General features: G+C 45.5%; 3 protein-coding genes across 11 annotated transcripts in view; 1 reads left to right on the top strand and 2 right to left on the bottom strand.

The window, feature by feature from the left end:
• Positions 1 to 35,981: 35,981 nt before the first annotated feature.
• On the bottom strand, positions 35,982 to 159,038 carry arhgef7b (Rho guanine nucleotide exchange factor (GEF) 7b). Of its 5 annotated transcripts, none has more exons than XM_068034162.1 (21): positions 158,558 to 159,038; positions 144,596 to 144,679; positions 124,284 to 124,368; positions 110,776 to 110,909; positions 109,886 to 110,087; positions 109,081 to 109,169; positions 89,498 to 89,592; positions 88,579 to 88,674; positions 86,020 to 86,142; positions 85,046 to 85,184; positions 82,753 to 82,812; positions 81,341 to 81,484; positions 80,629 to 80,715; positions 78,943 to 79,021; positions 77,798 to 77,937; positions 75,849 to 76,073; positions 75,457 to 75,550; positions 65,537 to 65,626; positions 42,917 to 43,016; positions 41,086 to 41,140; positions 35,982 to 39,341 (listed from the first exon to the last, which is right to left on the bottom strand). In XM_068034162.1, exons 1-21 carry the CDS (start codon positions 158,720 to 158,722, stop codon positions 39,219 to 39,221), a joined length of 2,409 nt encoding a protein of 802 aa, XP_067890263.1. In that variant the 5' UTR covers positions 158,723 to 159,038; the 3' UTR covers positions 35,982 to 39,218. The 5 variants fall into 5 exon arrangements, with proteins under 5 accessions (XP_067890263.1, XP_067890268.1, XP_067890264.1 ...); XM_068034167.1 differs by lacking the exon at positions 158,558 to 159,038 and adding an exon at positions 153,316 to 153,393; XM_068034163.1 differs by lacking the exon at positions 124,284 to 124,368 and having other exon boundaries at positions 158,558 to 158,641.
• Positions 159,039 to 176,485: 17,447 nt separating this feature from the next.
• On the top strand, positions 176,486 to 243,567 carry ankrd10a (ankyrin repeat domain 10a). Of its 5 annotated transcripts, XM_068034169.1 has the most exons (7): positions 176,814 to 176,904; positions 183,534 to 183,689; positions 185,678 to 185,804; positions 193,672 to 193,824; positions 205,173 to 205,264; positions 222,962 to 223,206; positions 241,668 to 243,567. In XM_068034169.1, the coding sequence occupies exons 4-7, from the start codon at positions 193,684 to 193,686 to the stop codon at positions 242,162 to 242,164; spliced, it is 975 nt and encodes a 324-aa protein (XP_067890270.1). In that variant the 5' UTR covers positions 176,814 to 176,904; positions 183,534 to 183,689; positions 185,678 to 185,804; positions 193,672 to 193,683; the 3' UTR covers positions 242,165 to 243,567. The 5 variants fall into 5 exon arrangements, with proteins under 5 accessions (XP_067890273.1, XP_067890269.1, XP_067890270.1 ...); XM_068034170.1 differs by lacking the exon at positions 185,678 to 185,804; XM_068034172.1 differs by lacking the exons at positions 183,534 to 183,689; positions 185,678 to 185,804; positions 241,668 to 243,567 and adding an exon at positions 227,614 to 228,784 and having other exon boundaries at positions 176,486 to 176,904.
• A 40,348-nt stretch (positions 243,568 to 283,915) lies between these two features.
• Positions 283,916 to 284,973, bottom strand: part of ing1 (inhibitor of growth family, member 1) — a 61,770-nt gene continuing 60,712 nt past the window's right edge. Inside the window, exon 2 of the mRNA XM_068032920.1 lies at positions 283,916 to 284,796. Coding sequence (XP_067889021.1) covers positions 284,102 to 284,796 — 695 coding nt within the window. The 3' untranslated portion in view covers positions 283,916 to 284,101. The remainder of the gene's footprint in view (positions 284,797 to 284,973) is intronic.

Here is a 284,973-nt window from a genome sequence, read left to right on the forward strand (position 1 = left end):
TCTTTGACTCAGTGTCCATTTCCTTTACTGATTATGCATCTGCAAAGCACCTTGGGATGTTTTCCTATGTTAGAGGCAATATATAAATGCTAGTTGTTACTAATTGTTATTCTGTAACCCTGGGTAGAATGTCAGTGCATTCAGGTACTTCATACAGTATCCCAAGAGCATATTAGTATAGAGGAATACAAGATTATTTGCATGGTTTATACAGTAACCTAGAGGGGGAATACTGCTACAATAAGATTATTTAACTCTCAATATAGTCAGCCATTTGATTATGTCTGCCTTGTTAATGTTCAGATGTCAGATCTCAGAAACATGCAGTGTGTAACATCTCACTAAATAGAGAATGACCATTCATCAGTGAGTGAATGAGCTTCCTAGAAGAAAATAAATTCTACTTTCAGCAGCCTTAATGTGCCCAAGTTTTCAAAAACATTAATTTGCATTGTGTTTTGGAGGGACTGGGCATCATTTGTTCCACTGCAGAGCTCGAACGAGAGTCTGTAGCTTGTCTTCAGAATAAAGCGATTCCTGCGTCTAAAGTCTCGCATTTTGCAAATCAGTGTTTTGCTTGCTGTAAATGGCAGTTTCCTGGGCTGGGGATGAATGGGTGATTTAATGCAGAATGAAAGAAAAGGGGCAGGTTGTGTAAATAGGGAGTGTGAAAAATGTTAATACTTGATGGTGAGTGTATCCGGTCAGACTCTTTCCATGGGTTACTATAATTCAGAAAGCTGCACACAGCAAGTGCTCCACCACCCACCAGTGCATCTGTTCTGTCGGTCCCAGCAGGTATCTATGAAAGGGGTTGTGTTTCATTGTGATACCATCCTACAGCTCATTCATTCCTAACACATCACTGACCCACCCCGTGAATCAGATGACTAATTAACAATTCCTAAACACTGTATTGTTACACTATCAATTATATCACAAACTCAGCAAAACCCAACCCCTAATAATTGAGATCAGCATTCCATCCCAATGTCGGCCATTTGTGCAGTTTTATGTATCTTACACTAATCGCTAAAGCCAGATAAAGCACAAGGTTAATGGTGAGGTCAGAATCTGTCCCTATGTAAAATCTGATAAAGATTCAGCACATTATTGTTCTATATTCCTATCTGCTGGTCAAGACTAGGCAGTGCGAACAAGTCAATCTCAGAGGCTGTCGTAATCCATCTCTCGGTGTAATATATAAATGGTTCCTTTCACTTCCTATTCGCATTTAAGTAAAGATGGTAGTAGAGCCTTAGAATGTCCTGCAACAGCCCTCAGCTTAGCTTTTGTGCACATGTCACTCCCAACACCAGATTTACAATGTCCAATTATAACTGTGGCCAGTTCAGCCTCTGCAATTACTCTCCAACTTCATTCTGATGGGGCTTGAATAGGTTATTCACGAGTTTGATTGCATATCTGAAACATTACACAAACTGGCTATTTTTTCTGCTGTCTCCCTTTGTTCCAGGGTCAGTGCTTAAGATGTGAGTAACTCGCACAGCAACAGCTTACAATGGTGTTCAATAGATCACAATAACTTTCCCCCTCAAATGATTCTCCCAAGTTGGTGCTGTTATCCAGTTGGTTTCAGGAGGCAGCTACCTTACATTGAAGCACTTTTCATAAAAGATTGAACACACAACCCTCAGCCTGCTTAATTAATTCATCAGTAAAAACATTAACGTCATTTCAATTGTAATTTCTGGTCCTGGGGAACAAGCAGAGGTGGGATGTCCCTTTCAGAAGCAGGCAGGGATTGTGTGTGGGTTTATCCCTGGTCAGGAATGATAAAGCTGCAATATTGAGACTTCTGTGATTTCTCCTATCACAGAAAGCCAGTAATGGGTGGGGTGAAGAGAACTATCAAAGCTTCATAAAAAGAAGCAACAGCTGGCAAACCCCTATTGCCCACTTTGTACTCTTTCTGAGCCTGTGCACCAGAGATAAGGCAGTAAAAGCTGTCCTGTCCTTAGCACTGCCGGAAAGAGCCAACTCCTTACCATTCTGAAGCCAGGGCCCCAGCTGACGGACATGTAGCAGTAGAGTCTCAACTTCGTACCCCTGTCCACAATTCACTAAAAATAGCAAAAGGCAAAAATAGAACCCAAAAACCCCAGTCAATGCTTACATTTTTCAATATTTTACTGTTAGCTCATTACCAAGCAATAATCAGGACTTCAGGCATCAGCTGTGGCTCACTGGGTGACACTCTTGCCTCTGAGTCATGAATTCATGGGTTCAAGCCCCAATCCAGAGACTTGAGCACAAAAATCTAGGCTGTAGTGCAGCAGCAAGGAAGTGTCATCTTGTTGGAAGGGCAGGGCTGAGTGGAAGCCCATGCGTTATTTCAAAGAAAAGCAGGGGACTTGTCCCAGGTTTCCTGGCTAATATTTATCCCTCTACCAACATCATGAAAACAGATTATCTGCACATTATTTTTTATTCGTTTAAGGGATGTGGGCGTCACTGGCTAGGCCAGAATTTATTGCCCATCCCTAATTGCCCTTGAGAAGGTGGTGGTGAGCTGCCTCCTTGAACCGCTGCAGTTCATTTGGGGTAGGTACACCCACAGTGCTGTTAGGAAAGAAGTTCCAGGATTTTGACCCAGCGACAGTGAAGGAACAGCGATATAGTTCCAAGTCAGGATGGTGTGTGATTTGGAGGGGAACTTGCAGGTGGTGGTGTTCCCATGCATTTGCTGCCCTTGTCCTTCCAGTTGGTAGAGGCCACGAGTTTGGAAGGTGCTGTCTAAGGAGCCTGGTGCGTTGCTGCAGTGCATCTTGTAGATGGTACACACTGCTGCCACTGTGCATCAGTGGTGGAGGGAGTGAATGTTTGTAGATGGGGTGTCAATCAAGCGAACTGCTTTGTCCTGGATGGTGTCGAGCTTTTTGAGTGTTGTTGGAGCTGCACCCATCCAGGCAAGTGGAGAGTAATTCATCACACTCCTGACTTGTGCCCTGTAGATGGTGGACAGGCTTTGGGGAGTCAGGAGGTGAGTTACTCACTGTAGGATTCCTTGCCACTGACCTGCTCTTGTAGCCACTGTATTTATATGGCAACTCCAGTTCAGTTTCTGGTCAATGGTAGGCCCTAGGATGTTGATAGTGGAGGATTCAGCGATGATAATGCCATTGAATGTCAAGAGGAGATGATTAGATTCTCTCTTGTTGGAGATGGTCATTGACTGGCACTTGTGTGGCGCGAATGTTACTTGTCACTTATCAGCCCAAGCGTGGATATTGTCCAGGTCTTGCTGCATTTCTACACAGACTGCTTCAGTATCTGAGGAGTCGCGAATGGTGAACATTGTGCAATCATCAGCTGAAGATGGTTGGGCTTAGGACACTACCCTGAGGAACTCCTGCAGTGATGTCCTGGAGCGGAGATGATTGACCTCCAACAACCACAACCATCTTCCTTTGTGCTAGGTATGACTCCAACCAGCGGAGTGTTTTCCCCCTGATTCCCATTGACTTCAGTTTTGCTAGACCTCCTTGATGCCATACTCGGTCAAATGCTGCCTTGATGTCAAGGGCAGTAACTCTCACCTCACCTCACCTCACCTCTTGAGTTCAGCCCTTTTGTCCATGTTTGAACCAAGGATGCAATGAGATCAGGAGCTGAGTGGCCCTGGCAGAACCCAAACTGAGTGTCACTGAACAGGTTATTGCTAAGCAAGTGCCACTTGATGGCACTGTTGATGGCACCTTCCATCACTTTACTGATGATTCAGAGTAGGCTGATGGAGCGGTATTTGGTTGGGTGGGATTTGTCCTGCTTTTTGAGTACAGGACATACCTGGGCAATTTCCCACATTGCCGGGTAGATGCCAGTGTTGTAGCTTTACTGGAACAGCCTGGCTAGGGGTGCAGCAAGTTCTGGAGCACAGGCCTTCAGTACTATTGCCGGAATGTCGTCAGGGCCCATAGCCTTTGCAGTATCCAGTGCCTTCGGCTGTTTCTTGATATTACGTTGAGTGAATCATTGGCTGAAGTCTGGCATCTATGGTGCTGGGGACTTCGGGAGGAGGCCGAGATGGATCATCAACTCACCACTTCTGGCTGAAGATGTTTGCAAGTGCTTCAGCCTTATCTTTCGCACTGGGCTCCCCATCATTGTGGGTGGGGATATTTGTGGAACCACCTCCTCCAGTTAGTTGTTTAATTATCACATTGCTGTTTGTGGGAGCTTGCTGTGTGCAAATTGGCTGCTGTGATTCCTACAACAGTGACTACACTTCAAAAGTACTTCATTGGCTGTAAGACGCTTCAGGACATCCTGAAGTTATGAAATGAATTTTCCCTCTGGTTCTCCTGCACATCTGCTATAACCGGCACAGTGGCGCAGTGGTTAGCACCGCAGCCTCACAGCTCCAGCGACCCGGGTTCGATTCTGGGTACTGCCTGTGCGGACTTTACAAGTTCTCCCTGTGAATGCGTGGGTTTCCTCCCACAGCCAAAGACTTGCGGGTTGATAGGTAAATTGGCAATTATAAATTGCCCCTAGTATAGGTAGGTGGTAGGAGAATATAGGGACAGGTGGGGACGTGGTAGGGATATGGGATTACTATAGGATTAGTATAAATGGGTGGTTGATGGTCGGCACAGACTCGGTGGGCCGAAGAGCCTGTTTCAGTGCTGTATGTCTAAATACAAAATAAATACAAATACTAAAGCTCAGAGAATCAGGCGGGAGATCCAATCTACCAGATTGGCTCTCGAGTGGAGAAGGTGAAAATTTGCCCCATCATGTTTCAATCCCACTGGCTTTTGCCTACTGTTGTACCCATGTACTTTGATCCTATGTTCCTATGTTCTTATCATCCTGAATTCCTGTGATCCTACAATCCCATTATCCTCTCGTTCCTGTCTATAAGGTGGAAGTATTATATTAAGTGAAAGTAGATTGCCCAAATGTTAAAATCTGCAGTTAATTTGTCTGTCCCAGCACTCTACAGTTAGTGTCCTTAGTACAGGCTGGGCGTGAACATTAATCAGAATATATAATTACAATAATCTGCCAAAAAATAGAAACCAGTGTTATTAGAAATAAAATAGTAAACACTGTGAGGGAGTCAGGTTCTGTGACACAGAAATTCTGTCCAGGTATTCTGTGCAGGAGGGTGAAAGATTCTTTTGAAAGCAACAATTAAGCATAAGATTTCTAGCCAAGCTTTTATCTAACTTCCCTCTGTAGATACTCAGCCATTCAGAACTGACCTTATTAACCAAATATAGAACCTTCTCAACAAGCAGAGCGTGAGACTTCACTTTGTTGGTCTGAGCTCGACTTGGAACTGGTCACCGAGGTGAAAGGGTTTTGTGACAGTCCATCATAGCGCCCAGGGTCGTTTGTTAGCTTCCTCTAAAAGCAGTTTTTGTTCGATGCCTCTTGTACATTATTCATAATTAACCTCAGGTACAGCTACTATGGCTCTGATTTTAATTTTGCAATATGCTGGGAATGGGAGTAAGGGCGATCCATTAGCACACAGGAAACCCGGAAGAAAGTGCAGCGTGTCTATCAGCAGCTTTTTAACTCATTTTACACCTGGGTTTCCCATCCAATCAGTGGCAGTGGGCATGATGCAAACCACATGGTTTGATCACAATTCCTGTATTTAAATGAGCCAATCCAGATGAGTCATTGAGGGCATGAAGGAGGCCATTCGGCCCATGTCGGTTGAAGAGGTTGGGGAGGTGGATAAGCTGTCAGATACCTGAAACTGTCAGAACAGAGTTCAGACAGACAAAGGCTGCGGCCCTTTTCACTGACACCTCCCAGGATGAGCTGCCTGCAGGGGTGAGGAGTGGGGGAGTGGGAGAGAGATTCTCTTCCCTAGCAGCAGAGACCAGGATGCTGTGTTTGGAGGTAATGAAGGAGGCCAGCAGCAGCAGTGTGCCTCCATGCTCTTCGATTCAGAGCTGGAAGTACTTTAATGACCTTAGCAGGTCAGGAAAGGAGAGTATGATGGCACATTCACCTATATCCTGCTGTGAGCATCACCCCACCTCCTCACTCTGCCTTCTCAAGCCTATTCCTTCACATCACTCCTCACATCCATCCTTCTCTGTCTCTGCACATCCTCACTTCCTATCTGTTCATCACAACTAGTGCTCACCCTCATCTTTAGCAAATGTCACGCCTCTCCCTCACCAAATGCACTCCATCCATCAGATGAATACATCATTACCCTTAGTCATAGGTCATTCTCCCCGTTCTTGCAGGAGAAGGGACTGCAGAACACCAGGGAGAGGGAGAAAACTGCAGGGAGGCCTCTGCCGATCACAACTGCAGAGAAGGAAGTGTTGGAAATAAATGGCGTTTTGGTGTTTCTGACTGTTGGAGATGGGCAGATGGACAATTCCCAGCGACATGATGACACAATGAAATCAAAGCCACCCACATGTCATACAGTGACTAGCCATTTTGACTTTGCTTCTACAGTGAGTGAAATATGATCATCTTCATAATGATAACTTGCATGATGATTTCCTTGACAATACTAATTCATGTCTTTTATCTACCACAGGATCTTCATGCATGCAACAGGAGTCAGTAGGCATGGTGAGCAATGAATCCTCACAGCAACAGACCATGCAGCAGCTCAGTTACTGACACTTTGCCAGGACCAATAAGACAGATAGTTGACTTCTCACCTGGTGACTCACACTTCACAGGTGAGGGACAGCAGTTGGAGAATACAGGGGCAACATAGAATCATGGAACATAGAAAGTTTAAGGCACAGAAAGAGGCCACTTGGCCTATCGTGTCTGTGCCACCCGAAAAACGATCCTTCTATTCGAATCCCACCTTCCAGCATTTGGTCCGTAGCCCTGCAGATTACGGCACTTGAGGTGCATATCCAGACTCCTTTTGAATGAGTTGAGGGTCTCTGCCTCAACTACCCTTTCAGGCAGTGAGTTCCAGACCCCCACCACCCTCTGGGTGAAAAAGTTTTTCCTCATCTCCTCTCTAATTTTTCTACCAATCGCTTTAAATCTATGCCCCCTAGTCACTGACCTCTCTGCTAAGGTGAATAGACCCTTCACCTCCACTCTATCCAGGCCCCTCACAATTCTGTACATTTCAATCAGAACTCCCCTCAGCCTTCTCTGTTCCAAGGAGAGCAACCCCATCCTATCCAATCTTTCCTCATAGCACAGTGGCGCAGTGGTTAGCACCGCAGCCTCACAGCTCCAGGGACCCGGGTTCGATTCCGGGTACTGCCTGTGTGGAGTTTGCAAGTTCTCCCTGTGTCTGCGTGGGTTTCCTCCGGGTGCTCCGGTTTCCTCCCACATGCCAAAGACTTGCAGGTTGATAGGTTAATTGGCCATTATAAATTGCCCCTAGTATAGGTAGGTGGTAGGGAAATATAGGGACAGGTGGGGATGTGGTAGGAATGTGGGATTAGTGTAGGATTGGTATAAATGGGTGGTTGATGGTCGGCACAGACTCGGTGGGCCGAAGGGCCTGCTTTAGTGCTGTATCTCTTAATATAAAAAAATATAAATATAAACTAAGCTGCATTTTACTAGTCCTGGCAACATCCTTGCAAATCTTCTCTGTACCCTCTCTAGTGCAGTTACATCCTTTCTGTAATGAGGTGCCCAGAATTGCACACCAGTACTCATGTTGTGGCCTAACCAATGAGTTATACAGTTCCAGCATAACCTCCCTGCTTTTATATTCTATACCTCAGCTAATAAAGAAAAGGATTCCATATGCCTTCTTAGCCACCTTATCGACCTGTCCTGCTACCTTCAGGTGCCTGTGGACATTCACTCCAAGGTCCCTCACTTCCATTACACTTCTCTGTATTTTCCCATTAATTGTGTATTCCTTTGCCTTGTTTGACCTCCCCAAATGCATCACCTCACATTTCTCCAGGTTGAATTCCATTTGCCACTTTTCTGCCCATCTGACCAGACCATCAATATCTTCCTGCAGCCTACAACTATCCTCCTCACTATCTACCACACAGCCAATTTTTGTGTCATCTGCAAACTTCTTGATCATGTCCCCTACATTTATGTCCAAATCGTTAATATATACCACAAAAAGCAGGGGGCCCAGTACTGAGCCCTGCAAAACGCCACTGGAAACAGCCCTCCAGTCGCTAAAACAGCCGTCAACAATTATCCTTTGTTTCCTGCCACTGAGCCAATTTTTGTATCCACCTTGCTACATTGCCCTAGATCCCATAGGATTTTATTTTTTAACCAGTCTGCCATGTGGGACCTTGTCAAAAGGCTTGCTAAAATCCATGTAGATCACATCAACTGCACTACCCTCATCTATCTTCCTTGGTACTTCTTCAAAAAATTCAAGTTGGTCAAACAAGATCTTCCCTTAACAAATCCATGCTGACTATCCTTGATTAACCTGTTCCTTTCTAAGTGACACTTTATCCTGTCCCTTAGAATAGATTCCAATAATTTGCCCACTATTGAGGTTAGACTGGCCTGTAATTATTCAGTCTATCCTTCACTCCCTTTTCAAACAGAGGTACAACGTTAGCAGTTCTTCAATCCTCCGGCACCACACCTATATCCAGTGAGGACTGGAAAATGATGGTCAGACCTTCAGCTATTTCCTCTCTCGCTTCTCTTAACAGCCTAGGATACATTTCATCTGGACCTGGTGATTTATCAACTTTCAAGGATGCTAATCCCATTAATACTTCCTCTCTCCCTATGTTTATCATATCCAGTATTTCACACTCTTCCTCCTTAACGACAATATCTGCATCTGAGCAGCCTGCCTCTACCTCTGCTGGAACTTCAGGGGTTGCACTGTAATGAATTCTGGACTTTATAGTATGGTTATGTTTTAAAAGCTGTGATCTTTAATGCAGTGTAAAATGGACATTCGAAGGAAACATGTGACCTCATTCAAAATTCTGCCCAGAGACAAGCCAGGGGTCTTGTTTACCATGAGAACAAGGAACCCAAATCAAAGACCCTTTTGAAAGCAGGGTGCAAGGTTGTAACACCTAAAGGACAATGGGTTTCACTCTCCCAGACTCTCAGATTGTAAAAGGGAGCCAGGGCACTAAAATACAAATTCGAATTGCACTTTTAACACCTGGAAACAAAGGATGGCCCAGGTGGTTTTGCTATGGCCAGAATTATGGTCTCTGAGAATTGTAAAAGACAAACGACTGCTGACTTTTGATCTGGATAAATTAGAGAGGCTTTCTTGGGTCTGGAGGCCGAAAGGAAAAACAGCAGTCAGCACAGCTTCAAGAGAGAGAGGCCAGTGGGCTTTTTTGAGAGGGAATAGCTGCTCTCAGATCACTGATACAGCAAAAGGCTGTTAGGATTTGAAACCAGTTCGAAATTCGAGGTTTACAGAGGGAAAAAGACCAACAGTGTCACCAGAGATTGCCGTGTTACAAAAGTCCAGTTGAATGTGCTCGGAAGTAGTGAGTGAAGAGGACGTTGGCTTTGCGAAGGACACTGGGAGATCCAACTCATTGCAACTGGGAGGAGTTTGGTATTTTAAACTGTATAATGTATAACTGTGGTGTGCAGTTTTCAAGTGTGTTATAAGTTAATGAGAAATCTCTCTCTCTGTAATTTAATGTATTAGTTACCTAAGTACTGTTTAGTTAATGCTGATTTTTCCTTAAAATGTGAAATCTTGTGTAATTCTTTAATTGGTCTGGGGAGTTCATATCTCTTGTTTTAATGTTAGCAATCTAGAAAGGAACATAGGAACATCATGGTTGGTCTCCAGTTCAATCTCCTTGTATTTCAGATGCAAATTGCAGTGGCCATCTTGGCTGCTAGTTTTTTAAAAAGTTAACTGTAGGATTTTTTCCATTAAAAGTCAAATGTAAGTTTCCAACCGATTAATTAATATTTCTCATCAGGCATATGATATTTCCTTGACAATGTGAAGACATGAATAGGTGGGGATCAATGGGGAGATGGTCAAGTTAAGGACTGCTTTGTGTCAGTGGTGGAGGGGGAGGGGGATGGGGCAGGGTGGCAGTAGCATTTTCTGCTGACATGGGTTCACTGTTGCAACCTAAGTGAAGCATTCATGAAGAAGGACATTACTGGCATCTCAGGCAGCAACGTGAGCAGTTGGAGCTATATGACCATGCAAATTATGAGCAGAAGTAGGCCATTCAGCCCGTCGAGCCTGCTCCACCATTTAATAAGATCATGGCTGATCTGTTTCCGTCTCAAATTCCACACTCCCATCTACCCCCGATAATCTTTGCTTCCCTTGCCTAACAAGAATCTATCTACCTCTGCCTTAAAAATATTCAATGACCCCACCTCCACCACCTTCTGAGGCAGAGAGTTCCAAAGTCGCATAACCTTCAGAGAAAAAAATTATTTGTCTCTGTTCTAATTGGGCGACCCCTAATTTTAAAACAGTGCCCCCTAGTTCTGGACTCACCCACAAGGGGAAACATCCCCTTCACATTCACCCTGTCAAGACCATTCAGGATCTTATATACTTCAGTCTAAACGCCCCTCACTCCTGTAAGCTCCAATGAACACAAGCCCAGTCTGTCCAACCTTTCCTCATAAGACAACCCGCTAATTCCAGGTATCAACCTAGAAAACTTCCTCTGAACTGCCTCCAACATATTTACATCCTTCCTTAAATAAGGAGACCAAAACTGCACACAGTATTTGACATGTAGTCTCACTAATGCCCTGTATAACTGAAGAATAACATCCTTACTTTTATTTTCAATTCCTCTCGTAATAAAGGATAGCATTTCATTAGCCTTCTTTATTACTTGCTGTACCTGCATACTAACCTTTTGTGACTCCCGCACTAGAATACCTAGATCCCTCTGCACCTCGGAATTATTCAGTCATTCCCCATTTAAGAAATACTCTGTTTTTTTATTCTTGCTGCCAAAGTGAACAACTTCACATTTTCCCACATTATATTCCATCTGCCATATTTTTGCCCACTCACTCAATCAATCTCTATCGGTCTGCAAGCTCCTTATGTCCTCTTCACAAATGGGTGGTTGATGTTCGGCACAGACTCGGTGGGCCGAAGGGCCTGTTTCAGTGCTGTATCTCTAATGTAATCTAATCATGCTTTCCTACCTATCTTTGTGTCATCTGCAAATTTAGCTACCATGCCATCACTCCCCTCATCTAAGTCATTGATATAAATTGTAAAAAGTTGAGGCTCCAGCACAGACCCCTGAGGGACTCCACTCGTCACATACTGCCAATCAGAAAAGGACCCATTTATGCATACTCTCTGTTTTCTGCCAGCCAGCCAATCTTCTTTCCATGCTAATATGTTACCCCCCCCCCCCACCCCCCCGCTACACCATGAGCTCCTACTTTGTTCAATATTGTCTTCATCACATTTCTCCTCTTCTTTTTCCTCCGTTACTCTTTAAATCATCCAAGGAGGTTCTGAGCTCTTCATCTCATCTCTCCTGCAGGTTCAAACCTTCCTGTTGCTCAATGTTATGCCAAGTGCAGCAAACCACGACCATTATGGAGACCCTGGCTGGTGCCGATTGAAGGAAGCCTCCAGATGTGACTAGGCACCTGAAACACATCTTCAACCAATCACATATCTGGTGGCGATAGGATATTAACTGTACCACTGTAGGGCCTCAGTGTTGGGGCTTCTGATGGATGCCATGAGTTTGCAGTGTGGGCCCCTTGTCACCCAACAGCCACCCCTTAAGCCTGCATCCAAGTTCCAAAGTGGTCATGGAGTTTGGACTACCACAGGACAATGGTATCGTGAGAGCTCCCCAGGAATCTGCACACACCTGCAGAAAGATCCGTTTGTGGTTGCATACCAGCTGCTCGTTGATGGAGTGGAAGCCCCGGCAGTTAACAAACACTCCGGGTTTGTCTGGGGCGCTCAGATTGCCACATGCTTGCACTCGATAATGCCTTGCACCTACGGAAAGCCAGCCAGAGACACAAATCTGAGCACCACACTCATTCCGACTGGCATAATTGCAGGCATAATTGCCAACCCTGGAAAACAAGCCATCTGTGATATGTCTAATGCATTTGTGGTTGTCAATTGGGAGATCTTGGCCACATCTCAAGCACAGTCTGGAAGGAACCAGGCAAAAAGATTGAAGGTGGCAGTGATATGACAGCCAGTGGTAATGCATGGCCACCAGATCCAGCAGAGATCAGGTCTTCTTCAAAGAGACTGATGTCTGACAGCACCTTGCGTGGACACTTTGAACTTCCTGAGACACTGGTGTTCAGACACTCAAGGAAACTCAACCTTTGCCTGTAGACCCTGTTCCGTGGGCAGTGCCTGAAAGCTGCACCTGTCTGCTGGTCCTGACTGCTGTGCAACTACAGGTCTGTTGTTATGGTCATTGATCCTTATCAGAGGTCCAATCTAAAGCAGTGTAAGTGGCATCTATACTGATGAGGTACAGGAAACCTTCAAACTGCAAGAAGTAACCTCCATAGCCCCTTCAATTGCTGTTGTGTATTTACCTTACTTATTCATCTTACTTTCACCAGCGAGTTTCAGGATATCTGGGAAACCTGAGGACTGACGTTAAAGTCAAATTGTGTTGAAATTTTGCTCTAATTGAGTGATTATTAAACAATAATCGACACCAGCCTCTCTCCAGGAGGTTGTCCATAGGTAGATTAACACACTTGAATTAAATGCAGCAGTGGACAGCTTGGAACTAGCTTCCCGACAGACTTTAAATTTTGCTGGTTTTAAACCCCACCCAGTCCGAAACCCACACGCTGTTCCACATTAAAATTCAGCCCGAGACATCAGTTACTAATCAATGTCAAATTTGTTTCTGAAAATTTTCACCAGGCTGCAAATTTTCACAGTTGCAATTCTCTTCAACGGAAGTAGCTTGGAGTTAGCTAGCCATCAATGTCAAACATTCCAATATGGTCTCAAAGCTTCCCATTTCTGTACAGGGGCTAGTCAAAAAGGCACTAACAGAGAGTCAAGTTACTGAAATGTCTGTCTCACAGTATGGACCTGAAGACATTGCAATATGGTGAAAGGGCTTGTATTTATATCACATCTTTCACAAACTTAGCATGTCTCAAAGTATTTTACAGCCAATTAAGTACTTTTGAATTGTTGTAATGTAGGAAACATGGCAGCCAATTCGCACACAGCAAGATCCCACAGACAACAATGCAATACTGGCCAGATCATCCATTTTAGTTGCTGGGCCAGGGATACATATTGAACAGAAACACTGTAAAGAGCTCCCCAGCTCTTCTTCACAAAGTTTCATGGGATCGTTGATGTCCACGTAACAGGACAGAAAGAGAGAGCCTCAGTTTAAAATCTGAACGACAGCACCTCTGACAGTGCAGCACTCCCTCAGTACTGCCCCTCCGACAGTGCAGCACTCCCTCAGTACTGCCCCTCTGACAGTGCAGCACTCCCTCAGTGCTTAAACCCCAACCTTCTGACTGCACAAGTTCACGAGAGTGTGAAGTGCAAATGACAAATGTGAACAAATTTTATACAGAAAACAATCATTTCTGGCCAGATATTCTAGATATACAGTCGCTGGATAATGTATCACATTACCTCTGACATGTGTGAAACTGCCCTGAGATGAGGCAACACTGATAAGGCAGCATTGAGTAATTTTGTGGGACAGTGTACCTACACACCTTACCTTCCCCGGCAACGTCCATGTTTGTGTTTTGTTGATACATAGATGCCTGCAATTGATTGGTACTTACAAATATAACTGTTCCTGGGCTCTGTCACATCCAAGGATCTGAGTGACAGCACCAGTTATTATTTCATGTTAAACATTGTCTAGAGAATGCCCATCAAAATAACAACTAGTCTCAGCTCAGAAGATGTAATATACTTCAATCAGCTTCTGCCTTGGACCCCCTGCAGTTGGGAAGAACACAGTTCTGTTAACAGGAGGGCTGGACTAGCAATTTACAAAGTAATAAAGCAGGAGCTGGGCCTTAACCTTCACCTCACTCTTCTTTAGGAGAATTACTTTTTTAATTAGGTTACAGCCATCGGCCTCTTGATGTGTGGTCTGGAATCTCAGCGCCAAACTCCCACAAGAAGCTCAGTTAATGAGGATGTTACCTATAACAAGCAGAGCCATAAGACATGGCAGAGTGAAGAGAGACAGGTGGTCACCCACTTGAATAAGGGTTTCAGAAAAGCAGCTTTTAAACATGCTGTTTCTCCCAAGCCAAACAATCTGTGTGCTGTATAATTGTGAATAGCACTGTCACATGGAGAGAATGGATTCTTTTTCAACAAGTAAAGAAAGACTAAACTGCTGAAAATAACCTTTACGAGGGCAGCAGTGAGGCACGTGACATTTGAACAGCTTGTTAAATTCCGGACACAAGCTGCTGAAAACAATTCTGCTTTACAGGGGTAAAAAAAAACCTGTCATTTGTAAATCACAAGAGATTTGTTAGAGTTATAGTGAGTGCTGTGTAATAGCAACAGATTTTTTAAAATTACTTTGGACAGCACATCAGGCGTCTTTTTTATTATAAAACTGTTCTTTTCCCCACTTAGTCCCGTTGCCACTGCCAGGTGAAAGGGAGGAGGAGCAATCACAGTGCAGGCCCTGGAATTCCCCAGGACTCCTGTCAATGCTACCCCAACAATGCCTGCCACATAATGCTCAGGCTGTGATACTGATCCCCATGAAGCAGGTAGATTTGAGTGACAAAGATCTGAAACAATAGCTTTGTGCTGAGGAGGGCTCTCCGACACTTGCACCAGAGCTGGAAGAACTTATTTGCCGTCTAGACCCTTCCTACTTGGTCCACTGCTTCTGTGTTAAAAAGATCAGAAAACCCATTCCAAACAGGAAATTCTTCTTCTTCATTTCCATAATAGAATCATAGAAAGTTTAAGGCACAGAAAGAGGCCACTTGGCCCATTGTGTCTGTCCCAGCCGAAAAATGATCCACCTATTCTAATCACACCTTCCAGCATTTGATCCGCAGCCCTGCAGATTAGGGCACTTGAGGTGTAAATCCAGACTCCTTTTGAATGAATTGAGGGTCTCTGCCTCAACTACCCTTTCAGGCAGTGAGTTCCAGAGCTCCACCACCCTCTGGGTGAAAAAGTTTTTCCTCATCTCCCCTCTAATTTTTCTTCTAATATCACTTTAAATCTATGCCCCCTCATCACCTTTGCCTTGCCTTGTTTGACCTCCCCAAATGCATCACCTCACATTTCTCCAGGTTGAATTCCATTTGCCACTTTTCTGCCCATCTGACCAGACCATCAATATCTTCCTGCAGCCTACAGCTATCCCCCTCGCTATCTACCACACAGTCAATCTTTGTGTCGTCTGCAAACTTCTTGATCATGTCCCCTACATTTATGTCCAAATTGTTAATATATACCACATAAAGCAGGGGGCCCAGTACTGAGCCCTGCGGAACGCCACTGGAAACAGCCCTCCAGTCGATAAAATAGACGTCAACAATTACCCTTTGTTTTCTGCCACTGAGCCAATTTTGTATCCACCTTGCTACATTGCCCTGGATCCCATGGGATTTTATTTTTTAACCAGTCTGCCATGTGGGACCTTGTCAAAAGCCTTGCTAAAATCCATGTAGATCACATCAACTGCACTACCCTCATCGATCTTCCTTGTTACTTCTTCAAAAAATTCGATCAAGTTGGTCAAACAAGATCTTCCCTTAACAAATCCATGCTGACTATCCTTGATTAATCTGTGCCTTTCGAAGTGACACTTTATCCTGTCTCTCAGAATAGATTCCAATAATTTGCCCACTACTTAGGTTAGACTGATTGGCCTGTAATTATTCGGTCTATCCTTCGCTCCCTTTTTAAACAGAGGTACAACGTTAGCAGTTCTTCAATCTTCCGGCACCACACCTGTATCCAGTGAAGACTGGAAAATGATGGTCAGACCTTCTGCTATTTCGTCACTTGCTTCTCTTAACAGCCTAGGGTACATTTCATCTGACGCTGGTGATTTATCAACTTTCAAGGATGCTAATCCCATTAATACTTCCTCTCTCCCTATGTTTATCACATCCAGTACTTCACACTCTTCCTCCTTAACGACAATATCTGCACTGTCCCCCTCTTTTGTGAAGACAGATGCAAAGCATTCATTAAGAACCAAACCAATATCTTCCACTCCTATACAAAGGTTACCTTCTGGTCTTTTTTGGGCCTTACTCTCTCCTTCATTATCCTCTTACTCTTAATGTATTGATAAAACATCTTTGGGTTCACCTTGATTTTGCTTGCCAATATTCTTTCATGCCCTCTCTTTGCTTTCCTAATTTCCTTTTTGATTTCACCCCTCCACTTTCTCTTGTCCTCTTGGCTTTCTGTAGTATTGAGTTCTAGGTGTCGGACATAAGCTTTCCTTTTCTGCCTTATCTTACCCTGTAGACTCTTGACATCTATGGGACTCTAGATTTGGCCATCTCACCCTTTTTCTTTGTGGGAACATGTTTACTCTGAACCCCTTGAATCTCCCCTTTGAATGCCTCCCACTGTTCTGACACTGATTTACCTTCAAGTAGCTGTTCCCAGTCCACTTTCGCTAAATCACTCCTCAGTTTAGTAAAATTGGCCTTGCCCCAATTGAGAACTCTAACTCCTGTTCTATCTCTGCCCTCTTCCATAATTATGTTGAAACTGACTGAATTATGATCACTACCACCAAAATGCTCCCCCACTGCCACTCCTTCCACCTGCCCATCTTCATTTCCTAAAACTAAGCCTGAAACTGCACCCTCTCTTGTTGGAGCTACTAAGTGCTGGGCAAAAACGTTCTCCTGAATGCACCTCAAGAATTCTGCTCCCTCACTTCCTTTCACACTAAAACTATCCCAGTTAATAATGGGGTAATTAAAATCCCTGACTATTACTGCCCTATTGTTCTTGTACTTCTCAGAGATTTGCCTACATATCTGCTCTTCTATCTCCCTCTGACTGTTTGGGGGTCTATAGTCCACTCCCAGCAGTGTGATTGCCCCTTTTTTGTTCCTTCGCTCAATCCATATGGCCTCATTTGACGAACCTTCCAACATATCATCCCTCCTCACAGCTGTAATAGTTTCCTTGACAAGAATTGCCACCCACCTCCTTTCCTATCCCCCTCCCTATTGCGTCTGAAGACCCTGTAACCAGGAACGTTGAGCTGCCATTCCTGTCATTTATTAAGCCATGTTTCTGTAATAGTTATGATATCATATTGCCACATGTCTATCTGTGCCGTCAACTCATCTGCTTTATTTGCTATACTCCTTGCATTGAAATAGATCCCCTTGAGCACTGCCAAACTTTTTTTTTATTTTCTAATCTTTGTTTCCTCTGCCTTCCAGACTCATCCATTAATTTTCCGCCTTCCATTTTCATTTCTGATTCTGTCCCAGCTGAGTCTACCCTCAGGTTCCCATCCCACTGCCAAACTAGTTTAAACCCTCCCCAACAGCATTCGTAAAACGTCCCGCAAGGAACTCAGTCCCAGCTCTGTTCAGGTGCAACCCGTCCAGCAACAGGTCCCATCTCTCCCAGAGCCGGTCCCAATGTCCCAGGAATCTGAAGCCCTCCCTCCTGCACCATCTTTCCAGCCATGCATTCATCTGTCTTATCCTTCTAATTCTATACTTACTTGCACGTGGCACTGGGAGTAATCTGGAGATTACTACTTTTGAGGTTCTGCTTGCCAATTTCTTACCTAGCTCCCTAAATTCTGACTGCAGGACCACATCCCTCTTTCTACCTATGTTGTTGGTTCCGACGTGGACCACGACTGCTGGCTGTTCACCCTCCCCCTTCAGGATGCTCTGCAGCCGCTTAGTGACATCCTTGACCCTGGCACCAGGGAGGCAACACACCGTCCTGGATTCACATCTGCGACCACAGAAACGCCTGTCTGTTCCCCTGACTATTGAATCACCAATCACTATGGCACTTCCAGTCTTCCCTGTACCCCACTGTGCAGCTGAGCCACCCGTGGCGCCATGGACTTGGCTCTGGCTGAACTCCCCAGGTGAAGCATCACTTTCCTCAGTATTCAGAACTGAATACCTTTTGGAGAGTGAGATGCACTCAGGGGTCTCCTGCACTACCTGCCTGATTCTTTTTGACTGCCTGGTGGTCACCCATTCCCTCTCTCCCTGCATACTCTTAGGCTGTGGTGTGACCACATCTCTAAATGTGCTATCCACGTAGCTCTTATCCTCATGAATGCACCACAGTGTTGACAGCTGCTGCTCAAGTTCCAAATCCCAGATCTCAAGCTGCTTCAATTGACGACACTTCCTGCACAAATGGTTCTCCAGGATACGGGAAGCATCCTGTAGCTCCCACATAGCACAGAAGGTGCACTCTCGAGGTTGAAGCAACCCTACTATACCTTTATTTATTACTTAACCCTTTGCTACTGCTAAAAAAACCTTGCCAATACTATAACACCTTAGAATTATTAATAAAACCTTACTAGTACTGATAAATCCTACTAAAAATCAATACAGTTCATTAGTTAAAATAAACCTTACTCAAAAAAAATGCTACTCACTTGTTCCTTATTATTAGGCTATTTACACGCACCCTCTAACAGTAGTGTACTAACCCAGCTCTTTAGAGTTATTCCTAATAGCAGTTACTCACCAACCAATTACTTTGCAGCTTTCCTGTGACGTCACTGTTCACTTTGTTTTCAAACTCCAGCGTGCCTGGACTCCTCTCCGTTGCTCTCCCAGAAGTCCTGTTTGAGGCCGCGAACTTCGGGCTGTATTTATCCGCTCCTCTCCACTGCACAAACTGCAAACTTATTTCCACTAATTTACATCCAGCAGATGGAGGAACAGGAGGAGGCCAATCAGCCCTTCAAACCTGATTCATTAGATCATGGCTGATCTGCACCTTAACTCCATTTCCCTGCCTTGGTTTAGTTTTCATTCGATCATGGGATGTGGGCGTCGCTGGCAAGGCCATCATTTATTGCCCATCCCGAATTGCCCTTGAGAAGCTGGTGGTGAGCTGCCTTCTTGAACCGCTGCAGTCCTTGGGGTGTATGTACACCCACAGTGCTGTTGCTGTTTGCCCTTGTCCTTCTAGTTGGTAGAGGTCGTGGGTTTGGAAGGTGCCGTCTAAGGAGCCTTGGTGCATTGCTGCAGTGCATCTTGTAGATGGTACACACTGCTGCTACTGCGCGTCGGTGGTGGAGGGAGTGAATGTTTGTAGATGGGGTGCCAATCAAGTGAACTGCTTTGTCCTGGATGGTGTTGAGCTTCTTGAGTGTTGTTGGAGCTGCTCCCATCCAGGCAAGTGGAGTGACCCTTAATCCCCCTACCTAACAAAGATCAAACAATCTCAGTTTTGAAATTTTCAATTGACCTCCAGCCTCAACAGCTTTTTGGGGAGAGAGTTCCAGATTTCCACTACCCTTTGTTTGAAGAAGTGCTTCCCAACATCATCCCTGAATGGCCTGGCTTTAATTTTAAAGTTGCAGTGTACTGAAAATTGCATTATGCATTTTGTCCACTTAAGGTTACCCGACACACAGAGGGAGTCTGGAAGCGAATAAAGGAATCCATGTTTTAACAGTATGAGCAACAGTTCTGTTTCTTACTGACTCTGTCTGAATCTTACTGTTTCTTCCCAAGAACATTATAAAGGTTATACACCCTTGTATTGGCTCCCCCCACCAGAGGAAATTGTTTCTCTCTTTCTACCTTATTGAATCCATTAATCATCTTAAACAACTCAATTAGATCACCCTTTAATCTTCAATACTCAAGCAAATACAAACCTAGGGCTGGATTTTATGGAAGAGGTGGGGTTCCCGGCACTGGGGCCGAAAAGGCGGGGGGAACGTTGCTTCAGCCTTTTCGTGCCCCACCCCCGAGCGATCTTCCAGTGCCTAAGTGCCTGCACCACGATCTTTGTCCCTTTAAAGATGGGGATCCCACCTCCTGGAGCTGCTGGCCAATCAGAGGGCCAGCAGCTCAGCAGTATCGGCAGTGCCACCAGAAGCAGCACTGGAACCCCAGACCTCAGGTAAATGAGGCGGGGCCGGTGCTAGTCCAGAAGGCCCCGGCGAAGGGGGGGGGGTGAGGAAGTGGACATGATGTCCGAGGGAGGGGGGAGAGAGCCATGGAGTTGTAGGTTTTGTCAGGTGACCTCCATGGGCCACAGATTGTCCACGAAGGAGGGACACCCCAAGCCCGCAGCGAGGGTGCCTCGTTTTACAAGGCGCCTCCCCACATCGCAGATTCACCCCCTGCCGCTGGTTAGATCCCAGCGGCGGTGGGAAGAGGCCCTTAAATGACTATTATTGGGCCATTTAAGGGCCTCAATTGGCATCTGGGGGGAAGGTAGTCGTCAGCTTATCCCACCCCTGGCAAAATCGCTTGGTGACAGGGTGGCGACAGGCCCTCTGCCCCCATCATCTGTCGCGACTCTATAGGCCCCCCCACCTCCAACCCTGCCTCAGAGGGGCCCTTAAGTCCAGCCACTGGTCTATGCAACCTGTCCTCATTATTTAACCCTTTCAGCCTCAGTATCTACTTCCCTCGGACACCAGTCTCCCATTGGAAGTCAGCCCAGCATTCAGAGACAGCAGCTGTGGTCTCCTGTCTGGAGTGGGGCTCAAACCCACAACATTGTGACTCAGCAGGAAATGACACCACTGATCCTGGACTCACTCCAACAGACTGTTTAAAATCAGTTTTGGCCAATTTCACCAATACATTTCAGAGTTTCTTTGGCGGTGTAAGATTTCTCTACTGGGTTCTATATCGGGGGGCTGGGCAGGTTCTATATCGGGGGGGTGGGTTCTATATTGGGGGGAAAGAGCGGGGCAGTGGGATTAGTTTGGGATTGATACAGGACTATGGGGAGAGCAGGGGGAGTGGGATTAATTTGGGATTGATACAGGACTATGAGGTGAGCAAGGCAGTGGGATTAGTTTGGGATTGATGCAGAGCTATGGGGAGAGCAGGGCAGTGGGATTAATTTGGGATTGATACAGGACTATGGGGAGAGCAGGGGGAGTGGGATTAATTTGGGATTGATACAGGACTATGAGGTGAGCAGGGCAGTGGGATTAGTTTGGGATTGATGCAGAGCTATGGGGATGGGGGAAGAGTGGGATTAATTTGGGATTGATAAAGACTAAGAGATTAATTTAGGATTATTCTGGCAAACAGTTGGAGCAGACATCATGAGCTGAATGCCCTCAGGTGCTGTAAACACCTGTCCATGTTCACTCTATCCTCGCTGTTAATTAAACCATTCTCTTTTTATATATGGATTCATTCTCTTCAAAGCTTTATGATATAGACCACAGGCAATAGGAAACTGAGCATTTAATACTGGGTGTCTCCACTCGGGGGCAGTGCTGAGCCTCAGCTCACTGACAACTCCCAGTGTTAAACAACAGGTGGCAGTGTCTGCACACAGCACTTTCCAAAGCATCAAACCCTCCCTCAGCCCCACTCAATATGCAGCCAGAGTTCAGGCTCAGGTTCCACTCATTAGTTCACTGCATCGGTAGAAAACACAGCATTCTAGTGTCCCGAGTAATCACAGAAAACAGACATATGAATATACAAACATATGAATTAGGAGCAGGAGTAGGCCACTCAGCCCCTCGAGCCTGCTCTGCCATTCAATAAGTTCGTGGCTGAACTGATTATTCCACATTCCCACCTAACACGGATAACCTTCCACCCCCTTGCTTATCAAAAATCTATCTACCTCTCCCTTAAAAATATTCAAAGACTCTTCCACTGCCTTTTGAGGAAGAGAATTCCAAAGACTCACAACCCTCTGAGAGAAAATTTCTCCTCATCTCTGTCTTAAATGGGCGACTCCTTGTATTCAAACAGTGACCCCTAGTTTGAGATACTTCCACAAGGGGAAACATCTTTTCCACATCCACCCTGTCAAGACCCCTCAGGATCTTATATGTTTCAATCAAGTCGCCTCTTACTCTTCTAAATTCCAGCGGATACAAGCCTAGCCTGTCCAATCTTTCCTCAAAAGACAGGCCACCCATTTCAGGTATTAGTCTAGTAAACCTTCTCTGTACTGCCTCCAACACATTTACACCCTTCCTTAAATAAGGAGACCAGTTCTGTACACAGTACTCCAGATGTGGTCTCACCAATGCCCTGTATAACTGAAGCATAACCTCTCTACTTTTGTATTCAGTACCCCTCACGATAAATGGTAACATTCTATTAGCTTTCCTAATTACGTGCTGTACCTGTATACTAACCTTTTGCGATTCATGCACTGGGACACCCAGATCCTTCTGCATCGCAGAGCTCTGCAATCTCTCACCATTTAGATAATGTGCTTCTTTTTTATTCTTCCTGCCAAAATGGACAATTTCCCACTTTCCCACATTATACTCCATTTGCCAGGTCTTTGCCTACTCACTTAACCTACTATATCCCTTTGTAGCCTCCTTACGTCTTTACAACTTACTTTCCTACCTATCTTTGTGTCATCAGCAAATTTAGCAACCATACCTTCAGAACTTCATCTAAGTCATTTATATAAATTGTACAAAGTTGAGGCCCCAGCACAGATCCCTGTGGCACACCACTCATTACATCTTGCCAACCCGAAAATGATCCATTTATGCCTAGTCTCTGTTTCCTGTTAGCTAGCCAATCTTCTATCCATGCCAATATGTTACCCCCTACACCATGAGCTTTTATTTTCTGCAATAACCTTTGATGTGGCACCTTATTAAATGCCTTCTGGAAATTTAAGTACAATACATCCACTGGTTCCCCTTTATCCACAGCATATGTAACTCCCTCAAAGAACTCTAATAAATTGGTGAAATATGATTTCCCTTTCACAAAACCATGTTGACTCTGCTTGATTACCTTGAATTTTTCTAAATGCCCTGCTATAACGTCTTTAATAATAGCTTCTAACATTTTCCCTAAGACAGATGTTAAGCTAACTGGCCTGTAGTTTCCTGCTTTCTGTCTCCCTCCCTTTTTGAATAAAGGAGTTACATTCGCTATTTTCCAATCTAACGGAACCTTCCCCGAATCTAGGGAATTTTGGAAAATTAAAACTAATGCATCAACTATCTCACTAGCCACTTCTTTAGGATGAAGTCCATCAGGACCCAGGGACTTGTCAGCCCGCAGCTCCAACAATTTGTTCAGTACCACTTCCCTGGTGATTGTAATTTTCTTGAGTTCCTCCCTCCCTTCAATTTCCTGACTTACAGCTAATACTGGGATGTTACTTGTATCCTCAATAGTGAAGACCGATGAAAAATATCTGTTCAATTCATCTGCCATCTCCTTATTATCTATTATTAATTCCCCAGACTCACTTTTTATAGGACCAACGCTCACTTTGTTAATTCTTTTCTCTTTTAAATAGCTCTTGAAACTCTTATTATCTGTGTATATTTCTAGCTAGCTTTCTCTCGTGCTCTAATTTTACCTTCCTTATCAATCTTTTAGTCATTCTTTGCTGTTTTTTATATTCAATCTTCTGACCTGCCTCCCATCTTTGCATAATTATATGTGCAATTTGCGTTTTGTTATAATACATGTACACAAGAAATAGGAGCAGGAGTTGACCACCTGGCCTATCGAGCCTGCTCTGCCATTCAAAACAATCATGGCTGATCTCAGGATTCAACTGCACTTTCCCGCCCACTCGCCATATCCCTTCATTCCCTGAGAGACCAAAAATCTGTCTATCCCAGCCTTAAATGTATTCAACGATGGAGCATCCACAACCCTCTGGGGTAGAGAATTAGACAGAGCGAAATCTGAATTTCTGATGTTCCTGATCTGCGGGTGCAGACTCCTCACTCACCAGTAGATGGAACAGGAACCACAATCTACTGTGCTCTACATTACTGTATCATACCACACCACACTCAATCGAACCGTATCACCACGTACTCTACCATATTATGCAATACACTACCATCCTTTAGTATGCCATACTGTACTGTACTTCACCGTACTCTACCAGATTCTGTTAGACCTACTCTTCCATAGTGTATTACACTAAAGTATTGCACCATACTCTACCATGCCGTACCATATAACGCTATACTGTACTATATTGTACAGCATTCGACCACGCCGTACTGTACCATCTCACCCTGTACTTTACTGTACCATGTCAGAGTATAATTATCCCATACCCTATCACTGTTTATTTCTTTTTACATAACTGAAACATTGTTCTGTCAGACCGTTGGAGAGAGGAATGTTCACCTTTTGCTCTAGAATACTGTTTCCACTCTCAGAAATAAGCTGCTGTGTGACGCAAGGATCTGTCAGGACCATCCCTTTTCTGAGCACAATGGGCCAGGGAGCTCCACCTGATAGACCCCCCCCAAAAACTACATCTTCTGTAGTTAACCCACCAGCCAAAATAAATTTAATGATTCAAATCCAAGTAGTTCACATCTATGTTAAAGCACAACACAGGTAAAAATACCTGGGTGAAAATACATCGGCCAATATATGCAGGTGAAAATTTGTGGGCATAGATATACGGACAATAATAAGCAGGCAAATATACGTGGGTGAAAATACGTAGATGAAAATACAGGGGCAAATATATGCAGGTGAAAATACACAGGTAGAAATACACAGGTGGAAATACACGGATGATAAAAAAGCAGACAAATATGTGAGTGAAAATACATGGGAAAATATACAATGTTGAAAACATGTGGGTGAGGATATGCAGGCGAATATGCATGGATGATAATAAGTGGGCAAATATACATGGGTGACCATACACAGGCAAAAAACAGGTGAAAATACATGGGTGAAAATACACGGGCAAAAATACACAGATGAACATACACGGGTGAAGATACACGGGTGAAGATACCCAGGTTAATATATGTGGATAAAAATACATTACTTTGAACAGAAAAACTAACAAAACTAGCAAATTTTTAGCATAGAACACAAGCAAAATGTCAAACACAGCTACCAGAGGGGGCTCCATGAATCAGCTGTGGATTTAATTGTTAATCATACAGAGTGCCAGACAGCATCGCTCAAGTCTCTGCTCCTGTTTTTGCACATCGTAAATCCACAGAACTCCAAACCAAGGCTCCAGTTTTCAACAGTCCTTGGTTTACCTCCCAAGCCTCCTCTTCAATTCAAGTGTCGGTTTATAAACAACATTAATTGGAGAAAAGCAAAGTAAGCACATTCCCTGGTCGTTGCCCTGGGTAGTGTGTAAAACGTTGTTACTCAGTTAGTCGGGAGTTGTACGTGGAGACTGGCTCAAATCGCAAAGTTCTTCAATCACCATGACCCCAAAGGGATGTGCAGCCTGTACCGCAGCTGATAATCCAGTAACAGTTTGTGATGCACAAAGAGCAAACCACAATCAACTTATCATTCAGTGCAGGGAGAAACTCGACAAGTCAAGACTTATCATATCCCGACAAATTTGCTTCAGCCAAGGTAGGAATTGTAGGAATTGACTTATTGCCTCTCTTGTTCCTGCTGTACGATACAGGGTCTATTGGGGACGAGCCTGAATACATTATCAAAGTCGACATAAATGAATGCTTATTGTCTGACTGTTATTGGGTTTCCCAGTAGCAAAAATTTTTCATAAGAAAATTCAATTTCATTTCATCTCAAATGTGATTACAAGATGAAGGAAGAGTCTGAGGACCAAGTCCAAAGGACAGTATTCAGCTCATTCAAAGCTTTTAGACCGAAACCTGGACAAAACATTTTAGTGCTGTTTCATATAATAACAACAGAAGAGGGGGATTGAATCTCATCCTTTACTGTTAGTGACAGACCAGAACTGAGGTATCACAGTAGATGTCAGGTTTAAACAATCACAACAGTTTGAACAGAAGCGAAGGCTGCAACTGATTGACATGTAGATTTCAAAAGCAGGAAAACTTCATGAGAGCTTCAAAGAATATTGCTGTGCAGGTTACCAGGAATTCTCATTGATAATGACCTTACCTCATCAATAAAATTATGTTTTTGAAATGAAATATGAAATATGATACGTCAAACTCAGTATTTCTAAACTTTTAAGTAACCAAATAAATAGATCATCTCAACAAATAAGACATTAAACTGTTGTTATGACCAGGGGAGAAAGATGTCTAGGGTTCCCTCTCAGCCTTCACCTGGTCTTACTGTCACAGGGTTTAATTTTAAACACACTGTGTTTTTAGCTCCCCCTTGGTGAATTCTTGTTCACCACTTTCCAACTGTAAGGCAAAGAAACCAGCACAAACAGGCTTTCTTAGGTTTAAAGAAGAAAAGCTGAAAGTTATTAAACTTAAACTCTAATTCGGTTAACGTCTACGGATACACGATGCGCCCCACACTAGCATGCATACATGATACACACAAGCAGATAGAGACAGAAAAGAGTAGAAGAAATAAAGTGGAAAAGTTTGAGGCAATATCTGAAGATGGTTTTGGTTACTGTTCTTCGAGCTCACTGCAAAGTCCTTGATTGTAGGTAGATCTTGCTTTGCATTGGAGCCCAGTATTCGTCTTAAACCTTGCTTGATGTAGGACACTTTTCTCTCTTGAGGTTCATGTGTCCTCAGTGGGTCCAGAGGACTGTGAGATAGAGACAGGAGCAGACAGGAGAGGTCTTCTCAGTCCAGGAGCAAAACAGTCGCCCTCTCTCAAACTCTGTCTGTACAATTGAAAAAAAACTCAGGTTGCCCAGCAGGTTAGTCATGTGACTAGCTGGTTTAACTTCGTCTGTTCGTGGATTCGGCCAACTTAGCAGTCATCCTGGAACGTGAGCTTCCTCACCTTCAGTGTTTGGTGATCAAAGTCCACTGTGGGTTAAGTGGATCAGGAAATAGCCCCTTTGTCTTCACAAGCACTGTCTGTTAGTATGTAAATATCTTTTCCAGCCACGGCTGATCTGTTTAACAAGTCATTTCCTCGCTCCAGCAACAGTTTAAAATCAATGTTCATATGACAAAACTAATAACGCTCATTCTTGGCAGGTGGGGGTCTGCATTGACAATGAAGAGCAGAAGAGGGTCCCCCAGTGTCACAGCCTATATTTAGCTCTCAACCAGAATGACTAAAACAAAGTCTCTGGTCATTATCTCATTCTTAGGGATCATTTCTACAGTTTTTTCCTAGAGAAATGTGTTCGCTGGCAGGGGAGAGACCATGATCAGTGGCCTTTGACCCTGGCCCAGGTATGCTTTGAGTAAAATGGCTGTAACCAATCTTAGAGCTTCAGGCCAGGGAGTGTGTGACACTGTTCGGGTGGTGGTGAAGGACAAGGAAGGAGATGCACCAGTTGACCGTACCTTCATCAAGAAAATCCTCATCGATTGCTGTGGATTCCAAGCTACGGACATCTTCTGCCTGCAGGACTTCCCCAGCAGTGGATATTTCGACGTGACGTTCAAGAACGTGGCGGGATGCATCAAGTTCCTGAAGGTGTTCAAGGAGAAGGGAAACCAGGCGCCGCTGTCCATCCTCAAAGCAGAGCTGCTCTTCACGCTGACATCACAACGTGACCGGGTGGTGATAATTCACCTCTTTTACCCCCATGTTCCTCTCGTGGATGGACTCACCTTCCTCGCCAGGTACGTCGAGGTGGCCGGCAGCAGCACTGATGTCAAGGACCCGTTTGGGATTTGGACCAGCAAGCGGCAGGTCAAAGTGACTTTGAAGGTCGATGCCAGTGGAGTCATCATCCATCCTCCCTCCAGCTTCGCTATCGGGGGTAGTCAAGGCTTCTTGGTCGACGCTGGGCAGCCCAGAGTTTGTCGCACCTGTGGCAAATCTGGTCACGTGGAAGCTAACTGCAGCACAGTTGTCTGCAAGAACTGCAAGAAGGAAGGCCATCAGACCAAGGACTGTAAGCAGAGTAAGTGCTGCAACCTGTGCGGTGAGGCAGACCACCTCTACAAAACCTGCCCCAAACGCTGCCTCAGTTACGCTCAGGTGGCAAGAACAAAGAACAAAGAACAGTACAGCACAGCAACAGGCCATTCGGCCCTCCAAGCCTGCGCCGATTATGATGCCTGTCTAAACTAAGACCTTCTGCACTTCCGGGGACCGTATCCCTCTATTCCCATCCTATTCATGTAATTGTCAAGATGCCTCTTAAATGTCGCTATCATACCTGCTTCCACCACCTCCCCCGGCAGCAAGTTCCAGGCACTCACCACCCTCTGTGTAAAGAACGTGCCTCGCACATCCCCTCTAAACTTTGCCCCCCACACCTTAAACCTATGTCCCCTAGTAACTGACTCTTCCACCCTGGGAAAAAGCTTCTGACGATCCACTCTGTCCATGCCACTCATAACTTTGTAAACCTCTATCATGTCACACCTCCACCTCCATCGTTCCAGTGAAAACAATCCGAGTTCATCCAACCTCTCCTCATAGCTAATACCCTCCAGACCAGGCAACATCCTGGTAAACCTCTTCTGTACCCTCTCCAAAGCCTCCACGTCCTTCTGGTCATGTGGCAACCAGAATTGTACACAACATTCCAAGTGCAGTCTAACTAAGGTTCTGTACAGCTGCAGCATGACTTGCCAATTTTTATACTCAATGCCCCGACCGATGAAGGCAAGCATGCCGTATGCCTTCTTGACTACCTTATTCACAAGGTCCAAGGAAAGGCCGGGAGAAGGAACGACGAATGCGTCTGGTGCTGGGAAGGAAACAAACAACCCTCTCCACAGCGAGGAAAGTCTACTTGAGAAGGAGAAGGGGAGGCAGCTGAAACCAGCGACCCAACACCTACCCTGTGCCCGGAAACCCCTCCTCCAAAGACAGAATCAATGGAGGAGGCAGCAGATGGACAAACAGGTCAGTGGCAAGTGGTACAAAGGAAAACCACAAAAAACCCCTCCAAAAACAGAACAGGCCACCACCCAAACCAGTGGCAAGAGGAGGCTACCGTCTGAGACGGACTACAGCAGCTCCTCCTCACTGGACGAGGAAGTGCCGGAACGACGGCACCTGCAAAAGAAACGGCAGAACTCAAAGGAGCTGGAAGAGAAAGTCCCCCAACCCTTGGGCACTGGAAGTTGAGATGGGCCCAGTGCACCCCAAACCCAAAGCGCTGAACCTAGCAACACGCCTAGCGCATCCCAGCTCTGGGACACCGAGAACAAAGAAGTGTCAGGCGCACACCAGCTCCGGGAAGCCGGGAGCAGTGATGTTTTCGAGGAGGAACAGAGGGGAAAGATACCAACAGCAGTGGACAGCCCAATCCTTGCTGCCTACAAGAGCCCCCCCCCACCACCCCCCGCCCGATGTCACCCCAGCGAAACAAACCCTGCATTAGAAACCAGGAAGGGTTTCTGAGCCCAACAAATGTGAAACAGCTTGTGTACACTATGGGTATGCAGGAACATCCCGAAGGACTGGGACTAGCAAGAACAAATGGTATGGGAAGCAACAACTAACTTAAAAATGGGTATAAGGATTGCTTCAATCAATGTGCGTAGCATTAAATCCACTTTGCGATGTGTTTCAACCTTGGATTATCTCGCCAAGATCAAAGCCGACCTACTGTTTTGCAGGAGTGTGGAATACCACACCTCAGCACCTACAGGCAATGGTCGCGATGGTGGTCCCACGGGCCATCGATCTGGTCAGGGGGTAATGATTGCCGTTCCTCCGGCCTGGGTATTCTGCTGCGGGGAGGTAACTTCACCATCTCCTAGGTTAAGGAGGTAGTGGGCGGTTGCCTCCTCGTAGTAGATGTAATTTACAACACTGCTCCCCTCCGGTTGATCAACGTGTACACCCCAGTTCAATGCAGCGAGCGGCTGACCGTCTTCCAGCAGCTCCCACTGCAGCTGGCGACGTCCAGGCCGGTCATCCTAGGCGGTGACTTCAACAGCATCATTGATGCAACTGGATGATCCGACAATGATGACAGCAAACTGGACGCTACATCCAGATTCCTAATAGAAACAGTAAAAGATGCCAAGCTGCACGAAGTCTTCAGCAAACCTGCAGACGGAGCGCAGCGCAGATACACATGGTCAAGATCGGACGGGTCTGCCCGTTCCAAGATTGACTTCCTGTTGGTATCCCGTGCTGTCACGGTCAGATCCACCGACGTCAAGCCGGTGTTCTCCTCCGACCATTGCCTCTTACTGGCCGACTGTCACTTACAGGATGACCAGTGGGTTGGCAGGGGGACATGGAAGCTCAATGCTACACTGCTAACCCCAGAGAACGTTGAGGAACTCAAAAGGGATTACAAAGGTTGGGGAACCATGAAACCCCTCTTTGAGTCTCCAGTTCACTGGTGGGAGGCGATCAAGGAGAACATCAAGAGGTTCTTTATCTTCAAAGGTGTTCAGAGGGCGAGAGAGAGAGAGAGGGAAATGTCCCGACTCAAGAAAAGTATGCAAAATCTGCTCCGGCTGCAGTCGATGGGGGTCGAGGTCAAGGAGGACCTCTAAGAGGTGAAGAGCCAGCAGGCCTCGCTCTTTGCCACAGAGGCCTCCAAGATCATCTTCCGGTCCAGAGTCCGCTCCATCGAGCAGGATGAGACATGCTCGCATTACTTCTTCCAAAAGGTACACAGAGACAGCTCTGTTATCAGCAGCCTGAAGAAAGAGGTTGGCTCAGTAACGTCTTCGCAGTCCGACATATTAAGGATCAGCAAATCCTTTTATGCTGGGCTGTACGACGTGAAACCCACAGACAGCAGAGCCTCCCAGTCCTTCCTGTCATCTATCACAGAGGTCTTAGATGACAGCATGAGGGAAAGACTGGACAAGCTGCTAACTCTGGACGAGCTGACAAAGGCTGTCAGGTCCTTTGAGACGAGGAAGACTCCCGGAAGCGATGGCTTACCGGTTGAGTTGTATTCGGCCCTGTGGGACTGGGTCGGCCCAGACCTGCTGGAAGTATACGAGAGTATGCTCCTGGCCGGCAGTCAGAATCCATGAGGAAAGGCATCATCACCCTCATCTACAAGCGGAAGGGGGAGGGGCAGAAATCAGAAATTGGCAGCCCATCTCACTGCTTAATGTTGACTACAAGATTCTGTCCAAAGTCATCGCCAGTCAAGTCAAGTCTGCTGTGGAGTTGGTGATTCACCCTGATCAGACCTGTACTGTACCCAGCAGGAAGATCTCTGATAGTCTCGCGCTACTCAGGGATACGATCGCCTATATACGGGACAGGAGGGTGGACACCTGCCTCATCAGCCTGGACCAGGAGAAGGCTTTTGACAGGATATCGCACACCTACACGATGGACGTGCTCTCCAAAATGGGGTTTGGGGAGGGAATCTGCATGTGGATCAAACTGCTCTACACAAACATCAGTAGCACAGTCTCAATCAATGGGTGGGAATCAGAAAGTTTCCCGATCCAATCTGGAGTCAGACAGGGCTGTCCTCTCTCTCCCCTGTCTTGTTTGTTTGCTGTATTGAACCCTTTGCTAAGTCTATTAGGAAGGATGCGAGCATAAGAGGGGTGACTATCCCAGGCAGCGGAGGCACTCGGGTTAAACTGCCCTGTACATGGATGACGTTGCCGTCTTCTGCTCGGATCCATTGTCTGTTTGCAGACTGATGAGCATCTGTGACCAGTTCAAACTGGCCTCGGGAGCCAAAGTTAACCACAGCAAGAGCGAGGCCATGTTCTCTGGGAACTGGGCTGACCGATCCTTTGTCCCCTTCACCGTCAGGTCAGACTACCTGAAGGTGCTGAGGATATGGTCTGGAAGGACCAGGGCGTGCACCAAAACCTGGGAGGAGCGAGTAGCCAAGGTACAACACCAGTTGAGCATGTGGGAGCAGCGATCTCTCTCCATTGTGGGTAAGAACCTGGTTATCAGGTGCGAGGCACTCACCTTGTTGCTGTACATGGCGCAGGTCTGGCCCATACCCCACTCCTGCGGCGTGGTGGTCACCCGAGCCATTTTCCGCTTCATCTGGGGATCCAAAATGGACCGGGTCTGGAGGGACACGATGTTCAAACCTCTGGATAAGGGTGGGAAAAACGTACCCAACGCCGCCCTCATCCTGATAACTACCTTCGTGTGTTGCTGCATCAAGCTGTGCCTAGATCCCCAGTACGCAAACACCAAGTGTCACTACATGCTGAGGTTCTATCTGTCCCCGGTGTTGCGAAGGATGGGCCTGGTCACATTGCCGTGGAACGCTCCATCCAGTTGGACCGTGCCGTACCACCTATCCTTCGTGGAAAAGTTTCTGCGGAAAAACACCTTTGACCACCAACCCATCAGGCAGTGGTCTGCACGGAATGTCAAGGTCCTACGGGAAAAGGAAATGGTGGATCCTGTCGGATGGTCCCCCGAGCAGACCGCTAAAGTCATTTGGCAGGAGCCTCATCACCAGAACTTTCAAACAAACACCAAGATGTAGCTTGGCTGGTGGTGCTAAGAGCCCTCTCCGTCAGATCCATCCTGCACGCGCGGAGTCTCACCCCCTCCGCACAATGCCCTCGAGGTGGCTGTGTGGGGGGGGGGGGGGGTGGGTGGGAAGAGACAGTTGCCCACCTCCTTCTGGAATGTGGCTTTGCAAAGCAGGTGTGGAAAGAGATGCAGTGGTTTTTGGCGAGGTTCAACCCAAGCAGCTCTGTAACACAGGAGTCTGTGCTCTACGGCCTGTTCCCAGGGACGCACACTGAGATAAACAATTGCTGCTGGAGGACTATCAATTCGGTGAAAGACGCTCTTTGGTCTGCCCGAAACTTGCTGGTCTTCCAGTGCAGAGTTGTCCACGACCGAGTGTTGCAGTCTGGCACATTCTAAGGTCCAGGACTATGTGCTGAGGGACGCACTAAAGCTTGGGGCAGCCACGGCAAAGGCTCAATGGGGAAAGACCACTGTGTAAGGTCCCCCCCACCAAGGTGAACTGAGGGGCTGGATCCATGGAAAACCCCTCGGGCTGTATCCAGAAAATATGGGTTTGCTGCAAAATGTACATTGCATGTAAAATGAAATGGAAGGGTTGTGAGGCAACTCACTCCTGTATTGAAGGAAACTGATCTCCTTTGCACTCTTTGTATTGTCGACTGGGTACTATTTTGAACTGTATTTTTTTTTTATTACAGGTTTTTATGAATAAAGTATATTTTGGGGAAAAAATTTTTTTTTTAAATTATTTCATTCTTGTTAGTGGGATCATGTGTGCAAATTGATTGCCATGTTTCCTACATTACAACAGTGACTACATTTTAAAAATAGTTTGTTGGCTGTAAAGCTCTTTGGGACATCCTGAGGTCATAAAAGGTACTTTAGAAGTGCAAGTTCTTTTTTCCTTTCTCAGTTCATGTGAGCACCATGTGTTTTTCTGGATTTTGTTTTATGGCGACTCATTCTTAATCTGCAGTAGTATCTGCACTGTCCCAACTCCAATCTTAGCTAAATGCATGCGGCAGGACTGCTCCCTATTTTAAGTATTGCATTACACATTCATTTTTGTCTTTTGCCATCCCCATGTATTGAAGCAAGAATATTTAACCACACACGATAGGTGGCTAAAACCAGGTTAGTGTGGGAATTCGAAAAATCTGATATTTCAACTTTCTGCTAACACTGGTAAAATTGCATCCTTTGCTTTGTGAATCAATGAGGTAGAATCACTGTGAACAAATCATTCAACTTGCCTTGTCATTTCAATAAGAGAACCTTAAATACAACCTTGGCATAAGGTCCTCTGGTGTTGCAGCTTCAGGTCTTAGTCAGATTTCCAATTAATTGAACAACCACTCACCACTTTCTCCCAGATAGACGACCCGAGAGTGTCACAGACAAAGCAGCTTATAAACAGTGTGCACACATCAGCACAAAGTACCTCCCACTGTGTCCCAGAATCAGTCATATACCATTTCACAATGGCTAAATTTAGCAATGACATTGTTCCAAAGCTGGGGTGTTGTGCAATACAGTCTGTCAATCAATTTTCAGTTAAAGGCTGCCGTCGGCAAGTTAACTGATTATAAGTAAAACCCAATAACAACCAGTACAGGCAGAAATTCCTGTTTCTCTCTCCACAGACACTCCCAGACCTGCTGAGTGTTTCCAGCACTTTACATTTTTAACCCAACAACAGCTATTTAGTTCCAGACAGGAGGATGAAGTTGAGAGTGAAATGTGGTGAGAAACCATTTACTGCCAGCACCTGTAGATTATAGAACCTCAGTTTTGTAGCGAGACTTGTAGAAATTTGTTTAGCCAAAGACCATTTGTACTGGCCAAGTATTGTTAACAGGATCAATAAACACCCAAACATAAAGCACCTCTAAGAATGAATCCATCAGCGGGTTCAACCATTCATCAAATAGATGGGAAGAATTTCAGAAGACACATTGATGGGCTGGGTTTCAGAATTACTTGTAGGGTAGTCTTGGAATACATATCTCCATGAGGATACCGGGGGCATTCAGATTTCAGGAGCACCTTCTTCGACAAACAGCTGAACAAATCACACTACATGTTTGTATTTGAATTGCATGGCTTGACTCTTCCCTCATGCACAATGTCCAGCAAACTGAGCCATTATTGGAACAATGCCTCAAATTGACCTCAGACATTATTTCTGTGTGGGAAGATTTTTTTTAATTCGTTCATGGGATGTGGGCATCGCTGCCTAGGCCAGCATTTATTGCCCATCCCCAATTGCCCTTGAGAAAGTGGTGGTGAGCTGCCTTCTTGAACCGCTGCAGTCCATGTGGGGTAGGTATACCCACAGTGCTCTTAGGAAGGGAGTTTCATGTTTTTGACCCAGCGACAGTGAAGGAATGGCGATACAGTTCCAAGTCAGGATGGTGTGTAGCTTGGAGGGGAACTTGCAGGTGGTGGTGTTCCCAGGCAGTTGCTAAACCCTTTTTACCCCTAATATACCATGGAAGAGTCATTGAGTCTTTTACAGCACAGAAAGAGGCCAATCGGCCCATCGAGTCCATGCCGGCTCTCCATGGAGCTATGCAGTCAGTCCCACTCTCCTGCTCGATCCCCATAGCCCTGCAGGTCTATTTCGCTCAGGTGTCCATCCAACTTCCTCTTGAAGTCATTGATCGTCTCCGCTTCCACCATCCTCGTGGGCAGCGAGTTCTAGGTCATTACCACCTTCTGCTTCCACACATTCCCCCTGCATCTCTTGCCCAAAACCTTCAATCTGTGTCCCCTAGTCCTTGTACCATTAGTTAATGGGAAGTTTTTCCTTGTCTAACATATCTAAACCTGTCATAATCTTGTACACTTCTATCAAACCCCCTCTCAATCTCCTTTGTTCCAAGGAAAACAAACCCAGCTTTTCCAACTTAACCTTCTCGCTCAAATCTTCCATCCCTGGAACCATTCTGGTAAATCTCCTCTGCACCCTCTCAAGGACCCTCACATCTTTCCTGAAGTGTGGTGATCAGAAATCAAAGACTGCACACCTCAACATGTCAGGGGTGATTTTGAAGTCTTAACCTCTGGATTGCATAACCATTAACCTGCCTTACCTGGGCAGGGGCTGTGAACTGTATACTAGTGACACAAATTTTGGCAAATCTTTCTGGTGAAGAATTTCAGTTGGCTGTCTGTATGATTCCACCTCTGAACTATCTGTGATCTTGGAGATGAGTCACTGGTCTAGCTGACAGGCTCACTAGATGCAGACAGAAGAGTGAATATCATGCCAACAACAAACTGCACTGTCACCTTGTGTCAGTGAAAGCAGTGGCATCATCCACTGGTCAAAGGCCGAGATGTCTAACCAATGGATAAGTCAGAGATTCCCTTAGGAATGTGAATCAGCGAAACACATGTGGAATCCAAGACAGTGGTTGGAAAACCAGGAATGCCATGAATTAGGCCTGCCCTGGCAAGATCAGCAATGTCGCCCCACAATGAACAGGTACCACTGTATATAAACAGTGAGTTTGTGATGTGCATCTGGCACACATGTTCTATTTATAGACTGCACTTTAGTGAAAGTATATTGGACGTAAACAGACACAGTTCAGTCAGGATAAGGAAATTCTGCTTTCAGTTTATAATTTTATTCCATCTATTTACACAGGAAATCCTAAATCACGAATATCAATCAACAACAGAAATTGTATTTCATCAGGAAATATGCAACCAAGTTTAATCCTCATGTTACACCTCTCACAGATGGAGAAATGTTGAAAAGCATTGCGGGAATTTTCTATTTACCCGCTCAGGGTTAAAACAGACATTTCAGATCATCGGCCCATTATAGAACCCACTCAATGATCACTGAATGCATTTCAGAGTCCTTTTATTCACAGCTCGGTGACCAGAGGAAGACATGAGTGAAGAACCAGGACTGCCAGCCTGATTATAGTTTACCAAGCTGGTAAAAAATATTCAAAAAGGAACTTCACAATTAATCAAAACCGCTATTCAAAAAAGATCCAATGCCCCGTCACCATTAACAGCAGGAATGTAGAGTTTCATTCAACCAGCCCCAGGAAATTTCACAGCCCACAATATCCCTTTAAATCCGACTATTAAATAGGAATGGATCAGTAATGGTGGTTAAAGTTTTAAACAAAATCAATGTCCTAGGCAGAGATAGCATGAGCTGTTAGCCCTCTAACCCTTTTCTGAAGTATTACCAGATCACACTCCCGAGTTAATAGACTCTATTATTTATTTAGAGGCAATAGAGAAGACAGATACAAACCAATGCTATTATTTGGATATCGGTGGTTCAGGGATACGGAGGTCCCAGAATGGGCAACTAATTTCACAACTCCCCCCCACCCCAGTTTTAGAAGCAGTGATCACTGTACAATGAGACAGAAAACTCAGAGTCCCAGCTGTTGCATTGCAACCCTGGGAGCCCACACTAGACATCCAGCACTTTTGCGATTCTGACCGTAGCTTATTCCTGCTCTTCAGCACTATTTATTTCTGTCAAAGCTGACAATCTCCGATGGATTTGAGAACCAATTTATCCATAGCAAAGAATATTCCAGACCAGGGGTGTGTCTCAAATGCCTGCCCAAACAGGCTGTACGAGACCACACTCCAGACTGGGAGCACGGAAGCCCATCCTGGTTTTCCATACTTTAATGCTGAATTAGAATGAATGAGCCACAAACCACAAGAATGTACCCGTGCGAGGAGCATGACCTCATATTATTGGCCATTATACTTGGATGTATATTGACTGCGTGAGAGAGAGAGTGTGATGTATAATGGTGCCTTGTGACAGATGCTGAACTAACTTGCTGGAGTTTTGAAGCAGCCAAAACTCTGACAAACAACCTGAACAAAAATTTAAAATAAACTTTTTTTTTTCCAGTTTTGCCTGATGCTTTAGTGTAGATTATTACCCAGTGAAGCTTACAACAATAGCTAAAGTTCTGGCTACTAAAAGGAATATTGCAGAACTAACTGCACCTGTCAGAGTTAACTTTGGTATCTGTCAGTTTAATTACTGAAAATATTTATGTACAAATTGAAAGGTAGATGGGTACATTTTGATAAACCATACCCTGAGTACAGAACCTCATCTGTCGGGAGAAATCTCTCTCCTGCTCTTTACCTGTCCAAGCTGAAGGAGAAAACTTCTAGTCGGCAGAAAATGGGAATATTTCACACACAAACTTATTTTCTTGCCCCAAAGTAACAGTAAATTAAAGAAGCAAATTTTTAAATGTAACACCTTAATCGTGATTCTGTAGCCAGCACTGTGCGTGTGGGCAGAAGTCTTCACCCAGTCCCATGAGTTACTGGCTCTGCAATGGGTGAGGATTGCTGAACTATACAATGACAGCATCCACCCTTCTCATTATGTCAGGAACTTTAATCATCAGGAAAATGCTGTGTAGCAAAGAATAAACATTTAAATATTGTCCGAGCCAGAAGTAGAAGTTCAAAACTGACTGACTCTCAGACACTTTTTTTCTATTCGTTCAGGGAATGTAGGAATCGCTGGCTAGGCCAGCATTTATTGCCCATCCCTAATTGCCCTAGAGAAGGTGGTGGTGAGCTGCCTTCTTGAACTGCTGCAGTCCATGTGGGGTAGGTACACCCACAGTGCTGTTTGGGAGGGAATTCCAAGATTTTGACCCAGCGACAATGAAGGAACGGCGATATAGTTCCAAGTCAGAATGGTGGCTTGGAGGGGAACTTATATTTGAATTGCCCCATCAGCCTTTAATACAGTCTTATAAAGGGTTGTTTGTATACAGTAAAGCTCCCAGTGTGAAGCTTTGCTGGACAGGGGTTATATCAGGTCAGTCTGCCTGAGTCATGGTGCCCCACATGCTGAATAATTAAAGTTGGGAGTGTTCTCTGTGCCTCATTCTCTGATCCAGGTTCCATCCAGGGAACCTTCTCTTGAGAGCAGAGACTGTCAAAGCATTGCCATGGTGATTCACCAGCTTGTTTAAGTTACAGATTCGGAGTTATGCTGCTCTGAGATTGTATCTGTAACAAAAAGGTGAGAATGCAACCCTCCCACATCAATACAAGAAAGCAGCACAGAACACTACATGCATAATATATCACTGCCGACACTCAGGTTTACAGATACTTTCATTGAGTGTCAGGAAGAAGGAATTTCCAACCAAATGCTGCACATTTACCAAACTGAGTTAATTTAAAAGACTGAAATGTAAAAACAGAACCCGCCACTGAAATCACCCACATTCCATTCTATGATTTCAGATCTGAAATACAATCCCCAAGAGTTCCATTCCAATGTTGCTCTGCTCCCATTCAGGATCTGACCTTGAATCACTGATATTAATTGAAAGTTGCATCAAACTCCCTGATAATAAGTTTGCTATTAGTTGCAATTGCGGATGCAGTTACTGCAGGAAGTATCACATTCCCGATGCTGGGTTCCATCTGATGGGCAATTCCACTGCAGAAAACGGCACATCCAATATTCATTCTTGGATGGAAAAGTCAGGCAGGGAGCGAATCAGTTGGGCTGGATTCCATGCCCATTCTCTGGGAGCACTAAAGCTACACTATGCAATAGCACAGGCTAGAGGTTACTGCTAGTAACACTCACAGGCTTAACACTTGTGCATGGTGATCCTCAATCTGCTATTTTATTGGATGCTCGACCTATTTAAAATATACCAGTGAAAGTATTTGTTAAAATAGTGGACAAGCCAATGGCAGAGGAACATGTTAAGTGCTTGTTCACTAATTGTCATCAGTGGTTAATCCCAGGGTACCATGTTTATGCTCCGTCTGCTGTAGCACATGATACAAATTCACTATAAATTGGTTTCATCCCAAGAGAAGTCATTCATATTCTTTAGAAGTTTTCTAACGAGCTTCTCTAACTCCTTGCGAGCTCTGTGCTCCTCCTCTAGGGAGCGCCTCATCTTCTTATTTTCCTGGAATACATAATTCAGAATGAGAGATGAATGGATGGGTTTCAGTGTTAGCAGGACACACACACATTCAGATTGTGCGGCACAGAACCTGCTGTCATGGTCCGGGGAGGTGGACAGGGGTCCGGGGAGGCGGGCAGGGGTCCATTTCACCAGAGTTTCCACTCAGTAATTTCCAAGTGCCCTATTTGATAACAGTTATTTTTAGCCTGGGCCACACAGAATTGCTCAAACTCACAATCCCAGGAGGTCCCCAATGTGCTTTACAGCCAATGAAGTATTTTTTGAAGTCTAGTCACTGCTGTAATGCAGGAAACACGGCACAGCCAATTTCCGCATAGCAAGATCCCACAAACAACAGTGTGATAACGACCAGATAGTGATGTTGGTTGACAGATAAATATTGTACAGGACACCAGAGAGAACTCCCCTGCTCTTCATTGAAATAGTGTCATGGGAAACATTACAACCACCTGAGAGAGCAGACAGGCGCTTTGGTTTAACATTTCATTTGAAAGGCAGCAGCATCGACAGTGCAGCACTCCCTCAGTACTGACCCTCAACACTGCGGCACTCCCTCAGTATTTCCCCTCCGACAGGCCAGCGCTACCTCAGTACTGACCCTCCGACAGTGCAGCACTCCCACAGTACTGACCCTCCGACAGTGCGGCACTCCCTCAGTATTGACCCTCCGACAGTGTGGAGCTCCCTCAGTACTGACCCTCCGACAGTGCGGCGCTCCCTCAGTACTGACCCTCCGACAGTGCGGTGCTCCCACAGTACTGACCCTCCGACAGTGCAGCACTCCCTCAGTACTGACCCTCCGACAGTGCAGCACTCCCTCAGTACTGACCCTCCGACAATGCAGCACTCCCACAGTACTGACCCTCCGACACTGCAGCACTCCCTCAGTACTGACCCTCCGACAGTGCGGCGCTCCCTCAGTACTGACCCTCCGACAGTGCGGCGCTCCCTCAGTACTGACCCTCCGACAGTGCGGCGCTCCCACAGTACTGACCCTCCGACAGTGCAGCACTCCCTCAGTACTGACCCTCCGACAGTGCAGCACTCCCTCAGTACTGACCCTCCGACAATGCGGCGCTCCCACAGTACTGACCCTCCGACAGCGCGGCATTCCCCAAGTACTGACCCTCCGACAGTGCAGCACTCGCTCAGTACTGACCCTCCGACAGTGCAGCACTCGCTCAGTACTGACCCTCCGACAGTGCAGCACTCGCTCAGTACTGACCCTCCGACAGTGCAGCACTCGCTCAGTACTGACCCTCCGACAGTGCAGCACTCCCTCAGTACTGACCCTCCGACAGTGCAGCACTCCCTCAGTACTGACCCTCCGACAGTGCAGCACTCCCTCAGTACTGACCCTCCGACAGTGCGGCACTCCCTCAGTACTGACCCCCCGACTGTGTGGCACTCCCTCAGTACTGACCCTCTGACAGTACAGCACTCCCTCAGTACTGACCCTTCAACAGTGCAGCACTCCCTCAGTGCAGCACCCCCTCAGTACTGACCCTCCGACAGTTCAGTACTGCCCTGGGACTGTCTGTATGAATTATGTGCTCATTTAACCTTTTATTCCAGATTTGTTAATTAACTGAATTTAAATTCCTCCAGCTGCTGTGGTGGGATTTGAACCCGTGTCACTGGAACATTAGTCTGGGCCTCTGGATTATTCATGCAGTAACATTAGCACCATATTATTGTGCTCCTGTGCATGTGATGTATTTACCTGCTTTAGTTCAAGCACCTCGTCCTTCAATGCATAAACGGTGTCCACAAGGCTCCTGTTTGAAGGGGAAAACAAAGAGACCTCTGAACAGATAAAAATTGAATTTTTTTTGTTTGTCCAGGTAATTATTAATTAAATAAAATAAAAGCAGATTTGGGTGATCACTTTGCAGAACGTCTCTGTTCAGTCCACAAGCATGATCCCGATCTTCCGGTCTCGTTATTTTAATTCTCTGCCCCAGTCCCACTCCGACCTCGGCCTCTTACACTGTTCCACTGAAACTCAGTGCGAGGAACAGCTCCTCATCTTTCAATTGGGCACTTTACAGCCGACAGACTCAACATTAAGTTCAACAATTTCAGATCATAATCTCTGCTCCTATTTTTTCAGACAGCAGCTGTTGGTAATGATTTTGCTTTTCCATTTATGCTTCCTCTTGTCACATCTTGTGTTTCTTTACTTGTCCCATTACCATCTCCTTTTGCCTAGCCCCATCATCTCTTTGTCATTTAATCTCTCCTGCCCTCCATCCTATCACCCTTCCCTTTTATTCTTTCCTCCCCTTCCCCTGTAGTTGCTCACATGTTACATGTCTAACTTCTTCCAGTTCACTGAATATTTCCTAAATTAGTGCAATAAACTCCAAAAATTCTGAAAACCCTCAGCAGGTCTGGCTGTGTCTGTGGAGACACAGAATTAACATTTCAGCTCTTTCTCCACAGATGCTTCCAAATCTGCTGAGGTTTCCAGCATTTTCTGCCTTTATTTCAGATTTTCAGCATCTACAATAATTTGCTTTTTAATTCAGCACACCTATATGTGTTACTATTAATGAGATATCTGGACATTACCAGGAAAAGTCATTTAAAATTTCAAGGGTCGAGATTATACTGTTCCAGGTCTCACTGACAGTGTCAGTGAATAACAGCGCCGGAGAGATGGGGCCAGCGCCGGAGAGATGGGGGCAGCGCCGGAGAGATGGGGGCAGCGCCGGAGAGATGGGGGCAGCGCCGGAGAGATGGGGGCAGCGCCGGAGAGATGGGGGCAGCGCCGGAGAGATGGGGGCAGCGCCGGAGAGATGGGGGCAGCGCCGGAGAGATGGGGGCAGCGCCGGAGAGATGGGGGCAGCGCCGGAGAGATGGGGGCAGCGCCGGAGAGATGGGGGCAGCGCCGGAGAGATGGGGGCAGCGCCGGAGAGATGGGGGCAGCGCCGGAGAGATGGGGGCAGCGCCGGAGAGATGGGGGCAGCGCCGGAGAGATGGGGGCAGCGCCGGAGAGATGGGGGCAGCGCCGGAGAGATGGGGGCAGCGCCGGAGAGATGGGGGCAGCGCGGATTCTGTACCCTACATGTTGTCTGTAGCTAAGCTCCAAGCTCTGATAGTCACAGAAACTCCACCATATGCAGCCACGCACCCTTAAAGCAAAAAGCTGAGGAACTGCTGTCCAACTACGTCACAATCTACTGGATTTCACCAACCCAGTTATAGAAAATCTTCCAGCAAAACTCTGCTGAAAGCCCACCCATTTCCTGTACATTTGGGCCCTTTGGATATTTGTCCAGATTTGAGGCATCTCTGTTGTGATGGCAGGTATTTGAAACGCACGTTTCAGTGGCTGAACCCACTCATGGGGCATCTCAATGCCCAGCTTGGAGACCCTGCTCTCTCCCCATAGGAACACATCCCACAAGATGGCCTGGGGGACTGCTGCTCTGCAACCGGCTAAAGGAGTTTACCCATTGCTTCTTGACTTGGATTAAATAATTCGCACAAATGGTTAGGTCGTGCATTGCAACATACAGGACACAGAATCACTCGCAGATTTCTCTTACTTTTCTTCGATGATCATTTGTCCATTGCTGTTGGTTTCTTCGACAATTATTTTTTCTTCTTCTGGTAGTAAAACCTGAGGAGCAGATTCTTTACGAGACGCTGCAACACACAAAGTTTAGAGGTTGAAATCACTGTCCCAGGTCACCACTGAACAAGGCTGCTACACAGAATATAAGGCAATATAAGGGCAGCCCTTCGATATAATTACTACCATGCCATGGGTGTCACTCTGTGTATGGGTCCGTGTGCACATTAGTCAGAGTATGTTTGAGTATGTTCCTTTAATGTATGTGTGTGTTGCTCCGTGTGTGGTTATGCATATGTTTACATGTATGCATTTGTGTGTGTGTCAGTCCACATGTGTTTGTGTGTCGATCCTCATGTTTGTCTGAGTTGGTCCATGTATTTTTACATATGTCAATGTGCGTGTGGTTGTGTCTGTGTTACAAAGAACAAAGAACAGTACAGCACAGGAACAGGCCATTCGGCCCTCCAAGCCTCCGCCGATCTTGATGCCTGCCTAAACTAACACCTTCTGCACTTCCGGGGCCCATATCCCTCTATTCCCTTCCTATTCATGTATTTGTCAAGATGTCTCTTAAACGTCACTATCGTATCTGCTTCCACCACCTCCCTTTGTGCACACTGTCCCCATATCATTATCCTGTTGACTATAATAACCCAAAGCAGCTGTGGGGAAGTTTGATCAAGTGTGCTGATCCTTCTGCCAGGTGTGCTGAAGGGAAATTTTACTCTGCTCTTAGTGAACAATTTTCTTCCTTAAATTGAGCAGTGTTTTCCCCCCGAAGAAACCGATGGGATAAATTTTACCAATTGCTGGGAAACCAGATGCAAGAGGAGGGTTCAGTCTGTGTGACCGCCACAAGTTTCCTTCATTAATTCAGAAAATCTACCCTGATATTGTCACAACTCATATCTCTCAATCTCCTTGAATCACCCTGCTCCTCGTTGAAGACTAAAAGTAAAGAGGGCAGCTTTCCCCATCCTGGACACACAGGAGAAGGACAGGTGACTGGGGTCTGGAATGTCCAGATTGGAGTCCTTGAGCCATCTTGGCCCCACATTCATTACCAGTGTGATTATATTAGCCAACATTGTGAAATTGCCCAAAATGAGCCCCAGATCATTTGAATACATTGGAATGAAGCCGAGAAGGATTTCTGGATCAGTGGGACCGGGTTGGAGAACGACTCACGAGTGGTAGAGTCTGAAAAGCTCCCAGGTTTAGATTAAAGTTTTACCCAATATTTGTTTAGCAATTTTATGTTAATATTTTTGCCATTTTTAGATTTCTTGCAATTTTTTAGTTTTTTTCTACCATCTGACTATGTTTATCAGGAACCTTAACCATACTAAGAAATTACATGTATATAGCATCTTTCACAACTTCAGGACATCCCAAAGTGCTTTACAGCTGATATAATACACTTGAAGAGTAGCCACTGTTGTAATGTAGGAAACACACCGCAGCCAATTTGCACATAGCAAGATCCCACAAACAGCAATGTGATAATGACCAGATAATCTGTTTTGTATTGTTGATTGAGGGATAAACTTTGGCCAGAACACCAGCGAGAACGTCCCTATCTTTGGATAGAGCCATGGGATCATTTACATCCACCTGAAAGGACAGACAGGGCCCTTGATTTAACGTCTCAGCTTTGTGCAAGGAGCAGGGGTAGCTGATGATTATGTGGAGTGAAAGGTGAAGGACTGAAGAGAATGGCTGCTGTTGAATGCTTGCATAAATGTCTCTTGCAGCAACAGGAAGCCCTTGGCTCCCCATCTTCCTCCACGGCTTCCCTGATATCACCTCCTCGTAAGGCAAAGTTATGCAGCAGGCAACACACAGCCATAAACCTCAAGACCACAGCATGACGTTACTGATAAGACTACAGACTGATCCAACCATCTGAAATACATCTTCAATAGGCCAATGATGTTTTTATAGCTGGCTAAATGGCACTCATTGGTTGAGTGCTCAGCTCATCAACCATGACTGCAGAGGACAGCCTTGTTGTCCAGGAGCTGCCCTCTCACTTGCATTCCTGGCCCTAAGAACACGCACACACACCCGCTTAAACTGACACCGGCACAGTCTGTTGAGGTTACCAGTAGGCAGAGAGCCAAGTGTTGCTTCTGGTGTTGCTTCCCATGTCCCATCTCCTCTTCCAAAAAAGAAAAACACAGGGGAATTCCCAATGCGAAACCCACTGTGCTCTGTATGAAATGGGGGAGGAGGGGGTGGGAATATGAACCCCATAAAAAAAATGGCACAAAGGAAGATGGGTTAACACAAGATTAAAATCAAATCAGATCAGAAAGGAGATATGTGCAACTCCCATAAACCCACCTTTACCTGAATTTAGTGAGAATCAAGAGAGGCAGAAATGAAACTGGGGGCAATTGATGTCACTAGGCTTCCTCTCCGTGCCTCTCCCTTCTGTATACTTCACTGTCTAAGCAACCATCAACCAAACCCAGAGCTGTTGTGATTTTTTAACTGATGCTAGGCTACATATATCATGATGAAGGTTATTGTCCTGGTTTTGCACTCAGTGGTGAAGGAACAATACTTGCTGCTGACTCGAGAAATGCTGCCCACAAAATTTCAGCGGGATCTTGAGAGCAGACGTCCTCTATCCTGACGTCAGTTTGAATTTGGCGCTTTCTACAGGAGATCAGTGGTATCCAACAGCAGGGTAGGCAGACTGATCAACCAATCAGACTGAAGCATTCTCAGACAGCAAAACAGGAAGTAAAAAGTAGGAAATATAAATGACTTTTAAATGACTGTACAGGAAGTGAAATAAAGTTTGGGACATACACAGGGGGTTAAGAAAGAAATGTAAGTATCAGAACAAAATATTATTCAAAAAATATTAAAAATCTGCAATTTTTTAATGTTCTGCTGAGGGAATGAGAGTCCACACTTGTAAAATTTGTTTTTAAAGGACAGAGAGATTGTTCATCAATAATTATCACTTACTACACCATTAAAAACTCAGTCACTCCTCAATGAACAAGGCTTAACATTTTCATTGCTCCTCTCAGTGAGAAGTGTGTAAATAGTTGGACAAATCAGTGATTTATAATCATTCCATCTGCAAAGACTGCAACAGGGCACCCTGTGGAGGAGCAGGGTTTCACTGATGAAACGTCCAGATTTCTGCGATTAACTGTGCATGTGCGGATGCCAGATGTTGCTGTCAGCTTTACACAGTAATAACAGTAAGCTCGGACAGCCTTGCCATTATTACTACCACAAATTCCAGGCTATTAATTTAAATGGGTGAAATTACAAGGGACAGGAACATAGGAGGAGTAGGCCATTCAGCCCATCGAGCGGGCCCCACCATTCAATACGATCATGGCTGATCATCCACCTCAATGCCTTTTCCCCATACTACCCTGATATCCCTTTATGTCAGTGGTATTTAGAAATCTGTCAATCTCTGCTTTAAACATACTCAATGACTGAGCTTCCACAGCTGTCTGGGGTAGAGAATTCCAAAGATTCATAACCCTCCGGGTAAAGAAATTTCTTCTCATCTCTGTCCTAAGTGGCTTCTCCCTTATTCTGAAATTGTGTCCCGATTCTAGACTCCCCAACCAGGGGAAACATCTTACCTGCATCTACCCTGTCTATCCCTTTAAGTATTTTGTAGGTTTCAATGAAATCACCTCTCATTCTTCAAAACTCTAGAGAACACAGGCCCAGTTTCCCCAATCTCTCTTCATAGGACAGTCCCATCATCCCAGGAACAAGTCTGGTGAACCTTCGTTGCACTCCCTCTATGGCAATAATATCCTTCCAAAGGTAAGGGGACCAAAACTGCACACAGTACTGCAGATGCAGTCTAACCAAGGTTCTACACAATTGAAGGAAGACTTCGTTACTCCTGTACTCAAATCCTCTTGTGATAAAGGCTAACATACCATTAGCCTTCTTAATTGCCTGCTGCACCTGCATGGATATTATCCCTTCACGGCTAGTAGCTTCCACATGGCCTCTACCTTGCTACATCCCGAGAGAATTCCAAAAGGTTTTCAACTCCTTTAAGTTGAAGCAATATTTCATTATTTCTTCTTGGGATGTGGGTGCCGCGAGCACAGCCCCATTAGTTGCCCATCAGCAGTGGGCTTCCTCCTTGAACCGCTCATAGTCCTCTCACGATGACATTAGATTGGGAATCTCAGGATATTCATCAGGAAATGGAGAAGGGACGGTGATATATGTCCAAGTCGGAATGCTGTGGGACTTGGCAGGGAACCTGGAGCTGACTGGGCTCCTACAATATTACTATTCTTGTCCCTCCAGGTAGCAGAGGTCGCAGGGAATGGAGCTGCTGTCAAAGTGGTCAATTGGTGCTGTGGATCCAAAAGATCATACATCCAGCAATCACAGTGCAGTAGATGGGTAGTTAAAGAGTTATATATAATAATATTGTTACAGCACAGAAGGAGGTCATTTAGCCTGTCTACTCCGTGCCAGCTCTCTGCAAGAGCGACTCAGTTAGTTCCACTTCCCGCCATTTCTCTGTAGCCCTGAATTTTTTTCTCTTCAGGTGCTGATCCAATTCCCTTTTGAAAACCTCAATTGAATCTGCCTCGACCACCCTCTCAGGCACTGCATTCCAAATCCGAACCACTTGCTGCATAAAAAAGCTTTCCCGCATGCTGCCGACTCCTGGGGAACCCCACTGAATACATTCCTCCAGTCTGAAAAACAACTGTTGACCACTACTCTCTAATTCCTGTCACTCAGCCAACTTCGTATCCATGCTGCTACTGTTCCGTTTATTCCATGGCCTTCAACTTTCCTGGCAAGTTCTCTGAACTGTGAGGCTGAACCAGACTCTACATTTTTGTTGTCATATTCAACCTCAAGATGAGCTTCCGGCCACATATTTGCACCACCACTCAGACCACCTATTTCCACCTCTGTATTATCGCCCGATTCCACTCCTGTCTCAGCTCATCTGCTGCTGAAACCCTCATCCATGCTTTTGTTACCTCTAGACTTAACTATTCCAACACACTCTGTAAACCTAAGGTCATTCAAAACTTTTCTGCCTGTGTCCTGACTCACACCAGGTCCTGTTCACCCATCACTCCTTGTGCTCGCTGACCTACACTGGTTCCTGATTAGGCAGCGCCTCAATTGGGAATGAGGTTTGTCATTGCCTCTGTTCACATTGCCACTTCTTAACAAATGTGTCTTGCAGTTTAAATCTTAAGTTACACAGTCTAATGAAGTATTCATTCAACTGCCTTCTAAACGTGGGGGAGATCAGGTGAGAACATACGATGTACCTAATAATCTAATCTGAAACCTACCTGGGATCAGTACAAATTACCGAGATACTGAGTGGGTTATGGCATGTTGTGACAATGATGAGCTATATCTGTCCAGAATGATTTAGAGTGGCTAGCCCTTTAAATCCAGTCTCAGTACATGAGCAGTTTGAAATCGCAACAGAGTTGTTCCTTACTGAGCCCGTGTTGATCGTGCTGTTATTACAGGCAAAAGCTGAAATGATGCTGTGTGTTTGGCTCACTCTGTGTACAACTTCAATCTTAATGGCCTGATATTCAAAATCCACGCAATCTCAGAAACTCTGGGACAGAAAAGCCTGTTTGAAAACGTAAAACTCCTGAACCAAACATAAGTTCCAAGTTTCCAAAAAACACTGTGGATTCTTTCTTCTCCCACAGTGGGAGAAATTCAAGGAGAAGAATCTGTGCATTATTTAGCTTCACTCTTAGATTGTGATCTTTTCTTCATTTTTTCCTCTTGAAGAATTGTTTGGAAGCAGGTGGACTGTAAATATAAAACTGGATTACATCACTCATGTATATGCTAGTTTATCCTTCAATATCATTTTGTTTAATATTTTGAACTTCAAGTGATGCAACACTATGGGGCCTAGGTTTAGTGCAGTAAACCCAATATGGCATGCTACTCACTAGCTGGGAACAATAATCACATCTCATGGCCAGATTGACCTCTCTCCCAGGAGCGTGCCCTGTTTACGAGAGCTGCAATAAATTAGGATAAGGTTGGAAACCTATTAAAAGACATGGTGGTTTGTGGAGAAAAAACGCAGCACAGACATAATGGGTCAAATGGTCTGTTTCTGTTCTGCAACATGTTAACATCAGTAGTGCCTGTCTGTCAGAGCATAACATCAATAAATTTCAGATTGCCAAAACTCAATGTACAAAGAAACCAATGCTCTAATAAAGGATTATTTTATTTTAAACTGTATTTTACAACTGAAGTGAAATTATTTATAAAACTAACACTTGGGTGTGATATATGCAAATCACAAGGAGGCAACAATTCAAAGACTGTACATATGCACTACTCAGAAATACATAATTGTTTATTTCAAGCCATTTACCCTTAAAGCTGGTTTTCACCAACAATCACCCATCACTGACATGAATTGCACAGTACAGAGGCTACTGAATATACAACAGGACACACCATGTTGTGTTTGGTAGAAAGTTGCCTTGTGCAGCAAGTTATCCAATCTCACCTCATGCTACCAAGGGTCTTCCTAACCTAGCGTAATAATTTACTGACTGATTTTACCCTTCAGCTAATAATAATAACTGGGAAATATTCAGCTCTAGTTAACCAGAAACCTACCCATTATATCCTGCCGGTATAACTTGAGTCCAGTCAGTAACCTTAGATCAACACTGTTTATACACAACAGCAAGGCTCAATTCTTCAATTTGAAAGAAATTGGATAATTCAGCAGCAATCACTTTTAATTACATCAAATGAATGATTAATACAGAATAATAGTAGTCTAATACATGAAACCCTAATAAATCAGGGTATACAAACAAACTGTGGCCACATGCAACTGTGAGCAACTGCAACCAATGGAACCCACCAAGATCAGCCAACCCACAGCAATTTAACCAAACATTTCACCTCTCCCTGGGTTGTCCAGTTTGAATTTTTTGGGTCTGGAGGTTTGGAAAGGACTGTTTCTAGTGCCGTTGCCTCACTTGTAGATAAATCCTAAATCAGCGCATCAGGAGTCATTTGCATTGCGATCTGTTGTGGCTAGTTTTACACTATGATCTGCGCCTACAAAGAGCTGAACTGAGATTGGCCAAGTGTAGGACCCACACAGGAGCCTTCACATCCAGCTATCTGGCTGGCGATTGAGTGTTCGTCCCAGAGGTGAAAGGCCCCTCTAATTGCAAACCTTTGGTGATGGTCTACCAAAGTCAATCACTGCCGAGAATATTGCTGAAGAGGGGACAAACAGCATGTTCTCCAGGACCCTTCAAGGAGCATTAGGGATTTCTTATTGAATCAATTTAGAAAGCCAGCATCTGTTAGTGCCAGGAACTTGAGATATAAGCGAATTAACGGAAACTTACACATTTAGTCCCCAAACTCAAAAATGTTGGACATTCCTGTCACAAGTAAGCAGCATTATATCAGAATCTGAGTTTTACACATTAATGCAGTCTCTGGAAAATTATTTTGTGTTGAATTTACCACCTTTCTAACTACTGTTTTCATTACGTCCACCAGATAAAGCAGATTGGTAATACCAACTTGCAGAAAACTTTTCAGGGGTAGAATAGGAGTTAGGGTTCCTGGCACAGGACTGTGTCTGAAGGGAGCGCATGTTGGGAAATAAAGCAGAGGTCAGCGCACAACGCACCATTTTCCAGCTGTATACCGACCCCCATCATGCAATTGTGTGTGCCTGGGCGCTAATTTATAAAATGGATGCATGAACCTAGTGGTTCTTGAAGTGGGCCAGCAACCCAGTGATTGTGAGTTCCAGTCCTACCAGGGCTAGTTACGAAATGAATTCAAGAAATCTGGTCATTTCTGGGCTGGCATCAGAAAATTTCCCCTGCAATCTGTCAGATTATCATAAAAACTCAACTGGTTCACTAAAGTTCTTCAGGGAAGGGAAGGGAATCTGCTGCCCTTACCGGGTCTGGCGTAAACATGACTTCAATAAATCACGAGGAAGACATGAAGATGGTGAGTCAGCCCTTCCCCGCAGAGGAGGCTTTCAATTTTGTTACATGTGCCACAATGTTAATAACATGCCAAAAATCATCAGGAAAAACTAGCGATTCCACTCGATCCAGAAATAAAACAACTGTACTGAAAGAGAAGTGCACACACAGTGACTGTTGAAATTCTGATCAGAGGCTATAAACACTGAGTCAGTGCTGATTGCACAGATTCTATCCTTCGAAAAAGGGTAACTTTCAATCTGAAAAGTGATCTGAACAATTGCTTCATACCAATTTACAAAAACATCGCACAATATCATTGACAATCATTCCAATAAATACACAACCTTTTATCAAGCACCCTGCATAAATGAAAGCACTGAAAAACTACTTTCTAATAAGTTTATTAATTCTGTTGTTGAATAGCAAGTTACTCTGTTTGACTGCCTTTAAATAAGTTCTTAGAAAGTGTTATATATTTATGTGCATTAAACAAATAGATCAATGGCAAAATTCAACCACAAAGCTTTGGTGTTTCAGGAATATTTTTCATTAAATTACCTGGACCACCAACCTCTGATTTAATGATAAACAGACACTCCTTATAAAATAAGGAGTTTAATGATTTGCCTTTTTCTTTCATAAACACTGTTCTTGAAGTTAATGGTATTTCAATCTTGCTCCATTTCTTAGCACACTATAAAAGTTATCCAAGTGATAGAAATGTAATGCATCATTCAAATGTAACTTCTTTCTTTAAAAATTGTTTGAATCAGAGCCTTTAGGTACACAGAAAGGATGCAAAGCAGTTTATATAGCTTTCAAAATAACGGCAGCAAATTTTTAACAATGGTAAAGATTACAGGATACCAAGGCATTCAAGTCACTGGAAAGGTAAAGAAATGCCACATTTTTAACATTTAACCCACTCCAGTGAGAAACTGGACAAGAAGCAAATTCACGTGAGCTGCAGTTACAACTGTTTTAAAGCCAATCACTTCAATATTTACACTGAGGAGAGAAAAGGGATTTCAAAAACAAAAAAAGCATAAAATCTGTTCTCCTGGCCGACCTCCCATCTTCCATCCTCTATAAAGTTGAACTCATTCAAAACTCTGCTGTCCGTATCCTAACTTGCACCAAGTCCCGTTCACTCATCACCCCCTGTGCTCATTGAACTGCACTGGCCGCAATTCCTCTGTGGCCTCATCTCTCCCTATCTCTGAAACCTCCTCTAACCCTCTCAGATCTCTGCGCTACTCCAATTCTGGCCTCTTGCACATCCACAATTTTAATCACTCCACCATTGACGCCTATGCCTTCATCTGCCTCGATACTAAGTTCTGGAATTCCTTCCCTACACCTCTCTACCTCACATTCCTCTTTGAAGAGGCTCCTTATAAACCTATATCTTTGACCAAGCTTTTGGTTATCTCTCCAAATGTCTCATCCTTTGGCTCGGTGTCAGTATTTATCTGACTACACTTTAGTGAAGCGCCTTGGGACATTTTACAGCATTAAATGAACAATTATAAATGAAAGCTTGTGATATATTTACAAGTGTAGCATTGATGTGAAGTGATTCTGCTTGGCACCACTGCTACAGTTCTAAGGATGGATGTTATGAATGGACACTCCCAGCAAGCAGCCTTACTGGCTGGAAGCACACATCAAGATATTGACAGGTTCCTCCCATGATTTTTCGACTTAACTGTCAGTGCACATTTATTGAAATTAACCCTACAGTTTAAATACGACTTGAATTTGGAGACTTAACTCCAGATTGGAGTAAAGCGGAGTGAACCTCTTTGGATGTAAAACCATACATGATCAGTGCAATTGAAAAACGTAAACAGCAGTCAATTCACACTGGCGCACAACAGGCAGCGTCAATTCACAGACTCAATCACCAGTAGCACAAATGCATATATTTAATTAAAGGACAGATTTACACTTTGAAAATATAAATTAATCACACTCTTATCAACTCAAAATTTTGAGAGCTGTGGATGGTTTGTTTAATTGTGCAGCTATTGCACTAACATAGTCAAGAATAACCTGACCAGCAGTCAATGATATGAAGTAGTTTGCTTCTTACTACTAGCTACAGTGACAAGATTAGCCAACCATAGGGCACGACGCATACGGAACAAAATGATTGTAGGGCTATGGGGAAAGAGAGTGGGACCAATTGGATAGTTCTTTCAAAGAGCCAGCACAGGCACGATGGGTCAAATGGCCTCCTTCCATGAGGTGCACAGATTCCACGGCATGTCAGCAGCTCGTCTGCTCAAAGAAGGCGAGAGCTCTGTGACTGTTGGTTGGAAGTGGCAGCCATTAAGCACGGCTGCGTCGTCAACCAGGGAGGCTGAGGTTCAGATAAGCAAAGGTTTGTACATATGGAGGGATTGCAGAGTATGTGGCCACATTGGAGGGTAGTTAGTGGAAGGGTCCTTCCCAGGTCCACTGCAGCGAGCAGGCAGCACTAGGGGGTGAGAGGCATTGAACTGTGAAGGCTCCAAAATCTATGTGTGTGCTCCACACTCTGAGTTTGACTCCCCCAGTGAGGAGGAGAGTGGGAGAGAGAGCAGTAGCCTCATGTGGTGTGAGGGGATGCAGATGAGGAGAGTGCATAGGGCCAATAAAGCAGGCTAATGTTCGCCCAACCCAGCTGAAAGGATTTAGAGACAAGGGTTTCTAGAAGATGTCGGAGCACTAGTGTCTCCAAAGACTGTGTCTGTCTAGGCACATGGACTTGAGTAAAGCCTTTGACAAGGTCCCTCATGGCAGATTGGCACAAAAGGTGAAGTCACACGGGATCAGAGGTGAGCTGGCAAGATGGATACAGAACTGGCTCTGTCATAGAAGACAGAGGGTAGCAGTGGAAGGGTGCTTTTCTGAATGGAGGAATGTGACTAGTGGTGTTCCACAGGGATCAGTGCTGGGACCTTTGCTCTTTGTTGTATCAATGATTTGGAGGAAAATGTAGCTGGTCTGATTAGTAAGTTTGCTGACGACACAAAGGTTGGTGGAGTTGCGGACAGTGATGAGAATTGTCAGAGGATACAGCAGGATATAGGTCGGTTGGAGACTTGGGCGGAGAAATGGCAGATGGAGTTTAATCCGGACAAATGTGAGGTAATGCATTTTGGAAGATCTAATGCAGGTGGGAAGTATACAGTAAATGGCAGAACCCTCTGGAGTATTGACAGTCAGAGAGATCTGGGCGTACAGGTCCACAGGTCACAAAGTGGCAACGCAGGTGGATAAGGTAGTCAAGAAAGCATACGGCATGCTTGCCTTCATCGGTCGAGGCATAGAGTATAAAAATTGGTAAGTCATGCCGCAGCTGTACAGAACTTTAGTTAGGCCACGCTTGGAATATTGCGTGCAATTCTGGTCGCCACACGACCAGAAGGACGTGGAGGCTTTGGAAAGGGTACAGAAGAGGTTTACCAGGATGTTGCCTGGTCTGGAGGGCATTAGCTATGAGGAGAGGTTGGATAAACTCGGATTGTTTTCACTGGAACGATGGAGGTGGAGGGGCGACATGATAGAGGTTTACAAAGTTATGAGTGGCATGGACAGAGTGGATAGTCAGAAGCTTTTTCCCAGGGTGGAAGAGTGTGTTATTAGGGGACATAGGTTTAAGGTGAGAGGGGCAAAGTTTAGAGGGGATGTGCGAGGCAAGCTCTTTACACAGAGGGTGGTGAGTGCCTGGAACTTGCTGCCGGGGGAGGTGGTGGAAGCAGGTACGATAATGACGTTTAAGATGCATCTTGACAAATACATGAATAGGATGGGAATAGAGGGATACGGTCCCCGGAAGTGCAGAAGGTTTTAGTTTCGGCAGGCATCAAGATTGGCGCAGGCTTGGAGGGCCGAATGGCCTGTTCCTGTGCTGTACTGTTCTTTGTTCTAGGCCGATGATGGTGAACCTGTGTAGAATGCTGGAGGAGCCATTGAGGACAATGGGATGTGGTGGTCACCCATTGTCTGTGGCAGTGAGGGTGACCATCATGTTCAACTTTTATGCCTCAGGCTCATTCCAGGGATTGTCTGGAGACATCTGTGGGATCTCTCAGTCAGCTGCTCATCGCTGCAGCAAACAGGCGACAGAGGCCTTGTACTGGAGGGCAGGGCAATAAATCAGGAAAAGCACCAATCAGGGCAGTCAGGTCAATAGGGTGATTGGATTTGGATCTGTCGCTGTATTCCTTCAGGTGGAGGTGGTCGCAGGGCAGCCAGGGGCCTTCGTGAACAGGAAGGGGTTCCACTCGCTAAATGTTCAATTAGACAGTGACCACCAGAAAATTAATCCTGCAGGTATGTGCATGATTGCCCTGGAAGCTGCCACGACTCCTAAACCTGATACAGTCACAGGTGCCTCCGCTCTTCAGAAACCCAAACGCCATCATGGATGAATACTGAGTGCCAAGGGTTACGCACTGAAGACATGGCTGCTTACATCTGCACAGAACCCGAACACAGAGCCAAAGGCCACCTATGACCGCTGCCATGTGACTACAAGGGAGACCATTCAACAGGACTCAGGCCCTCCGAAAATGAGGCTTAGATGCCTGGAGAGATCTGGGGGAGGCCTATAATACACCCCATCGAGGGTCTCGAATATCATAGAATCATCGAAATTTACAGCACAGAACGGGACCATTTGGTCCATCACATCTGTGCTGGCTGACAAAGAGCCATCCAGTCTAATCCCACTCTCCAGCATAGTTTCAGAATGCTGTGCTCTGCGCAGCCTGGCATTCCAGAGGGGAGCAGTATTGGAGAATTGAGCACAGCATTGAGCGCGCTGCCTTTTCCTCCAAGGAGACCGAGTTGGAGATACTTTTGAGACCAGGTGACCAATGGAAATGCACCCATTTATCAGCCATCAATAGGCATTGACATGCTTGCCAGGGAGACATGCGACTCACTCATTCACACATGTTTCTCCTTAGAGACCATAAAATGTCCCTACAGAAGATTCACTCTTCTCCCTGATGTAGCATTGGTGGCCTTTCATTAAAGACCCTTACCATCATTACATCATCCCAAGGCATACATTCACCTCATTCTGTGCACAGCGGCTCAACATCTGCTAACGGCCCACTGGTGCAGAAAAAAACAGATAAGCCGTTAATGGATGCATTAAAGAACGTTAAAGTTGTACAAAGTTCCAACGCTATGGCAGTCAGAAAATAAACATCACCCACTGAGACCCCAAGTGCTATTAGATGGATTTAGGCAAATGTTTCCAGGTACTCCCACATTGTGCTTTCCCAGCGCTTGCATTGCTCCGGTGCGTGAGGCCGTGGCAGACGTCCTCTGGGTGCCTGAGCCCGAGAGGGGCGTCCACCTGCATCTGTGCAGGGGGCGCATGCAGCAGTCATGTCACCATCAAAGGGTCAGCATATCTGCTGTAAACACAAGGAGCACCTTGAGAAGAGCCCCCAAATGCTTCAGGCATCCACTCCTCCGCCCTTTCAAGGCCCACCTGCCCTTCCCTGCTTGCCTGGAGTGGTCAAACACCTGGCAACAGGTTCATGAGTCTTGGGGCTATCTCGCTCACCCATTGCTCAACACTGCTCAGGGATGAGGCTGTACTGTCAGTACGTAGCTCCTGCATTCACTGGGTGGTTTGCTGCATGTGTCTCTCCATGAAGGTTGTCACACTCTCCATGGAGGAAGCCATGTGCTCACATGCCACAGACATGGCGCCACACATGGCATGAAGGGACTTCTCCATCGTATGCGCGTGGGAGCGAAGAGTCTCTGGGATCTCTTGACAGATGTCCACAAATTTCACACAGCTGCTCTAGCATCTGCTGCTTTGAATGACGACTCCCGAGGATCGCCATTTGTGTGAAACTGCACATCACTGGGCCCTTCCTCAGTCCTCCGATGGGGAGTGGCCGCAGGTGTCACCATTGGACCTGTGGAAGAGACAAGAGTGATGTTAATGAACTGCATTTTCAACCAGCTACTACTGCCTGCCCTTGATCTGGAGCTGCCTATGTTCAAGGCCCACAGCAGCACCATAGGTAATACTCATCAGAAGGTTTGATGCCCATGTCCATCATTTTACTCATTCTCTATGGGCTCCACACTCATCTCACCTGCAGCGACAGAATGGACTTCAGCAGTGCCGCCTATCTCCATTGCCTCCTCCTCCATCGCTGTCATTACAGCAATGAACAGCGCACACCTCATGTTCGTCTCCACACCCTCGCGTTGTGGGTGCACTTCTCCTGCAACTGCAGACATACACAGTGTCACTTTTCTCTCATAGCCCAGCCGTGCTCATCAGGATGTGCCAGTTACCATGTCCATCATCATGCCACTGCAAGGACTGCTGCAAATGGCCATTCAGTCTTGTCAACACAGCGATCACCTCTGACTGACCATGAATCTCTGGTGTTGGGCAACTCTGCAGCTAACCGTAGTCACTGGTCCCTGGTCATGTCGATGGATGGGTCAACCACCTTGCCTCACATCTCAATTGCAATTATGAATGCCTCTCACCTTGCCAGACTGCACCCGGCCATTGAAACGCTTCCGGCACTGCACCCATGTTTGTGCGAATACCCCGCGGTTGCTGACTTCCTTGGCCACTTCCAGCCACGCCTTCATGAGGTTTGCTGCCTCCTCCTCATGTCCACTAAAAACAGAAGCTCTCTCCATTACTTCGCCATCTGCAGGAGCACCTCCAGGGAGGCATCACTGAACTATGAAACCACCCTTCCTCTAACTCCAGCCATTGCTCTGCTGTCTCCCTTGTTCTGCATGCCTTCCAATGCCCTCTTAGTGTGCCACCTACATGAAGGCTGCAGACTGGCCTTTAAAAATGGTGCCTTCCATCGACACGCCAGCACTATCTCCCGCCCACCACCCGTTATTGGTTGCCTCACCAGCCTGCCAGACGTTAATTGCCTACAGGTGGGAAGATCGCCGAGCAAGTTCCACGACCGGCCCGTGCGACCTTGTTATGCCATATGACCCTGGCATCAGGAATTTCAGTCACTTCGCAAAACCCAGCCCTATGAATCTGTGAGTTAAAACACTCCCAGGCAGAGATGTCAGTTATGTTTCCCAGAAAAATCTTAAAACATGACCTTTCTTCAAATTCTCCTCAAAAGAAAAATTCCAATTTCAATCAAAAATAGCGAATTCTTCTGCCCCCTGTAACTAAAGGCTCACTGGGACAATCGCAGAAAAAGCGCAGTTTGAAGCAGGCAATTTCTGAGCCAAAGTCACCAACAAGCCGTTAATTTTACAGAAAAACAGGCAGTTCTAAAACAATTTCACCTCACCTGTCCAATTAGCATTTGCAAATCCTAAAAAGCCTGAAGTTGCAAGTTGCATCTCACAGGAATGCGCAGAATCTACACATATCCAGGCCAATTAGTAAGGTTGCACTGCCTGCAGTGTGGGGCAGGACTATAACAATCCTACCTAAACTCATCGCTCACAAGCTCCTCCACAGGAAACCTTGCAACATTATCCCGATGGAATAAGTTGTACAAGACTTGCATTAAACGATAACCTCAGTGAATGAAACAACAGCAGCCTGTAAATTCCTTCCTCTTGTGTTGTGATTTAGCCTCCTAACACATTTTTATATCCTGAATAATCCAAACAGATTCTACACATGGTTTCACTGCATTGTGAATGTTTACTGAGAGCAGGATCACTAGCAGTGTCATTAGCTGTTACTGAGGAACAGCAAGATGATTTTTACTTCAACACTGTCAGAGCACTATAGAAGGAAATCAATTGATATACATTATAAGTGTGACAAAGTAAGATGTTTGACTTTTACCTCCTCAGTCCCCCATACAAGACACAATTTGATCTGGGCTAGTGCATGCTGTTTGAGTAGTGACAACATTTGCAAAAGATTCACTGGAATTGTAGCAAGTGGAGCTTTTGGTAGTTATAAAAAGTTTTAAAAGCCAGAGAGTAATTACTGTCTGAGATACTATCATACAAAAGCATTAATTCACTTGCACCGAAACCCTCTCTCCCCACTTTTAACCCACTTAAATTAAACAGCCTCTGTTTAAATAATGGGAAAGATATTTAAGAAGCATGTTACCGTCACTCTCACTGATCTCCACCCATCAAACTCTATGTCCTTGAGATGCTGTGGCCAATGTTCTCTTACTATGAAGCACACAAATTGGTGGTGTAGCATTTGGCATGTTTAGAGTATGAATGCAACACCCCTTGAGCAAACTCAGTTTTTCAGTGGGTTTCCACAGCAGACAGAAGATTATTTGACACACAGCAGTCATCGCACTTTCTGTACAAGGGGAGATTTCACAAACTTTCTGCTTCCAGTGCTGAGTTTCATCCACATCAGGAACTCCAGCACTAGGCTCAATGAGTCCCTGCTGGAGATAATGTCTCATCTGATGGACGGACATCCCACATTGAAGTCAATCTCTGCACATTAATCCCCAGCAAGTGTAGCCCTGCAGCCAGTTGGCAAAGTCAGAAATTCTGGCCCCAACTTTCCCAGTGCTTTGTAGGACAGCATTTTACTGAAGGTATCTTTGTAACCTCAACAAGTCTCAGTTCCTATAAAACCAGAAGATTTTAGTCTAGCCTTGGGTGAGGGAATGGAAGTTTTAACAGCTGCCAACTCCATGCATTCACTACAACCTACAATAGGTCTGTAATTTAAATATAATCAAACAGCAAGAATCACCCACTCATAAAACACAATTACGGTCAAAATATTTTTCGATGAGACATTAACTACCATCAGCAAGGTCAACAGAAGGAAGGATATTGAGTGGCAGTGCTGAAGGAATGGATGTACGAGAAAACTGAAAGTACCATTTAGGAATTGCACATTTTTGGCAAGATTTGCGCCTGCCAAAATCTCAATTGCTGAACACAATAATGCTGCTTTTACTGAGCCTCTGAACTCCAATACTCACTTTCATCTCCTGGTCTGTTTGACCCCCTCCCGCATGCTCTGCTGTCAAGGCCCTCAGTGCTCTCTGGGCCCTGGTCACCATCCAAACCCTGCCCCTTGGTTGACCATTCATCACACGTAGACCTGGACTGTGAGTGCAGGCAAAGCTATTCGACCACAGAAATCAGCCCAGAGCTCACCCAAAGTCCACATCTGCAAGAAGGGCCACTGGGCACCAATCAGGAGCAGGAACCCTGGTTGATTTTCCTCTCCCTGACACAGGGCACTGAGGCCAACTGTAGCTCCGCCCCCTTTACTGACATTACCTGCTAAAGTCAGCTAACTCAGCACAGCCCAGTCAACAAAAGAGGAGTGCTCATGTGCTCAAGGAAGGAGAGGGAGGGGAATGGAACAGCCTTAGGCATAAGCTATAAAATATCTTGCTTTGACACAGTAACATAAGGACACAGTATAGCAGGGAAACATCACCAAACAATTAATTAATACAACAAGCAATTCTTAAAAACTGGACATTTCCTTAGTTCTGGTGAGAGATATACGAACAACAGCTTTTACGAGTTGCTGATCCCATTCGGTAACTGTGGGCCAGCCAGATACTGTCATAATCAGAGTCTTCAGAGAGATCAGCAGGCTCCAAGTGGGAGAGGCTGCTGCGACGTGCTGGGGAGTCCAGGCTTGATAGATCATCGTCACTCAAAACATGATTATGCATCAAGTCAGTGCCTTGCCATGCTGAGAGGGTGGGTGGGTGGGTTGTAGATGGTGATGGGTGCATGCCGGGGTAGGACGGGGATCAGGATGATGGAGAAAGAAAGTAACAGATCCAAAGGTGAAATTAAAACAAACGTGGAGTGAGACAAGAGGAAGAGAAAAAAAACTGTTAGGCCAGCAGCAAAGGTTCACGATCCAAATTCTACAGCAGGGTTAGTTTCACAAGCCGCTCCCAGTTTGAGATCATGACATGCTTAAAACGTTTTAATAAAAGGAGAAAGCATTAAATAGCAGATTATAGACCAATTTATTCATCTCTCGTACCCTCCCCCCTCCCCCCAGGGAGCCACAACCGCAGAAGCTCAGCTTGAAGGTGCAGCTACAACAATGTGGACACCCATTTTCCGACTCTGCCAGGTCCCTGCTGAGTGTGCGGGATCATGGAATTAACCCCATACAAACCGAGTGATCGCTCAAAGCCCTGTCATTTCCCACACTAGCTTGGACACTTTGTGACTTCAGCACAAACGTACACACACAGCTGGTAAAAAGTTCTTGCAAAGTCGAGGATATAAGAGAGAGTTGATTTTGAAAAGTCACACTACGGTTTGAAGTTGATGCTCCGGGTTAGTATTGAAACTATTTGAAAGGATGAAATAGGATTAGATGTTTGTGGGACGTGGTTCGCGAAGCTGAGGAGAAGTGAGTGTTATTATAGCTTCAATAACAGTTCCTATCAATGCAAAGTTTGATTTAATAAAACAGTTCACTACAGAAAGAAAACCCTCTGGTTATCAACAGAGCTCCAGCACAAAACATCAAACATCCACAACCAGTTTGGATTAATGATTTAATTTCTCCCTCCACTTTGAAAACTCCATCTAACTGAGCCTTGAATAAATTCAATGACCCAGCCCCCACTACTTTCTGGGGAAGAGAATTCCACAGACTAACGACCCTTTGAGAGAAAAAAATTCTCATCTCCATTTTAAAAGAGAGACCTCTTATTCTTAACCTATGCCCCCTAGATCTAGTCTCCCCCACAAGAGGAAACATCCTTCCAGTATCCACTCTATCCAGCTCCCTCAGGATCTTATGTTTCAATAAGATCACCCCTCATTCTTCTAAACTCCAATGGGTATAGGCCCAACCTGTTCAACCTTTCCTCATAAAATAAGCCCTTTATCCCCGGAATTAGTCGAGTGAACCTTTTCTGAACTGCTTCCAACACAATTATATCCTTTTTCAAATAATGAGACCAAAACTGTAGGATAGGAAATACTACTGATGCTGTCAAACAAATGCTTAATGATATTTTAAACTGGATAATACCTTTGGTGAAGTACTGAAAGGTCATTGACCTAAAACATTAAGTCTGTTTCTCTCTCCACAGATGCTACCTTACCGGCTGAGTGTTTGCAGGTTCTGTTTTTAGGGGAGCAGGAAATTTGCTGCAAATGTTTTAACTGTTCATGAGATAACTGCACACAACAGTAATTTTTGCTCCACATTAATCTACCTTCCTGGAACTATCTACATGGATTGTGGACATCGAAACAAAATCTACAAGGACCACACCAAGGGTTTCATACGTGTTCTCGATCTTAAGGTAATGCTCACCAACAGAATTGAAATATAACTAAATATGATACTGTCTAGTTACAGTGCAACAGTTACATTTAGATTAGATTAGATTTTAGATTAGAGATACAGCACTGAAACAGGCCCTTCGGCCCACCGAGTCTGTGCCGAACATCAACCACCCATTTATACTAATCCTACATTGATCCCATATTCCTACCAAACATCCCCACCTGTCCCTATATTTCCCTACCACCTACCTATACTGGTGACAATTTATAATGGCCAATTTACCTATCAACCTGCAAGTCTTTTGGCTTGTGGGAGGAAACCGGAGCACCCGGAGAAAACCCACGCAGACACAGGGAGAACTTGCAAACTCCACACAGGCAGTACCCGGAATCGAACCCGGGTCCCTGGAGCTGTGAGGCTGCGGTGCTAACCACTGCGCCACTGTGCCGCCCTTTACTTGTCCAATTACACTGGATAGGGTGTCATTCTCAATGTTCCTTTACTTTTGTCAAATTATAGTTATCACAGCAGAATGAAGATGGTTTGATTCCCACAAAACAAGGACGATGCCAGGAAGCAATTCTTCAGACAAAGGGCAGTGAAATCTGGAATACTCTCTCCCCCAGAAAGCTGTGGATACTGCAGGTCAATCGGAACTTTCAAGATTGAGATTATTGGATTTTTGTTGGGTAAGACTGTTGTGAGATATGGAGCAAAGATGAGTCGATGGAATTGAGGTACAGATCAACCAGAATCTAACAGAATGACAGAATACGCTCAAGAGGCTGAATGGCCTCCACTTGTTCAAATATTGTTTGGCTCCCAAACACCAAATTACAGACTCTCCTTTATTGATAAACTGTAGGCTGTTATTTAATCTGTTCATGGAACTGATTTTAAAAGGCTCAATATAAGAATGATCACTGTTAACCTTTCACTTTCAAATTGATTTCAATCTTACAGTGAAATAAATATTCAGGAAGTTAATCACTAGAGCCCTATGACTGACATCTGCATGAATCTTCATGTCAGACTTTGTTCAAACGCAAAAACAGGATTTGTGTAAAGGACACCAGACTCTCTGCATTCGGGTGAAGAATGGTAATCTGATGCTTCTGTCCCACGCTGAGGTATAAGGGGTGATTTTTTTGGAGTTGTGCTGGTGAAAGAGGCTGCTCCTGCTTGATGAGAGTATTGGGCGTGCGAGGGGCAACTGCTGAGGACATCTGCTGTTTCTCATCTGGGTCTCACACTCACTGCCGTCTAACAAGGTTCAGGAGCACAGATTCGTAAAATCCCCCAAGAGTTTGCATCCATTAACCAGTCCTACATCTTTCTTTCTTTCTTTGGCCTCCTTATCTCGAGAGACAATGGGTAAGCGCCTGGAGGTGGTCAGTGGTTTGTGAAGCAGCGCCTGGAGTGGCTATAAAGGCCAATTCTAGAGTGACAGGCTCTTCCACAGGTGCTGCAGAAAAATTTGTTTGCCGGGGCTGTTACACAGTTGGCTCTCCCCTTGCGCTTTTGTCTCTTTTCCCTGCCAACTGCTAAGTCTCTTCGACTCGCCACACTTTAGCCCCGCCTTTATGGCTGCCCGCCAGCTCTGGCAAACGTTGGCAACTGACTCCCACGACTTGTGATCAATGTCACAGGACTTCATGTCGCGTTTGCAGACGTCTTTAAAGTGGAGACATGGACGGCCGGTGGGTCTGATACCAGTGGCAAGCTCGCTGTACAATGTGTCTTTGGGGATCCTGCCATCTTCCATGCGGCTCACATGGCCAAGCCATCTCAAGCGCCGCTGACTCAGTAGTGTGTATAAGCTGGGGATGTTGGCCGCCTCGAGGACTTCTGTGTTGGAGATACGGTCCTGCCACCTGATGCCAAGTATTGTCCGGAGGCAGCGAGGATGGAGTGAATTGAGACGTCGCTCTTGGCTGACATACGTTGTCCAGGCCTCGCTGCCATAGAGCAAGGTACTGAGGACACAGGCTTGATACACTCGGACTTTTGTGTTCCGTGTCAGTGCGCCATTTTCCCACACTCTCTTGGCCAGTCTGGACATAGCAGTGGAAGCCTTTCCCATGCGTTTGTTGATTTCTGCATCTAGAGACAGGTTACTGGTGATAGTTGAGCCTAGGTAGGTGAACTCTTGAACCACTTCCAGAGCGTGGTCGCCGATATTGATGGATGGAGCATTTCTGACGTCCTGCCCCATGATGTTCGTTTTCTTGAGGTTGATGGTTAGGCCAAATTCGTTGCAGGCAGCCGCAAACCTGTCGATGAGACTCTGCAGGCACTCTTCAGTGTGAGATGTTAAAGCAGCATTGTCAGCAAAGAGGAGTTCCCTGATGAGGACTTTCCATACTTTGGTCTTCACTCTCAGACGGGCAAGGTTGAACAACCTGCCCCCTGATCTTGTGTGGAGGAAAATTCCTTCTTCAGAAGACTTGAACGCATGTGAAAGCAGCAGGGAGAAGAAAATTCCAAAAAGTGTGGGTGCGAGAACACAGCCCTGTTTCACGCCACTCAGGATAGGAAAGGGTTCTGATGAGGTGCCATGTTGAATTGTGCCTTTCATATTGTCATGGAATGAGGTGATGATACTTAGTAGCTTTGGTGGACATCCGATCTTTCCTACATAACATCAATAGATTCTGTAATACACTGCACAGTATCAGCACACCAGAGGGACGAATGGACCAATCAGATAGAACTACTACACACTGAGGTTGCTGAGTGTTTGGAATGAACTGTATAGGTGACTGAAGTTGGCAAGATTATGGGTTGGACAAGCATTTGGTAAGAATATAAATGAGGTATAAAGTGTGAGCTGTATAGCGTGTTTTAAACTCCGTATTTGGCCAGATTAACTGAAATGATCATTTCCACTCTTCTGCATTCCCACATCTGCTTTAATCCTTAAAAAGGCCATTTTCTGAAACTCCAAAATCTGACGCAAACTTTAACAATGATTGTACTAATGGTTTGCTCAGGATCAATACCCAATTTGACTTTAAACTTTAAATAAATGTAGCAGGAAGAGATCAAGCAACTAAACGGGTAATTTTTTTTTTTAAAGGGTTTAGTGCTCAGGTGTCATTCCTTCAACATTCACTTCACGTGGAGTTGGAGCAAAAGTGAACTGAAGTTTTTTTTATATTTAAACTGATCAATTATTAACGGTATTATTTTGGAAATCCTGCAACATATGTTGCCGATTGCTACAAAACGACACTGAAATTCTGAATGATTGAAAAATCTAATCCTCTTGAATCTGATTGAATAATTCCAAATAAAAGTTAATTCGATAGAGTAAAGCTGGTTTGTCACTTACTTGAGTTCAGAGTTTGGCGGGTTTTGGCACTAGTGCAGTACGCTTCGATTACTTTCAAGATCTGTGTATCTTCTTCAAGAGCTGCTGTGCCTGAGTAACAAAAATAAAATCCTCGTAAAACACACAGGTAAGAAAATAATTAATACAAAGAGCAAAGTATGCTGAATCTGAAATAAAAACAGAAAATGTTGGAAATACTCAGTATCTCCAAACCTGCTGAGTATTTCCAGTCGCAAAATGACCTACTTTTGCTCCTAATTTGCATGTTCCTAAAAGATTGATACTTTCAGAAAAGTCCCTCATCTGCAGAGAGAAGATGCTGATTTTTTTTGGTTTCTGATTATCCACATTTCAACTGAATTGAATCTATAAACCTTAAGATGGATCCTGATCCAACAGCATCTCACCGAAGCCAAACTCTAAAGTCAACCTTTTGTTTGAGACCAAACCCTTGTTGCCGGAAGACTTTAGGGATCTAATTCGGAGATACCCTTATCGTACATACAAGAACATATCAATGGTGCTTTTACATCTAGTGTGAAGTGTTAATCTCCCGCATTGTCTCAATTTGAAATCTAAGATTGCAAAACCTACATATCATACCATCAAAAATACTGTGAGGCCACAACATTCTGAGGCTGTTGTGCCTATAGTCCTGTCAGGCTGACCCAACGTTACATGACACGTATAGAGGTGGGGGCTCGCTCCCCGACTGGGCGTTTGATTTGTTTGCTGAGTGGACCTGAGGTACAATGCAATTAACTTTTAGTATCAAACTCCAAGCCAGTTACATCTCCCTCCTCACCCTCCCACATTGCTCTACCATTGGCGGAAGTTTTGTAATGCGTCAGCCCTCAGAACCCCCAGGTAGCCACTGCTGAGACAGGCTGACCGTGGGTCACAGTTACATCATAACCAACAACTATGGAGCAACACTGCCAGTGAAGGCCAACCCCACCTTCATGAATGAATCCCACCACAGATATCTGATGGCTCTCCTCTCCCCTCCCACCGATACTGAATCCCAGAACTAATATAGCGAAGACCTGTTCACCTCAAGTCACCTCCGCACGCCCCCAGATTGAGGATAGTCTGACCCAGGGGAGGGATCACGCCCAAGCGCAGACCCTGGTGGAAGGAGGAGCAGCTTCCCCCAGTCCTCACTGAAAGAAACTGGTGGCCTTTCCTTCTACCGAGATAGTTTCTCTCATTCTCCTCCACCCATCTCCTTCCACACCCTCCAGCCCTGCCTACCCTCTTGCTGCACAGCCTCCACCCCATCGTCGAACCCTGCTTCACCCAAGTACAACATAGGGTTTAACACAACTTCACTGGAGACCAACTGATATTTAAAACTTTGCACTTTCACACAGTTCCTGACTACTCTTCCTATGATAAATACCCAACTCCAGTTACATCCTTTCCCCATGCAGCTCACGCTGTGTCACTAGCAGTGGCAGGTGTAATTGCAGCATGGCAAGTTTACAGACGCAGTTTCTGTTACAAACGCAAAGATGGGAACTTCTTATGGAAATATAAACAAGACAGAATGTGCGTCTTAAAAATGGAGACTGATTTATATTTGTTTTCCCTAGCCCAGATATGCTCCTATTCTAATCCTTTTTTTCCCCGGAGACTACACAAGGTGTTCACACGCTGTGCAATGCACTGAAAAATGGTTGGGGTATCTATATTACATCTCATACATAGAGCACTTCCAGTAACACATTGGCTCAGAGCAATACGCCAGACAGGCCCACAACAAGGATTGTCCAAATCAACATTGAGGGACGTCGCTGGCTGTAGTATGAGTACCTCGTGAACATGCTGAAGACATGTAACATCAGCATCCTCACACTACAAGAAACCCATGTCTCCAATGACCAACAGGCCAATCACTAGCCTATCCGTGGATACAAGCTTACGACTAGTCACAACCACTTAAATATTGCCTGGCCGTATACATAAAGTCTAAATCAGGGTTAATTTGCATGTATGTGAATGCACGGAGTGTTGTTAATAAGATTGGTGAGGTACAGGCGCAGACTGACAAGTGGAAATACATTCTGGCTCGAACAGAGGCCTGGCTCAAAGAAGGGCAGGACTGGCTGTTAAATATTGCTGGATACAAGGTGTTCAGGAAAGATAGGAAAGGGAAAAAAAGGGAAAGGGTGGTGGTATTGATTAAGGAAAGCATTGCAGTGCTGGAGAAAAAGGATGTCCCAGAGGGTTTGAGAACAGAATCTATTTGGCTAGAGCTAAGGAACAAAACAGGTGCAGTTTCATTGCTCCATGTTGTCTATAGGCTACCAGCTCGTGGGAAGGACATGGAGGAACAAATTTGCAAGGAAATTAGTGAAAGGTGCAAAAATTATCGGGTAGTTATAATGGGAGACTTTAATTATCCAAACATAGACTGGGATAATAGCAGTGTAAAGTGCAGTGAGGGCAAAAGTTCCTAGAGTGTGTTCAGGAAAATTTTCTACAGCAGTATGTTGCTACTCCAACGGGAAAGGAGGCACTGCTAGACCTGGTTCTTGGGAATGAGGTGGGCCAAGTGGATCAGGATTCAGTAAGAGATCATATACGTGACAGTGATCATTGTATCATAAGGCATAGGCTGATTATGGAAAAGGACAAAGAACAACCCAGAGTAAGAATAAGTTAACTGGGGGAAGGCTAACTTCAAGGGGTAAGAATGGAACTGGGGCGAATAAACTGGAGTCAAAAGTTGGCAGGAAAAACAGTAGCTGAGCAATGAGCTACCTTCAAAAGAAGAGATAGTGCAGGCACAGTCAAGGTATGTTCCCTCGAAGGGGAAAGGTAGGGCAAACAAATCCAGAGCTCCCTGGATGACAAAAGAGATAGAGATTAAGATTTTTAAAAAAGTGTGCTTATGACAGATGCCAGGTAGAAAATACTATTGAGAACCAGACTGAAGATAGAAAGTTCAGAGGGGAAGTGAAAAAGCAAATAGGAGAAGCAAAGAGAGAGAGCATGAAAAGAGACTGGCAGCTAACATTAAAGGGAATCCCAAAGTTTTCCATAGACATATAAATAATAAAAAGGTGGTGCAAGATGTGGGGCTGATTCGGGACCATAAAGGGGATTTACACACAGAGACAGAGGCCATAGCTGAGGTATTAAATGAATACTTTGCATCTGTCTTTACCAAGGAAGAAAATGCAACCCAGGCAATGGTGAAAGAGGAGGTAATTCAGACACTAGAGGGGTTTAAAATTGATCAAGAGGGCATATTAGATAGGTTGTCGATATTTAAAAGTGGATAAAGCACCAGGACTAGATGAAATGCATCCAAGGATAGAGGGATGTGAGGGTAGAAATCACGGAGGCACTGGCCATAAGTTTTCAGTCTTCCTTCGACTCGGGGGTGGGGGCCAGAGGACTGGGGAATTGCAAACATTACACCCTTGTTCAAAAAAGGGTGTAAAGATTAACCCAGCAACTACATGCCAGTCAGTTTAACTTCGGTAATGGGGTAACTTCTAGAAAGACTAATTCGGGACCAAATTAATAGTCACATGGATAAATGCGGGTTAATTAAGGCAAGCCAGCATGGATTTCTTAAGGGAAAATCATGTTTAACGAACTTGCTGGAGTTGTTTGAGAAGGTAATAAAGAGGGTTGATGATGGCAATGCTGTTGATGTGGTGTAGATGGACTTTCAAAAGGCATTTGATACAGTGCCACACAACAGACTTGTGGACAAACTTGTAGTTCATGGAATAAAAGGGACAGTAGCAACAGGGATATGAAATTGGCTGAGTGACAGGAAACAGAGAGTAGTGATTAATGGATGTTTTTCAGGCTGGAGGAAGGTTTGTAGTGGAGTTCCCCAAAGATCAGTGTTGGGACCCTTGCTTTTCCTGATATATATTAATGACCTAGACCTTGGTGTACAGGGCACAATTTCAAAGTTTGCAGATGATATGAAACTTGGAAGCATTGTGAAACTGTGAGGAGAACAGTGTAGAACTTCAAAAGGAAATAGACAAGTTGGTGGAATGGGCAGACAGGTGGCAGATGAAGTTCAATGCAGAAAATGTGAAGTGATTCATTTTGGTAGGAAGAACTTGGAGAGACAATATAAAATAAAGGGTACAATTTTATTTCATTAATTTATTTTTTATTTAGAGTCTGTGCTGACCATCCTAAACCTACATTAATCCCATATTCCTACCACATCCCCACCTTCCCTCAATTCCCCTACCACCTACCTATACTAGGGGCAATTTATAATGGCCAATTTACCTATCAACCTGCAAGTCTTTGGCTGTGGGAGGAAACTGGAGCACCCGGCGAAAACCCACACCGTCACAGGGAGAACTTGCAAACTCCGCACAGGCAGTACCCATAATTGAGCCCGGGTCGCTGGAGCTGTGAGGCTGCGGTGCTAACCACTGCGCCGCCCAATTCTGAAGGGGGCTCAGATACAGAGGGACCTGGGGGTAAATGTGCATAAGTCATTGAAGGCGGCAGGACAGGTTGAGAGAGCGGTTAATAAAGCATACGGTATCCTGGGTTTTATTAATAGCGACATAGAGTAAAAGAAGTTATGTTGAACTTGTATAAGACAGTAGTTGGGCCTCGGTTGGAGTATAGTGTCCAGTTCTGGGCGCCGCACTTTAGGAAAGATGTGAGGGCATTGGAGAACAGGAAAGATTCACAAGAATGGTTCCAGAGATGAGGAATTTCAGTTATGAAGATAGATTGGAGAAGTTGGGACTGTTTTCCTTGGAGAAGAGAAGTCTGAGAGGTGATTTGATAGAGGTATTCAAAATCATGAAGGGTCTGGACAGAGTAGATAGAGAGAAACTGTTCCCACTTGTGAAAGGATCGAGAACGAGAGGGCACAGATTTAAAGAAATGGGTAAGAGAAGCAAAAGTGACATGAAGAAATACTTTTTCACGCCAAGAGTGGTAAAGGTCTGGAATGCACAGCCTGAGAGTGTGGTGAAGGCAGGCTCAATTGAAACATTCAAAAGGGAATTAGACAGTTATATGAAAAGGAAGAATGTGCAGGGTTACGGGAAGAAGGCGGGGGAATGGCAGTAAGTAAATTGCTCTTTTGGAGAGCCGGTGCAGACATGGGCCGAGTGGCCTCCTTCTGTGCTGTAACAATTTATTGATTCTGTGATGAAGAACTCCATCACTGATTTCAACGTCTTCCCCTCAGTGAAGCAGCAGCTACCTACATCAGTGCCATCCAGTTAGGGCAGTTGCACATTACCAATGTATACAAAGCCCTAGTTCGAAATGGTCGAAGCCAGTGCTCCCAAGTGTAACAAAGCCAACCCTGGGCTTTGGCGACTGTAACAGCTACCACATTATCTGGGGCTATGAAGCAAATGAAGTCGATGGCAAAGGCTTCAGACACTTTTATCCGTGGACAATCTGCAACTGGTCTTCAATCCCAAACAGCAAGCAACTTTCCACTCTGCTCGCTGGCAACACTACCACAACCCAGACTTCACCGCCACTTCCAAAAATCAAAGCAACAGCACGATTCACGCCTCTCACAAAGACTCTTCGACTTCCCGAACAGCCAACATAGCCCCATCATCACCCATATAGATACTGAATTCCTGTGGTCCTGTCAAAACGAATCCCACAGTGGAACCTGGCCAAAGCTGACTGGGATTACTATTGGGAAACTGACGATAAAGTGGTGATAGGAATCCCCGTGACACTGGAATGTTATCACTGGTTCATTGGCCTCCTTAGCACCACGAGCAAGAGGAGCATCCCCTGCAATTTCCAGGAAGGATACAACACCACTGGACAAGAGATACCCAGAAACTGCTCCAGCAATACAACCAGTCAGGCAGTTGACAGATGGAGATGATCCTGCTAGAGTTTCTAGACTCAGTCAGACACCAGCGATGGATTGAGTGTGTTGAAGGTCTGGACTTCACACATTCGAGTGGCCATGCCTGGGTCCTATGACATCTTGGAGCCAGTAATTTGACAGAATACTGGGCCTCAAAAGTCTGGCCCAACTCCAAAGCCTCCAACTGGGAGAGAGCACAAAAGGACCTCTTGACAAAACAACATGTGAGAGATCCGTCATCAACTACACTGGACAATGACCTCAATTACCACTTCCCCCCACCAGCATCACAGATGAAGTGAAGGATGGTTTAGTTGCGACGAAGAAAGGGAAGGTGGCTGAAGTTGGAATTTTTCATCAATGAGGCCCAAGGGCTGGTTAAACAGTACATCGATACCATGGAATCTGGGTGCATCCCAAAAGCATGGTGGGAGGAGATGATCATTGCCCTATTCAAACTGGGCAAGCCGACTGACAGCCCAGGAAGATATGAGCTGGCATCACTCCTGAGTACAACCCATAAACTCCTGGAATGCATCACCCTCTGGAATATCTCATCGAGTCTGGAATCCCCAAAAAAATCAAGTGGGATTTCGGCCTAATCGCAAATGCTGCGACCAGGTTTTGGCCCTTGCAGCACACAGGGGCCAGATTAAGAAGAAATCCAAGATCGGCAGAGCCTACGATATAATCTGGATTAAAGGACTGATACTGAAGTTCACAAAGATCATCCCCTGCCTCAAACACACCACCCACTATGGATAATATTGACCAATCGGTGACTGTTTGCCCCAGTTCCTCAACAACGGCCTGCCACAAAGTTCAGTACTCACACCGATGCTCTTTTACATCTACATGAGTGACGTGCCGCCAATTAAGTCACAACTTTACATATGCAAATGACCTTTCCCTGGCAAAGCAAGCAGCTACCTTCAACAACATTAAGTCCGCCATTACAGGGACCTAAACACCATGGAGGAATATTTCCAGAAATGGAAGCTCAAACCAACCCCAACAAAACAACTGTCACTGCATTCCATCTCAGTAACAGGAACATTAAGCACACCCTGAAATTGAAACAATACTGTTCAACATTTGAGGATACATTGATCCCACTCCGACTGATCTCGGAGTGAAACTGGATCATACGCTAACCTTCCATGACCAACTGAAGAAGGCAGACACCAAGATGAAGATAAGGTCAAACTGTTCCAGAAACTGTCAAGCACAAACTGGGGGGCACAGCATCAGTACGTCAGACATCAGCGATGGCCCATGTGTACTCCACAGCTGAGTGCTGTGCAACAGTATGAACCAGAAGTAACCACACTGCAACCGAACACTGCAATAGGGTGCGTCACTGGAACCCTCTTTGACGCCAACACCCTGGCAGCCCTCCCCTGCACCCCCCCCCACCCCCGTCGCATCGCCCCCCCCCCATGCTGACACGCATCGCCCCCCCACCCCCCCATCCATTCACCGCCATGCTGCAACCCTCCAGGAAGTCTGACGAGTCGAGGAAAACAAATGTTTCTCCATCCACCAGGACCTCAACAACACCGCTCAACACCACTAAAAGTTGCGCAAGCCCTTTCGGACCCACACGCTTAATCTTTGACAATGCAGAAGCGGAAAGCCAAACTGAGCTCACAAGAAGTCACAAACACCTTGTGAAAGACCCAACGCAGAAGATCCTTAGCTTCAATCTTCCGGAAAGCTCGTGTGAAACCCGAAACCATATCGATACAAACCATGGCCAAGGCGAATACTTGATCACAAACAGAAAATTAAAAACTCTCCAGTGTATGATGTGGTCACCCTGAACACACCATGGAACAGGTAACGACTCAATGCTCAATTCACAAATACGAAGCAGTAGCACAGTGCAGCACTGTAATGCCTCCTAATACAATTAACGGACTTAACCACCTGAATGTAAATTAGAGTTGTTGCTCTACATCTACATCAGCCGTAAGAGAGAGAGAAAACTTGGCCCAGAGTTTCCTCCTTGGAAGCAACCTGAAAATCAGACCAGAAAATGAGACCAATGTCACGCCCTTTCTTCCGATGTCAAGTTACACCCAAGCATCTTCCCAACTTCATTACAATACACACAAACAAAGCCGTGAATCAGCACAAACAACCAAAGCTCAAGGAACTGCCAAACCCACACCAGGAGATTTCTTCCTTGAGTCTTAAAATTTAAGTTTCAACTCATTTCACCATCGTTCATGCAAATCAGGCAAAGCGCATTTAAGAACCTGCAATCAGGGAAGATTTTCAAATTTCCATCTGACTTAAATATTGATGCCTTAAAGATCCATTCAAAGAAATGGAAAATATAGATCAGATCCCAGTAAGGTTAAAACATAATTTAAAACAATCAAAAATTGCAATTAAATGATCAGAAAAATGAATTTGCCACATACTGAGTAATACATGAGCACTAATCACACAACAACAACTTTTATTTATACAGTAAAATAAAAGCAAAATACTGCAGATGCTGGAAATCGGAAATAAAAACAAGAAATGCTGGAAATACTCAGCACATCTGGCAGCATTTTTGGAGAGAGAAGCAGAGTTAACGTTTCAGGTCAGTGACCCTTCGTCAGGGTCAGTTCTGATGAAGGGTCACTGACCTGAAACGTTAACTTTGCTTCTCTCCCCACAGATGCTGCCAGACCTGCTGAGTATTTCCAGCATTTCTTGTTTTTATTTTATATTATATTATTGTATTCATGCAGAGTCTTTAAAATAATAAAAGGTCTCAGTGCATTTCACGGGATCGTTATAAAGCAAAATTTGGCACCAAGCCGCATAAGGAGATATTAGGGCAGATGGCCAAAAGCTTGGTCAAAGAGATGGGTTTTAAGGAGCTTCTTAAAGTAGGAGAGAGAGAGAGTGTGTGAGACAGAGGCAGAGAGGTTTAGGGAGAGAATTCCAGAGCTTAGGGCCCAGGCAGCTAAAGGCGCCACCACCAATGGTGGAGCGATTAAAATCAAGAGGCCAGAATTAGAGGAGTGCAGATACCTGAGGGTTGTAGGACTGGAGGAGATTACAGAGATAGGGAGGAGTGAGGCCATGCAGGGTTTTGAAAACAAGGATGAGAATATTTAAACTGAGGCGTTGCTTGACCGGGAGCCAGTGTTGGTCAGCGAGCATAAGGTCGATGGGTGAACGGGACTTGGTGTGAGTTAGGACACAGGCAGCAGAGTTTTGGATGACCTCAAGTTTACGGCGCATAGAATATGGGTGTCAGCCAGGAGTGCATTGGAATAGTCAAGTCTAGAGGTAATAAAGGCATGGGTGAGGGTTTCAGCAGATGAGTTAAGGCAGGTGTGGAGTGGGGCGATGTTACGGAGGTGGAAATAGGTGGTCTTAGTGATGGCATGGATATATAGAGGATGCTCATCTCAGGGTCAAATATAACACTGAAGGGAGGTCAGCAGTTTAGTGGGAATAGAGTCGAGGAAGCAGAAACTGGATCTCATGGACAAGATTAGCTCAGAGAGGGCATAAGGGGAGACTGGAGAAAAACTAGAGAACAATACGATTTCAAAGCAATCTGTGAGCAATAACCAAATGGAGCAAGTAAGGAGCCTCAGCCACGGTGAAGTGACTCACTCCCCAAGGTGATGGGTGGTCAATGTCTAAATTCTCCCATTATGCAGCTGCATGCTTTTTTTGTCACCGTTCCACTGGATGATTGCCCAAGATCTTGCATGAAATGGAAGCGGTAATGTATGGAAAAATCGAGCCCAGGATTATTACTGCTCTGTTTCACAAATTAACAACATAGGCTCAATAGTTAGACAAACTACACATTGACAAATGATGTGTTACCTTTACAAGTAAAACGACTGACAACAGGTACAATTCAATCCAACCCTCATTAGTTTGAGTAACATTCCTTTCTTAAAAACTTGAGTCTCTTACCAGTTGTTTAGCTATAATGTAAAAATCTGTCAGGTGCATAAAGTGCCAGGTCATTGACCCAGAAAGCTGGAAAGTAACAAAGAGTATTGGCAGAGGCAGGACTGAAACAACAGCCAAATGCCAAACTTACTTTTCCTCAGTGCAAATTCCTCATCGGACGCTTTCCTTTCCGGTTTTCGTTTGGGAAGCAGCTTCTTCATGGTTTTAGGACTCTTGCTGAGATCCTGCACAAACAGGACAAGATTGTCATATTAGCAGATCACGTATTGCATTGCTCAAGAGATTGAGGACAACTGAATGTACTGGAAAAGACAGGATTGAGGGACATTATAAGAAAGTGGGATTGATCCGTGCCGAAGGAACAGTCTTATTTGGGTCTAATGACATCTAATTCCTGAAAAATTGTACGCAAATCCTACCACATATCAGTTACAACAATCTAATATTGCGAAAGGCACACTAGCTGGTCAGAATGAAGTCTATCACAAAGCTTTTATTAGAATGATGGAAGTGAAGACCTACCTCCTTATAACACAGAGCAGCTGAAGGTTTCAATGGAGCTGCTGGTCGGAGGCAGCTCAAACTCCAAGGCTTTGGCATTTTGGGCGGTTCCAGAGGTCCCCAGCACAGAGAGCTGTGCGATGTCCCATGCAGGGAAGGATGAGGAAGAGTATGATAGGAAGGAGTCACAGATATTGGATAACCATCAGAATGCTTGTTGATTGCTGTCACGGGATGCAGTGGAAGCTGTGGACAAAACACAAAAAGCAAGTTAGTGAGAACCAGCACTTCGATTCTGGAGAATTTAAGCACTTGCTCTTACTCACATACTTCAAACATTGTTTGTTCAAGCACCTCTCCCTACAGGGTGCAATCCCATGTTTCATTCCAGTCTCACTAGTCCTTCAAAGCCAACCATCTCCAACTGCTGCAGGGCACTGTGTCGGGTACCTGCAACTGAGGGATTTATTCTCTCAGACCCAGCCAGATTTCCACAATTCCTCGGGCAGAAATGAAACAAGGTGCAGTCAACATCTGGAAATGAACAGTGATCCCTGGGCTCCATTACACACCTGGGGGAGGAGGGATGCAGCCCCGGCCGAGGGGGCACGGGACAGAGGCCCGGCCAAGGGGGCACGGGCCAGAGGCCCGGCTGAGGGGGAACGGGCCCCAACCTGTCATGGGGAAAACACATTTTAATCAGAGCAAAAGAGAAAAAACAGCCTTGCATTTCTATATCACTTTTCACACCCTCAGGACGTCCCAAAGCACCTTACAGCCAATGAAGAGCTTTTGAAACGAAATTACTGTTGTAATGTAGGAAACACAGTGGCCAATTTGTGCACAGGAAGATCCCAAAAATAACTATGATGTAAATGACCACATAATCTGTTTTTAATGATGTGGTTGAGGGATATATATTGCCTAGGCGACTAGAGAGAAGACCAGAACAGGAGGAGGTCATTCAGCCCCTCGAGCCTATTCCACCATTCAATCAGATTATGGTTGATCTGGATCTGAACCACATCTACCTGCCTTGGTTCTGTTGTATGATTGCCTTTAAGAGTGATGTCCCTTTAAGATCTCAGTATGCTAATGAGTTAGGTACCAAGGTGTAGTCATGTGAATCAGAGCCAGAATCACTCTGCAACTGGAACACCTACAGTAAGGTTATGTAAATAGTTAGCTCTGTACTGGATAACAGTTTAGTTGTAATAAATCTGTTTGAGATCTTCAACCAACTGGATTCCACGCATTGCAGTTATGTTGCATTAGACAACATAAAAGAACTCATTACAGGTTCCGTAACCCGTACTACCCCTTACCCAACAAAAATTTATCAATCTCAGTTTTGAAATTTTCAACTGACCCTCAGCACCAACAGCGTTTTGGGGGAGAGAGTTCCAGATTTCCACTCCCGTTTGTGTGAAGAAGATTTCCTGACATCACCCCTGAATGGCCTGGCTCTAATTTTAAGGTTCTGCCCCCATGTTCTGGACACCCCCCATCAGAGGAAATAATTTCTCTCTATTTATCCTATCAAATCTTCTAAACATTTTAAACACCTCAATTGGATCACTCCTTAATCTTCTACACTCATGGACAGACAGGTCTAGTCTAATGCAAGACATTCTCAATGCAGCACTAAGTCTGTTCAATGGAACTGTGAGTACTAACCACAACGGACTCATTGGGAGACACTGGCAACTTGCTGCCCGAGCATAAAACAGGTGTTACGGATCGATCCCCATTACAGAAACCACCCCAATTATTATTCCAATTGATTTCTACCCCATTACACCCATCAGGTGGGGAGCAATTTCAGAATATTCCTACTCTCCCCACCCTCTACACACAGCTGTTGCATTGCACTCAGGGAGGTTACGAGTCGGGAATGATTCCGTCACCATTTAATGTTACTAAAAGTCCCCAGATCATTATCATCTCAGTTGGTTGCCCCTTTCTCTTACTGTGTGGCATGGCACTGACTGCTGCCTGACCAGAGCAATTCCCACACTGGGTGCTTTAGTTTGCTTCTGAAGATGATCCACCCATTCCTGCAAATCCTGGTGGCTGGAACAGGACACCAAAATCCGTTCAATCATACTTCCTGCAGAGAGAGTGGAACAAGATGAGATAGGCTGACAGTTCAGATGTGCATTTGTCACACTTTCTTACAATACAATTTAAAAGCTGATGCTTAAAAAACAAGGCTACATTTACAGCTGAAATCTGATCTTGGCCAGTATCCTACACGCGAGGGTCAGTTACCTGCCCCAGAAGATTGCCGGACTGGCTGATAGGGCTTGGATCATCGTGTGTGTGTGTGTTGCACTACCACCTAGAAGGACAAGGACAGCAGATGCATGGGAACACCACCACCAGCAAGTTCCCCTCCAAGCCACACACCATCCTGACTTGGAACTATATCGCCGTTCCTTCACTGTCGCTGGGTCAAAATCCTGGAACTCCCTTCCTAACAGCACTGTGGGTGTACCTACCCCACATGGACTGCAGCGGTTCAAGAAGGCAGCTCACCACCACCTTCTCAGGGGCAATTAGGGATGGGCAATAAATGTTGACCTTGCCAGCAATGCCCAAGAATTAATGAATAAAACAATATACACTTGGTGGGCCAGCTGGTCTCTTTCAGTCCAATCTTTTTTTAGGTCTATACCTAATGGGTAATTCAATTAGATCAATCTCTGAGAGGACAGACTGGAGAACTGGTCACTCCTAGTGTAACCTAACCTCTGACCCAAGTTCCCAAAATCACATTTAATTTGTTGCTTTTCCAAACAACTGTTGCTAAGCTACAAGAAATGTACAATTTAAAAACCAGGTTTCCTGAAACTTTATCTGTAACTTGAAATGATGAGCAAAGCACAAAAACCAAACAGGGAAGGAAGCGCTCAGTAACCTGTCATGTTTTTGGAGGGTGTTTTGAAACTCTCCCCATCACCTCAGGATACAGCTGCAAGAATCAGTCACACAGTCTGATCCTCCTGAGCTATTAGTAATTTTACTTTCATAATGGATTCTCTGCACTGTTTGTAAGTTTGTGTCAGGAGGACTGGATGTGGAACAGAAACAGTGAACAAAACCACTAACTCACCAGTAATTTCAAAGGTGTTCTTGTCAGCATCACTGTCGTCTAACCTGGTAACTGTCAGTCCTGTTAATGGCAACTTTCCCTAATAACCAGGTAAAGTTGATAAGTCACCACTATAAATCGCAAATCTACAGCAGCATTATCTTAACTGGTTCATACTAGTAACATCTATAACCTGTAATAATCACATATATAACTTTTTGTCAGAAAACTTATATTTCTGTCGCACTTTTAATGTAATAAAACATCCTAAGGTTCTTCACAGGATGCATCAAACAAAATTTGACACTGAGCCAGATAAGGAGATATTAGAGCAGGTGGTCAAATGCTTGGTGAAAGAGGTAGGTTTAAGGAGCCTCTTAAAGGAGGAGAGAGAGGTCGAGAGGCGGAGAGGTTTAGGGAGGAAATTCCAGAGCTTAGGGCCCAGGCAGCTGAAGGCACGGCTGCCAATGGTGGAACAATTAAAATCAGGGGTACTCAATAATCATCTGTAACTTGAAATAAACATCTATAACCTGTAATAATCACATCTATATGAATAAATTGCATTTATATAGCTCCTTTAACATAGAGAAACATCCCAAGGAGTTTCACAGAGGTGTAGTCAGACAGAAATGGATTTCAGAAGTCAATTGATAAAATGCCACTTTGCAGACTGCTGACAAATGTTTAAGGGTCATGATGAACTTTAGATTGTATGGTTAGAGGGTCGGTGAGGGGCCAACAGCAGAGAGTGAGTAAAAGAATGTTTATGGGATTAATGGAATATCGGCAGTGGTTACCATAGAGATCTGTGCCTAGACTTCTTTGGTTTCCCATTTATATAAATGACATAAACCTCAGTACAAGAATAACATTAAAGTTTGCTGTTGGTACCATGGCATGAGGCACAACAAACTGTGGAGGGATGTGAGAGATTGGAGGGGAATCAGAGAGGATAGCAGTGTGAGTAAACAAGTGGCAAGTACAGTTCAAAACAGAGAAATGTGAAACAGTATCATTTAGGGGGAAAAGTAGAGGAACAGCGAGGTCGAGGAGTGCAGTCAGAGATCCTGAAAGTTGGGAATACAGATAGGAAAAAAATATGAAAGGTAAACAGGATTCCAGGTTTTATTACATAGGTTGTCCAGCACAGAAACAGACCATTCAGCCCAACTGGTTCAGGCTGGTGTTTATGCACCACACAAGCCTCCTCTGTCCATCAACATATCCTTCTATTCCTTTCTCCCTCATGTGATTATCCAGCTTCCCCTTAAATGTATCGATGCTATTCACCTCAACCACTCCCTGTGGTAGCGCATTCCACATTCTCACCACTCTCTGGGGGAAAAAAGTTAAACTTCTTTATGGATTAACCATTAATGAATTCAGTCACACTTTTTCTAACACTAGCGTAATAAATTCTATAACCAGGTACCAGGATTTAAATTCAGCCGTCTCATCACAGATATAAAAGGTGTTTGAACTGGTTGTTAGTAGCTTCCTGATGGGTTATTGCTTATTACAGAGGAGACTGTCACTGGTACAGGAGCAGCGAATATAAAAACAAGGTTGTGATGTTTATCTACAATATCATTTGCATACAGACAGCAAAGCAGAATTTCATACAAGCATGTTAAAGATTTTAACAGTGATGTCACTAATTTCTAATATTATGATGCTCGAGAAATGAGTGAATTTCTCTTTCACCTGATAAATGAAAGCACTCATCCTGGGACTGGCAGATAGCATGAGAAGAACATGTGGGAACAGGAGGAAATATCGCTCACACTTTTCCTGAAAAGGAACAACATTTGAAGAGAATTATTTGAAGACAGCTCACTAAATGCAACCACAGAATAGAACAGTGTGACTGACAGAGTGAAACATCACGGGGACAATTTTCACACAGGACCTCCCGATCCATCACCCTAATGTTGACAGAAACCCTGGAGGCACACTAGAAACTGACGTTAGCTCCGGAGATTTCCAGCAAGCTGCTGTGCTGCCAGTTAGGGGACTGAATCCAGAGAACTGCAAAGTACCTGCAAACCCCAACACCCCCTCCATCCAGCTAAAAATTCCAGTCGTGCATTGTGCTTTCGAAATGTTTGGTGAATGTTTCTCTCTCAGCTGAAGAATGGAGTGAGAAGGAAGGAGATTTTTCCCTTTCATTTCCCACAGAACCAGAGGTTTGGAACTGAGCACAGAATTCCCTTTTACGCAGTTGTGAAAGTGGAAAAAAAGTTGCCAGGCGGTCGGAGCATCAGCTGCCGGGACCGCTGCATGGTGTGACTCATTTCTCAGTCACTGTTTACAGGACCAGCCTCCTGCAGACATCACCCCAATAACACAGAGAAACTGAAAGTTGCAAAGATCAGTATGGTTGAAAGAAACGATGAGTACCGGGAGGGAAAGTTACCTCATTTCCACACTGCACCGTGACCTGGGACATGTAGATAACATTCCCTAGAGATCTGATATCTTCACCTTCCCAACCATGGACTGTTTCCGTCAGGATCTGCAATTCCAGCTCCTTCTTCTTCCGTACTTCTTGACACTGTGACTATTGGAAAAAAAGAATAAACTTACATCTATTGGGTGCCCCGCACACTATAAAATCAGATAAAAGGGATTTTTCTGTGCGAATTAAAACTTGCCGACAGAGAGAAACAATTCCCTTTAAAATCTCTCTCTCTACCAGTGTTACCCAGAATGAGGAAGATCGGCAACAGTTACTGCCCCGCCCCCCCACCCCAAAGTGATTCCCTTGACCCTGGGCCTACTGTAAGTGACCCCTAGGCCTGTTATGAGTGAACCCCCCGCCCCCAGGCCTGCTGCTAGTGATACCCCCAATCCCCAGGCCTGCTGCAAGTGACACCCCCGATCCCCAGGCCTGCTGCAAGTGACACCCCCGATCCCCAGGCCTGTCATGAGCGAATCCCTTGACCCCCCGGGCCTGCCGTGAATGAACCATCCCCAACCCCTGGGCTGCCACTCTTCTCAGATTGGGAGCTTGGGTGCATGCCCGGTTTCCCAGCGAGCACTGGTCTGTACCAGGAGTGTTAAAGATGAGAATCTACGGCAATATCTGTCTACACAAGGTCAGAAAGCTTGTATTTAGTTTAGTTTAGTTTAGTTTAGAGATACAGCACTGAAACAGGCCCTTCGGCTCACAGAGTCTGTGCCGACCATCGACCACCCATTTATACTAATCCTACACTAATTCCATATTCCTACCACATCCCCACCTGTCCCTATATTTCCCTACCACCTACCTATACTAGGGGCAATTTATAATGGCCAATTAACCTATCAACCTGCAAGTCTTTTGGCTTGTGGGAGGAAACCGGAGCACCCGGAGGAAACCCACGCAGACACAGGGAGAACTTGCAAACTCCACACAGGCAGTACCCAGAATTGAACCCGGGTCGCTGGAGCTGTGAGGCTGCGGTGCTAACCACTGCGCCACTGTGCCGCCCTAACACAAAAGGAACTGATTAATTAAACTTAATAAAGTCTGAACCTTTCAGAACAAACATATCGCGCCACTGGGAATTGGGTCATTGAGTTCCCCTTATCTATGGTCTGAGGTCTCTTTGTTCACTTCAAGTTATTTAACAAAACACAGAAAAGAGAAACAAATTGCAGCTTCTCACATTTACACACAAAGCTTTCAGTGCAGGTTTGAGGCAGACACATTCTGATGCTAGAGATCCAGGTACAGACAGTAAAGCCATTTCACCAATTACATTTACAGTACAGAAATTCTCGAGATCCCTCAACACAAACTCCACCTGAACCAACAAGCAGCAGTTTATATTAACACCTTACCGAGAGACTCTTGAAAGCCGTCATGGACCTCTGAATATCAAGCCAGTCCGGGTGATATTCCTATGCACAAAGGAAAAACAGATGCATCAGTCACCTGGAAATTGACACTTGGTGATCTAAGGAAATGGTCAGAGCAATAATTTGCACTGGGAGCTGAACTTGTGCCTCTGTGGACTGGCACTATCGGACAAGCAAAGCGTAACTACAGGGTATGCAATTCAAAGACTAATCACAGACCAGTAAACCTGACCAAAGGAAACAGAAGGGAAGTGGGAAATAGTTTGATCACCTCGCAGTCTAAAGCCATGAACTGAAATTAGCAACGATCCAGTTTGCACAGGGACATACAACGGCAACTACGTTTAAACAGATCCGTGCCTCCATTTGTTTCTCTCTTGCATCCTCTGATCAGAAACACAGAGTGCAACTGCTCAGTGTAACTAAGGATGAGCAGGAAGTGGGACCTTCCAGTCAGCCCATACCTCAAAAAGCAGCAGATACCTGGATTGGTTGACTAATTGAAACCCAGACTAAAACTAGGCTTGTATTCCCTCGAGTATAGAAGATTAAGGGATGATCGGATTCAGGTGTTTGAGATGATTAAAGGATTTGATGGAGAGAAACTATTTCCTCTGGTGGGAGAGTTTATAACAAGGGGTCATAACCTTAAAATTAGAGCCAGGCCGTTCAGGGGTGATGTCGGGAAGCACTTCTTCACACAAAGGGGAGTGGAAATCTGGAACTCTCTCCCCCAAAAAACTGTTGAGGAAATTTCAAAACTGAGTTTGATCGATTTTTGTTGCGTTGGGGATTAAGCGTTATGGAATGAAGGCAAGTGGATGGAGTTAAAATATAGATCAGCCATGATCTAATTGAATGTCGGAACAGACTGGAGGGCTGAATGGCCTCCTCCTGTTCCAATGCTCCTACACACAGGATTGGAATCAGGCAGCAGATTACTGCTCATTAAAGTCCAATGCAGGGGCCAGGATGATCGACAAGGTGCGACTTCAGTGAGAATCAGAGCCATTGTAGAACCCCGCCAAGGTTCTCGGGATTGAGGGAGGGCCCTCTATGAGCTGACCTTTGATGATTGGGGTGGTGGGGCGGGGATGTGTAGGTCACACCCCTAACCTCCCCCCCCACCAAACCCACCCCACCCCAGCTGAAGATCCCAGAACTATTAGCAGTGGCTGATCGGCCTTAGAATAAGTGGGAATCTGTCAGAATCTGCGTGACCATGACAAAGTCGGCAACTTCTAACCCCCACCTCTCCCACCCTCAAAATTATTTTGGTCCTCAGTCCTCAACTCCAGGCAGGTGGACCTCACAGGGACCGGGCGTATCTGTGCCCACGGGACAGCTGAGAACCCAGGAGCAGCATCTCCTGACTGAGGGAGGCGCGGGTTCTTACCTCTAACCTGGCCTGACCCCATCTCTTCACACCAATTGTCGCGGAGTGACAGGTGGAGGCTCTGTCCCATAATGTCATCCTGAAAACTTTGGATCAAGGGCCAGGATCCGGCATACTCAGGACTCAGCAGATTGCCGACAGCATACAGCAGGAATGCGATGAATTTATGGTAGAAATACACTGGATTAACAGCAGAAATGCATTGGATTTACGACAAGAGTGTGGTGGCTTACGGTAGGAATGCAACAGATTTAAGGCAGGAATGTGGTGTGACAGTCACGCAACGTCCAGGTCAGAGATTTTAGCGGAAATGTCCGAAACGAACGGTCAATGAAACAATAGAACGGTCAATTAAGAGGATTTTTAATGAAGTAAAAAATTTGTTCATGAACTATGAGCATCACTAATTAGAGAATGTCAATTAAGTAATAAATATGTCAATGAACTAAGAGCATCATCAACCATTAGAATAATGGATGGAAACGAGTGTCGAGTGTGAGCCATGCATTCTGACCTCTGATCCTGAATTCCAGGCACGTGCTCTTGTTGCAAAAAGTTCTGCGCAATCATAAAATTGTAGAATTCACCCCTACATGTTCTCCAAAAACAGAGAGAACCATTTGACAAAGAAAATGTCTTCATCAATTGCATTTCTGCCCCATCTTCCATTTCATCTCCATTAGTTGCAATCTGGTCAGGCTCAATGGCCCAGTTGGTCTTTACCGACTGTGTGGAAAACAGCCAATCTTTACAAAGTCCAAGCCACCAAAAATGAGGGTCCGTACCTACACGCACATATAAATTAACCGAAGGGCTTGTGAAATATTAAAACTGTCTGCATATAAACTGGCTATTCATTAATAGATGGAAATTATTTACCTCCATGTGGCGCTCTAGTTCCTTAAGCAGTGTTGGGTATTTGTCCAGTCTCATGAATGGTTTACTGAGGCTGGTAGTCAGCATGAGGATCCCAGGGCTGGTCACTCCTTTCATTTCCATAAATTCTCCCAGCTCCTCACTGAAGAAAACAGAAACACAGTTGAGAAGACAACATTGGGTCTATTAACTGGAAACCCCAAGTTCTTTGACTCAGAGCTGTATTCTCTCAAAGTAAGATCAAGGTGTCTTTGATGAAGGTGATCAAGACTGAGGGCTGTTTGCTCGGGGTGTTTAAAAATGATAAAAAGGATTAGGCAAGGTAAATAAACGTACACTCTCCAACATAAAACAAAGGCAAGAAGCCATGCATTTGAGAGAAGCACCCGATACACAGTGGGGAAGGTCACAAGAAATGTCTTCGTGAAGAGTTAATGGGATATGGGATGCTTTTCACAAGTGATGACGGATGCTAAATCAATGACAGTTACCAATTACTGAAAGTGTGTATGGACACAGCAGGGAACTGGGACTATAAAATCTGGCCTTGAGGAGGGCATAAATTCATTAAGATGGGACAAACGATCCCCTCCTGTGCTCAAATTCTACACTTCTTTGTGGATAAATTCACCAGTCTTGCATTCCCAGTAGGGGCGCATGCAAACAAACACACGCACACATACAAACAGACGCGCGCTTTTCACACACAAATGCGTGCACACACACCACACGCAAGCACGCACACAGAGCAAACAAAAACATGCACACACAAGCAAGCATCGTGCACGGCACATCTACAATGCACACCACACCAGCTACACACATGATTAGCCTGTTCTCTGCTCCTACTGGGCAAGGTTCACAGCCAGGGCATGCACTCGGAAAATCTACCCCAATGTTGTCAACTTCCTTGCACATTTTGGTGCCTGTGCTCTATGTGATGTCCACTGACCTGATTAAGGAGGTCAGTCACATACCTGTACTCTGTGAGGACATGGACAGCCCAGGGATGATTAGCACAGTAAGTGAGGTACAGGTTTTTCATCTGGGACATTAGGTTCCCAAAGCATCCTCCAACCTTCTGCTGGGACTCCGGTAACCTGTGCACACAAACAGAGCACAAGGTAAGCACACCTTCCCTTTACAACTTATCAATAAACTTTGAATGATCAACCAATTAATTGAAATTCAAAGGAACCACAACAAGTCATCATTTCAAGTCAATTTGAGGAATGCTTCACTCTGGGATCAGACTGCCTTTTATTCATTCAGGGATGTGGGCATTGTTGACAAGTCCAGCATTTATTGCCCATCCCTAATTGCCCTTGAGAAGGTGGTGGTGAGCTGCCTTCTTGAACTGCTACAGTCCATGCAGGGTAGGAACACACACAGTACTGTTAGGAAGGGAGTTCCAGGATTTTGACCCAGTGACAGTGAAGGAACGGCGATATAGTTCCAAGTGAGGATGGTGTGTGACGAGGAGGAAACTGTTGGCCCACATGTTACACTGTATTCACATCATGATGATTTCCCTCACTGTCATCCCCGAGTCCAATTTAAACATGAACCAAACTCTCACACAAATCGCACTCTATTTCCTCACTTGACACAATTACTACTTATTGGAAACAACTCCAATAATTGCACATCAACACTGAACCCTCTCAACCAGCAGTATTGAGGGAGTGCTGCACTGTCGGAGGGGTCAGCACTGAGGGAGTGCTGCACTGTCGGAGGGTCAGCACTGAGGGAGTGCGGCACTGTCGGAGGGTCAGCACTGAGGGAGTGCGGCACTGTCGGAGGGTCAGCACTGAGGGAGTTCTGCTCTGTCGGAGGGTCAGCACTGAGGAAGTGTTGCACTGTCGGAGGGACAGTACAGAGGGAGCGCTGCACCGTCGGAGGGTCAGTACTGAGGGGGTTCTGCTCTGAGGGAGTGCTGCACTGTCGGAGGGTCAGCACTGAGGGAGTTCTGCTCTGTCGGAGGGTCAGCACTGAGGGAGTGCTGCACTGTCGGAGGGTCAGCACTGAGGAAGTGTTGCACTGTCGGAGGGACAGTACAGAGGGAGCGCTGCACTGTCGGAGGGTCAGTACTGAGGGAGTTCTGCTCTGTCGGAGGGTCAGTACTGAGGGAGTTCTGCTCTGTCGGAGGGTCAGTACTGAGGGAGTTCTGCTCTGTCGGAGGGTCAGTACTGAGGGAGTGCTGCTCTGTCGGAGGGTCAGTACTGAGGGAGTGCTGCACTGTCAGAGGGTCAGCACTGAGGAAGTGTTGCACTGTCGGAGGGACAGTACAGAGGGAGCGCTGCACTGTCGGAGGGTCAGTACTGAGGGAGTTCTGCTCTGTCGGAGGGTCAGTATTGAGGGAGTGCTGCTCTGTCGGAGGGTCAGTATTGAGGGAGTGCTGCTCTGTCAGAGGTTCAGTACTGAGGGAGTGCTGCTCTGTCAGAGGGTCAGTACTGAGGGAGTGCTGCTCTGTCAGAGGGTCAGTACTGTGGGAGCGCTGCTCTGTCAGAGGGTCAGTACTGAGGGAGTGCTGCTCTGTCAGAGGGTCAGTACTGAGGGAGTGCTGCTCTGTCAGAGGGTCAGTACTGAGGGAGTGCTGCTCTGTCAGAGGGTCAGTACTGTGGGAGTGCTGCACTGTCGGAGGGTCAATACTGAGGAAGTGTTGCACTGTCGGAGGGACAGTACAGAGGGAACGCTGCACTGTCGGAGGGTCAGTACTGAGGGAGTTCTGCTCTGTCGGAGGGTCAGTACTGAGGGAGTGCTGCTCTGTCAGAGGGTCAGTACTGTGGGAGTGCTGCACTGTCGGAAGGGTCAGTACTGTGGGAGTGCTGCACTGTCGGAAGGGTCAGTACTGAAGGAGTGCTGCACTGTCAGAAGGGACATCTTTCATGGGAAACATTAAACTGAGCTCCATCTTCCCTCTCAGGTGAACGTAAAAGATCCCATGGCAACTATTCTGAAGTAGAGCAGGGGAGTTCTCCCTGGTGTCCTGGCTAATATTTATCCCTCAACTGACATCACAAAATCATAGCATTGAACTATTTTTCTCATTCCTGCTTGTGGGATCATACTGTGCACAAATTGGCTGCTGTGCTTCCCACAATACAGAAGCAACTACATTTCAAAAGTACTTCATTGCTGTCAAGTGCTTTGGGCCATCCTGAGGTTGTGAAAGGCGCTATACAAATGCAAGTCTTTCTTTATACCTCTGAACTGTCAGTCCTGTCATACAAGCTGTGCTAACTGAGAGGATTAGTCACTTGCGAGGAGAGGAGAAGGGTAGATCCCAGGATTACTCAACAGCAGCAGGAACTGTAGCCCACGCCCCCTGTACCCTCCATGAACCATTAGGAACACTCACAAACCAGTAACAGTAAGTCATGGCTCCCGGCCTGTGAGAAAATTTGACAGGAGGTGAAGAGTAGAAGCACAAAGTGGTTCACCCTGCATTTATTATTTGTGTCTCGCGAGACTGAAGGGAATGGCAACCAGCTTCCTCCAATAGGCTGACACTTACTCCGCTCAGAATTACTCACTTGGTGCATTCTTCTAAAGACTGAACCAGGATTTGCTGGAACGAGCAAATATCCTCAAGGTTGCCCATCAAATATCCCATTTCAGTAGAACTTAACCTGTAAACAGCAAAACACAGGATTAATTCGGTAGATCTGAAGCACTCCTGTCACTATTGGTAAGCATTTTTAAAATTCATTCTCAGAATGTGGGCATCACAGACAAGGCCAGCATTTACAGCCACCCCTAGCCAGCCTGGTAGTTACAAATTAACAGCTTGCTACACCACTTCAGACTCGACCGCGCTGGTCTGGGACTGGAGTCACGTACAGGCCCAGACCCAGTGAGGGACTCAGGATTCCTTCCCAAAAGGTTTTTATTTAATGAACCTGTTGGGCTTTTGTGACGATTTGACAGCCTCATACTGCTGTCAGACATCAGTCCCAGTTGAACCATAATTTCCTTTGATGAAATATTGGGAAGACAAAAGACATCGTCTCTGGTCCCTGCTACAAAGCTGTACCTTCCCCATCACCAAGACGGTCTACTCCACCTCTGTAACATCACCAGCCCTGCTTCAGCTCATCTGTTGAAACCCTTATCCATGCTTTTGTCACCTCCAGATTCAGCTGTTCCAATGCTCTCCGGGCTGACCTCCCACCTACCACCCTTCTTAAACTAGAGTTCATCCAAAACACTGCTGCCTGCATCTAACTTGCACTAAGTCCCATTCACATATCATCCTGTGCTCACTGACCTACACTCTCCCCCAATTGTAGATTTCGAACTGCTTGATTCACGATCTGTACAATGTGTGTAGAGAGCATGGGTCCAATGCAAAGTAGGAAACCATATCAAGCAAAAGTGAGGATCTTACAGAAAATATTTTGCTCAAATTAAGCACAAAAAACATTGAAAGCAAAGTCACAGAAATGGTCTCACTTGTCAGTGGCTTGCAGAGGTCGCAGGAAGGTTGACAGAAGTATCGTTAGCTCCTCCGCATAATCACACTCTATTTCCAGAATATTCTGTAGTACCTGCAGAATAAAACGTTTCAGAAGAAACATGATTAAAAAAAAAGGGAAATAGGTAAAATATCTCCAACACTGAAGAGGGTGGGGAGGGGGTGGAAGCTGCTGCAGCCCTTGTCCTGCTGCAGCCCTGACACTGCGACACTGGGTTAGAAGGAAAGGATCAGATGGGACAAGTCCAGCAGATTGGTTCCATGTCCTGCGCTGGGTAAGAGGGGCAAGACACATGGGCAGGGGTGCAAGGGCACAAGGGGCAGGGCGAGGGCATAGTTTAAAAAGCTTTTGTTTGAAGAGCACAGATGGTGATACACAACAGAGCCACCGTTTTCACGGTCAGATTTGGGAAATTGAGATATGACTCAACATCAAAATATAGCTCTAAGGGGGCGAGAAGAGAGAGTGAAAAACACTGAGAACAGCTTCCAGTTTGGACACTTTACAGCATCGCACGCAATCTATTGATTTTTGAAGTATTCAGGATGTTGGTTATGGGGAGGGAGGGGAATGGGGAGAAAAAGGAGGGAGACAACTTGCATTAGAGATAGCACACAAGATAGAGACAGGGATGGGGCAGGTGGGCGAGCCAGGGAGGGGGCACACTGGCGAGGCAGGGAGGGGCATGCGGGCAAGGCATGGAGGGGGGATACGCAGGCGAGGCGGGCAGGGGGCGTGCTGTGTAAAGATTCCACTAACTCCTTTGCGCTGATATGGAAGCCGCGGTGAACAACCATGCACTTAAAAGGGCCACCCATTGGGATACAGCTCCCAGAGTCAAGTGCAACCCACTCAGAGTCTCAGATAGACCCCACCCCTCCCTGACCCACATGACAACCTCAGCGCGATTTGGAGGGGGGGTGGTGGTGGTCATTCACACGGTGCCTGCTAGGGTAAGTCTCAGCCCTGCCTGCACTGAATGTTTACAACACCTGGGCAAAGTACAGCCCCATTGCCACTCAGAGGGGACGGTTAAGCAGCCCCAATACTGAACACTACAACAGGAAAGGCACAAAGACTGTGAACAGGCCGACACTGCCCTCATCACCGACACACAAGCTCCACAAGCTGGGTCCTGCCTCAGCTTGAGGCACCACTGAAATAAACAGCAACATAGAAACATGTTCTACTCCTAAATCCAGTCATCTACACACCGTGTTCAAAACAGTATGAAAAAACGATTTGCATTTCAATAGTGTCTTGCCCAACCTCAGGACATCCCAAAACGCTTTATAACTAATGAAAATCTTTTGAAACATAGTCACTGTTCTTACATAGGAAATGCGGCAGTTAACTTGCGCACAGCAAGCTCCCACAAGCAGCGCTGCGATAACAATCAGATCAACTATTTTTAGTGATGTTGGTTCAGGGATAAATATTGGCCAGGACACCAGGGAAAACTCCCCTGCTCTTCTTCAAATTGCATCGCAGGATCTTATCCATTCACCGGACAGTGCAGATGGAACCTCGGCTTAACGTCTCATCTGAAAGACGGCAGCTCCGACAGTGCAGTGCTCCCTCAGTACTGACCCTCCGACAGTGCGGCACTCCCTCAGTACCGACCGTCCGACAGTGCGGCACTCCCTCAAAACCGACCGTCCGACAGTGCGGCACTCCCTCAGTACTGACCCTCCGACAGTGCAGCACTCCCTCAGTACTGACCCTCCGACAGTGCAGCACTCCCTCAGTCGAACAAAGAACAGTACAGCACAGGAACAGGCCATTCGGCCCTCCAGGCCTGCGCCAATCTTGATGCCTGCCAAAACTAAAACCTTCTGCACTTCCGGGGACCGTATCCCTCTATTCCCATCCTATTCATGTATTTGTCAAGATGCATCTTAAACGTCGCTACCGTACCTGCTTCCACCATCTCCCCCGGCAGCAAGTTCCAGGCACTCACCACCCTCTGTGTAAAGAACTTGCCTCGCACATCCCCTCTAAACTTTGCTCCTCTCATCTTAAACCTCTGTTGCCCAGTAACTGACTCTTCCACCCTGGGAAAAAGCTTCTGACTATCCACTCTGTCCATGCCGCTCATAACTTTGTAAACCTCTATCATGTCACTCCTCCACCTCCGTCGTTCCAGTGAAAACAATCAGAGTTTATCCAACCTCTCCTCATAGCTAATGCCCTCCAGACCAGGCAACATCCTGGTAAACCTCCTCTGTACCCTCTCCAAAGCCTCCAGGTCCTTCTGGTAGTGTGGCGACCAGAATTGCATGCAATATTCCAAGTGTGGCCTAACTAAAGTTCTGTACAGCTGCAACATGACTTGCCAATTTTTATACTCCATGCCCCGACCGATGAAGGCAAGCATGCCGTATGCCTTCTTGACTACCTTATCCACCTGCGTTGCCACTTTCAGTGACCTGTGGACCTGTACGCCCAGATCTCTCTGCCTGTCAATACTCCTAAGGGTTCTGCCATTTACTGTATACTTCCCACCTGCATTAGATCTTCCAAAATGCATTACCTCACATTTGTCCGGATTAAACTCCATCTGCCATTTCTCCACCCAAGTCTCCAACCGATCTATATCCTGCTGTATCCTCTGACAATCCTCATCACTATCTGCAACTCTACCAACCTATGTATCGTCTGCAAACTTACTAATCAGACCAGCTACATTTTCCTCCAAATCATTTATATATACTACAAACAGCAAAGGTCCCAGCACTGATCCCTGCGGAACACCACGAGTCACATCCCTCCATTCAGAAAAGCACCCTTCCACTGCTACCCTCTGTCTTCTATGACTGAGCCAGTTCTGTATCTATCTTGCCAGCTCACCTCTGATCCCGTGTGACTTCACCTTTTGTGCCAGTCTGCCATGAGGGACCTTGTCAAAGGCTTTACTCAAGTCCATATAGATAACATCCACTGCCCTTCCTTCATCAATCATCTTTGTCACTTCCTCAAAAAACTCAATCAAATTAGTGAGATACGACCTCCCCTTCACAAAACCATGCTGCCTCTCGCTAATAAGGTCGTTGGTTTCCAAATGGGAGTAAATCCTGTCCCGAAGAATCCTCTCTAATAATTTCCCTACCACGGACGTAAGGCTCACCGGCCTATAATTTCCTGGATTATCCTTGCTACCCTTCTTAAACAAAGGAACAACATTGGCTATTCTCCAGTCCTCTGGGACCTCACCTGTAGCCAGTACTGACCCTCCGACAGTGCAGCACTCCCTCAGTACTGACCAGCTGACAGTGCAGCACTCCCTCAGTACTTCACGACAGTGTCAGCCTGGATTATGTTCTCAAGTCTGAATCCATGACCTAGTGACTCAGGGATGAGATTACTTCCCACTGCGTGATGGCTGACACCAAACATAAAGCATTAAGTCTTCAGATAAACAACAATACTTTAAACCAAAATTGTTTTAAAACCCAGTTCAGTTGTTTTGGAAGTATTACAGTCTGTGAGGACAAACAGATGTTTGGTGGGTTTTTTTGAGTAAAGCAACAGTTATTTTGGCTGAGGTAGTTTCTGGTTTCCAACTCCATCACTGTTTTACAAAGGTGAGCAGTGGGTCTGAGCAGGTCAGCCTGCAGCTGCCTCTGAAACAAAGAACAATTACTCTTCCAACTCAATGGCTCTCCCTGCTAGACCTGTGTGTCACCAGTATTTATACAGAAATATTAGGGCAATTGCATTGGTCCCAGACTCAGAAACTCTCCTGCACATCAGGCAGATGCAGGGTGAATCTTAATTTCACTCTGCAATAAACCCATCCATCCAAGATCGACACAAAACACTGGAAGCTCCTGTATAACACAGTAAATCACAGTTTAAGCGTTTACTTCACAATTGATGCAGTCCTATTGCAAACCTCTAGTCCAGTCACATCGAGTGAGCCGGTCATTGAGAACAAAAGGGATTGCTGAAGAAATAATCAACACTGGACTCTTCAAATACAAGAACTGATGTTTCCCTTGGCACAGATACTCCGTACTATTGCAGTCGGAGAAAGGCTGCATTCATTCGAGAAATTGACAGACCGCTTTTTATTCATTTCGTCCACTGTTACAAATTGTAATTCTGATCCTGGTCATTAAAATGTCATTATTTTGTCAATATGAAACTGCTGGAAGAAAATTATTGCAAAATTCAAAGAGAGGCAGGTTTGGCAAGGCTCATTCTGTGAGCACTGCCATTTCTCAGAAAGAAATTTTACATAAAAACACACTCCTATCCACTGACAGGTAAAAATGTAGCAGCTCAGGGCTCCCACAAACTTCTGCTGGGTGTATTTTATAGACATGTGTGCACACAATCTGGACACTAATACTGCATGAATGAAGTGAGTAACCATACCCAATTAGTTTGAGTAACTCGACAGCAAGAGACCATTATCAGAGATGAATTTTGTGTATTAAAGCTAGCAATTCAATCACTCCCTCCAACCACCCCGCCCCATCAAACATCAAGATTACTCATGTGTATGTTTAGTGATTACCCATGTTAACCCAGAGATTGAGGTTGCATTTACTTACAGCACGGAAACAGGCCATTCGGCCCACCTGGTCTATGCTGGTGTTTATGCGCCACACGAATCTCCTCCCACCCTACTTCATCTCACCCTATCAGCATATCCTTCTATTCCTTTCTCCCTCGTGTTTATCCAACTTCCCCTTAAATGTATCGATACTAATCATCTCAACCACTCCCTGTGGTAGCGAGTTCCACATTCACCCCACTCTCTGGGTAAAGAAGTTTCCCCGAATTCCCTATTGAATTTATTAGTGACTGTCTTATAATTACGGCCCCTGGATTTGGTCTCCCAGAAGTGGAAACATCTCTACGTTTACCCTATCAAACCCTTTCATCATTTCAAGACCTGTAACAGATCACCCCTCAGCCTTCCCTTTTCTAGAGGACAAAGCTCTCGCCAGTTCAATCTTTGCTGATCGTTGGAACCTCTCAGTTCTGATTACATCCTGAAAGAACTTTTTCCCATTAGGTCTTTGTTATCAAACAGCAACCAATTGGCTCACTGTGACTAGTATCTAGAGATCTGCTAGTGATACAACAAATGATGTGAACTTGGGTCTTTAACATGTTGCCAAGTCAACATTTACAGATGACACAAAAATAAGAAACTGCGAAGAAGACTGTAACGGACGAGGATTGCAAAGACAAATTAGTAGCTTGGACAAACGGGTGTCAGATTTAATTTGAGGTGATACATTTTGGGAGGAAGAACTTGAACAGGAAATACACACTAAACGGTAAAAGACTGAAGGAGCAGGAAGAGTTACAGTTTCAGATACTCAAATCTTGAAAGATAACAGGACGAAGTAATAAAGCTGCACTCAAGAAACCTGTGGGATCCTTGGCATTATAAATCAGTGCATCAAGTACAAAGACAATGACGTCATGCTAAATCTTTGCCAAACACTGGTTCAGTCGAGTTAGAATAGTTTCTCTCTTTAGAAAGCATGTCAAGGTCATGGAGAGAATGCAGGAGAGAGGTGAGAGGATAAATTTATGAAGACAGACTTTAAAAAAAACTGGGTCGCTTCATTAGAATAAGCAAGATTAAGAGAAGAGCACAAACATGAAGGGGTGAGTGGCCTCTTATTTGTGCTGTAAAACACAATGAGGTATAAATGCACCAATGTAAAACCTGCCAGAGAGAATCGGCAGCATATTATGCAATCCATCCAGTTTTCTTTCCATGGATCTAATGAAAGGTCACTGACCTGAAACGTTAACTCCGTTTCTCTCTCCAAAAATGCTGCCAGATCTACTCAATATTTCCAGCATTTTCTGTTTTTATTTCTTTTTCATAGACTGGAAACTAGGTTGCTAATTTGCTCTCATCAGTAGCAATTATTCATACATGAGCCATGGCACACAATCTTGTGGGGTATTTGACCATAGAGAGCATCACAGCTAAGCAACCCACACAACTCCCAACCTTCAGCCATCCCCCATAGACACATGTACTTGCAGCAGTGAGATCCCTCTCCCTTCCCCAATTGCCTTTCAAGAAGAGATCAGCTCACAAACTAGGGACTAATCATTACAACTGCTAGACGATGAAAAATCAGTGATCAAGTTCACCTTCCACCATCCCTGGCATCCCATGCTACAACGATAATGGAGTTATTGACCAATCACAGCGATCAATCTCTATCAATGAGTCTCCAACAGACCCGGACATGAGTGAGGAAAATCCCCAGTGGTAGAACGCTCTGGGAATCATAGGCTCAAAGTCAGCTGCTCCTCCCAAGAACACTACACTCAACACACGTGCTGTCTCAAATTACTCATAGACTGTGACCCAAAACATTATTCTCTGACAAAAATCTATCTAATTTGCATTTGAATGAGTTAATGCTCACTGCTTCCACTGTCTCCCCCTCGGGAGCCTGTTCCAAAGACTGACCCCTCGCTCACAAATAGAAATTCTGATTCACATTTAAATAAAGCAATACTTCAGCTCTGTATGATTTTGTTACTCACTAGACGATCTCACTAAGCACTAAATGGGTGGTTGATGGTCGGCGTGGACTCGTTGGGCCTGTTTCGGTGCTGTATCTCTCTATGAGCAATCAGCTCCCTTAGAATGTTTCATAAACCTTTGCTACAGTGCTGCCACTAAAACTGGCAAGTTCGACACAATCAGTTTTACAGAATCCCTAAATGACCATCAGCCTCTGATTGACTGAGCTCACAACAACACTAGCTCTCCCCCTCACTGGCGTGCACTGTAGTTCAGAGAGATGACTGCAGATTAAGTTCAGGGGAAACGGCTAGAAGTCCCTTGAAATAATTATTCACTTGCGTTACGACGAGTGAAATCTGCAGCCACCGAGTTGGACAGGATGACACTGGTATTTAACGTGGGTTCCTTGGTTCTCTCGTGTTCTACCAGGCTGATGTTTACCAGTTGGCTGATGACTTGCAGCTCCACAAGTTACACTGTGCTGTGAAACTGCATCAGCTCTTGCAGAGGCCCATCAAACTCATGCTACAGCCTTGTACTTAGCAGCACAGCAGCTCTGACAAAATAACCTTTGCAGGCAAACTGAGGTTAAAGATTCATTTAAAAGGAAGAAAAACTTGCATTTTTATTGCATCTTCAATGACCTCAGGACATGCCAAAGCACATTACAGCTAATGAGGTACTTTTCAAGTGTAGTCACTGTTGTATGACTGCCTTGAAAAGTGACGTCCCTTTAAGATCTTAGTAGGCTAATGAACTAAGTGCCAGGATGTGTTAAGATCTTAAAGAGACATCACTCTTAAAGGCAATCATACAACAGTCACTGTTATAACATGGCAGTCAACTGGCACATAAGATCCCGCACACAGTGTGATAATGGTTAATCTGTTTTAGGGATGTTGTTTGACGGATAAATACTGGTGAGGAGACCGGAGGAGAACATACCTGCTCTGCTTCAGAATGGCATTACTGGGATCTTTTACGTTCATCTCAGAGAGCAGACGGGGTCTCAGTTTAACGTCTCATACAAAACACAGAACCTCTGACAGTGCAGCACTCCCTCAGTACAGACCTGTCAACAGTGTAGCACTCCCTCAGTTCTAACCCTCCAACAGAGCAGCGCTCCCTCATTACTGATCCTTGATAGTAAAGCGCTCCCTCAGTCCTCCACCTCCGACAATGCAGCACTCCCTCAGTTCAGTACTGGAAGTGCCTACCTGGATTTTTTTGCTGAAGTCTCTGGAGTAGAATTTGAACCCACAATCCCCTGACCCTGAAGATGAGACTGCCACCCACTAAGCCATGGCTGACACTCACTGATTTGGTGAGGATCCACTGCAAACCCTTTATTTTCCAGACGTCAAACAAATTCAATGGTGGGGGAAATTGAGTAGGGAAGTCACAGCTGCCGCCTCTCTTGACTGAGATGCCCTTCCCAGAGCCCTCCGATGAAATTGCCTTGTGGTGGGGTCCAGTTCCGGCGGTTATTGGCCACAAACTCCTGTGGTCCGCTAGTGATTCCGGCTGAGAGTTCAATCCTGCAAACGTAACTGAAATCCCAGGAACCAAAATCTTTCCGGACCTCTGTGAGTGAATTTCTCACCAACACCCCCACCCATCCCCACCACACCCCTGACCACAAAAACACCCACTCACTGACCCCACCATTACCATCAGCGCTAGTGTCTGTAACACCAGTTTTAACATTTATTCACAGCAAAACACTGCAGATGCTGGAACTCTGAAATGAGAACAGAAAGTGCCAGAAATACTCAGCAAGTCTGGCAGCATCTGTGTAGAGAGAAACAGAGTTAACCCTTCATCAGAACTCACAGTATCAGGGCATCAGTAACATAGTTTGTCACTGCTTCAGTTATCACCTCATTTCCACGTTCTTTCTGCCTCATGTTCAGACTGCTACAAGAACCCATTAAACATCACTGGCCTTCGATTCAAACTCCTCCACATCTGGGTGTTTCAGGCACACAGCAGCACTGTTCAGTGTGTGCTTCACTGATCCACATCAAATATACGAAATCCACATAATTTCACAAAACCTCGAGCATCTCAGCACCCTGTGGTTCCCTCAGTCACATGGTACGTGTCTCATACAACCTCACCACACAGACAGTCTCAGGGCCCAAGGCAAAAAACAGCCTCTAACAAAATGGGACTGGATGACCTACATAGCGAGTGAACCGTCACTAGCTGACAGACACAGAGTCACAGTCCTCACATCAACTCAAAGGATTTTACAGAGTCAAATCCCAGCCATTACAATTATTGGGTGGAAAATATGGAGGTGAATGTTAGCCTCATCGCCTCTACATTCAGCTCGTGCTCCCATAGTGCAAAGCTCATTGTTATAAAAAGCAATGCTGGGATCGATTCCCCAACCCGCGCTGCCAACAGGAAATCAAGCTCACAAGAATATAGGAACAGGAGCAAGCCATTCAGCCCCTCAAGCCTGTACTAGCATGCAATTAAATCATGGCTGACCTGTATCTTAACCCCATTTATCCAACAACAACTTTTATTTACATTGTGCCTTTAATGTAATAAAACGTGCCAAGGCACTTTACAGGAGTGTTATCAAAGAAAGTAGGACACTGAGCTACAACAGGAGATATTAGGTCAGATGGCCAAAAGCTTAGTGAAAGAGATAGATCTTAAGGAGTGTGTTACGACCAGGTGTGAAAGGTGTCTCGGGGTCTCTAATTGTCTTCACCTTGTCTTATTGTAACAGGGTTTAATTTTAAACACACTGTTTTTAGCTCCCCCTTGGTGAATCCTTGTTCACCACTTTCCAATCATAAGGCAAAGAAATGAGCATAAACAGGCTTCCTTAGGTTTAAAGAAGAAAAGTTACATTTATTAAAACTTGAACTCTAATATGGTTAACGCCTACGGATATATGACGTGCCCACGCACATGCAAATAGGGACAGAAAAGAGCAGAAGCAAAATAAAATGGAGAGGTTTGAGGCAACATCAGAAGAGTTTCTTGTTCACTGTGCTTCGAGCTCACTGTAGTCCTTTTGTAAGTAGTCTTGCTTTTCATTGGGGCCCAGTATTCTTCTTAAACCTTGTTCACTGCAGGAGACTTTTCTATCCTGGGGTTCATGTGTCTTCAATGGGTCTTCAGTTCCATGAGTAAGAGATGAGAGCAGACAGGACAGAGATCTTTTCAGTCCAGGAGCAAACAGCCTTCTGAGTTTTAAAACTCTGCGGCAAGTTCAAATTCCAAAAAACTCCAACAGTCAGTTAGTCATGTGACTAAACCAGTCTGACCAAATCTGTTTGTGTATTCGGCCATCTTAGCAGTTAACCTGGAATGCCAGCCTCTCGCAATAAAGGCCAAAATTCCATTTGCCTTCTTACTTACTTTCTGCACCTGCATCCTAACTTTTTGTGTTTCATGCACGAGAACACCCAGATCCCTCTGTGCTGCACTTTTCTGGAGTCTCTCACCATTTAAATAATAGTCTGCCTTTTGATTTTTCCTACCAAAGTGCATGACTTCACACTTTCCTACATTAAACTCCATCTGCCAAGTTTTTGCCCACTCACTCAACCTATCCATATCCCCTTGCAGATTCCTTATGTCCTCATCACAACATGCCCTCCCACCTATTTTTGTATCGTCAAAAAATTTGGATATATTACACTCTGCCCCCTCCTCCAAGTCATTAATATAGATAGTAAATAATTAAGGACAGAGGACTGATCCTTGTGGCACTCCACTCGTTACGTCTTTCCAACCTGAAAAAGACCCATTAATCCCAACTCTCTGTCTTCTGTGAGTTAACCAATCCTCAATCCATGCTAATACATTACCCCCAATACCGTGAGCTCCTATCTTGTGCAATAATCTTTTATGTGGCACTTTATTGAATGTCTTCTGGAAATCTAAATACACTACATCTACCGGTTCCCCTTTATCAACTCTGCTTGTTATATCCTCAAAGAACTCTAGCAAATTTGTCAAACATTTCACAAAATCATGTTGACTCTGTTTGATTGTGTTAAACTTTTCTAAATGTCCTGCTATTTCTTCCTTAATAATGGACTCTAGCATTTCCCCAACAACTGATGTTAGGCTGACTGGCCTATAGTTTCCTGCTTTTTGTCTCCCTCCCTTCTTGAACAGGGGCGTCACATTAGCGGTTTTCCAATCCGCTGGGACCCTCCAGTGAGTTCTGGAATATTTCGACCAATGCCTCCACTATCTTTGCAGCCACTTCCTTTAAAACACTTGGATGTAGGCCATCAGGTCCTGGCGACTTGTCTGCCTTTAGTCCCATTAGTTTGTCAAATACTTTGTACCTCGTGATAGAGACTGTTACAAGATCTTTCCTCCCATCAGCTCCTTGCTTATCTGATATCTGTGGGATGTTTATAGTGTCTTCCACCGTGAAGACCAATGCAAAATATTGGTTTAAATTATCTGCCATTTCCCGGTTCCCAGTTATCAATTCTCCAATCGCATCCTCCAAGGGTCCCACGCTCACTTTAGCTACTCTCTTTCTTTTTATATACCTGTAGAAGCTCTTGCTGTTTGTTTTTATATTTCTTGCCAATTTACCTTCATAATCAATTTTCTCCCTCTTTTATTAGCTTTTTAGTCATCTGCTGCTGGTTCCTAAAAAAGTCCCAATCCTCTGGCCTACCAGTAATTTTCTCTGCTTTGTATGTCTTGGTTTTTGATTGGATACTCTCCTTGACTGTCTTTGTTAACCACGGGTGGTTCATCCTTCTCATCGCGTCCTTCTTTTTGACCGGGATAAATTTTCGCTGAGTGTTATGAAATATCTGCTTAAATGTCTGCCACTGCTCATCCACTGACCTTCCCCTTAGTCTATTTTCCCAGCCCGCTTTAGACAACTCTTTCTTCATACCTCTGTAATTGTCCTTGTTTAAGTTGAGGACACTGATTTCAGACCCGAGTTGCTCGCCCTCAAACTGAATTTGAAATTCTACCATGTTGTGATCGCTACCCCCTAGAGGATCCTTAACTATGGTATCTCTTATTAATCTTACCTCAATACACATTACGAGATCTAAAATAGCCTGTTCCCGGGTAGGTTCTGCAATGTATTGCTCCAAGTAACAATCTCTGATGCACTCTACAAATTCGTCTTCCATGTTACCTCTGCCAATCTGATTTGTCCAGTCAATATGCAGATTAAAATCACCCATGACAATTGTAGCGCCCTTCTTACACGCCTCCATTATTTCCCGATTTATACTTTGTCCTACAGTGAAGCAACTCTTCGGGGGCCTATAGACAACTCCCATCTGTGACTTCTTCCACTTACTATTCCTCATTTCCATCCAAACTGACTCGACATCACGATCTATTGCACCTATATCACTACTCACCACCACTGATACCTTCCTTTATTAACAAAGCTACCCTACCTCCTTTTCCTTTTTGCCTATTTTCCGGAACGTCGAATAACCTAAATATTGACTTCCCAGTCTTGGTTACCCTGCAACCACGTCTCTAATAGCTATCAAGTCATATTCATTTATTTCTATTTGTGGTCATCAACATCTTCCTGCAGCCATCCTCCTCACTATCAACCACACAGCCAGTCTTTGTGTTGTTCGCAAACTTCTTGATCATGCCTCCTACATTTATGTCCAAATCATTAACATATACCACAAAAAGCAGGCGACCCACTACTGAGCCCTGCGGAACGCCACTGGAAACAGCCCTCCAGTCACAAAAACACCTGTCAACACTTACCCTTTGTTTCCTGCCACTGAGCCAATTTTGTGTCCACCTTGCTGCATTTCCCTGGATCCCATGGGCTTTTATTTTTTTTAAACAGTCTGCTATGTGGGACCTTGTCAAAAGCCTTGCTAAAATCCATGTAGATCACATCAACTGCACTACCCTCATCTATCTGCCTTGTTACCTCTTCAAAAAATTCGATCAAGTTAGTCAGACAAGATCTTCCATCAACAAATCCATGCTGACTATCCTTGATTAATGCACGTGCCCTTCTCAGTGACAGTTTATCTTGTCTCTCAGAATTGATTCCTATAATTTGCCCACTACTAAGGTTAGACTGACTGGCATGTAATTATTTGGTCTATCCTTCGCTCGCTTTTTAAACAAAGTACAACATTAGCAGACCTCCAATCCTCCGGCACCACACTTGTATCCAGTGAGGAGTGCCTGGCTAAATTCCATCAATCTCAGTTTTGAAATTTTCAATTGACGCCCCCGACCTCAACAGCTTTTTGGGGGAAGAGAGTTCCAGATTTCCACTCCCCTTTGTGTGAAGAAGTGCTTCCTGACATCACCCCTGAACGACCTGGCTCCCCCCTGCTCTCATGCTCACATCTCTGTCCTGGGATTGCTGCAGTGTTCCAGTGAACATCAACGCAAGCTCGAGGAACAGCATCTCATCTACCGATTAGGCACACTACAGCCTGCCGGACTGAACATTGAGTTCAATAATTTCAGAGCATGACAGCCCCCCACTTTACTTTCATTTTTAGTCATTTTTAGCTATTTTTTCTTCCTTCTTTTTTTTTACATTCCTTTTTACATTTTTTACAGTCTTTTTTTGCATTTATTTCATTTCATCTTAGTTTGTTCAGTTTGCTTACCCACTGTTTTTTTCAGGTTGTTTTTCTTCAGGTTTGCACTTGCTGCTGTTCAATATTCAGTATATTCACACCTAATCTGTACTAATGCTTTGTCTTTCAACACACCATTAACATATTGTTTGCCTTTGCTCCGTGACCTTTTGGTCAGCTATGTGGCCTGGTCCAATCTGCACCTTCTCCTTTGTTATCTCTTGCCCAACCCCCACCTCACTTGTTTATAATCTGTGACTTTTCTAATATTTGTCAGTTCTGAAGAAGGGTCACTGACCCGAAACGTTAACTCTGCTTCTCTTTCCACAGATGCTGCCAGACCTGCTGAGTGAATCCAGCATTTCTTGTTTTTGTTTCAGATTTCCAGCATCCGCAGTATTTTGCTTTTATTTTAGTGTTTAATTCACTGCCACTTCTCTTCCAGGAATGCCTACCTTGAAGAAGTTCTGCTCTTCTCTCCGACGGGATTTTCGTTTGTCTCTTTTACCTTGTTCACCTTCATTGCTTTCTATTTCCCTCCTGGTGTTTGATAAGGTATCTACCAAAACTCGTTTTCACAGCCACATCTCCTTCCTCAGTGACTGTCTCCGGCTCCGACTGATTCCACGTGGATTCCAACTGCAGTTTCACCCAACATGCTTTGAAACCACCCAGGATCACAGGTATCTCCGAGAAATACAACGTTCCTCGGACTGCTACTCTCGCCGCATCCTGAGATCCACACTCAGTGCTATGCGCCGCCATATGCACACACTGGACCTCTCTCTCCAGCAGCACCGTCTCACCTTATCTCAAATCTGTTCTACTCCGCAGTTTCATCTCATCTTACGTCTCATCCGACGCATTAACAAAAAACTTTTTTTCTTCCTTTCAGGTGTTAAGGAACGCAAGCTCCAGCAGCTGATGGGGACTAATGCCCCTCCAGATCCTCCTTCCGCTTCACTTCCCTCTGACCCCACCCCTTCTGATCTGACCCCTTGCCGTGTATTCACTATACCTCTGACCTCCCCCTCTCTGATGCTGAGCGTTCTGTACTCAGCAAAGGTCTCAGTTTTATTCCCTTACGCCCCCACCTCAATGAATTTCGCGCTCGGCATGACGTTGAGCTCTTCTTCCGTCGCCTCCGCCTCCGGGCTCACTTCTTCGACCAGGAGTCCTCCCCCCGACCAGCAGACCCATTCACCCGCCTCCAGCATTCTCCCTCTACCTGGACCCCTCACCCTGGCCTCTTACCCGCTCTTGATCTCTTCATTGAAAACTGTCGGCGAGACATTGGTCGTCTCAATTTCTCTGCCCCCCTCACTCACTCTAACCTGTCCCCCTCTGAACTTGAAGCACTCCGTTCTCTCAGGTCTAACCCCGACATGGTCATCAAACCTGCAGACAAGGGTGGTGCTGTTGTTGTATGGCATACCGACCTCTACCTTGCAGAAGCTCAACGCCAACTCACAGACACCTCTTCCTACCTCCCTCTGGACCATGACCCCACCACCAAACATCAAGCCACCGTCCAAAGGACTGTCACTGACCTCATCTCCTCTGGAGATCTTCCCTCTACAGCTTCCAACCTCATAGTCCCGCAACCCCGGACAGCCCGCTTCTACCTCCTTCCCAAAATCCACAAACGGGACTGTCCCGGCAGACCCATTGTGTCAGCCTGCTCCTACCCCACTGAACTTATTTCTTCCTATCTAGACTCTATCTTTTCTCCACTGGTCCAGTCTCTTCCCACCTACATCCGTGACTCTTCTGACGCCCTACGTCATTTTGACAATTTCCAGTTTCCTGGTCCCAACCGCCTCCTCTTCACTATGGACGTTCAATCGCTCTACACCTCCATCCCCCACCAGGATGGTTTGAGGGCTCTCCGCTTCTTCCTGGAACAGAGGCCCAACCAGTCCCCATCCACCAACACCCTCCTCCGCCTGGCTGAACTTGTTCTCACATTGAACAACTTCTCCTTCAACTCCATGCATTTCCTTCAAGTAAAAGGTGTCGCTATAGGTACCCGCATGGGTCCTAGTTATGCCTGTCTTTTTGTGGGATATGTCGAGCATTCTTTGTTCCAGTCCTACTCAGGCCCCCTCCCCCAACTCTTTTTCCGGTACATTGATGACTGTATCGGTGCCGTTTCCTGCTCCCGCCCCGAACTAGAAAACTTTATCAACTTTGCTTCCAATTTCCACCCTTCTCTCACCTTTACATGGTCCATCTCTGACACTTCCCTTCCCTTCCTCGACTTCTCTGTCACCATCTCTGGGGATAGGTTGTCTACCAATATCCATTATAAGCCCACTGACTCCCACAGCTACCTCGACTACACTTCTTCACACCCTACCTCCTGTAAGGACTCCATTCCATTCTCCCAGTTTCTCCGTCTCCGACGCATCTGCTCTGATGATGCTACCTTCCATGACGGTGCTTCTGATATGACCTCCTTTTTCCTCAACCGAGGATTTCCCCCCACTGTGGTTGACAGGGCCCTCAACCGTGTCCGACCCATTCCCCGCACCTCTACCCTCACCCCTTCCCCTCCCTCCCAGAACCGTGACAGGGTTCCCCTTGTCCTCACTTTTCATCCCACCAGCCTCCATATCCAAAGGATCATCCTCCGCCATTTTCGCCACCTCCAGCGTGATGCCACTACCAGTCGCATCTTCCCCTCCCTTCCCCTGTCAGCATTCCGAAGGGATCGTTCCCTCCGCGACACCCTGGTCCACTCCTCCATTACCCCCACCACCTCGTCCCCGTCCCAGGGCACCTTCCCTTGCAATCGCAGGAGGTGTAATACCTGCCCATTTACCTCCTCTCTCCTCACTATCCCAGGCCCCAAACACTCCTTTCAGGTGAAGCAGCGATTTACATGTACTTCTTTCAATGTAGTATACTGTATTCGCTGCTCACAGTGTGGTCTCCTCTACATTGGGGAGACCAAGCGCAGACTGGGTGACCGCTTTGCGGAACATCTCCGCTCAGTCCGCAAGCGGGACCCTGAGCTTCCGGTTGCTTGCCATTTCAACACTCCCCCCTGCTCTCATGCTCACATCTCTGTCCTGGGATTGCTGCAGTGTTCCAGTGAACATCAACGCAAGCTCGAGGAACAGCATCTCATCTACCGATTAGGCACACTACAGCCTGCCGGACTGAACATTGAGTTCAATAATTTCAGAGCATGACAGCCCCCCACTTTACTTTCATTTTTAGTCATTTTTAGTTATTTTTTCTTCCTTTTTGTTTACATTCCTTTTTACATTTTTTACAATCTTTTTTTGCATTTATTTCATTTCATCTTAGTTTGTTCAGTTTGCTTACCCACTGTTTTTTTCAGGTTGTTTTTCTTCAGGTTTGCACTTGCTGCTGTTCAATATTCAGTATATTCACACCTAATCTGTACTAATGCTTTGTCTTTCAACACACCATTAACATATTGTTTGCCTTTGCTCCGTGACCTTTTGGTCAGCTATGTGGCCTGGTCCAATCTGCACCTTCTCCTTTGTTATCTCTTGCCCAACCCCCACCTCACTTGTTTATAATCTGTGACTTTTCTAATATTTGTCAGTTCTGAAGAAGGGTCACTGACCCGAAACGTTAACTCTGCTTCTCTTTCCACAGATGCTGCCAGACCTGCTGAGTGAATCCAGCATTTCTTGTTTTTGTTTCTAATTTTAAGCTTCTGCCCCCTTGTTCTGGACTCCCCCCATCAGAGGAAATAGTTTCTCTCTACTGACTCTAACTCGATTAGATCCCCTTAATCTTCTATACTCGAGAGAATACAAGCCTAGTCTATGCAACTGAGTCTCATAATTCAACCCTTTTAGCCCCGGTATCATTTTGGTGAATCTGTACTGCACCCTGTCAAAGGCCGATATATCCTTTCTGAGGTGCAGTGCCCAGAACTGAATGCGGTTTGACCAAAGTTCTGTATAGCTGAACTGTAACTTCGTCCCCTTTGTATTCCAGCTTCTCGAGATAAAGGACAATGTCCCATTAGCCTCTTCCATTACTCTTTGTTCCTGTGCATTAGCTTTTACTGACTTGTGTACATGGACTCCCAATTTCTTTTGCTTCATCTCACAATGAAGAAAATATTCAGAATTATATAAATTCATGCATTTCTATGCAATGTTGCCACTACACAGGTGCTGAAGGAAGATGGAGCTGGGTCTCACCTAGGAGAGTGACCGAAGGAGGGCAAAACAGACTCAAAACATAGCACACACAATGATGGCTTTGGGGCCTTGTCACTGTGCTCTGACCTGAATCAACCTGTGACCTCTGGCCTCAGAAACCGAAACTCTGATGAGCTCAAGAGTATTGAGGAATCCCAACCAAAGGGACCTGATAGCAATTTATTTTCAGTCCCAACCAAAGGAAAATTAAAAACAGGCATGATTCTATGAGAGAGCGTGCTCTCTATGGAGTTCAATGCTCCCACAATTTAGTCGAACATGAATCTGATAAGGGCTTCCATCGAGCTGAGAAAACAGAGTATAACTGAGTTAGTGAGGCACAGCACCTCAAATTCAGACTGAAATTCTGTCACAACGAGGACCATCGGGGCGGCATGCGTTCAGGATGTCGGAGGCCTGTTGGTTGGTGCGGGGGTATTGGGAATCTGGTGCTCAGTTGTCTGATGAGACAGGCTCAAACAGCTGACTTTTTCCTGTCCATCTTATTCTATTGTTCATGTGTCCATACAGAGCAGCCATTATACAAAGCTGCTGAGTCACCACATGGGAGTAAGCTGAGCAGGCTAATTCAAACAGACCATGAAAACCATTACAATAGGAACCAGAAGATGTTAATGCAAGGAGCACATTGCACTCTAACCTGACCTACGGAGCTTGGCATCAAAGTCATGCCTTGAGCTGGGTGGCGCAGTGGTTAGCACCACAGCCTTACAGCTCCAGCAACCTGGGTTCAGTTCTGGGTACTGCCAGTGCAGAGTTTGCAAGTTCTCCCTGTGACCGCGTGGGTTTTCGCTGGGTGCTCCGGTTTCCTCCCACAGCCAAAGACTTGCAGGTTGATAGGTAAATTGGCCATTGTAAATTGCCCCTAGTGTAGGTAGGTGGTAGAAAAATGGTGGGGATGTGGTAGGGAATATGGGATTAATGTAGGATTAGTATAAAATGGGTGGTTGTTTCTTGGCACAGACTCGGTGGGCCGAAGGGCCTGTTTCAGTGCTGTTTCTCTCTCTCTCTCTCTCTAACTGGAAACTTTCACCACCATCAACATCACGTGCCCAAAGAAAGCTGGCAAACACACACTCAAGGTCAAGACTGACACCAGTGCTAGTGCAAATATCCTACCAGTCCGAATCCTTAAAGATATGTATCAGAGTCATTGGACATCGACGATACAACCGACAACTGCCAAACTATCTGCATACAACAGGTCACCCATCCCTTGCAGTGGCACACTAACAATGCAATGCAGATACGGCAAGTCAGCATGGAAACCACAAATGTTCTACCTAGTAGACATGTGTGGACTAGCAGTGGCAGGACTACCCAACAAGTCCTCGATCTAGAGCCCCGGGCCATCAGACACAGAGGATCAGGAGAGGCGAAGGACATGCAATGTCCTGAATTGGCAGAGGAGGAATGACTTGAAGCATCGTCTATTCGCTCTTCAAAATGAGGTGCTGGAGCTTTCCAAAAATGCCAACATCCCAAAAGTGGTCATCTTGAGAAAAGCAACAGAGTATATTAGCAGCCTGAAGGCAGAGCAACAGAGACTTCAGAAAGAACAGCAACAGATGAGATGCAAAGTCTCCGAGCAAGAGTCGTCAAACCACCGAGACGATAAATGGACTGTTGATCCTCCATATTTGTAAATTTCACAAACTCCATCCTACGTAAATAATTCTGATGTTATCGAATGTTATATGTTTCTACTTTCAGCATACCAGACATATCTTTGGAAAGAGGGGTGATGTTGTGAGATTGCCTTTAAGAGCAATGTATCTTTAAGATCTTACGATGCTACTGAGCTAAGTGCCAGGATATGGTCATGTGACTATATGCTAGTCTCACTCTGTTACTGTAAAACCAAGAGGCAAATTCTGTAAATAATTAGCTCTGTACTCTATATAGTTGTTAGCTGTTTAATAAACCTGTTTTGAGATCTTCAAACAACCTGAACTCCACGCATCTCATTTATGTTGCATCAGACAACAATAAAAAAGCTTCTCATTACATTCACAACTTTCATCAACCATGTCATTAAAGACACCTTTGTTTCGCAGAATCAACTATCATACAGCTACATTTTCCCAGAGAAACTAATACATATTGAGGCAAAAGACACAGGGGCTTCAAAAATGGCCCCTTACTTTGAGGACTGTGTTAAAATGTCAGCAAAGTAACAGATTTTAGCAAAAAGTCCTTCATCAAATCCCATTCAACACCATCAGCATGTGTCACTCACCACATTGTAATAGCTTTTGCTAATTGGAGGAGTTTCAAATCCTTTTGGCGAACTTTTCAAAGTTGCTGACTTTGGTGAGACCGGTTTCTCTGTAGAATGAATCAATTGTCAAGCTTTTAATTACTGAAATTGAGCACAAAACGTTCAACACACAATATAAACAGGAATTTGAAAACTGGCCTGCCCAAGGTCATCAATTAATCCAAAATATTGTTTTATTTTCCTTATAAAAAACAGTAATACACAGTAAGCTCCCACAAATGGAGGTGGGGTGTGTAGTGAAGTGGGGAGGGGGTTGGGGGTAGTTTAAGGCCCACCACCATGTTCTCAGGGAACATGATGTTCCTTTGGCAACCCACTACCATTAGTTTCTGTTCTATTAATGAAACTGATCATCTCTTAGTCATGCAAGAATAAAAAAAGATTTGCATTTATTTGCCATTCTTCACAACCACCAGATGTCTCAAAGCACTTTACAGCCAATGAAGCATGTTAGAAGTGTAGTCACTATGGTAGTGCAAGAAACTATGTGTGTAATAACTATTTAAAAATCTCATTTGTGCACACACTCAAGTTTTCACCATTTATACAGGCTTTCTTAGGTCAACATTTAGCATTGAAACTGCCGATGTCATCATTTCCTTGTAACAATTTAGTTGCAAGTTCTGACCTTCAGGGGCACTGCAGAGCAAGTTTCCAAAATCTCTCTCCTAACTTGGAAACATCTATGCACAAAAAAAATTCAGTTGTCTTTTGAGCTATTTGAAGATTGCAGATCTACTTTTCATTCAACTTGACAACTTACCATTCGACTTTATTTCTCTCACATAATTGCTGGGGAACCACCCATTTTTTCCATTTAGTGTCCCCTCCCACCAGCCCCCTTCCTCAATTCTGGTTACATGGATAATGTCGCCCTTGGTAAAGCAGAGTTCATCCTCATTGGTCTGATAGAAGTTGAATTTTGCTTTCACCACCATGTGATGGTTGCTGTTATCAGTCATGTCCTTAAAGAGAGAGAGAGAGAGAGAAATATTGCATGAAATCAGCAACTGCTGCTTGTTCAGAATATTTGTAATAAGAATTCATGCGATATAAATCACTGGTCAGACCTCAGCTCGAGTAGTGCGTCCAATTTTGGGTACCACACTTTAGAAAGGTATCAGGGCCTTGGAGAGGGTGCAGAGGAGATTTACCAGATTGGTACCAGAGATGAGGAGTTTCAGGAGTCAGAGCCACATTGGGAGAATAGCAGGGATTTCCTCAGCTCAGACAGATCAAAATGTTATCCTTGAAGATTCAAGTCAAGCTGCCTTATTAAGTGAAACAGCTAAAAATACATGGCGAGCAATTAAGATCAAAAGGAACAGGAAGATTTTACAGCCACCGAGGGTGGTTAAACATCGTGCCTTTCTAACCCGTCTTTGTTAGAGAAGGCCAGTAAGGGGTCTGTGGAAAATCTATTCAGTATTCTCAGCTAGGAAACTGTAGGGCGAGGTCTGGGACCAACAGAGAGCATTTTACAAAGCAGGGCTCCTGCCAGAGCTTCACCCACTGGCAATATGGACGTAATCTCCTCGCAACAATCCATCCATCGAGAACACCAATTTGTGAGATTTCTCTCATCCTATTTTGCTCTGTAGTCATTTCCTTATTTTGAAATTTCACCCTCCACAAAGTTCAACATTCACTCACCAAACTTCGATATTTTCCAGGAAGATTTTTTGAAGTTCTTCCAAGTGATAAGTGTGATCCAGCCAGAGAATCAACTGACTTGATATGATGAGATGGGTGGCGAGCACATACCGAGTCACTTCCAACACCAATATCTGCAGAATACAGCAATTTAATTAGTTCTATAGCCTGAAAGCAATTGGATGATCATTTATATTTATCAGAATAGAACCTTTTTTTTATATACATAATTTGCACAGTTTCAACAACGACCCCAATGAACATTTCGTCTCTTTCCCAGCTCTGCAATCTAAGAGGAGAAAAAAGATGGATTAAGATTTGGATCTGACCCTTCAACAGGAGGCTCAATTTAAAGGAAACTGACTCTCACTTATGAAGTTATTATTTAAAATAATGGAGTCCCATCAGAGATCAGTTTGTTTGATCAGTGCCCCTGCCAGTGGACTCAGTGTCCCTGCCAGTGGACTCAGTGTCTACCCCCTCTCCACCAGTGCACTGTGGCAGCAGCACACAGTCCAACCCTGCAGCAACTCAGCAAGGTTACTTTGAGTTAGATGAGGGGAGCAATGGCATGGCAGCTAAGTTTGCAGATGACACAAAGATAGGCAAGAAAGTATGTTGTGAAGAGGACATAAGGAGGTTGCAGACCGATATAGATAGGTTGCGTGAGTGGGCAGAAATCTGGTAGATGGAGTATAATGTGGGAAAATGTGAAGTTGTTCACTTGGCAGGAAGAATAAAAAAGCAGAGTATTACTTAAACAGAGAAGGACTGCAGAATTCCGAGGTGCAGAGTGATCTAGGTGTTCTATTGCATGAGTCACAAAAAGTTAGTATGCAGGTACAGCAAGTAATAAAGAAGGCTAATGAAATTATATCCTTTATTAGGAGAGGAATTGAAAATAAAAGTAAGGATGTGATGCTTCAGTATACAGGGCATTGGTGAGATCACATCTCGAATACTGTGTGTAGTTTTGGTCACCTTATTTAAGGAAAGATGTAAATGTGTTGGAGGCGGTTCAGAGGAGGTTTACTAGATTGAAACCCGGAATAAGCGGGTTGTCTTATGAGGAAAGATAGGACAGACTGGGCTTGTTTTCACTGGAGCTTAGAAGAGTGAGGGGAGACTTGATTGAAGTTTATAAGATCCTGAACGGTCTTGACAAGGCGGATGTGGAAAGGATGTTTCCTCTTGTGGGTGAGTCCAGAACTAGGGGACACAGTTTTAAAATTAGGGGCTTCCCTTTTAGGACAGAGGTGAGGAGAAATTTTTTCTCTCAGAGGGTTTGCGACTTTGGAACTCTCTGCCTCAGAGGGTGGTGGAGGCAGGGTCATCGAATACCTTTAAGGCAGAGGTAGACAGATTCTTGTTTGGCAAGGGTAGTAAAGATTATCAGGGTAGATGGGAGTGTGGAAATAGAGACAGAAACAGATCAGCCATGATCTTATTGAATGTTGGAGCAGGATAGAGGGGCTGAGTGGCCTACTCCTACTCCTAGTTCTTATGTTTGTATATTCGTATGTATGACAGTACCTCCCTCCACTGCAATCCCCAACAACAGAGAAGGACTAGAGCAACAAAGTCAGGGGAACACCATCAGCTCCAGGGCCTCTCCCCCCCCCCCCCCCCACCCCCCCCTCCCCACCAAACTAGGACATATTCCGTCATTCCATCACCGTCAGCGCTGGTTCAAAATGAGGCAGTCCCAGAATCAACCACACCCCAGAACAAATTTTAAAAACATCCCCGGACTCTGATCTTCCATGAGGTTAGAGACAACAAAATGAGCCAGTTCATCTGGTGAATGAGGGATTACTGTAGCACAGGTTAGGGTGGGGATGGGTTGGATAGGACTGAGATTGGGGGGGCGGTGGGGGGGGGGGGGGTAGTGTGTTGAGTTGCTGAGGGGTGGGATTGGATTCTCTGAAGGACTTAATGGAGATAGTGAATGATTTATCCCTTTCGTAGGACAACCCCAAACATGGGAATATGCTGCAGAATAAATTGAGGAGGACGGTGGGGGAGGGGGGAATGAACACAGTGCCAGAATCCCACACTCACACCCTTCAGTCATTTCCTACTCCACCATGACCGCTAACTGTTTCATTTATTTCAGTTATATCCCCAACAATAAGGAAGTGCAGGGATGTTGGGTACAGCTGCAGCTTAAATCAGAGCCACCCCCTGCACCACTGCACTCTCAGTGTAACTCCTGGATTTCGCTTATCGTAAGGGTTATTTTCAGGGTCACGCTTGAGCTGACAACTCTTCTGCACTTCCTCCAACCCTACATTCTCTCCATCGCCAAGACCATCTATCACCATCAGCATGGCCCCATTATGTCGAGGGATCTGTTTCTATGCTGTAAATACTTTGCAGCATCGTCTGCCCCCACCCATGCCTCAGCTCATCTGCTGCTAAAACTCTCATTCATGCTTTTATTACCTCTGGACTTGACTATTTCACAGCATTCCTGGCCGGCTCCCATATTCTAGCCTCTGTAAATTTGTGCTCCTCCAAAACTTCGTTTCCCGTGTCCTAACTCACACCAAGTCCCATTCACCTATCATCCCTGTGCTCACTCACCGCCATTGGCTCCCAGTCGGGCAACACCTCAATTTTAAAATTTGCATCTTGCAAGTCCCTGCATGGCCTCGTCCCTCCCTATCTCCATAATCTCTCCCAGACCTACTACCCTCCGAGATCTCTGCACTCCTCCAAATCTGGCCCCTTGCGCATGCCCGATTTCCACTGCTTCGCACCATTGTCATCCACGCCTTGGCCCTAATCTCTGGAATTCCCTCCCTAAACCTCTCAACCTCTCACTCCTCTTTTAAGAGGCTCTTAAAACCCACCTCTTTGACCAAGCTTTTGGCCATCTGCCAAAGTAGTATTGTCACTGGACTAGTAACACACAGACCCAGGGTATTGCTCCGGGGACATGGGTTCAAATCCCACCACAGCAGAAGGTGGAATATGAATTCAATTAATATAACTGGAATTAAAAAGCTAGTCTAATGATGGTCATGAAACCATTGTTGATTGTTGTAAAAACCCATCTGATTCAATAATGTCCTTTAGGGAAGGAAATATGCTGTCCTTACCTGGTCTGGCCTACATGTGACTCCAGACCCACAGCAATTTGGTTGATTCTTACATGCCCTCTGAAATGACCAAGCAAGCCACTCAGTTGTATCTAACCGCTAGTACTGTGGGTATACCAACCCCACATGGACTGCAGTGGTTCAAGAAGGCAGCTCACCACCACCTTCTCAAGGGCAATTAGGGATGGGCAATAAATGCTGGCCTGTCCAGCAACGCCCACATTCCATGAACGAATAAAAAAAACCCACTTAGCTCAGTATCAAATTTTGTTTGATAATTTCTCCTGCAAAATGCCTCAAGACATTTTTCGATGTTAAAGTTGCTTTAGAAATGATCAGTATTTCCTAATGCCCTAAATCGGCCAACGCATCTTACACCTACACTTCTGCACAAAACAAGCTGCAAAGAGCCTATGAGATTATATGGATTATGGTTCCAACATCCCTTCCCCCACCTTCACTGTACGAGTCAGTTTACAACAGCTGGCCCTCAGACACTGATTTTAATTTCACCAATTTTGTCAGCAAGACAAATCATGGGTTGCTGGATTTCTTACAAACATTTATTTGGCTGTTTTAGGCTCCAGTTGCCATGAGGATAGGTATTCAGACAAACGTCAGACATCTGAAACTTGGAGGAGGCCACAATCCATGCCTGAAAACCAGTCGGTACTGGAGCAGAAAGCTACATTAAGCCAGCAATCTATCTACTGGGTGCTCGTTCATCATCTCTGCTGATTCCCCACCCATCCATACATGTCAAGACCAATATGCAACTCACTCACATGCATTTTTCCAATTCCAACCCAGAACAAGCACAGCAGAAAATCATCCTGGATGCTTTACTTTACCCAATAACAAAAGACCACCAGTGTATTGGGTCAATCATATTCCAAGACACAGGAATTGAGAGAAAGCTATTCAGCCCCTCCAATCTGTTCTGACATTCAATTAGATCATGGTTGATCTGTATCTTAACTATATCTACCTGCTTTGGTTCTGTATCCCTTAATATTCTTACCCAAGAAAAATCTATTAACTTCAATCTTAAAAGTTCAAACTGACCTCCAACCTCAACAGAGTTTTGGGGGACAGAGTTCCAGATTTCCACTTTGCCTTGTCTGGAAAAGTGCTTCTGACATCACCCAACTCTAATTTTAAGGTTCTGCCCCTTGTTCTGGACTTTCCCACCAGAAGAAATAGTTCCAAAATGAACCAGGACCTCAGCACATCACCCCAACCCTATCCTACAAAAAAAACTCATTCTATTGGATCAGGACTCACTCATTTTGATGTAAAAAAAAAGCCACTTGTTTTGTTTTATTGTTGATTATTTTATTATCCTAATTCCCCTCCTCCTTTTGAAAAGGCATCTGACTCTTGTTGGATACCCAGCCACGGGTTATGCACAAGCCAGTGCCTGGATCAACGGCGGCTCCTGCAAGATTACTGCAGCCACATGCAGTGGCACAATGATAGTGAGGTCCTCAGTGCCCAGACTGATTGGCCATCCAGCGGCAGAGACTAGGGAAGTTCTTGAACGAACGGCCTGCCAACATGAATAATGCCAACAAAGGAAGAAGCAAGCTCCCATTTATAGAACCGATTCTCACATCCGCTGGGCAATGCAAAGCACATCACAGCCAATGAATTACCTTTTAGAAGTTCACGGAAAAGTAGGCAAACACAGCAAGCAACTGGTGCACAGCAAGATCTCATAAATCATCAAATGAACGGTCAACTAATCTGCGTTTGGACATGTTGCTTGAGGGATAAACATGAAGGAGGAAGCTCTGTTCCTTCCTTGAGTAGTGACATGAGATTCCACCCCCCTCCCCACCACCTCTTCAAATGAAGAGGGAGAACAGGGCTTGAATTTAGCATCTCACTCAAAAGGTGCACATCATATTAATGCAGTTTTACTTGATAAATTTTTGAAAGAAAATTAAGTTAATCTTTTGATAGCCAAATATAAACCACCAAATAAATATTCTGTATTTATTACAGTATTCACCTGCGGGTGACTCACAATGAACATTAAATATTACAATTAAAAGGAGAATGCCTGCAGTACAGTAGTTACTGTATTTCCCGTTTCCTCCTCACTTATTGACAATCAGCCCCAAAATTAGAAAACTATGCTCTCAGTGTGGAGCGCTCTTGGTGGGACTGCAGATCAGAGGTCAGAAAAAGAGTTCATGGTGATTCTGATTTGTTGCCGGCTGATTTTATTGAGTGCTCCATGAATCAGCAGGGACACAAGCAGAGACTTACCACAAGTCAAATTACTCAGATACTGGAGCCCAAAATATTATGTTCTGGGAGAAATCTCTCGAATTTGCATTTGAATGAATCGACACTAACTGCTTCCAGTGTCTCCTGAGAGAATCTGTTCCACAGATTCACTTACTCACTGAAATAATGTTTCCACAGATTAGTTTTGAATTAACCCCTTCAAGCTCAGGCCATGTCCTCCGTTTCTGGACAAGGTGAAACACTTGGTAATTGGGCCAAGTGTGTTGTGATTGAGTGGTTAATCAACCTGTCAATGATCTGAACCCCATGTGGATATTGCATGGGTTACTGGTGAGAATATCTGTGCAGATGGGCTGAACAAGATGGGAACATTTCGATACCTGCTGTTCAATAGGGGTTAACCCAGTTATTGCGAAGAGGACTAAGGATCCAATTTATTTTAGTTCAAAAGCAATTTGGTACTTGTATTATATCCCAACTTTCAATCACACTCTATCTCAGGACTAATCTAACACCAGATAATCAATTTTTATTATGCGCACAGTAATGAGAAGTGCTGAGTCTGCTGTACAGCCACACACAGAGGATCAGACAACGATAGAGGCAGGGCCAGCACATCCTGTGACATAAACTGACTCAGCTCAGTGTTTCAGCAATTTACTGCCCACCTGCAATGCACATTCACAAATCAATACACTGGAAAAATGTCCAATTTTATTTTTATTTTCTTCTGAGAATGCTGCATGCATCACTCACAATGCAGCGTGCATTGTCTATCCTGAGTTTCCTGAGGTGCTGCTCACACTCCTTGTCACTAGCACCAATTGTTTCACAACAATGTGACGTCAGAAAGCATTTAAAACTCAGCCACGCTGGTGTGGGATTGGAGACTGTGTAGACCCAGACTGTGTAAGGATGACAGGATTCCTTCCCTAAAGGACGCTATTGAACCAGTTGGGTTTTTATCGCAATCCGAAACTGAGAGCGGTTTTACTTTATTGGTTAATGGTATCAAAAGATATGATCCAAAGTGGGTAAATGGAGTTGAGGTACAGATCAGCCATGATCTAATAGAATGGTAGAACAGCCTCAATAGGCTGAATGGGCTCCTCTTTTCCCTACTTACAAGCAGACTGTATATATGGACTGAGTTGCTATGATCTGGAATATGCTACCTGATGCTAATTTTCAGAAGGGAATTGAATAAATGCTTAAAAAGTGAACTTTTACAGGTCTATGGGGAAAGAATAGGGATGTGGGATAAATTGGACAGCCCTTTCAAAGAACCAGTACTTGCATAATGGACTGAATGATGTAAGATTCTAAGATTCGATGAGACCAAAGAAAAAGGAACTAAATAGTTTTTCCAGCCAGCAAAAGTGAAGAAGAAAAATGAGGTGAAGAAGCCTTTGTAAAAGTATAGTCCACCACACACCTGCTAAAGATGTATGTCCATTAACTGTACATCACAACCTCTCATTCAATGTCAAGACAAACATCACTCGATACACACTCTTACATTGGTCCTTTGATTTCAGACTAGCAACGTCTCTGTGGCTGGTGATCGACATCTAACGCTCTGTACCCTGGAATAATGGATGGCTTTATCTATGCGTCTCTCATTCGCCTTCCTCCCTCACCATGACCCTTCCTCCTGGAACTCCCACTTCCATCTGGCACAGACACTCCACCAACACCTGGTCTTCTTGCTGCTTCTGTCAAGATTTCTCTTTTTCCACGACTGCCAATCGAAGCTCGATGGCCCTGCACATCTCACACTCTCACTCAGGGACCATAACCCAGCTCACCTCCAGCACAGCAACCACTTCTTCCCAAGACCCTTGCACTAAAGATTAAATAGGCAGCCGGTCTCCTCCATCAGCCAGACCTCCATATGCATGGACACTTGGCCGCACTGCATGAGCATGAGTGGTTGACAAACACAATACGAAGTGTTCCTGGCACTATGAACAACCATGCACAACATCACTATCCATCACCTGCACAACCCTCTCTTGTACAACAGTTTAACCTAATATGTACAAACATGTAAAGCCTTGACAAGCAGGAAATAAGTGTTCAGTTTTTAGGGCAGAGTTGGACCTTGCGTCAGAGGCTCCAGAGTTCACTGCAACTTCATCGATCTGCTCCAATGGTTTTGCTAGTCTACTTCCCTGAGTTTTTTTTAAATTTTGCTCTAAGGATATGGCTGACACTGGAAAGGCAGAATGTTATTGTCCATCGCATGCCCCTCTCTGAACGTGCAGCGTGGGACTGCAGTCATGTGTGACCCAGACCGGCTAAGGATATCAGGTTCCCTCCCTGACGGACAGCAGCAAATTAGTTGGGATTTTATGACAATCCAGCAGATTTCAGGGGAACTTTTTCTTGTGTCAGCCAACAAAGGACCAAATCACAACTTGGCCTGTAGGCATCTGAACTCACCACCCCTGGGTTGCTAGTCCATCACCAGAACCACAACATAACCAATCCCATTCCAGTGCAACAAGGACCTAAAGACCAAGAAGAGCTCGGGAATTTTTATAAATCAGTTTATTTTACCCAACATGGTCAGTTATTTTACATAACGTTACAGGTTACATGGCAGAATACTCAGGTCTTAATAAAAACATCCTGACTGAACAATGCCATCAGTTTAATATCTAAATATGAAGATTTGACAGGCTAGGCCGAGAGAAACTATTTCCTCTGCTGCAGAGTGTCCAGAGTAAGGGGGAATAACCTTAAAATTAGAGCCAGGGCATTCAGGACTGATGTCAGAAAGCACTTTTTCACACAAAGGGTAGTGGAAATGTGGAACTCTCTCCCCAAAAAGCTGTTGAGGCTGGAGGGGGTGTCGACTAAAAATTTCAAAACTGAGATTGATAGATTTTTGTTGGGTAAGGGGGATTAAGGGCTGTGGAACCAAGGCGGGTAGCTTGAGTTAAGATACAGATCAGCCATGATCAAATTGAATGGCAGAACAGGCTCGAGGGGCTGAATGGCCTCCTCCCATCCCTAGGTCCCTAACAAAGTTGGTATTAGATCTTGAATAATGAATACTGGAGTGAACAAATGGCAAATTTAGATGGGCCCTCACTAGCTGAAAGCATGGATCACAGAATCAAGGCAAAACCAGAACCCCCGATGTTTAGTGACGGACCAAACCTGGAGAAAGCCTCAGGCTTGCTGAACTCACCATTAAACATCAGAAGACATCTGGGGGAAAAAATGTTGTTTCACAGTCATAAATCTTCAGAATTACAACCAATTCTCCTTTTGGGTATCACGAATGTCCCAAATTATGGATTTTATTTGAAATAAACTATTGTGGAAGCAGATTCAATAGTAATTTTCAAAAAGTATTTGGATAAATACTTTAAAAGGAACAATCTGCAGGGCTATGGGGAAAGAGCAGAGGAGTGGGATTAATTGAATAGTCTAGCAAAGACCTGGCACAGGCATGACGGGTCAAATGGTCGCCTTCTGTGCAGTACAATTCTACGGCAAAACACAAACGATAAAATTGAGCACTGCTTCCCGATCTAATAAGGAAAAAAAAAGTATTGCTGAAAAAAAGAGACATACTGCCAAAGCTTTTTGTCTTGCACTCATCAGGACAGACGCAAGACTGAACTAAAAGAATTGCACACAAACCCAACTGAAGCTGCACAAAGGCCAGAGAAGGGTTCAGACATTCATTCAATACCCAGTTAGGCTAACATCGGTCATTGGGAAAATGCTAGAGTCCATTATTAACGAAGAAATGGCAGGGCATTTAGAAAAGTTTAACGCAATCAAACAGAGTCAACATGGTTTTGCGAAAGGGAAATCATGTTTGATAAATTTGCCACAGTTCTTTGACGATATAACAAGCAGAGTTGATAAAGGGGAACCGGTAGATGTAGTGTATTTGGATTTCCAGAAGCATTCGATAAGGTGCCACATTAAAGATTATTGCACAAGATAGGAGCTCACAGTATTGGGGGTAATGTATTAGCATGGATTGAGAATTGGTTAACTCACAGAAGACAGGGAGTCGGGATTAGTGGGTCTTTTTCAGGTTGGAAAGACGTAACGAGTGGAGTGCCACAAGGATCAGTCCTGGGGCCTCAATTATTTACTATCTATATTAATGACTTGGAGGAGGGGACAGAGTGTAATATATCCAAATTTGCTGACGATACAAAAATAGGTGGGAGGGCATGTTGTGATGAGGACATAAGGAATCTGCAAGTGGATATAGATAGGTTGAGTGAGTGGGCAAAAACTTGGCAGATGGAGTTTAATATAGGCAAGTGTGAGGTCATGCACTTTGGTAGGAAGAATCAAAAGGCAGACTATTATATAAATGGAGAGAGACTTCAAAAAAGTGCAGCACAGAGGGATCTGAGTGTTCTTGTGCATGAAACACAACAAGTTAGGATGCAGGTACAACAAGTAATTAAGAAGGCAAATGGAATTTTGGCTTTTATTGCTAGGGGGTTGGAGTTTAAAAATAGGGAAGTCTTGTTACAACTGGACAGGGTGTTGGTGAGGTCACACCTGGAGCACTGCGTACAGTTTTGGTCCCCGTATTTAAGAAAAGATATACTTGCATTGGAGGCAGTTCAAAAGAGATTCACTAGGCTGATTCCTGGGATGAAGGGGTTGACTTATCAAGAACGGCTAAACAGATTAGGCCTTTATTCATTAGAGTTTAGAAGAATGAGGGGTGATCTTATTGAAATGTACAAGATTCTGAGGGGGCTTGACAGGGTAGATGTTGAGAAGATGTTTCCACTAGTGGGGGAATCTCGAACTATGGGACATAGTTACAGAATAAGAGGACACTCATTTAAAACTGAGATACGAAGGAATTTCTTCTCTCAGAGGGTAGTGAATGTCTGGAATTCTCTACCCCAGAGAGTTGTGGAGGCTAGATCACTGAAAGTATTTAAAGAGGAGGTAGATAGATTTTTGAAATATCGGGGAGTTGAGGGCTACGAGGAGCTGGTACGAAAGAGGAGTTGAGGTCTGGGGCAGATCAACCATAATCTTATTGAATGGCGGGGCAGGCTTGAGGGGCTGAATGGCCTACTCCTGTCCCTATTTCTTACGTTCAGTAACCTCATAGGGAACTTTGTGCTCATTAAGGTGCAGTCATTTCAGGGGGATGATACAAAGGTCGTAGAAATCTGCAACTCCCTTCCTCAAAAGCTGTTGAGGCTGGAGCGGGCATCCGGCAGCCTTAGAAAAAATAGGTCAGACCTAACTGGAAAATCCCGAATCTGTCCAAAGTTGGGACACCGCTGTTCCGAATGTCAGCACCTGTCAGCTGTGAAACTAACAGCGCGACGTTTTAAAAAGCCAGTCTGAAAGACGACGTCAATGGAAAATTTCTCATCTCTGAAATATATCCGCGGGCCGGATGGAAACATTTGCCCGGCCCGATCGTGGCCCGCAAATCGGATGTTGGACAACTCTGCCCCAGACCAAAAAACAACCGTTCACAACTACTCTGTTTCCTGTCACTCAGCCAATTTTTGTATCCATGCTGTTACTGTCCCTTTTATTCCATGGGCTGTAACTTTGCTGACAAGCCTGTTATGTGGCACTTTATCAAATGCCTTTTGGCAGTCCATGTACACCATATCAACCCTCTGTGTCACCTCATCAAAAAACTCAAGCAAGTTACTTAAACATAATTTGCTCTTAACAACTAGTACAAGCTTTACTTAATTAATCCATATTTGTCCAAGTGACTATTAATTTTGCCCTGAATTATTGCTTCTAAAAGCTTTCCCACCACAAAGATTATGCTTTCATGGACATAAGAACAAGAGGAGGCCACTCCGCCCCTCCAGCTTGTTCCATGACAATTAAGTCATGGTCAATCTGAATCTCAACTCCAATGACCCACCATGGTCCCTTAAACTTTAACAAATAGCTGCCAATCTCAGTATTGAGATTTTCATTTGACACCACTCCCGGCCTCACCAGCTTTTTGGTGGATAGAGACCCAGATTTCCACAATGCTTTGTGTGAAGAAGTGCTTCCTGAACAGACTGGCTCTAATTTTAAGGCTCGTTCCCCCTTGTCCGGAAACCCCCAGCAGAGGAAATAGTTTCTTTCTATCCACCCTATCAAATCCTTTAATCATCTGAAATACCTCAATTAGCTCACCTTATCTTCTATACTGTTGGGAATACAAGCTCAGTCTACAAAACCTAACCTCGCAATTTAACCTTTTTAGTTCCAGTTTCATGCTGGTGAATCTGTGTTGCAATATATTCTTCCCGGAGTGCAGTGTCCAGAACTGAACAGTTACTCCAGATGGGTTCTACCCAGAGCCACATAAAACTGTAGTCTAACTTCCATCTCTTTTGATTCCAACCATCAATGGTCAGCACTCCTCAGTGAGCAGTAGCGTGGCCAGAGGCAGTACAAGCCATCATTTTCTCGACCTCTACGATGCGCAAGACTCCACCTTTGAAACTACCTCCTCAAAGGTACCTGTTTCAATCAAGTTCCACTACAGAGACTTGAGATCATAATCCAGGCTGACACTTTAGTGCAGTACTGAGGGAGCACTGCCTTGTCAGAGAGGCAGTACCGAGGAAGTGCTGCAGTGTCACAGGGGCAGAACCAAGGGAGCAAAGCACTGTCGGAGGGGCAGTACTGAGGGAGTGCTGCACTGTTGGAGGAGCAGTACTGAGGGAGTGCTGCACTGTCGGAGGGGCAGTACCGAGGGAGTACCGCCCCATTGATGGTAGCGCCTTTCGGATGGGACGTTAAATAACGCTGCGGCTGCTCTCTCAGATAGACGTAAAAAGATCCCACCGCCATTATTCAAAGAAGAACAGAGGATCCTACTCAATTTCTTAGCCAATATTTATCCTTCAATGATCAGTATAACAGATTATCACTTTGCTGTTTGTGAGACTTTGATGGGCACAAATGCCGTGTTTCCTACATTGCCTCAGTGACTTCACTTCAAAGGTACTTCATTGGCTGTAAAGTGCTTTGCGACGTCCTGAGGTGTGAAAGGCACTGCAGAAATGCAAATGTTTCTCTCCACCCAAATTACTTATCAGTTATGGAGCGCTGCAGTAACCCTAAAGGTCATCAGGTGGAATTTTGGATTATCTATCTAACTGTACAGCCTAGAACACTTACACTGTTGCCCCGAAATGATGTAATTTAAACATCACCGGAAATATATTTCAATCGGGTTTTTGCTCATCTCGATTGTTACTTATTAACAGCAGCACCTTGCATTTATATAGTGCCTTTGACATTGCAAACATCCCAAAGAGGCTTAACAGATGCAAGGTGGAAAGCAGGTAAGGTCAAGGGGTGACCAAAACCTTGGTCCTGGAGCTGAGTTTTATGAAGATCTTTAATGTACCAAAAAACACATGCAGTATAAATGCATGAAGTGCTGCTCAGCTTCAACTGTGAGCCTAACACAAGAGGTTATGAGTACAAAACAAGTTAGCTTCAAGCAAGAGGAGAAATAGTGAGATGTATAGAAAAGACTCTCACCAAAACCACCTTGCACTGTTTTTAAGGATAGAACTCTCTCTCTAACCTCTTCCACCATTACACACCCTTGGAACCCTCACTTTCTCTGACTCTTGCCTCATGTTCACTTACCCCTCGCACCTCACCATTGATAATCTCGGTCACCAAAAGGAGGAAAGGAAAGTGAAGAGGAGGAAGGGTTTAGTGACGGAATTCCACAGCATGGGGTCTAAAGAGCTGAAAACACAACCTTCAGTGGTGGGAGAGAGCTGGATGAATAAATGCCCTCATTGGAGGCACCAAGGATTGTAGAAATATCAACACTGGAACAAAAGAGGATTGGTGGATATTATTCACATTGCAGGGGTAATTTAAAATCACACTTCCAGGTCACTGCCTTACCCACAGGGAGCACACATCAGGAATGTGGCACATACGTCATATACAAGGCTCCAATCAAGAGAGCACTTTTACAAAATTACCCCATCATTTTCACACCACCTTTTATAAGTTGCACGATGGAGGTTGAAAGGTCACCAATTCCATATTTAGTAAGCTGTGAATCTAATGCCGCCGAGTGCTGTTTCAAACTGCGAGCCCTGTTCACTGAGAGACTAACCCCTCCCTAAGTCGTCCTCTTACCTGCAGTTACTTTATTCAGAGCCACCAGGGAACTAAGAATCTTGTTGAAGTTCTGTCCTTGGTAAAGGTCATTGGCATCAAAAGTCTGCAGGAAACCAAGGAAGAAGATAATTCCATTATTTTTTATTGTTGACACATTACTTCAGTCCTCAGGAAGTGGAGCTTTCAGAGGCAGGGGAGCTCGAAGAATAAAAGCCAAAATTACAAGCCCATGATGTTTATACCTGACAAGTCTTTCGATATTTAAAAAGAAAAGTTCCAAAGTATTTTTAAATCCGTCGATGTCTGTGAAGACTTGTTTTAATTCCTGGCAGCAGGCAATAAAGAAAGCACACCCCCCCCCCACCCCACCTCCAGTTTATGAATAAAACCAGAATTCCTATCTTTTCCACAAAGATAAATTATTTCATTGACTCGGAAATCAGCCAAAGAAAATAACCTAGATGTGGAATCACAAGATGTGTGCCTCTTATCTGTACCAAATCCACAAAAGCAATAGTGAGCTTTAATTGCAAGGTTTCCAATACAAGCATTTCATCTGGGTGCTGACAGGAATCTCCGTCTGAACAGAACACACTCCACAATTTCAGCTGTTTAGAAGCTTAACTCCATACAACTCTGGAATTTTAAAATATGGTAGATTGTAAAATGGATCAACTGCTCTACCTTACAATACACAAGGCAGGAAGAAACTGGGAACAGCTTTGAAATGGACCTTGGGTAATTAATGATCCATTGCTATTATTCTCACCAACCACACTACATTGCAACAAGAAAATTCCAGTTTAAAAACAGGTTACAGTCCTTACCATACTCTGCACAGCACAGTCTTCCACATTTCAAATAAAATCCAACAGTGCTCATTCCCCTCCATATAATCCATGATGTCAGTGTGAAGGATGGGCAGGAGGTGTCCTCCATCAAGTTGGAATTTTGAGTACTTGCTGACTTTACACCATGTCTATCACCTGCTCACAATGCAAGAGCTCACCAACGTACAGCAATTTCACACAAGACAGAAACCTCAGTACAATTTCTGTCAAGATCCTTTGGCAGTATTTCAAAGAAGAGCAGGAGAGTTCTCCTGCCATCAATATCAGATTATCTGGTCATTACCTCACTGCCGTTTGTGGGACCTTGCTGTGCACAAATTGGCTACCATGTTTCCTAAATTACAACAGTAACTACACTTCAAAAGTACTTCATTCACTGCGAAGTGCTTTGGGAAGTCCTGAGGTTGTGAAGGTGCTATATCAATGCAAGTCTTTCCTTAAATTTAATTGACAAAAATTACAACAAACGGGGGAAAATATACAAGACCTTTACTTCCCAGAACAAGCTTGTGATAAGAGGCCAGGCCAGTCCTGTGACCAGTGAATTTCTTCAGTGTGTGGAACTTGTACACATCTCGAAACTTAATCAAACTTCAAAAACAGTTGGTGGGAATTTGTTCAGAGCTTCTCAAGCTTGGCTGACATAACTTCAGGTTTACAATGAAGTTCCGGCTCTGTTACAGCGCAGAGTGGGAGAAGGCTGGGGGATTCCTGGAGAATATTTTGCCGAGAAAATATACAGATTACTCCAAAAAAGGGGGAGAAAAGATTAACCAGACTTTGCGCAACATGAAACGATGACACAATCAAAAAGAAAATTGCCCCTTACAGGCAAATCTCCATGTAGTAATGGAAAGCCAACTACAATTTTCTGAATCCCATTCCCAGGCAGACAAGGCTTCAGGGCCAGGAGTTTGCAGTCGGAAAATGCAAGCTTTCCAGTGATGTCCCTGCGACAACACTGCCATTTCTGTTGCTAGCCAAAAATGGAGTGATTTCGAAATGAAATATGAAAGGTGGGTTGCCTGGGAAACCAGGCCAGGTTGACTGATTTTGAAATGAGTCAGGATGCAGAGGTTTTAGGCATATACTGAACTAATCTAGTGAAGACATTAAACAGATACTCAAATTCCAGATGTGCATCATCAGCTGCTCACTAGATTGATGCAAAGAATAAAAGATTTGCATTTATATCGCACCATTCACAATCTCAAGACATCCCAAAGTGCTTCGCAAAGTGTAGTCATTGTTGTAATGTAGGAAAAATGGTTGCCAATTTGTATACAGCTAGATCCAACAGAGAGATAATGACCAGGTATTTTTAGCGCTGTTGGCTGAGGGATAAATATTAGCCAAGGACACTGTGGAGAACGCTCAGGCTCTTCTGAAAGACGGCATCTCCGGGAGTGCAGCGCTCCATCAGTAGTGCACTGGAGGGTGCTCAAAAGTCTCTGGAGTGGGGCTTGAACCCATAACCTTCTGACTTAGAGGCAAGAGTGCTATCAACTGAGCCACAGCTAATACTCTTTACCCAGAGAGTGGTGAGAATGTGGAACTCGCCACCACAGGGAGTAGTTGAGGTGAATAACACAGATGCATTTAAGGGGAAACTGGATAAACACATGAGGAAGAAAGGAATAGAAGGATATGCTGATAGAGTGAGATGAAGAGGGGGTGGGAGGAGGCTCGTGTGGAGCATAAACACCGGCAAAGACCAGTTGGGCAGAATGGCCTGTTTCTGTGCTGTAAATTCTATATAATAATTCTTACTATGTGTCAGGGATCACTTCAAACATCCTCAAGCTGAATAGTAGGGAATTCACTCACAATCTTTAATTCTAACAGATAATCCAAGTTATGTTTGCATTGTCAACGTATAGCTTTGCATCCGAGAAGTTGACCTGACTGTCATTCAAAAGTTAAGTCACTCTGTATGAAAGATCTTCTATAAAAAGGTATTTTTCCCCTTGTGGACACAGTCCAATTTCAATGCTGTTATGTATTTCATTGAATTCTTTGCCTTATGTATATTTGACTGTAAATATAGCTAGTAGTTTTAGCCTGTTTGCACTGTTCTGTTAGCATGGAATTTTCTACCCTTCAGAGCCTCTCATGATTTCCAGGAGCTATTCAGCACAATTAGAAGCTCCTTGTTAAACCGGAACTTTAATCCACAGGCCATGAGATTCAGATCCTAGGATTCTCGGTCTGATATTGGAAAATTTTATCATGAACACTAGGCAGTAATGATGGGGAAAGGCACTGAACTGAAATCATAGAATCTTACACATATTAGGAGGCCGTTCAGCCCATCATGCCACTGCCAGCTCTTTGAAAGAGCTATCCAATTAGTCCCAATCCCCCCTCCTCTTTCCCCATAGCCATGCAAAATTTTCCTTTTCTAGTATTTATCCAATTCCCTTTTGAAAGTTACTATTGAATCTGCTTCCACCGCCCTTTCAGGCAGCGCGTTCCAGATCACAACAACTCGTTGCAAAAAAAAATTCTCATCTCCGCTCTGGTTCTTTTGCCAATCACCTTAAATCTGTGCCCTCTAGTTACCAACCCTCCTGCCAGTGAAACAATTTTCTCCTTATTTACTCTTATCAAAATCATTCACTCTATTGAAACCCTCTACTAAATCTCCTCTTAACCTTCCCTGTTCAAAGGAGACAACCCCAGCTTCTCTCATCTCTCCACACAACTCGAGTCCCTCATCCCCGGTACCATTCTAGTAAATCTCCTCTGCACCCTCTGCAAGGACCTAACATCCTCCTAAAGTGTGCTGCCCAGAATTGGGACAAAACCAGTGATTTATAAAGATGGTCACATAACTTCCTTGGAACAGCGCCCTCAAAGTAATCATATCTCAATTGTTAAACCACAGAAGTGCAAATACATAAAATAAAAGCAAAATACTGCGGATGCTGGAAATCTGAAATAAAAACAAGAAATGCTGGAAACACTCAGTAGGTCTGGCAGCATCTGTGGAGAGAGATGCAGAGATAACGTTTCAGCTCAGTGACCCTTCTTCAGAACTTTATCATCTTTATATATTATATAAGTGCAAATACATAGTGTGTTGAGGATCTGGGTACAGTGTTCTTGGGAGTCTCACTAACATCTGTCTAGCTTCCTCATCGTTTTAGATTTTGCTGGTAAGATGTTCCACAGCAGAATCCACTCTCTGAGCGATGGACAGGGTTGGGAATCTTCTTCCAGATTTCAAGCAACACTGATTTATCACGAAAGATAAAATCTGAGAGAAAAGCCTCGTCTGTCTCACCGACTCAAGTTGCCAAGCCACAGAACTTGCGGCACATGAATTAACACATCCTGTTAAAATTAGAAGGAAATGATAACAGAATTAAAACCTTCCAACCAAGTGCAACATGTACTATGGAGGCTGAAACCAGTGTTGTGAAAGTAACAATTTAGGTTGTATAGCATTACTGAGCAAAACATTTTCTGTGACTTACAGATGTAAATGCATTTTTCAAAAGTAATATGTATAGAAATAAGAATTTGAAAATCTATTGTTGATCAATTTGTTAGGGCTCTTTTTGTTTTAATCGAGGTGAGTTACAGGCCTTGTTGTTACACTTTACATTATTAAGAACGCCCCTAGGTTCCTGGAATAAGGCCAATATTTATACAATGTTTAATAATTAAAGAGTACTGCTTTTCATTGAAAATAGTTTGTTGAGTTGGTAACCCCGATGATGTAAATCAGGTCAAAACTGTTTGTCCATAAAGTTCTCATGTTGAAAATGAGGCAGGCTCTTCTCCCAGTAACAAAAATCTTTACGTAAACTTTACAACGATACAACTAAATAAGAGAAATATCTGTAAGCAGGTCTGTGCACTCTCTGTTGTCATATTTGTGTAACATGTTAGTGTCAACTTTTTCCACTGTAAATTCTGATGTCCACAATGATAATGGAAATGTCCGCAAAGATAATGGAAATGTCCAATGTAAGCGTGTCACGCTGTAACTACACCATCCAACCAGTAGTTGACGCTGTAATGTCTCATTTTTTGCAGAGAATCTCTACTCCTTAAGGCTTTGCTATTCAACTATAAAAAATATAAAATCAAAGTATGAAAATCAGCACAGAATGTTTGACCTTAAAATAGGGCCTGAATTAGGTCTGTCTCTCGTGGTCCAATTATCCCATACACTCCAAGCTCACTTCACCTGAAGACCACACATGAAGTAGCACACCCCTTCCCTTCCTTTCCCCCGGTACAACAGCACAAGACTAACTCGTAGCATAATTAAATAGGTAAACATTGAAACTAAAACCAGGTTATTAGTTTATAAAGAAACCCCAGTTCCTCTTGCTAAAAAATGGAAACACAGTACAGACCAGCACAGCCTGGGCTGCAGCAACTTCCTGGAACAGTGAAGAAGGTAGAAAAGGAGCTTCAGATCACTCAGTTACTGTAAGCAACAACTGTGTTACAATCCTTTGCAGCACTCTCTTTGGTAAGATGCATATGATCACGAGGTTCCTAAAGCTGACCTAATTTTCCTAAATTTGCTTTGAGTTTTTACAAGAGCAAGGAAGTTATGTTGAATTCGTATAAAACACTAGTGCAGCCTCAGCTGGAGTATTACATCCACTTCTGGGTGTCGCACCTTCGGAAAGATGCGAGGGCATTGGAGAGAGTACAGAAAAGATTCATGAGAATGGTTCTAGGGATGAGGAATTTCAGTTATGAAGATAGATTGGAGAAGTTAGGACTGTTTTCCTTGGAGAAGAGAAGGCTGAGAGGAGATTTAATAGAGGTATTCAAAATCATGAGGGGTCTGGACAGAATAGACAGAGGAAAATTATTCCCACTTGTGAAAGGTTTGAGAACAAGAGGGCAAAGATTTAAAGTATTTGGTAAGAGAAGCAAAAGTGACATGAGGAAAAACTTTTTCACGCAGAGAGTGGTTATGGTCTGGAATGCGCTGCCTAAGAACGTGGTGGAGGCAGGTTCAATTGAAGCATTCAAAAGGGAATTAGACAGTTATATGAAAAGGAAGAATGTGCAGGGTTACGGGGAGAAGGTGGGCGAATGGAACTGAGGGAAATGCTCTTTCAGAGAGCCAGTGCGAACACGATGGGCCAAATGGCCTCCTTCTGCATGTAACGAGATTCTGGATTCTGACAGTTAATTTTAGCAAGAAGCATAGATCTCAGTCTGGAAGAAACCACTGGCCCATCAAATCATCTTTCCTGGAGACACACACTCATTTTACCTACTAGCATGTTTCTCTTCGAGGGTATTTGTCCAATGTTAGAACCCTAGAAACACACAGCACAGGAGGAGGATATTTGGCCCATTGCACATGTACCGCCTCTTTGAAAGAGCTATCCAATTTGTCCCATTCTCCTGCTCTTTCCCCATAGCTGTGAAAATTTCTCCTTCCCAAGTGTTTGTCAAATTCCCTTTTGAAAGCTATGATTGAATCTTCCAGCGCCCTTTCAGGCAATATCCTCATTACCTACCCCTGCAAACTCCCTTGGCAACCACCTATTCAGTAGTGCTCCCTTGTTTCCCCTTTTAATCTACACCCTAGATTTTGGGTGAGACATTACACGAAGACCTGCGCCCACCTCCCTGCCCCACTTCCTGCCAACTTGGGGTGGACATAAAAGATCCCACAGCACAACTGGAACAAGAATGGAGGAGATTAGTCTCAATATCTCAAATGAGGTCCCCTCTCAGTCTTCTTTCCACCAACAGTCCCAGGCAAGAGTCCATATCTATATGTTTCAGCCCCCTTACCATCTTATCAACTCTTCTTTGTGCCTTTTCCAGCTGAGTCGCATCTGGAGCTTGGGTTCCAGGATAATATACAATAATTCAGTTCTACACTTTGTTAGGGAGGATCATAGTGGAGCATTTTAGGTCATCAACTGCCAATTATTCTTGAAGGTACAGGTTCAGAATGGGGTTGGTGTGAGCGATAGTGTGCAGAGTAAGGGGAACCCAGGTGAGAGAGACAATGGGGATCCACAGAAACCAATTGTATCCAAAAGGTACAAAGTACTTGGTACCTGTGAGGATAAGGATAAAAACTAGCGGAAAGGATAAATAGAGTGGTCACAAGGACTTTTAACAGAAGTTGGCAGGGGGATTCAGGTGAAAAAGGTAGTATAAATAATAGTATGGCACTAGCAAAAGGGAAGAGAATAGGGTAACAGTCAGAAATTGTGCTTTAGATAAAGGGAAAACTAAAAGATGTGAAGTAATTAAACCAGGAAAGAAAATTAAAAAACACATTAGTAAAACACTAGAGCAGAAGGAAAGGTCAGGGTGTGTGGCCAAGTCAGTGTTCTTTATACAATCACATGGCATGTAAGAAAAACTGAATGAATTGCAGGTGGAAATTCAACATGCAGTGTGTGGCAAGGCGGCCATGACTGAGACATAGCGCGAGAAGGTTTAGTTTAGTTTAGAGATACAGCACTGAAACAGGCCCTTCGGCCCACCGAGTCTGTGCGGACCATCAACCACCCATTTTATACTAATCCTACACTAATTCCATATTCCTACCACATCCCCACCTGTCCCTATATTTCCCTACCACCTACCTATACTAGGGGCAATTGCTAATGGCCAATTTACCTATCAACCTGCAAGTCTTTGGCTTGTGGGAGGAAACCGGAGCACCCGGAGGAAACCCACGCAGACACAGGGAGAACTTGCAAACTCCACACAGGCAGTACCCAGAATTGAACCCGGGTCGCTGGAGCTGAGAGACTGCAGTGCTAACCACTGCGCCAGTGTCTAGACTGGGAACTAAATATACCAGGTTATAAGGTCTAATGGATAGGGAAAATGGAAGAGAGGGAGGAGTAGCCTTAGTGATTGAGGATAAAATCACTTCAATGATAAGAGAGGATACAATGGGAGTTAAGCAGCCAGAGGAGACTTTATGGGTAGAGTTAAGGAACAGAAAAGGATTTCAGATTGTCGAGTGAAGTGGTAGATTGGATAAATGCAGGGATTAGACAAGCTTGTAGCAAAGACAGAGTGGTTTTAATGGGGCATTTTAACTTCCATATAAACTGGGACAAGCAAACTAGTACATGTCAGAAAGGTAGTGAATTTCTTGAGTGTGTCAGTATAGTTTTCTGCAACAGTATGTCCTAGAACCAACAAGGGGGCATTCCATATTAGATTTAGAAATGAGTCAGATTTATATAACGGTGTGCAAACATTTACCAAATGGTGATCATAAACATGATCGAGTTCAACATAATGTTTGAAAAGGAGAAATGCAAAAGAGCTACTAAGATCCTAGATTTAGGTAAGACTGACTTCAATGGGATGAGAGAGCAAAAATCCACAGCCAACTGGGCAAATCTGTTAACAGGCAAAATGACAGAAGATCCATGGGAGGTGTTCAAAAAGGTATTTGTGATACAGAACCAATTTATACCCCTTAGGGGCAAGAGCTCTGATTGCCAAAAAACAAGCCATGGATGTCCAAAGAGGTAAGAGACAATGTAAAACTAAAAGAAAAAGCACTCAAAAATGAAAAAAAAACAGATCCTGGTGAATGGGAAAGATACAAACAGCAAAGGGTGACAAAACAGAGAGTAAGAGATACAAAAAGGGAATATGAAAAGAAACTTGCAAGGGATATCAAAATAAACACTAGATTTTTTACAATTATATTGGAAAAAAAGGTGGTCAGGAGAAATGTGGGGCCCTTAACACTTATACTGATACTGTCAATGAAAATAAGGAAATGGCAGACATGCTGTTTAAACATCGAGCATGCCAGATATCCTAAGGAAACTAACATTGAATTAGGGACAGGGACTCACCAAAATTTACATAAGCGAAATAACAGTAATGAAGAAAATACTGGCACTAAAGAGTGACCAGTCCCCAGGAGCAGATGGTTTCTATCCCAGGATTTTAAAGGAAGTAGGTGAGAACATTGCGAATGCCCGAATTATAAACTTCCAGAGTTCTCTTGACTCATGAACTGTTCCTTTAGTTTGGAAAATTGCACATGTCACACTGTTATTTCAAAAAGGTGAGCGGGGGAAACCAGAGAATTATAGACCAGTTAGCCGAACATCTGTTGCCGAGAAATTGCTTAGAGTCTATAATCAAAGACAGCATGATTGAAAACATCAAAAATTTTCAGCTGATCAGAGAGAGCCAGCATGGGTTTTAAAGCTTAGGTCATGCCTGAGGAACCTGACTGTATCTTTTGAATAGGTGACTGAAGCAGTGGACAGGGGAATATCTATGGATGCTATTTATATGGATTTCCCGAAGGCATTTAATAAGGTCCCTCATAAGACTGTTAGTTAAAGTTGAAGCCCATGGAATTGAATGTAAATTATCGACCTGGTTAGGAAATTGGCTGAATGGCAGGAGAGACAGTAGGGATAATGGACAGGTACTCAAATTGGTAGGATATAACTATTGGTGTCTCACAAAGATCTGTATTGAGCTGTTCAGCTATTAAGTCTATTTATTAATGATTTAGATGATGGGATAGAAAGCCACATATCCTACTCTGCTGATGACACAAAGATAGGCAGCATTGTAAGCTGTGTAGATGGGAGCATAATCAATATCTCTTTGTATTTTAAGTAAATGGGCTGAACTGCAGCAAAGGGATTTCAATGTAGGTAATTGTGAGTTCATCCACTTTAAACCTAAAAAGGAGCGAACAGGGTACTTTCTAAATGAGGAAAAGCTCAAAACAGTGGAGGTACAAAGAGACTTGGGAGTTCCAGGTACACAGATCATTAAAATGTCACGAACAAGTAAAAAATAATTAGAAAGGCTAATGCAGTGCTGGCCTTCATATCTACAGGACTAGAATATAAGGCGGTAGAAGTTATGCTTCAGTTATACAAAGCCCTGGTTAGACCACACCTGGAGATACTGTGAACAGTTCTGGGCACCACACCTTAGGAAGGATAGATTAGCCTCGGAGGGAGTGCAGTGTAGATTTACCAGAATGATAGCTGGGCTTCAAGGATTAAATTACAAGGAGAGATTACAGAAACTAGGGTTGTATTCATTGAAATTTAGAAGGTTAAGAGCTGATTTGATCAAAGTTTCCAAGATATTCAGTGTAACAGATAGGATTTCATTCATTGGTGTTATCTTCTTCCCAGAAGGTTGACTGCCATGGATCTGAACGGAGGACGATTCCAGACCCACTGTTAAAGAGACTGTTCATAAATACAACCACTTATTTGAAGCAATCCCCATCACCACTTGCTTCTCTATATCATACGTCTGTCAAGCTTTAAAGATTGATAAGTTTACTGTATCAGCTACTTACTTTCAATGGTTGGCACCGCATCTCAGGAAGGATATATTGGCCTTCACTAGAATGGTATTGGTGCTTAGAGGGTTCATTTATTAGGACAGGTTGCATAAAGGTCAGTTTGGCTTGTATTCACTACCATATAGAGCATTGAGGGGGGAATCTAATGGAGGTGTTTAAAATGTTTAAGGGATTCGATAAGGTAGATAGAGAGAAACTATTTCCTCTGGTGGGGGGAGTCCAGAACAAGGGGGCTGAACCTTAAAATTAGAGCCAGGCCATTCAGGGGTGATGTCAAGAAAGCACTTCTTCACACAAAGGGGAGTGGAAATCTGGAACTCTCTCCCTCAAAAAGACTGTAGATGCTAGGGGACAATTGGAGCTTTCCAGACTGAGATCAATAGAGTTTTGTTGGGTAAGGGTATGAAGGGATATGAAGCAAAGGCAGGAAAATGGGGTTGAGGTACAAATTAGCTATGATCTAAACTGAATGGTGGAACAGGTTCGAGGGGCTGAATGGCCTTCTCCTGTTCCTGAAGTTCCCATATTTCTGTGGTGCTGCCATTTTGGATGGAAATACTGCCAAGGTTTTCAATTTATCCATTCCAGTAGAACTGTACCCACCAAATGCAGAAGCAGCCATGCCATTTATTCCAGTAGCATTTACTCAGCTTTTCATGGTATTTATTGCAGTAAAGATTTACATTTGGATATTTAAATGTGACAAACTTACATAAACAAATATAAACAAATGCTTCACATTCACTACAGATCAATGACAGTTAGTCAGTTGATCAATGAGCACATTTAACTGACAAATTTGCTCCCAGTTGACAGCACCGATATACACGTCACATTCTCTACAGTGAAAATCACTCCAGGCCAGGAAATATTAAGTGGACTGGATAAACAACAACTTTTATTTATACAGCACCTTTGACGTAAAGGAACGTGGCCAGGGGCATTATTAGCAATAATTGACACCGAGTCAAAGCAGGAGATATCAGATGGGGTGATAAAAAGCTTGGTCAAAGAGGAAGGATTTAAGGTCTGAAAGGAGCAGAAGGATGTGGTGAGGTTTAGGGAGTGAATTCCAGAGCTTCGGGCAAGGCTTTCAAAAAGGCAAAAAGGTTTTAAAGTTTGACACATAGGGCACTGATAGTCATGCCATTGGATGTTTCTGAGGAGGCTGACAGGGCCTCGGTTTAACATTTCATCCAAAAGACAGCACTTCTGACAATGCAGCACTCCCTCAGTACTGCACAGAAGCGTCAGCCTAGATTAAGTGTGTAAATCTCTGGAAAAGGGCTTGAACCCACAACATTTTGACCCAGAAGCAAGAATGCTACCAACTGAGCCACAGCTAACAAATGAAATACAGTTAATTTCCTGTGATTTGCTTAATTTGTTCAGTTTGTACTACAAGTTAAACACTTAATTAAAACAGAATGTAGACTGAAACAATAATTATGTGAAATGGAGATGTATTATTGCCTTGTAGCACACTGCAGCTTGATACACCTATTGTACAGACATTTTGAGATTACAGATTCAACAAAATTTCAATCAAAACAAGGGCGGCACAGTGGTTAGCACCGCAGCCTCACAGCTCCAGCGACCTGGGTTCAATTCTGGGTACTGCCTGTGTGGAGTTTGCAAGTTCTCCCTGTGTCTGCGTGGGTTTCCTCCGGGTGCTCCGGTTTCCTCCCACATGCCAAAGACTTGCATGTTGATAGGTAAATTGGCCATTATAAAATTGCCCCTAGTGTAGGTAGGTGGTAGGGAAATATAGGGACAGGTGGGGATGTGTTAGGAATAGGGAATTAGTGTAGGATTAATATAAATAGGTGGTTGATGGTCGGCACAAACTCGGTGGGCCGAAGGGCCTGTTTCAGTGCTGTATCTCTAAATCTAAATAAAAACTTCATCTGTTGCCCTATTTCAATACTAATAACTCCAGGCTCCTATGTAGTTCAAAAAATTCATTCTTGACATGAGTGTTGCCGGCAAGGCTGGTATCTAATGTCCACCCTAGTTGCCCCGATTGTGGTTTGATATGGCTTGCTAGGCTATTTCAGAGGGCAGTTCAGAGTCAACCACATTGGTGTAGGACTGGATTCACATATCGGTCAAGATCAGGTAAAGGTGGCAGATTTCCCTCCCTAAAGGCCATTAGTGAACCAGCTGGCTTTTTACAACAATCCAACAGCTTCATGGTCACTTTCACCGAGACCAGATTTTATTTCCAAATTACTAAAACTAAATTCAAATTGTCAAACTGCCCACAGTGGGATTTCATATCGGTAGTGGGTGAAAGCACACTAGCACCGGCCATAAGTTCACTACGCAGCGGAAACTGAAGGTTTGCGCCTATTGTCCTTCATGGGAAAGAGGACAGAGACAAACAGAGGCAGAGAGAGGAGGGAGGAGGCAGAGAGAGAGAGAGAGAGGGAGGGGGAGGAGGTAGTGAGAGAGAGGGAGGGGGAGGAGGTAGTGAGAGAGAGGGAGGGGGAGGAGGTAGTGAGAGAGAGGGAGGGGGAGGAGGTAGTGAGAAAGGGGGAGGGGGAGGAGGTAGTGAGAGAGGGGGAGGGGGAGGAGGTAGTGAGAGACGGGGAGGGAAAGGAGGCTGCATCCTCCATCTCCCTCCCTCTGTCTTCTCCCCCTCCCTCTATCTCTGGGAGGGGTAGGAGGCAGAGAGAGAGGGAGGGATATGGAGGAGGCAGAGATAGAGAGAGGGGGAGGAGGCAGAGAGAGAGAGAGAGAGAGAGAAAGAGGGGGAGGAGACCAGGGAGGGAGGGAGGGAGAGGATGCAGAGGGAGGGAGGGAGAGGAGGCAGAGGGAGGGAGCAGGTGGAGGCAGGGAGGGAGCGGGAGGAGGCAGAGGGAGGCAGGGAGCGGGAGGAGGCAGAGGGAGGGAGGGAGCGGGAGGAGGCAGAGGGAGGGAGGGAGCGGGAGGAGGCAGAGGGAGGGAGGGAGCGGGAGGAGGCAGAGGGAGGGAGGGAGCGGGTGGAGGCAGAGGGAGGCAGGGAGGGAGCGGGAGGAGGCAGAGGGAGGGAGGGAGCGGGTGGAGGCAGAGGGAGGCAGGGAGGGAGCGGGTGGAGGCAGAGGGAGGGAGGGAGGGAGCGGGTGGAGGCAGAGGGAGGGAGGGAGGGAGCGGGAGAAGGCAGAGGGAGGGAGGGAGGGAGCGGGAGAAGGCAGAGGGAGGGAGGGAGGGAGCGGGAGAAGGCAGAGGGAGGGAGGGAGGGAGCGGGAGAAGGCAGAGGGAGGGAGGGAGGGAGCGGGAGAAGGCAGAGGGAGGGAGGGAGCGGGAGAAGGCAGAGGGAGGGAGGGAGCGGGAGAAGGCAGAGGGAGGGAGGGAGCGGGAGAAGGCAGAGGGAGGGAGGGAGCGGGAGAAGGCAGAGGGAGGGAGGGAGCGGGAGAAGGCAGAGGGAGGGAGGGAGCGGGAGAAGGCAGAGGGAGGGAGGGAGCGGGAGAAGGCAGAGGGAGGGAGGGAGCGGGAGAAGGCAGAGGGAGGGAGGGAGCGGGAGAAGGCAGAGGGAGGGAGGGAGCGGGAGAAGGCAGAGGGAGGGAGGGAGCGGGAGAAGGCAGAGGGAGGGAGGGAGCGGGAGAAGGCAGAGGGAGGGAGGGAGCGGGAGAAGGCAGAGGGAGGGAGGGAGCGGGAGAAGGCAGAGGGAGGGAGGGAGCGGGAGAAGGCAGAGGGAGGGAGGGAGCGGGAGAAGGCAGAGGGAGGGAGGGAGCGGGAGAAGGCAGAGGGAGGGAGGGAGCGGGAGAAGGCAGAGGGAGGGAGGGAGCGGGAGAAGGCAGAGGGAGGGAGGGAGCGGGAGAAGGCAGAGGGAGGGAGGGAGCGGGAGAAGGCAGAGGGAGGGAGGGAGGGAGCGGGAGAAGGCAGAGGGAGGGAGGGAGCGGGAGAAGGGAGCGGGAGAAGGCAGAGGGAGGGAGGGAGCGGGAGAAGGCAGAGGGAGGGAGGGAGCGGGAGAAGGCAGAGGGAGGGAGGGAGGGAGCGGGAGAAGGCAGAGGGAGGGAGGGAGCGGGAGAAGGGAGCGGGAGAAGGCAGAGGGAGGGAGGGAGCGGGAGAAGGCAGAGGGAGGGAGGGAGCGGGAGAAGGCAGAGGGAGGGAGGGAGCGGGAGAAGGCAGAGGGAGGGAGGGAGCGGGAGAAGGCAGAGGGAGGGAGGGAGCGGGAGAAGGCGGAGGGAGGGAGCGGGAGAAGGCAGAGGGAGGGAGGGAGCGGGAGAAGGCAGAGGGAGGGAGGGAGCGGGAGAAGGCAGAGGGAGGGAGGGAGCGGGAGAAGGCAGAGGGAGGGAGGGAGCGGGAGAAGGCAGAGGGAGGGAGGGAGCGGGAGAAGGCAGAGGGAGGGAGGGAGCGGGAGAAGGCAGAGGGAGGGAGGGAGCGGGAGAAGGCAGAGGGAGGGAGGGAGCGGGAGAAGGCAGAGGGAGGGAGGGAGCGGGAGAAGGCAGAGGGAGGGAGGGAGCGGGAGAAGGCAGAGGGAGGGAGGGAGCGGGAGAAGGCAGAGGGAGGGAGGGAGCGGGAGAAGGCAGAGGGAGGGAGGGAGCGGGAGAAGGCAGAGGGAGGGAGGGAGCGGGAGAAGGCAGAGGGAGGGAGGGAGCGGGAGAAGGCAGAGGGAGGGAGGGAGCGGGAGAAGGCAGAGGGAGGGAGGGAGCGGGAGAAGGCAGAGGGAGGGAGGGAGCGGGAGAAGGCAGAGGGAGGGAGGGAGCGGGAGAAGGCAGAGGGAGGGAGGGAGCGGGAGAAGGCGGAGGGAGGGAGCGGGAGAAGGCGGAGGGAGGGAGGGAGCGGGAGAAGGCGGAGGGAGGGAGGGAGCGGGAGAAGGCAGAGGGAGGGAGGGAGCGGGAGAAGGCAGAGGGAGGGAGGGAGCGGGAGAAGGCAGAGGGAGGGAGGGAGCGGGAGAAGGCAGAGGGAGGGAGGGAGCGGGAGAAGGCAGAGGGAGGGAGGGAGCGGGAGAAGGCAGAGGGAGGGAGGGAGCGGGAGAAGGCAGAGGGAGGGAGGGAGCGGGAGAAGGCAGAGGGAGGGAGGGAGCGGGAGAAGGCAGAGGGAGGGAGGGAGCGGGAGAAGGCAGAGGGAGGGAGGGAGCGGGAGAAGGCAGAGGGAGGGAGGGAGCGGGAGAAGGCAGAGGGAGGGAGGGAGCGGGAGAAGGCAGAGGGAGGGAGGGAGCGGGAGAAGGCAGAGGGAGGGAGGGAGCGGGAGAAGGCAGAGGGAGGGAGGGAGCGGGAGAAGGCAGAGGGAGGGAGGGAGCGGGAGAAGGCAGAGGGAGGGAGGGAGCGGGAGAAGGCAGAGGGAGGGAGGGAGCGGGAGAAGGCAGAGGGAGGGAGGGAGCGGGAGAAGGCAGAGGGAGGGAGGGAGCGGGAGAAGGCAGAGGGAGGGAGGGAGCGGGAGAAGGCAGAGGGAGGGAGGGAGCGGGAGAAGGCAGAGGGAGGGAGGGAGCGGGAGAAGGCAGAGGGAGGGAGGGAGCGGGAGAAGGCAGAGGGAGGGAGGGAGCGGGAGAAGGCAGAGGGAGGGAGGGAGCGGGAGAAGGCAGAGGGAGGGAGGGAGCGGGAGAAGGCAGAGGGAGGGAGGGAGCGGGAGAAGGCAGAGGGAGGGAGGGAGCGGGAGAAGGCAGAGGGAGGGAGGGAGCGGGAGAAGGCAGAGGGAGGGAGGGAGCGGGAGAAGGCAGAGGGAGGGAGGGAGCGGGAGAAGGCAGAGGGAGGGAGGGAGCGGGAGAAGGCAGAGGGAGGGAGGGAGCGGGAGAAGGCAGAGGGAGGGAGGGAGCGGGAGAAGGCAGAGGGAGGGAGGGAGCGGGAGAAGGCAGAGGGAGGGAGGGAGCGGGAGAAGGCAGAGGGAGGGAGGGAGCGGGAGAAGGCAGAGGGAGGGAGGGAGCGGGAGAAGGCAGAGGGAGGGAGGGAGCGGGAGAAGGCAGAGGGAGGGAGGGAGCGGGAGAAGGCAGAGGGAGGGAGGGAGCGGGAGAAGGCAGAGGGAGGGAGGGAGCGGGAGAAGGCAGAGGGAGGGAGGGAGCGGGAGAAGGCAGAGGGAGGGAGCGGGAGAAGGCAATGGGAGGGAGGGAAGAAGGGAGGGGGGGGAAGGCAGATGGAGGAGAAGAGGCAGAGAAGGAGGGAAGGGGAGGAGGCAGGGGGAGGGGAGTGGGATGAGGCAGGGGGAGGGGGAGGAGGCAGGGAGACAGACGGGGGAGGAGGCAGGGAGACAGACGGGGGAGGAGGCAGAGAGGTGAGGAGACAGAGAGAGTGGGCGGGAGGGGGAGGATGCAGAGGCTGAGAGGGCGGCAAGAGGCTAGGAGGGAGAGGTGGAGAGGGACAGAGGGAACGAGTGTGTCGATGTGTGGGAAAGGGTTTGTGTGCGAGTAGGTGGGAGTGACCAGGAGTGAGCCATGTGAGCGGGTCTGAGCAGACAGGAGTCAGGCAGGCAGGCCTAGCATGGTTTGGAAGAAGACCAAGATTGGGAGTCCGAGGCCAGGGTTCTGGGACAGGAAGTGGAGCTCATATACCTGACTGGCCCCTGTCACAGTCAACAAGATGTCCAGAAACAAACATAGTCTGGACAATGACAACTGGTTATGAAATGGCGTGATATGAAAGCCACAAGTACTCTTGATCGAGAATGATTTGACACTCAAGATAAACCTGATATTAAAACACACTCCATGAAACTCACAATGGCAATGTGTGAAGAGGAAGCTGCACGATCCAACAGTCCATATGTATTCGAAATATCCCCAGCACGGAAGCTGCCAACTCCAACCAGGAGCAAGTGGCTAAAACATGGGTAACATTCTTCAGTGACCCACCCGGTGGTGAGCAGACTGGTTTTTGGCGAACAACAATTCAGGTTTCGATCTAACTGTGCATGTCAATATGTCTTTTGCATATACTCTTTTTCAAATCATAGCTCTGGCCCTCTCGAAAAAGAGAAGCTATTCTCAGCAGCTCACACAAGATGCAAATAGAAACAAATAAAACCACCAGTGGAAAATATTTCCATTCCCTCCAAAGAAAAAGATTAACATTAAAACCTGTGACACACAGACCCAGATATACTGTTAGACCAGAGGGTTGGTTTCACGAGTTCTTACTTCTGCTGAGAGTCTCCAGGCTTGCTGAGCGTTTTGGGTGCGCCATCAGCATGGAGCCCACAGTTTCCATCTAACCAATGAGAAAGATCACGGAGCCTACGGCCACGATTACCAAGAGGCAAGGAAAGGTTTGCCACTAACAGCCCAAGCTTCTGCAATCAAGCAGAACATGTCAGACTTGGGACTCCACAGAATACATTGGTTTCTATGGCGATAAATAAGTCCATTAAACCATAGAAGAACATTGATGGAGTTAGGACAGAGGTGGTGGTGAGGTAGAGTTGGGTGATGCCAGCCTGACGTGCTTTCGAATGTCACCAAGAGGCAGCGTGTAGATGAGAAATAGGAGAGGGGACAAGGATAGATCCTTGAGGGACACCAGAGGTAACAGTACTGGTGCAGGAAGAGAAGCCATTGCAAGTGATTCTCTGACTATGATTAGATAGATAAGAATGGAAGCAGGTGAGAGCAGTTTCACCCAGGTGGACGACAGTGGAGAGGTGTTGGGGGGAGGGGGATGGTGTGGTCAATCGTGTCAAAGGCCAAAGACAGGTCAAGGAGGACGAGGAGGGAAAGTTTATCTTTGTCACAGTCACATAGAACGTAATTTGTGACTGTGAGAAGGGCTGTTTCAGTACTATGGCAGTGGCAGAAACCTAACTGGAGGGATTCAAGCATGGAGTGCCAGGAAAGATGGGCACAGGATCAGGAGAAGACAACACGTTCAAGGATTTTACAGATGAAAGGGAGGCTGGAGATGGGACACAGTTTGTCAGGATGGACGGGGGTCAAGGGTGAGATTTTTGAGGAAGGGTTGATGACGGCAGATTTGAAAACAGTTGGATGGGGTTATGTAACCATTTGGTGCAAGTTTATAACTGATTGTTAGAATATTCAATGAAATGTCCCTCACTCTGAGTAGCTTATCAGCTACTGAAACTGTCCAGTAGAATCCAAAGAGCAGATCGAAGGTTCAAGCTAAAAACCATCAGTCGAGGCTGAACAGGTGTGGCTCTTGTCTCTGAATAAAAAAGGAGGCTGAGGGGTGACCTGCTCGAGGTGTTTAAAATTATGAAAGGGTTTGGTAGGGCAGACATAGAGATGTTTCCTCTTGTGGAAGAGACCAAAACGAAAGGTTGGGGGGCCGGTGGGGGATGGGCAGAAATATAAGATGGTGACTAATAAATCCAATCGGGAATTCAGGAGAAACTTCCTTACCCAGAGAGTGGTGAGAATGTGGAACTCACTACCACAGGGAGGTTAACAGTACAGAGATACATTTAAAGGGAAGCTAGATAAACATACGAGGGAGACAGGAATAGGAAATTCTGCAGATAGGCTGAGATGGAGAGGGATGGGAGGAGGCTCATGTGGAGCATAAACACCAGCATAGACTGGATGGGCTGAATGGCCTGTCTCTAGACAGGCTCAGAGTTACGATGGCCTGGATAAGCACAGTCTACATCTAATATTAATTTGTCGGAGGACTGTAAGGAAAAGGACGAGCAGTTCAACAGCATTTTGCACATCTCAGGACATCCCAGAATGCTTCACAGCCAACGAATTATGATTGAAGTGTTATAATACAGGAAAACATAGAAGCCAATTTGTGCACAGCAAGATCCCAGAAACAGTAAAGCAGCAGGTAAAGTGAGGGGATGTGGTGGTTTCCCACTAGTGCTGGGGGTGTGCTAGCGATGACACATGGTCTAGGTGCTGGCAGAGAAGCAGTGTTTGGAACACTTGTTTCCAGTAGCATCTATGAAACAATGTTACAGTTTCCGACCTCAGTTACCCCTTCTGGTAAAACATTGTCTGAATAACCCTGTGTGTGAAATCATTTCTTCAAACTTTCCACCTTCAATCTTCTCCTGATCATCCTGTGTCTACCCAATCTTCATCCTATGCTCCCCTTGGTACCGGTCACAATAGAGGTCTCAGTAGATCCATCATAAATGTTACATTGAGATTATATTTCCACCATATCTGGAATATGAATGACCTGCACAATCCACAGGCAGCCTTTCCCTAGTGTCAGCAATTCTTTACCTCTCACAGTCCCAACAAATTGAATAGTTTCCGATTTCAGGGCAATAATCTTACCAAAATATATAGGAAATCATTAACCAATAACAGTAGCTGACACAGCCCAACTGGGAGGCTAAACGTTAAGTAACTACCTGACTATTAAATTTATTAAATGCAATATAACTTGTTCATTAACTTCACGTCTTCAAAATGCACGATTCAAATAGGTTTCAGCTGCCTGGATCTCATACCAAAGCTCTCTGCTTTTCTTTTCCTTTAAGAGAATCTCTTACTTCGAATCCCTCCTGAAATGTCCTTCTTTAGTTTGTTATCCATTGTAGCCCAATTACCTGTGTGTGAAGTGCCTTGGGACGTGTCTCTATGTTTAAAGGCACTATGAGAATGCAAGCTATTGCTGCTTCAGAATACACATGCTCTTTCAAATCACTAGTAGCATATCAGAGTAATCGAGCAAAAATGTCTACAAGACAATCTGTTTCCTTAAAAACAACAGCAATATTTCAATGTCTACGAAATCAGAAATGTCACACTGAAGGATTGGGAACACTGCGATTAATGTCATTTGATGACATTCACTCACAAAGTGACAATATGAATCTGACAGTTCCTGCCTCACACAGCCAAGTATAATGAGTCAGAAAACAATCAACATTTCCATCACTACATGAAGACAACCTGTATTCACATAGCGCCTTTAACATCCCAAGGCACTTCACAGCATCATTATCAAACCAAATTTGACACCAAGCCACATAAGGAGATATCAGGACAAAAGACCAAAAGCTCTGTAAAAAAGGCAGCTTTTATGGATGGGTGTAAAATCTCTACCCCTCCTCCTTTAGCGCTCGCTCACCCCTGCTGTGGCACTATCCCCATCCCCACATCCACCACCCTTTGCCAGCTCTCTTCCCCTCTCCCCACCTACCCTCTCCAATTCTGACCACCTGTCCCAGCTCTGCTCTCCCCACCTATCTGGCCACTAAACTCAGGAGTAACCAGGTTCCTCCTTTAGCAGCTTGACACACACGGTGAATGTTTCGCACACACTCACCTCCACACGAAGTGTCCCACAGCCTTTCAGAAACTCTTTGATGTTGTTCAGGCATTCTACTTCTGATTTGGGATCCTGATGTATCTGTGGAATGAACACAAGGGTAGAATTAAAGCACAGAGCACAAGCAGCCAGTGTGAGCTGAACATGACAGGCCCCTGCAAACCACAGCACCAAGCTCAAACCCATGACAAACTGCACTCAGCAACCAGCAGATACATGATGTGAGGGAGGATGGAGATTGACACAGGGCAGGGAATATATTAGATATTACCCCCAATCCACCTTCTTTCCTGCAATAAAAGAAGGTGTGAGCCTCTCTCACAACTTTAGTTTCCAGCTTCACTGCAGTTGCCCTCTCTCAGCCTTCTCTTGGAGATTCATGTGCTTTATGATGGAGTTTGTAAAATACAGCCTTGCAAAGCTCAATTAACATGGAACAACAACTTGCAGATGTATAGCACCTTTAACATGGTAAAACACAGCAAGGTGCTTCACAGGAGTGTTACCAAACAAACCCTGACACCAAACCACATAAGGAGATAGCCGGACAGGTGAGGGTCACTGAGGTAGGTTTAATGAGAGTCTTAAAGGAGAGAGAGGCAAAGCGGTTTGGGAGGATGGTGGGAATTCCAGAGATCACGGTCCAGGCAGCTGAAGGTACGGTCGCCCATAGTGGAGCAAGAGGCCAGAATTAGAGGAGCATAGAGATCTCGACAGTTGTATGGCTACAGGTCTTAGAGATATGGAGGGGAGAGGACAAACTCTGGAAACAAGCAGATCAGTCTCTATCTTTTAAGAGAAAGCTCATGTTTTCAGATTGTGTCCTTCATTAAAACCCAAAATCAGATGTCAACTAACCCGCTGCATATTTCCAGAGGTTTCTGATAAAGGGTGGGGGGGTTAAATTCCAATACTCCAGAGTCATGGCCCAATACAGTGAAGCTCTCCTGTAATTCAGGCATTTTTATTCCATTATCTGGACCGTTCTTTTCAGAGGAATGATATCCTGATGGATCATTTTGGAAAGCCAGGAAACGGCAACTAAGTTGCATGTGAGCAGCCAGGAATCTCACTGCACAGAGATCTGGGGAGGCGCAGAAACCTTCCTAGAACTTCATATCTGGCACAGAAGGTTCCAGAGACAGCTGTCCACCTCATATACAACAGATTTATTTGAAATGTGCTACATGTGAGTAAAATAAACTGTACAAATCCAGATCTCTCAACACAATATACGCTTGTTTACTGTCAAAATACCTCCTTTTTAGGGACAGTGGATGTTTATATAGGAACAGGAGGACATTCAGCCACTTTTCCACCCTTTCATGAACGTTGTTGATGTGCTTTTAGTTTATTCCCTACTGGGAGTTACTGTGGTATTTCACTTCGATTCTCTTGCACAAATGAGATAAAAACTGCAGTTGTGCAAACTGAAACTAAGGACTGAAAATCTGCAGCAGATAATACCAAAATGGAATTTTAAAAGTTAGAAAAGGCCATTAAACAGAGAAACCAGTTAGAATGTAGAATGAATTCTGTCACAAACTTACTGAAACCAATCCATTTTTAGAAACAGAATCAGATGTTGATAAGAATGAGGAATATTAAAGGGCATGAAAAAACAAAGAAATGGCAGAGACTTTGAACAAATATTTTGTATCTGTCTTCACGGTAGAAGACACAAAAAACATCCCAATAATAGTTGAAAATCAGGAAGCAAAAGGGAAAGAGGAACTTGAAGCAATCACTATCACTAGAGAAAAAGTACTAGAAAAACTAATGGGACCAAAGGCTGACAAGTCTCCTGGACCTGATGGCCTGCATCCGAGGGCCTTAAAAGAAGTGGCTGCAGAGACAGTAGATGCATTGGTTGTAATCTTCCAAAATTCCCTAGATTCTGGAAAGGTCCCAGCAGATTGGAAAATCGCAAATGTAACACTCCTATTCAAGAAAGGAGAGACACAGAAAGCTGGAAACTATAGGCCAGTTAGTCCAACATCTGTCATTGGGAAAATACTGGAATCCATCATTAAGGAAGTAGTAACAGGATATTTAGAAAATCATAATACAATCAAGCAGAGTCAACATGGTTTTAGGAAAGGGAAATCGCGTTTGACAAATTTATTAGAGTTCTATGAGGATGCGATGAGCAGGGTGGATAAAGGGGAACCAGTAGACGTACTGCATTTGGATTTCCGAAAGACGTTCGATAAGGTGCAACATAATAAGTTACTACACAAGATAATAACTCATGGTGTTGGGGGTAATATATTAGCACGGATAGAGGATTGGCTAAATAACAGGAAACAGAGTTATGATAAATGGGTCATTTTCAGGTTGGCGAACTGCAACTAGTGGAGTGCCACAGGGATCGGTGCTGGAGCCTCATCTATTTACCATCTATATTAATAACTTGCATGAAGGGACTGAGTGTATTGTAGCCAAATTTGCAGATACAAAGATAGGTAGGAAAGAAACTTCTAAGGAGGATACAACGTGTTTGCAAAGAGATATAGATAAAGTAAGGGGGGGAAAATTTGGCAGATGGAGTATAATGTGGGAAAATGTGAGGTTGTCCTCTTGGTGGGAAGAATAGAAAAGCAGATTATTTAAATAGAGAGAGACTGCAGAATGCTGTGGTACAGGGGATCCCGGCATCCTCATACATGAATCATAAAAAGTCAGCACACAGATATAACAAGTAATTAGGAAAGCAAATGGAATGTTGGCATTTATTGCAAGAGGGATGGAGTATATAATTGTAGGGAAGTCTTGCTACAACTGTATAGGGCGTTGGTGATACCACATAAAGTACTGTGTACAGTTTTGGTCTCCTTATTTCAGGAGGGATATACTTGCATTGGTGGCAGTTCAGAGAAGGTTCACAAGGCTGACTCCTGGGGTGAAGGGATTGTTTTATGAGGAAAGGTTGAGCAGGTTGGGCCTATACTCATTGGAGTTTAGAAGAATGAGAGGTGATCTTATTGAAACATACAAGTTCCTGAGGGGGCTTGACAGGGTAGTTGATGAGAGGATGTTTTCATTCAGGGGGGAAATCTGGAACTGGGGGCACAGTGTAAAATTCAGGGGGCTCCTCAGAAATGAGGAGGAATTTCTTCTCTCAGAGGATCGTTAACTTTTGGAATTCTTCTCTTCACTCTTCCCCAGCGAACAGCGGAGGCTGGGTCATTGAATATATTCAAGGCTGAGTTAGACAGAATTTTGATCTACAAGGAGTTAAGGGTTATGGGTGGCAGGCAGGAAAGTGGAGTTGAGGCAGCAATCAGATCAGCCATGATCTTATTGAGTGGCGAAGCAGGCTCGAGGAGCCCAATGGCCCACTCCTGCTCCTATTTCTTATGTTTATCAGGATAGTGGGATTAGACCGGGCAAGAGTGTAAGTTATGTTACTGGGTTAATAATTGAAAAGGCCTGGACTAATAACCCAGAGAACCTGGGTTCAAATCAAATCATGGGCAACTGAAGTCAATTTAAAAATCTCAAAATAAAAAGCTGACAACAAAGCTTTTGGAACCAACTGGTTCACTATGTCCTTTAGAGACAGAAAAATGTCATCCTTCCCTGATATGGGCCTATATGTGACTCCAGTCCCACACCAAATATGGCTGACTGTTAACTGCCCTCCAACATGGTCTTGCAAGACCCTCAGTTGTATCTAACTCGTGAAGGCTCACCACCACCTTCTCCAGGAAACTAGGAATGGGCAATAAATGTCGGCCTTCCCAGTGACACCCATATCCCGAGATTAAAGTAAAAACCCTCCATCTCATGTACAGAAATCAGCACAGACTATAAACACATCATGTAGTGAGATAGCAACATTAACTAGACAACAGAACTTGGCACAGCTATCTCCTTCATAAAGGGCAGCCTGTGAAGACAAGCTCACAATTCAGTTCATCAGCAACCTTAGCAACGTACACAGGAATGGGTCAGCGATGGACAGCCTACACACAGGAACAGGATAGTGCAATCTGTGCACAACTGAATCGTGGTCAAAAAGTAAAAATCACATGACTGTTGTATAGGTGGTAAAGGGGGGATCTAATTGAGGTGTTTAAGACAATTAAAGGAGCTTATGAGGTAAATAGAGATAAAGTCTTTCCGGGGGGGGGGGGGAGCAAGGGGGAAGAAACTTAAAATTAGAGACAGGTCATTCAGGGGTGATGCCAGGGAGCACTTTCTGCACACAAAGGGTAGTGGAAATCTCCCCCAGAAAGGCTGTTGAGATGGGGGGTCAATTGAAAATTTCAGAACTGGGATTGACTGGTGTGTTTTGTTGGGTAAGGGTGTTAAGGGTTATAAAACCAAGGCAGGCAGATGGGGTTAAGATACAGATCAGCCTTGATCTAATTGAATGGTGGAACTGGCTTGAGGGGCTGAATGGCCTCCATTCGTTCTTGTGTACGAGTGTCTGCACATTATGTTGTCACCATAAAACTCGACGTTAAAGGATTTTCCAACAAAGAGCAAAGCATTAATAGCATAGCTGCTGTCACTTTTAGCCCCACCCTTGGTCCCTCATGTCCCACCATTTACAGTCTCACTATTTCCTCTGATCTCCAACATGTAAAATGACAAATGCTAAATCTCAATGCAAGAGATACAGCAATGAAAAATCAATCCCAGAAAGTCCCAAAGCACTTTACAGCCAACAAAAGGTGTAGTCATTGCTATAATGTAAGAAACATGGCAGCCAATTTGTGCATAGCAAGATCCCACAAACTACAATGAAATAACTTTTGGAATTCTTCTCTTCACTCTTCCCCAGATAATCTTTTCTTAAGTCATGTTGGCAGAAGGGTAAATATTGGCCAATACACGTTCTGAGATCACATGATCAACGACATTGTCTGTCACTCATTGTTTAGTTCCTAATCAAAAATGCAATTAGCCAAATCTGGGCTCCCAATAGCCACATGTGGTATACTGAACAATGCTGACTGAAGAGAATTACCCCTTCAATTGGATAACCACTCACTACAGACAGAACCCTCATCTCCCCCCTCGGTAAAACTGACTTCAGGAGATTTGGTTCCATCTTCTTTGTGCCAAACACTTCATTCTTCAACTGCTTTTGCATCTCCATGAAGCCCAAGTCCATTCAAAGCTTGAAGCTTGCTTCCAATTCTGGGAGGCTCTTGACAACTTCCCTTCCAGAACAGGGGCCAAGGAAAAGGCTTCTTGTCTGGTAGGCAATTCATCAGTCACCTCAAAACTCTCGCCATCACAACATTCTCTGCTAGTTCATCAATACTCGGATGGTCAAAACTTCTGAGATTTCTATTCTTGTTCTCTTTCAGCTCCAAATATATTGTCCCACCTCCTCTTCCCCACATCCGCAATCAATCCCCATTCAGTTGTACAAAACTGCTACACAAAAGTTGAAAAGGAATAAAACTGGAAGGAACAAATGAAATTGACTTAGGCACCAGAAATGACAACGGCAAACCCAGCCCTGTTGACCCTGCAAAGTCCTCCTTACTAGCATCTGGAGGCTTGTGCCAAAATTGGGAGAGCTGTCCCACAGGCTAGTCAAGCAACAGCCTGACATAGTCATACTCGTGGAAGCACACCTTACATCTACTGTCCCAGACAACAATATAACCATTCCTGGGTATGTCTACAGGCAGGACAGACCCACCAGAGGTGGCGGCACAGTGGTCTACAGTCAGGAGGGAGTTGCACTGAGAGTCCTCAACATCGACTCCGGACCCCATGTGGTCTCAAAGCATCAGGTCAAACATGGGCAAGGAAACCTCCTGCTAATTACCACCTAGCGGCCTCCCTCAGCTGATGAATCAGTACTCCTCCATGTAGAACACCACTAGGAAGAAGCACTGAGGGTGGCAAAGGCACAGAATGTATTCTGGGTGGTGGACTTCAATGTCCATCACCAAGAGTGGCTTGGTCACACCACTACTGACTGAGCTGGCCGTGTCCTAAAGGACATAGCTTCTAGACTGGGTCTGTGGCAGGTGGTGACGGAACCAACAAGAGGGAAAAACCTTCTTGACCTTATCCTCACCAATCTACTTGTCACAGATATATCTGTCCACGACAGTATTGGTAGGTGTGACCACCACACAGTCCTTGTGAAAATGAAGTCCTGTCTTCACATTGAGGATATCGTCCATCGTGTTGTGCGGTACTACCACCGTGCTAAATGGGACAGATTCAGAACAGATCTAGCAGCTCAAAACTGGGCATCTATGAGGTGCTGTGGACCATCAGCAACAACAGAATTGTATCCAAACACAATCTGTATCCTCATGGCCCAGCATATCCCTCACTCTACCATTACCATCAAGCCAGGGGATCAACTCTAGTTCAATGAAGCGTGTAGGAGAGCATGCCAGAAGCAGCACCAGGCATACCTAAAAATGAGGTGTCAACCTGGTGAAGCTACAACACAGGACTACTTGCATGCCAAACAGCAGAAGCAGCATGCAATAGACAGAACTAAGCGATCCCACAACGAACGGATCAGATCAAAGCTCTGCAGACCTGCCACATCCAGTTGTGAATGGCGGTAGACAATTAAACAACTAACTGGAGGTGGAGGCTCCACAAATTTCCTCATCCTCAATGATGGGGGAGCCCAGCACATCAGTACAAAAGAAAAGGCTGGAGCATCTGCATCCATCTTCAGCCAGAAGTGCCGAGTTGATGATCCATCTGAGCCTCCTCCTGAGGTCCCCAGGATCACAAATGCCAGACTTCAGCCAATCCAATTTACTATACGTGGGCGGCGCAGTGGTTAGCACCGCAGCCTCACAGCTCCAGCGACCCGGGTTCAATTCTGGGTACTGCCTGTGTGGAGTTTGCAAGTTCTCCCTGTGTCTGCGTGGGTTTCCTCCAGGTGCTCCGGTTTCCTCCCACATGCCAAAGACTTGCAGGTTGATAGGTAAATTGGCCATTATAAATTACCCCTAGTATAGGTAGGTGGTAGAGAAATATAGGGACAGGTGGGGATGTGGTAGGAATATGGAATTAGTGTAGGATTAGTATAAATGGGTGGTTGATGGTCGGCACAGACTCGGTGGGCCGAAGGGCCTGTTTCAGTGTTGTATCTCTAAATAAAAAAAAATTTAAAAAAATAAATATCAAGGAACGGCTGAAGGCACTGGATACTGCAAAGGCTATGGGCCCTGACAACATTCCGGCAATAGTACTGAACACTTGTGCTCCAGAACTAGCCGTGCCCCTAGCCAAGCTGTTCCAGTACAGCTAGAACACTGGCATCTACCCGACAATGTGGAAAATTGCCCAGGTATATCCTATCCACAAGGAGCAGGACAAATCTGATCCAGCTAATTACCGCCCTATTTGTCTATTCTCAATATTATAAAGTCATGGAAGGTGTCGTTGACATTGCCATCAAGCGGCACTTGAACAGCAATAACCTGCTCAGTGACGCTCAGTTTGGGTTCTGCCAGGGCCACTCGGCTCCAGACCTCATTATAGCCTTGGTCCAAACGTGGGCACAAGAGCTGAACTCAAGAGGTGAGGTGAGAGATGCCCTGGATATCAAGGCAGCATTTGACCATGTGTGGCATCAAGGAGCCCAAGCCAAACTGACATCAATGTAAATCAAGGGGAAAACTCTCCGCTGGTTGGAGTCATACCTAGCACTAAGGAAGATGGCTGTGGTTGTTGGAGGTCAATCATCTGAGCTCCAGGACATCACTGCAGGAGTTCCTCAGGGTAGTGTCCTAGGCCCAACCATCTTCAGCTGCTTCATCAATGACCTTCCCTCCAGCATAAGGTCAGAAGTGGGGATGTTCGCTGATGATTGTACGATGTTCAGCACCATTCGCGACGACTCAGATACTGAAGCAGCCCATGTCAATATACAGGAACACCTGGACAACACTCAGGTTTGGCCTGAGAAGTGGCAAGTAACATTCACGCCACACAAGTGCCAGGCAATGACTATCTCCAATAAAAGAGAGTCTAACCATTTCCCCTTGACATTCAACGGCATTACCGTCAATGAATCCCCCAACATCAACATCCTGGGGGGTTACCATTGACCAAAACTGAACTGGAGCGGCCACATAAATACTGTGGCTACAAGAGCAGGTCAGAGGCTAGGAATTCTGCGGCGAGTAATTCATCTCCTGACTCCCCAAAGCTGTCCACCATCTACAAGGCACAAGTCAGGAGTGTGATGGAAAACTCTCCACTTGCCTGGATGGGTGCAGCTCCAACAACACTCAAGAAGCGCGACATCCATCCAGGACAAAGCAGCCCGCTTGATTGGCACCCCATCCACTATCTTAAACCTTCACTCCATCATAGACGCAGAGTGACAGCAGTGTGTGCCATTTACAAGATGCACTGCAGCAGCTCACAACGGCTCCTTTGACAGCACCTTCCAAACCCACAAACTCTACCAACTAGAAGGACAAGGGCAGCAGACACATGGGAACACCACCACCTGCAAGTTCCCCTCCAAGTCACACACCATCCTGACTTGGAACTATATCGCCACTACTTCATTGCCGCTGGGTCAAAATCCTGGAACTCCCTTCCTAACAGCACTGTGGGTGTACCTGCACCACAAGGACTGCAGTGGTTCAAGAAGGCAGCTCACCACCACCTTCTCAAGGGCAATTAGGGACGGACAATAAATACTGGCCAAGCCAGTGATGCCTACATCCCATGAAAGAATAAAAAGAAATTCAGCTCACAGTCTCCTCCTCCAGCTCACTCTTCAGAACTATGGAGCTCCTCACCTCCCTCAGTCTTCCCTTTCTGATGTACGCTTCATGCTTTTAAATTCCAGGCTTGGGGGTCACCTTATTGCCATTTTGTCTCGTCTTGTCTTTTACTCTTTGCAGCCTTGCTATATTGCACATTGAGATCTCCTGCCTCCCTCTCAGTGAAAGTAATAAAATAACTCACTGGATCATTGGTTCACCACTAAACCAGCACCATGGCAAATATTAACCACTTCCTTAACCGTAACCACAAGTGGCCATGATCCAGCTTCATACACTTTGTAAAACTCTTATTCTACAACTCAGCATACCGAGCTTTGTACATTGGGAATTTAACGCCCACAATTCACGGTCAATGCAACTTTCGGTCCCTTAAAATGAATCATCAGAAAACTGTACTGACCACAAATCAGAACAGTGACTTTCGATCCCCAATACCTGTGCCCATCACATGGAGATCGGCACAGAAACACGAAATGCAACTTTGACCCCAGTAATCTTATTGGAGCACAAATCATAATTTCCTGACTACAGAAAAAGTGCACAAACACCTACAGAAACACCACACACACAGAATAAGTATCAGACATGGCTCAGGGGTAACATTCTCATCTTGAGTCAAAAGGTTGTAACTCAGATGTAAATAATTTGAGTTTATCGTTCTCTTGCTGTTTGGCTTAATTGATTTTTAAAGCATTTTTTTGCAGCACTGATGGAATAGTTGGAGGTTACTGGCTTTGAACTATATTTGATGCTGAAAACTCCCAGCTCCCTCTCAGTTAACTCTCTCTCGCTCTCCGTTCGAGTTGAGGTGTATGCTGTGGCTCAGTGGGGCCTCTGAGTCAAGGTCCTGAGTTCAAGTCCCATTCCAGAGACCTGAGCCCATAATCCGGGCTGACCCAGTAAAGTAGTATTGGAGTGCTGGATTGTCAGAGGTGCAGTCTTTAGGATGAAACATTAAAAAAGAGCCGAGGATTTCTCCTCAGTGTCCTGACCAATGTTTACCTCTCAATCAGCATCAGGAATATTTGTGAGAATTTGCGGTTTATGGGAATTTGCTGTGAGCAAATTGGCTGTTGTGTTTCCTACATTACAACAATGACCACATCCAATGAAGTACTTTCCAATTGTAAAGTGCTTTGGAATGTCTTGACATTGTGAAAGGCGCTACAGAAATGTAAGTCTTTCTTTCTAGCAGCTCAGAGCAGCTCAGTGAAGAGATCAGCCATTTTAAAAGTGGTACTAAAAGACAAAGGCCATGAAAAATCATTTGATTTCTTTTGGGCATTGGGAAGCTCGAACGTTTCCTCCCAGTTCCCTCTCCCTCACCCAAAGGATTTTAATCCTTATTGGGCACCAATCCTTAGCCAATCCTCTGGAGCTGATCAATTAAAAGATTCTGGGCTCGCTGATCAGGCTACTGGCCAACTCAGGATGTCAAAAATCTCAAAACATTTTATCTGATTGACCAAGCAAAATCTACCTATTAATTTGAAAAGAAACCTCAGGACTGTGAGACTTTACATTCCTGTATTGTTACCCTGCAGAATGTAGATCCAAGTGTTATGGATTGTGTTCAGTCAGATTATACTGGGACAGGAAGAGGCCATTCAGCCCCTCAACTCAATCACAGCTGATCTGCACCTCACGGTCACTCAATCTACCTGCCTTTGATGCAATTCCCTCAATACCCTTACCAACAAAAATCAATCAATGGATGGAGACAGAGTTAACGTTTCAGGTCAATGAACTTTCATCTTAACAGTTCTAATAAAAGATCATTGCCCTGAAACATTAACTCTTTCCCTCTCCACAGATGCTGCCAGACCTGCCGAGTACTATAGAACCATAGAAACATTTCGGCACAGAAGGAGGCCATTCAGCCTGCCGTGTCCGTGCTGGCCGTAAAAACTAGCCGCCCAATCTATTCCCACTTTCCGGCACCTGGCCCATAGCCTTGCAGGTTACAGCACCTCAGCTGCAGGTCCAGGTACTTTTTCAATGAGTTGAGGGTTTCTGCCTCCACCACCGATATGGGCAGTGAATTCCAGACACCCACCACCCTTTGGGTGAAGAAGTTTTTCTTCACGTCCCCTCTAATCCTTCTACCAATCACCTTAAATCTGTGCCCCCAGTAATTGACCTGTCCGCTGGGGGAAACAGGTCCTTCCTGTCTATTCTATCTAGGCCCCTCATAATTTTGTACACCTCAATTAAGTCACCCGTCAGCCTCCACTGTTCTAAGGAAAACAACCCTAGCCTATCCAATCTTTCCTCATTGCTGCAACTTTTGAGCCCTGGCAACATTCTTGTAAATCTCCTCTGTCCTCTCTCCAGAGCAATTATGCCCTTCCTGTAATGTGGTGACCAGAACTGTACGCAATACTCCAGCTGTGGCCTAACCAGCGTTTTATACAGTTTCAGCATTACATCCCTGCTTTTGTATTCTAGACCTCGGGCAATAAAGGAAAGCATCCATATGCCTTCTTCACCACTCTATCTACCTGACCTGCCACCTTCAGGGACCTGTGGACATGCACTCCAAGGTCTCTCACTTCTTTTACCCCTCTCAATATCCTCCTGTTTATCGTGCATTTCCTCCCTTTATTTGCCCTCCCCAAATGCATTACCTCATACTTCTCCGGATTGAATTCCATATGACACTTTTCTGCCCACTCAACCAAACCATTGATATCTTTCTGGAGTCTACAGCTATCCTCTTCACTATCAACTACACGGCCAATTTTTGTGTTATCAGCAAATTTCCCAATCATGCCTCCCACATTTAAGTCCAAATCATTAATATATACCACAAACAGCAACAGACCCAACACTGAGCCCTGTGGAACACCACTGGAAACAGCTTTCCATTCACAAAAACATCCGTCGACTACTATCCTTTGTTTCCTGTCACTGAGCCAATTCTGGATCCAACCTGCCACATTCCCCTGTATCCCATGGGCTTTCATTTTACTGACCAGTCTGCCATGTGGGACCTTGTCAAATGCCTTACTAAAATCCATGTAGACCACATCCACTGCACTACCCTCATCAATCCTCCTTGTTACTTCCTTAAAAAACTCAATTAAGTTAGTAAGACATGACCTTCCCTTAACAAACCCATGCTAACTATCCCTGATTAATCCGTGCCTTTCTAAGTGGTAGTTTATCTTGTCCCTCAGAATAGATTCTAACTACTTACCCACCAGCAAGGTCAGACTGACCAGCCTATAATTATTTGGCCTATGCCTCACACCCTTTTTAAACAATGGTACAATGTTCACAGACCTCCAATTGTCTGATACCTGTCCTGTATCTGTGAGGATTTGAAGATGATCCTCTGCGCATCTGTTATTTCCTCCCTGGTTTCCTTTAACAACCTGGGATGCAATCCATCTGGCCCTGGTGATTTATCCACTTTCAAGGATGTCAGTCCCTCTAGTACTTCCTCTCTCATTATGCTTATCGTATCTAATATTTCACACTCCTCTTTAACTACAACATCTGCATCAACCCTCTCTTTTGTGAAGACAGAGACAAACAAACTCATTCAGAACCCTGCCCACATCTTCTGCATCCACGCATAAGTTCCCTGAATTTCTGATAGGCTCTACCCTTTCCTTAGTTATCCTCTTGCTCTTAATGTACTGATAAAACATCTTCGGGTTTTCCTTGATTTTATCTGCCAATAATTTTTCATGTCCTCTCTTTGCTTTCCTAATTTCCTTTTTTACTTCACCCCTGCATTTTCTATACTCCTCTAGGCTTTCTAAAGCATTAAGATTTTTGTGATCGTCATAAGCTTTCTTTTTCTGCTTTATCTTACCCTGTATGCTTCTAGATCTCCTGAGACAAGGAGGCCAAAGAGTATGCTTCTAGATAACCAGGGGGCTCGAGATTTGGCCGTACCGCCCTTTATCTTTGTGGAGACATGCCTACACTGTACCTGTAGAATCTCACTTTTGAATGCCTCCTACTGGTTTGCCACTGATTTTCCTTCAAGTAGCTGTATCCAGTCTACTTTTGCCAGATCACCTCTCATTTTCATAGAATTTGCCTTCCCCCAATTTAGAATGTTTACTCCTATTTTATCTTTGTCCTTTTCCATGATTATGCTAAAACTTACTGTATTATGTTCACTATCTCCAAAACGGTCACCCACTGCTACTTCCTCCACTTTCCCAGTTTCATTACCAAGACTAAATCTAGAATTGTGCCCCCTCTCATTGGGCTTGTTATGTGCTGGCTAAAAAAGTTCTCTTGAACCCAGTTCCAGAATTTTGTCGCCTCTGTGCTCTTCACACTGTTTGTATCCCAGTTGATATTTGGGGTAGTATTTCCCGCACATTCTGTTTTTATTTCAGATTTCCAGCATCTGCAGTATTTTGCTCTTAGAAAAATCAATCAATCTCAGTTTTGAACTTTTCAATTGAACCCTACCCTTTTGGGGGGAGAGAGTTCCAGATTTCCACTCCCCTTTGTGTGAAAAAGTGCTTCCTGACATCACCCCTGAAAGGCCTGGCTCTAATTTTAAGGTTCTGCCCCCTTGTTCTGGACCCCTCCTCCACCCACCCTATAAAACGTTTTCGGATGGCCTGTGGTTGTGAAAGGCTAGGTGTAAACACAAATCAGTCTCTCTCCACTCTTTTAATCATCTGAAAACACCTCAATTAGAGTCGTACAACATAGAAACAGGCCCTTCGTCCCACTGCGATCACCCTTAATCTTCTATACTCAAAGTTACAGAGCCTCAGGTGGTGGGGATACCACGTTACAGACACCCCAGGGGTGGCGAGACAGTGTTGGAGAGCCCCAGGGGGATGGGATACAGTGCTAAAGATTACCCAAGGGGGTGGAGAGACAGTGTCAGAGCCCCCAGGAATAGGATGCAGTGCAGGAGCCTCTGATGGTGGTGGGGGGTATGGTGATGGGGGTGAGGGTATATACCCCCCAGGGTGGGGTTGTGTGTGGGTACAGACCCCCTGGGTTGGGGGTTGGGTGTCGGTACTGACCCCCCCCCCCCCCCCCTCGGGTGGATGTGGGTAGAGACGTCCCCAGGGTGGTGGTTGGTGTGTGGGTACAGGCCTCTTGGGGTGGGGGTACAGACCCGTGGGTGGGGGTGGGGCTGGGGTACAGAACCCCCGGGGTGGGGGTTGGGTGGGAGTGGGGTACAGACCCCCGGGTGGCGGCTCGCTGTTGGAAGGTTACTCACCCTGTCGATGGATCCCGGTACCAGGCGCTCCAGGAGGCGGCACAGAACCACCCCGTCCCGCAGCGAGCTCTGCAGGAAAGCCTCGGGGTCGGACACGGTTTTCTTGGGGGAGTCCAGGACCCCCAGGGTGATGAGCCAGGTCACCGTCTGCTCAGCGGAGCTCATCGCCACCAATCCCCATCCACTGGGAGCCCGGGGATCCAGCCTGGGCCCCGGGGCAGCGGCTCCCCTTTCCCGCACCCTCAACCTGCCCGGCCCGGGACAGTCTCGCCGCCTGCTCCCGGCCCCCGGTGCTCGGTCCCCGGTCACTGCTTCCTGATGCACCGGTTCGAGCCCGGCATCGCGGAGCCCAACTCGGCAACACTGGAGCCGCCTCCACTCCCGCCCCGGCTCTTTGTTTCTCCGGGAGAATCGCAGCTCCGAACCTGCCGCCCGCTCTCGCCGCTCACACTCTTCCCCTTCCCCGCTCCTGCCGCCCTCTAGTGCCGTCCGAGACCCAGCTCCGTACAGGGCCGGCGGCCCCAAACCCCTCCCCCCCCCCCCCTTATTATTAACCCCCACAAACCTCCAACCCAAATCCCCCCCCACTAAACCTCCTCCCCCCAACCGCCCCCCAAATCCCCCCTTATTAACCCCCACTAATCCCCCCTAACCCCCCCAAAACCCCTAACCCAAATCCCCCCACTAAACCCCCTCCCCCAAATCCCCCCTTATTAACCCCCACTAATCCCCCAAACCCCCCTACTAACCCCCCAAAACCCCTAACCCAAATCCCCCCACTAAACCCCAAATCCCCCTTATTAACCCCCCAAACTCCAACCCAAATCCCCCCCACTAACCCCCCACAACCCTCCAACCCAAACCCCCCAACTAGCCCTCCCCCCCAATCCAAACCCCCCACTAACACCAAGCCCTCCACCAACCCCCCCATCCCCCCAACCCAAACCACCCCCACTAACCCCCCCGTCCCTCCAACCCAACCCCCCCACTAATCCCCCCCATCCCCCCAACCCAAACCCCCCCCGTCCCTCCAACCCAAACTCCCCCCACTAACCCCCTTCCCCCACTAACCCCCTACTCCCACCCACTCCCACCCACCAGAGTAACACCCCTCCCATCACACTAACTACCCTCCCCCCACTAACTCCACTCCATCCCCCAACCACCTTCCCCCTCACTAAGCCTCCTCCCCCCACTAAATCCCTCCTCCCTCCCCCGACTAACCCCCCAAACTCCCTCCCCTCATCATCCCCCTCCCCCACTCACCGCCTCCCCCTATGAATCCCGTCCCCCACTAACCCCATCCCCCTCCTCCCCACTAGCACCTTTCTCCTCCCCACTATCCCCCACCCGGCTCCCAACTAACCCCCTCACCCCCCCCCACTAACCCCCTCACCCCCCCCCCACTAACCCTGTCCCCCTCACTAACCCCCTCACTATCATCCTGCCCCCACTAACCCCCTGCCCCCTCACTAAAGCCCTCCCCCTCAACTAAACAAACCCCTCACCAAACCCTAATCCCACTCACCCCCACCCCAATAACCACCCCCCAATCTTCCTAACCCCCCCATCTTCCTAACCCCACATGTCCGCTTTACTAAACCCCACACTCCCATTAACATCATCCAAACCCCATCCTCCCCAGACAACTCCCAGTAACCTCACCCTTCCTTTCTCCCACTAAGTCCCACAACCACCAAACCTCTGCACCTTCCCTTCTGCTCCCCCAAGCATCCCAACCTCGATAACTCAATCCTCCCTGAACCTCCCCACTAACCCCTATACTTCATCACACCCCCTCCCTCCTGCCCTTCCAACCTCCTCCCCCATTAACCCCACTTATCCCTGCACCTCACACCCACCTCCCCCCCTATGCCCTCCTCACCTGTACCCCCATTCCCTCCACTTCCGATTCCCTCTACCTCCACCCCCTCTGCCACCAAAACTTTGTGATGTCTAAGATCATGAAAGGTGTAATATAAATGCAAGATATTTATTTTTCAGAAATGTTTATCAGTTAGAGCTGAGGCGAGTGCTAGTTCTTTTATTCATCTAATTAAGGAGCATGGCAAGTTAGTGCTGATGATCATGTCCCAGTGACCCAGAGCTGGTGAGTTAAATTGTGAAAGAGAAACTCAGTAAACCTGATCATTTTAGACTGGCACCAAATCTCCTGGATTGTTGTAAATACCTAACTGACTCTTACTGGCCCCTGGAGTCTCCCAACTGGTTTCTCAGGGAAACTATGGACGGGCAATAAATGCAGCTTTGCCCACATGCAGAGGATAAATAAATAAAGTTGTGGGCAAGAATGTAGACCTGGTGGCAGGAGCTGTATGAGATGGCTTTGGTCTTCCCAATGTCCAGTTGGAGAAAGTTTCGGAACAATTGTAATATATGTGTCATAAATGAATGGGTTTTCTGTCGATACAAAGTACTGTGTTACTGACAGGTGCTAAGCGGTGTGAGCGGTTCCCACTGTTCACCTCCCAACTGACCTCAATTGTTTTTTGTTAAAATGATGCTTTAGCCCTTGAGTATCTTTAGGGTCAAATAAACAGAAAAATTGCAGGTTTTCTCATAGATAAAAAAAACTATTTATTTTAAACAAATCCCAAAATGATTGCAACACCACTCATGCACATTCACTCTCACACGCACTCTCAAGAGTAGATAGAAACGTACCGCCTAAGAGCTGTTCAGAGCTCAGGTTATAAAAGTCTGTTGTTTCAGGAATAAGCTGTGGGATTCCCCTCGGGAGGTGAATTTTAAAGTTGCAGGCCTGTTTGCTGGTCGTCTGGTATTCGTTGAGCTGTTGCAGTCTCCTGGCGGTTCATTTTGGATTGAAAACGGTGCTAAGATCAATTCTCACTGGTAGAAGAGTCATTTTTACAAAGGCACTTTCTTGTCTCTGCTGTAGTTATCTTCCAATTGTATCAGCAGGGTTCAACTGTATTGGCTGGAACCGATCTCTCTCTCTCTCTCATTCTCAGCCTTGCTGGAATTCAATATGGCTTTTTTTTGTTGCACTGTGTGCCAAGAGCCAAGAGCGACGTCTCAATTCATTCCATCTTCGCTGCCTCCGGAGAATACTTGGCATCAAGTGGCAGGACTATATCTCCAACACAGAAGTCCTTGAGGCGGCCAACGCTTATACACTTATACACTTATACTTAGTCAGCGGCGCTTGAGATGGCTTGGCCATGTGAGCCGCAGGGAAGATGGCAGGATCCCCAAAGACACATTGTACAGCGAGCTCGCCACTGGTATCAAACCCACCGGCCGTCCATGTCTCCGCTTTAAAGACGTCTGCAAACATGACATGAAATCCTGTGACATTGATCACAAGTCGTGGGAGTCAGTTGCCAGCGTTCGCCAGAGCTGGCGGGCAGCCATAAAGGCGGGGCTAAAGTGTGGCGAGTCGAAGAGACTTAGTAGTTGGCAGGAAAAAAGACAGAGGCGCAAGGGGAGAGCCAACTGTATAACAGCCCCGACAAACAAATTTCTCTGCAGCACCTGTGGAAGAGCCTGTCACTCTAGAATTGGCCTTTCTAGCCACTCCAGGCGCTGCTTCACAAACCACTGACCACCTCCAGGCGCTTACCCATTGTCTCTCGAGATAAGGAGGCCAAAGAAGAAGAAGTGTGGCTGAGGACAGAGCAGGCTGATATTTCTAGTCCTGTCCTGAAAAGACTTTCCCTTTGTTCCTCAAAGGATTACCTTTTTAAGGTGAATTTTACAAGGGTTGGTTTTTGCCCAAATAAAAACAAGAAATGCTGGAACCACTCAGCAGGTCTGGCAGCATCTGTGAAAAGAGAAGCAGAGTTAACATTTCGGGTCAATGACCCTTCTTCGGAACTGACAAATATTAGAAAAGTCACAGGTTATAAGCAAGTGAGGTGGGGGTGGGGCAAGAGATAACAAAGGAGAAGGTGTAGATTGGACAAGGCCACATAGCTGACCAAAAGGTCATGGAGCAAAGGCAAACAATATGTTTTTGCCCATGTGACTTCAGGTTTCAGTCCTAGCTGGGCTGTGTAATGACCTTAATGATAGATCCGTTCGAAGGAGATGAGGGTGGTTCACATTCCATTGAAATTGAGGTTATTCGGAGATGAGAAGTCTGAGAAAGGCCTTGTGGTTTTTCAGTATAGCTCACATCCAAGTATGGTTATCAGTGCATTTCCATGCAGATGGGGCTTAATTAGTTTCCAGTCTTAGTAGACACAGATGTGTATTTGAGTGCAAGAGATGCTGAGGGTCATGTGTCTTGACAGCACATGTACCAGTATCTTTAAAATTGTTCCAATTTTTTATCGCTCTTCAGTTTGGTTCTGTATTTTCATCGCTGCCCTTCTCCTGAGCCTGACATCTCACACACCATAATAATAAAGCACAGACTAATTGACCAGTCACCTCATTTGGTGTTTCTGGGATCCTGCTGTGTGTGGATTGGCTGTCACATTTCCTGACATTATGACAGTAATTTTACTCCAAAAATACCTCATTGGGTGTGAGGTGCATTGGGAGATTTCCTAAGTGGGTGAAAGGCGATATATAAATGCAAATTATTTCATTGGGGTGCAGCTTGATTCAAAAAAATGTGAATGGCTCTAATTCAGGGTGTTGTTAATAGACTGTTTTATTTAGAAGATACATTGTAGAATAATACAAGCATGCACAAATGGTAACACGTTCTTTTTGGGTTTCTTGAGCAGATGAAGTTCAATAGTCAAAGTTTTCATTGTTACATCTTGATATTTTGAAACCCAGTCTGTTCTGAAGCAAGGGAGAGACAACAGTCAGTCTTTTAACCAGAGAACATAAAGTGTATTGTGAGTGTAACTCAGTGGCCTTATCTGAGGCACAACAGCCCCTCAGATTCAACTGTGCAATGATTCAACCCTTTTTTAGTAGAGTTCTTGGGCTTTGAGATATTCAAAATCATTTATCTGTGATTTACTTTGTAAAAATTGTATTACTTCGAAAAAAAAATTCAAATTTAATCACTGACTGCTTATTACAAAAATATTTGTCATTTTATTCTACTTAGCTGCTTTTCACACATGCTCAGTTGAGTGTTATGCAGCCATCAGGCAGTCAGTAATACTCGTAGTAACACCAACAAACTTTAGGTTTGGAATGCACAAAAAGAAACTTTAAAAATTCTCTTTTTCTCCGAACCACTGAATTAAATGAGTAAAGTAAGCAATACAAGTCTAGGACTAGACACTAGCACTCCTGATTTCAATACATGTACATGTTGTCACACTGTCTTGCCATTCCTGACTTGCAAAAGGCTATATATACTGCACAAAATACTGCTTTATGATGAGGAGCATCGTACCAACATCTATCATAAATTTAAAAAACTTAAGTCCGTATACACTTCCTGTGTCATTTTTTTCCATTACAATGGAATTCCTATGTCCGCATTGAAAATGAAAACTGCCTATGTAAACTTGTCACGCTGTAATTACAGCCTCCCACCATTGGTGGCACTGTGGTGTCTCAGCTTTGCTTCTTCTACAGAATCTCCTGTGTGCTCCAACTAACTCTACTGCTCCGCATCCCAAATTGGTATAAGCCATGTTATTCAACTACAAAAAAATAATCTAAAGTCAAAGTATTACACAAACTAAGGACGGAAAGCATGGCTTTAAAATGGAGAGTAAATTACATATGCATACTCAGGTCTAATTATCCCCTTCCCCTAATCTTGCTTCACCTGGAGATTACATTTGGTCTAGACTTGTGTAAGCTCCATGGGAGGTGGACTATTATCAGCATTTTTTTATTCGTTCAGGGGATGTGGGCATCACTAGCTAGGCCAGCATTTATTGCCTATCCCTAATTGCCCTTGAGAAGGTGGTGGTGAGCTGCTTTCTCAAACCGCTGCAGTCCTTGGGGTATTCATCCACCAACAGTGCTGTTAGGAAGGGAGTTAATCGGTTTTGACCCAGCGACAGTGAAGGAATGGCGATATAGTTCCAAGTCAGGATGGTGTGTGGCTTGGAGGGGAACTTGCAGATGATGGTGTTCCCATACATCTGCTGCTCTTGTCCTTCTGGGTGGTAGAGGTCACGGGTTTGTAAGGTGCTGTCGAAGGAGCCTTGGTGAGTTGCTGCAGTGCATCGTGTGGCATTTACACAGGAATTTGGAGAATCCTTTCTTGTCTATCTCTGAGTCCTTGTTTGCTGTTTTTCTCTCTCAGTCTCTCCTTTACCTCTTCTGGCTCTTTCTCTTCTCTCTGGCTTCAGTCCCTTTAACTCTTCTTCTTGCTTCTGTCTCTGTCTTTTGTTCAGTCCTTGAAGATGGGACGAGGTGAGTGGTATGATGTGGTGGGGCCCCAGATACTGAAGCAGCCCGTGTCCACATGCAGCAAGACCTGGACAACATTCAGGCTAGGGCTGATAAGTGGCAAATAACATTGGCACCGCACAAGTACCAGACAATGATCTTCTCCAACAACAGAGAATCTAACCATCTCCCCTTGACATTCAACGGCATTACCATTGCCGAATCCCCCACCTCAACATCCTGGGGGTTACCATTGACCAGAAACTTAAATGGACCATCTTGATAAATACTGTGGCTAAAAGAGCAGCTCAGAGGCTAGGAATCCTGCCTCTGACTCCCCAAAGCCTGTCCACCATCCACAAGGCACAAGTCAGGAGTGTGATGGAATACTTTCCACTTGCCTGGATGGGTGCAGCTCCAACAACACTCAAGAAGCGCAACACCATCCAGGACAAAGCAGCCCACTTGATTGGCACCCCATCTACAAACATTCACTCCCTCCACCACCACCGCACAGTGGCAGCAGTGTGTACCATCTACAAGATGCATTGCAGCAATGCACCAAGGCTGCTTAGACAGCACCTTCCAAACCTGCGACCTCTACCACCTAGAAGGACAAGGGCAGCAGATGCATGGGAGCACCACCACCTGCAAGTTCCCCTCCAAGTCACACACTATCCTGACTTGGAACTATATCACCGTTCCTTCACTGTCGCTGGGTCAAAATCCTGGAACTCCCTAACAGCACTGTGGGTGTACCTACCCCACATGGACTGCAGCGGTTCAAGAAGGCAGCTCACCACCAACTTCTCAAGGGCAATTAGGGACGAGCGACACTCACATCCCCCGAATGAATAAAAAAAAAGGGATCCACCACCAGCTACAGGTTACATTTAGAGTGGGGATTTGGTGCGGGGTGGGAGGATGCAGCAGGCATCCCATATACTGCCTCAATCTCCCCATGGTCCATTCCTGTTCCTGCCACCCATTCATTTCCATTTCCACCTCACCGCTTTCCTGTTGAACATCCCATAAATCCTCTCCTCCCTATTGTTCCACAGTCACTTCTCCCAATGGTGTGGTTGACACTCCAGATGCTCCCTATCCTGAAACTTTTTCCTTCCTCACTTCCCATCCTATCCTCCATTTCCACCTCTTGTCCTCAGAAAATTTGTTAGCTTTCAAAATTCATCCTGTATTTTCTTTTACAAAAGAGGACAAATCGAATGAGAAAAGAAACTGTCTGATTGGCTTTCACCCTAATCGTGTCACCGTCTCTCTCTCTCTCTCTCTCTCACTTTGTTTCTCTCTCTCTCCTTCCCTCTCTCACTCTCTGTCTGCCTTAGTCTGCCTCTGTCTGTATCTCTGTCACTTTCTGTCTCTCCAACAACAACAACCTATATTTTTATGAAGCATTTTTAATGTAATGAAACATCCCAAGGTGCTTCACAGGAGCATTATAAAACAAAATACAACACCAAGCCACATAAGGAAATATTAGGTCAAATGATTGACGCTTGGTCAAAGAGGTAGGTTTTAAGGAGTGTCTTAAAGGAGGAAATAGAGGTAGAAAGGTGTCGGGAGGGAATTCCAGAACTTGGAGCCTAAGCAGCTGAAGGCATAGTCCCTAATGTTAGTGGGCACATGGGGTGATAGGAGAACAAGACTTGGTGTGAGTTAAGACACTGTTAGGTGAGGAAGGGGTCTCAGGCTCCCCTCTTTCCCCTTCACTGGTTTGGCCGTAACAGGGTTTATCTTTTTAAACATAGTGATTTTAGCTTACCTCCTCAGTGAGTCCTGGCTTACTGCACTCTCATCACAATTGCAAATGAACCAATTCAGACAGGCTTTAGAGTAATAGAGTCATACAGCACAGAAACAGGCCTTTCGGCCCATCGTGTCTGTGCCAGCCATCAAGCACCTAACTATTCTAATCCCATTTTCCAGCACTTGGCCCGTAGCCTTGTATGCTATGGCATTTCAAGTGCTCATCCAAATATTTCTTAAATGTTGTGAGGGTTCCTGCCTTTACCACCTCTTCAGGCAGTGTGTTCCAGATTCCAAACACCCTCTGGGTGAAAAAACTTTTCCTCAAATTCCCCTCTAAACCTCCTGCCCCTTACCTTAAATCTATGCCCCCTGGTTATTGACCCCTCCGCTAAAGGAAAAAGTTTCTTCCTATCTATCCTATCAACGCCCCTCATAATTTTGTATACCTCAATCAGGTTCCCCCTCAGCCTTCTCTGCTCTAAGGAAAATAACCCTAGCCTTTTCAGTCTCTCTTCATAGCTGAAATGCTCCAGCCCAGGCAACATCCTGGTGAATCTCACTTCTCTTGTAGGACTTTTCTTAGGATTAAGCAAGAAAGATATAAATTGATTAGCCTTATCACTCTAACCCATTTAAAATTAATAAAATATACGACGCAACCACGGTCGCATGCATATGAGAGAAACACACACACAAATAGATACAGAGCAGAAAAAATAATTAGGGGGGTTGAAATAGAGTTTGTTATAAATGGAATACAGGTATGGTTCTTCGTGTCCTTGCGGTAGTGTCCTTAATTGAAGTGACGGTCTTGGAGTCCTTGCTGGGGCCAGGTGCACAATTTCAGACTTGCTTCTCTGGTGCCAGAAGGCGGAAAAGGGGCTTTGTCTGTAGTCTTGAAGTTTAAGCTGCCACCTTGGGTTCCTTGGGACGTTGCTGGAGAGAGAGAGAGACAGAGACAGAGAGATATCTCCTTGCTGATCAAATTGCAGTCTTTTTCACTCTGAGGTACAATCCAAAAGCCCCAGTCTTATCAGCAGGTAGGTCATGTGACCATCTCTTTGTTTGAAACAGCAGCTTCTTGGAGGGTTGTTGGATTTCAAAGACTTTCAGATATACTTGGTGGGGGGGCGGGGTTTGGCTCTTGCAAAGTCAAAGACTGTCGATGTCTTTTGATTATCACTATTGACAAAACCCATCTGCTAATTGAATCAGTGAACACTCCCATTGTTTCTCTATTCAACTGAATCTCAGCTAGGTCTTGTCTTCTCAGAGTGCAAATGTGTGGCCATCTTTTAGCTGTTCAGTTCTGCTTCTTTTCTTTTTATAAAGTCATTTGCAATGTCTAGTAAAAAAGTTTCAAGCAGTGTCCAATATGACGAAAGTAATATGTTTCCATTTGGCAGGTGTGATTTCTGTCACAACACAGGCAGCAGAGTTTTGGATGACCTCAAGCTTACGGAGGGTAGAATATGGGAGACCAGTCAGCAGAGGTGGTGGCATAATGTCCCTGAACTAGTAATCCAGAGACTCAGGTTAATGCTCTGGGGACACAGGTTCAAATCCCACCATGGCAGCTGGTGGAATTTAAATTCAATTAATTAATAAAAATCTGGAATTGAAAGCAAGTCTCAGTAGTGGTGCCATAAACCTTCATTGATTGTTGTAAAAACCCATCTGGTTCACTGATGCCTATTAGGGAAGGAAATCTGCTGTTCATACCTGTTCTGGCCTACATCTGACTCGAGACCCACAACAATGTGGTTGATTCTTATCTGGTCTCTGAAATGGTCTAGCAAGGCACTCAGGTCAAGGCCAATTAGGGATGGGAAACGAGTGCTGGCCTTGTCAGCAACACCCACATCCCATTGAAAGAATAAAAAAGATGGAGTGCATTGGAATAGTTAAGTCTAGAGTTAATGAAGGCATGAATGAGGGTTTCAACAGCAGATGAGCTGAGACAGGGTGAAGTCAGGCAATGCCATGGAGGTGGAAATAGGCATGATGCCACGAATATGTGGTCAGAAGCTCACCTCGGGGTCAAATATGATACCAAGGTTGGGAACAGACTGGTTTAATCTCAGACTATTGCCAGGGAGAGGGATGGAGTCGGTAGCTAGGGAACAGTGTTTGGAGCGGGGACCAAAAACAATGGCTTCAGTCTTCCCAATATTTGATTGGAGGAAATTTCCACTTATCCAGTACTGGATGTCAGATAAACAGCGGAGGAGTCGAGAGAGGTGGTGGTGAGGTAGAGCTGGGTGTCATCAGCATACATGTGAAAACTGATGCTGTGCTTTCAGATGATGTCACCGAGAGGCAGTAGATGAGAAATAGGAGGGGGCCAAGGATAGATCCTTGGGAGACACCAGAGGTAACCATGTGGAAGTAGGAAAAAAAGCCATTACAAGTGATTGTCTGTCTTTCTCTGTGTCTCTGTCTCTCTCCCTCTATCTTTGACTCTGTCTCTTTGTCTATGTTGCTCTCTGTCTTTCTTTTTCTCTGCTTCGCTCTCTGTCTTTGTGTCACGCTATGTCTGTCTCTATCTCATCTCTGTCTCTATCACAGGTTTTAGCAATTAGATGCTGCAGAGGGACAGAAGGATCCATGCCAGTAGAAACTGAACAACTCTGTCAGGACCCTCATCACTTGCCCAGATAGGTTCACTCTGGGGTGACCTGATAGAGGTTTTTAAGGTTATGAACTGGTTTGACAGGGTAGACATTGAGATATTTCCTCTTGTGGATGAGACCAGAACTAGGGGCCATAAATATAAAATAAACAATAAAACCAACAGGGAATTCAAGAGAAACTTCTTTATCCAAAGAATGGAGCAAATGTGGAACTTACTGTCACATGGAGTGGTTGAAGCAAATAGCATCAATGCATTTAAGCGGAAACTATCTATCATGTGTTTATCTAGTGAGGGAGAAAGGAAGAAAAGGATATGCTGATAGGGTGAGATGAAAAAGGGTGGGAGGAGAAGCATAAAGACTGACATGGACTAGTTGGGACGAATGGACTGTTTCTTTGCTGTAAATTCTATCTAATTCGAGTTGATATGGACTGCACAGATGAGTTGATTCAGAGTGATTTACAACTCACAAGAAAGCCAGAGGATGAGGTACTTGAGGTAGATCAGGATGTACCTGAATGATAGCTTCGGAGATGCTGGGCCTTGGTGGTTTAGCATTCAGAGAATGACCTAAGGGGGCGTGCAGTGGAAGGTCAAAATGGTTCCAGAGCATCAGAACCATATGACTGCACTGTACAAAATCTCTGAGGATCTGCAGCAGATGCCAGATATGACAGCAGTGTGCAAAGCCAACCTTTGTGGCACTCTCAGTGGGAGCTTCTGTACAATGCAGAGCTTCCTGGCTGAATGGCTGCTCTGAGAATTTCTGCACATACAGTCAGGTCGACAAAGAAAGCTGATTGCTGCCTGCACTGACACAGTTAGTAACTCATGGAAAGGGGAACATCAGCACCATCTACTGGCTAAAGACTCACAGCTGGTCAAGCAATGAGATGAACCCTGTACACTCCAACAAAGAATGGAGATCGACAAAATACTGCTCCTGGGGGGAATTCTCACACAAGCGCGACATCCACCCGGAATAAGCAGAGGATGCAAACCATTCCATTAACAGCAGCAGGAGAGGGCTGGAGCTACACTTAGCAGAGAGCGAGGCAATAAAGGGGAGAGGCAAGGGGACAGAGAGCGGGAGCAGTGTTGGGATGGGAAATAGAAGAGCTTGATTGTAAAGGGAGAAAGTAAAATATTGAATGGACATGTTAGAGGGTGAAAGTGTCTGTTTGAAGGGGTACAGTGTGTGTTTGAAAGGATGGGAAGTTGGATGGGGTACAGTGTGTGTGCGAAGGTGGGGAGTTGAATGGGGTACAGTGTGTGTATGAGAGGGTGGGGAGTTGAATGGGGTGCAGTGTGTATGTGAAGGTGGGGAGTTGAATGATTAAAAATGGCAGGAGATCTCAGACCCGTGTTATGCTCATCTTGCTCAATGTGGGAGCTCAGGGACACGGCTGATGTCCCTGACTCCTTCACGTGCGGGAAGTGTGTCCAGCTGCAGCTCTTGTTAGACCGCATGACGGCTCTGGAGCTGCGGATGGACTCACTTTGGAGCATGCGCGATGCTGAGGAGGTCGTGGATAGCACGTTTAGCGAATTGGTCACACCGCAGATTAGGATTGCTGAGGGAGAAAGGAAATGGGTGACCAAAAGGCAGAGAAAGAGCAGGAAGGCAGCGCAGGTGTCCCCTGCGGTCATCTCCCTCCAAAACAAGTATACCATTTTGGATACTGTTGAGGGAGATGGCTCACCAGGGGAAGGCAGTAGTAGCCAGGTTCATGGCACCATGGCTGGCTCTGCTGTTCGGAAGGGCGGGAAAAAGAGTGGAAGGGCTATAGTCATCGGGGATTCGATTGTAAGGGGAGTAGATAGGCGGTTCTGTGGTCGAAAACGAGACTCCCGAATGGTATGTTGCCTCCCAGGTGCACGGGTCAGGGATGTCTCAGATTGGCTGCAGAACATTCTGAAGGGGGAGGGTGAACAGCCAGTTGTCATTGTGCACATAGGCACCAATGATATAGGTAAAAAATGGGATGAGGTCCTACAAGCAGAATTTAGGGAGTTAGGAGCCAAGTTAAAAAGTAGGACCTCAGAGGTAGTAATCTCAGGATTGCTACCAGTGCCACGTGATAGTCAGAGAAGAAATGAAAGAATAGTCAGGATGAATGCGTGGCTTGAGAGATGGTGCAGGAGGGAGGGGTTCAGATTTTTGGGACATTGGGACCGGTTCTGGGGGAGGTGGGACTATTACAAATTGGACGGTCTACACCTGGGCCGGACTGGAACCAATGTCCTTGGGAGTGCTTTTGCTAACGCTGTTGGGGAGGGTTTAAACTAATGTGGCAGGGGGATGGGAACCAAATGAGGAGGTCAGTGGACAGTAAGGAGGTAGTAACGAAAGCCCGTAAGGAACTAGATAATGACGTCAGCGTGACTAAGGGGAAGAGTAGGCAGGGAGCAGATGATGAACGCAAAGGGAGTGGTGGTTTGAGGTGCATTTGTTTTAATGCAAGAAGTGTAGTAGGTAAGGCAGATGAACTTAAGGCTTGGATTAGTACCTGGGAGTATGATGTTATTGCTATTACTGAGACTTGGTTGAGGGAAGGGCATGATTGGCAACTAAATATCCCAGGATATCGATGCTTCAGGCGGGATAGAGAGGGAGGTAAAAGGGGTGGAGGAGTTGCATTACTGGTCAAAGAGGATATCACAGCTGTGCTGAAGGAGGGCACTATGGAGGACTCGAGCAGTGAGGCAACATGGGCAGAACTCAGAAATAGGAAGGGTGCAGTAACAATGTTGGGGCTGTACTACAGGCCTCCCAACAGCGAGCGTGAGATAGAGGTACAAATATGTAAACAGATTATGGAAAGATGTAGGAGCAACAGGGTGGTGGTGATAGGAGATTTTAATTTTCCCAACATTGACTGGGATTCACTTAGTGTTAGAGGTCTAGATGGAGCAGAATTTGTCAGGAGTATCCAGGAGTGTTTTCTGGAGCAGTTTGTAAATAGTCCAACTCGGGAAGGGGCCATACTGGACCTGGTGTTGGGGAATGAGCCCGGCCAGGTGGTTGAAGTTTCAGTCGGGGACTACTTTGGGAATAGTGATCACAATTCCGTAAGCTTTAAAATACTCATGGACAAAGATGAGAGTGGTCCTAAAGGAAGAGTGCTAATTTGGGGGAAGGCCAACTATACCAAAATTTGGCAGGAGCTGGGGAATGTAGATTGGGAGCAGCTGTTTGAAGGTAAATCCACATTTGATATGTGGGAGGCTTTTAAAGAGAGGTTGATTAGCGTGCAGGAGAGACATGTTCCTGTGAAAATGAGGGATAGAAATGGCAAGATTAGGGAACCATGGATGACAGGTGAAATTGTGAGACTAGCTAAGAGGAAAAAGGAAGCATACATAAGGTCGAGGTGGCTGAAGAAAGACGAAGCTTTGAAAGAATATCGGGAATGTAGGACCAATCTGAAACGAGGAATTAAGAGGGCTAAAAGGGGTCATGAAATATCTTTAGCAAACAGGGTGAAGGAAAATCCCAAAGCCTTTAATTCATATATAAGGAGCAAGAGGGTAACTAGAGAAAGGATTGGCCCACTCAAGGACAAAGGAGGAAAGTTATGCGTGGAGTCAGAGAAAATGGGTGAGATTCTAAACGAGTACTTTGCATCGGTATTCACCGAGGAGAGGGACATGAAGGATGTTGAGGTTAGGAACAGATGTTTGATTACTCTAGGTCAAGTCGGCATAAGGATGGAGGAAGTGTTGGGTATTCTAAAAGGCATTAAGGTGGACAAGTCCCCAGGTCCGGATGGGATCTATCCCAGGTTACTGTGGGAAGCGAGAGAGGAAATAGCTGGGGCCTTAACAGATTTCTTTGCAGCATCCTTAAACATGGGTGAGGTCCCGGAGGACTGGAGAATTGCTCATGTTGTCCCCTTGTTTAAGAAGGGTAGCAGGGATAATCCAGGTAATTATAGACCGGTGAGCCTGACGTCAGGGGTAGGGAAGCTGCTGGAGAAATTACTGAGGGATAGGATCTATTCCCATTTGGAAGAAAATGGGCTTTTCAGTGATAGGCAACATGGTTTTGTGCAGGGAAGGTCATGTCTTACCAACTTAATAGAATTCTTTGAGGAAGTGACAAAGTTGATTGATGAGGGAAGGGCTGTAGATGTCGTATACATGTACTTCAGTAAGGCGTTTGATAAGGTTCCCCATGGTAGGCTGATGGAGAAAGTGAAGGCACATGGGGTCCAAGGTGTCCTAGCTAGATGGATAAAGAACTGGCTGGGCAACAGGAGACAGAGAGTAGCAGTGGAAGGGAGTTTCTCAAAATGGAGACGTGCAACCAGTGGTGTTCCACAGGGATCTGTGCTGGGACCACTGTTGTTTGTGATATACATAAATGATTTGGAGGAAAGTATAGGTGGTCTGATTAGCAAGTTTGCAGACGACACTAAGATTGGTGGAGTAGCTGATAGTGAAGGGGACTGTCAGAGAATACAGCAGCATATAGATAGACTAGAGAGTTGGGCAGAGAAACGGCAGATGGAGTTCAATCAGGGCAAATGCGAGGTGATGCATTTTGGAAGATCCAATTCAAGAGTGAACTATACAGTAAATGGAAAAGTCCTGGGGAAAATTGATGTACAGAGAGATTTGGGTGTTCAGGTCCATTGTTCCCTGAAGGTGGCAACGCAGGTCAATAGAGTGGTCAAGAAGGCATACGGCATGCTTTCCTTCATCGGATGGGGTATTGAGTACAAGAGTTGGCAGGTCATGTTACAGTTGTATAGGACTTTGGTTCGGCCACATTTGGAATACTGCGTGCAGTTCTGGTCACCACATTACCAAAAGGATGTGGATGCTTTGGAGAGGGTGCAGAGGAGGTTCACCAGGATGTTGCCTGGTATGGAGGGCGCTAGCTATGAAGAGAGGTTGAGTAGATTAGGATTATTTTCATTAGAAAGACCGTGGTTGAGGGGGGACCTGATTGAGGTGTACAAAATCATGAGAGGTATAGACAGGTTGGATAGCAAGAAGCTTTTTCCCAGAGTGGGGGATTCAATTACTAGGGGTCACGAGTTCAAAGTGAAAGGGGAAAGGTTTAGGGGGGATATGCATGGAAAGTTCTTTACGCAGAGGGTGGTGGGTGCCTGGAACGCGTTGCCAGCGGAGGTGGTAGACGCGGGCACGATAGCGTCTTTTAAGATGTATCTAGACAGATACATGAATGGGCAGGAAGTAAAGAGATACAGACCCTTAGAAAATAGGCGTCATGTTTCGATAGAGGATCTGAATCGGCGCAGGCTTGGAGGGCCGAAGGGCCTGTTCCTGTGCTGTAATTCTCTTTGTTCTTTGAATGGGGTACAGTGTGTGTATGAGAGGGTGGGGAGTTGGATGGGGTACAGTGTGTGTGTGTGTGGGGGGGGGGGGGGGGACGAGGGGAGGGTTGCTCATGTCCCTTTCAAACAACTGCAGATCAATGCATCTCCGCTCTGGGTTTTGCGGTTCCACTCCAGTTTTGCCGGGTTTTTCTACTCCAGTCCGGGTTGCCAGCTCCAGTCCGGCTTTTCCAGCTCCAGTCTGGATTTTCTTGCTCCAGTCCGGGTTTGCAGCTCCAGTCTGGCTTTTCCAGCTCCAGTCTGGATTTTCTTGCTCCAGTCCGGGTTTGCAGCTCCAGTCTGGCTTTTCCCGCTCCAGTCTGGGTTTTTTTAAACTCCAGTCCTGGTTTCTCTACTCCAGTCCGGGTTTTCCTGCTCCAGTCAGGGTTATGACCTTTTTCCTCAACCGAGGATTTCCCCCCACTGTGGTAGACAGGGCCCTCAACCGTGTCCGGCCCGTTCCCCGCACCTCTACCCTCACCCCTTCCACTCCCTCCCAGAACCGTGACAGGGTTCCCCTTGTCCTCACTTTCCACCCCATCAGCCTCCATATCCAAAGGATCATCCTCCGCCATTTCCGCCACCTCCAGCGTGATGCCACTCCCAGTCGCATCTTCCCCTCCCTTCCACTGTCAGCATTCCGAAGGGATCGTTCCCTCCGCGACATCCTGGTCCACTCTTCCATTACCCCCACCACCTCGTCCCCGTCCCATGGCACCGTCCCCTGCAATCGCAGGAGGTGTAATACCTGCCCATTTGCCTCCTCTCTCCTCGCTGTCCCAGGCCCCAAACACTCCTTTCAGGTGAAGCAGCAATTTACTTGTACTTCTTTCAATGTAGTATACTGTATTCGCTGCTCACAGTGTGGTCTCCTCTACATTGGGGAGACCAAGCGCAGACTGGGTGACCGCTTTGCGGAACATCTTCGCTCAGTCCACAAGCAGGACCCTGAGCTTCCGGTTGCTTGCCATTTCAACACTCTCCCCTGCTCTCATGCTCACATCTCTGTCCTGGGATTGCTGCAGTGTTCCAGTGAACATCAACGCAAGCTCGAGGAACAGCATCTCAACTACCGATTAGACACACTACAGCCTGCCGGACTGAACATTGAGTTCAATAATTTCAGAGCATGACAGCCCCCCATTTTACTTTCATTTTTAGTTATTTTTGCTTCTTTTTTTTAACATTTTTTAAACATTTTTTACAATCTTTTTTTTTGCATTTATTTCATTTCATCTTAGTTTGTTTAGTTTGCTTATCCACTGGTTTTTTTCAGGTTTGTACTTACTGTTATTCAATATTCAGTGCATTAACACCTAATCTGTACTAATGCTTTGTTTTTCAACACACCATTAACATATTGTTTGCCTTTGCTCCGTGACCTTTTGGTCAGCTATGTGGCCTGGTCCAATCTACACCTCCTTTGTTATCTCTTGCCCCACCCCCACCTCACTTGCTTATAACCTGTGACTTTTCTAATATTTGTCAGTTCCGAAGAAGTTCCGAAACGTTAACTCTGCTTCTCTTTTCACAGATGCTGCCAGACCTGCTGAGTGGTTCCAGCATTTCTTGTTTTTATTTCATATTTCCAGCATCCGCAGTATTTTGCTTTTATTTTCCTGCTGCAGTCCGGGTTTTCCAGCTCCAGTCCGGATTTTCTAACTGCAGTCCGGGTTTTCCAGCTCCCGCCTGGGTTTTCTCGCTCCAGTCCGTGTTTTCTAGCTCCAGTCAGGTTTATCCTGCTCCAGTCCTGATTTTCGAGCTCCAGTCCGGGTTTTCCAGCTCAAGTCCGGGTTTGTCTGCTCCAGTCTGGGTTTAAATGCTCCAGTCCGGGTTTTCCCGCTCCAGTCCAGTTTATTCTGCTCCAGTCAGGGTTTTCCCTGCTCCGGTCCGAGTTTTTCCCGCTCCAGTCCGGGTTCTGTGGGTCTCCCTTTGTCTCTGCGCTTGTTGAGTCGAAGCGCGGCGCCAAGTGGGAAAGCACCGAGCCGGAGCCCAGGGCACCGAGTGGGGACCGGAGCTGCGGCCGAGTCCGAGCCGAGAGCACCGTGCCCGCAGCCGGGGCCTGGCTGGGAGAGCGGAGCCGAACCTCGAAGCCTAGCGCTGACATGGCCGCCTGGGAGCGGGGCTTCTCCAGTGAGGAGCTGCTGTCGCTCCGCTTCCCACTGCACCGGGCCTGCCGGGACGGCGATGCCGGGGCGCTCCGCTCGCTGCTGGCCGCCTGCTCACCCGCCGACATCAGCCTGGAGGACAACTTCTATGGGTGGACCCCCCTGCACTGGGCCGCGCACTTCGGCAAGGTAAGGCCGGCCTGTGGGCCGCCTATGGAATCTATAGCGCGGCTATACATTGTGTAGGGACCGGCCTGGCCTGACTTATAGATATTCAAATATAATCTACAGAATGTGAGGTAAGATGGGAGGCTAGATATGACTAACGTTATAAATATAAAAAAATACATAAATATGTATAAATCATATGTTTGAGAAATAAATACTATAAAAATGCAAATACACATTCCAATATGTTAAAATCATCTGTCCGTGGACTTTTTGTCAACTTGCCCAAATGTTCCTCACTTGGTTCATGTTTTCCTTCCTGTGTAAACATGTCACACTGCAGTTACACCCTCCTGTCAGTGGGGGCACCACAGCTTCACCAGCATGGGAGGAGTATGCGAACCCGGGCGACACGTTTCGATGGTAAACGTGGGAAAAAAATTATAAGATGAACAACAGAAGATGTGGCTTTAAAATGGGGTCCAAATTGTTGGCTGCACTCACTGATCCAATTGTTTGCCACTCTCTAACCCTGCTTCACTTGAACACTATAATTGACTACAACTAGTTATCTATCTGCCACAGTGTATATTAGCCCACTGACAGGAGGGTGCAGTTACAGCATGACAAGTTTACACAGGCACCTTCCGATTACAAATCTGAACATAGGAATTCATTATGGACAAGTTGATAGGAAGTGTCTACAGATGCAAGATTTTTAAAAATACATTACATTAATATATGTCTATACAGAGCTGGACCTACTCTATGTAAATATTATGAATAGACTAATATAAACTATATGTTTATATGTGAAACAAGTAAAAAGTGTGTGAGGGAGTGAGGTTCAATAATCCTGGCATCTTAAGGCAGTCAGTGCTGCTATAAATTACATATGCACAAAATGTTATGAATGAATAACTAGATAGAAAGTGTAGATTTAAATTGGATAATGTAAATATAATTCAGTCTATATTCAAAATCTTGCATCTGCTTACATTTTATGTCAACTTTTCTATTAGCCTGTGTTCACATTTATAGTGGTACCTTCCTATGTAAACATGTCACACTGTAATTAGGTCCTCCTGTCACTGGCGTCACTGCAATGCCACTACTGGCTTAGGGGATAATTAGTGTGACAAGTTTACACAGGCAGTTCCCATTATAAATGTGGGTATAGCAATTTCTAATGCAATTATAGAAATAAGGACAATAATGTCCAACTTTAAAACAGGAACTGAATTATATCTGCTCCCTGCCATCTAGCCTGATGCAGTGACCCTGGTCCCCTGACCTCAAATCCACTGCAATACCACGTGAGGTTAACTAATATCTTAACATGTCTAAATATATAAATATAACTTGAACATTAATATCTAAGACATAGATAAAGGAAAGAATTAACTGTCTGAAGTAACCCGACTAATTTGTAGCATCGAATTAACAAATTATCTGTCACACAATGTACAAGACCCCCTATTTTAAAACAAAGTGCCTAGATATGGGAGAATACATTTTTCTATAACAACTGAAATGACTTCAGTTATTTTTGGCTAATTTGGCTGTCCACATCAGTAAATCCCAGTGCCGTAGGCTTCCCCATTCCAGGAAATGAGCTCCTGTTACTGCCGACCTCTCAGCACAGCTGTTGGCTCTTGTATAAGTGTGTAATGGACATCTGACCTGGTGGCAGAGTTGAGCACCAAATCATCTACAGCGATGAGATGCCGGGCCAACCCCTGCAATTGGGGCATGATTTACCTCTGACCAAGGGAACACCGAAACCACCCCTCATTTACAGCCATTTGGACACTGAGCAAACTGCGATGTCCAGGAATTCGGGATGAAGGATATTCCATTTCAGAGCATACCTTGTCAGTGAAGCCAAGATTAGGGGAGGGATTTATGTTTAGCACAAAGAGCAGAGCAATCACAGCCAACAGCACACAGGGATCTGAACATTGAGGAAACTGCAATCTCCAAAGATCCGGGCAGTGAGCAAACTGCAATTTCCAGGGATCCGGGCAGTGAGCAAACTGCAATTTCCAGGGATCTGGGCAGTGAGGAAACTGCAATCTCCAGGGATCTGAACATTGAGGAAACTGCAATCACCAGGGATCCGGGCAGTGAGCAAATTGCAATCTTAAAGGATCTGAACATTGAGGAAACTGCAATCTCCAGGGATCCGGGCAGTGAGGAAACTGCAATCTCCAGCGATCTGAACATTGAGGAAACTGCAATCTCCGGGGATCCGGGCACAGAGCAAACTGCAACCTCCAGGGATCCGGGCACAGAGCAAACTGCAACCTCCAGGGATCCGGGCACAGAGCAAACTGCAACCTCCAGGGATCCGGGCACAGAGCAAACTGCAACCTCCAGGGATCCGGGCACAGAGCAAACTGCAACCTCCAGGGATCCGGGCACAGAGCAAACTGCAACCTCCAGGGATCCGGGCACAGAGCAAACTGCAACCTCCAGGGATCCGGGCACAGAGCAAACTGCAACCTCCAGGGATCCGGGCACAGAGCAAACTGCAACCTCCAGGGATCCGGGCACAGAGCAAACTGCAACCTCCAGGGATCCGGGCACAGAGCAAACTGCAACCTCCAGGGATCCGGGCACAGAGCAAACTGCAACCTCCAGGGATCCGGGCACAGAGCAAACTGCAACCTCCAGGGATCCGGGCACAGAGCAAACTGCAATCTTCAGGGATCCGGGCACCGGGCAAACTGCAATCTTCAGGGATCCGGGCACCGAGCAAACTGCAATCTTCAGGGATCCGGGCACCGAGCAAACTGCAATCTTCAGGGATCCGGGCAGTGAGGAAACTGCAATCTCCAGGGATCCGGGCAGTGAGGAAACTGCAATCTCCAGGGATCCGGGCACAGAGAAAACTGCAATCTCCAGGGATCTGAACATTGAGGAAACTGCAATTTCCAGGGATCCGGGCAGTGAGGAAACTGCAATTTCCAGGGATCCGGGCAGTGAGGAAACTGCAATTTCCAGGGATCCGGGCAGTGAGGAAACTGCAACCTCCAGGGATCCGGGCACAGAGCAAACTGCAACCTCCAGGGATCTGAACATTGAGGAAACTGCAACCTCCAGGGATCCGGGTACGGAGCAAATTGCAATCTCCAGGGATCTGAACATTGAGGAAACTGCAATCTCCAGGGATCTGAACATTGAGGAAACTGCAATCTCCAGGGATCTGAACATTGAGGAAACTGCAATCTCCAGGGATCTGAACATTGAGGAAACTGCAACCTCCAGGGATCTGAACATTGAGGAAATTACAATCTCCAGGGATCCGGGCACAGAGCAAACTGCAACCTCCAGGGATCTGAACATTGAGGAAACTGCAACCTCCAGGGATCCGGGCACAGAGCAAACTGCAACCTCCAGGGATCTGAACATTGAGGAAACTGCAACCTCCAGGGATCCGGGTACGGAGCAAATTGCAATCTCCAGGGATCTGAACATTGAGGAAACTGCAATCTCCAGGGATCTGAACATTGAGGAAACTGCAATCTCCAGGGATCTGAACATTGAGGAAACTGCAATCTCCAGGGATCTGAACATTGAGGAAACTGCAATCTCCAGGGATCTGAACATTGAGGAAACTGCAATCTCCAGGGATCTGAACATTGAGGAAACTGCAATCTCCAGGGATCTGAACATTGAGGAAACTGCAACCTCCAGGGATCTGAACATTGAGGAAATTACAATCTCCAGGGATCCGGGCACAGAGCAAACTGCAACCTCCAGGGATCTGAACATTGAGGAAACTGCAACCTCCAGGGATCTGGGCACGGAGCAAATTGCAATCTCCAGGGATCTGAACATTGAGGAAACTGCAATCTCCAGGGATCTGAACATTGAGGAAACTGCAATCTCCAGGGATCTGAACATTGAGGAAACTGCAACCTCCAGGGATCTGAACATTGAGGAAATTACAATCTCCAAAGGTCCGGGCACAGAGCAAACTGCAACCTCCAGGGATCCGGGCACAGAGCAAACTGCAACCTCCAGGGATCCGGACACGGAGCAAACTGCAACCTCCAGGGATCCGGGCACGGAGCAAACTGCAACCTCCAGGGATCCGGGCACGGAGCAAACTGCAACCTCCAGGGATCCGGGCACGGAGCAAACTGCAACCTCCAGGGATCCGGGCACGGAGCAAACTGCAATCTCCAGGGATCCGGGCAGTGAGGAAACTGCAATCTCCAGGGATCCGGGCACAGAGAAAACTGCAATCTCCAGGGATCTGAACATTGAGGAAACTGCAATTTCCAGGGATCCGGGCAGTGAGGAAACTGCAATTTCCAGGGATCCGGGCAGTGAGGAAACTGCAATTTCCAGGGATCCGGGCAGTGAGGAAACTGCAACCTCCAGGGATCCGGGCACAGAGCAAACTGCAACCTCCAGGGATCTGAACATTGAGGAAACTGCAACCTCCAGGGATCCGGGTACGGAGCAAATTGCAATCTCCAGGGATCTGAACATTGAGGAAACTGCAATCTCCAGGGATCTGAACATTGAGGAAACTGCAATCTCCAGGGATCTGAACATTGAGGAAACTGCAATCTCCAGGGATCTGAACATTGAGGAAACTGCAACCTCCAGGGATCTGAACATTGAGGAAATTACAATCTCCAGGGATCCGGGCACAGAGCAAACTGCAACCTCCAGGGATCTGAACATTGAGGAAACTGCAACCTCCAGGGATCCGGGCACAGAGCAAACTGCAACCTCCAGGGATCTGAACATTGAGGAAACTGCAACCTCCAGGGATCCGGGTACGGAGCAAATTGCAATCTCCAGGGATCTGAACATTGAGGAAACTGCAATCTCCAGGGATCTGAACATTGAGGAAACTGCAATCTCCAGGGATCTGAACATTGAGGAAACTGCAATCTCCAGGGATCTGAACATTGAGGAAACTGCAATCTCCAGGGATCTGAACATTGAGGAAACTGCAATCTCCAGGGATCTGAACATTGAGGAAACTGCAATCTCCAGGGATCTGAACATTGAGGAAACTGCAACCTCCAGGGATCTGAACATTGAGGAAATTACAATCTCCAGGGATCCGGGCACAGAGCAAACTGCAACCTCCAGGGATCTGAACATTGAGGAAACTGCAACCTCCAGGGATCTGGGCACGGAGCAAATTGCAATCTCCAGGGATCTGAACATTGAGGAAACTGCAATCTCCAGGGATCTGAACATTGAGGAAACTGCAATCTCCAGGGATCTGAACATTGAGGAAACTGCAACCTCCAGGGATCTGAACATTGAGGAAATTACAATCTCCAAAGGTCCGGGCACAGAGCAAACTGCAACCTCCAGGGATCCGGGCACGGAGCAAACTGCAACCTCCAGGGATCCGGGCACGGAGCAAACTGCAACCTCCAGGGATCCGGGCACGGAGCAAACTGCAACCTCCAGGGATCCGGGCACGGAGCAAACTGCAACCTCCAGGGATCCGGGCACGGAGCAAACTGCAACCTCCAGGGATCCGGGCACGGAGCAAACTGCAACCTCCAGGGATCCGGGCACGGAGCAAACTGCAACCTCCAGGGATCCGGGCACGGAGCAAACTGCAACCTCCAGGGATCCGGGCACGGAGCAAACTGCAACCTCCAGGGATCCGGGCACGGAGCAAACTGCAACCTCCAGGGATCCGGGCACGGAGCAAACTGCAACCTCCAGGGATCCGGGCACGGAGCAAACTGCAACCTCCAGGGATCCGGGCACGGAGCAAACTGCAACCTCCAGGGATCCGGGCACGGAGCAAACTGCAACCTCCAGGGATCCGGGCACGGAGCAAACTGCAACCTCCAGGGATCAGGAATGAACGATTTTCCAGTTCATAGGTTAACTTGTCACTGGAGCCGTTTAAAATTAGTGTGGGATTTACGTTTAGCACTTATCAGAAGGAGACATGGCTGGCTGCACACAGCTATTAAGAGCAGAGGGTAGAAAGGGCATTTAGCTGACAGGAACGTGCACATCTACAGACGAAGTGTATTTCCACACGGTATATGCACAACTTGCGCAAAAGTGGCAGAGTCATGTAGTCGCAGTTTCCATATGGTTCCTGGACTGCTGGCCACTCACCCCATGGAGGAAACGCTGAGTTACTCACGCTGATATTGACTCTTGTGGTCTGATGGAGGACTTCCCCCAGTGGAAGTGTTCATTTTGCTTTTTGCCCTCTTAAAAGAGCACATTTTGCATTGAACCAGAGTCTAGATGTGTTGTCAATTCACCGAAGGGGCCATCCAACAGAGCAGGTGAGCAGCCATGTTAGTCCCCATATCTGCACTTTGTCTCATATAAATCCTTTTTTTAAGAAAAGAATAAGGTTTGTGCTGTTACCTTTCCATTTCCCCAGACCATATTGCAACGTTGCACTTATGAAATGGTTGTTCGTGAGTTCACAGAGAAGAATGTGCAGGATATGAGATGTTAGAATCACACACATTTAAGCACACTACTGCTTAATCTACACATTACTTTCAATGAGGTTGGGAGGAATGACTCCACACTGACGAGCTGTATAAAGTGCTGCCCTTCCTAATTCACTTTGTTCCTGTATATTGTTTTAGGTACGCTCTAACCTTTTCTTTGTACAAATTGTTGTGAAGATTATTAGGTACTGGATCGCAGTGCTTGAAAGTACAGGTTGATTGGTTGATTACAGCTTTGAAATTTGATTGATACGCTGCGAGGCGGGCCATCAGGAGCACTGGAGCATTCATTCTCTGCTGCTGGCCAGCTCCAAGACAACCGTTTGTACAGAGGTAACATCCATTTAAAGCTAGAAACTGAAAGGAAAGGAAGGAAAAATGTTTTCACCCAGTATGTTCAAAACAAGAAACCTTGTGTTTTACGCTGAGCAGAAGAAATTGCTAAGTTAACACTGTGGTGTTTAAAACAAACATATGGTACATTACTGGTCACATTATAGGAAGGATGTGAAACCGATGGGAAAGGTACATTGTAGATTCACTGGGATCTTCCACAGGAATGAGAGGCATTGTAGTTAGGAAGATCAACTCTAATTGAGAACATTCTTCACTCTAACTGAGATGGTTGAGGATTGACCTGATGGAGGCCCTCAAGGATACAGAAAGACAAATAATTAATTCTCAGTGAGACAGTAGCAACAGAGCACAAACTTTAATTAATCATGGAATCTTCAAGGGGAGGTTAGAGTAGTGTATTTGTGTGTAGAATGTGAAATTCTCTCAGTCACAAAGCTGGATTTATTTTAAAGGAGAACTTGAGTTACTTGGGGATATCTTGAAGCATGCAGGGAATGAGCTGGGTATTTGGACTAAAATAAATGACATAGGGAAAACACTGTCACAGGCTTGATAAGCCAAGTGGCCTCTTCTGTGCTGGAACAATCTGATTTTATTTAGGCATTTAAATTCTATGCTCTTATACAGTGATGTATGCCTTCTAGAAAAAGCTTTTTTTTTTGACGCTGGCAAATTAGCATCAGATGAGGACCTGCTAGGTAGCCTAGGAGCATGCTTTAACAAAGGAACTGTTCCATTATTAATGGTGTTGCCCAGTGCTAGGGCACCTGTTGGCATTCTCTTGTTTCTTTCCAGAACCTGCAGATTACTGCTGTTAAACAGCAAAAGCTTTTCTACCATTGCCTGGTCAACACAGGGTGATTATTTCTAAACATTTGCCCAAGCAGTAGGGTTCTGACATTTGCTGTAAATCACTCTTCAACTTGCAGCCTGAAATTGATTGAAAAGAATATACCCAGGCCTCCCTGATTCCTCTCTTAATAACATTTTAATTTTCAGGGCTGAGATCAGAAGACTTTTTTGTTGGGTAAGGGTATTGAGGGATATGCAGCCAAGGCGGGTAAATGGAGCTGAGATTCCGATCAGCCATGATTTGATTATATAGTGGAACAGGCTCGAGAGGCTGAATAGCCTCCTCATCCTATTTTCTTAGGTTTTGCAGGGGGACGGTGAACAGAATGGAAATTGGGAATTTGAGTGCCTACACACACTGACTGCGTGTAGGAGATTGCTAGTTTCACTGTTTCCATGTAGGAGACTGTTAGTTTCTGGGAACTGCTAAAGTTAAATGTGTCAAAGTTCATTCACACCTAGATGAAGCATCCTCTATTGGCAATATGATTATGTTGTGTAAGTCAGCAGATGACGGTTAAAAGACTGGAAACTGGTGTGCAAGACCCTTGTACTTTATTTGGTTTGTTTGGGTTTTCTAATATAAACTTGTTTTTTGTCATTTAAACAATTGTCGTATGAAAGACCCAGTGGATTTGAGACAATGCTGATAATGGTAGCTTGGTTCATTTATGCTGAGGAGTGATTGCTGGTTTGGAGAGATCATTGTCTCTGAATTCTTCAGTCAGGCTTCCTACCAGAAACGTTTGCTGCCTTTAGTCTTCTGATATTCTTCTGTCTTGTGATAATTCTTCAGGAAAGCTGCAAAGTACAGGACCAGAAAGGGTGATATAGCTGCACCCTAAAATTAATGCACCTCAATCAGCTACTCCTTCAAATTCTCCTACAATATCTGCCTCTGCTCACACCCTCCCTGAACAGTCCCATCTCACACTTCCACTGTGTTCTATAAAGTGGTTTAATTTCAACTTTCTCTGCATCTTCTCTCTTCTCACCTGCTGGTGTCCCTGGGTCGAGACTGAGGCATGATCTGGGTTCAGTTTATATGTTCCTTAAGAGCCTTGAATTTATTAATGATCCCTGCCCTAATCATTTTCTTCTCCCAATCACAGGTTCTTCACACACTCCTCACAGCCAGATGACTTAAACTCTGTTTGGTTACCTTTTCTCTGCACTGCCTCCAATACCTGGATATCTCTCTCAGGGGGAGCAGAATTGTACAGTGTGCCGGATGTGGAGGTACCAGTGCCTATACAGACTCAATATCTCCTCCTGGGATTTGTGCTCCCTCCCTTTGACTGCATATCCCGAGATCTGGTTAATTTCTGCACTGCTGCCACAATGCGTGGTGGTTTCCAGTGAGCTGTGAGATGTTAAACTGCCTCTTATGCTTCCCCTCAATGATTACGATTCCATGGTGCTATTTGGCATTCACCTGGTGTTCTGGGCGAGGTTCCTCCTTTAACCAGCACCACCAAAAACAGATCAGTGCGCATTCATCTCATTTGCCACTTGTTGGATCTTGCTGTGCACAAATTGGCCATCATTGCACCTGGGCAAGTAACAAATTGAATGTGAAGTACTGTGGGAAGCCATATAAATGCATCTTTGTTGTTTCAGTTAACCTGTCTGCAGCTAGTTAAGTGAAATTATATTGTGGCAGGTTGATCTACTAAGCAGTTTGCAGTGTTTTGAACAAGGAGGATAGATTGTAAACTGTGTGCTGTTACAGTTGGAGTCAGATTTTGTTTCAGGTTGCTGTAGCAGATTTTAATTGAAGATGGAAATTTATTGCTGGCGCCAAGAACAGTCAGCAGAATTATTTTTAAGTAATGAGGGCGTGTATGTATAAATATAAATGCCAGGTTGTTACAAAGCATCTACTGTAACTGTCCAACTTAAGCTTTAAAGAACATTAGACAGATCACTTCTGAAAGTGCACTGAACATTATTCATGGTAAGCACAGATAGTTCAGATTGTTACAGAGTTATTTAAACATGTATCTGAATTAGCTTCTGTCATTTATTTCTTCACAACCTTGGTGAGATCCATGAGGCCCTTTTCAGACCCATACAATGGAGAGCTGTATTGCATAATTAAAACCATCCATTTAGTGATATAGTTGGCAGTTACTCTTTGTGACAAAAATGAAGTTGCTTTGTTATAATGCATTGTGAATTTGGCTTCTCTGCTGGTAGCCATGGGGTTAAAAATCAGCTTCACTCTCAGAAAATGGCCCAGTTTGTTACAATACAACAGCCCCTGAGTTTTGACATGTCTGGTCAGATGCGTAAGGGAGTGGTCAAGCCTCTTAATTCAAATACAAACATATTGTGCATTTTATTTGTTTGTTGTTGGACATGGGTGCTGGCAAGGCTGCATTTGATAACTTGATGGGCGCTAGTGAACTTTTCCTTGATTAGATGTCCAGCGACGATGAAGGAATATTACATGGAATTTATAATGCAGCAACAGGCCATTTGGCCCATATGTCCCATGTCAAGATGATATATGACTTGGGAGGGGAATTTGCAAGCGATAGTATTACAGGAGGTTGTTGCACTTGTGCTTATTGGTAATAGAGGTTGCATTGTCCTTGCTGAATTACTGCAGGGCATCTTATAGGTTATGCACACTGTAGCCCTAGTCCACCAATGGTGAGTCCCGTAATAGGAGCACGAATAAAACAAGCTGCTTGCTGAGCGTTTTCAGTGTTGTGGCTGTACCATCCAGGCGAGTGGTCAGTGTTCTATCACACTGCTGACTTGAGCTTTGCCAATGGGATTCGAGGGGTCAGGCAGTGAGCCACTAGTTGCAGGAAAGCCAGCCTCTGATCTGCTCATGTAGCATGTTTGATTGGTAGCTCTTTTTGAATTTGAGACGCATTTAAATTTCCTTGGGATCAGTAAAGTTTCTAAAAGTATTTTTCAGCCTTCCTTACACAAATTAGATAGTCCCATCAGAGAGTGACCAAAGAAACTACCAGCAAACTTTGTGTTTGTTCTGATGCACGTTGCAGCTTAGTATAGTTGTTTTCAATTTTACATGGCTGGGTAGTTAAGCCAGAATCTACTCAAAATCCACAATGAGTCATTGCTGTTGTCACTTATTCATTTAGTTAGTAAATGTAAAAACAAAATACTGCAGATGCTGGAAATCTGAAATAAAATCAAGAAATGCTGGAAATACTCAGCAGGCCTGGCAGCATCTGTGGAGAGAGAAGCAGAGTTAATGTTTTAGGTCAGTGACCCTTCATCAGAACTGATAAATATTAGAAATGTAGAAGGTTTTAAGCAAGTAAAGGTGGGGCAAGAGGTAACAGAAGAGAAGGTGTTGATAGGACCAGGTCACATGTCAGTACAGTCAATTGACACCCTCTGTACTAATGCTTTGTCTTTCACCACATCATTAACATATTGTTTGCCTTTGTTCCATGACCACCTAGTCAGCTATTCTCTGTGACCTTGCCCTATCAACACCTCTTTTATGTCTTGCCCTACCCTGCTTTACTTGCTTAAAACCTTTTACATTTCTAATCTTTGCCAGTTCTGAAGAAGGGTCACTGACCTGAAACGTTAACTCTGCTTCTCTCTCCACAGATGCTGCCAGACCTGCTGAGTATTTCCAGCATTTCTTGTTTTTTGTTATAGTTAATAAATGTGTTTGACAGTTCATAGCCAAGCTGTAGGTCTAGTGTTTGTTCTACTGCCATCTGAAGCTCAGGAAGGAAGTGCACTGGATATAACGGCCAATCCGTGGCTAGCTAAAAGTCTGAACTAGGTCTCTGGGGTTTACTTAAGAGAGCGATTTGTGACACTGAACCCAAGAATAAACCTTCAATAAAAAGCATAAAACATCCCCCTCACCAACAAACACTTGTTTAAAAACTTAGTTAGTTTGACCAGAGTGTTTAACTCTTGGACAATCAGAACCTTTGGGAACAACAATGAGTTTAGTTAGGTTTCCTGACAGTCTTGTTGTGCCCCTTCAGATAGCCTGAGATTGAGATTTCCATGCCTATTGTCCATTTTACTCAAGGCCAGGGGTAGAACTCGACATTTACAGCCCTTACAATGCAATTTTGCTGCAATTGTACAACTAGCTGAAGTCTTTTCAGTTGCACATGGACTGTATTCATGTTCTTGCACACTGAGCCTTAGATGGCAAGGGGGTTTACATTTTTGGTGCATGTTCTTCCAGTTCCCTTGGAAAGAAAGAAAAAAATGCAGAAAGCAAAGGGGCGGTGGTGGAGGAGGGGCTGGAGGGAAGGGCAGAGGAAATCAGCTGGCGAGTTACTCCTGGGGCCACATTCCTGCATTTTCAATAATTGGTCAGATTGCAGATAACTGATCCACTAGAATATTGAGGAAATTCCAGGCAAATGAATGTTCTTATTCTGGACCGCCCCCCCCCCCCCCCCCTCACTTGCTTAAAACCTAATTCTTTTCTAACCTTTGCCAGTTCTGATGATAGGTCACAGACCTGAAAAGGTCAGTCTGCTTCTCTCTCCACAGTTGCTGCCGGACCTGCTGAGTATTTCCAGCACTTCCTGTTTTTATTTCTGTAATCCTGGACTCTGTGTGAATGCTGACTTCGATGCCAGCTGAAATATTTCACATGTTTTTTTTGCAGTTAAAAATTTACCTGGTAGTTTATGAAAGATAGGATGTCTGCAATTCCCATATCATACCTATGTGGATCATTGCATGTTGCTGTATGTATAGCAGCAGCAACTAACCAGTGATATTTTGTGCCTTAGTCCACGTCTGTTGATCCTGCTAAATGATCGTGTGTGTGTGCCAGGCATGTGCCACCTGTGTTAAATTTAACTGCAACATGTAGCAAAAACAAATGAGAAAGTTGGTAGAGAAATTGTATTGGAAGAACATACAATTGAGTCTCTGATGTGTAAAAGAGGTGCATCTGTGGGGAATAAATCATAAAATATTGAGCTAATCCTGAAGTATCCACCATGTGTACAAGATGTGATTATTCGATTGCGAACAGCTGACTCTGAATAAACAAATGTTTATTTAACAAATGACAAACCACAACACTATCCAGTAAAAAGCAGATGGTTTATGGCAGAACATGGCATAACTCTTTGCTCTTTCTTATTAAAGGGGTAATGTGCCTTCCTGAACTGTTGCACAATCCAGGACAGTTGAACATGTTTGTCTACTTGTGTCTTTTGGTAATTTGTTTTGTCACCATGTGACCCTCTGGTTAGAGGCAGCTGGGGGCAATGAAATTCTGATCGGCTGATTCTGTGAAAGAAGGAAGTGGATCACAGCCACCATTCCTCATTCACAATGTCTCATCATGGGGAAGTTTTCTAGACCATGGTAGAGTGCTTTGCAGATTTACATATTAAGGAAATGAATGCTGCAGTCCCTCTCTGTCTAAGTAACCAGTTATAGAATTATACAGCACAGGAGGCCAATCAGCCTATCGTGACTGTCTCACCTCTTTGAAAGAGCTATCCAATTTGGCCCACTCCTCTGCTCTTTTCCCCTGTAGCCTTGGAAATTTTTCCTTTTCAAGTAGTTATCCAATTCCCTTTTGAAAGTTACTATTGAATCTGTTGGCACCTCCCTTTCAGGCAGCGCGTTCCAGATCACAACAACTTGCTGTCTCAAAACATCTCTTCTTCCTCCCTGTGGCTTTTTTGCAAATTATTTTAAATCTATGATCTCTGGTTATTGACCTTCCTGCCAGTGGAAACAGTTTCTCCCAGTCTGCGCTCTCAAAAGGATTAAAGGGCAACAGCATGTGAATTAAAGCTTAAATGAGATTTTGCCTTTATAATAGTGAATGTTGATCCGGAGAACAAAAAATATTGAGAGTTTGTGCATGGTCCAAAAAAGTGAACTGATGCATAAGTTTCTAAACTGTAGGAATTTTTTTTTTTTGTCTTTACATGGCAAAACTATTGCCATAAAGAAATCTGGAATGTGCTCCGTAAAAGCCATCTCTTTGGTGTCCATTTCTTTGCCTCCTTTGCTGGATAAGTTGGGAGAAGAAAAATTTAAATGCTGCAAAGTGAAATAATCTGAAGTCTCCTGACTGAGCAGAGCAGTCAGTCGTCCGCATGGAGTTTTGAGCAATCGTTGGCTACTGGATTAGACTGCTATTGGAATGCAAGTACTTCCTAAGGTTAGACTGCTCCTGGAGTACACATGGTTCCAGGTTATACTGCTCCTGTAGTACAAGTGATTCCATCTCTCGGAAGAGATGTTAAACTGGGGCTCATCTCCCCATTCAACTGGATGCAAAAGATCTTGTGCAGTTTTAAAAGCAGCGACTGCTCGCAGTTGTTCTGACTAACATTCCGCCCTAGACAAGACCAACAAACAGGTGATATAGTAATCGAATAGTTCTTTTGTCTGCTCCAGGATTAACTTGCTTATTGGGATACAGATAGTTCCGGGGTCAGACTATCAATATATGTATTTGGCTGTCTGGCATGGATAATGTTTGGGTAAACATTTGTTTGAGTGAAGCTCGTGTCACACTCCGCTGGACCCTATTACGGACACCCAGGATGCTGGTACATAGAGCATCACTGTTTGCCATGTTCTGGTGAGCCGAATGTTGCATGGTTGGGGGAACCTCTGTGAAAAATTACTTGCGTATGCAACATACTCTTGCTGCGGAGGTTTCACGTCACTGGGGGTCTGAGGTGCCTGGCTGAGAATTTTGATTGTGTTGAAGGATATTCAGGTTGAGCTCCCAGAAGCCTACCCCTTCTGTCTTAAGGCTTCAGTAACCAGGGGAGATGAACTTGCGATGTACAAGAACTTTTGCTAGAGGAGGTGTGGATTCCATCTGGCTCGATAAATAACTTCTGCCCTTTTAATCTTGTCCCACTTGATTGATTCCTGGGACGTATAAATTCTGTGTGGATACACTTAAGATTACACTGCCTGTTTCTGTGCTGTACCTTAATTTTGCCCAACTGGTCCATGCCTGTGTTATGCTCCACACAAGCCTCCTCCCTCCCTACTTCAGCTCACCCTATCAGCATATCTTTCTATTCCTTTCTCCCACATGTATTTATCCAGCTTCCCCTTAAATGTATCTATGCTATTTGCCTCAGCCACTCCCAGTGGTGGTAAGTAAGGTAGGAGCTGCTTTGAGTTTGTTATCTTGCAGATCCAGGGACTGGGGATCCTGGCAGAGCTGTGAAGTCTTTTAGGCTAGAGATTTAGAAGAGAAGAGCATGGCAGCCCTGCAGTGAGCTACATACCTGCTGCAAATTTCAGTGCTCCAGTTTCTTTACAACATGGTTAAATGCAACAATACATTTGCCATACCAGACTTGAAGGGACTGGAAAAGTGCAGTGATGTTGAGGTTACAGTTGAAACTGCAATTACTTTCTCCATTTTATCAAATCACTGGTGAAGACTGACTTATTGATTCCTGATAATGATGTGGCAAACACAAAAACCTCTCCATTGTCCGACAGTGGAAGTGCTCTAGCAAAGAGCTGGCGCAAGCATGATGGTCTGAGTGACTGTTGTCTGTGCAATACAGTATTTTAACTAATGCAATATGGTACTTAGCAGCAGCAGTTTGCCTCTGTATGCTGCCTTTCATGTGGTGAAACATGTCCCAAAGTGCTTCATGTGGATGGTGGGGTGGAGGAGGGGATTGGCTGGGAGGAGGAGGAAATTGGAAGGGTGGGGAAGGGGATTGACAGGTGGGAAACCAGGCAAATCAGTTGTCACCCTCGGTACATTACGTGATTGCTTAGCAGAGTGGCAAACTAAATTATTGCTTTAAGAGCATTCAATGTTTTGTTAAACTTTAATTTAAAAAATTTATTTCCCAGTCCTGCAGAGTAGTAGTTTTTTAAAATTACCATTAGACATCTGTAGCAGCGGGACTGCTCTACATCTATAGCAGCAGACTTGATGGCAAACCTACCAATTCTGCCTAGGTATACTGTGCGTCAGCTGTAGGATGGGGTGAGGTGGCTAGTATTGACCAGTGGGTTGGAATGAAGTGGGTAAGGAGCGGAGCAACTGAGTGTCGTGTAGGATTGGGGCTCAGGGTGAAGTGGGTAGGCGCTGGGGGGACAGGGTGAGGTGGGTAGGAATGTATTGTAATCTATCTTCCCTTTCCCCTAATTAAAAAAAAATACATTCACTTTTTACACAGAATGCACTGTTTAACGAGTATCTTAGTCTTGGGATTGAGATTAATCAAATCGTGAGTCTTGTAGACATTTCATTTTGCTTTAATACATTGTGAAGTTCAGGAGCTTCTCCTGCTCCAGTTCATCTCCACAATTGTCTGTCTCTTCAAATAACTTTCCACAAAACACCAACTTAGATTCTCTCTTTGCCTGTTTAACAAATTGGCAGCTGCAGTAATGAAGCAGTCTGTGCTTAGAACTTCAACGGTGCATATCCCTGTAAATTTCCATCCTAACTTGTTTCCTACTGCGCCAAATGAGAATGGGACACTTTATTTCAAGGACGCATAGTTCATTATCAGAATAACCATTGGTCGTTGCTTACCAGCGCTATGTTCATAACTAGGTAAAGCCTTTCAGTTGTCTCTAGGTGATTTGACTAATAAGGGCACTATGAACCATGTGTCCATATTCAGATGTGCTAGTCATTATATGCAAATTGCAAAGTATTTTCCTTGTCTCAGATTGAAGTATCTGGCTCTTGGAGCTGCCAAAAGTTGATGTCTTTGAAGCTTCTAAATTGTAATTTTCTCCTTTTGTCATATGCTGACGTGGTCAAGTGAAGCTGTTTTACTTTTAAAAAGAACCTATTTTTAATGAAGTAAAATGGGAGTCTTGACATTTGGCTTTACTTTTCTGGGACCTAGTCTACTTAACGCAGCGTTCACGTCTGGCAAGGTGTGTGCTCTCAGTGCCTGGATCCTGCAGTGTGGTGTTGCTTTGACAGGTTGAAAATGGAATATTGGTATTTGAAGTAATACTCTGTTAATTGAGAACCTACAAGGCTGTGAATCTCACTCTTAGTGTCATTGTTAGATTTTCTGGGATTGGTGACATTGGATTGAATGGGTAATAGTTGAACATGGTAAAATGGTCATTCACATTGTTCTCTTCTGTTTTGTAGCTGGAGTGTGTAATGCAGTTGGTGCAGGCAGGAGTTGGAGTCAACATCGCAACAACACGATTTGCTCAGACTCCAGCCCACATTGCAGCTTTTGGTGGGCATCCTCAAGGCTTGTTGTGGCTGATCCAAGCAGGAGCAGATTATAATATACAGGTAAGCCCAAAGGAGGGTAGAGAGGATTTGCAGATTCATTTGGGTCTGCAATCAACGCAATTTCAACTTAATCAGAGTCCTCCAATCTGACAAAGTCACTACCAGTTTGACAGTAATGTGATCGCTTTGGTTTAGACAGGTCACCCACCTTCTTCCTGCTGCCAGCAACAGTCCTATTGCTGGTGCTCATAGAGAGCATTAATTCTGTTTAGTTCCTGTTACCGAATTGCACAAACTGGGGAAAGAGCCCAGAGACCTGCACTTCAGGCAGTGGAAAAGTGATGCAATGGTGTCTATGAAGCAGTCACTGTTTTTCCTAGAAGTTTACAGATGTAGCATAGGAAAAGATAGGATATGTGTGTCCCTCATCATGTGTCTTGTATCTCTCTCCATGTGTGGGAGTGTGTGTCCATGTGTGCGCGTGCACTTCTGTCTGTGTGTCTGTCTGTCTTTCTCTCTCTGTCTCAGTTTACGTTATTGTATGAGTTTGTGTCGCTGTGTCTGAGTCTCTCTGCATTGTATGCTACAGGACTAATTTTGTTGAAGTAACAGTCTAATTTAGATATGGCCACAAATGACTGATTACTAGTTTAAAACTGGTTAACCTTTATAAATATGTTCAGTTTAATTTATTGATTTAATTCTAAACCATTTACTGTAATTAGGACAGAAGTTTTTTAATGGATTCCCGACTGCACAGATAATGTGTATGGAGTCTGGCCCGACCTACTTTAAAGCACGTTGCACAATCCTTTATTTAGTAACTGTTTAAAATCCTTGCTGCGAAGGATTGCATTTAGCCATAAGCTTTGGTATTTTGTTGGAATATTTCCATCATTTTTTTCCAATGAGACTTCTGTAAAATACAAAATCTTTCGCTACCAAGATTAACAAGGGCTTCATTTATCAGTTACCAGTACAGTTAATTTACTAAGTTTATACAGCTCCTCTCCTGTCCCCCAGACGTCCCAAATTACTTCACAGTCAGTGTAAATCACTGTTGTTCTGTAGCTGAATTTGGCAACCAGTTTGTGCACAGCAAGATCTTGCGAATAGCAGTGAGATAACTGATCAGTTAATCTGTTTTGACAGTGTTGGATGAATGTTGGCCAGAACCCTGGGAAAACTTCTGTTTTTTTTTTGAGTAGCTGCCATAAGATCTTGTGCATAACATGAACAGACAGGCAGGCAGGCAGGGCCTCAGTTTATATCTCATCCCAAAGAGAGTGCAGCGCTCCCTGGGCGCTGACCCTCCGGCAGCGCAGTGCTTGCTGGGCACTACGCTGAAATGCCAGCCTGGATTATGTGCTAAACCTGGAGCAGGTCTTCAACCCACATCCTTCTGACTCTGAAGCAGTAGTCCTAACACTGAGTCATGGCTGACACTGATATTCACAATTGGCAAACTTCCCAGTCCTTTTACACTAATTAAAGTTTTGGGAATATTTTTCTTGGACTAGATTGATTGCAGCTGATATGTTCCATGCCTCACACTGTCGCATTTAGATAGTAAAATATAGTATTCCCTTTAGACAGGAAAATATTGTGTATCTTGGACCCAGTGTCAGCGTCAAACGTTGCAGGACCACCAATAGCACCAAAGCTTACACAATCAGGCCATCCTTGCAGTATCTCAGCTGTATCCAGGCTTGGGCTGAAAATGGCAAGTAACATTCGCGCCACACAAGTGCCAGGCAATGACCATTTCCAGCAAGAGAGAATCTAATTCCCCTCCAAGCCACACACCATTCTAAATTGGAACTATATCGGCCGTTCCTCCACTGTCGCTGGGTCAAATTCCTGGAACTCCCTAACAGCGCTATGGGTGTACATGCTCCACATGGACTGCAGCGGTTCAAGAAGGCAGCTCACCACCACTTTCTCAAGGACAATTAGAGATGGGCAATAGATGCTGGCCTAGCCAGCGACGCCCACATCCCATGAATGAATTAAAAAAAAATGTGCCAGAACTCCATTCTTAACATGTGTGACATTGCCTTTTCCCCCACCAGTTTTGTTTGGTGATTGATTCTTTCTGGGTGGATGGACTCAATGACCTTCCTCATTCCTGATTATTTTGTGATTGAGTGACAGACAGGGTTGCTGGAGATGATCTGCATTAGTTCTAGGCTGAGATTTTTTTTCCTGGACTCTGAACAAAAGTGGCATCACAGACAGTAATCCAAGCTCTTCGGATTTTGGTTCCACCCGAGTAATCCTCATTGCAAGTCCTGAGCTCCGAATTGCTGAGTGGGTGCCAAGAAGTAAAAATAAACAGCAGCGCTGCTGGTGACTAATGGGGAAATTATGTTTTTGAAGCTTGCACAGACTTTGAGATGGGGACAAGACTGACTTCCTCTCCAAATTAATGAAAACCGTCACTCAGTGACATCTTGAGAAAGCATGTTGGCTCCCTCGAAGGTTGATTTGATATTGTATCGGTAGCATTGGAAACCTTGCTGCACACCAGGGAGTGGTCGGTGTCGCAGTCCGCACTGTGGAAGCTGCGTGTGATTTGAACACTGTTTAAGGCGGCTCGCCTTGTGACAATGAGGTCTAGCTGGTGCCAACGACGTGATCTTGGGTGCCTCCATGAAACCTGGTGACAGGGTTTAGTGTGAAAGAACGAGTTGGTGATGCAGAGGTTATGATAGGTACACAACTCAAGCAGTCTCTGCCCGTTCTCATTCATCCTTCCAACGCCATAGCGCCCAAGGCAGGAGGGCCATGAGTCATGGTCGGCCCCAACCCTGGCATTAAAGTCCCCCAGCAGGAATAGGTGTTCGGTGTTGGGGATGCTGCTAATGATATGGAGTTGTTCATAGAACTGGTCTTTAGCTTCAGGTGCGGAACAGAGTGTTGGAGCATAGATGCTGAGTAGGTGTACTGGACCAGAGGTGGTGAGCAGTCGGATGGACAGTATGCGTTCCGAGCCATTTGAGGGAGGCTCTATCATGCTGAGCAAGGAGTTTCTGATGGCGAAGCCCACTCCATGCTGTCTTGGTTCTTCAGGATCCCTGCCCTGCCAGAAGAAGGTGTAGTCTTGCTCTGCTAGAGAGCCACTCGCGGGGAGGCGAGTCTCCTGAAGTGCTGCGATGTCCACATTGAGTCTACTGAGCTCGTTGTTAATGATGGCGGTCTTCCGAGAATCGTTGATTTGTGTAAGGTCTTCCGACAGGCCAGGACACATAGTTCTGACGTTCCAGCTTGCAAAGCGAAGGACTGGTACCTTCTTTCCTTTTTTCATGTTGTTTGGTGCGGTGTATCAGTCCACCTTTCGGGCAATGACCCTGAGCTCCAAGCATCCATTGAAGCAGGCAGACTGTGGCGGGACAGAACCTTATTGACCGGGGGCTGCCCGGTTTGAGGCGGGCGGTAGCTATCCAGTGAGGTGCAATGACCTCTCCCACCGACAAAGGCAACCCGTGGCGCCCAGTTTCTACGCCAATTTATCTGGACTTATAACCCGTAACTGCTGCCTTCCGTGTTGTTTCAGTCGCTGTGAGGCAACTATGGAGTGACCTCTCCATGGCGCATGCCTGGGCAAATTTATGGAGGTTGAGAGTTGCCCAGTCGTCAAAACCCCCCTCTCGGCCTTTCTGGTGGGGTCCAAAGGAGTGCAGGACACGACGTTTGGCACCAGTATGGCTGCAGGAACTGCCGGAAACATGCCAAAGGTGACACATGACCGCCTACGGGGTTCCGCTCCGGATTTTCTGTTAGGGTTTACTCCCTTAGCCTTGGTCTCTCCCGAGACGCCCACAAGGCAGTGGGGTTGTTGGGGCCCCGACACAGGTGTAGGATGGTGCCGGTGGGAGGAGGGGATGCAAGGGGGAGGGGTAGAGGGAGGGGGTGCGGGGGGGTGCAGGGGAAGGGGGTGCGGGGTGAAGATGGTGCAAGGGGGGGGCGGGCTGGGACGGGGTTGTGAGGGGGTGAGCTGAGAGGGTGGAGCAGGGAAGGGGACGGGGGTGGGGGGGGGTGGAATCTGGTGCAGGTAATAAGCCATTTCCTCAGTGCCCACCATCGACGTCCGGAAAGCTCATCCACGTCCTTCGGGAGGTGAAGCATCATTTGGCAGACTTAGAGGTGATTACATTTGCTAAGGGGTTTTTTTTTGCAGTGGTTTAAATAAAGGCATGCAGCATTGCCGACAGTGCGCTGCAGATGCTCTCCGAGCCATCTCCCGCGGGCGCTTTGAAGTTGCGGCCGGGGGGGCCGTTCGTGGATGTTTTGGGTGTTCGGGGCACCTTTTCACAGGACTTCTCTCGGGTCCCGCAGCTCCTTCTTCACCTCAATGGACTTACCGCATGCCGTGGCTGCAGACACTCTGGACTGTGAAGACAGCAGGATCGGAGATTAAAGTATCGGCAGCTGTGCTCGTCAGTTTCATCCGGATCAATTTCATTGAGAAAACAAAGAGCGGGTGTGGCTGGGGGAGGGCAGTGGGCCCGCGCATCAACACGAGCAGAATTTCTCACCCACAGCTGTTACAAAAATTTCTAAATTCACTTGTAACAGCCCTTCAAAACACTCCCACAGGGGATGCTGAGACCAAGTGGGCCCACATCAGAGACGCCATCTATGAGTCAGCTTTGACCACCTACGGCAAAAGTGCGAAGAGAAATGCAGACTGGTTTCAATCTCATAATGAAGAGCTTGAACCTGTCATAGCCGCTAAGCGCATTGCACTTTTGAACTACAAGAAAGCCCCCAGCGATTTAACATCCGCAGCACTTAAAGCAGCCAGAAGTACTGCACAAAGAACAGCTAGGCGTTGCGCAAACGACTACTGGCAACACCTATGCAGTCATATTCAGCTGGCCTCAGACACCGGAAACATCAGAGGAATGTATGATGGCATGAAGAGAGCTCTTGGGCCAACCATCAAGAAGATCACCCCCCTCAAATCTAAATCGGGGGACATAATCACTGACCAACGCAAACAGATGGACCGCTGGGTTGAGCACTACCTAGAACTGTACTCCAGGGAGAATGCTGTCACTGAGACTGCCCTCAATGCAGCCCAGCCTCTACCAGTCATGGATGAGCTGGACATACAGCCAACCAAATCGGAACTCAGTGATGCCATTGATTCCCTAGCCAGCGGAAAAGCCCCTGGGAAGGACAGCATTACCCCTGAAATAATCAAGAGTGCCAAGCCTGCTATACTCTCAGCACTACATGAACTGCTATGCCTGTGCTGGGACGAGGGAGCAGTACCCCAGGACATGCGCGATGCCAACATCATCACCCTCCATAAAAACAAAGGTGACCGCGGTGACTGCAACAACTACCGTGGAATCTCCCTGCTCAGCATAGTGGGGAAAGTCTTTGCTCGAGTCGCTCTGAACAGGCTCCAGAAGCTGGCCGAGCGCGTCTACCCTGAGGCACAGTGTGGCTTTCGTGCAGAGAGATCGACTATTGACATGCTGTTCTCCCTTCGTCAGATACAGGAGAAATGCCGTGAACAACAGATGCCCCTCTACATTGCTTTCATTGATCTCACCAAAGCCTTTGACCTCATCAGCAGACGTGGTCTCTTCAGACTACTAGAAAAGATCGGATGTCCACCAAAGCTACTAAGTATCATCACCTCATTCCATGACAATATGAAAGGCACAATTCAACATGGTGGCTCCTCATCAGAGCCCTTTCCTATCCTGAGTGGTGTGAAACAGGGCTGTGTTCTCGCACCCACACTTTTTGGGATTTTCTTCTCCCTGCTGCTTTCACATGCGTTCAAATCCTCTGAAGAAGGAATTTTCCTCCACACAAGATCAGGGGGCAGGTTGTTCAACCTTGCCCGTCTAAGAGCGAAGTCCAAAGTACGGAAAGTCCTCATCAGAGAACTCCTCTTTGCTGACGATGCTGCTTTAACACCTCACACTGAAGAATGCCTGCAGAGTCTCATCGACAGGTTTGCGTCTGCCTGCAATGAATTTGGCCTAACCATCAGCCTCAAGAAAACGAACATCATGGGGCAGGATGTCAGAAATGCTCCATCCATCAATATTGGCGACCACGCTCTGGAAGTGGTTCAAGAGTTCATCTACCTAGGCTCAACTATCACCAGTAACCTGTCTCTAGATGCAGAAATCAACAAGCGCATGGGTAAGGCTTCCACTGCTATGTTCAGACTGGCCAAGAGAGTGTGGGAAAATGGCGCACTGACACGGAACACAAAAGTCCGAGTGTATCAGGCCTGTGTCCTCAGTACCTTGCTCTACGGCAGCGAGGCCTGGACAACGTATGCCAGCCAAGAGCGACGTCTCAATTCATTCCATCTTCGCTGCCTTCGGAGAATACTTGGCATCAGGTGGCAGGACTATATCTCCAACACAGAAGTCCTTGAAGCGGCCAACATCCCCAGCTTATACACACTACTGAGTCAGCGGCGCTTGAGATGGCTTGGCCATGTGAGCCGCATGGAAGATGGCAGGATCCCCAAAGACACATTGTACAGCGAGCTCGCCACTGGTATCAGACCCACCGGCCGTCCATGTCTCCATTATAAAGACGTCTGCAAACGCGACATGAAATCATGTGACATTGATCACAAGTCGTGGGAGTCAGTTGCCAGCATTCGCCAGAGCTGGCGGGCAGCCATAAAGACAGGGCTAAATTGTGGCGAGTCGAAGAGACTTAGTAGTTGGCAGGAAAAAAGACAGAGGCGCAAGGGGAGAGCCAACTGTGCAACAGCCCCAACAAACAAATTTCTCTGCAGCACCTGTGGAAGAGCCTGTCACTCCAGAATTGGCCTTTATAGCCACTCCAGGCGCTGCTTCACAAACCACTGACCACCTCCAGGCGCGTATCCATTGTCTCTCGAGATAAGGAGGCCCAAAAGAAGAAGCATTGGAAAGTGGAAATAGCCTAAGCGGTGGCCTAATAGAGGTTTTCAAGATGATAGGTTTTGATAGAGTAGATATTTTAAAAACTCTTCCCTCGGACAAGCGGGTGAATAACCAGAGATCATAGATTTTAAATCTTCTTCTTTGGCCTCCTTATCTCGAGAGACAATGGGTAAGTGCCTGGAGGTGGTCAGTGGTTTGTGGAGCAGCACCTGGAGTGGCTATAAAGGCCAATTCTAGAGTGACCGGCTCGTCCACAGGTGCTGCAGAAAAATTTGTTTGTCAGGGCTGTTACACAGTTGGCTCTCCCCTTGCGCTTCTGTCTTTTTTCCTGCCAACTGCTAAGTCTTTTCGACTCGCCACACTTTAGCCCCGCCTTTATGGCTGCCCGCCAGCTCTGGCGAACGCTGGCAACTGACTCCCACGACTTGTGATCAATGTCACAGGACTTCATATCGCGTTTGCAGACTTCTTTAAAGCGGAGACATGGACGGCCGGTGGGTCTGATACCAGTGGCGAGCTCGCTGTACAATGTGTCTTTGGGGATCCTGCCATCTTCCATGCGGCTCACATGGCCAAGCCATCTCAAGCGCCGCTGACTCAGTAGTGTGTATAAGCTGGGGATGTTGGCTGTCTCGAGGACTTCTGTGTTGGAGATACGGTCCTGCCACCTGATGCCAAGTATTCTCCGGAGGCAGCGAAGATGGAATGAATTGAGATGTCGCTCTTGGTTGACATACATTGTCCAGGCCTCGCTGCCATAGAGCAAAGTACTGAGGACACAGGCCTGATACACTCGGACTTTTGTGTTCCGTGTCAGTGCGCCATTTTCCCACACTCTCTTGGCCAGTCTGGACATAGCAGTGGAAGCCTTTCCCATGCGCTTGTTGATTTCTGCATCTAGGGACAGGTTACTGGTGATAGTTGAGCCTAGGTAGGTGAACTCTTGAACCACTTCCAGAGCGTGGTCGCCGATATTGATGGATGGAGCATTTCTGACATCCTGTCCCATGATGTTCGTTTTCTTGAGGCTGATGGTTAGGCCAAATTCATTGCAGGCAGCCGTAAACCTGTCGATGAGACTCTGCAGACACTCTTCAGTGTGAGATGTTAAAGCAGCATAGTCAGCAAAGAGGAGTTCCCTGATGAGGACTTTCCATACTTTGGTCTTCACTCTCAGACGGGCAAGTTTGAACAACCTGCCACCTGATCTTGTGTGGAGAAAAATTCCTTCTTCTGAGGACTTGAACGCATGTGAGAGCAGCAGGGAGAAAAAAATCCCAAAAAGTATGGGTGCGAGAACACAGCCCTGTTTCACGCCACTCAGGATAGGAAAGGGGTCTGATGAGGTGCCGCTATGTTGAATTGTGACTTTCATATTGTCATAGAATGAGGTGATGATACTTAGTAGCTTTGGTGGACATCCAATCTTTTCTAGTAGTCTGAAGAGACCACGTCTGCTGACGAGGTCAAAGGCTTTGGTGAGATCAATGAAAGCAGGGGCATCTGTTGTTCGCGGCATTTCTCCTGTATCTGACAAAGGGAGAACAGCATGTCAATGGTCGATCTCTCTGCTCGAAAGCCACACTGTGCCTCAGGGTAGACGCGCTCGGCCAGCTGCTGGAGCCTGTTTATAGCGACTCGAGCAAAGACTTTCCCCACTATGCTGAGCAGGGAGATTCCACGGTAGTTGTTGCAGTCACCGCGGTCACCTTTGTTTTTATAGAGGGTGATGATATTGGCATCGCGCATGTCCTGAGGTACTGCTCCCTCGTCCCAGCACAGGCAAAGCAGTTCATGTAGTGCTGAGAGTATAGCACTCTTGATTATTTCAGGGGTAATGCTGTCCTTTCCAGGGGCTTTTCCGCTGGCTAGAGAATCAATGGCATCACTGAGTTCCGATTTTGTTGGCTGTACATCCAGCTCATCCATGACTGGTAGAGGCTGGGCTGCATTGAGGGCGGTCTCAGTGACAACATTCTCCCTGGAGTAAAGTTCTAGGTAGTGCTCAACCCAGCGATCCATTTGCTTGCGTTGGTCAGTGATTATGTCCCCTGATTTAGATTTGAGGGGGGCGATCTTCTTGATGGTTGGCCCAAAAGCTCTCTTAATGCCATCATACATTCCTCTGATGTTTCCGGTGTCTGAGGCCAGCTGAATATGACTGCATAGGTGTTGCCAGTAGTCATTTGCACAGCGCCTGGCTGTTCTTTGTGCAGTGCTTCTGGCTGCTTTAAGTGCTACGGATGTTAACTCGCTGGGGGCTTTCTTGTAGTTCAACAGTGCAATGCGCTTAGCGGCTATGACAGGTTCCAGCTCTTCAGTATGAGATTGAAACCAGTCTGCATTCCTCTTCGCACGTTTGCCGTAGGTGGTCAAAGCTGAAAGCTGACTCATAGATGGCGTCTCTGGTGTGGGCCTGCTTGGTCTCAGCATCCCCTGTGGGAATGTTTTGAAGGGCTGTTACAAGTGAGTTTAGAAATCTTTGGAACAGCTGTGGATGAGAAATTCTGCTCGTGTTGATGCGCGGGTGGCCCTTCTGCTTGGAATGATGCAACTTCTTTGGTCTGAGTCTAACCTTGCTGCACACCAGGGAGTGGTCGGTGTCGCAGTCCGCGCTGTGGAAGCTGCGTGTGATTTGAACACTGTTTAAGGAGGCTCGCCTTGTGACTATGAGGTCTAGCTGGTGCCAACAACGCGATCTTGGGTGCCTCCATGAAACCTGGTGACAGGGTTTAATGGGAAAGAACGAGTTGGTGATGCGGAGGTTGTGGTAGGTACACAACTCAAGCAGTCTGTGCCCATTCTCATTATCCTTCCAACGCCATAGCGCCCAAGGCAGGAGGGCCATGAGTCATGGTTGGCCCCAACCCTGGCATTGAAGTCCCCCAGCAGGAACAGGTGTTAGGTGTTGGGGATGCTACTAATGATATTATGGAGTTCCTCGTAGAACTGGTCTTTAGCTTCAGGTGGGGAGCAAAGTGTTGGAGCATAAATGCTGAGTAGGTGTACTGGACCAGAGGTGGTGAGCAGTCGGATGGACAGTATGCGTTCCGAGCCATTTGAGGGAGGCTCTATCATGCTGAGCAAGGAGTTTCTGATGGCGAAGCCCACTCCATGCTGTCTTGGTTCTTCAGGATCCCTGCCCTGCCAGAAGAAGGTGTAGTCTTGCACTGCTAGAGATCCACTCGGGGGGAGGCGTGTCTCCTGAAGTGCTGCAATGTCTACATTGAGTCTGCTGAGCTCGTTGTTAATGATGGCGGTCTTCTGAGAATCGTTGATTTGTGTAAGGTCTTCTGACAGGCCAGGACACACAGTTCTGACGTTCCAGCTTGCAAAGCGAAGGGCTGGTACCTTCTTTCCTTTTTTCATGTTGTTTGGTGCGGTGTCGCAGTCCACTTTTCGGGCAGTGACCCTGAGCTCCAAGCACCCATTGAAGTAGGTGGACTGTGGCAGGACAGAACCTTATTGACCGGGGGCTGCCCGGTTTGAGGCGGGCGGTAGCTGTCCAGTGAGGTGCAATGACCTCTCCCACTGACAAAGGCAATCCATGGCGCCCAATCACTGGCAGAAGATCTAGTGGTGCGAAATGTTTGTATTCAGAGTTGTCAGGATCTGGAATGCTCGACCTGAAAAGGTGATGGAAGCTGGTTCCATAAGTAATTTTAAAAGGGAGGTGGACAGGTACTTGAGGGTGAAAAACTTACTTATGGACAAAAAGCAGGGGTGGGGTTGGAACTAAACACCACCGTTCTTTTAAAAAAAAAGCCAGTACAGGCATGATGAGCTGAACTTGGGGGATTGCACTGGGGCGTTATATAGAGAAGAGTAGAGGTGTCTGTTGGGGTGTGGTGTTCGTCTCCCATAGAGGACCTTGTCCATAACATCATGCACAGCTAAGTTAGATTCCAGATTCATTGCCCTCTGAGTATGAGTTTGCTGTAGCCCCTTAAAAGGGAACTTGACAAGATCCTGAGAGAAGTGGACATTTCCCTTTTGAAGTTGATTGGGGAAGGGTAAGTTGCTAGTTAATTATGAATGTGATGAGTTCTAGGAAACTGGTCTCCTGGCAACTTGCTTGGTTGCTTTAGAGAATTGGAGAGGATTTTCCCAGATTTCGCACAAGTTTTCTCCCAGGGAACAGTGTTGCTCTAAGTGTGTGGTTGCAAGGCTGGCTGGGTGGGTCAGATTTAATTGGCTTGATGATCACACTTTCTGTTATTGGCTAATGTGTAAAGTTAGAATGAGTAAAGAATTTAATTTTGAAATAAAGCTATCTGAGATAACACTAGCCATGCAGTCGTGAAATCTCAGTATTTGGTCTACTTTTGAAACGAGATGTTCTCTAGTTAGTTCATAATTTGGATTAATGTACCTTTATTGAAAAAGCCCAGTTTATAGCTGAATTGGGAAGTGATATTGAACAGCTGGTGTACATCGGTCTCCATACATGACACCCAGTCGCCAGACAGTAATACTTATCGCATTTCATTACAGGACGTTGTGGGAGAAACCCCTGTCCATAAAGCAGCACGATCGGGAAGTTTGGATTGTCTTAATGTCCTTGTGTCTCATGGGGCTAAAACAGAGTAAGTGAACATTTCAGCACCGCTTAAATAATCAGCACCGTAGCTCATAAACACTCGAAGGGTGATGGGTATACGACACATTTAAAGGAGCTGTATGCTTTAATTTTGACCCGAGGATTTTTCAACTAAAATAATCCCCTGAAATACTTGCCCTTAGTATTTTTCAACAACACTCTTTTTTTCCAGTAACTTCACATATTGTTCTGGTGAATGTTGCACTAAACTAAATACCTTCCAATTTATCAGATTACAAGATGGCCCTGGTGTAAGAGGTGAGGACCATTAATAGATCCTGTAACAGATCTGTTGTCTGTCTGTTATTTTGGTAGTTGGGTGGGTAAAGTTAAGTGTCGATTAACTAAAATATAAGGGCTGTATTTTCCCAGTGCATGCTCCAGACTGGAGCCTTGCTTGCTGAGAGTATAAGTTGGTCGGCTGACTCCCTGCGGTATTCTGATTACATTTCATGGACAGAAAATGTTGAGGGGTGATCCTGTAATTTTCCAAGGTGCACTCGTACTGGGTTGGTCTCTGGCAAGTATGTGCATTCAGGAAACCAGCTTCTCAGTGTTTTAATTACAGCATAAAGCTCCGTTTAAAACCAAGAGTCCAACTGAATGCAATAACTTGTTTAGCTGTTAATTTGTTAAACCTCTATAAATTAATGTTTAATAAAGAATACTACAACCTTTACCTTCTGCGCTTTCATTACTTATATTTAAAACTGGATAAAATTGTTCTTTTATGACCGTGATTTTCTGATGGAATGAATAAATCAAAATCTATATATTTAAATAATATTTAGTAACTAATTTATCATTGAGCAGTTGCTCTGTCAAGTGCTGTACTGATTGGTTTCCAAACAGTTTTGAAATTTAAATTTGAATTCTTAAATAGACTAACAAAAAGACAGACTGTAGGAGTAATTTACCTTTAAAAGGTGAAGTTTTCTTCTTTTTCCTCCAATTTTTGTAACTTGAATTCTTCTAAGTAGTTTAAGAAGCTAAGGTGTTCCCATTAAGTAGGGAGTGTGTTACAATATTTGGGTTATAAGCACTTTACTTAATGGGCTGCCAGAATTTAATTTAATCTTTTTTGTAAAATTATGAAGTTCACCTCCCCCATTTTCTTAAATTGAAACCTCTGCTGAAAAGTGTGCTCTCTGTGGAGAGCTGGTCTCGGCATGCAATGTGGGCACATTCATGCTTATCCTACTGGGTGGGGCAACTTCAGTATCTGTCCTTGGAATGTGGCATTGTGCAAACTCATTTAAAGCTTAGTAGAGTAATGATACAACAATGCAGGATTTGTTCCATGCATTAATGTCTGTTCTTAACCTTCTTGATTGCTTCCATTAATTTAGCCACTAACCCGGCATTTTTTTCTCTTTAATGTCTTCGATTTCTCCTCCTTCGTCAACTCCATACCCCACCCCCCCACCATCACTTAAAGAATCCACTATGAATCAAAGGGTTTTAATTATGAATGAACATGATAGGGTAGAGTTAGCAACTCTTGTGCTCCTACCATGGAATTTCACACAATGGGAGCACGGATTGCGAGTTTGAACTCAGAAGTCAGTGGACCCAGTCTTTTAATTTTAACCATGAAGGAGAATTCCCTGGGCATTCCTCTGAAACCCTGATAATCTCCCGCCCCTCACTGTGTGTTTCTACCTTTTTCTAATTACCGTTAATTTCACCACACATGTAACTTCTAGCTGTGAATTGTTCAGCTGTTAAGTGGCATTGTAGCCCCTGAAAATGTGAACCTTAAGTTAGCCAGAAAAAGATAATGCTATGAACATTGTGTGCTCAAATGTGAAGGTTTCATCTTGGACACATTCTTCAGAAATATTCTCAGTGGATTTTCACTAAGTTGAATTCAAGTTCCTTTAAAGCCTTGGTCCCTTTCAACCGCGAGCGATGATTCTGACAAGTAGTGTCTAGCTCTTTTGGATTTTCGCCAAGTTCCCAAGTGAGTTCCTCAATTACTTAAATAAAACTTGCGCGGTGGAATTGATCACTCACATCATTCAGTTAAAGATTTAAGTCCCTAATCAACTGGCTAAATTTGTGCTAGTTTTTTCTTAATGTCCAGATGTTTTAATTATTTAGCCATTAACAGTTAAAAAATAGCACACAAAAAAACTAAACTACATTTGCACTGGGATTACTTACACAGTGATAATTGTACAGCTATTGCATTCACATTTTATTTTTCAATCGATTTCCATGATTTTAATAAATTTCATTTGGGCAGGGAATGCTTTTGAGCATGGTTTATGTTTTTTGAATTTTATTTGGGTTGAAGATTCCATAAGCCGGAGTTATAGCATTCACTTGCCTTTTTTTTTCTTCTACTTCTCCCTCCCACTCCATCTTTCAAGGGCTTTTCAAATTAATCTCTGAAGCCTGATATTTATTAATCAGTCACATTTTCCCCAGTTTGGGTGTGTTTAGAATTGTCTTGCATCACCCAGCTATCCATTGTTATTACGAGCACCTTCCCATCCATTCTTTCAAAACTGGCTATGTACTAAGACCAGCTTTTATGGTTATTACTTTTCAATAAAATATATACATATGGCGCACACATTTTGGTGTTGTTAACATAACTGCAGCAGAGCCTGTGATGATTAAATAGCTGCAAGTCCCAAGTTCTGTGGAAGACACTTGACCACTTAGGAAAAGAGAGAACTAGCAGAGTCCAAGGGAGTTGGAAATAAACCAAGTATATGGCGTACAGTAGTGCTGCCAGTAGTAACCCCCATTAATCTTCGTTTTGTGGCCATGGGGGACACAGTATTACTCAGATGCACTCCCCGATATCCTCTTGTCTTTGTCACTATTGTGCTGGGGTAGGTTACCTTTTAAAAAATCCTCAAATATTTTGGCAGTTCAGAGAAAACTTGAGAATTTGCAAATTGAATAAAATTAACAAATGGTAGGTAATTATAAAAGAGTAGTTTCACCTAGGCAGCGTGGACAGCTGGAGTTCATCAAGGGTTGGCAGTGGGACTCTTCTGTTCATATTACCTTGATTTAGTTAATCAAAGAAGATGAAGACAAATTACATGGGAACCAGGGTCTTTAGAACCAAAGATTAGTGCAGGTTGGGCAGATAAGTAAAGAATCCCTGTTGATACTTATAAATACAAGGTAATGTATGTTGGTGCAAAAATATATTGGAAGTGAACAGTGGGGCTAGAGTTGGTTTTGACTGTTGGCCAAATATTGAAAATGTCATGACGTGGCAGTAAAGGCCACGACAAACCGAGCAATGCTATCTGCAGGCAGATCAGTGAAATGTAAGGAAGTGATGCACTATAAAGTGTTGGTGAGGCCAGAGTTGGAATATTAAGCTCCATTGTGGCAGGCATACTATTTGAAAAGCAATGATGGCACTGGACTGAGCTAGGCTGAAGGGCTCAGTGACAACTATTTGTTAGGAACTAAACTAGGATGAAGAGACCAGCACAATCTAAATGCCTTTTCCACCTTTTTAGGGAAGGAAAAACAGGGGATAGTGGTGAACCCAATGGCGGTATGCTGAAGTGCAAGCAAAGGTGCGAGAGCTTGATCCTGAATTGCAAAGTGCTATCAATTGAAGGAAATTTAGATTCTGTTGCAAGCAGATTAGACTCCTAAGTCACGACAGAGTAGGATGCAGGTTTGGCACAGGAGCAAGAGTGAAATGAAATATTGTGCTCCACGTTAAAGTGTGGAATTGCTTGTGGGCTGCCTGAATTTTCTTAGTCTCAGTTGCCTTGTACAGTTAGACCTAGAGATTGGAGTGGGGGGAAGGTGGGGGGTGTGGTTCCAGTGGATGGAAGGGCAGAAGTTGTGGTCAGGACACTGGAGAATGCAGAAACGAGTTTAGTTTAGGTTTTCTGTGACACTTCTTTCTGAAATAGAATACAAGTGTTTGCTGCAACATTTGGGACTTTTAATTTGAAACTCTTCCCTGATTAGCTATTCCACTCAAAGACATCGAAAATCAATTTTAAAAACATTTCTGAATGCTACTCCTCTATTGCCACTCTCTATTGGTCTCATCATCTATGAGCCTTTGTTGAATATCAAGAGGAAACTAAAATGGTAAGATTTTTGGATACACTATAATTATTGTTGGCAGTTTACTGCTTTTTCCAGTACACATGTCGTCAACCACTGATGTCATGGTTACCTGCCCTGGTTCCCTAGATATAACATGGATCTAAAATCTTTCTTCTTGATTGAAATTTGACAAGAGGTAGGTGGATCAGGAATTCTGGAGAAATTCTGACCTGTTTCCTATCTGTGTTCTATCCGTATTACAATGTATTCAGTTGCAGGATGATGTGTGATCAAGTTGGACATTCGTGCGTCTTTTTCTAGTTGAATTGCCAGCTCTGCTCCCAGATTGGGTCATTGCTGCTACTAGGATTTGTTTTTTTTTGTGTGGTCTTAGTCTTAAATTTTTTGTAGAAAATGCTAGTGGGATTGAGGGCATTATTTAATCAGGAAGCAATTTAATGGAACCCAGGAAGGTCCATGGGAAATACCACTTTCGGGAGCAGTACATGGGGATGGGGTGGGGTCCAAGTACCATCTACAGGAATTGGAGGGAATGAGTGTTGCTCATCTAGGAGGACCATAGATGCTTATCAACTGACTGGGCCTTTTGGAGCCAGTAGGGGAAATAAGAAGGTGGATGGTTTCTTCAGGATGGAAACAGCCAGACTTTCTGGTTGAAAGGATGTTATTTGGATGGGCAAGTAATGGGACTAAGGAGGAAAACCCTAGGCATCAGTTGAACCCTTACACCCATGCCCTTGTATGTGCAGTAAATGTTTTCTTCCGGTACTAGTGCCCTCTGTGTTCAGTGAGGATAGCCTTAAGTCCCTACACTGCAGCTTAATAGGATTCCTCCAGAGGTGCACACATGTACAGAAAGAAGTCACCTTAGCCAAGGTGTTGATTTTCATGCTTCAGGTTGCATCAAAATTCAGTCGAGCTCTGCAGTCAAAATTGGGGCAGGTAAAATAATCAAGCATGGTAGCAGATAAAATTAAATAAGCTTTCTAAATTTTTCTTGGGGCAGGAGATCCCTAAATGGTCTCTCCGAGTTGGATCAGATGTATGGCATCCACCACATAAAGCCAAGTAAACGTTAATCGTAAAATATTTTTGAAAAGGGGATATCAGATACCAGAAGATTGAAGATGTGGAGTAAAGTTTAAATGATGCTGTAAATAGTATGACTAAATTAGAACATGGGGATATCCGAAATTGCCTCGGGAGGGGGGGGGGGGGTTACTGTAGATACAAATTATTAATATTGTAATGATTTTTCACCCATTTCAATTTTTTAGAAGTAAAATGTTTCCATCTTTTGCAGGTAAATACTTGGAATAGAGAAATAATCCATATATCATGCACTTTAATTCTTTTTTCTTTTATAGCAGCATTTTAATTCTGCAAACCTCATTCTGTATGGAGCCCACGTTAGTATATGCTGCTCCAGAAATTAAAATACTCCACATGAATGGATAGAAGTATTCCATATATTTACGGCCAGTACAGGACTTGGAAATAATATGAAATGGGTTAAATGGCATTATTAATTCAAGATGTATTCATGTTCTTGTTTCATTGTTAAGATTACTTTCACCAGCACCCCTTAATCTGTTTTATTTGCCATTGCCCATGTAACTGTAACAGTGCCGAGAATTGAGTCTTTAAGAGATTGAAAAATGTCAAATGTTTTCCAGCTACGTAATTTGAATTTGACTTGATTTTGAAGTAATCCTAGAAAGGGGGATCATTCCCAATAGAAACGCTGAAACTGCCACAGGGGCTTCATGGAAACCTTACAGTTGTGGCATTGAGTGCGCAGTATCGCTTCCCCTCAGCACACAAGGCATACCGTTGAGGTATTTGTTGTGGTGATTGGTTTTAATGCTATGTAGGAACTGAGTTATAGATCTTTTAGTTGTGCATGCTTTGTTTACCCTAATTTAAAATTACTTCAGATATGTAAACTAATATAGTTAAGTTGAGAAAATTTTGTTTTAATGTAAGTTTTACAAGAAAAAAAGTGGTTTACTTATTGAATTTAATTGCCGCATGATTGTAATCAGGAACAATTTAATGGTTGAAAGCGATATGAAACTTGCAACTTATTCAGATCTAAAATAATAACCGCTTTACTGTAGAGAAAACTGCAATAACAGTGTTAACTTACTGTTTAACGCCATACTTTTAGAAAGAAGCTAAGAGTTCCTTACCACTTTTTTAACACCTTCTATTTTCTTCTACTCATTCGTCCTCCCCTCCCTGCTTGAATCCTACATGTCATTGTAAGAAATTGAGTCCCATTAGATTATCAATCCTACAGGCGAAAATTAAAATGTAATTTCAGTTACATAAAATTGGTGTTTTTCTTAAATCCCGGTTCCACATTTCCACTCTGTCGTATATCTGTAAATATTGCTGTCCAACCCCAATAAAATGTTTGCTTTATAATACAGGCAACAAGTAACTTGTCAGCAGTTTTTGGAAAGCCATTTTCCAGAACTACAACATGTCTAAAAACAAATATATTAAAATTCTTTCCCTGCAAATGCACAGTGGCTTTTCACTCTCCATTTTCAAAAGCAATCCAATTTTGTTGTTGTCAAGGTATCCAGATCATCAGGCCAATAACTTTATTGTGTGACTCAGTAACTCTGGAAACCCGTCTTTCAGAAGTGACCACAAAGTAAGCTGCCATTGTGTTTGAATGCTAATCTATTCTGCATTGGACACAGGTAACAAAGTGGTGACTAGGATAATTTGGTGTGCCTGTTTGTTTGTTAAATGCTCCTGTTTGTATGCTGGTACATTTCCCAGTGATGCAGCAACGAATCACTTCCCACTATTCACATCTTTCTGTTATGTGATCTGATCAACTCAGGGCAGGTTTGGAACTGCTTCTGTGCCTTTATCATGTGGATGTGCGAAGCAAGAATCCGTCGAGATCAAGATTTTGCAGCAAAGCAGCTATGGTGAATGATGTACAATAATAACATTGGGCTGCACTGAGGGTTCACAGAACATATTTATTAACCACCCTGGCATCACACGCTTGATATATGCACCCCTATTCTGATCGTAATTGTAGTTGGGATTTATTAATTGAAAGTGATGTGGACACACAATATTGTCGTTAGAATATCAGTACCATATAGTAGTTAGTAGTGACCAATGTGTTTTCTGCACTATTCACTTCAGCTGTGGGAAAACTCCCAAATGATCTTTTGTGCATTCTGTCTGTCCATCCTTTGGATGTGTGTTAACTCATGGTCCTGTCTGCCTGTTCAGGTGAGTGTTAAAGATCCCAGGGCCTGATTCAAAGAATAATAAGCAGTTTTACTAGAGTCTCAACCAACATTCCTCCTTCAATTGCCAACGCCAAAAACTGATTTACTGATCGTCCACTGTTTGTGGAGTCTTGCTGTGCATGTATTAGCTGCCTTCAACAAGAGTGACTAAAAAGAAGTAATTCAACCCATGTGAAGCATTTTGGAACAACTCAAGGGCATGATCTAACACTGCATAAGAACAAGTTCTTTTATTTCTTTCACCTAAGTTTGGGTTGAATCAGCAGGATTTCCTCCCAGGTTTTGGTTTTCCAGCATTATTTTAGCAACTGACCCAGCAGCTTAGGTGGGAGCCCCACTCCTTTGTACCCCAACCATTTATCCAGCCATAAAGATCTTCCAGAATCAATCCTGCCAGATGCCAGCAGTGCTCGCCTAGATGCTGATATTCTTATAATTTTGGACCATGATCTACTTCGTGATGTGTGCAGTACTCCTAATACCTTCTGCAATGGAACGGAGGAACAGGAGGAGCCATTCAGTTAGACCATGCCTGATCTGCACCTGAACTCCGTTTTCCTGTCATATCCTTTGATACACTTTACCCAATAAAAACCTATCTATCTCAGTCCTGAAAGGTCCAATTGTCCTAGCATCCATCTATCCTTGGAGCTGTACGTAATCCCAGGTGATCGCTTGGGAGCTGACACTTTTGTTTGGAAAAAATTTATGTTGCATTTGCTGAGTTTAATAAAGTATATTTTTCTTCCTGGACACTATGCAAAAAAAAAAAAGCAGCTTTTATATTGTGATGGAGTGGAAAGGTTTCAGTGGTCAGATGAGCTCCATCAGAGGCTTCCATTTGTACTTATTGTTGAATACACAATTCTGCCACCAGGCGTTACCAGGTACCATATTTGACTTGTTAATGGTAGAAATCTAACAGCATCAACTACTGAAAAGCCACAGGGAAGGACTGTGCCCACAGTGCAGCACACTGCCAGGGATTGAAAAGAGTACAAGACCAGACAAGGTCAGTGTTGAGTTTTAAGAGCCTGAAGATTGTATGGGAAAGGAAGTTTTGTAGGAGATGAGTTCCAGTTTCACTCCTTTGGAAGTTTGGAGTCAGACACTGTGATGAGTCTTAATTTCAGGGCACTGAAGAAGACGACCAACGGCATGTTTGGAGCTTGGAAGAAGCAAGAAAGGACAGTGCATAGGAGCATCTGAAACATTTAAAATGTAACAGTTGAGAGAAATAAGATTTCAGTGCTCATTGAAAGGAATTGGATGAATTGGAGCTTTTGAACAGTCAGAACATGTGGTCTGAAGGTGATTGATTGAACATGCAATGGAATCATCAGCTGAAGAGTGGAATAGGCATTAATATAAAGAAGGAACAGCGAGAGAAAAGACTGCACCCTGAGCTAACAGAAGCAAAATAAATAAATCAATTGCGGTACAGTTAGAGCAATCTGAGAGAAAACTAGATTGCCATGAACATAACTTTGGCAGGAGATGCAATGGTACTCTTAAGTGCACCGTACCAGAATCCATCAAAGCCTTCTGAGATGTTCAAGTCAATGAAATGATTCACCAAGAAGTATGCAATGATGCCACTAATGGAATGGTTATGCACAACACAATATTGGTGGTTGTGGTTTACACTAGAAGTGTAAAGTGTTAAATAATTGAAAGGTTAACTACAGCTTTCATTATTTTAGAAAGTACCAATATAAGGGCAAATGCTCGCGGGTTAACAGTAATCAGCTTTGTTCAGGTTAGGATGAACTTGAGCAAGTTCGCATGGAGAAGCAACAATGGACTGGAGGGGAGAGAGAGAGATTATGAAGACAGCAAAGGGTAGGGGCACATGTTTTGAGGATACTAGGAAGGTACCCCGAGGACCAGTGGTCTTACTGGAGTATCAGATTCAACAGACCTGGTGGTCATGATGGCAGAAACAAAGCAAGATTGGCTATATTCCAAGATCATCAAACTTAAGTTGAAGGCAAAAAGTGCAGGCACAAGCTCATTTGCAAGAGTTGTGGATAATTGGGCTTGTAACCATTCTTATGAAGCCAACATTTTAATATTTTGAGAATATTGTATGCTGAAAAATGTTTCCTCAGCTTGGCTGAGGTGCATATTATATTCCTGCATTATTTTCAGCACTTGCTCCATTTATTGAAGTATGAATCTCAATTAGGCACTAAAACTGAAGGGCATTTCAAAGTTTGTGTTGTTTAATTAGATGCCTGAAAAACCTTTGTTAGTGTGTGTTCCACCATTGAATTATATTGGGTGTCCTGAGCTGCGATTGTGGGAATTTTGAGCAAAATTGCATTACTATCTATTATATTTAAATCGATTATTAGCTGAAATACAGGAGCTTGTGGTCACTGTTGACGGTTGTATTTGCATTGGGCAGTTGATAAATTTGACACAAATAGAAAAACAATGAAGTTACAAAAGTACTCCATAATGGAATGCACAAACCTTATGAAAATCAGCATAAATTCTAAGTATTAGCCAAGTACTACTACTCCTTTATGCTATGATATCCTTTTGAGTATTTTAAATAAATCTTGGATCAAACTTAAATGAGTTTTCATTTCTTTCACTGGGTTGCTTTTGAAAATGGGAATATTTACTTTAGAATAATTTTCAAAGCCATGAACTGGTGTTTGAATTTTTAGAAAACAAACTTAAAAATTATTCCCTCTGAAATATACATGCTACAAGTGTAGCACTAATATCTTTTCATTGCACCCTTCTCATCGCCATGCATATTGTTTGAACTAGAAACTGGAACAATTAACATTCACAACACTCAATTAATGCCTTTAAGTTGGACCATAACCTGAATGCTGTATGTCAGTTATAAATTGGCCTGTTGTCAACGTTTCTGTAATGCTTGATTACTAGAGCTGACAAGCAAAATTGAGAGGTAGACAGTTGAGGGGAAAATCACTGGACAGCTGTATTCAGTATAGGTGGAGTAGAATTTAATTCCTAAGCAAAGATGTCCAACCCATGCTAGTAAAAGAAACAGTGTTGACTGTTTTTAGGAGTGTCGCCATAGACCAATAATGCTCTCAACACATTGCCACTTGTCTATCTATTATTGCCCATTTGCTGATGGCTTTTGTTTCCACAGCACAGCTCTTCTCCTAAGTCTGTTGCTTTCAAAGAGGATAGCATTGTACTTGAGCATACTTACATCCTCTCCATTGTGGCTAAAGTTTCCCCAAGTTTCTGGTTCCATTTCAGGTTATCCTTGAAATGTTTCTTTTGGTTCCAGACTGTCCTTCTGTTCATGGGTGGCTGTACAATACACCTTTGGGCAGTCATTCATCTGACATAGACACAAATGTCCCGGCTACAGCAATTATGCCCGTTTCTTCATGACTGTCCCCGTCGTGTTGGTGCACTGTATCACTTTGGTGTTCTTTCTTACCACTAAATTTTGATGGGCTCATACTGAAGCCTTCTAGCATCTTCACATGAAAGTCTCATTTCAAAACCATAAAAGTGAGGAAGCATGTTGCCAACTACATCAAACTGTTCATGACATTTACTGTTTGTCCTTGTCATGATCTTGGATTCACTGTAAGGTTGACCTTGTACAGGCTGATGCATAACTGTCTCTTTTAAGCTGGTCAATCCATAACAATAAGCCTGTCGCTAACCTGCATTAGAATGCAGGAATGATGCACAGTGACCAGCGAATAAAAGTTCATGTTGGTTTTTATTGGATTTGGGCTTTGGCGTTGCTTGACTTATGTTAACGAGCTTAATGGGGACAGCCAGAGTGCTCACCAGCTTCCAGGGTCTTTGGTTGACTGCACAGAGAGCCCATCAATGAATGCTGATGTTATCTTTGATGTTTCTGAATCTGTTGGGCTGCGAACTCTCCTAAGTTTTGCCCAAGAAAACCTCACACTGCGCTTCAAGCAGTAAATCAACCACACAGTTGGCCTAAATTTGATAACATTTCAGCTTAGACCCCACAGTGGAGAGAAGACATGGTATTGTTCTCTGGTCAAATTTTGTTCCCTTTCATGCCTGAATCCTTGAAGATCAGGATGCAGAGCCAACTGATGATCTTCTGTGCCATAAATCTTTCTATATTTCTATCAGATACTCTCCCAAATCAGGTGGATCTGTTGTAGGGGGCTAAGTGCTATAGTCACCACCATGTTTGCATATTGCAAGCTAGGGCTTAACTGCTGTTGGCTTGTTGAAAGGCTTTGTACACTTGGCAATGGTGGGTTATTCGTCATGGATTTTTCTCTGTCTCCTTCATCTTCTGTAAAGTTGCTTCAGCAACTGCAGAAGAACAGCTGAGGAGTGAGTGGAAACATTCTTTACAAAGGGATAAAATGCCCTTGGGTCAGATTTCAAGGAGTTGCCTCTTGCATCCGGTTGCAGTTTGTAATCACAACTTTGCAGGATATGGTTTTCAGGACATATGTGTTTGTAATCTTGTTGACTGTTGTCAGCTTTTCACCAGTCCAGAAGCATGTGGAGCTTCCTTCAGCTCTAACCAGCTTACTCTTTTCTGTCGATTGCGTTTTACTCAAGACCACAGTACCGAGTGAAATAATTCTTGCGCAATCATATGGTGGTGCTTTTCTGGCTGTTCAAATCTTTGAGTCCCATCTCACAGCATTGTAACATTCTAAGCTTTGAGAATGAACCTTTATTTAGAAACTGGGTGTGAAGCGGGTACTATTTGAGCCGTTGATAGTAAATAGAGCTGCTGAGTTAGCCGGGGGTTGCTGCTGAATATGACACTGCTCTATTAGGCTAAATGAGCAATCAACGCCCTTGACTGCCTATGTGCAAGCCGGCGATTATACCCTTCAGTCTCCACTTGCCTTGGGGCTTGACAAGTGAGTGAGTGTGTTTGTGTTATTTCCTCACTTGACTGTAGGTGCTGGTTGTATGAAGTACTCAATGATCCATGATTGAATTGCCATTGGCTGATGAAAATACCAGCTCATCCATCTACCTCTTGCATCTATCTGTCCAAGTTACAGATGCTTCTTTGGAAATGTTAGGCCTGTCTCTGGCCTCTTTGCTGTTGTCTCATGGAGCTCCTCTGCCAAGTTCATTAATGAGGTCTTCACCTGTAACCCTGAGTTCAGTTCTACATTACACCCTTTGGCTTTGAGACCTTTGGACATGTCTGGCAGGTTTTACCCAGTTACAGATATTTACAGCAGAGCTTCCTGTGATGGGTTAATATTCTTGTATTTTTCCAAAGTTGAGGAGAAGGGTTTAAATAATAGTTTAATTACGACTCCCAAGTGCTTCAAACAGGGACCCAACCAACTTCATTTTACCAATTGAATGTTGAATTGGCACGTATGAACTTGCACTGATTTCTGTCTTTTATCAGGCAATAAAGGGGAAGAGGAAGACGGTGGGTTAGTTTGGGCTTTAGATATTGTTTGATATTGTTCATGTACAGAATTGGATTCCAGTTCTTACTCCCTTTGAGCATGGCCATGCTGTGGCACTTCTGGAAGACCTGTAGTATTGCTATGGATTCTACCATCTCTTGCCTATCAGATAACTTTAATTTGTCAGACAGTTGTATCTGGACTGCCCTCTGAAAATAATCATCAGTATGTAAAAAAAAAAAACTTGCATAGTGTATACACATCCAGTCCGCAAACTTTATTTCCTGTTGTCACAGTTTTTGATTTTCTTGTCAGCGTTTACCACTATAGGTTACAATGTCAGTATTTCCCATCAATTTTTGTGTCATGTGTCAGTGTCACTGCAGGCTTTGGTCACTAGGTAGCTCTGTGGTGTGAGTTTCTGAAATCTCCCAATTTGTATATAAAACTTAAGTTCACAAACTGACCATAGGCAACCCCAAAAACAATTTACTTTTATTATTTAAGTATTTTATTTAGTTTCCAGCACCCCTCCCCCGCCCCGCCAGGAAAATTAGAAGACTAAGCATATTCTAGTTAGAAATTGAAATGAGCCTGCATCACTTAAATATTATTGGATAAACTTTCCGAACATGTTAATCTTTTGGATTTTTTTTTGCTGTTCGTTCCTATCTGAAAAGTGTCCACTGTGGCCAGGAACAAGGTGCTTATCATGCTAGGTTGCAACAATTGTAGGATTTGTCACAGCTTGTCCTGCTGTGACACATCATTAATCCCTTTGATTACTGATTTAATCCTTTTAAAAATTGATAGGTTTACACCAGTTTAAAAAGAAATGCTTTTCAAGTACAAAATGCACATTTTATTTTTTAAAAAACATCCTGAAAATCTGGTAAAACAGATTTATCCATTGTAACGTAATGCAAAACTGGCTTTTGATTCCAGAGAATGTTGATTGGTTGACATTTGACTGATTTTTAGAATGCAGGACAATGAACAAGTCTGAGGAAATCACTCCTAAGGGTTCAAACCTGAAGAGAAGTCCAAGAGCACGCAGCCAGCTTGGTAGCAGTAACATTCGAGGCTTTTGAGAGCAAACTTAGCTCTTAAAAATGGGCCTTGCAGATATTGAAAAGTGAACTTTATTCACCACTACACTGTAATTCCAACCTTACTGCCAGCCAAGCTCATCTCTTCCTGTCCAAATGAAATTTGAGGCCTGATTTCAAAAGAATAACTACTTACACCTCTAACCTAATGAATATCGCAAGGTACATTCTTGGAGATGGTTGAATTAAATATTGAGCAGAAATCGGAGGAAGAGTTGGTGAGGTGTCTGAAGACATGCTCAAAGAGGTAGTTTTTGAGGAGGTTTATGAAGGTGATGGAAGATGAGGTGAGTGATCTTGGGAGAGAATTCTGGAGTGCACAGTCAGGAAGACTGAACAGGGAACATGGGGTGAGGCATGAAAGTGGAGCACAGCATGTGCTGCACAATAGTTCAGACTGAAGAGTGGAGGGTATAAATTGGGTGTGGAGTTGGTATAGGAGGAGGGTGGAGTGAGACTAGAAAATTTTCTCCATGAAGTGAAGCAATTTGAAAATAATGTATTGGGGAATGGGGAGCCATTGGAATTCAGATAGCACAGCATCGGAGGGCGAGCAGGGCTAAAGCGCGGCATTGGAGGGCCAGCAGGGCTAGAGCGGGGCGTCGGAGGGCCAGCAGGGCTAGAGCGGGGCGTCGGAGGGCCAGCAGGGCTAGAGCGGGGCGTCGGAGGGCCAGCAGGGCTAGAGCGGGGTGTCGGAGGGCCAGCAGGGCTAGAGCGCGGCGTCGGAGGGCTATAGCGTGGCATCAGATGCAGGCAGTAGAATTAGGCTATGTTATCCCATGTGCTGATGGAATTCAGGAAAAGCCTGGAGATGACAAAAGATGTTGGTGAGGGAGCATTAGAGAAAGGCAGGGGCGGTCCAGGCGACGGATTGGATGTGATGTCTCGAAGCTCAGCCATGTCGAGGAGCAGTGAGATTGCACATTATCTGGTTCAGCTCTGGCATACAGCCAAGAGGAGTAGGAGTGGGTGGAGTGCAGAGTTTATGGCTAAAAAGAAACAGTGCAACTTTGATTTTGCCAATATTTATGGGGATTTCTGACAATTCCACAGATAGTGTTCAGATAGACTGCATGGCGAGGGTGTGGTAGAAAGGTAAAGCAGGATGTATTCAGCAAATGTGTGGGAGCTAGCCTGTCCTTTATAGAGATGTCTCCAAAGGACTGTTATATGAAGGTTAGGGCTGGAGGAGTGATGTGGGGAGATGCTAAGAATGGCATCCAGGATCAAGCCAGAGGTGAGAGCGTGGGCTCGGGACACAGGGCCATTGCTTGAAGCAGGGCTAGCTGTGCTGGGACGTTGGAATGCGGGTATGAGAGGGTGATGTCGCAGTGATAGACTACAGAACAGAGATATTAGAGAAGGATAGAGTGACTAACTGCATCCAAGGTCAAGGAAGGTGGGGATACTGGAGTAACATGGAATATCCTGGGAGACCTTGACCAAGTGGGATAGAGCCAGACTGGACTCTCTCCTTCCTGGATAAGCAAGGACTTGTGTATTGACGATGCGAGGTGAAGTGACATTAGAAACTGGGCTGTAACTGGAGAAACAGAGTTGCATGTGAGCTCTTTGAGGAGGAAAATGCTTGCAGTTTTGAATTGGGTGGGTAAGAGGTGCAAGGGGAAGAGCAGTACCTGAAAAGTGGGGGCTGTCTATGCCTTTGGCTCTTGCAGAGAGAAAGGTTTGATGAAGGCTTATGGGAGATTGGGGAAGGAGCTGTAAAATACTTTGGGGTGAGGGGCAGTGGAGGCGCCAGCAAGTGATGGACATTTTTGGGGTGGGGGCAGATGATGGATTTTTTTGATGGAGTTGTGGTTGGAGTAGATGGGTCTACAAGAGGCTGGAGGTAACTCAGTGGATGGTCTGCATTTTGGAGACAAAGGATTGAATTATTGTGCCTGGTGTCAAAGGTGGGGATGGAGTTGCAGAGAGGGGAATCCGATGAGGACGGAGTTGCAGAGAGGGGAATCCGATGAGGACGGAGTTGCAGAGAGGGGAATCCGATGAGGACGGAGTTGCAGAGAGGGGTGTCAGGTGAGGACGGAGTTGCAGAGAGGGGTGTCAGGTGAGGACGGAGTTGCAGAGAGGGGTGTCAGGTGAGGACGGAGTTGCAGAGAGGGGTGTCAGGTGAGGACGAAGTTGCAGAGAGGGGTGTCAGGTGAGGACGGAGTTGCAGAGAGGGGTGTCAGGTGAGGACGGAGTTGCAGAGAGGGGTGTCAGGTGAGGACGGAGTTGCAGAGAGGGATGTCAGGTGAGGACGGAGTTGCAGAGAGGGGGTATCTGGTGAGGATGGAATTGGAGAGGGGTTTCAGGAGATGTGGGCAGAGTTGGATGGCACGCATAGGGAGAAGGAAGTAATTTCCTTGGTTAAAATGCTAGCAGCTGGGAAGAGCACCTTTGAAAAGATTCTGATGTTTAGTTTGGTCGAGAATACACAAATAGTCTCCGTTTCCTTAAAACATTAATTGCTGCCAAACCAGATGTCTGGGATTTTATTCTCACCAGCGATGGACTTGGCTAGACTTTTCTGTCAGTGAAGGGTCCTGTGTTAATGCCTCCCATTACAAATTTTCTGCTGCCAGCTTTAGGCTGTTCCACTGTTACTCTGCAGTGCGGCTGTAAAAACACTGCATATTGTTAGAGGGCTTGACAGGGTAGATGCTGAGGGGCTGTTTTCTGTGGCTGGAGGGTCTGGAACTATGAATCACAATCTCAGGATAAGGGGTTGGCCATTTAGGACTGAGATGAGGACAAATTTCTTCTCTCAGATGGTTGTGAATTTTTGGAATTCTATAACCCAGAGAGCTGTAGACAGTCAGCTGATGAGTATATTGACAGAGATCGATAGATTTTTGGGCTCTAAGGGAATTAAGAGATAGGGTAGGAAAGTGGAGTTGAGGTAGATGATCAGCCATTATTTTATTGCAAACCGGAGCAGGTTCCAGAGGCCCAATGGCCTACTCCTGCACCTATTTCTTATGTACTGATTAAGGCCCTGGTTACAATTCAAGGACAACTAATGAATCTTGGTGGAAAGAAATTACAAAGTAAGTTAACTCTGACAGGCAACTATCTGAATGTCACCTGGTGAATGAGGCATTTGGAGAACTCTTTTCTCATATTGATGTTTTCAGTTTTAAAAGCAAGTAATATCAGCTGATACTGGTGAGGCTCACAGAACCAAACGCAAATGCATGGGTTGTCAAGACCCAGAAAAATAAGCTGTAGAAAAAAAAAAGAAAGCAAGAGGCAAAGAGATAACAGAGAATTGTTTAAATTATTTCATTTAGTGTTTGAAAATATATGTTTCATTATAACAATTGCTGTATTGGAGCTGAAGAACTATTGAGTATCACTGGTGTGAGCTGCCATTTTTCAAAACAACATGACCAACCCAGGGAGAAGTGAATTGCTGAGAGATTTGTAGTTAACCCTAATCAGTTTAACGATCAAAGACAAGTATTTTGTACAAGTGAGGGAATAAAAAAAGGTGCTACAGTTTTGTTTGAAACTTTTAAAAGAAAAATAATTCTGCTTGTGATTTGCTGCTTCCATTTAAACTTGTTTCAAGTACCCAAGCTTGATTTATAATATTTGAAAATCAAGTGAAGCTAATTTCAGTGCCCAGCAAAATGGAATATGTCAATGCTTTAATAATACTCTAATACTGTTATTGGCAGATTACTTTAATATATTTATTGTAATGCAATTTTTCATATCGCCTTCAACGAAGTGCCCTAACTAATCTTTCCCACATGTCCAGATCTTTCCTATGTGTGAAATGCTGTGATAAGGTGGAGTGTAATTGTTTCCATGTTCCTTTGTGCAGTTTGAGGAATGCTAATGGGTTGACAGCAGCTGAGCTTGCCCTGGCTCAGGGGTTCCATGAATGCTCCCAGTTCCTGTGCAGCGTGCAGAACCATCAACTAAATGGTTTCTACACCAATGGCATCGCAAGCAGTCTTTATCGGGATAATCTAATTACGGACGGCCTAAATGGCTTCACAGGAACTAATCGCAAAAGAAGCCACGAGGAATCTGAGCATGGTGGAATCAAGAAGTCTAGAACTGACGGTAAGCAGCTTGTGCATTTTATTCTGTTGTATAAGGATCATCAAAATCATTTTTGTATTTGTAGCACCATCTCATGAACATTGTAGTAATCACGTGAATAAGGAAAGGACCAAAGATTGCCCAACTTTTGTTAATACACTAAAAACTTTTTAATCATAGAATCTTACAGCACTGTAGGAGGCCATTCTGCCCATTGTTCCTGTGCTGGCTCTTTGAAAGAGCTATCCAATGTGTCCCACTCCCCTGCTCTTTCCCCACAGCCCTGAAAATTTTTCCCCTTCAAGTATTTATCCAGTTCCCTTTTGAAAGTTACTATTGAATCTGCTTCCAACGCCCTCTCAGGCAGTGCATTCAGATCATAATAACCCAATGATCCCATCTGTACTACATATGACAGATAAAATTGTGTACTGAAATTGAAGGGAAACTTCAAAGAAGGCTCAAATTAATTCACAGTTTAAATTATAAATATTTTTATGTAAAGGTTTGACTCAGAAGTGGCTATTTGGCCCTTCATGCTTGGGCTATATATAGGCTTATCTTGGGGCTGATTATACAACTCTCATTGTCCTGCTTTTTCCCATGTTCCTTTATATCATTTGAGTAACTGGTGCCATTTTTAATGTTGTAATGGATTTAGAATCAGTCATCACCTGTGAGCATGCATTCAACATTCCATTGCATGAAGATTCTTCGAACCAGTCTTACGGCCTTGTGACTCTGATTTATCTGCGTTAGAAATAGTCCATCTGTTAATCTGATCTATTCCTTTTATCATTTGAACTCAAACTGCACCCCTCGCCCCCACATTTTTCTCAGTTCAAGGGAACACAGCCCTTGTTAGCACGGCTGTTCTTCCTCACCCAGACCCTCAACCCAGGTATCTTCCAGGTAAATCTGTAGTGCAGCTCCTCCAGAATGATTCGACCTTCCTGTAGTGAGGAACCCAGACTGTACACAGGATTCCAGATGTGACAACCCATTGCTTTATTAGTCAGCAACAACTCTGGATGTATTCAGTCACTTTCGATATAAAGTCTAAGTCCTGTTTGATTTCTTAATGGCTTTTTTTTTTTCAATGTTGACCCACTTCTAAGCTTTAATGCCTCTGCCTAACTACACTTTGCTCCTCTGTGCTGAGAAGTTTATAACTTCAGTAGTAGTTTCATTTTTCCCCTCCTTTCCTCTCCATCCCTTTCCATCCTACCTCTTTATCCCTCCATCTTACACTCTCACTAATCCCCTCTCCCTAATGCTTTACTCCTTCTCCTGCTTTTTACCCCTCCTCCTGTGCTCTCTCCCTCCCACTCCCCATCTCTGCCTCTCCCACTGTCCATCCTTTCCTTTCCAGCTCTTTATCCCTTTCCCACTCTCCATCCCTTAGCCTTCACCCTTTATCTCTCCGCTCCCCCCCCCCCCCACTCCATATCCCCTCTTCCTAGCCCTCCCTTGCTCTATCTCTCCGACCCACACTCTCTGTCCATCCCTTCCCTGCTATCTTTACTGTCCCTCCGCCGTGCTCTAGTGTTTCTGCTTTGGATTATACATAAACTCTCCTTTTAACAACAGCGAACATTTCGGGGGCATCGGTACTCATCGATGTGTCCAATTTAAGTTCAACTTACCCCTGCCCCCACCCCTGCTTATTGTCCCAGGCAAAGTTATTTTATTAAATGACCCAACAGTTGGTCCTTTGCTCCTGTGCCCATTCTTGGGGCATCGCTGAGCCCAGTGACTGGGGCCCAGTTACTGAGGGGCCTGATCACTGAGTCCAGTTACTGAGGACCCTTGTCACTGAGCACAATGACTGGGGGCCCAGTCACTGAGGGTCCTGGTCACTGAGCCCAATGAGTGGGGGCTTGATCACTGAGCCTGATCACAGGGGGCGGGGTTGGGTCCGGTCACTAATCCTGATCATAGGGGACCCTGGTCACTGAGTCCGATCACGGGAGGGATGGGGTTGGGTCCGGTCACTAATCCTGATCACAGGGTCCTGTCCCTGAGTCCAATCAAGGTGCGCCCGGTTACACGCTGGGGGCGGGGTGTGCACTGGTCAGCCAGTCCGGGGCCTGATTGCTGGGTCCATTTCCTGGTCCTCCCGAGGTATTTTGTCTAGAGTGTCTGGCAATGAGCAGTATCCTGACGTTTGAGGTCATCAAAAACAAGTTTTGGTTTCAAGTTTCAGATCATAACCATGTGGCCATGACATCATCCAGTCTCAGCCAATCCGTGACACTGGCCCTTTTAAATTATGTATGACCGTTTCCATTTTGTTCCTCCTTGACTATTTTCAGCGGTTTTTCAGCACACTGCAGTGTCAGTTGAGGATTACAATACACACACTCTTTCTCTGAACTTGCCATTTTATTTATGTACTCAGTGCAGCAAGCAATTCCATTCTATCCTGTGAGTCTATTTCCTGTATATATGTGAGAGGGTCAGTCCTTTCTGTCTCCACTGTAGAAATTCCTGGAAGAATATCCTGTAATGAAGTTAAATTTGGTGGGAGGACAGTGGGTACTTCCTAGAAATGGAACCTGTTGAACAATGTGTTACAGGGCAGAGTGAGGGTTGAACTCTCCTATCTGCCACTGAAGTAAAATACCTTTTAGGAAATGGACCTGTTCCATGAAGCATAGAGCAAAGCAGCTTCTGTTTTCAATCACAGTAAGTGGCATCATTGTGAGTATTTTTGCCAATTTATCGCAAGTTGTCAGGTGTCTTGTGCTGTGAGCTCGCACATTGTACAATCTGAACCTGGACCCGTCTAACAGTTTCAGTTCATCCAGCAGTTTGACTGGATTGAAGCTTTTGTATAGAGCTGAATGGCTGGAACTGGTTGCTGGATGTTGCTGCCTTTCTTACTAATTGGTCGCATTTGAAAGGTAAACAATTAAAGCCATTTTAGCATCAAAGGGTCGATAGTTCAGTAGCATCCACCCCCACTCGAAGTCCTCAGCATGTCCGCTGTGAGCAGTAAGCACCCAGTGAGGATGGTCTCCAACATAAGTTTAGCCCGAAGCTCACAAACATCCCACCGCCTCACCCCACAACTTCCAATGCCTGGCCCTGAATATGGCTAGAGTGCTCTGGCCACACAGAGCCAGTAGGAATCTGCACTGAGCAGTAGACTGCCTTTAAATAAATAAGAAGTTAAGGCACCTCTACCCTTTGCCCCCATTCCCTCCCTACCCTGGTAATGATCCCCTGACCAAGCCTGGCACTACCCATGCAGTCAATTCTCTCTCCGCCCCACAGATTCCTGGCAAGCAGCAGCTCTTTACTAGCTGCTGGTGCCCTCAGATTGTGACAACTTGCTTAGAGTGCCAATCCAGCACTAATTGAGTTGGCCAGAGTTGGCTCTTTCATGCCAGTGGGTGCCAGTATTGTGGCCCCACTCTCCACCGCCTCCCAGTTTGTTCCACATGTGATAGGTTATAAAGTTGTCACTTGGGGTTGGAGGCTAGAGTCGCCACCACCCAGTCTAATCGCAGACACTTAGCTATATATAGCAATAACTATTTGCAATTACAGTAGGCGTCAAATACTAAGATGCCGCTTACAACATATTAAACACAGAGGCTAAGGACCTAACAGTGGTTAGCAGTGTCGTGTTATTGTAGTACAGGGCCAGAGGCAAGATGTTGGAGTTTTATCCTGTTATCATTCACGTGTTGCCACCAGTGGTCATTTACCCCTTCAGAACGTTTCTGTGTCCCAGCACGGCACCACAGCTTTCTCTGTAATAGACAAATGGTTAATAGCAGTGGCTTTAATAATATTTAATTTGCCCCTTTAAATGTTTTTGAAATCATTAGCTTCAACTGCTTTAAAAAAGGCCCACAACACTTACTCCATTATGTTCTCATGACTTACAGCGGGCAAATAATGATGAGACCAGGGCACCTACTGTAAGTGGTGGGGACAGTCACCGCCACATGTTTTAGGTTATTTGGGAGCTTAATTTTCCTGGTTCTCTTTTTTAGTTGATCATTTTCCATCTTTTAAATTCTATGCAATATTTTACACTAGGGTAGTTTAAAGATGAATCATTGGAGTGGTTGTAAGACATTGTAAGTATAAATTATTAAGCAAAGGCATGCTGAGGGGTTAGTTTTTGAGTTTGTGCTAGCATCAGGGAACACGTTGGGAATGAATGGGACTGAGTGGGTGGCACTCACATTGTGACTGTCAGGAGAGACTCTCCACTGATATCACAAACTCGCAAAGCAGGCCCTGTAACATACGTGGTGTGTCTATTATATGTTTGTATATGAAGTTATAGCTCTCACATTCAACAGAGCATTTCACCGGACCTAAAGTAAATCCATATATGACAGATTGGTGTCATATACTTAAACATGCAAATGTGCATGTGTGCTTACGGCAGATTCCTCCTTCTCACAGCTCTGGGCTTTGATGACTTCGGGACAGCAGCAGATGGCATCACCGAGGACAACCTGGAAAGTATTTACACAGAGTTCAAGCCCCCAACCATCTCAGGGGGAGCTGGAGGATTCCCAGCTGAATGCGGCAGCAATCAGATCAAACTGGACCACACAGCTCAGGAGGCTGTGCCTCTTAGAGGCCAGGAGTTTGAAGTCTTCACAGTTTCTCCCATGCAGACCCCATGCCGCTGTATGAATAAATATGCATATGACTTTTAACATTTTCAACCTTCAAATTACAAAGTTCGTTTTTTTAATGTATGATTCATGACCTAGGCAGCTGCTCTCTAGCAATCCATACTGCCTCTGCTCAAACTGGAAAACATGAATGGTTTTAAAGAAAGCAGTTTCTAAAAACTGGAGCAGCACTTTCCCTGAATATGTACCACCAGGCACCACAGGCCTGTCTAACACACACACACTCCTATTCACACACACACACTCATGCATACTCGTACACACATACATACATGTGCACACACTCATAGATGCACATACACGCGTGCATACACGTACTTGACTGTTTTACTCACAGTACGACAGTGACTGCACTTCAATAATAATTAATAGACTGTAGAGTACTTTGGGATGTCTTGAGGGTGTTATAAGGTGCTCTTATAAATACAAGCTCTTCCTGCATGGCTTATGTATGCAAAGTATCTCAGCAGGATTCTGTTGTATCTCATCTTTAGTCTCGTGTAATGCGCTGTTTATATTCTGGTCAGAGGTGTCATGTTTCGGATGAGATGTTAAACCGAGGGCCCATCTGTCCTTTCAGGTGGATGTAAAAATCCCATGGCATTATTTTGAAAAAGAGTTCTCTCCAGTGTTCTTGCCAGTATTTATCCCTCAATCACCATCACTCAAACAAATTATTTGGTCATTATCACATTGATGTTTGTAGGAGCTTGTGCACAAATTGTTTACTGTGTTTGCTAAATTACAGTGACTACACTTCAGAATAACTTCATTTGTTACAAAGTGCTTTGGGATATCCTGAGGTTGTGAAAGCTGCTACAGAAATACAAGTCTTTTTCTTTTAGCCTTTCTGCTTCTAGATGATGGAATATCCAAACACACTTAGCTTAGATCCAGTATGTTATTTTTAATAAATACTTTTGATACTTTAACTTCTGTTTCTGCCTTTGTCGCTGGTTTTGCTGCCTTCCATTGCCAAGGCACTGGCTCCCTTGCTGGCCAGTAGTTCTGGAAAAGCACCACTCTTGTACCTGAGCCCAGGCAATGTCAGCAAGCTATTCAACTCCTAGTGAAGTCATGGCTGAGCTCTGTTTTGTTCTTCCCCAGTGTCCATGAACTAGCTGTTTCAGCACAGGACGCTGGACAGTCAAGAGCGGGGACCACACCTAATTGCTTCTTTCCCCCTCACTAACCTAAGGCATTAGGCCAGTTATAGTTTGTTTACCATCACTCTGACTGAGGGCAGCAATTCTACAGCAATTGGCATCGCGTCTGGGTCCTACCTGGTCTGTCGGACTCAGCTTCTCTCTGAATAAACTCTTGGAGAAGCACGTGATCCTTTGAATGTTTGGGTGCAATTATTGGTGCAAAAACCATGTGAGTATTAGTGTTTTAAGTATCTGTAAGAACATAGTTACTGTTGAACGTTGATTTGATACAAGAGCCTGCCTACCCTGTTAATGTCACATAGCTTATGTCTATGTTTTCATGTACAAAATGTCACAGGCCAGTAATTGAGCACAATTTAATTGGTGTCCAGGTTTCTATGCTCTTTCAAGCTGCACGCTAGCATTGTAAGATGGAATTTGCAGGAAGTTTATTGAGTTTGAATGAACAGTTTTTTGAATCAGCTTCCTGTGGTGTTTCACTTTTGTCACTGAATTTGTCGCCACTGTTGGGGCACACACACACTAAAACCAAACATGTCTGGCTCAGAGACTCAGCGTATCAAATAGTCTGATTCCTGGTATATGGCGTAATGCTAATGTTCTCCCACAGGGCATTCCAGATACTTAACCTTAACTTTAAGCATTGGATTCATAAAGATGTTTTTAAATAGTTTTAAAAGGGAGCATTGGGAACATTTTGAGGAAAAAGTGAGACAGGTTTTCTGTTTCCTAGCCATAGTTATGCAGGGTTTCTGTCCCAGACAAGTGGATTTTTACAAAATACAAGAGAAGGGAAAACCTTGTAGAATTTAAAAGTACACAATACAGACTGTTACAATTACTCATGGATGTGAAATGTATAAAATTTTAAAATACAAAGTTTATAGAATCTTGTATGTTTACAAAGTGTAGTTGGGATTTTGCTTTGCTGTAATGCTAAACTAGATGTTTAAACATCTAATCCTACACAATAATGAAGGGCGGCTGTCTGGAAAGCTTACAAAGGCCCAGACTCCTAATTGGTGGGAAACCAGAGACAGTGAATGTGCCTTAGATAGACAGACTGAGCTTCACACTGTTTTATTTTTCAAATCCAAATTGGAGAGAAGCATGAAAGAGACCAGGGAAGTGTTTGGTGAAGGAAGAAAACCAGATGGGTACCAGGAAATATCTCACATGTGGCAAAGTGCCAGTGGTTTTAAAAAAATGATCCATTTGGTTTTCCATCTGTATTAATGAAAGATGAGATATGCAAAAAAGTTGTTGACAGTAGGGAGCACAAAAAGATGGTAACCAGAAGAAACCTTTTTCCAGAGTTAGGAATGTGGGATGGTTTGGTACAAGGATATGATGCTAAATAAATTACAATGTTCAAAAATGTACCAGATAATTAATGAAAGAACACAAGAGTGTGGAGAGAAAGCAGGAAAATGACATTAGCTTGGGTAAAAACTGGAAAATGGGATTAGCTTGGGGAGAAAGTGGGAACATGGGATTATTTGGGGGACGAGTGTAAGAAAATGGGATTAGTTTGGGAAGTGGAAGAGTGTAAAATCCATCCTGAGAGAGCCTAACTTAAACCATGCCCAGTTTCTGCATTAACATTTCTATATGTATGAAACTGGTGGACTAGGGTTTATCTCACTTGCGTCTTCTGATGACAGACCAAGTCACGGAGGGAGAAATATTTTGTTGGGAGGAGATAAAGTCTTAGCTGAACAGTTTGATTTGTGCTTAGAATAGGCTGCTGGATGGGGTGGACCCCACATTCTCCTGTGGGATGTTAGGGTGCAAACAGTTCCTTTAAATGCAGAGTTGGAGCTTGAGATCAAAGACTGTAAAAGTCTGATGGGGGAAGCAGTTGCCAGGGAATGAGGACAGTCTGGTCACAGCTTATTTTCCAGTCTTCTTCTAATGTGTCCTTGGCATCTGTCTGTTGGTTGTGTCAGCAGATATTCCTCATCCTTCCTGCTTTAGTCAGCCTCTGCTTATAGATTTAATACTATGGGCAGTAGGCATGCTGCCGTCACTGAGAGATTTACAAAGTACTTGGACTTTGTATACAAGGGACTCTGAGCCAAAGCTCGTTTGTTTATTTTTTCCCTGCTAACAGTTAAGACTTGTTTTTGATGGTTGCTGCTGTTTTTATGGGTATATTTTGACAAAGTTCTGCTCTACAAGCCATTGCTAGTTTCTCACCAGTGCTCAAGAACAATCAAAATAAGTGAGGTAGCCTTTCCACTTCCTCACGCCTATGAATATATCCTCTGTTGAGTCATTATCAGCTCTGGTCGAGACCAGATCACCTGATTTTAAGACTAATGATCATGGATCGTCACCATCATCAATACCCATAACTACTAGTGTATTGTTATTCATTCTCAGGATGCAGGTGTCACTGGCAAAGCCAGCATTTATTGCCCATCCCTAATTGTCCTTGCGAAGGTGGTGGTGAGCCACCTTCTTGAACTGTTGCAGACCATATAGTGTAGATGCACCCACAGTGCTGTTAGGGAGGGAATTCCAAGATTTTGACCCAGCAACAGTGAAGGAGCAGTGAGCTATTTCCAAGTTGTGATGGTCCGTGACTTGGAGGGGAACTTGGAGGTGGTGGTGTTCCCATGCGCCTGCTGCCGTTGTTCTTTAGGGTTGGAGGTGACAGATTTGGGAGGTGCTGTCAAAGAAGCTTTAGCAAGTTACTGGAGTGCATCTTGTAGATGATATACACTGCAGCCACAGTATGTCGGTGGTGCCGGAAGTAAATATTTAAGCCAGTGGATGGGGTGCATTTGTCAGCTTTGCAACTTCCTGGTGTGTGATGTCTGTGCTGAGCAGACCCAAAGCGGATGTTGTGACTGTTAAATTCTAAGTGGATTTCCATCGGGGAAAGTTGGCCTCTCCTGATTCTCCGTGCGAAGTAAGAGAGAGTGAATGCAGGCAGAGATGGTTTTCAGGTGTAACCCAGCAGCTCATACAACAGCTGGTCCTCTGAGGCTCATGCAGTCTTCTCCATCTCCAGCCCGAAGACCTCCTTCAGCACTCCACCATCACTAGGCAGAAAAAAAACAAAGTCACCATATTGTCAGTCATCAGTTGCTGACTTGCAAAAAAAAAAGGCAAATACTTCAAATGCTGGAAATGTGAAATAAGGACAGAAAAGGCTGGAAACACTCAGCAGGTCAGGCAGCATCTGTGAAGTGAGGGAAAAATGTGACCATTTCTGCTTGATGACCCATTCTCAGACCCCAAATGCAAATTTTGTCTGATCCAGATTGAGCTCCTTCCTGGGGTTTGGTAGGAAGGGTCAGTTTTCAAAATGTTTCTGTGGACGCAAGTTGAGGAGCAAGAAAGCTCCTTGTGAATCTTTACCGAGAAGACTCATTTGATTCATTCAGATACGTGACACCTTTGAGCTTTGCTTTTTACTCATTTAAGTAAATATAGTAACATTTCCCCCAAGATGCTTTGTAAGGGATGCTCAGCAGCAGTTATCCCAGAGCTAAGAGAGATGACCAAAGGCAGGGTGAAAGAAATAGATTAGACTATTTGGATGTTACATACTGTTGAAATTCAAGCAGCTAAACTTGTACAGCTTAATGCACTAGACATAGGCCTGTGACCTGTGCAATACTGATTGATAAATATTCTTGGCTCTGGATATCTAGTTTCCCTGTTGATCAATAAACAGTGAGTATTATTCCATTGCTGCCTAATTTATTCAATGGTCAGGCTGGACATTTAAAATGCAAGTTAAAATTCAATATATTTTAACATAACAGCTGAATAACTGATATCGGTGCTGGATAACAGGCAATTGAACCAGGGGATGTTGTATCTCTGTCTTCTCCTGGGCCAGTCTGTGAGGACTTGAGAAGATTTAAGGTGGCATTTTGGACTATCATGTATAGTTTCACTGAACATTATAGTTTTGATATATCAACAGTTCACAATTAAAAGTATTCTGGCCCAAGTGTGAACTGAACTTTAGCAGGATGTGGCATTTAGCTCAGTTTCCCACATTTAAGTTTAGTTTCTACAACTTTAGGCGTAAATATTTTGATGTATTTTAGTACATATATGCAAATATAATGTATTCATGCTGAAAGCTGGATGAATGAGGAAGAATGTTAGGTTTTCTACCATAACAAGGTTTCCCCCATTCCTTGCTTGAAATGTAAGCTCTCTCTTTACCTCTCACTATTTTTCTGCCCTTTGCCCCTTTCCTTCTGACTGGCGCATGTTGGAACTTGTTAGTCTTTCCGTGTTGACATCTCTCGGTCTCTGCAGCTTCTGATTCAAGGATTAAGGTGTGGTTCAGAACATCATCCTTTATAAAAGGGATCTGGAGGATTGAGCTGTGCCAAGGGCACTTAAACCCTGTGTCTCCAGGTGCCAAACCCTGTTGCATGGCAGGCATTGGTTTCAAAGAATAAGCAAGATCATAAGGAGGAAAGGTAATGGTCACCTGATTGTGTAATTATTTTAATTCAATGATCTTTCTCTGCAGAGAATATAATTTGTTCAGAGAAAGGAAATTTGGTAAATATTAATAGATATTCTTCATAGTCGCATGTGTAACTTGATAAAAATTACTTTGTGTGCTGCAAATAGCTTTAAGATAACTAATTATGTCAGCTAAAATAAAACCAGAAAATGATGGAATCAGTCAGGATCTGTGGAGAGAGCATACAGAGTGTGTAAACTTGTGATCACAACTTTACTAAACAAAACTAACATTAACTTCAAGGTACAGATAATGGGTGTTTTCAGCTTTGGCTCTGGTTAGTCTGTACATTAATGTTGTATAACATAAGTTTCTTTGAAAGGATTAAATATAACTTCGTTATCGACTCTGGTTACATGTATAAAATGTTTGTTTAACTTGAAGTATGTGAAATTAATTCATCTATACCTCTTTCAATACTTTTGCACTTGTGTTGCTTTTCTGCACTCTGTTGCAACAATAAAAAAACTTAATACCTAACTAACACGTTTCAGTTCATTAATTCAGCTAATTTTGTTAGTTATTTAATTCTCCTACATCCCTTCCCTCCAATACCACTCACTGTTCCCAGCCCAGAGAAGGACTTGGAGTGCTGCTTCCTGACCCATGACTGATCGTGGGCAACCTGTTTGGGCAAAGTGTGGGTGATTGAGCTGATGGGATGTTGGTATTTTTCCCTGTCTCAGACTGGCGTGATGGTAAATGCTGCCTCTATTCAGCACTCCCCCCATACTGCTGCAGTCACAGGCTGAATTCATAATTGGGGAATTACAGGTATAAGCCCCTTTTTTTCCCCCAAACTGTAAGTTGATTCCATATTCTGCAATGTTTGTGAAAACACTACATTACTGCCGTCAGTTTTAAATATTAAAATCCCTCCCTGGCCTCACTCTTCCTATCTAACCTCCTCCAGCCCTACAAGCCTTCAAGGTCTCTGCGCATCACTGATTTTAGTATTTCCACCATTGGTGGATGTGCCTGCAGCTGCTTGGGTCCTACGCTCTGGAATTCCCTTCCTAAACCTCTCCACCTCCCTACTTCTTTTTAAGATTCAACTTAAAAACTACTTGTTCGATTAAGCTGTTGGTCATCTGTTCTTATGGCTCCTCCTGTGGCTCAAAAAATATCAGTGTTTTTATTGATAATGCTCTCTTGTTAGGCACTTTGGGATGTTTTAATATGTTAAATGCACTATATATATGTAGTTATTGCCAAGAAGTAAAATGATCATTTTCATTGGTTCAAAGTAAAGCTCCCATAAGCTTAACTCATCTAAACCTCTGCTGTCCGAATTCTATCCCATATGTTTGTTGCATGTGACCTTGCTGCCCTGCATTAACTCCAGGTCCTTAAATTTGAAATTCTTGGCCTTATGTTTAAATGCCTTTATTGCCTAACCCCTCACTGTCTCTGTAACCTTTCTCCAGCCCTCCCACCCCCACACTCTCCATTGCTCTGACCCCCTCTCTGCCTCTGTAACCTTTCTGCAGCCCTCCCACCCCCACACTCTCCATTGCTCTGACCCCCTCACTGTCTCTGTAACCTTTCTCCAGTCCTCCCACTCCCACACTCTCCATTGCTCTGACCCCCTCTCTGTCTCTGTAACATTCCTCAGCCCTCCCACCCCCACACTCTCCATAGCTCTGACCCCCTCACTGTCTCTGTAACCTTTCTCCAGCCCTCCCACCCCCACACTCTCCATAGCTCTGACCCCCTCTCTGTCTCTGTAACATTTTTCAGCCCTCCCACCCCCACACTCTCCATAGCTCTGACCCCCTCTCTGTCTCTGTAACATTTTTCAGCCCTCCCACCCCCACACTCTCCATTGCTCTGGCCTCTTGTGCATTCTCCCCCATCCCCTTTACTTCATCATTGGCAACTGTGCCTTCAGCTGTCTCAGTCCCAAACTCCGGAATCCCCTTCCTAAACCCTTTTCTCTCTCCACCAGCTTTTGGTCAACATTCCACCCCATCATTCTTCTGTGAAAATACCTTTAGACTTGTTTCTAGGTTAAAAGTGCTATGTAAATACAGGTTGTTATTGACTCTTTGTTACTGTCTTGGTGATGCATCACTATGTTATTGAGTTCGAGAAGGATAAGTGGGAGGATGAATATAAGGTATCAGTTGGATTTAGCTGGTGGGAATACATGCTGAGAGGTGACCAAAAGATGTTGATCTTTAGAGTTTTAACTTTCTCCCAGGAGAAACTATTTGTGCTCTGCAGCAAGGTAACTGGAAACCCTTGTAAGTGGAATACAAGGATTGGCATGCCACAGGAGTTAATCATGATAATATATTGTACTGGGAAGATGTGGCATGCTCATAATGTTCCTGATCACTTTTGTAGGTGGAAATACACCATGCAGACATACTTGTACAATTCAGGTTAAAGTAAATCAGACTTCCTGCAAATCACAAATTTACACAATATCAAACTAAATTGCTGATGAACAATAACACTACTTCACAGGATTGTTGCAGCACAGAAGGAGGACCTTCGGCTCATCGTGTCTGCACCGGCTCTCCTATGAACATTTCACTTAGTGCCACTCCCCCGCCTTCTCCCTGTAACCCTGCACATTCTTCCTTTTCATATAACTGTCTAATTCCCTTTTGAGTGCTTCAATTAAACCTGCCTCCACCACGTTCTCAGGCAGCGCATTCCAGACCTTAACCACTCTCTGCGTGAAAATGTTTTTCCTCATGTCACTTTTGCTTCTCTTACCAATTACTTCAAATCTGTGCCCTCTCGTTCTCGATCCTTTCAGGAGTGGGAACAGCTGCTCCCTGTCTATTCTGTCCAGACTCCTCATGATTTTGAATATCTCTATCAAATCACCTCTCAGCCTTCTCTTCGCCAAGGAAAACAGTCCCGACTTCTCCAATCTATCTTCATACCTGAAGTTCCTTATCTCTGGAACCATTCTCATGAATCTTTTCTGCACTCTCTCTAATGCCTTCACATCCTTCCTAAAACGCAGAACTGGATGCAATACTCCAGTTGAGGCCGAACTAGTGTCTCATACAAGTTCAACATAACCTCCTTGCTCTTGTACCCTATGCCCTATTAATAAAGCCCAGGATACTGTAATAAAAGAAAAATACCGCAGATGCTGGAAATCTGCAATAAAAACAGTAAGTGCTGGCAATACTCAGCAGGTCAGGGAGCATCTGTAGAGAGAGATATGTTCTGATGAAAGGTCACTGACCTGAACCGTTAACTCTGCTTCTTTCTCCACAGATGCTGCCTGACCTGCTGAGTATTTCCAGCACTTTCAGTTTTTATTCCAGGATACTGTATGCTTTACTAACCGCTCTCTCAACCTGACCTGCCACTTTCAATGACTTATGCACATATACATCCCCTTTAGAATTGTACCCTTTATTCTATATTCTCCATGTTCTTCCTACCAAAATGAATCACTTCACATTTCTCACATTGAACTTCATCTGCCACCTGTCTACCCATTCCACCAACTTGTTTATGTCCTTTTGCAGTTCTACACTATCCTCCTCACAGTTCACGATGCTTCCAAGTTTCGTAACATCTGCAAACTTTGAGATTGTGCCCTGTACACCAAGGTCTAGGTCATTAATACATATGAGGAAAAGCAAGGGTCTCAACACTGACCCCTAGGGAACTCGACGACAAACCTTCTTCCATTAACCTTCCTCCATACATCCATTAACCACTACTGTTTGTTTCCTGTCACTCAGCCAATTCCGTATCCATGTTGCTTCTGTCCCGTTTATTCTATGAGCTATAACTTTGCTCATAAGTCTGTTGTGCGGCACTGTATCAAATACCTTTTGAAATTCCATGTGCACCACATCAACTGCATTGCCTTCATCAACCTTCTCTTTTCCTCATTAAAAAAAATCCAGCAAGTTAATTAAACATGATTTTCCCTTAAGAAATCCATACTGACTTTCTTAAATTAACCCGCATTTGTCCATGTTAATTTTGTTCCGAATTATTTTTTCTCGAAGTTTCCCCACCACCAAAGTTAAACTGACTGGTCTGTCGTTGCTGGGCTAATCTTTGCACCCTTTTTTAAACAAGGGTGTAACGTTGACAGTTCTCCAGTCCTCTGGCACCACCCCAGTCTAAGGAAGACTGAAAAATTATGGCTGGTGCCTGTGTAATTTTCACTCTCACTTCCCTCAGTATCCTTGGATGCATCTCATCTGGTTCTGGTGCCTTATCCACTTTAAATACAGACAGCCTATCCAACACCACCTCCTTATCAATGTTAAACCTTTCTAGTGTCTGATTTACCTCCTCTTTCACCATTGCCTGGGTTGCATCATCTTCTTTGGTAAAGACAGATGCAAAGTATTCATTTAATACCTTGGTTATGCCCTCTGCTTCCATGCAAATCCCCTTTTTGGTCCCTAATCGGCCCCACTCCTCCTTTTAGCACCCTTCTACAATTTGTAAGTTTATAGAAACCTTTGGGATTCCCTTTTATGTTAACTGGCAGTGTATTTTCATACTCCGTGTTCTCTTATTTGCTTTTTCACTTCCCCTCTGGACCTTCTGTATTCAGTCGGGTTCTCAATAGTATTTTCTACCTGGCACCTGTCGTAAGGTCACTTTTTCTTCTTTATCTTAATCTCTTTCGTCATCTAGGGAGCTCTGGATTTGTTTACCCTACCTTTTCCCTTTGAGGGAACATATCTTGACTGTGCCCGAACGATCTCCTCTTTGAAGGTAGCCCATTGTTCAGCTGCAGTTTTTCCTGCCAACCTTTGACTCCAATTTATTCGTCCCAGATCCATTCTTACCCCATTGAAGTTAGCTTTCCCCCAGTTAATTTTACTTACCCTGGATTGTTCTTTGTCCTTTTCCATAGTCAGCCTAAACCTTATGATACAATGATCACTATCCCCTAAATGCTGTCCTACTGATATTTGATTCACTTGGCTCACCTCATTTCCAAGAAACAGGTCTAGCAGTGCATCCTTTCTTATTGGTCTGGAAACCTACTGTTGTAGAAAGTTTTCCTGAACACACTCTAGGAACTCTTGCTCCTCTCTGCCCTTTACACTACTATCCCAGTCTATGTTTGGACAATTAAAGTTCCCCATTATAACTGCCCTATAATTTTTGCACCTCCTTGTAATTTCCTTGCAAATTTGTTCCTCTACATCCTTCCCACTTGCTGGTGGCCTATGGACAACACCGAGCAATGTAACTGCACCTTTTTTGTTCCTTAGCTCTAGCCAAATTGATTCTGTCCTCGACCCCTCTGGGATATCCTCTCTCTCCAGCACTGCAATGCTCTCCTTAATCAATACTGCCACCTCTTTGCCTTTTTTCCCTTTCCTATCTTCCTTGAATGCCTTGTATCTAGGAATATTTAACACCCAGTCCTGCCCTTCTTTGAGCCAGGTCTCTCTTATAGCCACAACATCATATTTCTAATGTACTTGAATATACATTGCTCCAAAATGTTCCTTGGAAGCAAAATAACAAAGCTTTTTATAATTCATTTCAGTTTTATTCAACCTTTTAACTGAATCTTGAGCTTTACAGTTTCAGGCAGTTGCATCTCACCTGTCATGGTGCAGAAATATGGCTGAAATAAGTGAACTGTAAAATGGATCAAAGTACCACCCGATAATGCCTTTTTAGGCAGCTTAGCACACTTCAGGTCACGGTCAGCGGTGCCCAAACTTTCTTCTTCAAGCTGGTGATTGTTGAGTAATTATTTCTATCCTTAGCACAAGTAGGAAAGGGCAATATCCTCGGTCGCTGTCTTGAGAGAGACAGCCTGTTGCTACCTTTGGCTGTCTGTGACTTCCATTTAGCTCCGGTTTGTTCTGTAGCCACCAATATTATATTCACACCATCCAAATAGGAAAGCCCAATAGCCAGAGCTCCATTTTAAAATCCTAGTGCAGTGGCCTTGGTAAAGTTAATATGGAAAGATTATAAAAATACAACGTGATGCAGGGTAGAGCCTGTGTGTCTGATTCCTCTGTCAATAACCAGTGTCGAAATACCGTTAATAACCACTACCCTGGTATAAAGACAGGGAAGCCAGGATGAATAGGGGGACTTGCATGAGATGCAAGTGTCACTGGCAAGGGCAGTATTAGTTGCCCATCCTTAATTGGCCTTGAGAAGGTGATGATGAGCTGCCTTCTTGAACTACTGCACTCCATCTGGTGGAGGTGCATCCACAGTCCTGTTCAGAAGGGAATTCTAGGTTTTTAACCCAACGATAGCGAAGGAACGGCGATATAATTTCAAGTCAGGATGGTGTGTGGCTTGGAGGGGAACTTGCAGATGGTGGTGTTCCCATGCATCTGCTGCCCTCGTTCTTCTAATTGGTAGCAGTCGTGTGGTTGGGAGGTGCTGTCGAAGGAGACTTTGAGAGTTGCTGCAGTGCATCTTGTAGATGGTGTACACTGCAGCCACTGTGCACCATGGTGGAGGGAATGAATGTTTAATGTGTTGGAGGGGGTGCCAATCAAGTGAGCTACTTTGTCCTGGATGGTGTCGAGCTTCTTGAGTGTTGTTGAGCTACACCCATCCAGGTAAGTGGAGAACATTCCATCACACTCCTGACTTGAGCTTTGTAGATGGTCAGGCTTTGGGGAGTCAGGAGATGAGTTACTCACCACAGAATTTTCAGCCTCTAACCTGCTCTATTATGGTTGGTCCAGTTAGATTTCTGGTCAATGGTATGCCCCCCAGGATGTGATAGTCAGGGATTCAGTGATGGTAATGTTGTTAAATGTCATGGGGAGATGGTTCGATTCCCACTTGTTGGCGATGGTCATTGTCTGGAACTTGTGTGGCGCAAATGTTACTTGCCGCTTCTCAGCTCAAGCCTGAATGTTGTCCAGGTCTTGCTGCGTACAGGCATGGACTGTTTCAGTATCTGAGGAGTCATGAATGGGTCTGAATACTGCAGTCATTGGTCTTCTGGCCTTATGGTTGATGAAGCAGCTGAAGATCATTGGGCCTAGGCCTGAGGAACTCCCGCAGTGATGTCCTGGAGCTTAGATATTTGGGCTCCAACAACCACAGCCATCTTCCTTTGTGCTAGGTATGATTCCAACCAGTGGAGAGTTTCCCCCCGATTCCCATTGACTTCAATTTTGCTAAAATGGTTCAAAAAAAGATGATTTTGTCTTTATGGTTGCTTTAGAATTCAGATGCCACTAAAAGATCCTTCATTACTGAATATTTTAAAAATATTTTTCCACCATTCTCTTGATCTGTTCCAAACTATTATTGAATTTGTGTTTTTTAAAACCTGTTTTTAATATTGAATTCTCCATAACCATGGTTCGTTTTGATGCAGCCTCTCCCTGCTTACTCCAGCCTTGTATCCCCTCCAGCACCCTCTGACCTGTGTAAACCTACCCCCATCATTAATGACAGAGCCTTCATCCATCTCAGCTCTAACCCCCCTCAAACCTTTACTCCCCCAAATTCCCCCTCCACAATCCTCACTCCCCAAACCACACCCCCAATCCTTCTACCCGAAACCCTTCAGTTTTCCCTCCACCATTTTAAAAAGAACTTTATTAAGAGCCATGTTTTTAACCAAAGCTTTTAGTTACTCTTCCTGTGTCTGTTAAAGTCACTGTATAAATGTAAGTTGTTGTTGTGGATGGAAGGGAGTGTGTGTAAATAAACCCCAGTTCCACTCATCTCTTCCCAGATTCTGTTCCTTGCAGTTGCTGAGTTGCCAGGCTTAGACGAGGGAAGTGGGGGCGAGAGGTCTAAGTGCACTGTAAAAACATCTAACTTCTCAGACTGTTGTCAAACGCCACCATTAACAGTAATGGATCTGCCTGGCACTCCTCTTTCCCACAAACCCCAACCTCCACAAACCTCAAACCCTGTCTCCAAATCAATCCCTCACAAACACAAACCCCACCACCAAATCAGACCCCCCACAAACCCCACCCCTAAATCAAACCCCAACAAACATTAATCCCCACTCTCAAATCAATCCCCACTCCCAAATCAATCCTCAAATCCAACCCCATCCCCAAATCCAACCCTCCACAAACCCCACCCCCAGTTACAGCCACAGGGCACAACTGGAGTAGTGAGCAGATTATTAAGATGGGTTGTTGAGATGAGATGCTGTGACTGGTGTGTGTTTCACCACAGATATGGATGGCTGTAACTACATGGATGAAATCTTGGCCAATGGAGCTGCCACAAAGGGATCCTTATCCAGCTTCAGCTTCTCCCCGGTTCAGGTGAACAGAGTGGGCGATGTCTCTATCGGAAGGGTGGTGGAACTGGGCGGTGATTTCTCGAACGATGCTGCCCAGACCTCCTGCAATGGGAGCGGATTTCAGAGCGATGGAAGCAGCCAGAATGCAGCAAGCTCCCAGGCACCATGGGAAATGTGTGGTTCCCTGCACCAGAAGGGCAGCCCTAGCAGCTGTGTGGTTGTCAAACCCCTGTGGCCATCCTGCCGCACAGCTGGAGCTCTCGATGACCAAGACCCTCTGCAGTATGGTCACTATCACGGCTTTGGAGACACGGCCGAAAGCATTCCCGATCTCAACAGTCTCATGGAACACTCCAGTACTGTTAAGGTCGAGCAGAGCTATAACAACGCTGTTTATAGCGCAGTCCACCTCTTCCATGGCTCCTAAGGAGGGTTTGCTGGCTGCTGGGTTATAGGTGCTGGGTTGGTTGCTGCTGGTTGCTCCAGTTGGCCACACTGATTTTTTTCCACTGCAGGAATAAACGAAATGCTTGAACGTTTCCGTTTATATTTTTCGACAAATTTAAAATGGTTCTGTCTTGTTAACCTGGAGCTTTAACTGGGGTTCACACGGTACAAAGGAATATGTGGAGGCCATTCAGCCCCTCGAGCCTGTTGGAAAAGAATTGTTAACTTGGGCAAACGCAGCTAATATTTGTTGCGAGATTAAATTGACCCAATGAAAGCAGGGAAGCAAATTGTAAAAAGGTAACATTTATAAATATCACTTTTGTTCCAATGGGATAATTAATGTTATTTGAACATTCAGAACGGAAGCTGTAATTTAAGCTGCAGGTCCTCTGAGACTTTTACCTCTTCCCACAGTGATGTTTCAATTTGATCCATTTTAATTGGTGAATAAATACTCAGCTGGTCAATTTAAGTTTTGATAATGTTTATACTGACTTTTAATTGTTGAAAAGTCTGCCTTCTGGTTATACAAGTGCAGTAAATTTTGGTTGTGGTCCTGGACTAGCAACTGATAGTTCAAATCTCACCAGACATTGGATTCAGTAAATTCGGACATTATTGGGCTGACACTGGATAAAATAAATCACTGCAAAGCTTGCTGCTTTGTTGTAAAAACTCACCTGGTTCACTTCTGTCTAAAAAGGGAAGGAAACCTGCCGTCCTTACCTGGTCTGGGCTTGCTTGTGACTGAATTGTGCATTTAAATGTGTGTCAAATAAATCACAACAGCATGGAAGTATGTGGTCTTACCTCCTATCCTTCAGTCTAGACATTACCATTTTAAGTTTCTGCAGTGATAGGTTGCAGCTGAACAAAGGTAGAATTGTTTTTGAGAACTTGTTGATATTTGTGTTAAAGATTAATGGTTACATGCTTCTAATGTGATGAAAAGTGGATTCAATTAAAGAAACATTTGTGTAATTAAAGCCTTTTTTGATATTCTGCATGATTGAGAGCTTGCATTTAAATCTGTTATTTCCAGCCTGAAAAAGTTTAAGCAGTTTTATGCAAACCTTTGTTTGATGCTGTGTTGGTTAAATCCGCAAGAAAGGTCAATAATTTGCTTTTTAAAATTTTGAAACAATTTTGTGTTTCCATGCCATTACAGATTTCATATTTTAATTGTTAAAGTTGCATAAAAAAGGAAAATGTTTACTTCTATTAATTACAGCCTCTAACCATATGTATTAAAAGGCATTATCCTTGTAGGTGTCACTTTGCTTTTTGTATGTTTACATTTTCCTTGAGATGCATCAGAAGCATTTACATGTTTTTGTAAAAGGATTGGTATACAATGGATTAAATAAATTTTTTTTCACAATACTGTTTAAAAAAAAAAAGTCTCCCAAATCGTATTTTATTTTAGAGATATCACAGAGTATGGTTCATAATTCATCTTGATTTTTCCTGTCCTTTCAGTTTTCATTGAAACAGAAAACATTGCAGAACAGTTTGTTGGATTTCGATCTTTGTGATGGGTTTTCAGAAAACCGTACATTTACAATACAAAAACCATATATTGACAACCTGTGTATGAACAGTTCACTTCTCAGAGTTAAGCTTGTTTTAGGTAGGTGACCTGCTCGACACAGCTGAAAGAAGGCTCAGAGGTTAACCCTGGTCTCTCAACCTTTCTCGGGAGAGGTCAGACTCAGTACTTTGAGGCTGGAACAATCCAAGTGAGACCACGCTAGCATTCTAAGGTTAGTGCCAATTAATATAGGAGCTGTCAACTTGTTTCCTGTTGTGCAATTCCCTGTTGGTTTAACATAAAAACATAGAAAATAGGAGCAGGAGTAGGCCCTTCAAGCCTGCTCCGTCATTCATTATGATCATGGCTGATCATCCAACTCAGTAGCCTGTTCCCGCTTTCGCCCCATACCCTTTGATCCCTTTAGACCCAAGAGCTATATCTAACTCCTTTTTGAAAATATACCATGTCTTGGTCTCGACTGCTTTCTGTGGTAGCGAATTCCACAGGTTCACCACTCTCTGGGTGCAGAAATTTCTCCTCATCTCAGTCCTGAAAGGTTTACCCCATATCCTTAGACTATGACCCCTGGTTCTGGACTCCCCCACCATCGGGAACATCCTTCCTGCATCTACTGAGGAAAGTGAGGATAAGGGGATCCCTGTTGCAGTTCTGGGGGGAAGGGGTGAGGGTAGAGGTGCGGGAAATAGGCTGGACACGGTTGAGGGCCCTGTCAACCACAGTGGGGGGGAATCCTCGGTTGAGGAAAAAGGAAGACATATCAGAAGCGCTGTCGTGGAAGGTAGCATCATCAGAGCAGATGCGTCGGAGACGGAGAAACTGGGAGAATGGAATGGAGTCCTTACAGGAGGTAGGGTGTGAAGAAGTGTAGTCGAGGTAGCTGTGGGAGTCGGTGGGCTTATAATGAATATTAGTAGACAGCCTGTCCCCAGAGATGGAGACAGAGAAGTCGAGGAAGGGAAGGGAAGTGTCGGAGATGGACCACGTAAAGGTGAGAGAAGGGTGGAAATTAGAAGCAAAGTTGATAAAGTTTTCCAGTTCGGGGCGGGAGCAGGAAACGGCACCGATACAGACAGCAATGTACCGGAAAAAGAGTTGGGGGAGGGGGCCTGAGTAGGACTGGAACAAGGAATGTTCGACATATCCCACAAAAAGACAGGCATAACTAGGGCCCATGCGGGTACCCATAGCAACACCTTTTACTTGAAGGAAGTGAGTGGAGTTGAAGGAGAAGTTCAATGTGAGAACAGGTTCAGCCAGGCGGAGGAGGGTGGTGGTGGATGGGGACTGGTTGGGCCTCTGTTCAAGGAAGAAGCAGAGAGCCCTCAGACCGTCCTGGTGGGGGATGGAGGGGTAGAGAGATTGGACGTCCATAGTGAAGAGGAGGCGGTTAGGGCCACGAAACTGGAAATTGTCAAAATGACGTAGTGCGTCAGAAGAGTCACGGACGTAGGTGGGAAGAGACTGGACCAGCGGAGAAAAGATAGAGTCAAGATAGGAAGAAATAAGTTCAGTGGGGCAGGAACAGGCTGAAACAATGGGTCTGCCGGGACAGTCCTGTTGTGGATTTTGGGAAGGAGGTAGAAGCGGGCTGATAGGGCTTGCGGGATTATGAGGTTGGAAGCTGCAGAGGGAAGATCTCCAGAGGAGATGAGGTCAGTGACAGTTCTGTGGACAGTAGCTTGATGTTTGGATGTGGGATAATGGTCCAGGGGGAAGTAGGAAGAAGTGTTTGAGAGTTGGCGCTCAGTCTCTGCAAGGTACAGGTCGGTACGCCAGATAACAACAGCACCACCCTTGTCTGCAGGTTTGATAATGTCGGGGTTAGACCTGAGAGAACGGAGTGCAGCAAGTTCAACGTGGGACAGGTTAGAGTGAGTGAGTGAGGGCAGAGGAATTGCGATGACCAATGTTTCGCCGACAGTTTTCAATGAAAAGATCACGAGCAGGTAAGAGGCCAGAGGAAGGGGTCCAGGTAGAGGGAGAATGCTGGAGGCGGGTGAACGGGTCTGCTGGTCGTAGGAGGACTCCTGGTCAAAGAAGTGAGCCCGGAGGTGAAGGCAGCGGAAGAAGAGCTCAATGTCGTGCCGAGTGCGAAATTCATTGAGATGGGGTCGTAAGGGGATAAAACTGAGTTCTTTGCTGAGTACAGAACGTTCAGCATCAGAGAGGGAAGGTCAGAGGGTATTGTGAATACACGCCAAGGGGTCAGATCAGAAGGGGTGGGGTCTGAGGGAAGTGAAGGGAAAGAGGATCTGGAGGGACATTCGTCCCCATCAGCTGCTGGAGCTTGCGTTCCCTAACACCTGAAAGGAAGAAAAAAAATTTTTGGTTAATGCATCGGATAAGATGAAGGATGAAATGAAACTGCGGAGTTGGACAGCTTTGAGATAAGGTGAGGCGGTGCTGCTGGAGAGAGAGGTTCAGTGTGTACATGTGGCGGCGCATGGCACTGAGTGTGGATCTCAGGAGGCGGCAAGAACAGCAGTCCGAGGAACGTTGTATTTCTCGGAGATACCTGTAATCCTGGGTGGATTCAAAACATGATGGGTGAAACTGCAGTTGGAATTCACGTGGAATAAGTCAGAGCCGGAGACCATCACTGAGGAAGGAGATGTGGCTGTGAAAACGAGTTTTGGTCGACACTTTATCAAACACCAGGAGGGAAATAGAAAGCAATGAAGGTGAACAAGGTAAAAGAGAGAAACGAAAATCCCGTCAGAGAGAAGAGCAGAACTTCTTCAAGGTAGGCATTCCTGGAAGAGAAGTGGCAGTGAATTAAACACTAAAATAAAAGCAAAATACTGCGGATGCTGGCAATCTGAAATAAAAACAGAAGGTGCTGGAAACACTCAGCAGGTCTGGCAGCATCTGTGGAGAGAGAAGCAGAGTTAACGTTTCAAGTCAGTGACACTTCTTCAGAACTAGCAGATATTAGAAATGTAAAAGATTATAAGCAAGTAAAGCGGGGGTGGGGCAAGAGATAACAAAAGAGAAGGTGTTGATAGGACAAGGTCACAGAATAGCTGACCAGAAGGTCATGGAGCAAAAGCAAACAATATGTTAATGGTGTGTTGAAGGACAAAGCATTAGTACAGATAGGGTGTTACTGGACTGAAAACTGAACAGCCACAAGCACAAATATGAAAAAAGTGGGTAGGCACACTAGAAACAAACTGAACAAATTAAAATAAAATGAACACAAAAAATAAAAGAAAAAATAACTAAAGATAAAAGTAAGATGGGGGGGCCCCGCCATGCTCTGAAATTATTGAACTCTAGTGCACCCTCTCCAGTGCAATCACATCCTTCCTAAAATGTGGTGCCCAGAACTGTACACAGTACTCCAGCTGTGGCCTAACTAGTGTTTTACACAGCTCCATCATAACCTTATATTCTATGCCTTGGCTAATGAAGGCAAGTATCCCGTATGCCTTCCTAACCACCTTATCTACCTGTGCTGCTGCCTTCAGTGATCTATGGACAAGTACACCAAGGTCCCTCTGACCTTCTGTTCTTTCCAGGGTCCTACCATCCATTGTATATTCCCTTGCCTTGTTAGTCCTCCCAAAATGCATCACCTCACACTCCTCAGGATTAAATTTCATTTGCCACTGCTCTGCCCATCTTACAGCCCATCTATATCGTCCTGTAATCTAAGGCTTTCCTCCTCACTATTTACGACACCACCAATTTTCGTGTCATCTGCGAACTTAATGATCATACCTCCTATATTCACGTCTAAATCATTAATGTACATTTCAAACAGCAAGGGTCCCAGCACCGATCCCTGTGGTACACCACTGGTCACAGGCTTCCACTCGCAAAAACAACCCTTGACCATCACCCTCTGCCTCCTGCCACTAAGCCAATTTTGGATCCAATTTGCCAAGTTGCCCTGGATCCCATGGGCTCTGACCTTCTTAACCAATCTCCCATGCAGGACCTTATCAAAAGCCTTACTTAAGTCCATGTAGACTACATCAACTGCTTTACCCTCATCTACCCTCCCTCCTGCACCATTTTTCCAGCCACACATTCATCAACTCTATCCTCCAATTACTATACTCACTTGCGTATGAAACTGGGAGGTAATGCGGAGATTACTACTTTTGAGGTCCTGTTTGCTAGTATTTTTTCCCTAACTCCCTTATTCTGCCTGCAGGACCTCTTCCTTGTTTCGACCTACGTCTTGGTACCAATATGGACCATGACTGCTGGCTGTTTACTCTTCCCCCCTCAGAGTGCTCTGCAGCTGCTCCATGACATCCTTGACCATGGCACCTGGGAGGCAACACCATTCTGGATTCACGTCTGCGGCCACAGCCTATCTGTTCCCCTAACTATTGAATCTCCTATCACTATTGCTTTCCCAATCTTCCTCCTGCACCCCCCTCTCCCCTGCCAGTACAGCTGAGCCAGCCCTGGTGCCATGGACTAGGCTCTGGCTGCACTCATCAGAGAAACCATCACTCTCAATCGTACTCAGAACAGAATATTGGTTGATGAGTGCAATGCACTCAGGGGACTCCTGCACTACCTGCCTGGTCCTTCTTGAATGCCTGATGGTTGCCCATTCTCTCTCTGCCTGCATATTCTTGAGCTGCGAGATGACCACATCTATAAATATGCTATGCATGAAACTCTCAGCCTTGCGCTTGTAGCACAGTGATGCCAGTTGCTGCCCAAACTCCGAGACCCAGAGCTCAAGATGCTGCAGCTGACGAAAGTTCCTGCACATGTGGTTGGCAGAACACGAGAAGTGTCCTGGAGTTCCCACATGGAGCAAATTGTGCATTCCACGAGTCTGAGCTGCCCTGCCATGCCTCTATTTATTAGGCTATTAAACTTGCTACTTAAAAAAAAAGACTCACCAGCTACTCACTGATCAGCTGCTCCCAACCTGCTTCATATGAACTTGTGTACATACAAATTAGGAGCAGGAGTAGGCCACTCAGGCCCTCGAGCCTGCGCCACCATTCAACAAGATCATGGCTGATCTGATTGTAACCTCAACTCCACATTCCCGCCTACCCCCAATAACCTTCCACCCCCTTGCTTATCAAGAATCTATCTACCTCTGCCTTAAAAATATTCAAAGACTCTGCTTCCACTGCCTTTTGAGGAAGAGCGTTCCAAAGACTCACGACCCTCTGAGAGAAAACATTTCTCCTCATCTCTGTCTTAAATGGGCGATCCCTTATTTTTAAACAGTGACCCCTAGTTCTAGATTCTCCCACAATGGGAAACATCCGTTCCACATCCATCCACATCACTGTTTCAGTGCTGTATCTCTAAACTAAATCCTGTCAAGATCCCTCAGGATCTTATATGTTTCAATCAAGTCGCCTCTTACTCTTCTAAATTCCAGCGGCTACAAGCCTAGCCTGTCCAACTTTTCCTTATAAGGCAGCCTGCCCGTTTCAGGTATTAGTCTAGTAAACCTTCTCTGAACTGCTTCCAACGCATTTACATCCTTCCTTAAACAATACTGTGCACAGTACTCTAGATGTGGTCTCACCAATGCCTTGTATAACTGAAGCATTACCCCCTCTACTTTTGTATTCAATTCCCCTTGCAATAAACAATCACATTCTATTAACTTTCAAAGAACAAAGATAATTACAGCACAGGAACAGGCCCTTCGGCCCTCCAAGCCTGCGCCGATCCAGATCCTCTCTCTAAACATGTCGCCTATTTTCTAAGGTTCTGTATCTCTTTTCTTCCTGCCCATTCATGTATCTGTCTAGATACATCTTAAAAGACTCCATCGTGCCCGCATCTACCACCTCCGCTGGCAATGCGTTCCAGGTGCCCACCACCCTCTGCGTAAAGAACTTTCCACGCATATCCCCCCTAAACTTTTCCCCTTTCACTTTGAACTCATGTCCTCTAGTAATTGAAACCCCCACTCTGGGAAAAAGCCTCTTGCTATCCACCCTGTCTATACCTCTCATGATTTTGTACACCTCAATCAGGTCCCCCCTCAACCTCCGTCTTTCTAATGAAAATAATCCTAATCTACTCAACCTCTCTTCATAGCTAGCGCCCTCCATACCAGGCAACATCCTGGTGAACCTCCTCTGCACCCTCTCCAAAGCATCCACATCCTTTTGATAATGTACGCAGTATTCCAAATGTGGCCGAACCAAAGTCCTATACAACTGTAACATGACCTGCCAACTCTTGTACTCAATGCCCCGTCCGATGAAGGAAAGCATGCCGTATGCCTTCTTGACCACTCTATTTACCTGCGCTGCCACCTTCAGGGAACAGTGGACCTGAACACCCAAATCTCTCTGGACATCAATTTTCCCCAGGACTTTTCCATTTACTGGATAGTTCACTCTTGAATTGGATCTTCCAAAATGCATCACCTCGCATTTGCCCTGATTGAACTCCATCTGCCATTTCTCTGCCCAACTCTCCAATCTATCTATATTCTGCTGTATTCTCTGACAGTCCCCTTCACTATCTGCTACTCCACCAATCTTAGTGTCGTCTGCAAACTTGCTAATCAGTCCACCTATACTTTCCTCCAAATCATTAATGTATATCACAAACAACAGTGGTCCCAGCACGGATCCCTGTGGAACACCACTGGTCACACGTCTCCATTTTGAGAAACTCCCTTCTACTGCTACTCTCTGTCTCCTGTTGCCCAGCCAGTTCTTTATCCATCTAGCTAGTACACCTTGGACCCCAAGCGCCTTCACTTTCTCCATCAGCCTGCCATGGGGAACCTTATCAAACGCCTTACTGAAGTCCATGTATATGACATCGACAGCCCTTCCCTCATCAATCAACTTTGTCACTTCCTCAAAGAATTCTATTAAGTTGGTAAGACATGACCTTCCCTGCACAAAACCATGTTGCCTATCACTGATGAGCCCATTTTCTTCCAAATGGGAATAGATCCTATCCCTCAGTATCTTCTCCAGCAGCTTCCCTACCACTGACGTCAGGCTCACCGGTCTATAATTACCTGGATTATCCCTGCTACCCTTCTTAAACAAGGGGACAACATTAGCAATTCTCCAGTCCTCCGGGACCTCACCCGTGTTTAAGGATGCTGCAAAGATATCTGTTAAGGCCCCAGCTATTTCCTCTCTCGCTTCCCTCAGTAACCTGGGATAGATCCCATCCGGACCTGGGGACTTGTCCACCTTAATGCCCTTTAGAATACCCAACACTTCCTCCCTCCTTATGCCGACTTGACCTAGAGTAATCAAACATCTGTTCCTAACCTCAACATCCGTCATGTCCCTCTCCTCGGTGAATACCGATGCAAAGTACTCGTTTAGAATCTCACCCATTTTCTCTGACTCCACGCATAACTTTCCTCCTTTGTCCTTGAGTGGGCCAATCCTTTCTCTAGTTACCCTCTTTCTCCTTATATATGAATAAAAGGCTTTGGGATTTTCCTTAACCCTGTTTGCTAAAGATATTTCATGACCCCTTTTAGCCCTCTTAATTCCTCGTTTCAGATTGGTCCTACATTCCCGATATTCTTTCAAAGCTTCATCTTTCATCAGCCGCCTAGACCTTATGTATGCTTCCTTTTTCCTCTTAGCTAGTCTCACAATTTCACCTGTCATCCATGGTTCCCTAATCTTGCCATTTCTATCCCTCATTTTCACAGGAACATGTCTCTCCTGCACGCTAATCAACCTCTCTTTAAAAGCCTCCCACATATCACATGTGGATTTACCTTCAAACAGCTGCTCCCAATCTACATTTCCCAGCTCCTGCCGAATTTTGGTATAGTTGGCCTTCCCCCAATTTAGCACTCTTCCTTTCGGACCACTCTCGTCTTTGTCCATGAGTATTTTAAAGCTTACGGAATTGTGATCACTATTCCCAAAGTAGTCCCCTACTGAAACTTCAACAACCTGGCCGGGCTCATTCCCCAACACCAGGTCCAGTATGGCCCCTTCCCGAGTTGGACTATTTACATACTGCTCTAGAAAACCCTCCTGGATGCTCCTTACAAATTCTGCTCCATCTGGACCTCTAACACTAAGCGAATCCCAGTCAATGTTGGGAAAATTAAAATCTCCTATCACCACCACCCTGTTGCTCCTACATCTTTCCATAATCTGTTTACATATTTGTACCTCTATCTCACGCTCGCTGTTGGGAGGCCTGTAGTACAGCCCCAACATTGTTACCGCACCCTTCCTATTTCTGAGTTCTGTCCATATTGCCTCACTGCTCGAGTCCTCCATAGTGCCCTTCTTCAGCACAGCTGTGATATCCTCTTTGACCAGTAATGCAACTCCTCCACCCCTTTTACCTCCCTCTCTATCCCGCCTGAAGCATCGATATCCTGGGATATTTAGTTGCCAATCATGCCCTTCCATCAACCAAGTCTCAGTAATAGCAATAACATCATACTCCCAGGTACTAATCCAAGCCCTAAGTTCATCTGCCTTACCTACTACACTTCTTGCATTAAAACAAATGCACCTCAGACCACCAGTCCCTTTATATTCATCATCTGCTCCCTGCCTGCTCTTCCCCTTAGTCACACTGACTTCATTATCTAGTTCCTTACAGGCTTTTGTTACTACCTCCTTACTGTCAACTGACCTCAATTGGTTCCCATCCCCCTGCCACATTAGTTTAAACCCTCCCCAACAGCGTTAGCAAAAGCACCTCCAAGGACATTGGTTCCAGTCCGGCCCAGGTGTAGACCGTCCAATTTGTAATAGTCCCACCTCCCCCAGAACCTGTCCCAATGTCCCAAAAATCTGAACCCCTCCTTCCTGCACCATCTCTCAAGCCACGCATTCATCCTGACTATTCTTTCATTTTTACTCTGACTATCACGTGGCACTGGTAGTAATCCTGAGATTACTACCTCTGAGGTCCTACTTTTTAACTTGGCTCCTAACTCCCTAAACTCTGCTTGTAGGACCTCATCCCGTTTTTTACCTATATCATTAGTGCCTATGTGCACAATGACAACTGGCTGTTCACCCTCCCCCTTTAGAATGTTCTGCAGCCGATCTGAGACATCCCTGACCCGTGCACCTGGGAGGCAACATACCATTCGGGAGCCTCGTTTTCGACCACAGAACCGCCTATCTACTCCCCTTACAATCGAATCCCCTACGACTATAGCCCTTCCACTCTTTTTCCCGCCCTTCTGAACAGCAGAGCCAGCCACGGTGCCATGGACCTGGCTACTGCTGCCTTCCCCTGGTGAGCCATCTCCCTCAACAGTATCCAAAACGGTATACTTGTTTTGGAGGGAGATGACCGCAGGGGACTCCTGCGCTGCCTTCCTGCTCTTTCTCTGCCTTTTGGTCACCCATTCCCTTTCTCCCTCAGCAATCCTAATCTGCGGTGTGACCAATTCACTAAACGTGCTATCCACGACCTCCTCAGCATCGCGCATGCTCCAAAGTGAGTCCATCCGCAGCTCGAGAGCCGTCATGCGGTCTAACAAGAGCTGCAGTTGGACACACTTCCTGCACGTGAAGGAGTCAGGGACATCAGCCATGTCCCTGAGCTCCCACATTGAGCAAGAGGAGCATGACACGGGTCCTAATTATTTGCTGAGCCTGCATACTAATCCATGCACGAGGACACCCAGATCCCTCTGCATCTCAGAGCTCTGCAGTCTCTCGCCATTTAAATAATATGCTTTTTTATCCTTCTTGCCAACATGGACAATTTCACATTTTCCTACTTTATACTCCATTTTCCAGATCTTTGCCCACTCACTTAACCTGTCATTATCCCTTTGTAAAAACAAGAAATGCTGGAAATACTCAGCAGGTCTGGCAGCATCTACATTTCAGGTCAGTGACCCTTCATCCTAATTGCCCTTGAGAAGTTGGTGGTGAGTTGCTTTCTTGAACTGCTGCAGTCCATGTGGTGTAGGTACACCCACAGTTCTATTAGGAAGGGAGTTCCCTAACCTACCTCTGACCAAGCTTTTGGCCACCTGCCCCAACATCTCTCTATGTGGCTCGGTGCCCAATTTTGTCTGATAACACTCCTCTGAATCGTCTTGGAATGTTTTACCTGTGTTAAAGATGCAATGTAAATACAAGTTGTATCTGGGCACACATGCAGTGGAAACTCCATTTCTGTGAGAGCTTTGTGATGTTACACAGATGCTGTGCACAGTGTGTTGGAATCAGATTAATAAAGAGTTTCTCTGGTTCTGAGGCTTCACTGACCAAATCCATTTGAGGATTGTGGAATAAAAACAAGAAATGCTGGAACCACTCAGCAGGTCTGGCAGCATCTGTGGAAAGAGAAGCAGAGTTAACGTTTCGGGTCGAGGATTGTGGGTTAATTTCTTCTGGAACTTTCCTCTTGCAGAAGTTTGTATCAATTCACACTTAATGATCACACAGTTAAATGGCAGAGGATATTTTACATTGCATTAAGCAATGATGAAAGTTGTACCAAACTTTTAAACTCTGTTAAAATAAAGCATTGCTTTCCTGTGCAGTGCCTGCGAGTTACCATCAGGAATTCAGGGTGGTGCCTGCCATCTTGTGCCCTGCTGCAGTATAGCACATTCCCTCTCCAGCCTCCTGTGGCTATTTCTTTATATTCTGGTTGTGAAGCTGCCAATTAATTCATGAACAAGAAAACGTTAGAAACTGACATTAAATGACTGTCAGTGGGACTTTAACACAGTTGTATTGCCTCACCCCTCCCCCACCCACTCCTGGTTAAGGTGTAATAGTTTTATTTGTTCTCGGGATGTGGGAATCAGGAAACAAAGGAACCCGTCCCATGGAAGCAACAAAAAGACGGAGCTGGATCATGGAGGCGACACAGCAGTTTACAATCATACCCACTTAACCTTAGGCCCCTTTTCGACCAACCGCATCACATCTCTCGCTGTATCTGACACAGAAACAGCAATACGGGACACATGAACCCAGATCAACTCCCCCACGGAGACTGCCTATTTTCGTAGGACCAAAGAATGGTTTCAACACTGGAGGCCATTCAGCCCGCCGAGTCCATGCTGGCCCTCAACAAGAACAACTCAGCTCGTCCCACACCCCCATCTTTCCCCCGGAGGCCTGCAAATATTTTCTCTTAAGATAATTCTCTTTTGAAAGCTATGACTGAACCAGCCTCCACCGCACTCTCAGGCACTGCATTCCAAATCCTAAACGCTCACTGAACCTGCCTCCACCACACTCTCAGACAGTGTATTCCAGAACCTAAACCCTCACTGAACCTGCCTCCACCACACTCTCAGACAGTGTATTCCAGAACCTAAACCCTCACTGAACCTGCCTCCACCACACTCTCAGACAGTGCATGCCAGATCCTAAACACACACTGAACCTGCCTCCACCACACTCTCAGACAGTGTATTCCAGAACCTAAACCCTCACTGAACCTGCCTCCACCACACTCTCAGACAGTGCATTCCAGATCCTAAACACTCACTGGACCTGCCTCCACTGCACTCTCAGACAGTGCATTCCGGATCCGAAACACTCACTGAACCTGCCTCCACTGCACTCTCAGACAGTACATTCCGGATCCTAAACACTCAGTGAACATGCCTCCACCGCACTTTCAGACAGTGCATTCCAGATCCTAAACACTCACTGAACCTGCCTCCACCACACTCTCAGTCAGTGCATTCCATATCCTAAACACTCACTGAACCAGCCTCCACCGCAATCTCAAACAGTGCATTCCAGATCCGAAACACTCACTGAATCTGCCTCCACCGCACTCTCAGGCAGTGCATTCCAGATCCTAAACACTCACTGAACCTGCCTCCACCACACTCTCAGACAGTGCATTCCAGATCCTAAACACTCACTGAATCTGCCTCCCCCGGACTCTCAGACAGTGCATTCCAGATCCGAAACACTCTCTGAATCTGCCGCCACCACACTCTCAGACAGTGCATTCCAGATCCTAAACACTCACTGATCCTGCATTCCAGATCCTAAACACTCACTGAATCTGCCTCCACCACACTCTCAGACAGTGCATTCCAGATCCTAAACACACTCTGAATCTGCCTCCACCACACTCTCAGACAGTGCATTCCAGATCCTAAACACACTCTAAATCTGCCTCCACCACACTCTCAGACAGTGCATTCCAGATCCTAAACACTCTCTGAATCTGCCGCCACCACACTCTCAGACAGTGCATTCCAGATCCTAAACACTCACTGATCCTGCATTCCAGATCCTAAACACTCACTGAATCTATCTCCACCACACTCGCAGTCAGTGCATTCCAGATCCTAAACACTCATTGAACCTGCCTCCACCACACTCTCAGACAGTGCATTCCAGATCCTAAACACACTCTGAATCTGCCTCCACCACACTCTCAGACAGTGCATTCCAGATCCTAAACACTCACTGATCTTGCATTCCAGATCCTAAACACTCACTGAATCTGCTTCCACCACACTCTGAGACAGTGCATTCCAGATCCTAAACACTCATTGAACCTGCCTCCACCACAGTCTCAGACAGTGCATTCCAGATCCTAAACACTCACTGAACCTGCCTCCACCACACTCTCAGACAGTGCATACCAGATCCTAAACACTCACTGGACCTGCCTCCACTGCACTCTCAGACAGTGCATTCCGGATCCTAAACACTCACTGATCCTGCCTCCACCGCACTCTCAGACAGTGCATTCCAGATCCTAAACACTCACTGAACCTGCCTCCTCCGCACTCTCAGACAGTGCATTCCAGATCCTAAACACTCACTGATCTTGCATTCCAGATCCTAAACCATCACTGAATCTGCCTCCGCCACACTCTCAGACAGTGCATTCCATATCCTAAACACTCATTGAACCTGCCTCCACCACACTCTCAGACAGTGCATTCCAGATCCTAAACACTCACTGAATCGGCCTCCACCACACTCGCAGACAGTGCATTCCAGATCCTAAACACTCATTGAACCTGCCTCCACCAGACTCTCAGACAGTGCATTCCGGATCCTAAACACTCACTGATCCTGCCTCCACCGCACTCTCAGACAGTGCATTCCAGATCCTAAACACTCACTGAACCTGCCTCCTCCGCACTCTCAGACAGTGCATTCCAGATCCTAAACACTCACTGATCTTGCATTCCAGATCCTAAACACTCACTGAATCTGCGTCCACCACACTCTGAGACAGTGCATTCCAGATCCTAAACACTCATTGAACCTGCCTCCACCACAGTCTCAGACAATGCATTCCAGATCCTAAACACTCACTTAATCTGCCTCCACCACACTCTCAGGCAGTGCATTCCAGATCCTAAACACTCACTGAACCTGCCTCCACCACACTCTCAGTCAGTGCATTCCATATCCTAAACACTCAGAGAACCTGCCTCCCCCGCACTCTCAGACAGTGCATTCCAGATCCTAAACACTCTCTGAATCTGCGGCCACCACAGTCTCAGTCAGTGCATTCCATATCCTAAACACTCAGAGAACCTGCCTCCCCCGCACTCTCAGACAGTGCATTCCAGATCCTAAACACTCATTGAACATGCCTCCACCACAGTCTCAGACAGTGCATTCCAGATCCTAAACACTCAGAGAACCTGCCTCCACCACACTCTCAGACAGTGCATACCAGATCCTAAACACTCACTGAACGTGCCTCCACTGCACTCTCAGACAGTGCATTCCGGATCCTAAACACTCACTGATCCTGTCTCCACCACACTCTCAGACAGTCCATTCCAGATCCTAAACACTCACTGAACCTGCCTCCACCACACTCTCAGTCAGTGCATTCCATATCCTAAACACTCAGAGAACCTGCCTCCCCCGCACTCTCAGACAGTCCATTCCAGATCCTAAACACTCACTGAACCTGCCTCCACCACACTCTCAGTCAGTGCATTCCATATCCTAAACACGCAGAGAACCTGCCTCCCCCGCACTCTCAGACAGTGCATTCCAGATCCTAAACACTCTCTGAATCTGCGGCCACCACAGTCTCAGTCAGTGCATTCCATATCCTAAACACTCAGAGAACCTGCCTCCCCCGCACTCTCAGACAGTGCATTCCAGATCCTAAACACTCACTGATCCTGCCTCCACCACAGTCTCAGACAGTGCATTCCAGATCCTAAACACTCAGAGAACCTGCCTCAACCACACTCTCAGACAGTGCATTCCAGATCCTAAACACTCACTAAACCTGCCTCAACCACACTCTCAGACAGTGCATTCCAGATCCTAAACACTCAATGAACCTGCCTCCACCACACTCTCAGACAGTGCATTCCAGATCCTAAACACTCAAAGATCTTGCATTCCAGATCCTAAACACTCACTAAACCTGCCTCAACCACACTCTCAGACAGTGCATTCCAGATCCTAAACACTCACTGATCCTGCATTCCAGATCCGAAACACTCACTGAACCTGCCTCCACCACACTCTCAGACAGTACATTCCAGATCCTAAACACTCACTGATCCTGCATACCAGATCCTAAACACTCATTGAACCCGCCTCCACTGCACTCTCAGACAGTGCATTCCAGATCCTAAACACTCATTGAACCTGCCTCCACCACAGTCTCAGACAATGCATTCCAGATCCTAAACACTCACTGAACCTGCCTCCACCACACTCTCAGACAGTGCATTCCAGATCCTAAACACTCACTGAACCTGCCTCCACCACACTCTCAGGCAGTGCATTCCAGATCCTAAACACTCACTGAACCTGCCTCCACCACACTCTCAGTCAGTGCATTCCATATCCTAAACACTCAGAGAACCTGCCTCCCCCGCACTCTCAGACAGTGCATTCCAGATCCTAAACACTCATTGAACCTGCCTCCACCACAGTCTCAGACAGTGCATTCCAGATCCTAAACACTCAGAGAACCTGCCTCCACCACACTCTCAGACAGTGCATACCAGATCCTAAACACTCACTGAACCTGCCTCCACTGCACTCTCAGACAGTGCACTCCGGATCCTAAACACTCACTGATCCTGTCTCCACCACACTCTCAGACAGTCCATTCCAGATCCTAAACACTCACTGATCCTGTCTCCACCACACTCTCAGACAGTCCATTCCAGATCCTAAACACTCACTGAACCTGCCTCCACCACACTCTCAGTCAGTGCATTCCATATCCTAAACACTCAGAGAACCTGCCTCCTCCGCACTCTCAGACAGTCCATTCCAGATCCTAAACACTCACTGAACCTGCCTCCACCACACTCTCAGTCAGTGCATTCCATATCCTAAACACTCAGAGAACCTACCTCCCCCGCACTCTCAGACAGTGCATTCCAGATCCTAAACACTCATTGAACCTGCCTCCACCACAGTCTCAGACAGTGCATACCAGATCCTAAACACTCACTGAACCTGCCTCCACTGCACTCTCAGACAGTCCATTCCTGATTCCTAACAACTCACTGATCCTGCCTCCACCACACTCTCAGACAGTGCATTCCAGATCCGAAACACTCACTAAACCTGCCTCAACCACACTCTCAGACAGTGCATTCCAGATCCGAAACACTCACTGAACCTGCCTCCACCACACTCTCAGACAGTGCATACCAGATCCTAAACACTCACTGATCCTGCCTCCACTGCACTCTCAGACAGTGCATTCCGGATCCTAAACACTCACTGATCCTGTCTCCACCACACTCTCAGACAGTGCATACCAGATCCTAAACACTCACTGAACCTGCCTCCACTGCACTCTCAGACAGTGCATTCCTGATTCCTAACAACTCACTGATCCTGCCTCCACCACACTCTCAGACAGTGCATTCCAGATCCTAAACACTCACTGATCCTGCATTCCAGATCCGAAACACTCACTGAACCTGCCTCCACCACACTCTCAGACAGTGCATACCAGATCCTAAACACTCACTGATCCTGCCTCCACTGCACTCTCAGACAGTGCATTCCAGATCCTAAACACTCACTGATCCTGCATTCCAGATCCGAAACACTCACTGAACCTGCCTCCACCACACTCTCAGACAGTGCATTCCAGATCCTAAACACTCACTGATCCTGCATTCCAGATCCGAAACACTCACTGAACCTGCCTCCACCACACTCTCAGACAGTGCATTCCGGATCCTAAACACTCACTGATCCTGTCTCCACCACACTCTCAGACAGTGCATTCCAGATCCTAAACACTCACTGAACCTGCCTCCACTGCACTCTCAGACAGTGCATTCCTGATTCCTAACAACTCACTGATCCTGCCTCCACCACACTCTCAGACAGTGCATTCCAGATCCTAAACACTCACTGATCCTGCATTCCAGATCCGAAACACTCACTGAACCTGCCTCCACCACACTCTCAGACAGTGCATACCAGATCCTAAACACTCACTGATCCTGCATTCCAGATCCGAAACACTCACTGAACCTGCCTCCACCACACTCTCAGACAGTGCATTCCAGATCCTAAACACTCACTGATCCTGCATTCCAGATCCTAAACACTCACAGAACCTGCCTCCACCGCACTCTCAGACAGTGCATTCCAGATCCTAAACACTCACCGAACCTGCATTCCACCACACTCTCAGACAGTGCATTCCAGATCCTAAACACTCATTGAACCTGCCTCCACCACACTCTCAGACAGTGCATTCCAGATCCTAAACACTCACTGATCCTGCATTCCAGATCCTAAACACTCACTGAACCTGCCTCCAGCACACTCTCAGACAGTGCATTCCAGATCCTAAACACTCACTGATCCTGCATTCCAGATCCTAAACACTCACTGAACCTGCCTCCAGCACACTCTCAGACAGTGCATTCCAGATCCTAATCACTCACTGATCCTGCATTCCAGATCCTAAACACTCACTGAACCTGCCTCCACCACACTCTCAGGCAGTGCATTCCAGAGCCTAAACACTCACTGAACCTGCCTCCACCACACTCTCAGACAGTGCATTCCAGATCCTAAACACTCACTGAACCTGCCTCCACCGCACTCTCAGACTGTGCAATCCAGATCCTAAACACTCACTGATCTTGCATTCCAGATCCTAAACATTCACTGAAACTGCCTCCACCGCACTCTCAGACAGTGCATTCCAGATCCTAAACACTCACTGATCTTGCATTCCAGATCCTAAACACTCACAGAATCTGCCCCCGCCACACTCTCAGACAGTGCATTCCAGATCCTAAACACTCATTGAACCTGCCTCCACCACACTCTGAGACAGTGCATACCAGATCCTAAACACTCACTGAACCCGCCTCCACTGCACTCTCAGACAGTGCATTCCAGATCCTAACCACTCATTGAACCTGCATTCCAGATCCTAAACACTCACTGATCCTGCATTCCAGATCCGAAACACTCACTGAACCTGCCTCCACCACACTCTCAGACAGTGCATACCAGATCCTAAACACTCACTGAACCCGCCTCCACTGCACTCTCAGACAGTGCATTCCAGATCCGAAACACTCATTGAACCTGCCTCCACCACAGTCTCAGACAATGCATTCCAGATCCTAAACACTCACTGAATTTGCCTCCACCACATTCTCAGGCAGTGCATTCCAGATCCTAAACACTCACTGAACCTGCCTCCACCACACTCTCAGACAGTGCATTCCAGATCCTAAACACTCTCTGAATCTGCGGCCACCACAGTCTCAGACAGTGCATTCCAGATCCTAAACACCCACTAAACCTGCCTCCACCACACTCTCAGTCAGTGCATTCCATATCCTAAACATTCAGAGAACCTGCCTCCCCCGCACTCTCAGACAGTGCATTCCAGATCCTAAACACTCTCTGAATCTGCGGCCACCACAGTCTCAGACAGTGCATTCCAGATCCTAAACACTCACTGAACCTGCCTCCACTGCACTCTCAGACAGTGCATTCCGGATCCTAAACACTCACTGATCCTGTCTCCACCACGCTCTCAGACAGTGCATTCCAGATCCTAAACACCCACTAAACCTGCCTCCCCCGCACTCTCAGACAGTGCATTCCAGATCCTAAACACTCTCTGAATCTGCGGCCACCACAGTCTCAGACAGTGCATTCCAGATCCTAAACACTCACTGAACCTGCCTCCACCACACTCTCAGACAGTGCATACCAGATCCTAAACACTCACTGAACCTGCCTCCACTGCACTCTCAGACAGTGCATTCCGGATCCTAAACACTCACTGATCCTGTATCCACCACACTCTCAGACAGTGCATTCCAGATCCTAAACACCCACGAAACCTGCCTCCACCACACTCTCAGACAGTGCATTCCAGATCCTAAACACCCACTAAACCTGCCTCCCCCGCACTCTCAGACAGTGCATTCCAGATCCTAAACACTCTCTGAATCTGCGGCCACCACAGTCTCAGACAGTGCATTCCAGATCCTAAACACTCACTGAACCTGCCTCCACCACACTCTCAGACAGTGCATACCAGATCCTAAACACTCACTGAACCTGCCTCCACTGCACTCTCAGACAGTGCATTCCGGATCCTAAACACTCACTGATCCTGTCTCCACCACACTCTCAGACAGTGCATTCCAGATCCTAAACACCCACTAAACCTGCCTCCGCCACACTCTCAGACAGTGCATTCCAGATCCTAATCACTCACTGATCCTGCATTCCAGATCCTAAACCCTCACTGAATCTGCCTCCGCCACACTCTCAGACAGTGCATTCCAGATCCTAATCACTCACTGATCCTGCATTCCAGATCCTAAACACTCACTGAACCTGCCTCCACCACACTCTCAGACAGTGCATTCCAGATCCTAAACCCTCACTGAATCTGCCTCCACCACACTCTCAGACAGTGCATTCCAGATCCTAAACCCTCACTGAATCTGCCTCCCCCGCACTCTCAGACAGTGCATTCCAAATCCTAATCACTCACTGATCCTGCATTCCAGATCCTAAACCCTCACTGAATCTGCCTCCGCCACACTCTCAGACAGTGCATTCCAGATCCTAAACACTCATTGAACCTGCCTCCACCACACTCTCAGACAGTCCATTCCAGATCCTAAACACACTCTGAATCTGCCTCCACCACACTCTCAGACAGTGCATTCCAGATCCTAAACACTCATTGAACCTGCCTCCACCACACTCTCAGACAGTGCATTCCAGATCCTAAACATTCACTGAATCTGCCTCCACCACACTCTCAGACAGTCCATTCCAGATCCTAAACACACTCTGAATCTGCCTCCACCACACTCTCAGACAGTGCATTCCAGATCCTAAACACTCACTGAACTTGCCTCCACCGCACTCTCAGACTGTGCAATCCAGATCCTAAACATTCACAGAACCTGCCTCCACCGCACTCTCAGACAGTGCATTCCAGTTCCTAAATCCTCACTGAATCTGCGCCCGCCACACTCTCAGACAGTGCATACCAGATCCTCAACACTCACTGAACCCGCCTCCACTGCACTCTCAGACAGTGCATTCCAGATCCTAAACACTCACTGATCCTGCATTCCAGATCCGAAACACTCACTGAACCTGCCTCCACCACACTCTCAGACAGTGCATACCAGATCCTAAACACTCACTGATCCTGCATTCCAGATCCGAAACACTCACTGAACCTGCCTCCACCACACTCTCAGACAGTGCATTCCAGATCCTAAACACTCACTGAATCTGCGCCCGCCACACTCTCAGACAGTGCATACCAGATCCTCAACACTCACTGAACCCGCCTCCACTGCACTCTCAGACAGTGCATTCCAGATCCTAAACACTCACTGATCCTGCCTCCACCACACTCTCAGACAGTGCATTCCAGATCCTAAACCCTCACTGAATCTGCCTCCCCCGCACTCTCAGACAGTGCATTCCAAATCCTAATCACTCACTGATCCTGCATTCCAGATCCTAAACACTCATTGAACCTGCCTCCACCACACTCTCAGACAGTCCATTCCAGATCCTAAACACACTCTGAATCTGCCTCCACCACACTCTCAGACAGTGCATTCCAGATCCTAAACACTCATTGAACCTGCCTCCACCACACTCTCAGACAGTCCATTCCAGATCCTAAACACACTCTGAATCTGCCTCCACCACACTCTCAGACAGTCCATTCCAGATCCTAAACACACTCTGAATCTGCCTCCACCACACTCTCAGACAGTCCATTCCAGATCCTAAACACACTCTGAATCTGCCTCCACCACACTCTCAGACAGTGCATTCCAGATCCTAAACATTCACTGAATCTGCCTCCACCACACTCTCAGACAGTGCATTCCAGATCCTAAACACTCACTGAACCTGCCTCCACCACACTCTCAGACAGTCCATTCCAGATCCTAAACACACTCTGAATCTGCCTCCACCACACTCTCAGACAGTGCCATCCAGATCCTAAACATTCACAGAACCTGCCTCCACCACACTCTCAGACAGTCCATTCCAGATCCTAAACACACTCTGAATCTGCCTCCACCACACTCTCAGACAGTGCCATCCAGATCCTAAACATTCACAGAACCTGCCTCCACCACACTCTCAGACAGTCCATTCCAGATCCTAAACACACTCTGAATCTGCCTCCACCACACTCTCAGACAGTCCATTCCAGATCCTAAACACACTCTGAATCTGCCTCCACCGCACTCTCAGACAGTGCATTCCAGATCCTAAACACTCACTGATCTTGCATTCCAGTTCCTAAATCCTCACTGAATCTGCGCCCGCCACACTCTCAGACAGTGCATACCAGATCCTCAACACTCACTGAACCCGCCTCCACTGCACTCTCAGACAGTGCATTCCAGATCCTAAACACTCACTGATCCTGCATTCCAGATCCGAAACACTCACTGAACCTGCCTCCACCACACTCTCAGACAGTGCATTCCAGATCCTAAACACTCACTGATCCTGCATTCCAGATCCGAAACACTCACTGAACCTGCCTCCACCACACTCTCAGACAGTGCATTCCGGATCCTAAACACTCACTGATCCTGTCTCCACCACACTCTCAGACAGTGCATTCCAGATCCTAAACACTCACAGAACCTGCCTCCACCGCACTCTCAGACAGTGCATTCCAGATCCTAAACACTCACCGAACCTGCATTCCACCACACTCTCAGACAGTGCATTCCAGATCCTAAACACTCATTGAACCTGCCTCCACCACACTCTCAGACAGTGCATTCCAGATCCTAAACACTCACTGATCCTGCATTCCAGATCCGAAACACTCACTGAACCTGCCTCCACCACACTCTCAGACAGTGCATTCCGGATCCTAAACACTCACTGATCCTGTCTCCACCACACTCTCAGACAGTGCATTCCAGATCCTAAACACTCACAGAACCTGCCTCCACCGCACTCTCAGACAGTGCATTCCAGATCCTAAACACTCACCGAACCTGCATTCCACCACACTCTCAGACAGTGCATTCCAGATCCTAAACACTCATTGAACCTGCCTCCACCACACTCTCAGACAGTGCATTCCAGATCCTAAACACTCACTGAACCTGCCTCCAGCACACTCTCAGACAGTGCATTCCAGATCCTAAACACTCACTGAACCTGCCTCCACCACACTCTCAGACAGTGCATTCCGGATCCTAAACACTCACTGATCCTGTCTCCACCACACTCTCAGACAGTGCATTCCAGATCCTAAACACTCACAGAACCTGCCTCCACCGCACTCTCAGACAGTGCATTCCAGATCCTAAACACTCACCGAACCTGCATTCCACCACACTCTCAGACAGTGCATTCCAGATCCTAAACACTCATTGAACCTGCCTCCACCACACTCTCAGACAGTGCATTCCAGATCCTAATCACTCACTGATCCTGCATTCCAGATCCTAAACACTCACTGAACCTGCCTCCACCACACTCTCAGGCAGTGCATTCCAGAGCCTAAACACTCACTGAACCTGCCTCCAGCACACTCTCAGACAGTGCATTCCAGATCCTAATCACTCACTGATCCTGCATTCCAGATCCTAAACACTCACTGAACCTGCCTCCAGCACACTCTCAGACAGTGCATTCCAGATCCTAATCACTCACTGATCCTGCATTCCAGATCCTAAACACTCACTGAACCTGCCTCCACCACACTCTCAGGCAGTGCATTCCAGAGCCTAAACACTCACTGAACCTGCCTCCACCACACTCTCAGACAGTGCATTCCAGATCCTAAACACTCACTGAAACTGCCTCCACCGCACTCTCAGACTGTGCAATCCAGATCCTAAACATTCACTGAAACTGCCTCCACCGCACTCTCAGACAGTGCATTCCAGATCCTAAACACTCACTGATCTTGCATTCCAGATCCTAAACACTCACAGAATCTGCCCCCGCCACACTCTCAGACAGTGCATTCCAGATCCTAAACACTCATTGAACCTGCCTCCACCACACTCTGAGACAGTGCATACCAGATCCTAAATCCTCACTGAACCCGCCTCCACTGCACTCTCAGACAGTGCATTCCAGATCCTAACCACTCATTGAACCTGCATTCCAGATCCTAAACACTCACTGATCCTGCATTCCAGATCCGAAACACTCACTGAACCTGCCTCCACCACACTCTCAGACAGTGCATACCAGATCCTAAACACTCACTGAACCCGCCTCCACTGCACTCTCAGACAGTGCATTCCAGATCCGAAACACTCATTGAACCTGCCTCCACCACAGTCTCAGACAATGCATTCCAGATCCTAAACACTCACTGATCCTGCATTCCAGATCCTAAACACTCACTGAATTTGCCTCCACCACATTCTCAGGCAGTGCATTCCAGATCCTAAACACTCACTGAACCTGCCTCCACCACACTCTCAGACAGTGCATTCCAGATCCTAAACACTCTCTGAATCTGCGGCCACCACAGTCTCAGACAGTGCATTCCAGATCCTAAACACCCACTAAACCTGCCTCCACCACACTCTCAGTCAGTGCATTCCATATCCTAAACATTCAGAGAACCTGCCTCCCCCGCACTCTCAGACAGTGCATTCCAGATCCTAAACACTCTCTGAATCTGCGGCCACCACAGTCTCAGACAGTACATTCCAGATCCTAAACACTCACTGAAGCTGCCTCCACTGCACTCTCAGACAGTGCATTCCGGATCCTAAACACTCACTGATCCTGTCTCCACCACACTCTCAGACAGTGCATTCCAGATCCTAAACACCCACTAAACCTGCCTCCCCCGCACTCTCAGACAGTGCATTCCAGATCCTAAACACTCTCTGAATCTGCGGCCACCACAGTCTCAGACAGTGCATTCCAGATCCTAAACACTCACTGAACCTGCCTCCACCACACTCTCAGACAGTGCATACCAGATCCTAAACACTCACTGAACCTGCCTCCACTGCACTCTCAGACAGTGCATTCCGGATCCTAAACACTCACTGATCCTGTATCCACCACACTCTCAGACAGTGCATTCCAGATCCTAAACACCCACGAAACCTGCCTCCACCACACTCTCAGACAGTGCATTCCAGATCCTAAACACCCACTAAACCTGCCTCCCCCGCACTCTCAGACAGTGCATTCCAGATCCTAAACACTCTCTGAATCTGCGGCCACCACAGTCTCAGACAGTGCATTCCAGATCCTAAACACTCACTGAACCTGCCTCCACCACACTCTCAGACAGTGCATACCAGATCCTAAACACTCACTGAACCTGCCTCCACTGCACTCTCAGACAGTGCATTCCGGATCCTAAACACTCACTGATCCTGTCTCCACCACACTCTCAGACAGTGCATTCCAGATCCTAAACACCCACTAAACCTGCCTCCACCACACTCTCAGACAGTGCATTCCAGATCCTAATCACTTACTGATCCTGCATTCCAGATCCTAAACACTCACTGAACCTGCCTCCACCGCACTCTCAGACAGTGCATTCCAGATCCTAAACCCTCACTGAATCTGCCTCCGCCACACTCTCAGACAGTGCATTCCAGATCCTAATCACTCACTGATCCTGCATTCCAGATCCTAAACACTCACTGAACCTGCCTCCACCACACTCTCAGACAGTGCATTCCAGATCCTAAACCCTCACTGAATCTGCCTCCACCACACTCTCAGACAGTGCATTCCAGATCCTAAACCCTCACTGAATCTGCCTCCCCCGCACTCTCAGACAGTGCATTCCAAATCCTAATCACTCACTGATCCTGCATTCCAGATCCTAAACCCTCACTGAATCTGCCTCCGCCACACTCTCAGACAGTGCATTCCAGATCCTAAACACTCATTGAACCTGCCTCCACCACACTCTCAGACAGTCCATTCCAGATCCTAAACACACTCTGAATCTGCCTCCACCACACTCTCAGACAGTGCATTCCAGATCCTAAACACTCATTGAACCTGCCTCCACCACACTCTCAGACAGTGCATTCCAGATCCTAAACATTCACTGAATCTGCCTCCACCACACTCTCAGACAGTCCATTCCAGATCCTAAACACACTCTGAATCTGCCTCCACCACACTCTCAGACAGTGCAATCCAGATCCTAAACATTCACAGAACCTGCCTCCACCGCACTCTCAGACAGTGCATTCCAGATCCTAAACACTCACTGATCTTGCATTCCAGTTCCTAAATCCTCACTGAATCTGCGCCCGCCACACTCTCAGACAGTGCATACCAGATCCTCAACACTCACTGAACCCGCCTCCACTGCACTCTCAGACAGTGCATTCCAGATCCTAAACACTCACTGATCCTGCATTCCAGATCCGAAACACTCACTGAACCTGCCTCCACCACAATCTCAGACAGTGCATACCAGATCCTAAACACTCACTGATCCTGCATTCCAGATCCGAAACACTCACTGAACCTGCCTCCACCACACTCTCAGACAGTGCATTCCAGATCCTAAACACTCATTGAATCTGCGCCCGCCACACTCTCAGACAGTGCATACCAGATCCTCAACACTCACTGAACCCGCCTCCACTGCACTCTCAGACAGTGCATTCCAGATCCTAAACACTCACTGATCCAGCCTCCACCACACTCTCAGACAGTGCATTCCAGATCCTAAACCCTCACTGTATCTGCCTCCCCCGCACTCTCAGACAGTGCATTCCAAATCCTAATCACTCACTGATCCTGCATTCCAGATCCTAAACCCTCACTGAATCTGCCTCCGCCACACTCTCAGACAGTGCATTCCAGATCCTAAACACTCATTGAACCTGCCTCCACCACACTCTCAGACAGTCCATTCCAGATCCTAAACACACTCTGAATCTGCCTCCACCACACTCTCAGACAGTGCATTCCAGATCCTAAACACTCATTGAACCTGCCTCCACCACACTCTCAGACAGTGCATTCCAGATCCTAAACATTCACTGAATCTGCCTCCACCACACTCTCAGACAGTCCATTCCAGATCCTAAACACACTCTGAATCTGCCTCCACCACACTCTCAGACAGTGCATTCCAGATCCTAAACACTCACTGAACTTGCCTCCACCGCACTCTCAGACTGTGCATTCCAGATCCTAACCACTCATTGAACCTGCATTCCAGATCCTAAACACTCACTGATCCTGCATTCCAGATCCGAAACACTCACTGAACCTGCCTCCACCACACTCTCAGACAGTGCATTCCAGATCCTAAACACTCACTGAACCCGCCTCCACTGCACTCTCAGACATTGCATTCCAGATCCGAAACACTCATTGAACCTGCCTCCACCACAGTCTCAGACAATGCATTCCAGATCCTAAACACTCACTGATCTTGCATTCCAGATCCTAAACCCTCACTGAATCTGCCTCCGCCACACTCTCAGACAGTGCATTCCAGATCCTAAACACTCACTGATCTTGCATTCCAGATCCTAAACACTCACTGAACCTGCCTCCACCACACTCTCAGACAGTGCATTCCAGATCCTAAACACTCACTGATCTTGCATTCCAGATCCTAAACACTGACTGAATCTGCCTCCAGCACACTCTCAGACAGTGCATTCCAGATCCTAAACACTTATTGAACCTGCCTCCACCACACTCTCAGACTGTGCAATCCAGATCCTAAACATTCACTGAAACTGCCTCCACCGCACTCTCAGACAGTGCATTCCGGATCCTCAACACTCACTGAATCTGCCTCCACCACACTCTCAGACAGTGCATTCCGGTGGTGGTGGTGATTTGCCTTATTGAACCGCTGCAGTCCATGTGAGGTACGTACACCCACTGTACTGTTAGGAAGGGAGTTCCAGGATTTTGACCCAGTGACAGTGAAGGAATGATGTCACCATGTTAAAGATTACTATAGCGGAAACCAACACAGCCTTCTCCTAATAGTTACACGTGTTCGGTCCCAGAGCGTGGATCTCAATTGATGTAGCAGTCGATATTTCAGCTAATCCAAAAACAATCAAGAAGCGATGTCACAGGACAGCAGGTGGGTGATTGGTTGGTGAGTGTCTTTTTCTCTCTCTAAGTTACGGCGGTGGGTTAAACTAAGAAATTTAGGTTGTGGTCTAATGAGTCGAGGCATGGCAGCACCTCTCAGTCACACTGAATGCACATCCTGTGCCATTGGAGAGGCGTTGGCGTAGTGGGATTGTCACTGGGCTAGTAACCCAGAGACCCAGGGTATTGCTCGGGGGACGTGGGTTCAAATCCCACCACAGCAGAGGGTGGAATTTGAATTCAATTAATAAATCTGGAATTAAAAAACTAGTCTAATGATGGCCATGAAACAATTGTTGTAAAAACCCATCTGGTTCACGAATTCCCTTTAGGGAAGGAAATCTGCTGTCCTGACCTGATTTGGCCTACATGTGACTCCAGACCCACAGCAATGTGGTTGACTCTTAACTGCCCTCTGAAATGTCTGAGCAAGCCCCTCAGTTGTATCAAACCGCTACGACGTCAATAAGGAATGAAACTGGAGGGAACACCTGACATCAACCTCGGCACTGGAAATGACCAGGGCAAACCCAGCCCTGCTGACCCTGCAAAGTCCTCCTTACTAACATCTGGGAGCTTGTGCCAAAGTTGGGAGAGCTGTCCCACAGACTAGTCAAGCAACAGCCTGACATAGTCATACTCACGGAATCACACCTGACAGACAATGTCCCAGACACTGCAATCACCATCCCCGGGTATGTCCTGTCCCACCGGCAGGACAGACCCACCAGAGGTGGTGGCACAGTGGTATACAGTGGGAGGAAGTTGCCCTGGGAGTCCTCTACATCGACTCCGGACCCCATGAAGTCTCATGGCATCAGGTCAAACATGGGCAAGGAAACCTCCTACTGATTACCACCTACCGCCCTCCCTCAGCTGATGAGTCAGTACTGCTCCATGTTGAACACCACTTGGAGGAAGCACTGAGGGTGGCAAGGGCACAGAATGTACTCTGGGTGGGGGACTTCAATGTCTCTCACCAAGAGTGGCTCAATAGCACCACTACTGACTGAGCTGGCCATGTCCTAAAGGACATAATTGCTAGACTGGGTCTGCGACAGGTGGTGAGGGAACCAACAAGAGGGAAAAACCTACCTAACCTCGTCCTCACCAATCTGTCTGCGACAGATGCATCTATCCATGACAGTATTGGTAGGAATGACCACCTCACAGTCCTTGTGGAGACAAAGTCCCATCTTCACATTGACGATACCCTCCATCGTGTTGTGTGGCACTACCACTGTGCTAAATGGGATAAATTTCAAACAGATATGGCAATGCAAAACTGGGCATCTATGAGGCGCTGTGGGCCATCAGCAGCAGCAGAATTGTACTCAACCACAACCTGTAACCTCATGGCCCAACATATCCCCCACGATACCATTACCATCAAGCCAGGAGACCAACCCTGGTTCAATGAAGAGTGCAGGAGGTCATGCCAGGAACAGCATCAAGCATACCACAAAATGAAGCTGGTGAAGCTACAACCCAGGACTACTTGCATGCAAAGCAGCATTCTTCTAAACTCTAGTGAATACAAGCCTAACCCCTTGTAAGCCATGGTTTGGCTACCTTTCCCGTTTCACTTTTGCGCCAGACAGGGATAAACAATTGTTGCAGTTCATCTATGTGCTCTTTAAATGTTTGCCATTGTCTATCCACCATCATCCCTTTAAGTAACGTTTCCCAATCTGTCATGGCCAACTCGCGCCTCATACCTTCGTAGTTTCCTTTACTAAGATTCAGGACCCTTGTCTCAGAATCAACTACGTCACTCTCCATCTTGATGAAGAATTCTATCATATTATGGTTGCTCGTCCCCAAGGGATCTCGCACCACTAGATTGTCAATTTTTCCTCTCTCATTAAACAATACCCAGTCTAGGATGGCCTGTTCTCCAATTGGTTCCTCAACGTATTGGTCCAGAAAACTATCCTGCATACACTCCAAGAATTCCTTCTCTACGGTATTCTGACTAATTTGATCTGCCCAATCTATATGCAGATTAAAGTCACCCATAATTACAGATGTTCCTTTATCACATGCATCTCTAATTTCCTGTTTAATGCCATTCCCAACATCACCACTACAGTTTGGGGGTCTGTATACAACCCCCACTAATGTTTTTTGCCCCTTAGTGTTTCTCAGCTCTTCCCATACTGATTCCACACCGTCAGAGCTAATATCTTTCCTCACTATTTAACCAGCAATGCAACTCCACCGCCTTTTGCTTTTTGTCTGTCCTTCCTCAATGCTGAATATCCCGGGATGTTCATTTCCTATCCCTGGTCACCTTGCAGCCATGTCTCCGTAATCCAGACTATATCATACCCGTTTACATCTATTTGCACGATAAATTCATCCACTTTATTGCGAATGCTCTGCGCGTTAAGGCACAAAGCCTTAAGGCTTGTCTTTTTAACATTACTTGTCCCCTTCCCACTATTTTTCACTGTGGCCCTGATTGATTCTGGCCCTTGATTTCTCTGCCTATCACTTTCCAATTCCCCTTACTGCCTTTTGTTCTTGATGGAAGGTGTCATCGACAGTGCTATCAAGCGGCACTTGCTTAGCAATAACCTGCTCAGTGACGCTCAGTTTTGGGTCCGCCAGGGCCACTCAGCTCCTGACCTCATTACAGCCTTAGTTCAAACATGGACAAAAGAACTGAACTCAAGAGGTGAGGTGAGAGTGACTGCCCTTGACATCAAGGCAGCATTTGACATGGCATCAAGGAGCCCTAGCAAAACTGGAGTCCATGGGAATCAGGGGGAAAACTCTCTGCTGGTTGGAGTCATACCTCGTGCAAAGGAAATTGGTTGTGGTTGTTGGAGGTCAATCATCTCAGCTCCAGGACATCACTGCATGCGTTCCTCAGGGCCAAGGCCCAACCATCTACAGTTGCTTCATCAATGACCTTCCTTCAATCATTAGGTCAGAAGTGGGGATTTTCACTGATGATTGCACAACATTCAGCACCATTCACGACTCCTCAGATACTGAAGCACTCTGTGTAGAAATGCAGCAAGACCTGGACAATAACCAGGCTTGGGCTGATAAGTGGCAAGTAACATTTGCGACACACAAGTGCCAGGCAATGACCATCTCCAACAAGAGAGAATCTAACTATCTTCCCTTGACATTCAATGGCATTGCCATCGCTGAATCCCCCATTATCAACATCCTGGGGGCTACCATTGACCAGAAACTGAATAGGAGTAACCATATAAATACCATGACTACAAGAGCAGGTAAGAGGCTAGAAATTCTGTGGTGAGTAACTCACGTCCTGACTCCTCAAAGTCTGTCCACCATCTACAAGGCACAAGTCAGGAGTGTGATGGAATACTCTCCACTTGCCTGGATGGGTGCAGCTCCAACAACACTCAAGAAGCTCGACACCATCCAGGACAAAGCAGCCCGCTTGATTGGCACCCCATCTACAAACATTCACTCCCTCCACCACCGACGCACAGCAGTGTGTACCATCTACAAGATGCACTGCAGCAATGCACCAAGGCTCCTTAGACAGCACCTACCAAACCGTGACCTCTACCACCTCGAAGGACAAGGGCAGCAAATACATGGGAACACCACCACCTGCAAGTTCCCCTCCAAGCCACACACCATCCTGACTTGGAACTATATCACCATTCCTTCACTGTCGCTGGGTCAAAATCCTGGAATTCCCTTCCTAACAGCACTATGGGTGTACCTACCCCACATGGACTGCAGCGGTTCAAGAAGGCAGCTCACCGCCACCTTCTCAAGGGCAATTAAGGATGGGCAATAAATGCTGGCCCAGCCATCGACGCTCACATCCCATGAATGAATTTTTAAAAATGTGGGAACTCCAGGATGCTTCTTGTGTCCTGGAGAACATCATGCGCAAGAAATGTTGTCAGTTTCAGCAGGTCAAGCTCTGGGTTTCAGAGCTTGATCAGTAGTTGACGGCACTGTGGTGCATCCGTAAGGTTAAGAGCTACAAGGATATCACGTTTCTGGAGCTTAAGTGTGTGCAGGCGGAGAGGGAATGGGTGGCCATAAAGACAGTCAAGGAGGAGCAGGCAGGTAGTGCAGGAGTCCCCTGAGAACATCTCACTCTCCAACCAGTATTCAGTTCCAAATACTGATGAGAGTGATGATTCCTCCAGGAGTGCAGCCAGAGCCACGTCCACGGCACCATGGGTGGCTCAGCTGTACAAGACGGCAGGAAAAATGTCAGGAAAGCAATAGTGATAGGGGGTTCTTTAGTGAGGGAAACACACAGGTGTTTCTGCAGCTACAGACATGACTCCAGGATGGTATGTTGCCTCCCTGGTGCCAGGGCCAAGGATGTCACTGAGTAGCTGCAGGACATTCTGAAGGGGAAGGGTGAACAGCCAGAGGTCGTGATCCAAATCGGTACCAATGACATAGGCAGAAAGAGGGATGTGGTCCTGAAGGCAGAGTTTAGGGAGCTAGGAAAGAAACTAGCAAGCAGGACCTTAAAGCTAGTAATCTCCAGATTACTCCCATTATCATGTGCTAGTGAGTACAGAAATAGGATAGAGCAGATACAGCGTGACTGGAGAGATGGTGCAGGAGGGAGGGCTTTAGATCTCTGAGGTATTGGGACCGCTCCTGGAGTAGGTGGGACCTGTTAAAGCCGGACGGGTTGCAGTTCAACAGGACCCGGACCAACATCCTCGCAGGGCTTTTGCTGGTGCTGTAGGGGAGAATTTAAACTAGTTTGGCAGGGGGATGGGAACCTGAGAGGAGATTCGGAAGGGGAAAGGCAGAACGGGAACAGGAAGGCAGGAAGTTAGTAAGTGAGTTTGGAAGGCAGAGAAAACAAATACTAGAAAATAGATAACAAAGGGAGTTGTTCAGTGCTAAATGGTATATACTTTAATGCATATAGTGAATAAGGCATGAGTTGAGAGCACAGATTGACATGTGGGAGTATGATATTATAGCTATTACTGGGACATGGCTGAAAGAACAGCAGGAATGGCAGCTCAACATTCCTGGTTCCAGGGTTTTCAAATGGGATAGAGAGGGGGATGAGATGGGAAGAGGGTTACAATATTGATTAAAGATAATTCTAGATGTGGGCAGGGATAATATGGGAGAAGGATCATCAAATGAGGCCATATGGGTTGAACTGAAGAACAAACAAGGGGCAATCACACTGCTGGGAGTGTACTATAGACCGCAAATTGCCAGAGGGAGATCGAAGAGCAAATATGTCGGTAAATCTCTGAGATATAAATAGAGTCTATGATTGACCGTATCGTTAACTGGGTTAACATTTAAATATATGTTGTGACCTGTGGAAGTGGAACTAGAAAGGCTCGAGGGGCTGAATGGCCTACTTCTGCTCCTGATTTGTACGTGTGTATGTATGTACTCCTCCCGCCTCTGTACCGCAGTATTCCGCAGTCTCTCTCTATTTAAATAATATTCTGCTTTTCTATTCTTCCCACCAAAGTGGATAACCTCACATTTTCCCACATTATACTCCATCTGCCAAATTTTTGCCCACTCACTTAACCTATCTATATCTCTTTGCAGACACTTTGTATCATCCTCACAACTTGCTTTCCTACCTATCTTTGTATTGTCAACAAGTTTGGCTACAATACACTCGGTCCCTTCATGCAAGTCATGAATGTAGATCATAAATAGTTGAGGACCTAGCACTGAGCCCTGTGGCACTCTGCTAGTTACAGTTTGCCAACCTGAAAATGCCCCATTTCTCCCAACTCTCTGTTTCCTGTTAGTTAGCCAATCCTCTATCCATGTTAATGCATTACCCCCAACACCACGAATCCATCTTCTGTAGTAACATTTTATATGGCCCCTTATTGAATGCCTTTTGAAAATCCCAATACATTACATCTACTGGTTCCCCTTTATCCACCCTGCTTGTTACATCCTCAATGAACTGTAATAAATTTGTCAAACACGATTTCCCTTTCACAAAATCATGTTGACTCTGCCTGATTGTATTCTGATTTTCTAAATATCTGCTACTACTTTCTTAATGATGGATTCCAGCATTTTCCCAATGACAGACGTTAGGCTAACTGGTCTATAGTTTCCTGCTTTCTGTCTCCCTCCTTTCTTGAATAGAGGTGTTACATTTGCGATTTTCCAATCTGCTGGGATCTTTTCAGAATCTAGGGAATTTTGGAAGATTACAACCAGGAGTATCAGTGGGAGAGCACTTTGGTGGAAGTGATTATAATTTCACTGGATTTCGGATAGTTATGGAAAAGGACAAAGATAAACGAGGAGTAAAAGTTTTAAATTGCGGAAGGGCTATTTTACTAAGCTGAGACGTGATTTAGCCAAAGTGGGTTGAAGACAGCTACTTGAAAGGTAAATCAGTGTCAGAGAAGTGGGAGGCATTAAAGGAGGGTTCAGAACAAATACGTTCACACAAAAATGTCAGGATGGTGTAGAACTTGGACAGGAAATTGCAGGTGGTGGTGTTTCCATGCCTCTGCTGCCCTTGTCCTTCTACGTGGTAGAGGTTGCTGGTTTGGAAGCAGCCTTGGCGAGTTGTTGTAGTGCACTTTGAAGATGGCACACACTGTTACCACTGCGCGCCGGTGGTGGAGGGAGTGAATGCTTAAGATGGTGGATGGGGTGCCAATCAAGCGGGCTGCTTTGTCCTGGATGGTCGAGCTTCTTGAGTGTTGTTGGAGCTGCACCCATCAGGCAAGTGGAGAGTATTCCATCACACTCCTGACTTGTGCCTTGTAGATGGTGGACAGACTTTGAGGAGTCAGGACGTGAGTTACTCACCACAGGATTCCTAGCCTCTTACCTGGTCTTGTAGCCACGGTATTTATGTGGCTGGTCCAGTTCAGTTTCTGGTCAATGGTGACCCCCAGGATGTTGATAGTGGGGGATTCAGCGATGGCAATGCCATTGAATGTCAAGGGGAGATGGTTAGATTCTCTCTTGTTGGAGATAGTCATTGCCTGGCACTTGTGTGTTGCGAATGTTACTTGCCACTTATCAGTTCCAGCCTGAATGTTGTCCAGGTCTTTCTGCATGTGAGAATCGGCTTCAGTATCTGAGGAGTTGCGAATGGAACTGAACATTGTGCAATCATCAGTGAACATCCCAACTTCTGACCTTATGATGGAGAAAAGGTCATTGATGAAGCAGCTGAAGATGGAGCTGTATAAAACGCTAGTTAGGCCACAGCTGGAGTACTGTGTACAGTTCTGGGCACCACACTTTAGGAAGGATGTGATCGTACTGGAGAGGGTGCAGAGGAGATTCACCAGGATGTTGCCTGGGCTGGAGCATTTCAGCTATGAAGAGAGATTGAAAAGGCTAGGGTTGTTTTCCTTAGAGCAGAGAAGGCTGAGAGGGGCCACAATTGAGGTATACAAAATTATGAGGGGCATTGATAGGATAGACAGGAAGAGACTTTTTCCCTTAGCGGAGGGGTCAAAAACCAGGGGGCATAGATTTAAGGTAAGGGGAAGGAGGTTTAGAGGGGATTTGAGGAAAAATGTTTGCACCCAGAGGGTAGTTGGAATCTGGAACACACTGCCTGAAGGGGTGGTAGAGGCAGGAACCCTCACAACATTTAGGAAGTATCTAGATGAGTACCTGAAACGCCATAGCATACAAGACTACGGGCCAAGTGCTGGAAAATGGGATTAGAATAGTTATGTGCTTGATGGCCGGCACAGACACGATGGGCCGAAGGGCCTGTTTCTGTGCTGTATAAATCTGTGACTCTGTGACACTACCCTGAAGAACTCCTGCAGTGATTTCCTGGAGCTGAGATGATTGACCTCCAACAACCACAACCACCTTCCTTTGTGCTAGGTATAACTCCAAACAGTGGAGAAGATTCCCCCTGATTCCCATTGATTTCATGATGTCATACTTGGTCAAATGCTACCTTGATGTCAAGGGCTTTCACTCTCGCCTCAGGAATTCATCTCGTGTTTGGACCAAGGCTGTAATGAGGTCAGGAGCTGAGTGGCCCTGGTGGAACCCAAACTGAGCCTCGGTGAGCAGGTTATTGGTGAGTAATGCCGCTTGATAGCACTGTCGATGACACCTTCCATCACTTTACTGATGATGGGGTGATAATTGGACAAGTTGGATTTGTCCTGCTTCTTGTGTACGGGACATACCTGGGCAACTTTCCACATTGTCGGGTAGATGCCAGTGTTGTAGCTGTACTGGAACAGCTTGGCTAGGGGCACGGCTAGTTCTGGAGCACAGGTCATCAGTACTACAGCCGGAATGTTGTCAGGACCCATAATCTTTGCAGTATCCAGTGTCTTCAGTCGTTTCTTGATATCACGTGGAGCGAATTGGATTGGCTGAAGACTGGCATCTGTGTTGCTGGGGACCTCAGGAGGAGGCAGAGATGGATCATCCACTTGGCACTTCTGGCTGAAGATGATTGCAAATGCTTCAGCCTTGTCTCTTGCGCTCAAATGCTGGGCTCCCCCATCATTGAGGATGGGGATGTTTGTGGATCCTCCTCCTCCAGTTAATTTTTTAAATTATCCACCACCATTCATGACTGGATGTGGAAGGACTACAGAACTTTGATCTGCTCCTTTGATAGTGGGATCGCTTAGCTCTGTCTACCACATGCTGCTTCCACTGTTTGGCGTGCATTTGGTCCTGTGTTGTAGCTTCATCGGGTACCTAATTTTGAGGTATGCCTGGTGTTGCTCTTGGCATGCCCTCCTGCACTCTTCATTGAACCAGGTTGGTCTCCTGGCTTGATTGTAATGGTAGAGTGGGGGATATGCCGGGCCATGAGGTTACAAATTGTGGTTGAGTACAATTCTGCTGCTGCTGATGGCCCACAGCGCCTCATGGATGCCCAGTTTTGAGTTGCTAAGTCTGTTCTGAGCCTATTCCATTTAGCATGGTGATAGTGCCACGCAACACGATGGAAGGTATCCTCAATATGAAGACAGGACTTCGTCTCCACAAGGACTGTGCGGTGGTCACTCCTACCAATACTGTCATGGACAGATGCATCTGCGACAGGCAGATTGGTGAGAATGAGGTCAAGAAGTTTTTTCCCTCTTGTTGGTTCTCTCACCACCTGCTGCAGGCCCAGTCTGGCAGATATGTCCTTCAGGGCTCAGCCAGCTTGTTGGGCGGTGCTGCCTCAGAGCCACTCTTGGTGACGGATATTGAAGTCTCCCACCCAGAGTACATTCTGCACCCTTGCCAACCTCAGTGCTTCTTCCATTTGGTGTTCAACATGGAGGAGTACTGATTCATCAGCTGACGGGGGGTGGGTGGTGGTAATCAGCAGGAGGTTTCCTTGCCCATGTTTGACCTGATGCCATGAGACTTCATGGGGCCTGGAGTCAATGTTGAGGACTCCCAGGGCAACTCCCTCCCAACTGTATACCACTGTGCCACCACCTCTGGTGGGTCTGTCCTGCTGGTGGGACAGGACATACCCGGGGATGATGATGGTGGTGTCTGGTACATAGTCATCTTCACAGAATCATACCTTACAGACAATGTCAGGCTGTTGCTTGACTAGTCTGTGGGACAGCTCTCCCAATTTTGGTCCCCGGATGTTAGTAAGGTGGACTTTGCAGGGGTGATTGGGCAGGGTGCGCCTTTGTCATTTCCAGTGCTTTGGTTAATGCCAGGTGGTCTGTCTGGTTTTATTCTTATTGGACTTTTTCCTGTAGCAATTTGATACAACTGGGTGATTTGTTACGCCATCTCAGAGGGCAGTTAAGAATCAACCACATTGCTGTGGATCTGGAATCACGTCAGCCAGACTAGGTAAGGACGGCAGACTTCCTTCCCTGAAGGACGTGAGTGAACCAGATGGGTTTTTATAACAATCGATAGTTTCATGGTCACCATTACTGAGACTAGCTTTTAATTCCAGATTTATTTAATTAATTGAATTTAAATTTTCCAGTTGCTGTGGTGGGATTTGAGCTCACATCTCTGGATTACTCATCCAGTAACATAACCAGTACGCTTCTGTACAGACTTGATAGCAATGTCGAGTGTGCCTTTCATTACTTTAACGATGATTGAGACTAGACTGATGCTATGTTAATTGGTGAGATTTTGTCCTGCTTTTTGTTTACAGGATATATGTGGACAATTTTCCACATTGCCAGGTAGGTGCTAGTGTTGTAGCTGTACTGGAACAGCTTGGCTAGGGGTGTGACCTGTTCTGGAGCACAGGTCTTTAGCACTGCAGCCAGAATGTTCTTAGAGGCCATAGCCTTTGCTGCATCCAGTCTGCAGCCATTTCTTGATATCAAATGGAGTGAACGGAATTATCTGGACACTTGCATCTTTAAAGTTGAGAAGCTCAGGAGGAGAGTTGGATCATCCATTTGGCTCTTTGGTTGAGGATGCTTGCAAATGCTTCAGTCTTGCCTTTTACACTCACCCTGGGCTGGTCCATGGTTGAGGATGGAGATACTATTGAAGCCTCCTCTGAATTGTCTAGTTGGATGTGGTCGGGTTGTAGAGCTTTGCTCTGATCTGATGGCTGTGGGACCACTTTGCTCTGATACCTCTGGTGCGCAGGATTCAGCTAAACCCTCCTTTGTAGCTTCAAGTTCATTCTCAGACAGTCCTGGTGCTGCTTTTAGGATATCCTCTTGGACATCACATTAAATCAGGGTTGAGCTCCTTACTTGTTGGTGATTGAGGAGTGAAGGATGTGCCAGGCCAATGAGATGAAAATATGGTGGCAGTCCAGGTGCTGATGGTCCACAGCACATTATTGATGCCCACAGGGCTGCCAGATCTGTCCCATTGAGCATGTTTTTAGTTTCATTACTAAGATGTTGTTGTAGTAGAGACAAGCCTTTGTCTCAACAAAAACTTTGTGGCGATTACCAGATGTTAAAAGGGTTAAATTATGAGGACAGGTTGCACAGACTAGTCTTATATACCCTTGAATATAGAAAATTAATGGGTGATCAAATTGAGATGTTTAAGGTGATTAAAGGATTTAATAGAGAGAAACTATCTACCCTACCTCCTCTGGAGGTGGGGTGAATGGGGGGGGATCCAGAACAAGGGGGCAGAACCTTAAAATTAGAGCCAGGCCATTCAGAGGTGATGTCAGGAAGCACTTCTTCACACAAAGGGGAGTGGAAATCTGGAACTCTCTCCCCAAAAAGCTGTTGAGGCTGGAGGTCAACTGAAAACATCAGAACTGTGATTGATATTTTTGTTGAGTAGATACATGTGCAAGAATCTATATCCAAGCACCAAATTCAACATTTACAAAGATCCCTTTCAAAATAGCTAATGAGTGCATCCGCACATGGGACCTCCAAACCACTGCTGTCACACTCCAGGACCTGCATGCAGGTTTGTGCTGCTGGAACTCACCATTAGAAGGCCAGTGAAAGTCCTTTCCCAAAGTCCGGGACAAGGCCACTGAAAGTCCTTTCCCAAAGTCCGGGACAAGGCCAGCGAAAAGTCCTTTCCCAAAGTCCGGGACAAGGCCAGTGAAAGTCCTTTCCCAAAGTCCGGGTCAAGGCCAGTGGAAGTCCTTTCCCAAAGTCCGGGACAAGGCCAGTGAAAGTCCTTTCCCAAAGTCCGGGTCAAGGCCAGTGAAAGTCCTTTCCCAAAGTCCGGGACAAGGCCAGTGAAAGTCCTTTCCCAAAGTCCGGGACAAGGCCAGTGAAAGTCCTTTCCCAAAGTCCGGGACAAGGCCAGTGGAAGTCCTTTCCCAAAGTCCGGGACAAGGCCAGTGGAAGTCCTTTCCCAAAGTCCGGGACAAGGCCAGTGAAAGTCCTTTCCCAAAGTCCGGGACAAGGCCAGTGAAAGTCCTTTCCCAAAGTCCGGGTCAAGGCCAGTGGAAGTCCTTTCCCAAAGTCCGGGACAAGGCCAGTGAAAGTCCTTTCCCCGGTTCCTAGACCTGTTACATTCCAGATATCTATTAAAAATTTAAACAATGACAGTATCAGGACAAATTTAAAAGTTTCAAGCAAACTAACCTGTGAGAAGCCATCACTTTGAGACGGTCTAACATAGCATCCAATCGGGAAGAAAACAGTTCACAAATTTGGCTCACTGTAGCTAGATGTAAAAGAGAGTACGAGAAGTTTATACGGGCAAATCCTGTTATAAATGTGGGCACACAAAGATGGCTTCTAAGCATGGCGGTTAAGCTGGTTGAATTATTGGATGTCACTGGGTTGATGGATGAAAGTCACTCTGCAGCCATTGCATAGTTGGATTTTCAAAAAGGCTGTTGATAAGGTGCTGAATAAGATGGAGGCCTCTGGAATTGGAGGGCAAATCCTGGGTTGCATAGGAAACTTAGGGAATTTACAGGGTTGTCAGGAATGGGAGAAGTTCGACACAAGGACAGCACCACTGGGATCGGTGTTGGGGCTGTTACATCTCACGATTCGTATCAATTATTGGGTATTGGGAGCCACCTGTCCTCAAGTGCTCAGATGATATAAAAATCTGTGCTGGTGTTAGAAACCTTGAGAAAAAAAAAAGCTTAAAATTTGGATGGGGCCTACATCTGGCAGATAGATGTAGTGCGATGCATGAGGGAGAGGTTAATCCCAGGCATGCTGAACCCTGAATTAAAGTCTGGTGAGAGGGAATGAGGCCTGGGTTTTATAGAATCACAGCATCACAGTAATTCATGTGTTTTCAGCTATCAATTTTAGATTATAATTCAGTTATAATTAAATAGGCAAATCTACAGCACAGTAGACTGCACAGTCCATGAAAGTTTTGTCACAGTACGGGCAGAGGAGCTGGGAGTTACAAATCTGAGACATCACCACCACCACTGGTGAGACAGTGTAATTACAGTGTGACAAGTTTACATAGGAGTTTCCATTATAAGTGAGGATGTGGGAATTCATAGAAAAGTGCAACAATAACCTGACACAAAGTAAGATTTTGAAGCTAGGAACTGGACATAGAGACAAGGTTTCTAATATATTATATAAATATGGATAGTTCTGTGCTGTAACATTCTGGATATATAGTCATGTTTGTAAAAAAATGACTTCCCAAACGTTGAGGTTCTCCTCTACTTTGTCTCAAATCCTTGCAGACACGCTGACTCACAGGGTCCAACCATCACCTGCTGCCACTCACAGGAGGGAAGGGCGGGATAAGACATAGGATGTGGTAGAGGGAGGGGAAAACAGAACAATCTGCACAGGGAAAACTGTAGGTATGGATTCACCGATTTCCAAACTACTGGCAGGGAAAGTGTGGGAGATGGAAAAATCTTCGCCTCAGAATCCTTACCTCATCAGTCACAGAACGAGGCAAAAATCACACGCATAATTGCCAGGCATTTCACTTGTGTTTTTTTTTTATATATATCACAGCTGTACAGTTTTTCTGTTAAACGAGTAACAATAAAATTATTTATTACAATATGGTTAAAGGCCTATGCTGATGAATCATACACTATACATGAAAAGCTTGCATCTGTACATTTATACAATATCTGAGAAACTAAAAAAAAGAGCTGTTTCTGATAAATATTTTAATAAAACCATCTCCTTCTCTATTTTTTTCTCCTGGTGGGGGTGAACTTTTGATCATAAAAGAAAATAAACACTGAAGTTTTTATAATTTTCCCAAGAAAGTGTTTTTTTTTTTACAAACAGAAACAGTCCATGCACTGGACACAAGATTTAAAAACCAGGATCCTTTATTCCCCCTCGCAACTGCAAAAAAAATAAAAAATAACTGGTCTCCAGAAGGAATGGCTCTTTAAAATACACTCCCACCATCCTTTCAACCAAAGAGGCAAACCTTTGAATAATAAATATACATTAATCTGTGTTGCTGTACAGATCGCGGATGGCTGGTGCTGCAACTACCTGGTGTAAGCCCTTTCCTTTTTGGATTTCTCCAGTGCTTTGTCCATGGTTTTCTCATTCTCCCCCCTGCATTTGGGACAGTACCATTTGCCCTTGGGCTTGTGGTTCAGACTCACGCAGGAGAAGTGGAACCATTCGATGGGGCACTCCTCATTGTCGCAGCCAATCATCTCCCCATAAGAGACCTGGTTGCACAGGCAGTAAGTGGGCTCATTGGGGTCAATGGGCAGGTCCGCGGGAGATGCTTCCCTCTCCGCTTTGGCTTTAGATCTCTTCTTCTTCTTGGAGGTCTTGGCCTTCTTCTCCTTCGGCATTCCGGCAGTGGCCTCCTCGTGGTCGTGGTTGCTGGACGCATTCTCCCGGTTCTCGTTATTGCGCTGTCTCCTGGACCTCTTGGCACTGGGTTTCTCTGCCGGAGCTGCACCCTCGTTCTTGGACCTGTCCAGTGAGGACTTGTTGTTGGCATCATTGCTCTCTGCGCAGTTTTCAAAGAGCTCGACGTGGCCGTCCACCTGCCGGCTCCGGTTCTCCACCAGTTCCACCATCTGGTTGACGATCTGGATCTTCTCATCACCCAATTCCTGGCTTCGGATCAGGGCCCGCTGGATATAATGGAGGATCCGCCTGCGCTGAACCGCATCAGTTTCCCTCTTGTGCTTTTCATAATATTCATCCAGCTCCTTCAGGATGTCTGGAGAGAGAAAGAGAGACTTGCATTCATATAACACCTTTCAAATCCTCAGGTCATTGCAAAGTACATTACAGCCAATAAAGTACTTTTGAAGTGTAGTCACTGCTGTAATGTAGGAAACTCAGCAGCCAATTTACACACAGCAAGAACTCACAAACACCAATGTGATAATGACCA

Source organism: Heterodontus francisci, chromosome 6 (genome assembly GCF_036365525.1).
Source record: "Heterodontus francisci isolate sHetFra1 chromosome 6, sHetFra1.hap1, whole genome shotgun sequence".
Lineage (NCBI taxonomy): Eukaryota > Metazoa > Chordata > Chondrichthyes > Heterodontiformes > Heterodontidae > Heterodontus > Heterodontus francisci.

Excerpts from the sequence above, each read along its gene's own strand:
- arhgef7b (XM_068034162.1), bottom strand. The coding sequence starts at position 158,722 with ATGAGCTCCGCTGAGCAGACGGTGACCTGGCTCATCACCCTGGGGGTC. Across the intron at positions 88,675-89,497 it reads CCTCTGCAAGCCACTGACAA|GTTAAGTTCTACTGAAATGG; the intron begins GTGAGACCATTT and ends TGCTGTTTACAG. Across the intron at positions 43,017-65,536 it reads CCGCCAAACTCTGAACTCAA|CGTCTCGTAAAGAATCTGCT; the intron begins GTAAGTGACAAA and ends TGTGTGTTGCAG.
- ankrd10a (XM_068034168.1), top strand. The coding sequence starts at position 176,713 with ATGGCCGCCTGGGAGCGGGGCTTCTCCAGTGAGGAGCTGCTGTCGCTC. Across the intron at positions 205,265-222,961 it reads TCTCATGGGGCTAAAACAGA|TTTGAGGAATGCTAATGGGT; the intron begins GTAAGTGAACAT and ends TCCTTTGTGCAG. Across the intron at positions 223,207-241,667 it reads CAAGAAGTCTAGAACTGACG|ATATGGATGGCTGTAACTAC; the intron begins GTAAGCAGCTTG and ends GTTTCACCACAG.